This window comes from Motacilla alba, chromosome 2, assembly GCF_015832195.1.
Source record: "Motacilla alba alba isolate MOTALB_02 chromosome 2, Motacilla_alba_V1.0_pri, whole genome shotgun sequence".
In the NCBI taxonomy this organism is placed as follows: Eukaryota; Metazoa; Chordata; class Aves; order Passeriformes; family Motacillidae; genus Motacilla; species Motacilla alba.
The window spans coordinates 100,482,523-100,737,399 of NC_052017.1; the positions used below are offsets into that span (position 1 = coordinate 100,482,523).

General features: G+C 41.1%; 5 protein-coding genes across 20 annotated transcripts; 1 reads left to right on the plus strand and 4 right to left on the minus strand.

Annotated features, from left to right (window-relative positions):
- Positions 1-244: 244 nt before the first annotated feature.
- VAPA (VAMP associated protein A) lies at positions 245-26,283 on the minus strand. The gene is made up of 6 exons (XM_038127797.1): positions 26,064-26,283; positions 9,302-9,454; positions 6,586-6,689; positions 4,482-4,562; positions 1,966-2,142; positions 245-1,033 (listed from the first exon to the last, which is right to left on the minus strand). Exons 1-6 carry the CDS (start codon positions 26,137-26,139, stop codon positions 875-877), a joined length of 750 nt encoding a protein of 249 aa, XP_037983725.1. The 5' UTR covers positions 26,140-26,283; the 3' UTR covers positions 245-874.
- Positions 26,284-44,237: 17,954 nt separating this feature from the next.
- On the minus strand, positions 44,238-103,340 carry RAB31 (RAB31, member RAS oncogene family). Of its 3 annotated transcripts, none has more exons than XM_038127869.1 (8): positions 103,233-103,340; positions 76,131-76,210; positions 73,850-73,931; positions 63,584-63,655; positions 61,603-61,709; positions 57,606-57,715; positions 45,917-45,997; positions 44,238-45,451 (listed from the first exon to the last, which is right to left on the minus strand). In XM_038127869.1, exons 1-8 carry the CDS (start codon positions 103,269-103,271, stop codon positions 45,393-45,395), a joined length of 630 nt encoding a protein of 209 aa, XP_037983797.1. In that variant the 5' UTR covers positions 103,272-103,340; the 3' UTR covers positions 44,238-45,392. The 3 variants fall into 3 exon arrangements, with proteins under 3 accessions (XP_037983797.1, XP_037983800.1, XP_037983799.1); XM_038127872.1 differs by having other exon boundaries at positions 103,229-103,297; XM_038127871.1 differs by having other exon boundaries at positions 44,238-45,997; positions 103,233-103,339.
- Positions 103,341-121,432: 18,092 nt separating this feature from the next.
- PPP4R1 (protein phosphatase 4 regulatory subunit 1) lies at positions 121,433-185,447 on the plus strand. Of its 9 annotated transcripts, none has more exons than XM_038127064.1 (20): positions 121,433-122,703; positions 122,973-123,017; positions 137,631-137,766; positions 142,612-142,718; positions 156,266-156,408; positions 157,786-157,932; positions 159,511-159,618; positions 160,397-160,462; positions 162,566-162,724; positions 163,931-164,061; positions 165,176-165,696; positions 173,025-173,200; positions 177,325-177,420; positions 178,655-178,840; positions 180,317-180,478; positions 180,976-181,076; positions 181,436-181,556; positions 181,658-181,792; positions 182,644-182,785; positions 184,355-185,447. In XM_038127064.1, exons 1-20 carry the CDS (start codon positions 122,697-122,699, stop codon positions 184,516-184,518), a joined length of 2,853 nt encoding a protein of 950 aa, XP_037982992.1. In that variant the 5' UTR covers positions 121,433-122,696; the 3' UTR covers positions 184,519-185,447. The 9 variants fall into 9 exon arrangements, with proteins under 9 accessions (XP_037982992.1, XP_037982995.1, XP_037982996.1 ...); XM_038127068.1 differs by having other exon boundaries at positions 121,438-122,703; positions 137,682-137,766; positions 165,173-165,696; XM_038127063.1 differs by having other exon boundaries at positions 121,439-122,703; positions 165,173-165,696.
- Positions 185,448-191,383: 5,936 nt separating this feature from the next.
- Positions 191,384-224,331, minus strand: RALBP1 (ralA binding protein 1). 5 transcript variants are annotated; one of them, XM_038128206.1, is made up of 11 exons: positions 207,381-207,491; positions 206,689-206,817; positions 200,487-200,581; positions 199,769-200,227; positions 197,648-197,997; positions 196,073-196,234; positions 195,472-195,603; positions 194,858-194,965; positions 193,982-194,103; positions 193,447-193,570; positions 191,384-193,200 (listed from the first exon to the last, which is right to left on the minus strand). In XM_038128206.1, exons 3-11 carry the CDS (start codon positions 200,503-200,505, stop codon positions 192,937-192,939), a joined length of 1,740 nt encoding a protein of 579 aa, XP_037984134.1. In that variant the 5' UTR covers positions 200,506-200,581; positions 206,689-206,817; positions 207,381-207,491; the 3' UTR covers positions 191,384-192,936. The 5 variants fall into 5 exon arrangements, with proteins under 5 accessions (XP_037984134.1, XP_037984131.1, XP_037984132.1 ...); XM_038128203.1 differs by lacking the exons at positions 200,487-200,581; positions 206,689-206,817 and adding an exon at positions 224,139-224,331 and having other exon boundaries at positions 207,381-207,674; XM_038128204.1 differs by lacking the exon at positions 206,689-206,817 and having other exon boundaries at positions 207,381-207,518.
- Positions 224,332-229,851: 5,520 nt separating this feature from the next.
- On the minus strand, positions 229,852-253,265 carry TWSG1 (twisted gastrulation BMP signaling modulator 1). Of its 2 annotated transcripts, none has more exons than XM_038130201.1 (5): positions 253,067-253,265; positions 250,896-251,061; positions 243,780-243,879; positions 239,893-240,159; positions 229,852-232,343 (listed from the first exon to the last, which is right to left on the minus strand). In XM_038130201.1, the coding sequence occupies exons 2-5, from the start codon at positions 251,016-251,018 to the stop codon at positions 232,162-232,164; spliced, it is 672 nt and encodes a 223-aa protein (XP_037986129.1). In that variant the 5' UTR covers positions 251,019-251,061; positions 253,067-253,265; the 3' UTR covers positions 229,852-232,161. The 2 variants fall into 2 exon arrangements, with proteins under 2 accessions (XP_037986129.1, XP_037986130.1); XM_038130202.1 differs by having other exon boundaries at positions 250,896-251,023; positions 253,067-253,232.
- Positions 253,266-254,877: the final 1,612 nt, after the last annotated feature.

Below are 254,877 nucleotides of genomic sequence, written 5' to 3' on the forward strand. Positions count from 1 at the left end.
TCTTTGTAGCTGAAAGCAGCCAGAAAACAGTTCATTTGTTTAAACAAATGGAATGGAAACCTTTTTTTTTTTTCTTTCCCAAGCTTCAATTACAACAGTCAAAGCCAGAGACTTAAGCAAATAAACTTCAAAATAGCCATTTGTTACAAGTAGCAAATTACCATGAACAATGAACTTGTTAAGAATCCCCTCTAAAAGCACGACACACACAAACAGGCTACCCAGCAGAAAAATCTGTTAACAATTTTATTTCTTTTGTCATGTTAAATATTATGGGACAGGACTGTTAAGGATGAAGAACTCTCAACAATGCCTCACAAGGAATAAGAAAGAAATTCTGCCATGATATTAGCAAAGTAAGGTAAGGAGAAAATTTACACAGTAAGAGGCACCATTTCCCCCATAATACCTCTTGTCATATTCCTGAATGAGTGGGATTAGCAATCTAATAAATCATTTGTCAAGAGGTAACAGCAACAGATAAAATTTTAAAGGATTATTAAAATAACATTTACAAGACTCTGAACAATTTTCGAATTCTTATTAAAACCACAGAAAGAAAGAACAATTCTTTATTTATGAATTTTCATAAAGGACTGACTGTGCAACTGATACCTGCTATTGATGACTGAATGTACAATTTTGTCCAGCAGCTGAACAGTTTGTCTTTTCAGATTGTGTTTTCTAACCGTGCGAGATCATTAAAGGCAAAGCCTGTTATGATGCTGTACACAAGAACGGCCGCTCAGGCCATACTACCCATGATGTGGTAGGTAAACAAACCTTTTTCTGGCCAAGAGAAAACAAAAAAACAAAAACAAAAAAAAAAAAAAAAAGAAGCTGCAGTTTTGCATGCTTCTCTCACTCATTCTTTCTACAAGATGAACTTCCCTAGAAAGAATCCAATGAAAATGGCTGCAATTACAACAAGAAGTGAAGGAAGAGAATTAGAGCCATTATCTCTGAGGGCCAAAGCTGTGGGTGATCCAGATTTATCCGAGTGCGCTACCTTTCTGAGCCTCAAGCCTTCATCCTGAGGGGAAGAAAAAACACAAATGGAAAAAACCATAAATATATCACTAGCATAGAAAAAGCTGAACTCAAAAGGCTGTAGTATTTACTGGTGAATATTTAAATGAAGTTAAAAAAAAAACCCTCAACACATACAACATTACATCACATCAAAATCCAAAACATGAACATAGAAAAACGTATTTAAAATTAAGGACCATAATTCATTAGTCTCTCTGCTTAAAATATACACCAAAAATCTTGGTAGGCCCAATGAAACATTCTGCTCTTACTTACTATGTGTCAAAATTAAATTGCAGTAATTCCTTATGGTTAAGGAGAAATATCTGTTTTGTTTAGTGTCAATGTCATCAGAATAACAGGTGTGGAGATATCATATTATTTCATACTTCTTATGAAATTGTCAGAACTGTTCCAAAAGCAAATATATAGAAAAGACACAAAGTCATGTATTGACTAGTTACCAGTCACTGAAATGACACCTTTACATAAAGGTACAAGAATGTAGTGTTTGCTTACCTCCTCTGGCCAAACAATTGCTCTTGTTCACTAGCTGTTTGTAATACAAAATGTTACCACTCTAGATCTCACTCATTATTAATGAAACATAAAATCCTTTTACAAAGCTACTAATTCAGTACCTTCAACTTAGGCTTAAAGTAACTAAGGTCACCTTAAATAGGACCACTTCATTTAAGAAGAAAATTATGCAGCTTCAATGTCTCCTCCATGACAATCACAAAGTCTCAACCACTGACAAGTTCAAAATACACATTATACACAGGACAGTAAAGTCACATTATGAATTGATCTTGATGTTTTAACAGTTTTTTCTGTTTGCTAGAATTTACATCTTTTGGCCTAATTAGAAACCAGACCTTTCAAACAAGAAGAGTGAAGCCACCTCAGTATAAACGTGGATGCAGAACTTACTCTCAGGTGCCGATTTTCATCTGTCAGCTTCATGATCTCTGCCTGAAGTCTTTTGCACTCCTCCACGAGCTTCCTTGTTTCAGTATCATTAAGTGAAACACTATGTGGTTTTGGCATCGGTCCATCCTGCTTAGATGTGTTCAGTACTGGGGCGGATTTGCTTGCATCTATATCATTCTACAAACATCAAGAATGATTTGAGAATTTACTTACCTAGAGAAAAATCATCCACAGCTTAAAAGTGAAACAGTGAAGCTACTAATATAGTTCAATGAGGTTTATATTTACAGTAAGCTGAACAGACACACTGACAGTTCAATTCTTACTAGCTCAAGTATTAAAAAAGCAAGAGAAGATTGCACTGTTTACCTGGTACTACACTCTACTGAGACACAAATTAATACTTAAGATGCTTAACACTGACCCTGGAGGCATCCAAAAGAGAGTATAAAACACACCAAAAAGCATTTGAACTTGGGGGGGGGGGGGGGAATAAAAGAAAGAAAGTAATCCTGCAATAGTAAGAAACAAAACAAAGTAAAATCAGAACAGGTCATGTCACCAACTCCTATGAAATATGTGTGACGCAAATGTTTTGCGCTTATAATACCTTTTAGTGAAGGAAACTAAAGTGCTGCACAAACATGAAAATTAAGTCTGACAGCATCTGAAATAAACATTACTAATTTTGAAGAGTCACAAAAAGCTGTGAAAAGAACAATATTAAAATTAACAATCTAATTCCCACAGCTCTACTCAAAATCACAAAATCACACAATAGTTTGGGTAAGAAGGAACCTCAAAGAAGATCTAGTTCCAACCCCCCGCCCCCACCACTACAGGAAGGGACAATTTTCACCAGATCAGATTGCTCAAAGCCTGATCCAACACAGCCTTAACACCTTCAGGGATGGGACATCCACAATTTCTCTAGGTAACCTGTTCCGGTGCCTCACTACCTCCTGAGCAAAGAATTTCCTCCAAACATCTAACCCAATTCTTTCCTCTTTTAATTGAGAATTATTCCCCCTTGTGCTATCAGTATCTGCCTGTGTTAAAAGTTGCTGCAATGAGGTGTCCATGGAGCCTTCTCCAGGCTGAACAACACCACTTCTCTCTGCCTGTCTTCATAGGAGAGATGCTCCAGCCATCCAAGCATCTTCAGGGCCTTCGTCTGGACTTGCTCCACCAGCTCCACATGCTTCTTATGCTGGGGAACCCAGAGCTGGACTCAGGACTTCAGATGGGGTCTCACAAGGGCAGAGTAGAAGGAATCAGAATCTCTTCCCATGACATGCTGGCCACATTTCTTGTGGTGCAGTCCCAGATGCAATTGGCTTTCTGGGCTGTGAGCACACACTGTAGATTCATTTCCAGCTTTTCAACCATGAGAACCCCCAAGACCTGGCAAGTCTGACTGCCAGTGAAGACTGAGGCAAAGAAGTCAGTGAGTACCTCAGCCTTCTCCATATTTGTTGTCACCAGTTCTCCTTTCTTGTGTATCAGGGGGGTTCACTCTCCTTGTCCTTTCTTTTCTAACATACTCCATACTTACGGAGTCCCTTCTTGTTACTCTTCACATCCCTTGTCACATCCCATTTCATTTGTGCCATAGTTTTCCTGATCCCATCCCTACACACCTTCAAACCATACCCCTGTACTTCCCAAGTCACATGTCCCAGCTTCCACTGACTGTGCACTGCCTTCTTACTGAATGCAAGGAGCAGATCCTTGCTCAGCCATGCCATTTTCCGGCCTGCCTTCCTTATTTCTTACACATGAGGGTGGAGAGCTCTTGCACTCTAAGAAAAATGGCCTTAAGGAGCTGGCCCTGGAAGGGCCTAAAGCCCCTTAAGAGTGTAAAGAGATGACTTTTTAATTAAAGAGTAAAATCCTCTGTCCTTAGGGATAGTTTCTTAGGAGGAAGTTTTGTATAACCCGTTACATTTCTCTCACTACAATACACACTTTAGAAAATTAAAGCCAGAAAGTAAACTTTGTGCCTTGATAATAAATGCTCAACCTTTACACTTTTACTGTTTAACACATATTTAGGAAGCTTACACCTTCATCTCATAAATTATCCTTTCCAAAAAAGAAAGAAAAAACAATAAACCAATCCCCAAAAACCCCGACCACAAAGCAATCCCTACATTCCCTTCCTCCAAATATTAAACTAAGATTGCATCTGAAAACTATAAAGTATAAAAATAACAAAAATATAGTTTTTTGGCACTGCTCTCCATTGCTGGAGTTTTTTAAGATGTGGCTGGACAGAGTGCTCCCTTTAGGACAAGATCTTGGACCAGATGGTATTTCAAGGTCCCCTTAAACCTGGGCTATTCCATGATTCTATGAATTCTTAAAAGATTATATACTGAACACCCCTACTGTCTAACTTACTACAAATTCCATCTATTCATTTAGTCATTAAATCAAGTAAGTTAAAAAATAACCCTGAAATTTCTGTGAGATCCTACCAGTCAGTGTATGACAGTTTCTTATTCCTTACTTACCAGTTTATCATTTTCATTGGGCATCTCAAACACACATCTCAATTTGGAGTCCATCAGCTCATCAGGTTTCGCTTCTTTCCACTAAGAAAACAATTAATACAGTTATTTAACATGCTGGACTCAAGCAAACATCTCAACAGTTCATGAGCTTGCTCTTAGCACTGACCTCCTGTACAGCTGAATACCATGCTTACCCTCCCTGCAATTTTCAGACTTGCTTATGAACAATGCTTTTTGTTCACACTCACTGCTGTAACAAAAGCTAGAGATGGCTACTCAAGTCTGGAAATGAAAAAGGGAAACTGAATGCAAGGATGGATCCATCAGAGGTTTGTATGAAACACGGAGGGGACAATACAGTGGTTTCTTAACACACAATGAGAAACAAGTAGCATCTGAGTCAGTTTGAAAAGAAAGTTCTAGCCCTATTATGCCTCACTAAATGTACTGCTTGTATCACATCTTAAAAGCACTGGTTTTAAATAAAAGATTGAAAGATATCTATTAGTGACTCTACATGTGTTCTAGAGTAAATTTCTTTGGTTCTTCAAATTTTAGACTTTTCCCCACTTTCTCCTTTTTACTGCATATCGTGTGACAATTTGGGCCTAGAGAATTTTTCAAAGTTGTTTATAAAAAAACATTTAAATTTTAATGGTTCTCAGTATATTTAAATAACTAAATTACGCTGGAATCTCTCTACTCAACTGAAAATCAACTTTCAAAGCATGTACTTCATGCAGTTGCCTTGAATTCTTAGGCTCAGAGACTGGTCTGAAGTCTGCAGCAATTTTTCTAATAGGTCCTCCTGTTACCTTATAGGTGTTACAGATTCAAATATTCAGGTTTTTCATAACATGCTTCCTATTTTTTTTTCCAGCAGTATTAGTTATACAGTAACTTTTAACTACAATTAGCAATTTTCTGCAAGATCTGTTTCTCAGTACTATATACATGAACTCACTAAGAAAGGTATTGAAGGTATTTCTTATATTTGAAAGGTATTTCTGAAGTTGGTTTTTGTCCTTACCAAACAGGCAGGCTTCATTTACCAAACATAATCAAGAGCTACTAGAGCACATGAAGAAAAACAAACTAGTTCAAAAAGGCAGACGGTGTTAAAATTCACATCTCCAAAGCTTCACAAAATCTAGAAGGTTTTCCACTGCTTCCAGTGAAGAGTGATGCCACAGTAATCTTTGCCTTCATATAAGGGGACAGAGCCCAAAAGGTCTCTTGGATTGCAGCATTTATAAAATCTCATCTCTATCCTTTGCTTCCCCTCTCCTTCTCTGCCTCGAGTGAACATCAAATGTACCTGTGTGAACCCAGGCACTACTTAAAATAGTTTGTAGTGTTAGAAGCATGTGCAATGTTGACCTCCACCTTAGGACATACTTATGTGACTCCACATATACCCTAAAAGGCACATTCTGACAACTGAGGGCTTCATTCCCATTGCTGCCAGCCAGTAAAATCAGAAACAGGTACCTTACTTCTGAACTAACAAACTCAAACCTACATATCTTCTTTCTGGATCTTGCATCAGACCAACCAGCCTGAGAACTAAAGCTACAACATGTTCTATTTAAACAGAAAATAAATCTAAAATTTGTGCTGTGTCTAGCCAGCACTTGGTATCTTGCAGGGGGACACATCTTACTCTTGAAAATGTTTTAATTCATTATAATCCCATTCAACATTTCACTTAAACACTTTTCGTACCAAATGAACCCATTTACATACAGCTTCAGGCTTGTTGTTTGAATAAACTCTTGATTCCCTCAAATTCAATCTCTTTATCCCTTTTAAATTAGCTGCATATAAAGGTATAATATGCCCATATTTTAACACTGAACTGACATTACCTTAGACTCACTCCTATTTCCATTCACTAACCTCTATTTTAATCACTACAGGCAAGTTCTAAGAGCTGACCTTGTATTTCATATTAAAAACTCTGAATCACTTTTGAAGTCACACTTGTTCAGAGAAAACCCAATTCTCCTTCAAAAAGGAATTGCAAAAACGTGAATCATTTATAGTTAAACCAAATTTTTTAAGGAAAAAAATACATCAGCCATTTTACTCCAATTTTACTTACCACTGCCTCCATATCTGTAATATTTGGTGGTGCATAGGTTGTTTGTACCATAAACTTGTGTTTACTCTTCTCATTTGGGTCATAGTCAAAAGGCTGCAGCATTACTGTTCCAAAGGAAAAAATAAAACTGTGATTCTTCAGCTAATCACTACAGCAAGCATGTACATACAGCAACCACTTCAGATTTAGTCCTCGTTGAACAGACACTGAAAGTTAAAATGCAAAGGCAGTGCATACACTATAGAAAAAAAGGACTGAGAGGTCAGAGTCTGGTGTGGCTGACATGATTATTTCTGTAATTACTACAGGAAAAGACATTTCATACACAAATATGAACTAACATCCTGTAAAAGAGACCGAAAAAGAATTACATCTAAATAAGTGTATGTGGGAGTAGACTTGCAACTTGATCTACCAGAGGACAAGGACTCAGTGAACTAGAGAGCTAAATTATCTCACAGCGTACATACACTGTCTTCCACAGAATGAGAATTTCAGTTCAGTATATCTTTATACAAAATTAAGAGAAGCAGAGGCAGTTTCAGAAAAATATAAGAAAAAATACATGGAGTCCTATAACAATTATCTATTTATGTACCTATTTTATAGCAATGAGAAGGCTATGGCAGAGATACTGATATAGCTAGAAAAATGCAAAAGCAGAGGGAAAACCATTAACAAGTAACAGTAACGAGCTGTGAAGAAACAAGAGTAACATGGTATATTACGAAAAAAACCCAACAAGAAGCAATTGCTGTTAACAAGTTAACAGCAAACAACACATTACAGGATAATAAATAGTAAATTTAGGGTATCAATGTAAAGAAAAACAGCTCTTACAGAATTTGTATTTTTGGAAAAAGAATGAAAAAACATGGCTGAAGAAAGTTACTTAGTGATTCACAGTTGAAAAGTAGTAAATGATTAAAAAATGCCAGTGGACTTCCTTAAAATGACTGTCAAATCACATTTCCAACAAAGAATTTAAAAACCAGCTTGGCTCTGAATCAGCAAGATGCATTAAACAGGCTGCAGACAGCTAACACTACCACAACATTCACTTTTGAACATAAGAGCTTCAGCCCACAGTATCCTATAGTTATTTCTCTCTGCACAACAATATGAGAGAAATCTATTTTTAATTATATGAAAGATGACTCAGCACTGAAAACATTCAGCTGAGAGAATGATGAGATAAAGTGGGTCACTAGAAAAATAATCTGTGCACATATCTTAGCAAATGACCCAAAAGAAATTATATGCCTAAAAACAAAAATATGAAGCTGACACTGCAGGGAAGAGAGCTTGGTTCTGAAAAGCACTGTGGAATCATTATAACTAAACAATGGTACTTGAAAACATCTTGAGGTCACTGTAGCTGAATAACTGCATGAGAACCCAGTAATACAAAAATAGGCACATCAAAGACTTCCTGCCATGCCAACTGAAGACTCAAGCAGTGTGACAATGTTTCCCTTTATTGGAGATCCTGAAGCCACAATATTGTTTACAGCTCCAGTACTGACTCATTAAAAAAAAAAACACAAAATATTTAAAGCTTTGAAAAAAGATAATTTATAACTATGAAAACACACAGGATGTAATCCCTCAATCTATTCGATTCCCTGAAGAGAAATGCCAGCAAGATCTTGACTGTGATATTGAACTACCCAGTGGAAAAATCCCAGACACCAGGTCAAAGGCACAGCTAAGGCAAAACGGCTGTAGGTTGTAGTTGAAGATGGAAATAAAGAAGTTTTTGACTATTTGAATCTTAAATCAATTCTCAGTAAAATAATCTTTCATCCCCAAGTGAGTGAATAAGTACAATGAGTCCAGACACTGGACTGCCCACGGTAAGCAATAATGAAGTTTTAAAGGGCCCCATTCCACAAATCATATTAAATTAGAAAACTCCTACAAGAAAAGTTACTCTAAGGTTTTAATCAATCACAAACTTGTCTTGTGTTCTTCTTTGCATCATTTGAACATATCACCTGAATATCTCCAGCTTCTTTTAAACTTCCCAAAGGGTGCAAGAATGTGCATCTGAAAACCTCTGAGGATTGCTCCCTTATTTCCCTTTTGCTTTGCTACATAGGTCTCCAAGGGTTCTAAAATAATCTGTTTTCTAGCCCTAGGATATCTAGGAGTTCACACCTGTATTGCCTGTGATATGTACAACCTGAATTCCCATTATTCTAGAGATTCTACCACAAAATGGTCAGGAGAATTACCTACAAAAATCATTTACCAAACCTGCAGACTAGTATCTAGTCTTCCCATTTTCTTGAGGAGAAACTACTAATTGTAAACTATTTTTTTTTCTTGAATGCTATGAACTATGAAATGTTACACTTTAAGCACATCAGAGCAGCCAAGAAATGCTATACTTCAGGATACAAACATGAATATAGTAGTCTGAGGCAAAGGTACTGTTAATGTCACTGCCCATTTTCAACTTGCTTTTCCTCCTTTTAGAGAGCCACAAATAAATGCGACAAAGGCAAGTATTTCTACGTGGAGGATTTTTTCATGTATCGTTGCAGCTCTACATCAGGTTGCCAACACATTAATGAGGCAAATCCTTTTTATTTAAAAATAAAAAGGTTTTAAAAAGCTGACATACTTCAAACAGTCTTTAGATCAACCATTAGGGAACTGCATCAAAAGCCTTAAAAACACTTAACCTATAACTAGGTATATTTATTTTTACCTGAAACAATTACAGATGATCCTGGGTCAATAATTCCACTGTTTGGCCTCACGCAGTATCGACGAGGTGCTGTGGTCTTCACTTTGAAGCATACTTTTCTATCTGATGGGTTTCGTAGTTTAAGATTTGTAGTTACTACATCTGTAAAGGGACCTGGAAAAAAGGATGGTCTTTTTAAAATATACACACATGTCTGGAGAAGAAATCTGTTTATACAGTACAAGTAACTCTTAAAATACATCTTGTTGCCAATAAACTACCAAAAGCAGGTTGAATCATACACCTGTTAGGAACATCCCTCTGTTACATGCAAAGAGGGCTCTATCACCTTAGCTATAACAATATACATTACAGCAATCAAGAACACTTAAATATTACAACAGACTCGAGCTGCTGGCACAAGTGGTTCATATATGTATATGCTATTCCTACCAAATCATTCTTGGTATTTGAAATAACTAGAAGGCACTGGTCACATGGAAAAGTAAATTTTGCTGAATTGTTCTTCAGGGGTAGAAGTAACACATTCTTTGGAACTCTTTCAATTGTTTAAAGAAAGAAAACACTGAGACTAAAACATAGTCACTGCTCTTGAGATTTCAACTTCTGTCAGCTTCTGACCTCCTATAGAGTTAAAAGAACAAGGTATCACTCTCCTCTTTTACATTCAAAATAAGCAAGAGAGATGATACTCTATGCATGTACTCTAATTGATCCACAGAAAAGCAATAGTTGCTATTGTAGTTGAAGTTGCTGTATTTATATATTCAATGCAGTGTGCTCTCTAAACTGTATTTATGTTAAACCTCCAGGACAGGAATTCCTTCCAAGTCTGGACAAGAGGCGTAATTCTAATATGAAGCTGCAAAAGCACATGTTCCAGCAGAGATCACCTTCATGCAATGCCACACACTAACAGCACAAAAAATAAGGTTCACAGCATTCTGAGCAGTGTTAATCTCCCTTATGTTTGTGTCATTTGAAAGCAAGACTGCAAGGGCTCTAGAAAAATGGTGTTTCATATGAACATGAAATTTATTCAAGAATATTCCATGTGTACATTAACTTTTAAGAACCTTCTTTATAGTTCTTTAAAACTACAAACTAAATAACCACAAAATAATTTTTATCAGTATTGAAAACACAACTTTTTCATTAAAAAACTACAATGAAAGCAAACTTCAGATTAAATTGGATGGAAAATATAAGTGATATGAACAAGTGGTAAGGTACAACAAAACCACTAATTGCATGAGATATAGGAAGTCAATTCAGAGAAGTCTGAACACCTTATTCCATAGAGGAGTCTGCACTTCTGTGAAGGAAAAAGCTCTGCCCGCTACCAAACACATTACTACACTAGAGGGCTCACTATTTGGCTGATGCCTTTATTTCTATAACTCATTCCAAGTATTTGATTATGAGAGAGCATTTAACAGTCCTAACACAAAACACCAAGATACAAATACATGAAGACTAAAAAGAGAATCACTGAGAACCAGAAATCACTGAGAACCAGAACACTGAGATGCAGATGAAGATACATGTGAGCTAGGTTTACATTTAGTGAGGCTCTTTTGACAAAATAGGAACTGGTATTATTTGTCTGAAACTTCACTTCTGATCTGACTTTATATGGTGGATGAAGTAAGTCATCCTCTCAATCCAGGCAAATTTGACGCAACCCCCAAGATGTACAAAATTACTTAAAAGTTTCCTGCCACTTATCTTTTTGATGGTTCTTGCATGATCCAGTTGTCTTTACCTATAGAGGGAGATCCAAAAAACCCTCCCATCACCCATACCACAAACTGAACTAAAACCAAGCAGTTGAATACTCTTCTCATTTTAAGAGTGGTGATACACTCATAACACACCAAACATGTATTTTTTTCAAGCTACACACACATCTTTGAGGAAGTTATTCTGGGAGTTTTACTAACAACCACCTAAGCTATTAGTCATCTAATAACCACTGCTTTTGCAGTGCCCAGAGGCAAACAGCACTTTGAATCTGACTTTCAAACTTGAGGGTTACTTTTTTTTAATTGCAACTCTAGGCAACGTGAGGGGGTCTGCTTTTCAATCTTCAACTACTTTTACTAAGGACACTCTGCACAAAGGAAAAAAAATTACACAGTTCAGAGGCTCATTTTGAAAACCACAGTCATCAAGAAAAGGAGCTATACTATTCAAAACCATCTTGTTTCAAGACAAAGCAACAGTGAATTTATAAACTGATGATAACTGGTTCTTAAACTAAAAAAACAGATGTTCTGTTTCTTTTGAGACATGAAAGGTCTCCTCATGCCTGCCTTTTTAAAGTGTGCAATAATGAGATAGGATTCAATATAGTCTTCAAATTACTCTGCTATTTATTGTCAGTTTCAACACCTCAGATAATTAAAAGAAATCTGCCTTTCTTTCCCAGGTACATGAATGCAGTGACCTCCTTTGCATTTCCTGGATACTTCAGAAAAAAAAAGCTTTTAGCTCAGGGACATTTTTTAGAATCAGACATTTCTTTCAGAAGTGACTGAAATATTTTTCAAGGTCTAGAGGATGCTTATGACACTTTAGCTTTTACCTGCTTTCAAAAAGCTTTAAAGAAAATAGCTGTATAAAGACTCTCAAGACTTGCAACCATCAGATTTAATAAATAGGTGGTAACAAATTGGTGCACGAAACAAAGAGATGACTGAATTTCACTGCTCCTGCAGAACCCAGCTGTTTGGTAGTTTAGTGGCAAACCAACAGCATGGATGTGAGCAGGGACAGGCAGAAACAGACAGAAGGATAGTAAATCAGAAAAAAATAAATTTAGCACTTTTCAGATGAGCCGCATGATCTAAGTTAGCATGACACACCCTTCAAAAAAGAAACTGCAGCACCTGAAGAAGATTCTAGAGTTCACTATTACACAAACATAAGCACCACTACTTTTGCAGGAGTGGAGAAATGAAGTACAAGCTGGCAGTAACAGCCTAAATACAAAAGCCTAAACTACTGCTCTTGAGAAAAAATGTGGGGCATAGGCAGAAGAACCAGGAAGGAGAAATGTTTGGATTGTACTACACAGACTGCATGTAAACAAGGAAAAGAACTGGCAAAGATGGATACAAACATTCTGCTCATGCATCAAAATGGACAAATGCACACCCAGTTCATCTCAGTAAATATTCTGCTACACCAGGGCAGCATCATGATCTCAAAAATAGCATCTCACCTGCTGCTTGCATGACACTCAGGTCCAAGCAGATTTTTATTTAAGCATTTAAATCTCAGATAGGCTTATGTCTAACTGTACATAGAGAAGCTGTGGTAATTCAACTAATAAAATCCTGAGGCTACATACCAATGTAACATGATGTCTCATGACAAGAGGTCACTGCATTATAAACCTGTAATCTCAATCCAATAACCTCTGGAAGTCAAGAGTTACTTCAGAGGGGACACTGAGTTCAACAACTCTTTTAGTAGGGTAAATTCAAGACACCAATTACAGCATCTTCCTGGAATAAAGGCTGTGAAAGTGCCAGTTTGTTCCAACTGGTTTTGAATGGAGCTGTGACAATTCATGCCACAAGTTTTCCTGTCACTTTGACTTACGAGTGCCTTAGAAAAGAAGGACAGACACCTGCCTAATCACACTCAGAAATACCAGACCTATGCAAAAACTTCATGCGCTGAGTTCCTGATCCAGCTATCTTGCAGTGCAGTCACCACATAACATTAATGCCGGGGTTGCCTCTGGCAACTACACAGCTTGGACTACAGCAACTAGTGGGCAGGAAGAAATGCCACGAATTCTGCAGAGCCAGTTTCTACTGCTGAAACAGTGCCAAGTTTCCCAGCTTGCCACAAGCTTGCCAGTTTTGCTGCAGTAAAACCAAAATATAACTATTACTGGATAGGTAGGATCCAATCCATTTTCATCAATGGTGTCATTTTCATTTCAGATTCAGGTCTCCTTCACTGTGCCAGCTTCAAAACCCATTTTTCTACCATCTGAGATGGTCAAACATCAGGGCAAAAATGATGATGTGAGCACACCTTCCTAGCGTGGGAAGGAAGAGCTTAGATAAACCTCCACAGGCTTGGTACCCCTGGCAAAGGGGAGAGACCCATGTCAGAATCTCTAGCTGTACAGAGCAAACAAAGCACTTCTGAGAGAGGGGCAGGTTTGGTCAGAAAGAAGCTCCATTCAAAATGAGTAAACCTGCCCTAATGTACACAAAAAGCCTATCTTAAAATACCACCTCTACATAAAACTGGATAAGAATAAATTATAATTTTATTAAATTACACAAAATCTTTGATAATTAGAAGGCAGATCACTTGTAGAGTTGTCCAAAAATGAGCATGCATTATTTAACAAAATCAACAGCATTTTATGAAACAGCTTAAGTGTTAAGCATATTGCCCGCTTCAATTTAAGACAATGAACTGCAGCTGCTGCAAAAGCCAATGTCTAAGCCAATTCTGCCAGAAAACATTCTAGTTCATGCACTGAATTAAAGTTTATTTAAGCTGTAAATTGACACAGCAAAGTGATACATTCAGTCACATCTAAAAACAGTGTAAGTACATATAAAAAACATACACAGACTGGCAAAAGGAATCCACACTCCTTAAAATGTGTTACAGTATTAACTTCAAAAACATGGGGATTATATGCTTGAAGTGGAATGCTGTTTTTTAAAAACTGCTGCATCACCTTTGAATTTCCAAGAGCACTTGAAACATACAGAACACTTCAATGCACCTTGACTAAAACAAACTCAGGGTAGTTTTCTTTGGGTGCACAATACAGTTAGGTTGGGCAGACAAAGAAAACTCGTTTACTGCATTTGACAGTTTGAGCCCTAATAAATGAGAAATGAGCTCAAGTCAGCAGAATAAAAACTAATAGAGATATTGTAAACCAAGCAAGATAGATTTTGAGACCAAGTAAACTGACTTTTCAGATAGACCTGAGAGGAACAGAGTAAGATCTCCAGCAACTCATTCTGCCAGAACCAAATATAACAATGGAGTAAAGAAAGAGTAAGTTAAATTAAGAAAGCTCCATGTAATCAATATTTGTGTGATGTTATATAGTATTTTTATAATTAGGCCAAAATATAATTGTTTTTCTTTCCCATCATTTGACGTAGCAATCACAAAATGGTTGTGGCTGGAAGGGACCTCTAGAGGTCATCTGGCCCTAACTCCCTGCTCAAGCAGGGATACCAAGAGCCAGCAACTCAGCACCACAGCCAGAAAACTTCTGAATACATGCAAGGATAGAGACTCTACAGCCTCCCTGAACAACCTGTGCCACTACCTGGCTACCCTCAGGGTAAAAATGCGTTTTCTCATGTTCAGAGGGAAGCTGCTGTGCTCCAAGGTGTGCCCAATGCCTCTGGTCTTCTCACGGGCATGCATCCCCATCATCTTTGCACCTTCCCTTCAGGTATTTTATACACCAGTAAGATTCTCCTAAGCCTTCAGTTCTCCATCCTGGAGTAGCCACAGCTCTCTCAGCCTTTCCTCACAAGAGAGATCCTCCAGTTCATCATCTTCCTGGCTCTTCTCTGGACTTTCTCCATTGTGTTAATGTCTCTCCTGTACTGGGGAGCCCAAAACTGGACCCAGCACTCCAGGTGTGGCCTCATCAGTGCTGAGCAGAGGGGGAGGGTCACCTCCCTCAACCCGCTGGCAGCATTCCTCCTAGTGCAGCCTGGGACACCACCAGCCTTCTTTGTATCAAGGGCACATTGCTGGCTCACAATCAGCTCGGTGGCCACCAGGATGGCCCAGGCCATTTCTGCAAAGCTGCTTTCCCAGCTGGTCAGATCCCAACTGCCCTGCTGCTTGGATGGCTGTTCCTCCCCAGCTGCAGGACTTTGCATTTTTTTGTTGAACTTCACAAGGTTCCTGTCAGCTGTCCACCTGCCAGCTCCTTCAGGACTCACGTGCGCATTGCACTAGAGTCCTTGGAATTACTATGTCTAGCTTACTTGAGTACTCCTTCACCAGATCATCTTCCCCCAGAGGTACTGAAGGAAAGATGTCTAAAAATGAGAAATACTTGTGTTGTGTAGTCAATGTAGTTTTGACTTGCTATCAGATAAGAAAATCAATCTTAAAATATACACAAAGCACTTTATTGCTCAAAATCGAATTTTATAGTCCTTTCTGAAAAAAGCATATGTGACATAGCTACCACAAAAGAAAGTGAGATGAATTTATTTCCATAAATTCATTTTAAGAAATTAATAGTCAGACCTCTATGAAAAAAATCTGAAGAGAATATATAACATACCTTGCCACCAAACATAAATAACTCCTTCCTCTTGAAATACCAGGACAACGAACATTCAAACACCTTTGCCAACTGGAAGAAAAATCCCAACTCTAACAAATCACCTACATTAAAATTATTCATGGTCTGTGAAGCATAATAACTTAGGTTTCATGGATTAATACTTAAACATGAATATGAATGATCAGGAATAATCAGTGGATGAAGGTAAGAGATTAATTATACCTACAAATAACCATGGCTCTCAGGAAGATATTCATATATTAGAACAGCATTACAGAATCTTTCACTTCTTATTCTACCACAGCACTTGAGAAACAGTTATGTTTTATCATCAACCTGCATGTAAAATATAGAATGCAAAACAGGCTTTATAAGAAAGCTGACACACCTCAATGTCCACAATTCCTGAGGGCTGATTCTAGGCTATCACTGTTTACAAGGGGTAACATCAGATTTTATCTGAGCTCCCCACGATGACATGCTGTCAGCATTCATGCTGCTGATGTGTCCATCATAGATTTTTCTTTCTAAAAAATGCTGAGACAATGCCCATTTTTTAATCCTAAAATAGCTCATCTTCCTCTGTTAAAGGGGCAGAGCCCACACATGGCTACACAGCTTATTAGAGGTACTTGTGCAGATGCTGGCACACACGCTTTACTGGGGGCTGGTGTAAGAGAAATGGGAGCTGAAACCTTTTGCCTGCCATTCTGACAGAGAAAAGACAAAAATACAACAGGGTGACATTTCAAAGCAGACAAAACATTTCCTTTCATGTTTTTTCTGGATCAAAACTTCTTATTCACCCCAGCTTGTGACTAAAATGTTGTTAGTAGCCAAAAAAAAAAAAAAAACCAGTATAAATGCAGTAAGCATCTATCTCAAGGGTAAAGTACAACCACAGATCATTACCAGGAATTCTGATCAAGAGAGCGATATTTTCTTTATATATTAGATAAAATATAGACTAAATGTAGACTGTTCTGTATTTAATGTTAAATATGGGCAATGGTTTCTTTAGCCCTAACAACAACAAAACACCACTAGTTGTTAGATGGTATAACACGGAATAACTTCATCCAAAGATACTACTGCTGGTATTTAGCTTTAAAATCTAGCAGCCTAGGCCCAAGTCAATCATATATATCTATTCCTGACATTTTTCCTATTGAAAGAGTGCCATTACTAAAGGATGATCTAGTAACTAACATCAAAGGGATACTTGTACCTTAAACTTCACCACCATAATATCGTGAATTTCTTACTCACAATTCAGCTGTACTTGATTACATTGTTATTCTAGTCAGAGAAATATTAAGAGCATACTAAAATTGGTAGCTCTTAATTCTACTAGGATGAAGTCTTCAGGATCTAATCATAAAGTATTATTCATACCAAAGCACTGCTGAAATAACAAGAACATTAGAAATATTTAAATGATGCTTAACTTGAACCTTTAAACCATCAAATTATCCCCCCAAAGTCCTGAAGCAGCTAATATATACATGCAATCTTTCAGTATAGATTTAGTTCAGTAAGGGCTATGTTATAAACCCTTCCTGCTGGAGCAACTATTTTCTTTGCTTGCATAAGGTAGGACAACTAATGAGCTTGATATTTACAGAGTTTCTAAAGTTTCCAGAATACCAGCATATTTGATCAACACAACTAAATAAACAAGTAACTTTTCCCTTTGCTTTTTCCTCTTAAACTTGCTTTGTATTTAACCTGCTATAGCTTACCAGTGGTTTCAGTGATGCTGAAAAACCCAGATGTCCTGCTTAAAATATTCAAATATCCAGCAGCTTAAAATCCATATGCATCGTCATATAAGAAATCTCCCATTGGATACACCTAACTGATCTGCATTGCAACATACAAGATACTCTTCAAATTCTATAGCAGTAATCAGAACACTTGTAATCATCTCAGACGACAGCTGGAGTGGCACATAGAAAAACAGTCTTCCCACAGAAGACCAGACCAAAAGTTCTTGCCTTGCACTTTTCCCAACGTGCTCCAAGAACTGGGTATCAGAGGTGAGACACAAACCTTGAACAGACCACCAAAGCTCTCGTGGTTTCCACTGCAAGCAGTATCCCAACAGTGTAACAAAGTAACTTTAAAAATCAATCAAATTCACAAGTCGCCCAGCACGACAATAACCCAGAAAATTCTTTTAAAAAACAAACAAACAAACAGTTTTAGCTGTTGGACTGCTACATGGTATCCAACCTCAGTTCATAACACAGAGCCTGGTCAAAACAGACTTGTGTATCACACATTAAAATCTCCTACAGACAGGTCTAGCTGACTGGACTGCCTCCTGAACACATGAAGAGATCACTGCAGTTTCAGGGTGACTTTTCAGTCTCTGGAAGCAAACGCCACAGGTCTCCATTTCCCGAGCCACTGAAAGCCAAGCACAATCATTTCCTACAATCACTTGGGTAAACAAACACCTGCTTCAAACAGAAGTTGCCTTTAGTCGGTCTTGTCAATCAGGCGGGACCACAACCTCCACTTCCTCATCAACTTCACATCCCAGTACTGAGCTGAGCTAATACAGCCGCACTTCTCAGCACCAGCCAGGTCACTGCTACAGAAGCAGCTGGAGTTCCAACCTGAGCTACAACACAGAACGTGCCTGGTAGACGGCTAGTGGACATTCAAATTAAAAAACCAAACAGCTTTTACTTTCAGTGGGTCTACTATGTTTACTGGCCTTATTAGCACCATAGTGTTAAACATGATAACATGTTAAATTAACATCATATCCCTATGGACTAGAAATACTAGGTTTATTTCACATACGGAGCAGTTAGTCCCACTTATATAATTTTTAAATTCATGGATATCCCTTTTAACAGAGGAAAAAAATTAAACATATCTCAGTGAAGCTATTCTAATATCTTGGAATGCAACACAACATACCTGCTCTAGCTTAAGTACATAATTGTGTACTATTAATGTCCTACCAAACTATCAAGAACATTGTAAACTCATGACCTAGGAGAAGCTTTCTGAAGTCCACATGAAACTAATAATTTTGTAAGATGGTATCTGATGAATTTAAAACTAATTTTGCCCACATAATTTTTAGAAGGTTGGTTCAGACTGACATGATTCAGATTCAGCTAAGTTTCTAATGATCTAAATACATTCAAAGCCACTTGAAGCAAATTCATTTTTCCACCAAGTCTATCCTTTAGTCTAGATAGATTTTCTTTTCCCCAGTGCTTACCTTGCTGATGTATTTATAGATAGCAATCAGATTCCCTTTCAGTCTTCATTTTGCTAAGATTAACAAGCTAAAGCTATTCTACTTCACTTGTGTTAATAAAGTTGTCTTTGCATCATTCCCATTTGGGTTCATTTTATCTGACTAGGTGTTGCCAGGGATGCATTCAGATGAAGCTTCATCAAAGCCAAAAACCTTGACATTAATACTTTCCTCACTACAGAATTACAGTCCTGTATTTGTCTCATTTCATGACTTGTCACATTCACAATAAACCCATGATTAAGTACTAGTCGCTAGTTTTACTTCTTTTTCATCACTTCTAAGAAACTGTTTTATTATTAGCACACATCCAATTTTTTTTTGCATGCATCACATCTCCTAACCTTGCATTACCAGTGAGCTGTACCAGCATACTCCCACCCATACCGAGGTCATTAATAAAAATGGAACAGATTTTCCTCAAAAATGTATCAAAATGTATTGAAGACAAGGAGTTAGTGACAGCCAACATGGCTTTATCATGGCCAAATCAGGCTTGACCAATCTTGTGGCCCTCTACAGTGGACATCAAAGGACCATCAAAGGGAAGAGCTGCACATGTCACCTACCTGGACATCTGTACAGCCTTTAACATGCTGTGTCGTCCCCCCCCACCCCGATTCTTACCCTTAGAGAGATATGGGTTTGATGCATGGATTGTTAGATTCACAAGGAATTGTCTGGGTGGTTTGTCCAAAGAGGTCCAGCAACAAGTGGTATCTGTATCCCCCAGGGATGCATACTGGGACCAGTATCACTCAGTGTCTTCATCAATGACACTGACAGTGGAAGTGACATCACTCTTGGCAGGTCTGCACCAAGTGACACCAAGTGAGCAATGCAATGGATTCACTGGAGGGAAGGGATGCTATCCACTGGGATCTGACAGGAGTGGAAGGTGGCTGAATGGGAATCTCATGAGGGTCAGCAAGGCCAAGTGCAAGGTGCTACACATGGGTCAGGGCAATCCCCAGCATCACAGATAGAGAAGATCTCAGATCACACTGCGACATTCCACCTGGGACACTGCATTTTATTCCATGTTCCATCTACCTCAATGTCTTCATTCTTTCCTCTAAGGCTTTGCTTACTATTGAGGCCAGACGAATTCAAGCACTGAAGTGTCAGAAAAATATTTTAATCCAAGTAAGACCACATTTTGAGAAACAAAGGGGAGAAAAGTTCTGATTTGACTATCTTTTTAAATTTCATGCAAACACTTATTTTCTTCCTCTTCCATGTTTAATTAAACACATGAAGTCCTACTGCAGGATAATATTCAGCAAACTATCTTAATTCACAAGACCTTGCTCATATTCTGAACGAAATGAAAATATCTGTTTTCCTTTACATAATCATCTATTTCTCAATACATTCAAATACTAAAATGAAATATGACATTGCTAAATAATTTAAATGCCAGGAAATAACCTTATACAATCCAAAACAACACTAAAAGGCAAGAGAAGCTAGAAGCGAAGATAACCACACCCGAAGTAAAGTCTTACCACCTTAAGTAAAATAAAGTTACAAGAATTCTAACTTGTGTTTATGCATTTTTATTTTCAAAAATACCACATCAGAAATTATCTTAGTAGAGTTGTTTTGCTGATTTTTTTCTTTTTAAAGAAATTAGCTTACACTCACTTATCAGGTTTATCTGACACCACAAGCCTTGTAAACTGACAACTTCCAAACTGGAAAGTGTAATACTTATATAGTTAGTCAGGGTTGGTTTTTCCACTTTTAATACACTAAGTTCTTTACAGAAACCTTTTCTATTTGAATTCATGGCTTATAATGGAAGCATGTAAAAACCCTTTAGTGACTGACAGTCACAAAGATCTGGTTAACAAACATCTGCCAAAGACAAAGAAAGTAAAACGTTCACAAACCATGGTCAGGCCAATTTCTATTTCCACAATGGACAGTCAGTGCACTAAATTTTACTGATGCAATAAAACAGCTCCTCTCAATCCTCTGAAACTTTCTACTTTTCAACCTGGCCTTGAACAACAGTACACTGTTCATGCATAATACAGAATGTCTTTATAATATTAATAAAAATGTCTTGTGGTGATCTAGAACACCTGCTTATGCTATCAACAAGCAGCATGAATAAGCACTTTATAGTAATTACAATGCAAAGGTGAAGCTTTTATACCAATCATTGGTACACACTAGAAGGACAAGACGTGAGGTTTGGATAGTGTTTCATTGTTTAGTGAAGCAACAACAATACTAAGCAAAACAGAGCCCTATAATTTTCAGCTAAAGGACAAAACTTCTAAATCTTGACTGCTGTATACCTCTATCACCACAGGAAAACATTTCATTACTGAATCTTAAAACAAATGACAAACTAGTTCTGCCAAAATATAATCTAGCACTGTAACACACCTGACTTCACAGATCAATATAACTCCCTTTTTACAAGGCAGTTTTAAATGCAGTCTAGCGCAGTGGTAGAGACGATTGTATAACATAATACCACCTAATAAGCAACACCAGGTAAAAAACATTATCTTTCTTTTTCTTCCTCAATACATTCCCATAAATCATCCTGTGCTTCAATTTTCATTAATATGTAAAATGTACAGAAATTAAAATACTAACAAATACTACACTTGAGCCATGAAACAATGGATAGAAGTATACACATAGGAAGAACAAACAATGCCAAGAATTGCTCTTGTCTTTAAAAGAAAAAAAAGTCAGACTACGTGTTGAATACTGAGTCATTTTATTGCCATTATGCAATTCTCAACCAGTAAAAATATTAACTTAAATGGAACCATTTCAAAGTATCAGAAAGTCACAACCATATTAGTAATCACTTACAACCAGTTTTTCCCCCTCTACACTCCCACTCTTTTAGTTTCAAAAATGTTCCTGAATGAAGATACCAGAAAACTGACATCCCAAACACCTTTTTTTCCGAACTGATCTTAGAAAATTGGGACATCACAAATTCACTGATACTCTGAAGAGAGTCAAAACAGGCATACAATTTGACATAACCAAGATACACACAAGTAAGGCAGTAAGATCACATTTGAGGACTTCAAACTCTGCCTACACCAAAAGGCATCCTAGGCCAATTCTGGCAACAGACCTTGAGGGCAGGGGATGCATTTAACATTGAGCTATTTTTGCCTTTAAATTCCACCTTCTCGATTTGCAGCAACACATATCCCGAGGCTTTCAGTGTTACCAATAGCAGTGTAATGATTACAAAATAACCTACAGCAACATTTTTGTATTATTTAAAAGGCTGTCGAAATCTGCATTTCGGAATAAGCCGCAATACTTGAGTGAAGTGCTCTCTACCTCCCATGAAAAGTCATTTGAACATACACCAGCTGATAGCTGATTTTATACACTGACAATTCCAGTCTATGATGCAGATCAACAATCAGAAATGAAATATTCTCTGTCACACTGATCTCTCCTAGTAACTCAACCCACTGAAAAGAAAATTTCCTGCACAGACACATTCCAAATTTTATTTTAGTCTGCTAAAGGAAAAGAGTAGCTCATTATTTTGAGATGTTTACAAAGGTAACATAACTGGACTTCACACACTTGTAAGCAAGAACTTCAGTAAAGCATATCAATTTAGAATATTCAGGCATTTTTAGAATCTTGCATTGCTAGTCAGACACCTCTGAATCACAAGAAATTCAAATTCTGAACACTGTCTACTAATCTTCCAAAGCTCATCAAATCAACTAGTGTTGATTTTCAATTAGGTGTTGCAGAAGCATGTCTTATGACTGATTTAAACATTTGGAGAAGGCTTTTAAATTTTTTTAAAAAAACAATCATAATCCAAGACCAACTTAAATCCGTGTTACTTAAAATTGCAAAACTGGCTTCTTTGGCGTAAAGGAGTTTTCAATAACGTGCTACAAATTTTTGAACTTAAAACTTCAAATGTTGCTATTAAACTCCATGACTGCTTACAAAAAAAAAAAAAAAAATTAAAAAACATATTTATTCACAGGGCACCAATTCCAGATGCCCACAATCTTCACTGAACCAGAGCTACCAACAGTGATTACATGTATGAGTCACATGAAGAAGACACCAGTAAGAAGATGGTCCACCTTCTGAATGGGCTGCTTTTAAGTGTCCTGTGTTTCAGTTCTTCCTCTCCAGTCCTAAATAAACTCCAACAACTTCAGATTTGGGAAGTTAAACAAAACACATTAGAATACAAACGAAAGCCAACCTGCAGGAGCAATATGGCTGACAAACCTGGGTACAAGACCAGAATTTTGCCATGAGGCGAATTCTCAGTGCTCCATACGGAGTGCCTGAAAGTGACATTACGTAGTTTATCAACTGCCTCTTGGTTTCATCACTTTTAAGTACAATTTCTCCCTTTGTCACATTTGCACAACACTAAGAAAAGTACTTAATTGTTTTGTGGGCTTTCTTAAGATATTCCTGATAGTTTCAGAATCCAAAGAAATTCACCTACCAAAGGGAGTCAGAGGGAATCAACCATGACCCAAACACTATTAATGACTGAAACTTCTAGGACTACAAGCACTACAAAAACAGGATTGCAATCTTGGACACCAAGGGAATCATGTAATATGTTAGCTATCACAGGACATGTTCTTAGAACTCCCCTTGAATCGTGCTGAATAAAATTCAAGGATAAATCTATAACAGACCTTATTTTTGCTGATAGAGTAAATTAGGCTTTATTAATAAAAAAAAAAAGCAGTTTCATCAGGCAATGATGAATTTAAAGCCTTGTTAACAACTCCTTATGTTAAGTATTATGCATCTTTTAATGAAATAGTTGTTTGTAAAGGGACACACTAACATTTCACTGTTATCCTAAAAGTCAGCAAATCCATCGTAACTTCCTGAGGCAAGAAAACCAATAAAATTATTTGTTCAATTCAAATGTTTAGACTTAAACTGGATCTCTGTTCATATGCATCAACAATAATAATAAAAATATATTATTGTACCAATAAAATAACTTTGAATAATCTACTGCACTGAAAAAATGTGAAGTTTTATCCTTTTAACAAAGTTTTATGCTTTTCCTACGCTATGCTACATTTATTCTGAGTCATATATTCTCTTTCTTACTAACCAATTACTGTTTAGAAGGTGACACTCAGAATTCACTACTGCCAATATTGTATTCTTCAACACAGTACTTTAGAACTGGGTTAGTTTGTGGCCCACAAACCTTTTTAAACAGCTCTAAATAATAAGCAGTTAGAAAATATTTCTTGAGAGTGCACTCAATGCTCTCTCAATTGACAGCACTTTCTATAGTATATTACTGCAATAGTACAGTAATAGAGAGTGCTGCAGTCTCATTATGCTTCACATTTTGTTTTTGCTTAGTCTGCTTTTCAGAAATTTTCCTAATATATGCAATAGCCTGAAACCGAAGTTTATGCCTAAAGAATACACATTTCATGCTCTAAGTGCATAAACATACAGCACAATAAAGATCACTGACTGACAACAGCTTCACACAGACAGAATTTCTAATCTAGTATTTATTCTATCAACACACTGTTTCATTTCACATCAATAGGGCGAAGTTCCAGCTCAAAGCCATCTCAAACTTGCAGGCTTCGAATTAGACACAGCATTTTTTTAAATTAAAAAAAAAAAAAAAAAACCTGAAATAATGCATTTTCCCCCAACCTGTTCTGAACACAGCAGACTGAAACGTGAGGGCAGCCAGACCAGCAGCATTTTAATAACACAAAACCCAAGTGAAAACGACAAGTTCCTGCAACAGTTTTGAGTCTGTGTATGAAAGTGCAATTTTGAAAAAACAAATTAAAATTGAAGCTATCGAGAAACTAATATGCATAATTAGACAGATGTTGAGGTCTAATTGATTTGACGGATCAATAAAACAAGTATAGTTTGCTAATTTATCTAAATGCTAGGCCAGACCAAAGGTATCTGGGGGGAATACAGTGTTCTATTCTAACACAAACATTAATTTGTTCTAGTTGTCCGTGGAAGATTTTTACAACATCATAAATTCCACTCTGTCCTCTAAAACAATGAAAAATGAGCATACTAAAAGTGGAAAACAGAAGAATGTACAGGCACGTCCATGTGCTGACACCAGTCACAACACTTAAAAATATAAGTTCACATAATATTAACTACTCTTAAAAAAATAAATATAATACTGATGATTCCAAATCTGAAAGGTTCTGAGATTTTTCTCAGTGCCCCTTACAAGTATAAGACATCATCAAAAAACTACATGTTCTGACACGCTTTTTTTTTTTTATGCCCTTGCTTTTCAACGATCACTCATTTCTGACAGAGCCTTTCCTTTCACAACTATGTAATTCATGAGGAGAGAAAACCACAGACGCACACGATACCAGCACTAGCTGGGACCTATTTTGACAGCAGCACGTCAGCAGTCACAGCCATGCGGTCGGCACGCAACACGCAGCACACATAAAACTTCCGAAAGGCACGCATTCCATTTCCCTCATTCCCAGGAAAGAGGCGAGCTCCCTGTTTACGTCCCGGTAGCCTGCCTGAGACATGACAGCTTTGGGGAAAGGGCGCGGAGCCCTTTGCCGGGCTGGCGTGCACCGGGGCGAGGGTGCGGGTGCCGGGCACCGATGGTGCAGAGCCGCACAGCTCCGCGCGGACGCCGGGCCCCAGCACGGCTGAGACGAAAAGCGGGACAAGGCCAGGCGTTAGGGCAGCCTCGCGAAGCCTGGAACGCCGCAAGTCTTCCACCGCCCGCTCCAGGGCCTCTCCTGCCCGCTGCTGCCAGAGGGAGCCCGCACCGCCAGCGACCGGAGAGCGACACCCGCGTCCCCGGGCGCCGCTGCTCCGGGGCCGGGCCTACGAGCGCAGCAGTGTCACGGCGGGGCGGGCGGGGGCAGGGGCACGGAGGGGGCGGCCGATCCCACCCGGCACCGCGGATCCCCGCGGGATCCCAAGATGGCGGCGGCCGATCCCGCTCACCGGCTCGGCGGCGCCCCCCATCCCCCGGCGGGCGGGCAGCGCCCGGCACCGCGGCCCGCCCGCGGCAGGCAGCGGGGAACGCGGCGCCCGGAGGCGGCCCGGCGCCCAGGCGGAACGGGACACCCCGCCGCTGCCGCCCCTCTCCCCTCCGCCGCGCCGGGTTCCCCCCTCCTCACCTTTGAATTTGAGGTCGGTGGGCGGATCGAGCACCAAGATCTGCTCGTGCTTCGCAAGAGCCCCAGCGGCCGCCATCTCGCTCGCTCGCTCCGGCGGGAGGAGGGGCAGGGGGGAGGGCGGAGGAGGCGGAGGAGAAGGCGGAGGAGAAGGAGGAGGGGCGGAGGGGGCCGGCGGTGCCGCCGCTCCCTCGCGGCGGGCGGGCGGTGTCTCGGCGCAGCTCTGCGGGCGCTGCCGGCGGGGCGCGGGCCGAGGGCGGGCACTGCCGCTGCTGCTGCGCGCCCCCGAGCGCGGCCCCGCGCCCTACCCGCCCCGGCAGCACCGCCCCCTGCGCGGGCACGGCGGCGGCGGCGGCGCGCTCCCCCCCGGCCTTCCTTGTGCGCATGCGCCAGGGCGCCGCGGGGTCGTCCCGTACACGCACTGACACCGGGACACGGAGGGACGTGGAAACAGACGGACGTACACCCCACACACACCCTTCCTTCCCGCTCTGACGGCTAGAGCGAGTCAGAATCCCGGAATCAGTTGGGTTGGAAAAGAGCTCCGAGATCATCGGGTCCAACCTGTGAGCGGACAGCACCCTGTACGGTAGAACACGGCGCTCAGTGCCACGTCCCGTCTTTCTTTAAACACCTCCAGGGACCGTGACTCCACCACCTCCCTCGGCATCACATTCCAACACCTAATCACTATTTTCTGTGAAGAAATTAGTCCTAGTGTCCAACCTAAACCTCTCCTGGTGGAAGTTGAGGTTTTGTACTCTCATCCTATTGCTGATTGCCTGGGAGAAGAGACTGACAGCCACTTGGCCAAAACCTGTTAGGCAGTTGAAGAGAGAGACATGGAACCCCCTGAGCCGCTTCTTCTCCAGGCTAAACACCCTCAGCTCCCTCAGCTGCTCCTCACACGACACGTGCTCCAGACCCTTCACCAGCGTCGTTGCCTTTATCTGGACACGCTCCAGCACCTGAATGTCTTTCCTGAATTGAGGGGCCCAGAATTGGACACAGTTCTCAAGTGCAGTCTCACCAATGCTATATATAGGAGGAAAATCACTGCCCTGGTCCTGCAGGCCACATGATGCCTGATAAAGGCCAGGATGCCATTGGCCTTCTTGGCCACCTAGACACATGCTGGCTCACGTTCAGCTGCTGTTGACCAGCATCCCCAGACCCCTTTCTGCTGAGCGCCTTTCCAGCCAGTCTTCCCCCAGCCTGTAGCGCTGCAGGGGTTGGTGTGACACAAGGGCAGGACCCGACACTTTGTCTCGTTGAACCTCACCCAGTCTGTCTTTCCCCGCGCCGCGACTTAGCCCGGTCCGGTCCCCACAAGCAGCGGTGGCTGGGGCGGAGCGGGGAGAAGCAGCATCCCGCTCCTCGCCTTCCCGAGCACACACACACAGTTCGGGCTGGAGCGGGAAGGGTGCCGCTGGCTCGGCGCTTTGGCCGGCCGCCCCGGGGGAACTACAGCACCCGGCATGCCACGCGGCAGTAGCGGGGCCTGCCGGGAGTTGTAGTCTTGGGGGGACACCAGCGGGCGCCCTTCCCTAGGGCCTCAGGGCAGCGTCTTAACCGGCCTTTCTCTCTAAACTGGAGAAGGGAGAGCGAGCATGGGTGTCCCGGCGGCGCTGGTGGCTCTGACACGAGTCAGTGCTGTTCCTGGATGAGGCAGTTCCCAGTTGCTGCCAGATACCCTCGTTGCAATGGCTGTGGTCTGCTCCAAGGGGCCTGGGCACTGACGTGGATGGACCTGACCTTCAGGCCTTGAAAACAGCCAAAACCACTAAAGTAGGAAAACTGTTGTTACATTAAGTCTTAGGAATATTAACAGGGAATAAATAGACCTGTTTAGTCTAGAGAGGAGAAGACTGAGTGGGATCTCATTAATTACATGTAAGTATCTCAAAGGTGGGTGTCAAGATGAATTTTTTCCTATGGTGCTGGAGACAGGACAAGAAGCAGTGGCCACAAACTGAAACACAAGAAGTTCCATCTCAACACGAAGAAGGACTTTACTATGTCAAGGGTCACCAAGGGCACTGGAAGAGGGGGGGTTATGAAGTCTTCCTTTCTGGAGACATTCAAAATGCACCTGGATGCGTTCCGGTGTCACCTGCTTTAGGTGACCCTGCTCTGGGAGAGGGTCTGGACCAGATGATCTCCAGACATCTCTTCCAACTCTTCCAATAATTCTGCAATTCTGTGAAAAGTTGAGAGAAATTGAGCTCCTGCAAAACCTGAATGAAAAATAAGAGCCATTATTTATTAGTAGGCAGAAACATGAGTTGTTTGCCATCCTCCTTGCTGACACTTTTTGTCAGATACAGTGTTGTCACCATGGGCCTTTTCATTAGTAGCATACTTTCAAGCAGATGGTGCATCCTGGTGTATTTGAATGTACCAGTATCAAACAAACAAACAAGAAAAAACAGTTAGACAGTCAAATCCATCCAAACCTTGATGATTTCTGTGTCCTAAATCTGCTTCTGAAGAATTTTCCTGTGGGAGATAAGTTTGTATTCATGCAAAGTTGGAGTACAGGTGATGAAAATTTAGTCAGAAGGACTAACCCATTTTTTCTCTCTTGAAAAATATGGTGTAGGTGTGCTATAGGGACATAATAACCCATTTGAAAAATATGTCCTGATAATAAATACATTGAGAGGACTTGAATGGTTTGCATTCAACATCAGCTCTTCATAGTAATACTTGCAGATCACATAATTTCTTTGGTGAATACCTCTAGTTCAGCTGAGCCATGAAGGAAGGACTGTGGACTGGGAAGGCTGGGGAGACCCTCTGCGTAATTTAGGTTCAGGTTCTGCCCTGGACCCTCCATTTCAGCTGCCTGCCCCTCCTCCAGGCCTGCCACCATCATTCCTGCCTACTTTTTTCAACACCACTCTTGCCAACACAAATACCCACATGACTTCTAATACTATCACTGCCTGAAGAAGAAACAAGTAAAAAGTGCTCTAGAAAAGCACCTCAGAGCAGGTTTGCCTGATTGGAATTGGCTTCAATAGGTGGGTTACACGACCTATGTGTGAAAATGTCACAGAGCTGTGCAATCACTCTGGCTGCAGGTTTTTTCTGGACTTATTTTATGATGCACATAAAACATCATCTTAAATTACATCTTTTATTTACAGTGCAATATTTAAAGTTGTTATCTGGTGGTCTGTTGGGCTTTGTTAACAAAACAAATGTTCCACTCTGTTTATGCATTCTTACCCTTGGGATTTGGAAGATAAACTGGAAAATAGAGGTTTTTCTTCTTCTATCTTAACTCAGAAGAAGAATGTTATCTTCACTCTTTGTCTGTTTCTGTTCGTGAATCAAGCAAAGATTAAGCCATAGTGCATACTTCTCAGAAGCAGTAATTCAGCCTCCAGAATTACCTGCTGCTTACGTACCATAAGAACTGGGTGTCAGCTTGCAAAAAAAATCAAGACATGGGAAATGGCTGCAAAATGCTGAATGCCACAAAAATTTCTGTCTTTTCTCCTTTTAATGAGGTAAAAAAATAATAGAAAAGGGTGTAAATGCAAAAGAAGCGTAGAAGCTTCTGCTATGCAGATTTAGAAGACAGAAGTATCACTGTTGTCTAATTCTTCTACACACCTCTTGTTTAAGAGAAACTGAGGAAAACAAGAAGTTTGGATCTCTCCTTAATATGATAACAGGACTTAGAGGTTTTCCCATGCAAACACCTTGTTAGACATGGCTGTGCAGTAGATGGGACTGACATCAGGGGGTGTGCACAATTTGGGGGAAGACTGGGTTGATACTTACTAACTGCATAGTGAGAGGCAGTGAATGAAGAACAGGGCGCAGCCCCAAGCTCTGGGGGGATGTCACATCATCAGAAAGGCTGCAAAGGACCCCAGTAAGGCCATAGTTTAATTTCCAGCTCAAAGCTGCTTTTTACAGTGGTCTTTGTTGTTGTTTGAACACATTTTGAAGCTTACTAATATGTTGATCTGTTTTATTGCATTTAATAACATTTCTGATCTGCTGCTTCTATTTCATCCAGACTGATGTAATTTTTTATTTTAAAACAACACCTGTACTGTTGATCAGCAATATTGGGCAACCTTCCCCAACATCTGATTAATTTCATTTCATCACCTCACAGCACAGCTGAGGAATGAAACCTTGGATCTATTGCAGTCAATAGAACTCCTGTCACTGATTTCAGTGAGATAATAATGTCATTCCAGAAGTGCTATTAGTATATTCATCACTGCTTGCAAAAGGATAACATTTGCTTAATCTGAGGTCAACATTTGTCCTGTGTATTTGTAGATCTTGATGTTTTTCACTCTGCAACTTCAGTATTGTTATATTATCTCCGTTTCGAGACAGTTTGACATCTTGCAAAACTGTTTGCTATTAAATATTAAATAAGCTCTCTCTGTTCCTGAGAAGTAATATAATAGATTCCGTTTCTTAATAGCTTTTTCCTGTTTATTGTGCAGGTTGTTTGGGCAGTGCCACCAATTCTAAATTTGAAAATGCCTTGCAATAAAACGATATCACAACCTTCTTTGCCAGTTCTTGGTGTTACTGGGACTGTCAGAAAGAGTAACCAAGTGCTGCATTACTTGTTGTGTTAATGGGAAAATTCTGGATCTCACTCAGTGAAGTATCTCATGCATCCTGCACTGCTAAATCAGTGAATATTGCAAAATGCAAAGGTATAAAGCTAGGAATATGTTCCAATTTCTCTTTAGGGAAATACCTGGCCTTTTGGTGCTGCTGTTTTTCTTCTGAAATATAAAACTGTTCTTACAGCAGGCTCTAGTCATCATTTACTGGACTGCTAGAGGTCCATATATAACTTTGGGCCCACTTTTTATATTGTAAATCAGAGATTAAGTCACAGTCCAAACTATTATTGAAGATTTACGGCATTATTCAGATGTTGCCACAGAATGGAAAAGTAGATCTTGGTTGAATATCTTCAACTTGGTTCAACTACAGTGTATTTCCTTACCCCAGTAAATTACTATAAAAACACACAATACATGTTGAATATTCATGAAGAAAGAAGCCAATAACACATAATGGCATTCTCATACATAGCTATAGCATGAAATTTGATATGTTTTTCATATTTTGGACCCAATTCTGTTCTACTGAACACAAAATTGCCCTGGACCATTGACTTCTGTAAGAGCAAGACAGAAGTGTTGTCTTGTCTTTGTGGTTTAAAGTACAATTTAAAGAACCTAAGGATTCCTAAGTCAATTTCAAATGTGCTAAAAGCCATTAGTCCTTTGATAAAGGGAAAAGTTATTAAGGGAGTGGAGTTTTGAATATTGTTTCAAGAATTTATTCTTACATTCATACCCATTCATGAGGGATGTAATGAGACAATTCAATATACAAAATACAGACTCTGTGTGTATATGTGTTGGCTGTTGTTTGCTGATGATGCATATCTGAAAATCAACAAAGACTTCTTTAAAAAGTAGCCAAAAATCAGAACTGTAGCTAAGTATACAAACATAAGTACATAGCTGAAACTTGCTTCCAGAAGAGACGTGTTAAGGCCTCCTTAAAGACTCTTAAGAGACTCCATTGTGTCTTACCTGAGAAGTAATTCTGCAGAATCATCATGATAGTGCCCTATGGTCATCACATACATCTCTTTCTCAAACTGATGTTCTTGCAAGCAATGTCATGGTCTTTCTGAATCTCAGCTTGAAGAACTCATCTGGCAACTGGGATTCAAATTCCCCCTCTCATTTGCTCTATAGCAGCTCTGCATTGCTAGTTCCGCCCTCAGCATCTCCCCAGCTGTCCCAGGAAGCCCTCAAATTATATTTTTGAATTATGCCCAGTTTCAGTTCTAGTGGGTCACAAGGTAAATGTGAGCAAATAGTGTCATACCAACATGTGAAAGACAAGCACTGTGCTGAGGCTGTGCCTGACACTTGAACTGCTTCCGCTCTACAAAGCATTGATAAAACCTGTGCTGAAGGGATTTGTCTGGTTTGGGCACTATCTTTCAGAAAATATGTGGGATAAGTGAAGGGAGTCCAGAAGAAAGGACCTCTACTGACTAAGATCCAGAAAACAGATGGATTGAAACATAAGAACAGATTGAAATACCAAGATTGTTTAGCCTGAGGAAGAAATGAGGGTCTCACTGTTCAGTAATAGTCTTCAAATACATTCAAAGCTACTGCAAAGAGAAAAAAAAAATTCTTCTCTCATTTACTTTGAATAAAACAGGAAGTAGTGGGTGTAGATCAGAGCAAGAATTGATTTAGAACAGGTATGAAGAACTTTTTAAGAGTAAGGATAATCAACAAAAAATATTGCCTGGAAGCACAATCCATGGTGTCCCAGTCACTGACCTTCAGGAACAGGTTAGACATCTGTTGGGAGATGTAAATTTAGCTGATCTTGCCTTGAGATGTGACCCCTGAAGTCCTTTCCAGCCCTATGAATCTATCATTGCATGAATTCCAGCATGCTCAAAGATTAAACTGATCATCTGCAGTGGAAATGTCCGCTTCTCGAGGTCTGGGCTACAGCCCATTAAAATCAGGGGGAATTTTCCAAGTGTCTTTAATAAGCATTGGATCAGGCCCTAATTGAGTGTGTAATTTGGAGCTGCATATGGAATTTGGTCCACAATTTTGTTAATGGTATTTGCAAATGGGAAGAATTCAAATCCTTTTCCCAGGGCACATTAGTTTGCAATGGTTTTACAAGGGAAAGTAAACACATTCTGAAGGTGCAGTGCTAGATTTTTCTTACGAAATTGAGTGGAATTGACTGGAGGCAGACACAAAGAGAAGATCTCTGGGGGGGAATTAGCAACTTTTCTCAAGGAAGAACATTTTTAAACAGCTATTTTTTACATCAATTAGGCAGGGCCAGACAGAGGGAGACGGCTGAAACTATGTTAACATCACTTTAAAAATAAATAGGGATCAAGAACATGAGAATGAAACGTTTGTGTCTGCCAAAAGATCAAATTAGCTGAGAGCTTGAAAATGAGCAGAGCAAAAGAAGGGGAGACATTAAAGCTGTCAGTGGATTCAATCATTTGTGTAGTGACTGATGAGGAAATATCCATTTTCCCATAGTCTGTTACCAAATAACATAAGGATTTTTCTCCACTCTGAATGATCAGTTAAATCACAAGCACTTATGCCAGCTAAAAGTCTGCCTCTGCAATTGCACTTCTATGCAACTGAGAGGAATGCTGGATACATGACGGTCTACATAAAGTTATGAGCTTGAATGTTTGCAAGATCACAGCTCCTGTGGGCATCCATAGCCACTCTGCTTTTGTGGATTGTGGGTATCTCCTGGAAATTCTTCCCCCGTTACCCTTGTCTTGTGGCAGGAAACAGGGACGGCTCCTAATGCTTCTTTACCTGATGCAGGAAGCCCCTACTAATGTGGGGCTAATACACAGACGAAAACTCTTTGCTTTTGACTAATTTATTATGTCTAGGAGTAAAGACACAAGATTCTAAAATCATCTCCCCACTCTGGTTTGTTTGTTGCAGATGTGTTCTGTGTCTGCACGGAAGCTTGAACACTCTACCTGAGAGATCATTTATGAAATATTTACTTTGCATTCTGGAGGAAAAAAAAAAAAAAGTCTGCAATTATTATGGATGGAGTCTTTGACTGCCAAATACTGAATTATTTATCACTTAATTGTACAAATGATATCCATGAAGACCTGTTAGACTTTCATATGCAATTGATACACTGCACAAAAACAGGGCTGTGTCTTTCAGACTTTGTTCTGGTACTTTGGTGGGTCACCTTTAAAGAGGTATGAACACTTAGCAGAGGCCAAGCAGGGATACCTGGCAGCATTTTGTTACTTGCAAGGGCTAAAAAGGCCAGCAGAAAGCCCCATGCAGCAAATGATGCTCTGACCTGGATTCGCTCATGTGGGACCTTTCTACTCCTCACCCATGTGCACTCGCCAGCCAGCAATCTGTCATGTTTTTCTGATCCTCCCTTTCCCTGTGGGCAACCCAGTCCCTTCTGTCCTTTAGCGGAGTTCTGCCTGTGCTATGGACACTGCAACCATGTGCAGGGATTTCCACCTACAACTGTGAATATCTACCACTTTCCTCCTCCAACACCAAGCATGAGCAAGGAAGGTTGGGAGACTGTACACATTCACCTGCAACTTTGGCCCTGTACCTACATACCTCTTGCAGACAAAAACATAAATAGACTTTCTCTGTTAAATTCATAAAGTTAAATGCATGTAAATATTTGGTGAGCATGCCTTCAATACAGACTTTAACTCTGCAGTCTCTGTTTTAATGCCACAGGTTTCCTGTCCTCAATTCTGCTCTTCAGTGAGAAAAAAAATACAGTGAGAGAGAGACTCTTCTGCTCCCAGTCCATCACCCCTTGACTAGTTCTGTCATCTTTTGCTGGGCTTTTTTTTCCTTTCCTTCTCTCCTAATTCACATTGTTCCTGCCTCTGTGTTCCCAGTAGCTTGCAGCCAGGCCAGCAAACTTCCCTTGCTTTCTTCTTTAAAGGAGGCCAGTTGGTTTGTCCCTCCTTTTTCCCTAGTACGAGAAAAAGAAATTTAATAGAAGTTAATAGTAATCTAATAGTAAAACAGAATTAGCCACTGCAAATCTGAAAGATTATTTTTTCCCTATACCAGGCTATTCCTTGTATTTTTTCCTTCTATGAGTAAGACAAATAATAGAAATTAGGAAAATGGGATCCTCCAGTGGATCAGAGAGTAGTCTCTATTAATTAATCACCCTCCTCTCTGGGTCAGCACCAGAAGCTTCAGAGGATCCCACATTTGAAGGCAGAATCTAGTGTTATCTTCCACATTGAGATTAATTCTATTTTAAAATAGTGGCTTAATGCTCAAGATCTGAAGCAGCATTTTCAATACCATTATGTAATTTTGTTCTCTTCATTCTTTCCTTTCCAGCAATTCTGGTGTAATTTGTGAAGTTAGCAGCAGAGTTTATGTTTTCTTCCAGATCACTGATAAAGATATTGAGCTGTATTAGCTCCTCTGAAGATGTTAAATAACCCATTAGAACAGAGTAGAAACACGCTGATGTAGCTGCTAATTGGTTCCCAGAGCATTTGATATAGGTAAATTGATTTTGTATAGTACTGCATTTTTTTACCAGATTGTCATGCAGGTCTTCATCAAATGACTTAAAGTAATCCATATGTATTAACTCAATACATCTATCTTGAGCAATTGTATTTTAGTCTCATCTTATTGCTTGAATGCATCTATTTTTCACACAAAAAAGATATTTATTAACATTGCATAAGATACTATCTATGAATTAATTTCTATTTATTTCTGTCTTTATAATTTGTTTTCATTCGTATTTTGCCCAGGGTCTGTATAATGCTTATAATTATCCAAAACTCCTTGCATTTATTTTTTACAGTGTGCCACATTAACTTTTTACCAGTCATCTGAAATCTCTCCTGTGCACCAACAATATTATTTCAGAATGAAGACAAATGGCGCCAACAGTATTTCCACAATTTTTTGTCACACTCTTTGGGAGCACTGAAGCCTGAAGATTTAAATGTGTTTTGTTTTCACTGATGAACATTCTCTCATATATACAGCTGGAGTGGAAAAAAAATGTATCACTTCATTATGATAACAGAAAGAAATCCAACTTTTCAAAGTAGCTTAGTAAAAACTGTGTTTTGTTATCCAAAAACTAGCCCCTATATGAATTCATATCAAAGGCAAAAAAGAATACATTGCATTTTCCTCTTGTTGGCTATTCGGAGACTATACAATTGTGACTGAGAGAGCTGAGCTGGATTTTAGACTGACCATCAGTAACAAAACTTTTAACCGAGTCAAAATATTGGATGTTCAGTCTTAGGAGTGGCTAAGCCCTAATAAGATTACTCTTTAGGCCATTTCCACATTTTATCTGGTTCACTCTCAAAGACACCAATGTAAGATTGAAAACCTCGTTTCACTTTTTAGTAAATATAAAGACAAAAAATGGTCAAGAAATATCACACAAGATATCAGTGGAACACACTAGCTTTCCCAAATACATGACAGTTTTTAAAGAAGTCTAATCCTCAGAGTTAAAGTGTGACATAAAAATGTAATGAAAGAGTCCCTTGCTTTGTTCTCCATCAGAGCGATCCAGATCAATCCTCCTGAGATTTGCTGAAGATTGCACTCCAGGCTTGGAAACCGAACTCAGAATGTGAAAACGGCCTAAAGAGTAATCTTATTGACTTAGCCCCTCCTAAGATTGAACATCCAATATTTTAATTTGGTTAAACATTTTGTAATTCATACACAGTCTCCAAAGACCTGCTCTGAGTGTACAAAATGCAAGCAAATGAGAACCGTGCCATTATAGTAATGGCTATGTTTAAAATGGTGACAAATACAAATTTGATAGAGTTTTTCCATCTCCTCATCGCACACTTTCTATGACATGGTTGTGTATAAAATCAGATGGCCTAGCTTGAAACACAGCCTCCTTACATTTCCAGAATGATCTGAAGATACCAGTAGAAGATCACAAGTTCATGAACCTGGTTTCCTGCCTGTGGCCATGTGGCTTGAAATATACACTGGACTTACCTAACATCCAGGATTTTGTTATGGCTTGGAGCTCCCACTAAATGGAAGCACAATTTCCAAAGCTGGTTGAAAATGGTGGGGATCATGTCTTTCCTTGAACTTCTTGAGGAATGAGGACTTCTCATGGGAATCCTGGCCCCATTTCACCAGGAAAGCTAGCTGTCTTCGAAAGCAGACCTGTCAGAAAGCTGCCTCAGTAACTTCAGGCTTTCCTGCACTACCAGAGACCTGGGCTGAGTCATTTTGCCAAAGAGCTAAGTAACCACTTTCTTAGAGCTTTGAAACCTGTGGCTCCCAGACATCCTTACCTTGCTGTCATGGATGTGATGAGAAACAGGCTTCTCAGATGGCAACTCTCTTTCTAATCTAGTAGTTGCTTCAGGCTGTGTAATTTTTTCAGCTGTGTCTATCACACAGGGGAGGGTGCAGTTTTTTGCCATGGTGTGCATCTTTCCCTGGTGTGTGAGTCACAGTGAGATAAGGTGAAGTGTCTGAAAGACATGCCCGCTGACAGTGATGACTTGATGACTCAAGCCTCGCGGATTTTCTAAGGCATCAATTTCCTCCCTAGAGATTTAAAATAAAAATCCCTCCATTTTACCTTTCAGTGATGGATGTTGTGTTATTGTAAAGCCTTTATACTGCCAGCAGCAAGTACTTAAGTACATACTATGTGCTGTGGTTTAATCAGTCAATATAAATCTACTTGGATACGTTTATCACCACCTCATCCTTTCTTCTTTAGTCTTCTCTGGAACAATTTGGGCAAAAGCACCTAGCATTCCAAGACATCATTCAGACAGCATCAAGCATCATGAAAAGCTAAACCATACAGGCAGGGTGGCTACATAAATGTGCTGGAATGTATTAGCCAAAGCCCTTTGTCCAGAGTTCCAACTCAGTAACTGGTGTGTCATGGACTGCATGAATGGGTATCATCTTTTATTCCGTGGACTTTGCACTTGGTAGATTCAGGCATACCCACATGTAAAGATATGATATCATTTTTTAATAGGTGGAGCATAGGCACCTGGTGGACTCTAATCTTGTGTTTGTTTATGCTTATTTATTAGCTAGGGTTCTCAAGTAACAATGGTGTTAAGGTGTCATGGCTGTGCCATGAAATGAGTGTATATGCACTCTGACCATTTACAACGTGATATTCTTTTTACCCCAAATCCAGGTTTTGTACTTCAGACATAGCTTTTGTTTCTTATCACCTCAGAGGGGTTGTGACCCACCATGAAGAGGATCTCGCAGGGTAGGGTATCTTCATGTTGTTCATCCCTTCTTTTCAGTTCTAAACATTATTTTCCCTCTTCAAATTTTGTAATCAACAAGAATTTGGGCTTCATTCTCATTCCAAGAAACCTATTTCTCCTCCAGAAATTTCAGACCTAAAACATTGCAAGAAAAAAATACTGTGGTAAAAAACTTATATATATTAAAAAATTGCTTGCTTTTCTAATATCTTTATTGCAAGAAAACAAGTTAAACTGTTGAAACATTTTCCTGCATCAAAATGAGTTCATATTTCCAGCACATCTCAAGACTTTTGTCCCTTCTTACTGAGATTATGGGGAGAACCATTCTGGTGTCAAAGGCTGCAGTGTAGGAGGGAAGCTGGTTGGGTGCCAGCAGGCAGTTCAGGTTGCCACCTTGAAAGCAAATTTTCCTTGAGAATCAGAAATGACTTACAGAGTGTCGCAAAGCTCATAGGACAGACAGTATCTTTAAAGGGAATGCTGCCAGGAAAGCTATTTAATTCTCATTTGTGTTTCTGACTGTCTCAAGAAATAGCACAGAAAAGTTACATCTTTATTTTGAATGTCCTTCTTTCTGACGGCTCTTATTAGATTACTTCTAGACATTTTATTCTTTTTAGGTAAATATCTATGGTGCAAAATTTTCCCATGTTATGAGTGATGAACACACACAAGAATTTGGATATTTGGTAGTGATCCTGTAGGTTTGGTGATGATGTGGTTTTTTGCAGAGCTGGAATGTAGAGATGCATTGTGTCATCCAGGCTGCATCCATTGCTCTTTCTTGCTAAACCCCTGCAACAACTCCCAACACATATTTGTCAGCAAAGCTGCCAATGTGTTTGAAGATGACAAGTAACAGGGATTTCTTTTATAAGATGATTAACCTACATTTCAACCCTATTAAACAAGTGAAGAGAAACTGTTGCTGTCCTCCTAAACATTTTTAATTTATTTTTTGTCAGTAACAGCAATGCTATCGCTTGTTCCCCCTAGTCATGTTATATTGACCAAGAGGAAGGAATGTGATGTTCATTTTCCTCAAGGGCATCTCTCAGACATGTAAGCTGACTTTCTTATTGATTGGTTCTTGTCAATATGTAATCAGAAGCATAGGGATAATTTCTGTTTTAGTCTGTAACAGATCATTTCCCCAGGGTACCCTACTTGATGTAGGGGAATAGGGATTTAGTTGTTAGGTATTTATCTTCTTATTTAAACATGTATTTTACTACTGTGAAGGGAGCAGGAGTGGCACTAAGTAAAACAAATGTGAATTAATTGGACTTTAGGGGAAAGGCATTTTTGTTTTCTAAAATTCCCAATGTAGCAAACAGACTGGTTGAGTGTTTTATCATAAATAAGGTGTGTCTCAAAAAATTTTTGACAGATGATGGGAGAGAGAAAGCTTGGGTTCTTCGGGAGGTTTTGAGAAAACAAGGTCAGTACTTTTCAAAGAAAGCTTTTTTTTTTTTTTTTTTTTTAAGTCTTTCAGGCAGTCTCAAGGATAAAAAATGAGTAATTTAACAGCCAGATAAAAGAAATCCTTCCCAAGCTGTTAAATGTTTAATACCTAACCAGGAGCCTCAAAATTCTCTTCTCCGCACTAAATAACAATATCTTATTAAAAACTTGTTAATTGGTGTGACACTAAATGCAAGTCTGTACAGGTCTCTTACACTTCAAGTTCTGTCAGTGTACTATCTTAAAGTTTTCACAATGTCTGTGTTACAAAACAATTTCAGTAACACTTCTAGAGCTATGTCTTGAAAACAAAAGGATTATGAATGAGTTTCAAGGACCTGTCTTCCTATTTGAACAAAATACACAGCAGTGGTAGGGGATGAGGCAAACTAATCTGCATCAAAACCCACTTGGTAGTAGCAGAAATACAGGCATTTTGCAATAAAGACTCTTCTTAATTGAAACACAAGAAATCCACCTGAAATAGAAATGAAAAAAAGCTATATTATGCCACGTTATGCTATTACTTATTCTTTCTCATCTTTAACCTTACATGTGGCTAGCTATTGATTTTATAGTTTTTAGTGAAGTTTTACTTTTGGATAGTGAGAGAGCATTTATATCAAGCAATGACTTTATCCCTGGTGCAGCTGGCAAAAAACAGTAGACAAAAAGAGGACCTTATTGATGGCCAAGAACCCCATTACACAATGAAGACATCCATCCTATCATTAATGTCAAGTCCTTAGGGAATAAGCAGCACCAATTAGTACAAAGGCATTTGTACAACACCTTTAGCTAGTCTATCCTCCTATGAGTGTTTTAACACTTTTAAAGAAAATTATTCTGTAGCCTTGTATAAAGCAACACCGAGAGGGGATAAAAAAAATAATAATCCTGCAGCTTACTCTTTTCCTTTCAGGGAAGGGAGGGAAACCTGGTAGTGGCCTGAACAGTTTTGCAGATTAGGAGAGGGGGTGGAGGTATGAAGTAGGTACACAGACTATTTCATCAGCCTTGCTGTCCTGATTTCAGTGCAGTGCTCAGGAGATCACAGCAGGGTGTCCTATGATGCTCTTTGCAGAGACTGAAGCTGCAGTGGTGAAGATTTTGAAGGCTGAAATGTCAAATACTTTTCCTTAAGTACTTTGAGACACAACCTTCAATCTTCAAAAGGAAAGCAGAGGAGATTTATTTTCCAGTCAATTGTATAGCTCCCCTCTCATTGCTGAATTCAACTGCAAGCTAACGTAGAGCACCACAAGCACATGCTGCCAAGCCATGTAAAACGTCCCACTGACAACACAAGGACCAATCCATTCAGGGGCACAACTCTCTTCAAACACCTAAGGGCAAAACAGCATTCACTTCAGATTTTCCAACACACAGATAACAGTTAAGAGGCTTAGGCTTTCCATTAATTAAGTACATCACCCTTTAGTTTACAGTTATGTACCTGGGTTCCTTCTTGTTTACGCACAGCTGGAGGTAAGATACATAATTTTTTCAAGATAATTGTTAATTGCTTTAAAGCAGGGAACAGATTCTGTGTGTCTTCCAGCAGTAACTAAACTCACCACGTATGAAACCCCTTCAAAACACTGGTTTCCCATAGTGGTGTTCTGTGCTGTTACTTGAGTTACACTGCTTCTTGCATACTGCTGTGCATTGAATTAATCATGGCAGTCAGAAAAGTCTTACTCCAAAACCCTGTTTTTCCTTAAAAAACCCAGCTCTTCATTCATCGTCCTCATAGTTGTTGTAACAACTGTGAGCATATGAACCAAACAGTGCAAAAATCTGCTGGTGTAGTTAAATACCTCTTGAAACCATAGCACCAAAGGGAATAAAATATTGCATATTTCTTAAGAGAATGTTAATTCTTCACTCCTAGACACAAGTCTGAGGGAGGAACATAGAGTAGGGTAAAAAAATAAATGTACACCAAAATAAAAGTATACAAAATATGAAGAGCCATACTAGTCATTGCTGCTATCCAAAGCAAGTGGTAACTGGAAGCTCACTTTCTACTGACAGCTACTATTCTAAATTTCTAAGCAGATGCTGGCCATTCAGGTTCCTCTCTTCTAATGGATAAATCAAATAACTCAGCAAAGAGATTTTCAGATCTTCTTTTTCTGGTTTTTGGGAGTTCATCTGGACTGCAGGATCCCCCAGGAACGCATTCACTTTCTCTGAAAAGACCATCCACACACTTTTAAAGCAGCATTTAAATCCCAGGCAAGTAAACCACAGACAGCAGACAGCCCTTTTTCAAGAGCAAAGGACATGCAAAATGGAAGCTATTTTGTTCTGCTTTATTGAAACCAGAGATAGCCCCAATTCAGAACCATTTAAAACATTTATTAGCATTAATCATTATAGGTTAAATAAAACACAAGAACTACATTTTAGGGGAAAAATATTATTAGGTATGATACAATTAATATGTAAAACAGAAGGTAAAGTATTAACAGATTGCAGCATCCCATACATGAAGCGAGTGGGTCCAGCCCAATCAAAGCCCTTATATAAACAAAACAGAGGAAGAATACCTAGCAGGTGATTTTAAACTGGAAATTTATCTCTGACTCTGGTTTAAATAATTAAGGGTAGGTTAGTAAAATATATCACTGTAGTGAAACAGTCTATGATGGCCAGAATGCTCACACATGTCACCTATCTAGTCACGCTTATTCCCATGTGCCATGAAGGATTAGAGAAGACACGGGATGACAAGTTTTTTAGGTATTGGTACAGACTCAGATTACATCACTTTAGATAATATGTTGGAATGTGAGCAAAAATAGTAAGCTTTTTGAGTGTCACTTCATTACTTCTACGTTCCAATTCCTGAATAATAATGGCCGTTTTTAGATTTCTGCAAGACAAACATTTTTAGAATCTGCAAGACAAACATTTTCTAGAATATGCCATTTTCATGCACAAGAATGGCAAGTCAAAAATTGTACCTATGCATATCTCTATCTTCTTGCTACCTTTGATCCACAACTTTAAGTTCATAAAGGTGAAATGATCATTAACAGAAAAATGTACTTACAGAATACAATGTATAGTAAATGAGAACCAGACATAGCGAAAAACACTACATGTCAGCAGAACAATATAAAACTGTACTTTATATACACACATATATGCAGAGCATATACAAAAACTAGTTCCTTCATAAATTTTTTTTAAACTTGTTCACGACAAGCCAGAAAAGCAAGTCACCCTCAACTGGACACAGTCCTGAGTCACAGTGCAAACAAGCTCCACCAAAAATCCTTGGCACTACAGCCTGTGCCTCCGTCCTGCTGCCAGCTCTCTTGAGAAAATCAGTCTTGGACAAATCCAGCACCAGCTGGCTAACCAAGAACTGCAGTGTTGATATTATTACTATTATTATTATTATTATTATTAGAGAAGATCAGTTACACAGTCAGGTGCTCCAGTACAGTAATTCAGCTTTTCACCAGCAATTAACTACTAAGAGGAATTCCAGTTGCTGCTAAAACTTTCAACTCTGAGATTGGGGTTTTTCCTGTCATTTTTCTGACTGTTTATGAAGGGTGGTGGTGCTTTCCATGAAACACAGGCAACCAATGGAAGCAAAAATCATTAATTTTACATTTTAAAATCACTATTTTTTAACAATTGCCCCATTTGAAGAGGCTGCACCTCGGCTTTGACAAACAGCAGAGAGGCAACAATATTGTCAAAAGTGAGCCCTGTGTTCAGAGAAAATGCAAGATGCTCTGCACAGCACATTGGCCTCTTATTTTTCTTCTGGCTTCAGACTTCCCTACTGAAGCTTCCAGTAACACAAATCTCAAGAACTTATACAATCAGATTCCTTATGAATTTGAATATTTTTCTTGACTAAAAGCTGAATAAAGCGATTTAGATTTGCCCTACCAAAAGCAAAACCTATTTAGTCACCATTCAAATTTTAAAATCTGTCAGAGATCCATTGTAAAATCTTCCCATTTAAAACTATTTCAACATATAACTCATAAACCTGTTCTGATTCATATACTGCTCAAAGCCAGATGTGAGAGCTGGTTGTTCAGGACAACATCCCATAAAGATCAGCATCAATTGCCAGTTCTAACATAAATTAGAGTATACAAGGTACTCACCAAATTGTCTTACAAAGCTTTCAGACATCTCAGTTAGTATTTAGTAAGTTTTGAAATGCCATGGTAAAAAAAAAAAAGTAACAATGATTTACAAAAGCTTAAAAAACAATTATGGATAACTGCTATACGTTGAACTAAAGTTTATGACACCTCTAAAAACATGGGTTCAGTCTCACTTTGTTTTCTGGGTAACTGGTCTAGCCTCTTACTGGGTTTTACATAGGAGGAATCAGATCTCTTCCAGCATTGGGTCATAGACCCCATAAAATGTATGAACCTGTGATGTTGGTAGGTTTGGTATTTCCTTAGCACTGAAGGCCACATTAAGCTTTTCCCTCTCCAGCCAGGGGAAAGAGCCAGGCATCCCTGGCAGACTTACTTGTACCAGGATGGAATTAAATGTTCCCTAAGGGAGCCTGTCTCCCTCCCCAGCTATCAACAATGATGATTATCGAATTTTCACTTAAAAAACCCCAGATTATCAGTTAAATACTTGCTGCAATGAGACAGAGACATGGATCATATATCAGCACAGCCGAAAACTGAAAGTTTACCCCAAAATATCCAAGGCTGTATTTTCTAGAATGACTGTTTTCAAAGGAGGCCAAAATATAGGAGAAATTACTTATATGTGAGTAAGAAAAAACATAAAAAAACATTTTTCTTACTCACATACTTATATGTGAGTAAGAAAAAACAGCATAGGCTTTTAGATAAAATGCAGAGGGATATTTCCCACCTATGCTACTCCAAATCCTCTGGAGACAAAATGTTCCTGTTGATTTTATCTGGCTCTGTTTCAAGCCCTAACAATTAGTGACATTTTATCTAAGCAATCTCACAACCAGCCAATAAGGTCTGGTTTTCTATGTATCAACACGGAAACGACGCTCTAGGCTGCCTGCTCATGATTTATTGTGGAAAGTTATTTTTCCCTTTTGTTTGCTTTTCATAACCCTCCTGAAAATGTGCAGTGGCGATAATTTTCCTCATAAGAGAACAAATTAATGTTGTGGAATTCAGGCTGGGCTCTGGTTTTGAATAGAGCATTTCTTACTCCAATTCCCACTTCCAATGAAATTGATGAAGAAGATAAATTTGGATTTTATCATCTCAGTCACACACATTCATAAAAGATCAAAGTTGAAAACACATACAGTTTTACATTATTTCTACTTCATAACCCTCTGTAGGAATTCTTCCCTCCACTGCATTTCCAAGTACATCACACTTCAAAGATATTACATAGTATGCCTTCCACACCATATCCCTACACAACTGAGAATTGTGTACTCCACAAATTCAGGGAATTACATCTGTAAGCAAACATTCACATTTGTTTTTAGATTCCAGCCTCTAACCCCAAATAATATTGTGCTCTCTTGTGCAGTTTTTTTGTACAGAAACATCGTTCTTTGAACTCAAATACCTCTTGGAGCAGTGAGACTACAAGGAGTGGGGCACTGTGGCACCCTCTTTTAGAAACCAAGGAATACACAACTTTGAACACAGACAACTTTGGTCTGGGGCACAGATCTGGAGGAACCCTGGTAAGCAGTGGATATTAAGCCTGTATTTATGCTCTTTTTACATTTTCAGCAACTATTGAAACCCACACTCTGCAGAGGGAATCATTCCACTCTACATAGTGGCTGCATTTTCACTTCTTTCTGGAGCACACTGGAACTGTATGGGGTCCAGCACTTTCCTTCATGACAACTCCTTCTTCTACATACACAGCACTTCCTGACACAGATTTTGACTTCCAGTCCATAAAAACTGCATTCACTCATCATTTGGATCCTTTTTTTCTTCAGTTAGCAAATTCAGTCCACTTCTTGCTGATGTTTACAGAAACATCAGGAGAGGAAGCTGCAGATTTAGAAAAATCGTGAAGCAGAGTCCAGCTAAAAAGATGGCAGAGAAACTGTAAGCCAAAATTCAGGGTTTATGGGATTTTTTTCACCCTATTATTACAAAGAAAACTCTAAAAACATGCCACGTCCACTTTGCAAATGTAAGAAGATAAGTTTTTGCAGCAAACCTAAATTTTATTTAAAAACTGATCTTTTTTATTAAAAAAAAAAACAGTCACTGCTTTAAACAGAGAATTGAAGTACTTAGACATTGTAATTTTGACAGGATATTAGAGAGGATTTTCCAACTGAGTTTTGCAAAATCCCTTTGAAGTAAAGCCTTCTGCTTCTGGTCCTTGCGTTATTGCTCATGGGAAGTATTGAAATTACTGCTTTCAAGATAAGGAGCCACGTCACTGAGATCACAAAGTCCTTTCTCAGTGAAAAAAAAAAGCAAATGGTGCTGTTTTTCAAGTAAATCTAAAAAGATCAAGTTGGGTCAGCAGCACCGCCTACCCGTCTGTGAAGTCTGCCTTCCAAGTTTGATTGCTCCATTGTTACTGTTTTCATGAGGATCTAAGGGTGGAATTTGCTGACCTGAAACACATGAGAAGACATGAATTCAATTTTCCTGATGTAAGAACAACAACCCGTGCAGGTTAGAAGAATTTAGCTTGCATAAGAATTACATCTTTGTAACTTTACAAGAAAACCATACCTTGAATATTTTCCCTTGTACCCTGCTCATGAAAAAAAACTTTCACATAAAAAAAAAATATGAAATATGGTTATTGAGAGGACATGAAGTACGCTGAAATTATATTATCCATAATATTTTAAAATAGTTATCTTACTGAGCTCCTTACAACATAGAAAGAGAAAATTCTCATCTTTCTCCTAGCTCCACCAAAATGCGAATGGTGCAAGTTTAAAGAGATTGTGCCCGTCCTAAATCTGCATGACATTTAGTCCTAGCACACTGGAGTTTTACAAAGCACTGTAACTAAACACATGGTGCCTACAATAGACAAAGAAGAACAGATCTGTTCTTTCCACTGAATCCCTCCCTCTTTTTCAGGCGTACCCATGTCTTTCCAGTTGACAGCTTTGATTACCTACCATCACCATCACCCCTTCCCCTGCAAACTCTCCTGATTTTTTAATCATCTTATGGAGTAATTATTTAGAGTGTTTGTAAGAATTTCAGCCATTACAGGAGAGCCAGAGATCTCCCCTGGGGCAGAAGGGCACTGCTCCAACTCCCTCCCCTGTGTGCCCTTTTAGTACTGCTGCATCTTTTGTCTAACTGGCTTCCTATTAGTGGAAAACATACAATGTGCTTAATAATAAGAATAATAAATGGAAATAAAATTTCTCTCAGGTCCAGTCCATCCTGTGTCTCTCTCTGGTGTGCATCTGGCTTTTGCATTAAAACCTTGTGTGAGCTCTCCATCAGTACCTTGAGATTTTATAGTCATGGTAATGTACTTTCCCATCACTTTGTGGATTTCCTAAAATTTTTTTTCTGAAGCTGAATCCATTTTTATGAACTATTCCTGGGTTTACCATTACCCATGTTAAATAACATGAGTCAAAATATTTAACATTTGTTTCTTATATGCCACTTTCAGAGAACACAGAGTTCCTGTGAAAGCTCATCATAATCCAGGTGGATTTTGCAACTTAGATTTCCCTGTCCTTTGCTTCAGTTATTCACAGCTCTCTCTTACCAAATGTTCTATGAATTATGTGCCTTTGTTGAAGCCTGAGTCTTAAAAATTATTTGGGGGAGTGGTTGTGGGTGGGTGAGTTAAAAGCATTCAGGTAAAATCCAATCCAAATGAAATCAAACAGCAAAATTTGATCTATAAAACTTGTCCTTAAATTACCTGTAGCCAAGATTCAGATTTTCTCTTATTCCGTTAGCTCTGCACAGGTATGCTGTACAAGAAAAGTGTGACTTTTTAAAGCAGATAACTTTGTGTATTTGTACAACTGAATGAGAAAGGGAAACATCCTCACATTACTAAGGTAAAGATACTGCATCTGGTCCAACAGAGTGAAAAATGTGCATCTTGAGGGCCAAAGCATGTATAAGCACTGGCATTACAATGCTGAGCTCTATTTGGGTCACTAAAATACCAACTTCACATCCTGCTTAACATTCTGTTCAGACTTCATGTTTGTAAAGTAAAATAAAAAGCAGAATAGGTGGTTATAGACCCAGCTGTTACCTGCATTAGTTCTGCTGGCTTTGTTTGGAGACAAAGAGAATCCATTAATTCTTTAAACTATAGAGAATATGAAGAACATGGAATCTGTGAGAGGCTTTCCAAGAAGACAATGCTGTCATCATAGAGATCTGTAGGAAACTTCTGCATTAGGTACCTAATACTCCCAAAGGGCTTTCAACTCAGCCCCAGCAAAATAAAACTCTGTCAATCTGACCCAGACAAAGCACAATGTAGCTAAAAGCTAAAAAACCTGGAATCTACAGACATGGCTTCCATAAATAATTTGCCATTAAGCAAATACCTCTAAACATTTGGTTCCTCTAACAGTAACTTTGGAAGAGGAAAGCTTTAACGTGCAAACTTTCACTTTAGAAATGAAAGCCTAACTTTCATTTTTAAAAATGCATTAAACAAAGACATTAACTCTCTTTGTTTTTCATTCAGCTTTTCATAGTTCCTATGAGTTTCAAGTCTTTTCTACAGTACTCCTGATGTGTATGCCAAGAAGCAGGCAAACTTATCTTTGGAGCAAAAACCTTGAAAGGCTTCAAGGTCAGCAAGCAGTTTGTCCAGTTCAGACCAGGACGCAATACATGTTGCTAAGAATCACCCAGATTTAAGTAATTTCTCAGAATAATAAAACCCACATAGATAACAACTATAAATAATAAAGACAAAAAAATCTCTAGACCTATTTGCTGCTCAGTTATTCTTGAACTTAAGTACTGTTTGTCAGGAACTAGCCATGTTTTCTGCTGTTTTGATACTACCACCCCCTCCTTGAACTCAATGTAAGGAATAAATGTTTAAAGAGTCTAAACTTTATTCAAATTTGAAAATATTTTTTTTCAGTAGGTGATTCCTGCCTCACTTATTACCAGAATTATTAAACCATGAAGTTAAACCATTTTAGTTTTAGTAACAATATATCCCTGCTCAAGCAGCTTTTATCATGACAGGAATAACTATCTTGGAGCATAAAACTCAGTCTAACACCTGAGAACCAGCTCCACGGCAAATGATCCAGCAATTTTTCACCAGGCATCAGGGAAAGTGAATAAAAAAATCAGAAATCTGTCTGACTTATTGTCTTTCCCTAGGCCTCCCTGACAGTAGGCACTGTAACAGAGAAAGGCCTAAGCAGCAGAAGAACACTAAGGATGAGGAGTGAAATGCTGATCCTGCATCTGCACTTCCTGCTTCTAACCCAGCTCAATCACTATTGCCACCTAAAAGCACTGTGATCATCTCATCTTGTCATTCAGCTCCTGATAAATATGGCATCGATATTGCTGACACCAACTCAAATATAGCTGGCACTGAGTCAAGATCAACAGAGGTCACAAACTGAATTAATTTTGGAAAGCATATATTCATTTACAATTTGCATCCTACTGGCATCCATAGTCTCTGTTCCAGAGTAATACAAAAATCCCAGTATTGAATACCGTAAATTAAAAATGCTGTAGGTTATTTCTTTCATGCAGTTTATGTCAGAAAGAAACAGCGGTGCTCTGACATCCAGCCCTGCAATTCTCATGCTGAAGAAATAAAAACATTAAGGCAATTCCTCTTCTGAAACTGCTTGGTAAAGATAGAGTCAACTTAAAAGCACCCTCAGAGATTGAACTCCTAGAATAACAGAATGGCTTGGGTTGGAAGGGCCCTTAAGATCAGGGGGGTTCTAACCCCCCCTGCCATGGGCAGGGATGTCACTCACTAGATCAGAGTGCTCACGGCACCTGGCCGTGAACACTTCCAGGGATGGGGCATCCACACCCTCTCAGGACAACCTGTTCTCATCTCTTGCTTAACTTAAGATGACAAACTGGACCACAAATAGGCTTCACCCTGTTTTGAAGAGCAGGACACAACTGGCCAGCTTGCCAAAGATCACCAGGAGTATGTTTTAGGATTCCAGAAATAGTTATTCACAGAGAATGCATGCACATTTATCTAAGAATTCTCCAGCTGAACTGGTGAAACAAGGAACTTGGGGATAAAATATTACTGAGATGGTATAAAAGTTCCATATGGTTCCTATTGCTGATATTCATACAGAGTAAGTTGCTGACTGAAATTTAAAATTTCATTTTGCACTATTATTAAATATAAGATTATATATTTCAATTTCATTTCACTAAGGTTCAGACCACGTTTCACAGATTTTGTACAACAAAACTGTTTGTAAACATCCACCTCTGCACATTCCTGAAGAGGTCTTGGTGTCCTCCATTCTCTCATTCCAGTAAACACTGGTGTGTAAAGTAAGAAGTGTCACAAGACATTGCTCAAATGTAGAGTTACAGAAATTGTCACGGTTCTGAAGTGAATCATCCAGATTAACAGATGAAAAGCATAAAAGCAACTGCATCTCCTCCTTTCTGGCATGTTTGAGTCGGGCTGAGGCAGTCCAGGATGAAGGTCAGAGTCTTCTCCAAAACCTGGTAGAGTTCCAACTCCTGCTACTGAATCTGAGGTTTGTTAAGAGATTAATCAGCACTGTGGGCGTTGCTGTTCTAAGAGTGCCAGAGGCAAAGAGATTGGGAAATGGGAGGGTGGAACAAGAGATAAACAAAATGGGAATGAAGAAAAATAAAAATTGGAGCAGAGAAGCAAGAGAGACAGCAGGGACTGGGTAGCAGGTCAGTGAGCAGAACTTGAAGAAAGACAGACAGAGAGTGCTCTAGTGCAGCTGGAAGCAGAAGGCATCATGAAAGTAATAAAAGGTGCTCTCTTTATTCATTTTTGGATGTGATGCTCCAGTTGGAAGCTGTGACATTCACTAGCTCAGAAAAATCAGGCTTAGAGCTGAGCTTTTTGCTCTTGTTTGGGTTTTTAAACATGAAACTAGTTTTATCATTGACCTGTAAAAGACTGCATGAAAGGAAAGGTTGGGATCAGCCCTAAAGCTGAGCATTAGGCTCAGTAAAAAACCCGCAACAGTTACCATGATGACAAAGGGACAAACACAACAGTGCATCAAACAGATGACTCATTTACTGTGGAAACAGATGTGTTGTGATCAACCTGAGCTGGCACATCCAAATGATGAAGTCAAATCCCAAAGACTTGCAGAATTACAGAATATGCTAAGTTGGAAGGGACCCACAAGAATTAGCAAGTCCAACTCCTAGCTCTACACAGGATACCCCAAGAGTCACACCATGTGCCTGACAGCATTGTCCAAATGCTTCTTGAATTCTGTCAGGCTGGTGCTGTGACAGAATTCAAGATGGGTGCTCCCCCCATCTCTCTGGGGAGCCTATTCCAGTGCCCAAGCACTTTCTGTGTGAAGAACCTTTTCCTAATATCCAACCTAAACCTCCTCCGACACAACTTCAGGCCATTCAAGAAGCAGAGTCCCGCTATCTAACACAAAAATAGTTACTCTAAGGAGAAGAAGCAATCAGAGTCCTGTGCAGTGGCTTTCTCTGCCTTTCTTTCCATATTCCTGAAAATCATATACCAGGGAATATTTAGGGGGCTGGAGGAAGGCGAAATCCATTTCACTCTGCCCCAGAGCAACAGCCTGACACCTGTCAGCGCTCAGGTGAGCTTTTCTAATGGCTCACCTGAGAAAGGGTTAACTCCTTCAAGCAGTAGTACAACAGCTACACAATGCCCAGAACCACCTCCTTAAATTGCCAGCTGTATCACAGCAAGATGAGCCCCTGCAAACCTCATTAATAAAGAACAGCCACCTGTGAAGACAAGGCAAAGCAGGCACATCTGATCCAGCAGTCTTAGCAGCTCTCTGCACCTGTAGGACTTAAAACAGTTCCACTTCATATGTCCCCCAATTCTTTCACGCTCTGAAACCTATTTCAGTGGCATTTTAGAAGTTTCTCACAAGAATTATAAAGCTTGGCTCACTAGTCTGTCTCTTGTTCTTTCCCCCTGCCCCCCAGACTTATACTGATATTAAGATTTCCCCAACTGTTTACTCATGTTTAAAGTTTTCATGCAAGAGAACACAATAAAATAAAATCTACTGCATAAGTAAACACACAGAAGTGGCAATTAATTTAATACTCCTAACAGCACAGATAACAGCATCTCCCTGCAAGAAAATAAAGCTTTTGGTTTGGTTTGATCTAAAGCAAAAGCACAGACTGCTGACACAAGTTCTAGCTAGGGGAAGCAGCAATACAACTACATTTTGCTCATTTAATTAAAATCTCCAGAAAAAACCCAAACAAATATTTAAATCTTGCATGCATCAAAGTAAACAACTGTATTCCTAATTACTTAATTACTAAGAGATCCAACCTTGACTCAAGGTCCTGCTGTAATTAACTTTGGGCTATGTCAGTTTATTTACTACTGTTTTAAGTTGAAGTGCTCGCCTTGGAGAGGAATCCAGTACCTCACATGTTTAACTTTAGGAATAGTCCAAAGGTCATTAAGTTTTGCTCCATTCACTGAAGTCTGAAAGCAAGAGGAGAACTAATCCTGAAACACAGGGAACATAAACTGTAAAGAATATAATCTCAAATATAAGTTTGGACAATGTTCTTCCATCTTTTCACACCCTGTATAAAAATTCAATTATGAGTTTGGATTACCTTAAAAATTGGCATATGTCAAATTTCTTTGTAACCTAAAGGCACTTTCTTTTCTTAAAATATCTTTCATAGACCTCTTCAAAGTACTTCACAAATATCTGCAAATCAGCAGATAAAAGGATGAAAACCACCACACTCATCACAAAGCTTGAAGACTGTCTATCTGCAATTCCACTCATCCAAGCCCATCTGAGTCAGTGTAAACACTGACTGTTTGCTGGAAAGGATTCCCCAGGTATTCCAGAGATATTTCATACCTTCCTCTTTAGCTTGTCCAGCACACAACTGGTTAAAGTGTAAACTCTAGAGATTGAGTTTGATTTGGTTTTTTTAATCTCCCAGTACTTCTAGGAAACAAGTATTTGGGTTACATTAAATATTCAATATATGAGCTGCTGGCAAGGCATCAGAAAATCAATAGCTTCATACATTTATAACTGAGCATTTACCACATGAAAGGTTGAATTCCAAGACAGAAACTGCTCTAATTAGGAAGCCTCATCTAGGAAGAATGTTCTTATCTGGATTTTAAACATCATCATTCTCATAGTATGAGCATCAGTAAGAGTGTGATAACCACTCTTTGCACAGTCTCCATAGAGTGTTCTGATAATGCTCTTCCCACTTCCTTCTGACCCTCAGCAGAGGATGCTGAAATGATTCAATCTTGCCCCCTTTGGTAGCACACTGATCTTAAATTTTGGTTGGACGGGGCCTTGAGCAACCTGATCTACTAGGTGGAATCCTTGCTTGTGGTGGGGGAGTTGAACTAGATGATCTTTAAGGTCCTTTCCAACCCAAACCATTCTGTTGTCCTATGGTTTGCCAGACTTCAAAGAAAATAACCCATAACTAACGTTTGTTTTGTTTAAGCCCAAGTTTATTTCATGTTCCACTTAGCTAGATATTCTTCAGCAGCTTGCTTGTCCCACCGCCCGCTCCCCTCCGGAGCTGCTGATGCAGCCAGGTGTTCCCCAGGGAGCCATGGCCTCGGCTCTGCCGCGCACCGAGGGCGGCTTTTACGTAACCTGCTCTTTCATATCTGGGGCACCTTCACGCTGAGGTAGCAGGCAACACACACAGGCTGGAGAGAAACAGCTGGGCGTGTACCAGATTTGAATAAGGTAACTAAGGCTTATTTGAGCTCGTAAATGAACAGGTGTCTGAGAATTGCAAGGGAATGATTGCCCTTTGGGGAGCTTGCCCACATTGCCACACTGGGGAGCTTGTTTAGTCTTTGAAAACCAGCCAGGCACGAGCAAAGGTCAGTGGGCTAAAGTCCCACAAACAAGAAGGGGCAATACAGAACTGGTATGACCCCCTGCACAGGCACAACTTTATTATACTGCTATTGTATAATACATTCCTGGCATTTTTGCTGCTGCCAAAAAAACAGTGACAAAGAGCCACTGTGCCTATGATTCTTTTAAGGCTGGGAATAAAAAGTTAATAACATTTGTTCCTATAGAAACTCAGCTATTAAAAAAGAACTACTGGAACAAATTAAAGAAACACTGAACTGTTAAGCCCTTTTTATGTCAGAAATCTTTAAAGAAAGACATTGGGAAAAATCTACCTAAAGTGAGGAATATACAACTGTATTAAAAATACTCATTTCATGTTTACAGAGACATAAATCAGTCACGTGATATTTCACAATCACAGCAAGCCTTCAGCCAGGCACTGCTAAACAAACCCAGGCTAAGTGCAGTGGCTTACCGTTTGAAATCCCATGGGTACAACAGAGCGCAGGAGCTGCAGCCCATTACTCAGCCCAGTGCAAACTCCCAGCTCAGAGAACACTGACTTTCCTGACTCTTGTGCTCAGTCTGCCTCCTCGCCCTTTTTTGCCCAAGTACAGCGACTGCAGAGTACCTCTCCTGCCAAATTTGACCCATCTTCAAAAAAATCAGAAACCTTTACTGATTCTAGTCTTTTACATCCTGTATTTTCTTGAGACAAATTAAGGACAATAGATTTGTCTTGGGACTGTTCTATGAAGATATTCCTCTAAGCAGCCAAATTTTAAATTGTAAGAGAAACTTATTTTAAAAATCTCTTAAGCACAGTGTAATATAATAACCTTAGAAATGAAACAATCTTTCTATAATCTCTGTTATTTTACCAAGATTTATCTGGCTGTCAACAAAACATACCAGTTCCCCTTTTTTTCTTCATGCCTTCTTCCTATCATTATGAGTATACATTTTTTCCATCATACTACTTCACTCCACTCACAACATTGTCCCTGGAAAGAGACAGTTGTTAGACATCTCAGGAAGGAAAAAAAATATTTTAAAATGGCCCTGGGAAATGAAGAGCATAGGCAAGAAGGAGGTAATTTTTTTTGCTAAAATAAAATGAAGTCTACCCTTTCTGCTTGGGCTATCAATTTCAAAGAGGATTTAATAAATAAATTCTCCAGAAATGTTCAGAAATGTTGGAATATCCTTCCAAATCTAGACTATAAAACAGATAACACATACAGTCTACCTGCAAAGTCCAAGGTAAACAGAAATTGCTGCTTCCTTGTTCAGAGGCCAGGGAGCTGCACCATGCCCTTCATAAGCAACACAGGGAGAAGGGCAGGAGCTCTCAGGCGACATGAAAGCAAAACTAAAGCTGCAGAGTGACTTTTAGGGCATCACACAAACAAAATTAGCCAACAGAGTAGGAGACATTGCCACAGGAGGATTTCATACACTGAAAAGGCAGAAATGTTGCTATGCAACTTGGGCAGAGACAGACTTTTTTGGAAATTGCACTATGACTGAAGTGGTGTAAAACATCAGAAAGTTACTTATCAATACTCTCTGTCCAGTCACAATCACACTCATTAATTCTACTGCTAATCAAGCATTTTTCACTTGGTTTCCACTACATTTCTATAAACATACTCTACCAACTCTCTCCTTTCTCTCTGCTGAGTGCTTGATAAGGTCACAAGTAGATCCACTGAGACCAAATATTTCTATATATAGAAGTAATTGCCTGTGGAATTAAGTGCACTTGCCTGGGTATCTAGTTCATACTAAACTTAATTTAGCTGATTTTCCTCATCTATTATATTAATTATTAGGGACAGTGCACACCGCCAGCTGCAGCAATGCCTATCAAAGTTGGAAACTAATTATCTAATTATGTGGCAAGAATGAGTTCCTCTGCAAGAACATCCGCAACCATCAGATGCAGACAAACAAGTAAACTATCACAGGGAAGAACCAGTTCCGCCAGACACCCATGGGGCACACACCTCTTTTTTAAAAGGAGGCAAAAGAATGGTAGTGCATTCTAGGAATACTGGCTCTCATTAACCATTTCAAATACATCCCATGTAAGCAGAGCAAACAGTTCCACGGGCAAAGTGTGCTAGACAATATCAGCTGATTAAAAATACATGAAATGTTAAAAAAAAAACAAACAAAAAACTTTAGGGAAACAAGTTTGAGTGCCTGGACATGCTGTCTCCTAGGTCTCTGCACCCCAGAAAAGGATTCAGGGAGAGGAGGAAACAGCAGTAGTGGAAGAAGATCCGACCATGGATCTCTTAAGAAATCTTAATCCATACAAGCCTGAGGATGCATAGGGAGCAACACCATTCTTTATCACCCCTGTTGTTTTTGAAAGGTTGTGGAGAAAGGTGAATTATATCTGTCTTCAAACAGGGACATAACAAGCCATGGATCTACAGGCTGGTTAGCCTCACTCTGCTTCCTGGGAAAACCACAAAGCAAATCCTCTGAGAAGCTTCTTCTGAGCACAAGAAGGTGAAGAAGGTGACAAGGACCAGTCAGCATGGGCTTACCGAGGGTTAACCACATCCAGCCATCCTGGTTGCTCTCTATGACACCATGACTGGATGTTGTTTACCTTGACTTTGGCAAGGCTTTTGATACTTCTCCCTACAGCATCCTGGTACATCCAAGCTGGGATGCTGCAGTCTATAGACTGTTAGCTGTGTGAGTAGCTGGCTGGGACATCCGACACAAAGGTCAGTGGTTAATGGTAGGTGTCTACCCATAGGCCAGTTACCTTAATACCTTTTATCAGAGCCTGAAGGATGAAAAAACAGGCACCCAATTCAGCCCTCAGATGACACCCAACTCAGAGGTGCACACAGTATCCTTGAGGGTAAGGCTGCCCTTCATAGGGCCTTGGCTGGAGCCAGATATGGGTCAAAAGAAGCCTTTTCTTCAGAAAGGACAAATGCCAAGCACTACTTGTGGGAAGGAAGAGCCCCTGGCTATGAGAGAGGCTGGGGACTGGCTGCCTGAGAAGCAGCTCTGCCCAAAAAGGACCAGAGGGAAGCAATCTGAGCATGAGCCAGCAGCACGCTCTGGCAGCAGAGACAGCCAGCAGCAAGCCACAGGAGCCAAGACAGAGCATTAGGCAAAGTAGTTATCCCTTCTTAGAGATGTGGTCTAACACCACCTGGGTCACACTCGCTTTGGGCCCCACAACACAAGAAAAATGTTGACAAGCTGGACAAACTCAGAGGAGGGCTGCAAGACAGCGAGGGCTGGAGGACTTGCCCTGTGAGGGGAGGCTGAAGAAACAGGGCCAGCTCAGCATGGAGACACAATGGCTTTGGTGGGCCACCAAAGCTGCCTGTCAGTGCCCACAGGAAGGGCTGCTGAGAAACTGAACCAGGCTCTTCAGTGCGGTGCACCCAGGACAGGGAATGAATTGAATGAGAACAGGCTCTGGCTTGGTGTGGGGATTGCACTATGAGGACTATCTGAACAAGGAGGTTGTGGAATCTCTGCTCGGGGGCCCAGCCAGACAATGGCCTGAGCAATCTGGTCTGAGTTCACTACCAAGTCTGCTTGGGCAGAAAGTTGGACTCAAGCTCTCATGAGGTCCCTTCCAGCCCACCAGATTCTTCCCTCTTGCAAACAGTGACCAGCACTGGAAGCCCTGTAAGGCAAACTGAACAAGACAGTTTTTCTTCTCCTCATGACAAGTGCCAGCCTCATCATGTTTAGAAGGCCTGGAGAGAAATTTATCTGTTTGGGGTTTTTTTAATGTATTCCACTGCAATGACTACCTTCCACTTACCAATGCCCTCGAGGAGCATTTATCAACATTTAAGTTTTTTAGCAACATGATGATAAGATCAACAGTATTGCCTCTATGGCAGGCTTGGTCTGAAACAGCAGATGTGACCCAGGCTAGGATTTATATACAGATTTAGATGGAACAGGCTTTCTCTGTATCTACTATGTTTTGCTCTGGTGTATTCAAAGTTGTTCTTCGTTTACATCTGCATAAATAGCAGCCATACCACAGGCTTTGTAGGATTTATTGATGTTCTTGGGAAAGTAGTTTATAGACCTGAAACAGACAGCTATTTTCAGAAAACTTCTAAACAAAATTAATTAATTAAAGAGAACAAATACTTACTTATTCCTTGAAAAAGCTCTTCAATGTTAACAGCATTCTTTGCACTGGTTTCAACAACAATTGCACCTATAGATTCTGCATATTCTTTGGCATCCTTCATAGGAACCTCCCTGAAAAAAAAAATTATAAATAAAAGAAGCCAAATTAAAAAAAAAAAAAAGTTAATTTTCAAGAAAAACCCCCAAACAATCTCAAACACAGCCTGAGTATTAATATGCACTTCATAAAAACAGTACTGTCTTTCTTCATATGGCATTTAGATCATCTTATTAAAATATATCAAACTTTCAATAAAATTGATCAATCTGCAGATTTCTGCAACTTGCTGCTGAATCCATGCCTTGAGAAAAGGAAGATAATTTAAAGAAAATCACATTTGTTTGAGTTTTATATTTGACTTTGATAAGAAAAGCACTCTCCACATGCCAAATGTTCAAACAAGATAGGGTACAATGAAAACGTTGTGCATGAAAACGATAAAAGCATCATATGTCTTGGTCTGCAAGCAGCAAAGAAATGAGAGATTCTGAAGTAAGTAAGAAAACCACTGACTTCGAGAACATCAGCAACAGCAATCTGTGAGTGACAGCTCACTGAAGAAAGACACCATTCTGTGCCATTGCACCAAACTGACACCATCTTAAAATCACCAGCAGACCAAATACTCTCATTTTGCCACCAATACTTCATATGTCAAAAGCTGGCAAATGCAGTTTACAACATTCAAAAAGGCCTCTGCTTTAAACAAGCTAGCCCCAGGCTGGCCTTGTATCTCCCTGAGCCAGGTGGCAGAGCTGGATCTGCCTGTGTGCACTGCTATCTGTAACCATCTCTATTCCTGATTTTTGAGCTACAGCAGAATCTGCACCAACTGCTGCACCCCACAGCTCCAATATACCGATCCAGAGACTCCTCGTACAATTTCCTCCCAGTATGAGCATGTCAGACACATCACTCAGCTTGGTGTCATCAGCAAACTGCTGAGGGTGCACTTGATCCCTTCTGTGTCATTACTGAAGCTATTAAATAACACTGGTCCCAGTATGGATCCCCGATGGACATCACTGGTGTTCAGCGGGACTCTGAGCCGTTGATCACCACCCTCCAGATGTGACAGTGTAACCAACTCCTCATCCATCAAACAGGCCACCCATCAAATCCATCTCTTTCCAGTTTAGAGAGAAGGATGTTGTAAAGGACCACGTCAAAGGATTTAAAGAATTCCAGATAAATTACAGAATAAGGAAATATTATGGATGCATTGAATGAAAGTCTGAGCATTAAATTCTGCTGAATTCTCTTAACCAAGGATTTCCAGAGAACACAATTTGTTAAGAAGGTGAACCACATTTTTAGGGAAGTGAACACTTCTTAGCTGCTGTTACAACTACTCAATTCTATAATGCTCAAAAAAGTATTATGGACACTTACAACATTTTAGCATTGAAATTTCAGCTCCTGTCTTTAAAAGTACTTTTTAATGACCTGTCAAAAGAAAGCCTTATTCCTATTACTTAGAAGTATGCTGAACATTCAGCAGTTCTAAGAGTTGATAGTACTACAACAAGGATGAGGATTTATAGTTGATAAAATTGCTTGCCTATCTGTAGAAATTCCTTCAAAGTGGAGAAGAAATTTACTTCAACAGAGCACCAAGAATTGCTGATAGCTTATTAACAACATTGAGGAAAAGCAGCGTGATCCCTAAATGTCCCAAGGAGATCTTGGCAGCTCAAAACCAAATTTTAGATGCTAAAAAGGGAGGGTAGTCTGGTCAATGATTATGAGAAATACATTAATTCCTCCTTACATTATTTCTTACACTCAGAGATGGCAGAATCAAATCAACTTGAACTGGGTCAGCTTGACCTCTTTTGCATCTATTCATATTGGTCTTAAAAGCAGCTGTCTCTCTGATATCCAGCAAAACATCTGCCAAAAGCTCTACAAAACCAAACAGAGATGCCAAAAATGCATACAAACAGCAGCCTTCTCCTGTGTGCTCTCATTACTTACTTGTAAATTCTCTGTGCCTAAAGGCATGCATATTTTCTACTCATCGGAAACAATCTGATAAATTGGTGACATGTTGCACCTAAAACCATTTTTACTGAAGTAAATCTGAAGACATAAAGCAGATAGAGAATGCAAACAGCTGCACGCATTGCATAAACAATCAGATTTCTGGAAGAACTGTGAAAACATATCACATATGAGATAGCCTACTCTTTATTTTTCCACCAAAATAACTTTAGCTGGACATCACTGGATAATTTCAACAAGAAAAAGGATTGGGGGATGCAGGAAGGACAACTGCACAAAAAGTATTACCAAAACTATTCACAATTATGAGGAGAAAAAATGTCCTCTCCCATAAAAACCAAAAAGATTAAGAGACATTAGCTCACGAAGTACAACGAGGACCATTCACACGGCAAAACAATTTGTGCAAAGAAGAGCTATACCAGCTGAACAGGAGCAAGAATTGGACAATCAGCAATCAGTAAAACACAGGTAGTGGTTGATAATAATATGGTGAGAAGATCACATATCACAGCTGCTCTGTGAGGAAGCCCAGATGTTCACAACATTTCTAGGATACAGGATTTTTTTAAAGTCTTCAATTGGTGCAAGAGCAAGCAGGAAAACGGCTGGTTATGGACTCATTTTAAATTGTTGCCATTTGTCACCATCTCCAAATTTACTACCCTTGAGTTAATCTGGCAACCGTATTGCCGGGAACACTTATGCAACAAATTTGAAAGTGACTGTCAGGGCAACCAAAAGTCCTGATTTGTGCTAACTGGCTTTTGGTTTAATTTTATAACCATCATTTCCTCTTTTTTTCTCCTTCATATCTTGAAATTTTTGTCTTGTAGGATGTGGTTTCACCAGGCTGACCAGCATATCGCAACATCACGTAGGAGATGCCAACACATCAGATTCTTAGCCCAACAGAAACCAGAAGTTTGCCAGAATTAGGGCTTGCTCAGTACTTACAGAAAGCAGTGAATTGTAAATTTGTGTTGGTTCATGGCTGAGAGTGGCAGGGGGGAGAATGAAATAAAACCCACATAGGTCAAACCCTTGTGTAGGGCCTTGATTCGATAAAAGCACTGCAGCACTTACTTACTACTTGAAGTTACACACATGCTCCAGAGCTCTGGTGAATCAGGGCCAAAGTAACGAAAACTAAAGACACGGGGATGTATTTGAACAGCCATGAGAGCCGATGAGGTCATAAGGGGAAAGCATCAAGTATGATCATTAAGTTTGTACTCATAGATGAAGCAAGAAAGAATAGTCATGGACTGACAAACAGAATCACTACTGTACAGCAGAATGTGCTTCCAATTCCTGAAAGGATAAATACAAATCCAAAATACAGCTAACAAGCAGAAGAGCGATTCTAGCTTCACTCTCATTCCAAACAGCATCATCTCAGCTCTTCTGCAGGGGTATGGATTCAACCCTTACCTCTTTTATCTAGGAGGTTCTTTGCTTCACACAGGGGACAAAAGTTTTACATGAGGATATGCTCCAAAAAATCCCCAAAATACACTTTCTTCATCCAGTATTACGAAGAAGTTTCAGTTCTTGCAAATCACAAGCTCTCAAAGTTCTGTGATTAATATTTTACCTCTTGCCCACCCTCAGAGCTTTATATTGCTGGTTTTGCTCATCACTTACTACATTCTGCACCTTTTAATGGAATGGAAGGGAGAAACAAAAAAGAGAACCCTTTTCCATTTCCAATGATTCAGCAGATAAAGGACTGTAGAGATTGTACAAATAAAGAGGAAGGGCAGTAAAAGAAAGGTTAAAAAAACATAATTCAGATCATGGTGCTGTTGTTGAGATTGTGCATTGCTAGAATCGCTGATTCTAGTACAGGAGGCCAAAATTATAGACTATTTATAACAATGAAGCAAAATTGTTACCTGAAGGGAAAAAACAATATAGTTACTGTAATGAAAACAACAACAAAAAGTATTACCTGATATCAGAAAGATCACATTTGTTTCCAGCGATGGCCATTACAATGTTTTCAGGACCATGTTCTTTTAGCTCTTTCACCCATTTTTTCAAAGTATGAAATGAATCCTGCATCAGAGAAATAACAAAATAAGCTACCAGCACATTCTCTGCCAATGTATCTGCCTATTTTTTAAAGTAGAGGAGCACAGCTTTGACAGCATTAATGCAATAATGATTATACAGATCACAAGACTGGAAGATCACTTATCTATCTATGCAATTTGCTTTTCAAGCTTTAGGCCATAAGGCTTCTTCAAAATAATTCTTGAACTTGGATGCTTCCCTCTTCCAGCAAGATTTCCCTCCTCCCTGCTCCAACACAGCACCGAATATTAAACTTGCAGTGAGGAAGAAACCACTCCATCTCGTCTAATAGCTCATTTCCTTCACCTAAGGTGAATTTCACTTGACTAATTTCACTTCTGTCCAGCGGCTTACCATCTCAATCGCTGTCATATTTTTGGTAATATCCAGTGGAGCTTCCGCAGAGATGCCCACTTCCCTGCATTTCCAAATCTGTGATCTGGTAAACCTCAATTTACTCATTATAAAACTGAAGAGAGAGGTGACAATTCACTTGGCTTTTTTCCCCTCCAAGCAAAAAAATCAAACTCTATCTGAGGCTACCTACCTTTTAATAGTAATTTTTTTTATTTCTTTACCACCAGTGAAGTAGTAGCTTTAGGATAACACTTCTTTCTGAAGATTCTAATTATAATGCACAGTTGAAATTCTTACTGACAAAGTGAGCTCCCAAACAGGTGATAAATAATGTTTTCCCCTTCAGAAATGAACACAAGAGCTGTCTCTAAATCAGCAATAGCTGCATCAGTATCACCGAAGGCAGAGCCCTATCAGTCATTTGGGAAAAAAAATCCATTCTGCTTTAATGATTAACACCGAATATTAAGCATCAGAAAGTGAAAAACACATTGACCTTCCTCTCCTATTTCCCCCTCTTTATTCTGAGAGTTGTTCCACATAAGCTTGGAGAAAGGCTGGCAAAACAAAATTTTATTCTTACAATATATTACAAGATCAGCTGTAAGATATTTAAATCCAAAGTATTAATCCAGCTCGATTTATTCTTCCTCACCTTTTCCTGGCAAATTAGCAGTGGAGAACAGCACTGCTGCACAACAGTGACCACCACTGTCAGCGACAGATCATTACACTAATGCACTGGGGAACCAAACCAGCCCTCCCAAGTTCACAGTAAATAAGTCAGTTGGCAAGAAAGGAATAAAATGCCAGTGAACTCTCCTGGCCATCCATCCATTAGCACTGCCTCTAACTCTGCTATATCAGCAGGGGTTTCTTCCAAAAGGAGTGAAAGAGGCATTCAGCTGGAATCTCCTAGCCTCCTCTGCCTCAGAAATGAGGCAGAGAAGTTAAGGATCTAAAAATACAATTTTATTCCAAATGAATGATGTTGAGACAAAAGGTCAAAGACTTATGATTTCATTACCAGTTTGAAAATTAAGACGTGATGCTTGCAAGGCAAACATGAAATGATTATCTTAGATAAAAATAATTAGTTTTAAAATCAATAATATGCAAACAACTTAATTTCTACTCAGATGATAAAGCTAACAGCTGCTTTTTGTAGTAAAAATTGAACTCCACACAGAGAACGTAGGTGGTGGTGGTGGTAGGGGGTATTGCAGGATATGAATCCTGTCTTTATAGTCAGAGGAAACCCAAAGAAACATTGACAAAATGCAGTCTCAAACCTTTTGTCTACATGAAGTTGAAACAACACAGAAACAAGACTTTTTATTTAATGTTTTAAGGCAGTTGGACACCTCCACCCAGATCTACACAAACTACCAAAGCATATACACACCTGACAAATTAAATTCTGCAGTTGTGGGGTTTAACTCCAACTCAGGCCCAAAGAGAGGAGTTAACACAGGCAAAAAGCATCCCAAAGGTCTTACCTGTTTGGTGATATCATACACTATCACGGCTGCTGCTGAACCTCGGTAGTACATTGGAGCCAAGGAATGAAACTGTTAAAACATAAAACCCCAAGACAAAATATCTTTAATAAATGAGAACTATCACACTCTTTGCCAGGTCTCAAAGACTTGCCATGGCAGGACCACCCACTTCCTTGCATCCCAAAGAGAACAGGCCTTATCAGGGGTCACCCATCTCTCACTTTCCTTAAACACAAAGAAGCCAGTCCTCCTTTATCTCGTGCTGTTCTTCATCCCACTGAATTTACACAACCAGCACTTACTGATTCAATGCATCATTTCCATCACAGGGCATGGACTCTGAGGACAAGTTCTGACAGGAAGATCAACTGCACTTGGAAGCCTAACCTGATGCCATAGGGACCCCTTCCCCTGGCAAACCACAGTCTCGCTTTGTAGTTCCAGGACTGGATTCAGCTCGGGTTTGAATTTTGTAAAACATTGCAAATTACTTGTATAAAACTAACTTGTCAGAAAAATCTGAACACCTGTCTTGTATCCTATACTATGATAGATATTTCAAAAAACATGGATTCTTGCTTTTGCTTTTTTTTTTTTTGCTCTTCTTTGCTTTTACTCTTCAGCTTTTTGTTTCAAGGAAAACATTATTTGAAGGAAAAAACCCAAGAAATAAACATGTTTGTTAGAACAACTGAAGAAGAGCATAATTTTCATAATTTACCAATGACTAAGCAGCTGATTTAGAATTTCAGCTTACAATTACAATTAGAGTAAGGAAGTAAAAAAAGTCTTTCTGCTGATTCAACTAAGCTTAGTCTCAAACAAACCAAAAATAATCTTTCTTGGAAAATGCATTCAGTCACAGTATGCTCACACAGCCATTTTATAATTTTTGGGAGGGGGGGGAATTTATCTGCAAAAGCTGCATATTAAGCTGCAGCTAATAACTGAGGTCACCTCCTAAATCAAATACATCATTAGGGCAGGGTCTGAACCTCGCTGCCCAGCAAACACACACAGATCCACGTGCTACACTGCGAACCCCTGCACATTTACTGGACACATCTTTTTCCCAGATCTGTACCTACTGACTGAGCATTTAGACTTTTAGCAGCCTCCACATTTCTTGCTGTTTCACGTGCAACGTATCAGGCGATTTATTTGCAGTGCTGGTTGACTTGCCAGTTTGTACACTATTTATCACAGAGCACGCACACCAGCTCAAGGTCGGCGCTTTCTTTCATACCAGTATGGACGCACAGCAGCAGTGACAGATGGTCAAGTGCTGAAGTGTTTTGGGGAGCGAGGCAGGTGGGAGAGCTCATTAATAAGAGAAAACAGCAGGAAAGAGGATGAGAAAAGAGAGAGGAATCAGTCAAGAAGCGTGGTCTGAAGAAATGGGATCAGCCAAGATCCTGAGGGAGTTGGGTAGATGTGTGCTTTCTGGGGTTTTAGTATGTAGCTTTATTATTTGCATACTTAATGCAATAAATATTTTCCAGAATTTTTAGGCTTCTAAATCACAACAGAAATTTGAAATATGTTAGAACAGAACAGACCATTTCAGCTGGAATGAACCTACAACAATCATGTAAACCAAGTGCCTGATCAATTCCCGGCTGGCTAAAAGTTAAATGATCTTGTTAAGGGCATTGTCCAAATGCTTCTTAAACACTGACAAGCTTGAGCCATCACTTCAGACAACAAGAAGGGCTTTTTCAAGTATGTTAACAGCAGAGGAGGTCTAAAGAAAACATTGGGCTCATTACTTGTTTCATGATCACTGTGGACAAGGCATCCCACCTACTACCACATCCCCTAAATCCTCCCTAATCACAAAGAAGTCTAGGAGGGCATCTTGCCTGGTTGGGTCACTGAGTGCCTGTAACTAAAAGTTATCTCCTATCTTCAAAGCCAAGACCATCTCTTCAACATAACTGTTGTGCTGAAGTAGCCTGAAAGTCAGAAACCTTAAATGTGGAGGGTAAGTCTGACCTTTCATGGTGTATGCACACTCCTCCCACTCTGTAAACTCCAGGAAAAAAACATTCAAACCCTACCCTACACACATGCTGATTTGGTCTTAATCTAGATTACATTTTAATCTAGATTACACAGCATTCATGAATTTACAAAGAGCTCTCAGATAACAGTAATCACATTTCACTGGAGCAATGCAGTTAAACTCACATACTCCAAATTCCTTCAAGACTGGCCCTGAGAGCACACTGAGAACCTGTACAACATCTTGGGAATTTCTCTCCCTTTTCTTCTGAGCAGCTGACAAGAACGCTTCCCTTAATAGCTGTTTCACTGAAGAATATTTGCAGTGTTAGGGCCAGAAAGAAAAAAAAAAAGTAATTTAAAACAAACAAAAAAACAACAACAACCAAAAAATGCCCTTTGTCATTCTCTTATACAGGCTAATAAACAAACCTAACAATACACTATGTCCCAGTCACAAGAAATCACTGTTTTCTAGAAGAAAACAAGAAAAGCCTCTTTGCAACACTGAATGAATCAAGAGGGGCTGAAAAATTGCAACGGCATGAATTTCATGATCTAATGATAGACTCTCAACAAAAGTGCTTCATGAACATGAATTTTCCAATATTGTGCAAATAATGATGTTTAATTTTTCTTTTAAATCAGTGCCCAAAAGAAAAGTCCTCTTGAACATTTTTCTGGCCTAATTAATTGGGAAAAGAGAGTCACACCAAGTTAATTAAAGGGATACAAAATACTAATCTGCACATTTTTCACCTGCCAAGGACCAAATGTGGGACAGATGCCAAAAACAAGTGACACACAAAAAAACAGCTCACAAAATTATATCTCACGGGACTACCTTCTGTATTATAAACAACAATGTCTATAACCTTGATTTTATAGTTCAGTATTTCTGTAACCAGTAATTCCTGAGAAAATTAGGATAAACAGAAGCAGTTTGAGATCTGGCATAAGAACAATGCTGTTTGAGAAGGGCCACCTAAAAATGCTCAGGCAGCCACTGCTGGCTCTGCCACACGAACAGCCCCAGCTTTCCAGAGAGCCAGCCCCTCCATAACCTGCAGCCAAGGGCACTCTGGCAGATGTCACCCCTTCCTGCAGGCAGCAGCAGCTCACATCCCTTGGCCTAACAGGAAAACACAGACCAGAAAGAGATTTCCATCAGCTCCCACCATCACAAATAATCACACTCCTAACCTATTTCAAAAACTGATCAATGTTCTGCCTCAAATAATTAGTTTTCTTTTTTCATTATACTGCTACAGGAATCATATTACTTTGACAATTAATAACATTTTGAATTCCTAATTTCTAAATTTCTTGTAATTTGCTTGCACTTTGACTTAGTAAAATTAAGGGATCACTGCTTGCCTTTAGCTGAAATATTAATATGGAGTGACAAGCTTGCAATTTAACTTTGCCAGTCTGCTATACCAGGCTCTACCACTCTGAAAATAACGTAAAAGGGAGAAATCAGGATCTAATCACCTTTCCTTGTGCCAGGTCCAGCTTCAGCTCATCTTTCCTGACTGCTGGTGACCAGGTTTCTAGGCAGCATTATAGACATTGAATGAACAGCCTTAACTGCACATCCCCTAACACTTTTCTCATGGCTACATCTTACTCACATGATCATCCTTTAATTGGTGAATACATTCAGAGGCGGCTTTTCTCCTCTGTTTCCCAAAAAAATCCCCAAATTTAAAAACTCATCTACAACTTTAGAGCATGTATTTTTGTTAGGAGCAAAATATACAGAACTATGGTAGTTACACTACCAAACTTCATCTCAACTGCTTTCCACCTTCTAAGCTCTGGGAAAACTTCTCATCTCTGTATAATGAGTAAATTACCATTAGCTGGTCACCTACTGAGGGAATTTAGAAGTTTCATGCCTGTCATTCCATGTCCACCAAAAAGAGTTTGCCTGTTTGCCTATTTGACCAATTGCATCACTCGTTAGTCCCATTTTGCTTTTGGAGAGGTTGATAACAACTGGTGAGGCTGAGGTTGCTATTCCACACAGTGCCACAGTCAAGTTGCAGGGGTACATTTTCCAATCCAACAGCCAGGCTGAAAGGACCACTCAAAATATAAATAAGAAGCTTATTTTTCCAAAGACATGCTAAAACCCAGAATCAATCACTTCATGCAGACTTCCAGGACTCTCTTCCTGGGAGACACACAACGTGCTCCATACCTAGTCACCTGAACCCTGGAGCAATGCTGACTGGGCTCAGAGCACCTTCTTCCTTGTGCTCCTCTACCAACACATCCACTTGCCACTTGTGGTTCATCATCTCTGACACGAAGCGAAGAAGCGAGGCCACATGTGAATTATGAAATTTCCTCTGAAAGTAGAATCCAAGGGCCCAACTAGAAGCTGCCCAACCTTTTACAGCTGCAGAGCCCCATAGTACAGGGAGCAAATTCAGTCTTACATGGTGCAAATGCAAGCTGAGCATAACCAGAGTTTCCCTCATTGATTCCAGGAGCATTTTGGAATTCTGCAACCCCTCATCTGGCCATCTCAATGAAGTCAACAGAAGCTTTCCCCTTGCAAAGGACAGAAAGATGGAACCAAGTAGCCATTTATGAATTTACCACCTATTTAAAAGCACCTATTTGCTTTCTGCTTCCTGTGCATCTCATCACAGAGGGGCGTATTTGGTCGCAGGTAACACCACAGGCTTCCTCTTTACTAAAAGTAAAGAATAGGGAAGAAGGAAAACCGTCACATCCTACTTGCAACAGAAAACCAAAACCAAGGGAAAACAGCATAAATCACACCTGAGCTGTGGTAGTGGAAGTCTCTTAACCCTGTCTGATATAATGTTGATTTAGAAAGCAAAACAGAGGCCAAATGAACACAGAAATAAAAACTACAACTCCTGCTTGTTTATATACAGGCTGACAAATGCTGCTGAAGACAGTTGGGATTCATGCAATCTGCCAGGCACACCAGGGAACATTAATTCATGTCAGCAGCTCTTTGCACCATCCTGTGGTGCTATATCCCCAGACTGGCATACTGCCGCAGCAGGGCTGCCTCTTCCCAGCTCCCAGTCAAGAGGCAAAAAAGCAAAAGCAAAAGCAACAACTACAACCATCACCTAACTCCTGCACGTGGTTGCTTTTACTATTCTAGACTGTAAAGAACATCACCTCTAGACTGTAAAGAACATCACCTCCTCTTACTGCAAAAGGATTGTAATTCTGCCCATGAGCACAGCTGGAAAGGATAAGGGTGCACAGACTGAGCAGAATCACACCAGTGCTCAGCAAATGTTGCACACTTTGAATTCAGCTGCAATTTTCCTACATAGTGCCTGCTCAAGCACCTGCAGGTGCACAGCAGCACAAGATTTGCTTGACAGCTGTGATCATTTGACTAAGTTTCATTCCCTTTCCTATGAAATTGCTCTCTGACAACATATGTTGCACCTGAGTGGCCAAGACCAAACCACTTGGTTCCTCCTAAAGTCAGAGATCCTTACTCCTACTTTTTATCTGGGTGCCACTAATGGCAAGGACAGCCACAGCCTCTGGCTCAGCTGCTTGCTGACACGTGCGGGCAGCGTCACAGCCCTGCAACTTCCTTCCCCTTCCTATTACACCCACTCACACTTCCTGGACTCTTACCTCAAACATATATCAGGTCACTTCACTCAGCAGGCTATTCCCACACCTCTGCAGGTAATTCTGAGTGTCCTGTTTCTCCTGCCCTTGGCCCTTCCTGCCAGTCCACTCCCACGAAACCCCTTCAGTCCTGTCCCAAAAGCCACCTGAAGTGCACTTGCCCAAGCCTGGGCAGTTACATGCCCCATTCCTGCCACCCTCAAGGCAGTGGCTGCCAACCAACAGGAAACTGTGGTGGGGCAGAGAGAAGCAAAGGCAAAACCCAAAAGCATTAAGCAGATTATCCTGACACACAAGCTTCTTGAACAGGGAGGGATACAAAATTCCTGACATTCTCAGCTGGCAAAGAGCAAATGGGAAAAATGTTATGCATGAAAGCCACTTTCAGATACCATTTAGCATTTTAAAACCTTGAGTAGTTTTCCTTACATGACTGAAGGCTGGAATTCCAGTTCTCAGGATTTGCAAGCTGAGTAAATCAGGGAAGATCTGTCTTGATCTACAGGTATTTTTTGCTAATAAAATTGAAGATTAAATACATATCTATAAATTATGTCTATAAATTAAGAGTGGGCATTTTTTCCAATTCTAAGAATTCTTTAAATGAAGAAGGAAAAATCTCAACATTCTAGGTTAATCTTTTAAAGTTCTTTTAAATAGGCAGAAAACAAACTTTTGCAACACCACAGAAGGGACCTGTGCTTAGCTGTTCTAAAGTTTACAGTCATTAAATAAAGGATGCAAAAGACACTACACCAAAACCATGACTCACCATCAAGCTACAAGTGCTGCAAGTTTGCTGAAGACTAACAAAAAACACATTTAAATGGATCCCTTAACTGATTTATTTTGCTTTATGCTCACTCTGAAAGTAGTAAAAATAACATATTCTCTTGCTGGCTCTAATGCCACTTGTGCTCTCGCACACTGCCAAATCACCTGTCAACATTTGCAGCGTGCAAGAGGTCCTCACACTACACACAATGAACCACCCTGACTCTGACTGAGCTGTGGGAGACCATCAAGGCCACATTTATGACACCACAGAGCAAAATCCAGGCTGTGTTTTGCCTGCAGAAATAATTCAAGTCATTGATAGATGGTGTTGTGCCACTGTCTCTGAATCACCAGGACAACTACTGCCACTCAGAAAAGAGACAGCTATAAAGAGCTGTGGACATGTCATCAGTCTTTTCCAGAAAATTGAGAAGGTTAAAAAACAAAAAAAGAAAAAGCTCACAACTCAGGATAATTCCTATCGAGCTTTAAACTGGGCTCAAGTAATTGAGGCCTCTTCTATTAAACAAAATTAAAAGTCCCAGAGTTCAACACAGTAAATTTTAAAAGGACAGAGATAAATTTTCCTGCCCTGGAAACACAGCCCTCAGACTCCCTGTTTGCTACAATATTCCTCAGCCAGCAAAATGAAAAGCTGGCAGCCACCCAAGGTATTCAAACAAAACATTGTAATTAAAAGCTACTTAGGGCACCATGAACCAAAATACATGCTAATAAAAAACATCATTAACTAACCTGCAAGGAGACTCTTCTTAGGGGAGGGAATCTTTGCTAATAACAACATAATTATTGGGCATGTAAGTCCCAAAGTCTGCAACAATTCAAAGCTAATGGGGAAAACGTGAGACAGGACAGGGGAAAAGTGACATTTGGGAAATACTGGTGTGGAGGGAAAGTGACAGTGAAGAAAAAAATAAAGCGAGTTTGTTGGATAGCACACCAACACGAAGCAACCAAGTCCACAGAGAGCAGTACTTAGGCACAGAAGATAGGGGGATTTAGTGAAGTGTGCTGCCAGTTTGTTTCTTCCTAGTCAAGAAAAAGAGAAAGAAAAAAAACAAGATAAAAGGATTAAGGAGCTCTCTCTCCTTTTGTAATCATGTACTATGTGAATTTTTCACCACAAGCCATATACCCCTCTCCAGGGTCTCCTTCTAAGAAGCACACTCAACATTCACCCCCACCAGGGATATGACAGAAAAGCTCTTAATCTCCATTTTCTGCTGTATTATTGTCACTCTGCAGCATTGACTCCAAGCTAGCAGTTTCCCAGAGAAAATCATGGACAGGGAAATGAAAAATCACTAAAAAGGACAGACTCATGAGCGAGGATCATGGAACTGCCACTCCTGCTGTTTCTGCCTGCCTGCTCTACCATGGTTAAGCTTTGAGCTTAACTTTCAGGGCATAAGTGAGGCCTCAGTTAAATCTCAGCCAGGGCTCTTCTGCTGTGAAGGCTCCACATCAGCACACGGACACAGCTGGGGAAGCACAGGGCACCCCAAGTCCAGAATAAGCACAAGCCTATGCCTGGCCTTGCATTTAGGAGAGCAAAGTCAAATGAAGGCAATGTTGAAAGAGCAGGGAGTCCTAAACACTGCTCTCAGCAGTACAGACTGACAAAACTGCCAGGCTTCAGCAGTGGGACACAAAGCCTCCACAAAACTTTCAAAGAATAAGGGAAGGACATTTCTAAAAGCAGAAACAACATTCAGAAGACATTTATTAGTACACTGGGAAAACAGCAGGATGGGATAGGCTGGAAATGTGGGGTCATCATTGTTGGTCAGACGATAACTAGAAAAAAATTAACAGGGGGCAAACATTTGTTCTTGAATCAGAAGGAGCAACACAAAACAAAGCAACCAGAAATCCCTGATTAAAGTGAGTAAGGTATTGACAAGCATCATGTGTTTAGCTGCAGCGTACAACAGGAATGTTCCAGGACAGTACATGACCTGGACCAGTATGGATCTCACCTTGGGAAACCTGTCTGCCTCCATAGCTTGCACTCAACACCAATGAACTTTGTTTACTATATCACTGCACTTTCCTAGTCCTAGTGAAGGACTGGGAATAAAATCTGCAAACACAGAACAAAAAGATGGTCCCTGGACTAATTTGTGATTACTAATTAATGAAAATCTTTAACATGCTGTATCTGTAATAAATTCTAAGCAATCTAACAAAGGTTGTGGCGCTCACTGCTCACCACAGTTTGACACACACACACAAAAAAAAAAAAGGAAAGCAGATGTTTGAAAAATGATGAGCAAAAAAAAATTGAGAGGAAACATAAGGGACTAGTTGGGAAGGATGAATTTTGTGTCCAAGAGTCAGAGCTCAGTCACATATTTCCTGCCTCAAATGAGGCATCATTTGTTTCAGTAAATATGTAAATATGAATATTACTATGCACCTAATTTTAGAGGGCTTTGAGCGTCCTTAGACTATGTAGGAAAATAGGTAAATCTTGATATAAGTAAATAAGTAAATCTTGATATAATCCAACTGAGTTTTGTGTGTAAAGTGCTAAAAAGAAAAGAAAAAGCAAGGAGAGCAGGGCAGTGGAGGGAAAAGAGAGAAAATAAGCAAGGAAACTGAAACCATGGGAAAGAAAACCAAACTTTTGCTAGCTCTTGCAATAATTAGTCAGTTATCAGCTCCAGACCATGCAGAAATGGAACAAACAAGATTCAAGGGAAGGAATTAGGCTTCAAATATATTTTTCAAGGTCTATTTTCCCATGACAAATAACTTACTGAATTGTTATGAGCCAACAGATTTCATCAGCATCACTTTATCTCACACTGTGCATTATAAATAAAAGCACAAGCATTTCCTGCAACTAAGAGCAAAAATCTTCTTTGCCCACAATTCACATACAAGGTATGGAGAATACAATAGGATGTATCAGGACTGACATCCAGTCTGTATAAGCATCTCATTTTATCCCAACCTAATGTGAGCATAGCTACAATTTCCTATGAAGAGACACTGTGCCATTTCAGAAGTATGATGTTATAGAAGTGTGCATAGGTTTTTCATTTCCCAAGACAAACATGGACATATATTAAGAGAAACCTACAGCTCTACAGTCTAGAGTCTAGTGCTGCATACTACTATCACTGAGGCTATTAAAAGAAAAAAAATTATCAACCAGACTTACATGCAGTCCACATGAACTAATGCCCAAAAATCCATTATGGTTTGGTTTTGGTTTTGGGGTTGTTTTTTTTTGAAAAGTCAAAGGAAAAGCTACTCGATCTGAGCAATTAGCTTCATACACTTGAAAAAAATCACTATAAAAACCCAAAATGGTTCCGGTTGCTGGTGGTAATTTCTTATAATATAAATAATAACAGCAGACACAAGCCATGCCCATATTCACTGTCCCAATCCAAGACAATCCCAGAGTCACCACCTAAGTTCAGACACCCCAGCCCATGGGCTGCAAGTCAAAGCCTTTCCAATGCCAATGAGAGCTGCCACACAGAAGCCTGATGAAACCAGAGAGGAAACTGGATGTTGCTGGGGCACTGTTTAAGCTGTCTTGGGGAAGGTGGCTGACAATTCACACCATGGTTTGGGGTTTTTTTTAGGTAAGTGGTATGGTCAGCCTGTCTGCATTTTTATCATCCATGGAAAGGGAATCTACATACTTGGTGCCTGCTGACCACCTGCATTGCAGAGCCTTGCAAAGATTCAGGAGGTTGATACTTACCAAGTCTTCTGAAGATGAAAGGTTTAGAAAAAGTACATCAACACATTAAAAGAGACCAGGATAATGAAAGCATTCTGCAAACTAACACTCACCCGTTCCTGACCAGCTGTGTCCCAGATCAGAAATTTATGAAGCTCATTCCCACATGGCACAGTTTTAGTCATGAAGGATGCTCTGGAAATAAGGAAGACAGAAATTTGTAACAGAACTGACACTCTGAATACGTAACCTGTAGACCTTAGTGAGTTCTTCTGGATTAGACTGCATTTGGAGGAAACTCCAAAACCTTGATAAAATACCTGCAGAAGTCTCCCTTTGCTCAGATAGGATATATGCTACTTATAGATGTATTTTTTTAAAAGAAGGGAAAAGCCTCTGAAGTTCAGAGGGCATTTGCTCATGGATCCAGGAACACAAATGCTCCTGGCATTCACACGTGGCTTCTGCTGCTTGTTAGCTCCATCTTCTTGGTGGTACAGGCCTGAGAGAAAGGCAACAGACAACATCATGTGCCACTTTTCACTTTAACAGATGAGACTGGAGCACCAGGGAACAGAAAAGTCACCTGCTGGAGTGCACATGGTAAACAAATGCAAGAAAGTTTTTCTCCCTTTCAACTGAGATGAAGAAGTCTTCGTAGTTTCTTTTATTTTCCATAGAAAATGAGATAGGACTATATTTTCAAAGTTTTTTCTTTTAGGAAAGAAGGTTACAAATTTATAGGCTTTTTATGTATTACAGCAGTTCATTTGAAAGCTGGTAGGAAAGACTGCCAAACTCTGGCAGATTTCTATTTTCCCCATCGAATCTGGGTACTGCTGAACCATTTTTGTTGTGGTAACATTTTCCCTGGCTCATAAAGATGCATTTGATACAATGCATGGTCGTTACAAAAGCACCAAATTACATCAAATCACATATGACTGAACAAAACATTTTCTGAGAATGATATACCAGAGTTCTCCTCTACAGCCATCTGCAAATTGCTTGAATTTAACAATGCTGCATTGTTTATGAAAATACTAACTAAGGAAAAAAAAATGGCCACATTTCTTTGGTTGTTTTCAGGGTGTGTTCACTCAGTTGTCACTCTCCTTCTCAAACCAATAAGCAACACTCCACAGCTTCAAAAATGGGAACTTTATAGATTCACAGTGGCTATTGTTGATTGCAGGATTATATATTTAAAATAGTCCAATAAAAAATGGGAACTTTATAGATGCACAGTGGCTATTGTTGATTGCAGGATTATATATTTAAAATAGTTTAATAATTTGGAAGAAAAAAACCCTTATCTGTGCAGACAAATAATATCACCTGTGTGAAGCTAGCCTTCACATTTTAATCTCCCACTGGAAAAAAAATCCCTTTAGTTTTCATAATTATGATAACAGAGGAAAATTGTTTTCCAAATTGAGCAGAAGGCATTTACTTAGCAACAACAACTACTTGGGGAAAAAGGATGCTAACAGTTTAGAAGTAAAAAAAAAACCCACTCAAGTTGCCATCAACTCTTTCACTGCAAACAAGTGTCCTTCAGCCAGTAATTTTATTCATGACATGCTTCCTTTTTCTCTGTCCATTTTTCTCTATTCATCTCATTCAGGAATCCAAAACTGTCCTGGAACTTCTACGTGCAGCTTCCAGCTGAGACTCCTCCATGCTTTAAAAGGCAGAGCTTCAGAAGGTACTGTCCAACCCTCTGAACAACACACAGCAATCAATACCAATCCTTCACCAACGACTTAAAACACCTCTGACACACACGTCAGATCAGCCCTTTCCCCCCAAATTACTTCTTTCTGTACATTCCATAATAGCTTCCTTTCCCATAAGAGGTTCATAACTTCAAAAATTTTCCAGGTCACATTGGACTTGGAAAATCTGTCCCTAAGATAGTAAAAAAAAATAAGTCTGAATTAAAATCTACTACAGGACTATTAGGATTCTGATGGTCTGATACATGGAAGCTTAGTAGCTTTTAAAGAAGTTATATAAATTAATTATACTTAGTTTGAATTGCATTGTTCCTATTTTAAGAAAGGAAAATGTGACACATCCTAAACTTCGACAAAAGCACATCCATATGGGGAAACAGACACTGTCCATGTTCCAGCCTGGCCTAACAGGACACTCAACAAAGGTACTTTAAGGGCTTCCACGGTCTTCCTGCCATTACTTAGCTATGGGATGACCTGATCATTGTTCAGGTCACAGTCTCTTGGGTTGCGGGGTGTTGCTTTTTGTCTTGTCAAGAGCTTCCCACTTTAGACTGTTTTGGCTGTAGGACCTTAGGACTTAAATCACTCAAGGGTCAGATTTGAAACTTCACTGACCAGTGGAAACCAAAGTGATATTTTGTGTGATACTTACCCAATAGTAGGACTGATATTATGATCAAAGTGGTCCTGGACAAACCGACAAACGATGCTCGATTTCCCAACCCCAGTATCCTGAAAATCAAAGAAAGCGTGACAGTGAGTCAATGAAGTCATGTCCATGAGACCCCAGATGTCAATACTTCACTTGATTTATTTTCAAGAATTAATATTTGACTATTTGTTCTTGTCTTGTGGCAAGCGGGGCACATTACACATTTCAGAAGAAAAGTGAGGACATGGCTTACCCTTTTCAAACATCAGCATTGTGTGTGAATCTCCCTGGCCCTCTTCCCAGGACTCCCTTCTCTCCAAGCCCTCTATTTTATTGGGCGGATTTTATATTCTTGCAAGGACTGCAGTCCATCCAGCAGAGCCATTTACTTGTACAAGCAAACCCTGTGCTTTCCAACACACGGCGCAGCCAGAGAAACAATCTCATTCAGGCCTGTTGCACAGCCAGCCCAAGCAAGCTTCCAAAACAGACTAATAACACCAACATTTTAGCACACTGACAGCACTGAGTTAGTGAAAGTAACCTTTTCATGGCGAGACAAACTAGCCCACTTAGTGGAAACTTTGCAGAGGCTTTGGGTGGTTTTGAAAAGGTAGGAATGCAAAGATCTGGATCCCCAGAGATGTGCAGCTCTCCCTGTGCATGCCATGCTAGAGGTCTGCAGTGCATTACTTTAAAGGCAACACAGCCTGCTTTCTACACTGCAACATGGCAGGCTGATTCCATTTGCAGAAAGAGTCTTTTTTTTTTTTTCTTTCAACATACCCAATCAGTAGGGAAAAGTAACAGCAGTACAATACTGAAATAAAATTCAAAATAACCCAAAGCGGCAGGAGAAAATTTGAAATTATGCAGAAATAATATTCGGGCATCCAAGATATAAACAACTTCCCTAAAATGCAACATTTTTCAGTCTGTCTGTTTTTGCCCAAAGCCTTGGATGGTAGGTAGAACTTAAATTATACAGGGAATTATCAAGGAAGAGGAGTAACATTATCACTGTGTCTTCCACAGAATTGCAAAGAGCCTCCTTAGAGACAAAAAGGATGCCAGGAAATCAATACTGACCTTTCCAAGACATTAACAATGACAGCACAGGGTCCAATCTAACTCATTAAACAGTCACTGGAAAGTTTTCTATTAATTTCATTGAAGTGATTGCAGAACAACCAGATTGTACCTGGTAGCTCCATTTGTATCCACATTTTAAGACTAATTTACACAACACTTTTGAAAAATGCCAAGATAAGACAATACAGTTTGTTAACAGCATGACACACATAACTATATATTAGAAAAATAGAAAAGCAGCTTTTGCCCACACATAACTACATATTAAAAATAGCACTTCTGCCTCTCCTATAATCGGTTTTGCAATATGTTATCTTCTTTTTGAATAAGAAAGAAAAACAATGCCTGTATTTACATTTCCTTCCACCATGCTTACATGAAACTGTATTGTCACGCCAGTCTTTATAGACAGCACTTATTAGAAAACCATCATTTAAACTCTCATATTTGATTCAAAGCTGTCCTTAGTCAGCTTAAAAGCCATAATAAATGTTCATGTTACACAGACAGTTGTTTATCTACTCTGTTCAATCAATAGGAAAAAAAGATCAAAGAGAGGAGCAGTGTTTAAAAACAGCCCTGTAGCCTTTGATCAACAGCAGTAACACATCCTGTTACTATTCCCAAATTTTGCCTTCATTATCGATTCCAGCTGACATTGCTGTATAATTACTACACCAGCATGGCAGAACACACTAAAAAACAAAAAATTAAAAAAAACCCTCTGCCCTGAAATTGAGGATCTAATTATTTTTCCAGATTTTAAATGGTGTAGAGAAACTGGAATTACCATCCACTGGTTGCAAGGAATTACATTTCTCCCTTGTGGGGACAGCGTTTCTGCCACGGTGTTAGAAACTAGACATTGACTCTGGTGACCTGACGATGCTCCAGTTCCATCTGCTTCCTCCAACTCCCCTGCCGAGTCACTCAGAATGGCAACTGCAATTACAAGAGGAGCCAGGGTCTGTGGCAGGGACGTGACATCCACGAGCATGGATTAAAGCTTAGCTCATTTTCCTGGAACCTCTTCATCTTTCAGTTCGTGGCTCTTACTAATGTTTCATGATAACGTTAAAAGGACCTTTCAAAGTTTCTGTTGCTTTCACATCTCACAAGGAGCTCTCACAGTCAAACTTAAGCAATGCCAGGCTCACCAACAGCCCTCCAGAAGCTTAAAGGCATTCTTACACTTTGTTCCTGGGATTGCTTGCACTACCAAGAGGGCTAGAGATCCCCCTGAAGTAACTGGAGTGAAACCAATGGACTTGGACCACAAGTGAGCCTGTTTCTAGGATGAGCACTGCTGCAGGCAGTGGCTGGTGCTTTCCAGGAGCCAGGCACTTTATTGCACCAGGGGGGTTCAGTTGAAACAAGCACTCCCAGCTTCCCTTTTGTTGCCTGGAGGATGCAAACCACCATTCTACCAGAGTATAATTAGAGCACAGAGGGGAAGGAAGTAAAATAGAAAAAGCTTCCTACTTCAGGCAGTGATAATCCATCACAGGATTTAAAACTACTTCAGCAGTGTTCAGTCCATGTTACTGAAAACTGTACTGACACCCATCAATCAAAGACATGCATCACTCAAAGACATTCACCTGCCTGAAAGCAAAACAAACCATGGCATATGAACATTATAAAACAACTTGAAAACAGCTAAAGAGACCTTAACTTTTACCAACAACAGGGAACTATCTTTCATGTCTCTCACAGAAGACAAGGAAAGCAGAGTTGTTACTTCAAAGAAGTAGAAAAAACATTTTTTTCTCAGCAGTGCATTGATATTGAACCTCCTTTCTAAGGCTGTATAAAACTTTCCTGCAATCATCTGCTTTGTACTTCACTATATGGTCTTTCTCTACACAAACCTATTTTTCTAACATCTGATGGGGATGATCTCCCTTTCTTCAAAGGATTTTAGCAGATTTATCAAGCCACATGCCTGGGTAACATTCAGGCATACAGAAGATCTATTTTTCCAGTTCTCAGAGTCCTGCTATTACACCCTCTAACCTGTTTTTCTGTTTTGTTTTACCTGATGTTGGTGCACATATAACATCAAACATACACGAAGGTATAACATCTTGGCTCATGCAAAAGGTCAAGGTGGCACTGAGCAGAGTGGATTGGATAAGTTTCAGAAACTGAGAACATGCCCACAGGAGTTATGTTGCACTTCAAGGAACAGATCCTGCAGTTCTTTGGAAAAATCCTCATTCACAGGAAACCCAAGGGCTTCAGCACTACAGTCATTGACTCATCACGATCAAGAGCACACCAATCCAGGAAAGAAGTGGCAAGAAATGAATAAATATAAAATAATTATTGCAAATCAAGGTGTTCGTGAATCACTCAAGGAACCAACTACAGGTTTCCCTTTATTTTTTTTCTTCCTCATAAGCCTCCTAGCACACTTACAAAATATCAGTTATAAGCCACATTGTAGCCAGATAAGCAAAGTGGGAGGGGTAGGGAGGAAGGAAAGAAGCGGAAATGTAATTCACAGTAAGTGAGCCACTATTAGTTTTCCAGAATACGTAGCTACAGCTTCAGAATGTCCCCTGGTCAGCAAAATAGATTAAAAAATCTGAAACTGTATCAGATGTTTCTGATAAATACAAGGAACCAACGTAAGCATGACTAATTGCAGACTTTTACCCTTCAACCCCGGAAAACACATTCTCTGTTCTTTCAAAATCCCTTAGCAGCAGATTTAGGTGTGAGGATTTTAAGAGCACCAGAATGGAGAGCAGAATGCTGCAGAAAACAGTGCCTCCACCCACACTCCCGGGGAACCACCCCACTTGGCTCTCCTCGGCTCTCATTACTGTAAAGGAGATGAGATGGATTTCAAGCTAGCAGCATTACAGGATGCTGGCAACTCATTTGCAGGCAAGCAACAACTGAGCTGCTTCTGGCTGATTTGTAGCAGCTTACAGGGAGATGAAAAAAAAAAAAAAAAGCAAGCAGAAAAAATATGAGCAATATATTAAAAAAGAAAAACATTTTCCCATTACAAATAGGCATTTGGTATATTCCTCTGCTGATTGTTCCAAACACATTTATCCCAGCAGAAAAAGCTAACGCAGAAAAATTTAGTTCTTTAATTTAAATCTGGATGTCTCATTTATATCTTTGCACATAGGGCCTGGTCCTCCAAGCACTTTTCCAAACTGGAGGAAGCTACAGTACCCTGTAAACACATCCCTGATTAGGCTGTTAGTCTGTAGCCTTGATATTATAATAGCTTTTAACAGAGTGAGGGTCAAGCCCTATTGTAAACTGAGTAAACTAATCTCTTCATGTAATTTTTTTTTTTTTTTACATCTGAAATTGAATAAATGTTGGATTCACAAAAAAAAAAATCCGCACATATCATGACTGATGATTAAACAGCAGCCCTAGAATCATGCACACTGATTTTTTAGTCTCGACTATGCAGAATTTTTCTCTGCTATGTTAATACACAGGGCTTCCTAAGTATGTGTAAAATTAGATAACCCATACAAAAATCCTTTATGACTCTAGGATTTTGAAAATACAAACAAAACAAGAACACTAGACAGCACTTCACACGAGGAAATGGCACCCTAAGAATGAGCACACTGAAGAAACTGCCTTCTGTCCTACTTGCAAAGTAAGGACAAAAAAAGAAAAAAAGAACATCTGGCTTGTAACCACCACAGATCTCATGACTAACTTCCCATTTCAGCTTTAAAGGAAGGTTGAGACACCCTGGAGACAGGCACCACAAAAATCTGCATTAAGAAGCACTGGAGAACTGACCTCTATATAAATAGGGATCCCACACACAGCTCCTTCGGAAGGAAGTTTTCTCATCAACTTGGACAAAGCCAGGATTCAATCAAATTTAAAATGTGAATTTGTAAAAATGTTTAAAAATTAAAAATGCCTGTCCCTTCAAAACATTCCTCACAATAACTAAGAGTCACTGAGACATCAGCTACAGACAGGTCTCATTAAATCTGACAGGGTTAGTCATGAGCTAACATGAGTTAGTCTTACAGATCAAAAGAAGAATGAGCCTTAGCAACCTGGAGAGTATAAATACTAAGTGCTCAAAAATCCCCAGGCAAAGAAGATGTTATTGCAGTAATAATATGAGAAACATTTGGACCTGACAAGTCTTTATCCTTTCCCACATGCCAGAAACTGATCCCAGAGCTCATGTGGCTTCCATCAAATTCAGCAGGACTTCCCTGCACCTCACAGCAGGAATACATCTGCTCCTCAGAGCCCATTTGTGCCAGGCTTTCCAAAAGCCGAGCAGCCAACCACCCTAACTTGAGCAAAGGCACCACAAGCATTTGGTGGCTGAACCCTTCCTCTGAGGATCCCTGATCAAGAGAAAAAGAGCACGACCAATGCAGTCAGGGTTAATTTAGTGTAAGCCCCAGGAAGCCTCTCAAGGCAAAGCTTTTTCATCAGGTATAGGGCTGGAATTACAAAGCTGCTCACACTGATAAAACTCAGGGTTTCAGCCAGAGAGCAGTACCAGAGCATCAGGTATAGGGCTGGAATTACAAAGCTGCTCACACTGATAGAACTCAGCCAGAGAGCAGTACTAGAGCCTACCAGCAAGCTGTTCTGAAGCCTTCTCCAGTCTGGTTAGCATCAAGAAGTGCAATTAAGTACAAGCACCAGAAACATCTGTGGTCAAATTTGTCTTTAACAATTCTCTCAGTGTACCATCCAGTGAGATAATAGCACCTTCTGTGTTCCTTTAGACAAAAACCAAAACAAAACAAAACCAACCAAACAAAAACAAAATAAAACAAAACTGGCTTGATGAAACAAACTGGGGTGCAGACAAAAAGCTCTCACTCTCCTGGAAGAGGATGTGCTCAGAGAGGAAGCTGGCTGCTCCTCATTGTTAAGAGAAGCAACTATTCCTGGCTCCCTGTTACATATTCACACCACCGGACACTCTTGGCTGATTCATCCCTAACTGAAAAATAACAGAGGAGCCAGTTTATGCTCAAGATTTCCCAAGTTAAATTCCACTTTTTGTAACACTGATTTGATTCCTGCCAGTGCTAGTGAAGAGAGGAAGGAGAGGTCCTTGTCTTGTTCCGAGCAGAGCTTTCACTGTTGAGGCATTAAAGATGTATAGATGAAAACACTTGAATTGGTATGAAGTTACCAAAAAGGAGAAAACTGTCCTTTATTATCAATGCATTTGGTATTTTATATACCAAAACCAGGCACTGAAAACCACTGCAACTGGCCAGGCAAACCTGAGGTTGAAAGACAGAACTTAAACTTCAGGGAAAGAAAAATAATCAATGAGTCACAAAAAAAAAATACAAATGCAGAGAGACCATTCATTCCAGTAGCTCTGTAAAGCACAGCTGGTTTTGACTTGGCAAATCAGCCCCTGCACATTTGAACAGCTCTTCTTTCCACTGCCAGAATTGGCCACACTTTCGTTTTTGATTTACAGTTGAATCACCCTGGCCCATTCCCATTACCCTCAGCAGGACTTTGATGGAATCTGAAAATTCACAGCAGTGTAATCGCATCTCAGAGCTGCTAAATGGTTCGCATTTCATTAGCTATCATCAAACACATTGCAAGGCCTGCGCTGTAAAGTATCACTGGGCTTTAGCAGAAATGTAAGCTCAGCTCTGGTCAAGCCTGGTGTCCAGGAGGAATGCCACTCCTTGAGCACGGTCTGGCATGCAGCACTGAGACACCCAACCTGCATTTTGAATGCTTTCAGGGTTGCCAGTCCTTAACCCAAAGGCATGTGACATGGTAAGGCTGAGCACAGGATTATGGCTGTCTTTTAAATTCCAGTGGAGGTAAGAAAGCAACAAGCTGAAAAAGAAATTAAAGCTTTGCAATTTGCAGCCTGCTTTAGTCCTCTGTGCCCGCCTTCAACATTTTAATCATTGCTCTGCTGATCAAATGCAGGTAGCATTGCAATACTTTCCATGTCTTACTAATCCACTTACAGCTGCTCTGGAAGGCTGTGACAGGCAGCTTGAAGAGCATCTGAAACTGCCTTTGGATTTTTATCAACCGTATGAACATACAGGGAAGAGCTATGCACAACAGATTCCTGATCACAGTTTCCAAGGGCAGTATTTTAATCCAAGAATTACTCTGCCCAATAAACTTTTTGCTATCCTTAAACACGTCCTTCACCCTTCCCTGTGTTTGGGTATCACTTTCAGTTGTCTGAAAACACTGCTGAAAGGAGAAATACCTTGCAGGAGACCGAGGTTCAGAGACACTCCTGGGACTGAATTGAATCTGCCAAGTGTCAGGCTTGTCCCAGGGAAAATGAAGCCATGCACTGTGGAGTGCTGTCTAGGAAGAAGTGCAAAAAGCTTCCCGCCTTTATTCAGTTTTTCCATCTGCAAGATGTATCAAGTGGGCAAAGCTATCACTGCCTAACTGCACAGATGAAAATACAAGAGCAGATCTTAGACTCACACACTGGATCTCAGCTGCTTCACCAAGACAAATCTGCCTGAGGCTTCAGCCTGAACCAAAGGGATGCAGGTACAGGTGCTCTGAAGCCTCACTTCTGCAGTCAAAATATAGGCATCTCATCCAGGACACCAATTATTTCTGTAAATTCCAAATTAAAATTTTGTGGCCATATACCACCAGTGATCTTCAAGAAATGTCTGCAAAGATGTGGGAGAAACTCATCTGCAAAGCAAATTTATGAAAGGGAAGAACTTGGACCAGAGTTGGCTCCCAGAAGTGTAACATTGCTGTAATGCACTTTCCTGAGCGAAGGGCACTTGCCAAGTGAACAACATTCACACTCAGTGTTGGAACCCAGCTGCCCACAATCCCAGCACAAACACGTGGATCTCACTGCAACTCTGTTCTGAGAGGGAGGATGGCCACCACTGGCCTCCTCTGGTGGGTTCACCCTGGCTGAATTCTGCAGTGTCTCACTTCAGTAGGAACCACCACAGTTCTTCTGACCATCTGTCCCTGTGTGAACTTTACAAGAAAATCCCTATTTGCGTTTCCCTTTGCTGCATTCCCTTCTTTAAACTCATAATGTATGGTAGTAAAGGTGCCTTTTAAATCAGTTGGTACATTACTGCCACTCAGTTAGGATGACCTATGCCAACTCCCACACACATTGTAGGAGTAAAAAATCCTACACATAATTTCTAATTGCTTTCAGGCCAACATTGCTGTTGCAGAGCACCAATTAGCTACAGAATCAGACTTTTTCCTCTGGAGCACATTAGAATCATATTAATTCCCTCTACACACAAAAGTGCAGCACTTGTTCTACCCACAATCAGGTCAGTCCTGTTACATCAGAACGCAATCCCTCCTCCTGGTGCTGCAAGGACTGCATTTGGCACAGTAATTCTTGGCTCTATTGTTCTCAGCTCACTAGCTGCTATATGAAAATACTTCTTTGATTTTACCTTGCAACAGCATCATGGAGATGTAAAAGAGTGATAGTTCTAAAGCATTCAGACAGTACAGTAACAAAGAGCTATTCAAGTTCTTTCAGAGACAGTCAAGCACTGAGTTTATTTGTTTGGTATTTATATGCATCTTCAATACCACCTGTACATTTCTACTGGCTGTTTTAAAACAGAAAAACATTTGCCAGTCAGGGCTTAATGTATCTGGCCTCCTGTGATGGGCTGATGCTGCCTGGAAAGCAGGTGCCCACCAAAGTCATCCTATCACTCCCTCAGCCGGGCAAGGGAGAAAAAATATAACAAAAAACCTCTGGTTTGAAATAAGGACAGGGAGAGATCACTCACCAATTACTGCCATGGGCAAAACAGACTCAAAATGGGGAAATTATATTAATTTGTTGCCAATCAAATCAAAGTAGGATGACGAAAAATAAAAATTAAATCTTAAAACACCTCCTCCACACCCTTCCCTTTTCCCCAAGCTTAACTTTACTCCAATTTCTCTACCTGCTCCTCACCAGAGCATTGTCTCTGCCTCTCACTCCTCCTGAGGAGAAAGACTCCCCACATTCTTCTTCTGCTCACATATGAGTCCTTCCCATGGGGTGCAGTTCTTCCCAAACTGCTCCAGCACAGCCTCTTCCATGGGGTGCAATCCTTCAGGCACAGACAGCTCCAGTGTGGGTCCTCCATGGGGTCACAAGTTGGGCCAGCAAAGTTATTCCAGTGTGGGCTCCTCTTTTCACGGGTCCACAGGTCCTGGCAGGAGCCTCCTCCTGCATGCATTTTCCATGTGGTCACAGTTTCCCTGAGGCATCCACCTTTTCCAAAATGGTCCCCTCCATGGAGGATCTCTGCTCCACCATGGACCTCCATGGGTTGAAGGGGCACAGCTGCCCCACCATGGTCGGCACACAGGCTCCAGGGGAATCTCTACTCAGGAGCCTGGACTGCCTTGTCCCTCTCCTCCACTGACCCTGGTGTCTGCAGGGTTGTTGCTCTCACATATTCTTCTGCAATCTGCTCTTGTACAGTAGTTTTTTCCATTTCTTAGCCATGTTACCCCAGAGTCACTATCACCATCACTGATGGGCTCAGCCTTGGCCAGTGGTGGGTCCACCCTGGAGCCAGCTGGCATTGGCTCTGTAGAACACCAGGGAAGCTTCTGGCACCTTCTCACAGAAGCCACCCCTGCAGCCCCCTGCCACTACCAAAGCCTTGCCATGGAAACCCAATACATCTCTGAACGGAAAACATCATCTGATCCCTTTTCTAGGTTTGTTTTCCTTCAGTCCATATCCATTTGCAAAACACATACAGTGACTGACCATCTGCTTCACCTCAGAGCTGAAGGGAGGCTACAGCCCTGTCCACCTCTGCTCCCAACCAGTCCTCAAATCCAAATGCCTGCTGCATTACCAGTTTTGGCACCCTTACCAGTGTGATTATTCAGCATGTGGTTTCCTTCCTGACACATCCTGCACACATTTTCCTGTGGAATTAAACTCAGGCCTGCATAGCTGCTCCAGTATCTGCAATACCTGGAGCCAGAGAATGCAGTCCTACTGGTCCTGGTATCTGTAGGCTTCTTTGGAGTTAGCAAGTCTCTTTGTAGTCACAGGCCCTTGCTCTCCACCAGATCCCAGCCCAGTCATCTTTCAGAGACAACAAAAACCTCTAATGCCCAAGTTTCAACTACACTCTCTATAATATTTTGCTACATCCCTTTTCTCTCTTATAGATAAAAAAGACTATTTCCATCCCTCCCTCCCTCCCTCACAGACTGCAATATTAATTACAATCTCTTCAACTCTCTACTTTTGTCAAAGACATACTCAAAGATCACAAGCAACACCAAACCTTAAAGTACAAAATCAAGCATTGATGGCCAAAAGCACTCTGTCATCCTACTAAAGCGATGTGCCTGGCCAGAGATAAGAGAGACTGAAGAGCAGCTAATTCTATATTGTAGCTAATGCTAGCAAAGATTCACTTTGCCAGAGACATTGATCTAGTCATGCATGTAATATTATATAAAACCAAAGTCTTTCCTAGAGTGTTTTCAAGATAATTGGCATTATTCTGCTATCATCACTAGGGCTCCAATCCCTAGCTCTTCATGCTGGGTTGATGACATGGAGAATCATAGCTGCAGCCCTAAAAATCACAGAATCATAGAAAGGGACCTTAAAGATCATCTACCTCCTCCAACCCTTCTACCATGGGCAGGGATGTCTTTCAGTACACCAGGCTGCTCAGTGCTCCATCCAGCCTGGCCTTGAACACTTTCAAGGATGGGACATTCACAGCTCTGGGCAACCTGTTCCAGTGCCTCACCGCCTACATGGCAGAAAACTTCCTCCAAATATTTAATGCAAACGTACTACCTTTTTCTTTGAATCCATTCATTCTTGCCCTGCCACTTACACATGGTAAAACGTCCCTCTCCATCTTTCTTGTAGGTTCCCTTCAGGTTCTGGAAGGCTGCAATTAGGTCATCCTGAAGCCTTCTCTTTTCTTGGCTGAACAATTCCAGTTCTCTCAGCCCTTTGTTGTACTGGAGATGCTCCATCCCTCTGGTCATCTTGGTGGCCTCCTCTGGACTCTCTCCAACATGTCCATGTCCTTCCTGGGCTGAGGACGCCAGGGCTGAATGGAGCACTGCAGCTGGGGTCTCACAAGAGCAGAGCAGAGGGGCAGAATCCCCTCCCTTGCCCTGCTGGCCGTGCTGCTTTTGATGCAGCCCAGAATGTGTTTGACCTTCTGGGCTGCAAGCTCACATTGACAGCTCACGCCCAGCCTCTCATCCAGCAGAATCCTCAGGGCCCTCTCAGCAGGGCTGCTCTCGACCTGTTCATGCCCCAGCCTGGAGTGATACTCACTGCCCCAACAAAGTATTCCACGTGTCTGCTGCACATTTTCTCTTCCAGGACTTACAAATCCTGCTGCTCTTCCACGACCTGCTAACTCTTTTGTCTATGAAGCTGACACAGGATTATAAAGTGATCTTGATTTATGAGAAAGGGGGTTGTGGAGGGAAAGGGATAACAGAGCTATCCTTCAGGAATAAAATTAATACTGCAGCCAACCTACCTCTGCTTCATACTTTCTAGAGCTCACCTACTCTGGTCAAAAAAACAACCAACCAACCAAGAACCAACCCAAAACCCAAATCCACAATCCAATTCCACTATTTATGCTTAATCACTGCATCTTACTATACAAAGAGCAAGCTAACCACAGTGCTATGCCGCCATAAGCGTGGACAGCAAAGATAACAGCCTTTGATTGTTGCTAATATTATTTAGAAACTGCTTCCCCACATCAAATTTCCAGCTAATTCTCTGTGTCTTTTCTTACACCTTTCCTTCCCCTCTGCACACAAGTTATCAAATTCAGAACAGCAGCTGAGCTGCCAAGAGAAATGGGGGATTTTAAATTGAAATCAAAGAGCAGAATCTCAATCAATTCCTTATGCCCTTGTCAGCATGTGGTATGGGCGGCTGTGGAGAGAGAATTGCTTAGCTTGGTAAAAAGGATGAAGGAACTTGGTGTTTATTTGCATTCCTTCAGCTCAAACTGTGGCTTTTGGGGGCACTGGCTATTCATTTAAGATGCTCATCTCCATGTTTTGAACTGCCTCTACAGTTTCAAGTAAGAGCATGATGTCTATAAAAACCAGCTGCAAATAAGGTGGTATCAATCTGGCTGGCTAAAAAGATGAGAGGATGAAAGGAGAAAGAAGAGGAGCACCTTTGAAGGGTCACACACACACAAATCTCCTTCAGACAAGCAGCACACGCCAATGAATGAGGAAAAATCCCTCCCACTGGATTGCACGGCGGACCCAACAGCACAAAGCCTGAGGACATCCTTAATGAGACTTGCTTGTACTTCACACTACAGTGAAGCAGCTTTTGAGTACAACAGGGTGGTCACAAACTGTGCAGAAGCAGTCCAGCCTTTGGGGGACCTCATTGTCAAACAAGGCACTGGCCGATTAAGCCACAGGAAACAACTTTGCGTCAATAAAACCGACTCAAGACTGAACCCGTGGCAAGAAACAGAACCCCGGCACTACGTGACACGGCTGCCCACCAAAGCAAGCTCCATCACAAACCCAAGCACCATGGAACCCTTGTGCAAGGGCTGGGCTGTGCGGCCAGGCGCGGGAGGGCATTTCCCTGGGCAACAGCACCACCTGGTGACTCCCGGGGCTGCGGGACACGGAGCCGGGTCCCCTTGGCCACGCTGAGATGGGAGCAGGAAGGGACACTGACTCGACTGCTCCAGCGAGCTGGGAGCCAAAAGCCTGGGGAGGGAGGGAAAGAGGACAGCAGGATGAACTTGCAAGAACTAGAAAGGTGAGACAGACTGAGAGGGGAAGAAGAGTGCCTGAGCACCTTCCCTTGGAACCACAGGCATCTCCCGCTGCTGGTACCACCTTGAGGAGCCCTGTGAGGCAATGGGGAGTGTGAATGTGGCAAAGGCAGCTTCAAAGGAATGCCCCATCCCACAATTAATTTACTGTACTAATGAACAAAGAAACGAAAAACCCCCACAAAACCCCACCCAAACCTGCACGGTATCAACAATATTGTATGCCACAGGGGAAATTTTTGGGTTAATTTTTAGGAGACTATAGCTGTGGGATTTCATGGAGCCACAATCTTCCACACAAGAATCATACCTCTAATTGCTTTTTACTGACCACTGGATCAGAGGATCCTCCTGACCATGGTATAACACAGACCAGAAGATAAACCCACTAAACCCACCCTGACAGGTGCCTTGTAAGTGGCAAGAAAGTGTGTTACAGAATCACAGAATTACAGAATGGTTTGGGACGAAAGGCACCTTAAAGGTCACCTATTTTCCATCCCCCTTGCCATGGACAGGAACACCTTCCACTAGATCAAATTGCTCAAAGTCCCATCCAGCCTGGTCCTGAACACTTATAGGGATGGGGCAGCCACAGCTTCCCTCAGGGACCTCAAACCATGTTTGAGGTGCTCTCCTACCACCCTAGTTCACCCTAATGACATCCCCCTGCTGCCAGCTTGCTGATTTCCCATCTGAGCTCCACCACAGACACTTAAGTACAACCTCTCCAATGTTCACCATTTCATTTTTCAAGTGAGGGTGAGAAATGGACCCTGGTTTACCATGGGTCACATTCCCAATACCAACAAAACAGGAATTAAAAGCAAACTTCACAGATCACTCCAGCAAGTCAAACCTCAAACAGGGAGGAGCTAAATATATCTAAAATAAATTAAAACTGCAGGTACTGCTTCAATGCCTATGCAATTTTATTGATAGTAATACCTGGATTTTGGCAATTCCAAAGGTCAGAGTTAATTTTCTAGACAAATTTGGGAGACTTTTTAACATCTGCATGTTGCCATCCCTTTCCTACCTGCTCTATCTCAAAACACACGAGAAGTCACAAAAATCCACTTGATGTACTACTCCTCCTGCAGAGGAATTCCTATTTAAAGATACAGTAAAAAATGTGTGAATAGCATCTACTTAGAAATCCTCATAATTGTCCCTGAAGTTGAAAAATTAGGTAAGGGAAGTAACATACAAGTCACTGTACCTCGCATTGTCATTGATAATGAGTATTGATTGCAGGGGGTTTATCTCTATTGGCCATATGCACACACACCAGCATAGCAAGTTGGTTAAATATCTTTCATCACCATTGTGCAATGCAGTGATCAGAGAAACTAAATTTAGTTTTCAGACAACAGGCATAAATAACCTGAGGTTTTCACAGTTAAGTAAACACATTAAGCAACAGCATCCTGACAAATGTTGTTTTCAAGTACAATTTGCCAGCAAAAAAATGGGATAAAAAATTCTGTGCAGTTCTTTCCAAACCAAATTCTTTTCCTAAGTGAACCTTCCCCACATATATTATAACAGCTGCAACTTTCAAAATACTGGTATGATGAGGAGATAATCTTTGACTTGAATTGCTGTTTGACACAAGTTGCTGTTCATATTCCAACATCCTACATCTTTTCATTGACAAATTCTATCATGAGGGGTCATGATTTAGAAATACAGGCTTGTTAGTGCCACCTAGTACGTATGAAAACAAAATAATTTCTATTCCTGTCCCAACATAGAAGATGTTAAAAATCTTCCAACTGGTCAGAAATTGATAATCCAATCCAAAGACTATAATTTCACATTGCAGACTGCCAACAAGCATCAAGTCATTTTCCTTTATTAAATGAAGACAGTGGCTCTTACACAAGCAACAATATGCCCATCAACCACAGCATTCGACAAAATGGCTCTTGTGTTCAGTTTGCTATTTTACTAGTATAAAAATTGTCCAGCAATTGCCTGGGAAAACTGTAAAAGAGCTCAATTACCCTCAAATTTGTCCAACCAAGCTCAATAAGTGCTATTCAATTCAATGCTCACATATACTCATCCCAATTTGTAACTGTCCCACCTGCAACTTGTTACTGCATTTCATAGCAGAGAGGAATAAAAAAGCCACATGAGTTCCAACTGAAACTGAAAACTTCAGTCCTGGAGACAAGAAAGCCCAATCCCTTCTCCCTTACAGCAACAGGCAACAGAGAGGAAGAAGGCAGTTTCAGGGGGCAGCTATAAAAATGAACATTTCCTCTAACAAACAGGAACCAGCCTCATGGCCACGGATCTTTGCTCCAAATTAGCAGAGCCCTGGTACTGGGTATGTCACCTACCAACAACCAGAAGCAAATAATTCTTCCACTGGTCTCTACTGGCCAAAGGCAGCCAGACATCATCAGCCTTGAGCGGGTCAGGAAACAGCACAAAGGAGAGACAGGAACTAAGGATTTCATACCTGGATTTATTGCCAGAAACTCTGCCTCTGCTAATCAGTTCCTTTTAGCTGATACAACAACCTGCAAAATCAGCAGCCTTTAAAGACCACCTAAAGTGTGAGCTGGTCTCCTTTATCAGCAGCCTAAAAGCTGCCCAGCTGCTATTGGCACTCTCTTTATGCAAGCTGCTTTTACAATTTGCCAGTCTTTGGAAAGTCACCTCCATCAACCTTCCAGATGCAATAAAACAAGTTTCTTCTGCAGGGGGTATCAGGGGAAGGGGACAAGTTGAGAGTTTCTGAAATTTGCCATTATTTGTTATTTACAATTAACTGCAAATTACATGTAGATACTATGCATCTTTGTGGACATTACGCAGCAACATGAAGGAGAGGCCTAAAATCCTTGAAACTGGAGGTTTATTTCCTGAATTTATGTGCAGGATGGGAAATGGACAATCAAAAGTTTACCTAAATCTGTGTTGAGAAATGTTTCACCCAACTGTTAGGTTTAACTAACCTCAATTAGTAGCAATTTCATATTCATTCCACCTGTTGTCTGGATGTAAACTTTTCCCTAAGACAGCAAACATCATTTATTTTAAACAGCATCATATAAAGACCTACGTGGTGCTTTCCCCTCTATCTCTCATGCAAGCAAACAGAAGAGATAACAGCAAGCACGGTATAATAAAACCCAGGGCTGAGTTTTTTATCTGTGGATTTACTGTGTGCTGCTGTGAAGTTACTCAGCCTAAAGCTATCTGCACCGCACAGGCTCATAAAGGGGAGAAATTATCAGTGCAAGGCTGTAGCCCTTAAGCAGTTGACTCCTTGAATGTGTTCACCTCCCATCGATTTCATCAGGAATCAAACACAGCAACTTCTAAAAGCTGGTAACACTAGTACCATGAAATTCAACTTTTTAGGGAAAGGCCCTTAAGGAAAACCAGGTTTTGTTGCTCTTACTGTTAAGGCACCTTCTTCTCTCCATCACAAAAATAACTAGGAAATCAGTATCTAACTTAGAACTGACTTGCAGAAGGAAGTTTTTATTCACCTGGCCACTTTTTCTAATCTTCACTCAAAATCTGGGAACCAGAAATCATCAAAAGTGTATAGACTTTGCAAATCTCAACTGAAAACATGCTGGGAACATTTCGAGTGGAATGCTAAACCACGGAGTTTACTATGTTTAAGGACATTTCCTCAAAGGACAAAGGGGTAGAAGGAGTGCATTTCATCTTTCCCTCCAAAGTAGGAAAAGCCACACAGAAGGTGCTGAGGAGTCACCCTCAAGAGAGACTGTCTGGATACACTCCAGTGTCACAGCCTGAGTGTTTGGGACTACATGGAACCAACTCCAAAGTTCCCACAGATCCCAGACATGGCAGAACAACAGGCACAGGGATGGAGGTAGATGTGTCAACTGGCCAATGAGATCCCACCACAGCTTCCCTGTGTCACATCTGTGACACTGTTTTTGACTGGCTGAGAGATACAGCTGAATTTAAAGCGATGCAAACAACAATTCTGCAGGCTCCACTGGCCAAAAGTGTTTTGAAACACAAATGAAAAAGCAGTAACACAAAGTCAGGGTTTTAAAATACTTTAAAAGGAAACCAAAGGCTAAAACCAAGGGGTTTTTCACTCCATGTTATTATTTCTACTACCTTTTGTTGGTTTGCTCTGTCTCAGCTTCTCTTTCCCTTGCTCTCTACTTTACTCCTCTGTGTTCCTCATTCCCTCTCACCAGTCCCTCTACAATGTTCCCACATGTTCTGCCTTGGTCTCACAGTTTCAGTACTCCATCTCCTCCTCCTCCATTATTCTCTGTTCCTCCAAATCTCCTCCATGCCAACTTCTGCACCCCTTTCTCTACTGATCTGGACATCCTTGCAAGTGTTCAAGGCCCTGAGCAATGTTGTCTACAGGAATATGTCACTGCCCACGGCAGGGGGCTGGAATGAGATGATCTTTAAGATCTCCTCCAACCCAAACCATTCTTTGGTCATAAACTATTCCAGAAGAACTTTTTTAGCCTGTGGGGATACCACTCTCCTTCAGACAATCTCATTAAATTTGGATTTATGGTGTCAAAGGTTGGCTTTCCCTCTGCCATTTTCCACATCAGTCTAAGGGAGAAGACAAACCTGGCCACAAGACAGGTAGATCTCAGCTATTCTATCTGGCTTTCATGTCAAATTACAGGAATCACTCATGAGCTGTATAATCTCAAATCCTTAATTTACCTAAACATTTTATCTTATTCTCCACACAGCAGCGCATTCAGCTGTGCATTAAAGCATATGCTGAGCTTTAAGCATGGGATTCAATGCAGCAGCCCACGCAGCAAAGGCTGAAGGATGTACCCTGGTACTCTGCTGAAGAGGGATTACCCTAATGCTCAGAATCAAACATATACTTAAGGATGCTACTCAGATTAGGGTTTCAGTAACATAATCTCAAATCAAATTTATGTTATTTGGTTTTATCCAACTGCCACTTTTGTCACATAAAACATGCTCCAGCTGTCTGTCTAATGCCCTGGCATGCATTTATTCTTTTCAAGCGCACTCTACAGGAAAAAAATAAACAAAAATATCCAAGGCAGAAAAAAAACCCACGTCAATTTAAGACAGAACAATCAATTCTGAAGATTATTCCCATAAACAACACTCTGCTGCTGGAATCATAACACTTGAAGACAAGGTTTAATTCCCTCACTGACATTTAACAAAACCAAGACAAAAACTAAGTTCAGCTTTCCTTGGATTTTCCACAAGAGCAATAATATTCAAAAAAGAAAACTGCTGGTGTAAGGGATAATTAAGTAGCAAAAAACCTCAATGTTTGTAGCACATTCACAAAATTAATATCCTAGAAGGAAGCTTGTCTACACAGTATTGGAAAGGTTGAAGTCAGCATGGACTATGCACCATGAATAACTTCTGGCCTAAAAGTGGTTGGAGGCTTCCTGTTCATATCAGCTTTAAGAAGGTATATTTCAAGCGTTGCTATTATGATTCTTAAAACAGGCACTTTAATACTTATATTTAGTATGCAAAGGAAAAGGAAAAAAAATATAGATAATGGGCTTCCTGTTCAAGAAAGAACATACTCCCTTTCTCATTTCCTAAACCCCTCCAGGAATTAATCAGCTGCAAGATTCATCCACCAAAGTGGAAGTGCACCCTTAGAGGCTTATAGTGGTGTGTATCAGTCAGTGACAGGTTCATTATTTTTTTTTTGTGGTTTGAGGTTTTTTTTATTAACAGAGACTACCTAAAGCAAACAAAATTAGTATTTGCTTCCATGGATAGTAGAAGATGCTCCAAATGAAAATTGTGACTGTACATTTACCAACACCTCCAATATCTCAGTAGTAATATCCTTCAAAATCCTAAACTATTGACCATAGTGGTAACATATTTTTACCCCCTTAAATCAAGTACCTAAAAATTGAAGTCTCAAGAGTCAAGCTGAACCTTAGTATGACACCAGACCATATTCAAGGAAATGCTCTTTTTAATCAGTCTTTGGCAAGTCTGGTGATTCCCAGTACGGCTTCTCTCTGCTAGCACACACCAGATGTTGATCTAAGGATTCTTTCTTGCCACTGAATTCCCTCACAGGAAGAAATGGGTAGATCTGGAGAACTGACACAACAACAGTACTGGAGATGAGTTATCAGTTACCAATTACAAGCATAAGATAGAGAAGGTTAAAGCTATTCCAGTTGTATCCCACAGGTCATGAGGGAGCATGGAAAGAGATGCAGGCGACTTCAGACACATTCTGTTGCCCAGAAGTACAGCTTTGCTGATGAATCATGAGATCCTATCAACACTTAAGTTTTGTTTGCTTCAGAATTAAATGGGCCCCAAATTTAATTTTTTTTTCAGAATTAAACCCACTTTAGGAATCTCTTGTTACTCATTTTGGCTCTGTATAAAGGCTTTAAAGGGAAGGAGAATCTGCTTCAGAGAGCCCCTAACTGTAGGTGAATTCCTGTAAGAGCCTGATATTTATAATTTACAGCTTTTTATAGTCCCCTGCAGGGACTACAGTCCCCTGACAGGTCCAGCCAGGACACCCAATGACGTCTGCAGCATCCTGTCACTCTGCTGACAAAGGAGGAAACAATAACTCAGGGACACTAAGTATTTAGTGGCTGGATTTCATGCACATGCACTTCCACATGTTGCCCAAATAAGAACATACTCTGGCCAAAACAAAAAGTGAAAAACCATAACTTCTCTACCCTCGCCTGCAAAAAATATAAAACCCATGCACTAACCAGCATTTCTGTTTAAAAATATCCCAGCGAAAATAAAAAGCATTTGTTCCACTGCCTGTTGTTCAGCTTTCAGCACAGCCCTGCAAGGCCAGAGACTGTAAATCAACCACTGGCATGTGCTTACACAAGGCTGTGCTCCCAGCTGGCCTCCCATCCACCTCCGCTGGCGGCTTTCTAAAGCTTGGATTTGTCTTTTGGCAGTGGTGCTCAAAACGGCGAGCATTCACGGAAAGGGTGTACAAGATGTTTCAGAAGAAAACTGAAATGTGTCTCTTTCCTGGCATCCTACAAACTGAGATGGAATTTTTAAAATTTCCTTTCACCTTGACCTTGACCACTACCCAGCCTCTACAAGGTATGTAGTGAGAAGCAAAACAACTCCGTAAGAATAAAAACATCTTTTATTTTTGTTTACTTTGGAATCACGTGTCCCATGGCAGCTCCAGACACCTTCTGCAAAGTTGCATTCACATCAGCTGCCCTTGGCCTACAGTCAGGAGGTAGCGGGGAACATGACAAGGAGCAAAGCACTGGATGCTTGCTCTGCCCTCTCTAAAAAGCACGGGATGATCCAACTCATTGGCATGATGACCTAACCCACAGGTGTGATGAGCACCAAATGGAGGTAAGACTTGTAGGTAGCTTGTGAGTAGAACCAACTCTACCCAGCTTCCAACCTCCTTTTCCAACCCTCTTGGAAAGTAACTCTAACCATGTGCTGAGCACTTGGCTGGCCCCAGAAACAACTTGAGAAAAATATGAGCAGAGGAAGCTCCAGACCTCTTGATGGAGACCACAGCTCCAAAAACTGCCCCCACATCACTGGAGGCTGGTGAACCACCAAAGCTGACAAGAAATTCCTTGGGCTGCATTCAGTTTTCGGAGGCAGGCCCTGAACTGTGGTGAAGATGGGGTCAACAGCAGCCTGCTCTGGGAAGGTGACCCTGCCCATGGCTGCAGGGTTGGAACCAGATGATCTTAAAGGTCCCTTCCAACTCAAACCATTCCATCATTCTTTAACAGTGCAAACCTGCCAAAGCCAGCTGTGTTCATTCCAATGTGCCTCTCTCCCTTCCCCTCAAAACCACAGCAAAGGAAATGAAAAAAAAAAATAGTGCCTGTCCTGATCTTATCTGAAGAGAGATGTGGCCAGGAAATCCATCACTAACTGCAGTCCTGGGAGGGTCTATCAGCCCTGACAACTGGATAAGTGGCATTTGCAAGAAGGAGCAGCAGGGAGGCAAAAGAGCAAGAGCAGCAGAGTTATGGCTCCAGTCTCCCTGTAAATATTTCTCTCAACAAGCAATTAGCTTGAGAAATTTTAGACAGAATAGGTCAAGAATAGGTCTCTCCAACCTGTATGTGCACTTGCAGTCTGCAGCACCCCCACTGCACCCAGCTCAGACACAACCCGACAGAAGCAAAATGCCCCAGCACTGTAATTTGTAAACACCACCACAGCCAAAAGCCCTGCAGACTCAAAGGCCTTCACCCATGGGCAGCTCAACTGCAGTGTAACTACCAATAAATCAAATTATCACCTTAGAAACAAGTCCTACCATCAACCAGAGTTTCAGAAAACACACCTTAAATGCAAATTATAAATGTCCTTTTAATATGGTTTGACTTAAGCTAGTTAAAAGGAACCATCTGATGGAAATGAGAGGGTTTTTCTTTTCCCCGTGTACTGTTCGCATGCAAAGTTTCTGTCTCCTTCACACAGTCAGCATTACTTCACTGAGTAGGGCTAAAACTGCACTCAACTATATGAAAAAAAAATGGAGTTTATCACTATTCAACTTCCTTATTTTGGCAGAAAGAAAGAATGTGGGGGTTTTTTTCTCCAGAACTACTGTAAACCAAGAAGTTTCCCAATTTTTTGGACAGAAATCAAAAAGAGCTTGGGGCTGGAGAAATCTAAATAAAAAGAGAACTTGAAAAACAGTAAAACTACAGCCTGCATATGATATCTGGGTGATGGTCACTGCATGGACTCATTCAACAGGCAAGTTACAGGAATGGGATGGGAGCTCAGAGATGGTTATCAGTGAATGGGAGCCCATGAAGTGCAGCAACAAGCACCAGTCACAGGGTACTCTTCTGCTACCCAGTAGATGATTAGTAACAAGCTTCCCCTTTGAAGCTTTGCTGCTACTGAAACTAAAATCTGCTTCAAATTCCTCTTTCTGCTTCTTCAGAAATCCAGTTTGGTTGGGCCACTGGAAACGAAAGCAGTGTGACCTTCACAATCACCTTTTCCTAGAAGGATGTTCCAGTCTACTCTTCTAAGCAATCCCACACAATATCCTTGGAAGAAATCAGTAAAGAAAAAATTTTGTAGATACGTTAGGAAAGCAATGGGGCCAAGATCAACATGAAATCCTGAATTGCAAATTATGAGAAATTGTTTACCTATATATTTAATGTCTGTATTGCAAAAAATCTAATTGTAACCATTTAAATGTCTTATAAAATAATATGAAAAGGCTGCTTGAGGCTTCTGAAGACACTTTTTTTATTGATACAAGAGAACAGGCCTTTCTTGCTTGGTGCATAACTGGATTTTTATGCAATATTGAAAAACACAATAAAAACAAAATCTCCAGTCCCAGTCTCCTTTAGTATCAAGGTATGCTTCTTTTGACTGGCAAAGCAGGGCAATGGAATATGGAAGTGCTGTGTGCTCACATTAAGTGTGTATTTCACAGTATTCTTCACCAAAGAATACCATGAAAAAACATTTCCCAAGAAAATCAGGTGTATGCAGTTCAGCAAACCATGTGTGTGTCTTTCAGTCCTCCATGGACTTAAAATCACTGTTCAGTTTTACCTGTAATTTGATGTTTCACTACAATGCTACAACATAACTGGCTAGGAAAGAGATACAGATCAAAGGGCTCCTTTGATGGAAAGGCTGAAATGATGGACACTTCAAACCAGTGACTTCACAAGACAGACAGCCATGTGGTCACGACTCAAAAGTTTCTCTCATGATAGAGCTACTAGTTTACATAATAAAATAGAATGAATGAGTAGGTAATGATGAATCATTAACATGGGGGAAAATTTGCTTGGCGGTCTCTGTTCTTCTCTGAGACAAGATACTTTTGTGGACAAAATTATAGAAGGCACACATTTACTTCATCAGTACATTCTTCCTCTTTTCATGACCCCCTTTGCTCTACTCTCTGTTTTAGGCTACAACACTGCAGCTCTTGATGCACCCGTGGCTTCTGCACTGTGCAGTGATACTGTCTTCAGCAGGATGCTCACCTTACCATGGAGGCCACCTTGCACATACCTGGTGACAAGAAAGCTCCTTAACTGGTTCAACCCTGCCAGGGGCACCGTTCTGTTTTTAACAGCAGCTTTCCTATTTGTGCTGGGACATGTAGGCCATAAAAGCATTGACTATGACAAACATTTTAGACACAAACTGAAAGATTCCCAGTGATCTGTGTATATATCTGTAAAACAGTGTAATTTCCACAGAGGAAATGTCACTCCTTTTACAAATGCAGGCTCACCAGCTTCAGACAGCATTTTCATGCTAGCAGTACACAGGCCAGCGACTTCTTATGAGCAAGAAAATGGAGGCACAAAGGGTGAAGGGTGAAGAAGCAAAGCATCAGTTAGGGAAGATGTGGGCACTATGTCCAGGAAACACTTTCTACAGTAAAAGCAGTTAAGCCCTGGGACATAACCCCAGGGAGAAAATGGTGAGTTTTTAAAGACAGAGGAAACAAACATATGTCAGGAATAAGAAGGGCCTTAGGGACAAGGGATGACCTCTGAGCCTCTTCCAGTCCTACCTCCTTAGGTCCTGTGATGCACAGTCACAACACAAAAATGTAATAAACAAAAACAGAAGGAAAGGAGTAATGGAGGTCACTTTAGATGGTAGTCAGCAAACCACCTCCCAAAGTCTGAAGAGTTGTCAAAGTTTCCTCAGGAAGTGACAAAGACAAGAAACTTTGCCTTAGTCGTAAACCTGGCAATCTCTTCTGCGGTTGCCACACGCAATTATGTCAGGATTTGGCAGGGAGCTGTAAATCGCTCCTCCAGCCCACATAAAGGAAATGTTGGGAGCTAAGGCACAGGGCACTCAGCAGCCACAGACAGATTAGGAAAACTGGCAGCTGCACAGCCATTTCAGCACTGAAGCACAGCTCAGGAACACAGCAGCTCCCCTCCTCCCTCCTCCAGCCCTTCAACAAGGTGCCCACATGGAAACACCATGTAAATCAAACAAGAGCTACACTACACTTCATTTCACCACACAGACCGAGCTGCAGCTAAAGCCTGCTCAGACCCAGGCGCATGAGGCATCTAACACGGGGACAACTGCTGGGAACAAACAACAAACTGGACTGAGAGACCGGGAAGAGTCAGGGGTAACAAGACAGGGCTTGGAGCAGAGCTCAAGCATTTGCACTCAGGAAGATGAACACCTTCCACACGCAGATACCTCACTGCCCAGCAGCAATAATTTACTGGAGGAAGTAGCTTAGGAGCAGGCTTGAGGACACTTGCATGGCAACATATTAAAGAGAGCTGTTCAACCTCGGTAGCTCCTACACCTGATGCTGCGAGGCACTGGACAATTAGACAGGCATCCTAATTGGCAAGCTGGAACCATCCCTTCCCAGAGAGCTCTGCAATCAACAAAGCCTTCCTTCCAAACTGACTCACTCTTACCCTCCTGCTGCCCCAGATTTCCCCTTTGCCCTTCTCTCCCTCGTGTCTCCTCCAACAGCTACAAATCCCATAACCATCATCTAATAACACTACTCCTAGCTGCTCCAAATCACTCCTATGACACCCACAGGGAGTTTTAAAAACCCCAAGATACTCTGGAGGAAGAAGAAATTAAATGCAGACACCCAAATCCTGTTTTGTTAGGTTAATGCTAAAAACTAGAGGCCAGGCTCCCTCCTGGCGATGTGGGGTTACATCCAGGAGCCAATAACCTACTCCCCATCTTTAGTGCAATGGCTGCAGGCCACTCACTGGCCCTGGAGTACTGCACTGGCCTGTAGGGCTGGCAGTGTGGACCACAGCTCTGATTTCTCTATTCCTCTTCATCATCTTGCCATCTAGACCCTCTATAGCCAAATGGGGCTCCAGAGCTTGTGGAGAAGCTGGCTTTGCAAACGTTGCACCAGCTGCAATTTTCTCCCACTGGGAAATTCTGAATAGGCAGAAACAGCCCAAGCCCAGGCCCTCTGCACAGCTTGAAGCCAAATTGTCAGTGATCCTCCTGTCTGATCCAGAGGCGCAGCCTAGGGCTGTGTTCAGAAGTGGAGAGGGATATGGTTTTACAAACCAATTTAATCCATATTTCTAAAAAGGATTAGAACTTGTCTTGGGACTAGGACATGCCAGACTTTACTGATTATCAAGGGATCTATGATGTACAATGCAGATTAACCAGGTCCAGGACCTACTGAAAAAAAACAACTGTCGAGATTTCTTTTGGTAGATCTGAGAATGTATTTTTGAGTTGCCATCTAGCTTTCAAGCACATCAGATAATTAATGCCTCCATTTGTTCACACAGACAGGTTTGGAGTTTCCCTGCTCTAGAAATGTCACCTTCTTGAGGGGATTCATCATCTAAAGGATTCCTCTCTTTTGGGAAAATAGTGTCAATCCCCATGGTAAATGAGAGGTCTGTGATCAGAAGTAGAAGGTTTTCTAGGACTATGCTCTCTTAAAACAGAAGTAACATATCACTAATTACTAAGTGACTATAACTACAGACACATCTCCCTAAGTGCTACCACTGCCACCCCATCATTTTAATGAATCTACAGAGTCATTGCATACTCCTAGTAACACAGAGCTGCATTATAGGTTTCTTTTCCCGTCTTTAAAAAAAAAAAAAAAAAGCAAACAATTGCCTTGCAAAATCTCCAGCAAGTTTTAATGTTACAAAACATCAATAAATTATGGACATGTGGAATCTCATACCACAAGACACTTCATCCCTATAAAATTACATGTTCTGCTGGAGAAGAAAACAAGCAAAGACACATCCACATATTCACATATTCTACCACAGACTCCTCATGTTTGTACAAACCACATTTATTTTTGTCACTATGCCATTTTAAAAGTTGAAGGCAGGAATTCTGACCAAGAAAGGAGGAATGGTCACTGCCAAATACTTTGGGTTGAACTCTCCAGTGCCCTGGCACCACATCCTGGCAAGAACTACTCCAGGGCAAGGTACCCACTCCTGCTGGGCTAAGCGTCAACACAAATCAGAGAGAACTGGAGCATCTATTTGTGTTTGGTTTTCAAATGTTCAACTCACTCGGATGGCATGAAAGCAAATTCACTCAAAAAAGCCTTCATTCATGCAGCTTCTCTGAGTGCTTATGGAGATGTGGGCCTAAAAGCAGCCGCACTTGCACCGGGTAATTTGAGATGTTTGACTTTTAAAAAGAAACTTGTGTACTGGAGTAGTGATGCTCTGCTGGTTACTGTCAGGAGAGGTGGTTCTGCTCTGCGGCGGTGTTTGTGCCAACTCGGTGGGCACATTTTGCCGGGAAGCTCCCTCGGTGCCGGGCAGAGGCGGGCAGGCGCGGCCAAAGTGCAGAGCTAAGCACATTGTTGCTCCAGATGTGAAACGCACGCGCGAGTTCGCCAAAAAAGCGAAAGAAGTAAAAAAAAAAAAAAAAAAAAAAAAAAAAAAAAAAGAAAAAAAAAATTAAAAAAAAAAAAAAAAAGGAATGGCAAAAACGACGTTCCTGTAAGGAGTCGAGTCAAAGAAGCGCTGCTGAATAAAGCCAGGCAAGGAACTAAACAAAGCACAGAGCAGCACAGCGGTGAGACGGGACCGAGCCCCGGGAGAAGGAGTCACCCGGCACAGCGTCCCGGGGCGGGCAGCGCTGCCGCTTTTCTCCGGGCGGCTCCTCGCCGCTGGAACGGGGCTCGGCGAGGCCACCGCCGCCTGTGACGAGCCCCCAGGGTGGGAAACAAGCCCACCCCCCTCCACCAGGTGCCTTCGGCGTTCTGAAGGGAGACCTCCGCGGGACCACCGCCGCCGGGGGGATGGCTCTGCGCCGGCAACCCCGCCGCCTGGGGAGCGCTGGGGGAGACCCCCAAAAGAGAGCCACTCACCACCTCCCCCAGCCCGCTACGCCCTTCTCACTTTTAAAAAGTTGAGAAACAAGAAAAAAAAAGAAGCCCCAAAGCCTCCCCCCGCGCCGCGGAGGCCGGGGCTCGGCTGCCAAGTTTCGTCGTGGAGGAATTTTCTGCGGCCGAGCCCCCCGCCCCGCCCGGGACCGCCAGACGCGGCGCCCCCCGGGAAGCGGGACAGCGAGGCTGGAAGCGTTTCCCGGCTTAGCCAGCACCCCAGCTCCCACAGCCCCCACCTGCGAGGCGAGAGAGGAGGGAAAGAAAGGGGGAAGCGACCCCCCGGCCGCCCTTACTCACTCCAAGCAGACACACTTTCAGCTCGCGTATCGCCATCATCTGCCCGGGGCCCGGCCGCTCCGCATCCCCGGCGCTCCGCACTGCCCCGCCGAGGCGGCCCAGCCCCGCCGGGGCCGCCCCCGCCGCCGGTCACATGCGCCCGGCCCCGCCTCGCTGCTGCCCCCCGCTCCCAGCGCCGCCGGACCCCGCCGGAGCGGGCACCGGGAGCTCCGGGGCTGCGACCGCGCCCTGGGCTGAGCCCCGGGGCGGGCTGGTGAGCGGGGACAGCAGGGAATCGTTAGAGATGGAAGGGAACTCTGGAAATCATCTGGTCCAACCCCCCTGCCAAGGCAGGATCACACAGGAACACATCCAGGTGGGGTTTGAATGTCTGCAGAGGGGGAGACCCCATGACCTCCCTGGACAGCTTGTTCTAGCGCTCTGCCACCCTCTTACTCGTGTTGAGGTGAAACCTCTTGTGTTTCAGTTTATGGCCATTGCTCCTCATCCTGTCACTGGGAACGACTTAAAAGAGTCCAACACCATCCTCTTGGCACCCACCTTTGAGATACTTATATCTGAGATCCCCTTCAGTCTTTCCTGAGGCCCAGAGTATCTCCTCATAAGAGAGATGCTCCAGACCCTTAATAATCTTTGTGTTCCTTCGCCGGACCCCCTCCAGGAGCTCCTTGTCTTTCTTGTACTGCAGGGTAAATATTTGCTGTTGTGAGAAAAACAGTCTGTGAGAGACGGCATCCTGCAGGGGGCTGTGCATATGCTTAGTCCTACACACCATGTGCTGGGCTAGGTACGGGATGAGGACTGCTCTGGTTGTGAACCATCTGAATCCATCTCCTTTTTCTTTTGTTTCTTTTTTTTTTTTTTTTTTTTTAAGCTTAAGCTTTTCCTGCTATGTGCAGAAATAATTGAAAATAGTAACTCAATTTTTTTACCCAATCCCGGTAATACACACCCAATTTGGATTAAAATAGTCAACCTCAGGTTAGCAGTAGGGTTTCAGCTCACACATCACATACTGAATTTAAGTTAAGCTCATCAGCTTAAGGCTGGTCCTCTGAAATCAATGAAGAAGAAGTCATAACCACTCTGCTCTTGGTATGCAGGGTTCTAGAATTTATGGAGAAGGATTGCACACAATAACCCCAGGAAGGCAGAAGAGCATCATCCATCAGATATTTTAAATCAGAGCCTCTCTGTTCTGCTTACAGTTTTATTTTGGCTTCTTCTTTTTTTTCCCCTGCACTAATTTATCAGGTAAAATTGCTAAAGGGAATTGAAGAAAATCTTGATTAGTCACTGTGAGATTACTGCCAGGCCATTAGATGCTTCCTGGCAATAAACTGTTGTGGCATTCATTATAACACTAATTAGTTCCACACAGAGCCCTGCACTCACACCAATAGGCTGGATGGAGATGTTTGCCCACTCCCAGAATCCCAAATCCTAGGCCAAGGAAATGCCTGGAGCAGAGCAGTTGTTATTTCCATGGAGGAAAGCACGAAGTATTGCTAGCAGAGTATTCACAGCCTGTCAGGAAAGAGATTATCAAAAGAGAGACATCAAAGGAGGGGCTCATCAGAGAGATGTTTTTGATTTAATTAAATTGGGTTTTTGGTTTGTTGGTTTGTTTTTTTTTTTTCAGGAGAATTTAGCAGAGAAACAAAACACAGCAGGTTTTTTTTAGACGACCAGTAAAGAATATTGCAAGGATTATGTCTGCTCATTGCCTTTCCACAAGAATGCGTTATACACTAAAGTACAAGTATAAGCACATGGGATACACTCCCTGATGTGGAAAAACTACAGTTCGCACTCAGGACATTCAGTTTAAAGTAGCTTCTAATTAGCTTTACAAAATTCAGACAGTAATTAGTTCAACAAATTGACAGGAGATACAAATTTTTAAGGTTTTACACCATCCCCCTCCATTCTTTTACAAAGAGTGTTGTGGTTCAGGATCACCTTTCCATAGATTCTTTGGGGGGTTTTGTGACGTTTTTAAAAATTTCTGTATCTTTCATGTATGCTATTAGTCATCTATCCCTTTCCTTTGGTCCAGATTTTGTAATCCTTGAAGTCTTGGATTTTTTCATTACTGTATATGCAAAACATTATGCCACCTGAATTAACTTCAGTGAGATGCACTGGAATTATATTTTCATAGAATCATAGAATCATAGAATCACAGAATCATAGAATCATAGAATCATAGAATGGCTTGGGTTGGAATGGTCCTGAAAGATCACCTAGTCCCAAGCCCCACTGCCATGGGCAGGGACATCTGTCCATTTTTCAGACAGTAATACATCTCACTGACTTCAAAGCCATATTCCTACATGTCCACTTGCTGTTGTGACTCAGTGCCACCAAAATATGAAAAAAGTGCCTGAGATATTTACCCAGGAAAGCAAGTCAGATTCCCATCTTTCATCCTACCCAGGGAAATTTCTCAAATACACACTGGTGTAGTGTGAGCTCTCACTAAAAGAAGTTGCAGCCCAGACCTCAGAAGTTTCTTGCTGAATAGAACTAATGACTAATTAGCTACCTACAAACGAGCAAACTGTTTAAAACAGTAGCACAAAGATAATCCAGTAGAAGTTGTTCAGGCTGAGACAGCAAAAGAGAGGTTGTTAAGAACAACTTTATTGTACAGTAAAAAAATCTAAAGAGCCAAACAAGAATTAACAACCAGAGAAAAAAGTAACATATAGTACTTGTTTAAACAAAGAGCCTATGCACAACAAAAACAACAAAAAAGGCATCCCCAAAAATTTTGAGTATCCCCAAAATTAAGGAGATAAGAAAAGAGAAAAACAACAAACAGACATGTTCCAGTATTAAAAAAAGCTACTGATGCTCATTCTTCCAGGAACTGGCGAATCCTTGTGTTTGTCTGCATGCAAGACGCTGTGGTCAGGAAAACATTTTTGCAGAATTGGTCATGTTGCAGTGTTTTCAAATGGCTGATTAAAAATAAAGGAAAACAAATCCTTGCATCCCAGAAGTTTTCTTTCTTTCTTTCTTTCTTTCTTTCTTTCTTTCTTTCTTTCTTTCTTTCTTTCTTTCTTTCTTTCTTTCTTTCTTTCTTTCTTTTCTTTCTTTTTCTTTCTTTCTTTCTTTCTTTCTTTCTTTCTTTCTTTCTTTCTTTCTTTCTTTCTTTCTTTCTTTCTTTCTTTCTTTCTTTCTTTCTTTCTTTCTTTCTTTCTTTCTTTCTTTCTTTCTTTCTTTCTTTCTTTCTTTCTTTCTTTCTTTCTTTCTTTCCCTTCCTTTTGCAGCATTTTATTCAATGAATAATTGTAAGTTTTGAAGCAATGGTGTACTTCACTTCTTTCTAACCAACTGTACTTCGGTTTTGGGAAGTACAAGGCCAAGTGGCTTTGGTTTTCAGCAGCCTTCCTCTAGAGCTTTCAAGTCATGGCATGGTGTCCTCCAGTGGTCTGGAGCAATGGCAGCTGGGGCTGCTGATGTCCTTCTCTTTGCCCCTACTCACTTGTGTCTGCCCCAGTATGGCTCATGCTGGTAGAAGACTAGTCCCATGTTTAAAAGCTTTCTGTGACCTCAGTCTCCTCCTCTCTGGAAGTGGTGTAATGGTATTTAGAAAGCCTGTATTGGTAGGAAATGGGATGCTTTTGAGGTTCTGGCAGTGTTTGTAAGCTTATGAAGGCATCTACACTTCCTCTTCCTGCTTTCTTTCTCTGTGAGTGACGTAGGTAGAGAAAGATCCATCCAGGACCCTGATGTGTACCCAGATCCTGAAACTGCTGTTGTCTGTCCCAAACACTGATGAGTTACTTCCTTTCTCCCATGTTACTTCCCCTCTCGATTTCTTGGCAAGCATCTTTCTCGCACAAAAATGTTATCCCCCCTCCTTCGCTGGAGAATTCAATCCAGACCCTCCTACTATGGGCTGCCATCCCAGCTCTTATTCCCAAGGCAGGGAACGGGAGGCAAGTTAACTCCCTGCTGCCCAGGAAGAAATGCCTCTGCATCCCTTCGATCACACAAACTTGCAGTACAGTAATGACTGCCACCACAGAAATCTTTCTGGTGCTTGCCCAAGAAACTGCCAAAATCTCCCAAAAAGAAAGTAGCTGCTGCTGAGCAAGCTGTTCCTGGAGTGGGAGGAGCAGCTTCCCACTCCTAGATCCCATGCAAAATCCAGTGGTTATGAAATACTGGGAGATGCTATTTTTGTTTGTTTGTTTACTTGATTGAAGTAAATGTTTACTTAATCAAAGTTTGCTTACAAAGACTAGAAAAGGACTGCCCTGGAAAAGCATCATGAAAGTCCTGAGACATGAAAACCACAGAAGTACAGGAATGACCTGGTGGAAATTAGAGCATGATTCTGATGTCAGCTACACAGGTCTTAAGCCACTGCAATTTTTTTTTTTTTTTTTTTTTTTTTTTTTTTAGTTTGAAAAGAGTTATTCCACTTTATTGCACATGCAAAAAGTGAATTAGGTTCTTTATAACCCGCTGGTTCCAGCATGAATGCCTGGAGACTATGTAGCTGGCTGCTACTTCATTTTGTTGTAGTGTTGCTTCATGTTTAACGTCTTCTGTTTATGGCACTTGGATGGTCCAGTCACTCCCTTCTGAAGAGAAAAATCTGCTGGAAAGGGTTAGAGGGGAGTAAACCTCTGCAAGATGCTACTTGCAGCTTGACTGCCAAGAACTTTGAAAAGCACCATTATTGCCGTTGAGCGAAACATGGGAATTGTTTGTGTAAAGCTTACCAGCATGCTTCTTGTTGGACCTTGTAAGAGATGCACTGTTCCTAAAGTGTTTGGGAAACATTTTGACATCTCTGGCATTAGAGATGTATGTTTGTCAAGAGGGTCAAGATTACTCTCCTTATTCACTTGTAATCCCCAAGGCGATCTCCTATCAAAGGAGTGAAAAATGATGCAAGACTTCTCATTCTTTGCAAATGATGTCCCATAGCCTCAAGCTGGTGATAGTGCTACTTTTCTCCACTGTTAGATGGGGAAAGAATTTTAAAAAGCTTTGTGCTTACCTCAGAAAAACAGAAGCTATGGTACAACTTGAGAACACTGCAAATATCATAGCAGATTAAGCACCAAGAAGGGACAAAAACTAGCTAAAGCAAAATACTGGCTCAATTAAAGAAGAGACCTAAATTAGCTTCAGATGGATTTGGTCTGGAAGCTAGGACTAGAGCTTTCTAAGTCTTTGAAAAGCTTAGTCAGAACAATAAATGAAAAGTAAACTAATTTAAAGGTACAGTCTTATACAGGTAAAAAGAAGTTTCTGAGATGTCTTGGAAAGAAGTCAAGACTCAGTGATCCAACAAATTATTTGTCCATATTGCTGAGTAAATTGGCCAGTGGGCTGGGTTTGACTGGGGTAGAGTTAATTTTCTTCCCAATGGCTGGGATGGGGCTGTGTTTTGGATTTGTGCTGAACACAAATTATTAGGGTTGGTAATATAGACACGTTTTTGTGATTGCTGAGCAGGGCTTACACAGATCCGAGGCCTTTTCAACTCTTCATACTGCCGTGCTGGGGAGGACACTGGGAGCCTGGGGGAAGTCGGGAGGAGACACGTCTGGGGCAGCTGACACCAACTGACCAAAGGAATGTTTATTTGACATCATGCTCCATTTATAAAGTGTGGGAATAAGGAAGAAGGGGGGGACATTTGGAGTGATGGAAGTTCTCTTCCCGAGTCACTGCCATGCGTAATGGGGCCCTGCTCTCCTGGAGGTGGCTGAACATCTGCCTGCCCATGGGAACCAGTGAATTTATTCCCCTTTTTGCTCTGCTTGCGTGCACAGCTTTTGCTTTGCCTGTTAAATGGTTTGTCTTTATGGGAACTATTTCTCTTTATGGGAACTCACGAGTTTCGCGGCTTTTACCCTTCTGATTCTCTCCTCAGTCCCACTGGTGGGGCAGAGAGTGAGTGGCTGCCTGGGGCTTATTTGTTGGCTGGGGTTAAACCATGACAGCCAGTCAACACCAGCTGTTGAGGTTGGACATCAGGTCACAAAGGAATCAAGCTCTTTCTGCTGAGATTGAAATCATCTATGTGATTTTATGGAATCAGTCCAGAAAAATCAATCCAGTTGCTGCCTCCTGTAAATTCCTTATACTGTATGAATTCAGTTCAGTTCTTGATGAAAGCTCTGTATCTTATTATTAAACTCATTTTCCGCATGAACCTTATGAAAACACTAATTTGAGTCCACAAGGCTGCATGAATCCTTTGTCATGCATCATTCCATACAAAACCATGCCTGAGCACACAGGTGTTTGCAGTGTAAACAGCAATCCAAACAAAAGGCTGCTGTGATTTCCTGTACCAAGGCAGAGTTCAAAACAAGGGGTCACTGACTGGGGGATATTCAAGGTTGCAATTTTGATGTTTCTGTAGCTCTTGTAACATGCTCTGTTTTGCAGGTCCTCATTTTGGCCAGTTTTGAGAACAGTTTGTAAAGACAGCATGACAATTGTCCTGAATGAGTCCCTGGAGATGACAAGAACTGTCTCGGTTTACTTTTGGTGGTGCTGACACTGGTTTGCTTGGTTCCTTTCATGCTTCAGGTGACACCTGTTACTTGCTGCTTGAAAAGAGAATGTGAAGATCAGCTTTACCCAACTATTGGTTGTCTGGTTGGAGTGATAACTGGAGATTTCTACTTCAAAATTCAGGCAGTCTTTGCAGCAGGTTGGTGATACCTTCTTGCCTTCCAGCTCACTGCAGGAGTAGCCCAGCGAGGTTCTCATAAATTAAAACCAGATTTACTGAGTAGACATGCTGTTTCGTTCTAGCAGTATATTCCACAGTACACTGTTCTTGTCTAGAGTGGTGCAGTATCTGGTTTATCACCATTAGCTTTGGATGAGGTGAAGGAGCCTGTGTTTACTACCAAATGAAAGGAGAGCATACACAATTCTCCTTTTAATTGAGCTTAGCCTTATAAACTATGAAAAGGGTTTTATATTAAGACCAAAGTATTACTGTCAAGCAAGCAGGCTTCTATTGTGCATACTGCCAAGGAGAGATAACAGTGCTCTTATACTTCAGAAATTTGTCCTGCCAAGTGAGCATCAGGTTTGTCTAAAACATACCCAGCGTGTGCTGCCAGCCAGAGAAGGTTTGAACTTTGCATTGATTCTTCTCATTAAATCTGCTGGTAGTGAATGTACATTGATGGGTGCTTCCTCTGCTTACAGAAGACCCAAACAGGGACCTTCCAAACAAGGCTCAAATGAAAATTTTCAAATGAGAATGCATCCATCCATCCTGACCTTACGGTAGTTTAGGGCAGTGAGAAGAGTGTCTGTAGCCAGCTTGTGGTGTCGCTCTTACCTTTTTGTCTGCATCAGTGGAACTGGGTGTTCATTAGGAACAATCATGAGGCAACTGCAAAGGAGAAATTAAAATCCAATTGTAAGCCAGGTGGTGACAGAGGAGACTTATCTTATATCTTAGTCCTTAGTCTTACATACTAAAGTTGATTCCTTTGTTTAGATTTAACAGTAAGAAGCATCTTTGCACTCCCAAAAGAAAACAGGAAAACAATATGAAAAAGGAATTTCAGAGGGATAAAAATCTGATCATTTTGATGATGAGAAAGAAATTGTTATCAATCCATAAAATCTACAGCATAAAAGATAGAGTTCCATTTTTTCCCTTTTGTTTTGTTTCTGCTATGAATAAATTTTTTGTGTGTTGAAATGAGCTTAAGTCTGAGTTTGGGAGTGTGACCTCCCTTCTTGCCACCAAAGTCTAAACAGCCCTGAAATGCAAAGGATTTTTGATGTAAATTCCAAATTCTCTTTTTGGGTCTATGTCCTTTATGAGGAAAAATTAACCCTTAAAGAAACCTGCAGTTTTGCAAAGTTTTGACAACACAATTTTTAATTATTGCTGGTAATGATGTCTGCATTTTTCATTTCAGGACAACTCTTTGCTTAATGTTTATTCCAATTTCCTTGTAGAGCAGCAGTAGTACTGCCTGTTTATGGATCTCAGAATCTGGCTTCAACACAGATAATCTCACTTTGTTCAAACCTAAAAATAAATAAGTTTGTGTGCTTTGTTTTGTAGGCTTTTTAATATATATTAATAAAATATTTTACAAGGGGGAAAAGAATGCATTACTTGATCAATAGCTTTAATTTTCTAATGAGGAGTAATAATAGAGTAATCTCTTCAATAAGCAATAACTTGTCAGGACCTTAACTGCACCAAGAGGTGCTGATTACCCTGTCATAACTAACAGCTAAGAAACTATCTTGAGGAGCAGAAACTGGAACTATGCACAATGCAGCCTGTTTTATCAGTCCAGCTATTTTACCCTCCTTCTCAATCAGTTCTTGTGGCTTCTTTAAAGATGATGGGTGCATTAGGTCCAAAAATGCTGCAGTACACTAGGAGGCTTTAAATGTTATTTTTAGGGCAATTAAATGCAAAAGAAAAGTTCTGTACTAGGTCTGCACTCTAAGGGTCAGCAGACTTAACCTTCATCACACATAGATCAGGGAATCGTATCTTTCACTTTCACAGTTACAAAAGTTTTAAGAATAGATGAGAATAAAAAAAGTAATAGAGTAGTAAGTTGTGAAAGTATAGCTTAAAGAGAACTAGCACTAGTTATCGTCAGCAAAGGAATCAGCAAAGTGAAGGCCTATCTGCAGAACAACCTTAAAGAGAAGCTACCATGGTCATAGTCTTTCTTCTGATATCAGGAGTGTGGTCAAATGGATTAGAAAATAAATCTGATGCTCTGGCAGAGACAAAATATCATTTCACCAAAACCCAAAAAGAGTCAGAAGTCTCATTTTGGTGTTAGAACATATTAAAAATTCTAATTCAGTCTTCGAGCCTTGGTTGAAGTGAGTTTGAGTAGTAGTGCCAAGTAATTCCTTTCAGTAAGACAGGTGGCTGGAATGGTGATATGGTCCTTGACTCCCTGATCCAGGTGTTCATGCAGTCATTAGCAAGGGAAGAGCCTAGCTTGTGAGCAATTTGGACATAATGTGAGCCACTACTGTTGACTTAACTTCTGGGCATGTGACTTAACTGTAATTCCTCTTCTAAAAAAGCCCAGATGAACTGCATCTTAGTGGGAATATCCCTTTGGCTCCTACACGGAGAATGGGAGCACTTGGGCATCTGGGGGACCTAAGTCATAGCAATTTCCAATAGCCTGAAAAGTAAGGAAATCAGACCACTGGAAATAAGAAAGGATCTGGGAAGCTGGGTCCCAAATGATTTGCACAGAGGACGGGGAAAAAAATGGAACTACTGTCTGGCTTTATCCTGCAGGAAGGGAAGGTTAACAATACTGTCGAGTTCAAAGAATTCCATCCAGATGCAGAGCTGCCTGGGCGTGTTAACCCACAACACCAGAAAGTTCAAAATATCTTATTTATTCCATCGCAGGAGCGATGGCACACCTATGGCACGCCTATTCTTGGATTTGTCACCCAAAAAATAAGCTCACATGAAGGCTGCTTGATTGGTTTACTTAGTCCAAGGGAAGAAGTATGATAGGCAAGTAATCAGGCTCAATGTATGTATGCTGTGTTAGTGGCATATCAGGAATGAAATGTGGAAGAAAAAAGAATGCAGACATTTTTGAAGATAAGATTACCTAAATCCTGCCTTAAAGCAAGACACGCAGCTCCCTGCTCTTATCTTCATGAAGGATCTATCTGCAGATCAAAGAAACAAAACCACGCTACAGCTTCTTCTTTTCAAGATAAGCCAATTTTTCACTGCTTCTCCTCTAACTTGCACTGGCATGCTGTACAGTGCTTGCTTTTGTGTTTGCTTATCAAAAGGTATCATGAGATAATTAATGCGTATAAGCTAGAGCTTTCCGGGAGAAATAATTTTTCCTTTAGTCTCAAGATCTTAAAATCCTGAAGGTTTGTTCCATGACCATTCTGAGAACTTTACAGATTAACTTTTCATGGGTAGCTGAAGGACACCACAGCAAGCGCAGCCTTCTTTTTAATTTTATTTCTCACTGAGACAAATTATAAACTAACATTTTCCCTGTGTATTTAATCTAATATAAATCTTAAAAATACAATTGAGGGAAAAGATGTAACACATTATTTGAAGCTAATCCATTAACCCACAGGTTAATAGCATTCATACCCTTAAAAAATCACAGTTGATAGGAAATTCTGAGCACTAAATAACATCTTTGGAATATGAGTTCTCTATACACAGGTCTTGCAAAACAGCAGACTACTTTTCAAAGGAAAAGGTGGAACGCCCTCTGAAAACATTGTATCTGAGCCGATTCCTGTACCGAATCCTTTCCAGCGCTAGGGGCAGACCTAGAGCCCTTTTAGCTCCTGTCAGCAGGAGAGCTCCCCTTGTCCCATTCTGTCCGTTTTGTACGAATGTGAGTCTTGCAAGCTCCTTCTCCTCCATAAAACTCTTCCTCTTGAAACAGGGCATCCACAGCCTTCATTTCACTAGTTTCCCTTTTATTTCAGTAAGCTGTCCCACCTCACAAATGCATGAATTTTGCCAAGGGAGCAGTTAGGACTAGGCAGGGCCAGACTAACAAGGTGGTTATGCCCTCCGAGTGCATCTGAGTGGACAAAGCAGGGATAAAGGCAGAATACTCTGTTCCTACTGTTTAGCAAGCAGTATATGATTAAAAAAAAGATGTAATTCTTGATCAGGAGTCAAAGAAGAATCAAACGTAATGTATTTAAACAGATGTTTCATAAATGTAACCGCTTGATTTTTAATAATGGAACTCAGGACAGGATTATCCCTCCTGCCAGTATGAAGCCCTCTAAGCAGGGCTCAGTTTCTCAGTGTTAGAGCTCCTTGTTCTCAGTACGAGTGGCTTCTTAGTCTCAGAAACAAAATCAGCACTGTGGTTTTCAAAATACTGCCTGGAAGGAGATGCAAACAGGAAGAGTGCAGAGAGGGTGAGGTACGTGCATGCAAATGTACAATCACAGCATACCCAGCTCAGTATGCTTATGGATGCCAAATTAACAGCAAAATTGCATTTAATAAAAATGTTGCAGCCACTCTGTTAGGGAACAAATAGAATTTTCTTCTGCATTGCAACTGCACCCTTTAAATCAATGTTATTTTTATTAATATGAATACTTTTCCTGTCTTTTACTTCCAACAAGTTTGACTGTAGTCTCATTGCCAATGGAATATCTGAGGGTGAGTGCTGCAGCTTTTTTAGTTTTTACTTTAATATTTTCAAAGGGGGTTCACTGGAATGAATGACAGTTGAAAATATACTGAGGTTCTCATGGGCTAAATCCATCTTCATTCAGAAAGAAGATTTCCTGTATGCTGTGCTTGACAAACATATTACACTAAATCAGTACTTTGATCCCACCCAAATTCCAATACCACTGTGCATACTTTGTCTGTCTTACTTTATGAATCACTCAATAAAACACACCCAGTTTAAGATATTATTGGCAATGCTACAGTGTATGTACATTAAATCTCATTTTAAACAGAAACCTTGGAACCTGGAATGTTTCCAGTGCTTGAATCCAAGAAGAATTTGAAATGCATAATGTGAAGCTTCTTAATATACCTGGCACCCTTCAACTGTTCCCACAGTTAAAAAATATTAAAGCTTACATTTGTACCTCAACCAGGCACCCAGGAGGTCAAGCCCTACATGATGGTAAAAGAAAAGGAAACAATCATTTTTATATCAAGTGAGCAAAGCTGATTTGGAAATTATTTTAAGAATCAGCCTAGTCAGGAGCTGCTTTAGGGCTGTAATTGCTCTTTCACATCTTAGCTAATTTAATTAAACAAGCAGAGAAACTATTTTTGGACTAGACATCAATTTAAACTTTTGGTACCTTCTATTACAAACCATCTGTCCCTGTACGTAGTCAGATTTCTCAACTCATACTTTATCACTCTCTTCTTCAGAAATGATACCTGGGTGTTTGTGTGTATCTGTATCCCCTATAGTTCTGTGTACATTTATTTCAGATAAAACACTTAATTCTTTGGATTCCCTCCCAGTTCAAAAGCTGAAAATTTCAGTGTAGGAACCAGCACATGTCAAGAACCATCATTCAGTTCTTCTCTTTATTTTGGGTAGCTTTTTGGTGGTTGTTTCCTGTGTTACATAATTCTTTCCTCATAGTCTGTAATCCTTTTCTAACACTGTAAATAAGATAAGCATTGAGTCTTTTTAGATATTGTCAGCCTTCACTTTGAGAGGAACAACAGTTTCAGTTTTAACTAATTCTTCAGTAAAAGGACCTCTGCTATATTTTGCATATATTTGACTAGTCTCCAAGTGTCATGCCACAGTCTGTCCGTACCTCTGTCTGGGCTCAATGCTACCTGAAGTGTAATTACACAGTTGCTGATTGAGGTGGACCAGAAGCAGAATGAGCTCACATCTGCCCTCAGAAGACTGAACAAACACATCTGAAGGCTGCCTCCTCCCGAGGTCTAAAATGCACATGTGTAACTGACCCTGAAGTTCAGTGTTCTTCCTGCAAGAGCCAGGGTTATCTAAACAATGGGTTCTTAGGAAGTAACCTCTTGACTTCTCCACCCCTCACATTTTTAAGGATTGACAGGTCCTAGCACTTGCACAGACCAGGATAACAAGCCGTGTCCCATAACAATCATTCTCCTGACATGCTCCCCACTGGCACCTACCATCCTTCAGATCAGCAAAAAAAGAGCTTGGCTGCCTGCATAGGCATGTACCCAGTCCTCCCTGACTAAATGGATTACACACTTGTTGGCTGAATAGGGTGCCAAGAAGACTTCCAGCCAGCTCGTATTCATGTAAGTTATGAAAGAGTGCTACTTACTCCTGAGTCCAACCTAAGTCCAGTTAAAATATGACAAAGGTCTGCAGACAAGGTGCCAGACTCCACTTCTGCCAGGATTTAGGTTTTGTTTCTGTTTTATTTTGTAAAGTGCAATGTGAGTATAAGAAAATAAACAAGAAGGTTCAAAAACTGTCAACAAGAGCAGAATTAAATGTGCTGTACACAGCAGCTTGCTGAGAGGAGTTTGGAATGGAGGAAAGTGGAGAGAGCTGGTGCTGAAGCAAGAAGAGAAAGAATCTTAGGAAGAGACCAATTGGAGGGATGTGAAACTCACGGAAAAGGAGGTTTGGAAGTAGTGATAATTCAATCCCATTTGTCCCTTTGAGATATGTTCTGGGATTTTGGCAATTCCTCTCTGGTTCAGAAGAATGTGAACCATCAGCTTGTATGTGTACATGTGCCAATATCTAAGCAGATCTAAAGACATGCAAATTTCAACTCAGTAGACCAGGAAGCAAAGGAATGAATAAATGCAAATATATTAATCTGAATATCAGGTTAGGTATTTCCAGGCAGGGACTAGTTGGGTGGGGAGGGGAGACTGTGTAGGCTGAGCAAAGGCTGGAGAGCCTGGCTGGCCCAAGGGCTAATCTAACAGGGAGGGTCTGGCCTGGCATACAACTGAGAGCTGGCACAGTAGGAACCATGCATTAGATTGCTACTGTCATATATGTATAATGGCATCAGATAGCAAAAAATAGCACAGGAGGTTTTTTTGGTGTGTATTTTATCTTATGCACTAATTGTCATCTCAGGCCTCAAACAGTATCAAGCACATCTCTTTGCTTCTTTTGATCTCTGTTTCTTTACCTGTAAGATGACAATAATTTATTTCCTTTCAAAATGATTTGGAGATCTAGGATGAAAGGTTGGGGAATAAGTGTATCTACTACAATGGTGTCCCAGCTGCACATATAGGTGGTTGCTGGAATTTCTTGAAATAGCCAAAATTCACCCTTTTTTTCCCCTATCAAAGCAAACAAAACCAAAATAACAAAACAAACACAAACAAACACTTCCTTCCCCCCACAAAAAAAATCAACAAATTTACCCCCCCCCCCCCCCCGCCCCAGGCAATTCAGTGAGGAGAAGATTCAGTAGCCTTGTTCCCTTCTGATATGACAGTGAGATAGACACCTCTGAGAACCAGGAAATCCAGAGCTAAGGTAGAGCAGTACAACCTGAACTCTGCATTGTTTGATCAGTGATTCAGTCTTCCTATAACACACATATGCATGACACCACAACTCCTGAAGCAGAACATCTCAGAACTGCAGCACTTTAAGTGCTCTTAAAGGAAAACTTTCTTATAAGTGCTCTTAAAGGAAAACCTGTGTCCAGGTGAGTTCTACTAAATGAGGAATCCTGCACATATGCTGCAGTCAAACTCTGAGACCCATCTCCTGGAAACAGCTGCTGATGCAGTAATTCTTTGTGCTCTTTCACCATCAACTTCAGCACCTATATAGATCAGATACAGACAGAGGCTTTCACTTCACTGCTATTGAGATGACAGACCATTCTTTCTTTAATCTTTGGCCAAAGGAGTTGTGGATATCACCACTGGTCTTGGTCTTAGTTGAAAAATGAGGCATCAGGACTTGACTCCTGACTTGCATGCTTCTCTTCCTTTTGCCCACCCAGCTGCCATCTCCATGCCACCAGTGCAAGAGACTTGCTTGCAAATTAATGCCAAGAGCCACTGCAAGCTCTAGGTGCAGCCTTAATTCTGCACTGGGATGGACCTCAGGTGGGTATTTCCTAGTTTTAAGAGGTTTGAGTGTCACCTGAACTTGTCACACAATTTGCTGCTGACCTGAAATGACATGAGGAACCCACAAGGCAAACTTTATATTAACCAGGCTCTTTCTCAGCAAATGTAGGTGTTAATTTATTCATGGTTGGCATATTGTTTAAAATCCTTCTGCAAGGCCTTCTCTGAGAGCAGTGTTAGCTGAACTTTAATGCTAAGGTTTGCCAGTAGTCACCAGCTCAAACTCTTGCTCAGGAAACAGCAAAAATTAAAACCGGAGTGATGCACAGTTGAAAACTTTTGCAACCACAAGGAATACAGATTTATATAAAAAAACCTAGCCCAAAACAAACACCACCCCTCTCCTCTTTTATTGGAGAAGGAGAAAAGGAGTAGGGAAGCGAAGAAGAGAAGGAAAAGGGAAAGGAAAAGGAGAAGAAAGGAAACATTTTACAGTAAACACCTCTTTTCAGCAGAAATGCTTTACTATATTATCAAATGCAAATTGACTGTCAATCCCAGACTTCAGCCACAGGGTTTCCACATGTATCCATACATATTAAAGGTATGTGTGTGCTTCTGTATGAATATGTATCTTATCTGTATATTTACTTATGGGCCAAATTTGGTTAAACACTCTGTAAAGAACAAAATGATGGTCCAGAAAGTAAAGAGTGAGTGGTTGAACCATCAAGGACAACACATGCAAGCTGATGGAATCCTGGGAGTGGCCAAGAAGGCAATGAGTCAGGATTACTCAAGAGGATAAGAAGTTGCCTTAGTGCACCAGCAGTCTAACCTTGATCCATTTCTTGATAGGCTTCACAGGAAAAGAGAGTTTCACAGAGGAATCCAAAGGAGGATTGAGAGATGGCTGCAGATATTTTGGGGAAGCTCTTCCCACACATAAAGGTAGCCCAGGAGAAATGCAAAGCAAGCTAAATATATGGACATTGAAAGCTGACACTATCTGATCAGACCAGCTTCTTCAAGCAAATGAGCAAAAATAGATAATAATACCTTAGATAATAAATAAAATAATATGGGTGAGTTCCATGTGCAGCAGTGTTTTTGAGCTTGAGGTCCTTAGACCTGGAACAGTTTTAAATTAAAAGATGTCACCAATTAAACTATAGAATAACTTGTTGCAAGTATGTCTAGGTGGATGTCAGGTATCTTATGTTTAATGTGCAAGTTTGAAAGGATTTATGTAGTGCTTTATGTAACTACTTTATGGAAATGTCTTTCTGATTGCTATGGACTTTTTTGAGATATATCGTGGAGATAACAATGCAGGTGTCTTTTATCACGTGCAAAGGATCTTGTCAAGGAGTCTTCCATTTGTATCCTTCCATCCCTAGCTCGAAGCAGTGGTGTAGTGTTTGTAGCGCGTCTTTTCCTTGAGATAAGAGTGTGAGAATGTGAGTTTATCATTCTTCAGTTCTTTAGTTCCCAGTACCTGTAAGGGTACTTAGGCTGACTATGAGAACTCCAGCACAAAACTGGCTAGAATGTTTTGGTAGGTGTTATATTACTTGCTCCTTAACAGGTCTCATCTAATAAAACAAGGCTGTCAGGAAAATTTTCTTCCATAATGAGGTGTGCTGGTTTGGAACAGCCACTCATCTGCCAGAGTCAGCATCTGTCCTACACTTACAAGGTTCTCTGTCTGCCTCATCTGTGACCAGTGGCAGGGAATCTTACCATCAACTTGAACTTTGGATCAGGCCCTGAAGGAGTACCTCTGGATTTACTGAGGCCAACAAGTTTAGAAGTACCTGGTAACTTATTTATTAAATGGGATTTTTCATTGCATGTTGGCATTAAGCTTTTTTTGTTTGTTTGTTTTAATTAAATTATTTTCCCCCTACCATGAGTGTTGTCACTGTATGAGCCAAAGGTTTTGCCAGAGTTCCTGCTCACGGAGGAAGAGACCTTCCTGACAGCTCCTAGTGATGGTGCTGGACCCAACTGTGCCTGAGGAGCTAAGTCTGATGTTCTAGAGGTAACACCAAGCACAAAATCCCCCCAAATTCCTGAACAATTATAATTTGTAACACACTGATCCTTGTTATCTGTGCTATTTAAATATCACATGGTCCTGCCTACAGAGGAAAACCAACAACCACTGAAGATCACAAGCACATAGGAAGATCGAAAATTAATTTATATGATCTTATATTTGGTATGACTGCTTGCAAATGTCATTGCTTTATTCAATAAATTATACATCCTCTCTTTAGGCAAATACACACATAGACATTTTAAAAAAATCCTAAATACTCTAGAGGCAATTATATATATGGAGCAATGATTAATTGATGATAATTAACACTTTTATATATATATATATAGGTATACATATATAACACTATAAATACACTTTTAAGAGCAGTAATTCTGCTCATTGTAAACCCAGTTCTCATAGATGTATCTCATTGAGTTCTCCTTATGATGATAACCCTAATAAGGTAGCTTTGATGCTCTCAGAACACAGTAATCTATGGCTTGTGAGCATTAGTGCCTTTTCCTAAATGGTTGGAAAAAGGAGTCAGACCCCTTTATTCATTCACTAAAATGAAGTCCATCAAATTTTAGTTGTGAGAGAGACTCTAAGATTCACTTCTACTGAATTCAGTGGGAGCAAAACTGATTGTGGTGAACAATGCAGAGGAGATGTGAGAAAACTTCCCAGAAATAACTTGCAGTAATAAAGATAATAAAATGAGGTCTTGAATTACACCTAACTTTTTCTGTTCTAAGTCTACTGCTATCACATCCAGCATTGCCAGAGATTTGTGATGTCAAATATTTTCCCTGAATCTCTTCTTAAATTACACTGGCAGAGAATGGCATGGTTCATGTAACTTAGTCATGGTGAATTTACTTGATTTACTCAGATTTTGAGGTTATATATCTGAACAAAAGAAAATGTTAGATAGTCAGTATCCAGTAGGCCCTAGTGGCTCATCCAAAGAATGAACAGGTGTCAAATAGAACAGAGCTTGTTCTACAGGATTGTAAGGAAAGGGATATATGGATTTTAAAATAATATTACACATTTTCATTCACCATAGCAAATAGAATGAATGACTATGGAGATTTAATCCTTGTACAGTTCACCAAATAAAACCAAAAATTGTTAAAAAGCAGCTTACAAGACATACTATCAAACACACAGTTAAAAACAGTGCTAATGAAATTGCATCTTTTTTTGCAAGAAAAAACAGTTTATTTTGCTTTTCTGTAAATTAACAACTTCATCAATTATTATGGAGTTTTAAAACAAGACTGTGGAAGGCTCAGGTAACACACCCAGGTAGCACTACTACCAGTAATGGTCCTTTCCTCTAACAAGTGCCCTGGTTATCAACTGAATAGAGCATTTGTTTCATCCAACACTTTTAATATTCCAATTTAGAGTGGAAAAAAATCTATTAAAACAGTTGAAATGAGAACCATCAGCAGTGACCAAAGGGTACAGCCAAAAAAAGCAGAAAACCATGTGCACCTTTGTGTCTGTGTACAACTAAACTGTCTGTTTTTAAAGCAGAAGTCAGAAGGCACAGGGGTGCAGTGGGGCAATACCCTGTGTGTTTGAGCCATGGGATCCCAGCTGCAGAAACTTGGCAATTCACATGAGGAGGATGCTCATGGGCTACGCAGTGGAGGTGGCACAGCTGCCTGCCACAGAACCATTAGGGTTGGAAGGGACCTCTAGAGATGATCTGGTCCAAACCCCCTGCCAAGGAAAGGTCTCCTAGAGCAGGCGAGGCAGGAGCACATCCAGGTGGGGTTTGAATGTCTCCAGAGAGGGACACCCCATGACCTCCCTGCACAGCTTGTTCCACTGTTCTGCCACGCTCAGCATGAAGTTCTTCCTCATGTAGAGGTGAAACTTCTTGTGTTTCAGTTTATGGCCACTGCTCCTCATCCCGTCACTGGGATCCACCAAAAAGAGTCTGGAACTATCTTCTTACCACCCACCTTTGAGATATTTATATGCATTAATGAGAACCCCTCTCAGTCTTCTCTTCTTTAGACTAAACATTGGCCAGCTCCCACAGCCTCTCCTATGAGGGAAGCTCCAGACTCCTAATAACCTTTGTGGCTCTCCACTGAACCCTGTCCAGTAGCTCCTTATCTTTCTTGTATTGAGGAGCCCAGAACTGGACACAGCGCTGCAGATGTGGCCTCAGCAATGCCAAGCCGAGGAGCAGGATCACCTCTGTGTACCTGCTGGCCACACTCTTCTCTCTGGCAGACCCTTTCTCCCCAGGTAACCCCAGGACGCCGGCAGCAAGATCTTCCACGGCCCCGCTACCACGTCTGGAAGCGACCCCACGGCGAGGAGCACCTTCGGGGCCCTTCCTCCGAGTGACCCCACAAACTTCACGGCGGGGGAAGCTCCGTGGCCTCGCCTCAGCCCGTCGGCGGGCGGCAGGAGGAGCCCGAGCCCAAGCCTCAAGTAGACGGAGGAGCGTGGAGGGCAGGTGAGCGCGGGCCGGGACGTGTGGCCGAGCCCGGGCGCTCTCCAGCCCCAGGGCCAGTCCGGGCGGCTCCGGCCGTGAGTCAGAGCGCGGCGAGGGGAGGCGCGGCCGCCTGAGCGAGCGAGCAGCGAGCGAGAGCGGCTCCGCCGGGCGGAGGCGGGGGCAGCGTGTCCGGCCCAGACCCCTCCTCCCGCCTTCCTCCGCCCGCTCCCTCCTCCCTCCCTCCCTGCGCGGCTCTCCCGGGGACGCGGAGAGGCGCCGCCGGGCCCGGGGCCTGGACCGCACGGGTGCCCGCCCTCTCCCACCGCCGCTCCCACCGCCCGGCCGCGGGCTGGATGTAGCCGGGCGCCCCGCGGGGGCTGCAGCAGCAAGATGGCGGGTAGGCATCGCCCCCCTCCCCCTTCCCGCACACGCCGCCTCCCCGGCGAGGCGCCAGCCCTCCCTCCTCTATCCCCCCTCCTTCTCCTCTCCCCCGCCCCGGCTTCGGGAGCGCTGCCCGCCGCTGTCCGGGCTCGGAACGCAGGGGCTGCGGGGCGGGTCGCGTCGGGGGGGCGCAGCCCGCGGGCGGGGCAGGGTCACGCGTGGCACCGAGGGTCGGCGGGCGCATTGGCACATGGTGCGTGTGTGTGTGTGTCTCCCCCACCGCAGATCTGTCGCTGCTCCAGGAGGACCTGCAGGAGGAGATCGACGGATGTGAGTAGGGACGGGGGGGAGCGGCGGGGCGGCTTTCGGGCGAGGAAGTGGCTTCCGCGGGGGAGCGCCCAGGGTGCATTGTGGGAGGCGGCGGGGAGGAGGAGGAGGAGGAGGAAGCCATGGCCATGCTCCGCGCTTCCCGGTGTCCATGACCCGGTCCCGGTCGCGCGTGGGGCTGCGCCGGGCGGTCCCGCGGGGTGCGTTGGGCGGCGGGCGGGGCGGGGGCGCCGTTAGCGGCCGCCCCGGAGGGAGCGAGGGAGGGGGGAAAGGAGGGATGGAAGCAGGGGAGGCTCTGCCTGCGGGGCGGCGTCCCCTCATGGCCCGGGCACGGCGGGGCGCCGGCGGGGTGGAGCAGGCGGAGGCTAAGGCTGCTGTATTTGCAGTAGCATGTGGGTTGCTCGTTCCTTTTTATCTCTATATTTTGTATATATTTTTTTTTGTGTCCCCCATCCTTCCTCCCGTCTACCCCTCCCCCTTAGGCTCTCTCTTTCTTGTGAGGGGTCTGGAGCACATGTCCTGTGAGGAGCAGCTGTGGGAGCTGGGGATGCTTAGCCTGGAGAAAAGAGGCTCTAGGAGGGACCTTACTGCTCTTTACAGCTACTTGAGCGGAGGTTGTGGCCGGGTAGGGGTCAGTCTCTTCTCCCAGGCAACCAGCGATAGGAGAGAGGCCATGGCCTCAGGCTGCGCCAGGGGAGGTTCAGGCTGGACACCAGGAGGGATTTGTTCTCAGAAAGGATGCTTAGGTAATGGAATTGACTGGCCAGGAGGTGGTGGAGTCACTGTCCCCGGAGGTGTTTGAGGAAAGTGGACATGGCACTCAGTGGCATGGTCCAGTTGACAGGGTGGCATTTGGTCACAGGTTGGAGAGACGATCTCAGAAGTCTTTTCACACCTAACTGATTCTGTGAGTCCTGACTCTGCTGGAGAGATCTGTGGAGAAGAGTTGATGTCAGGGTGCAAAGTCACAGAATTGTGGCTGGGGTGGCGCAAAAATTACTAACTCAGGGCTGAGAAGCCTTAGCATGGCAGACTAAGATGTTACTCAGATGAGAAGGTGTCTGTTGATCATGTCGATACTGAGGGAGCTTCTTGGAAGCAGAGGAGGATGAATTTTGGGTGGAAAGTGAAGATAGAGGCAGCGCCTGCAGTGGGTGTGCAGACCCCCTGGTTGCTGCCTGAAGGTGTTGTGTGTGCTGTGCAGTCTGCAGGGCATCCTCTCACTGGGGCTGGAAAAAACCTTGTGTTTTGTGGCTTACATTTTTAGAGGAGAGCTATTTAAACTTTTTAGGATTTAACTGATAACATCTTCTTTTTCACGTTTGTCAGCTGACATTTAGAAGGCTCCTATTGTGCTTTGCCTCACACAAAGAGGGAGCCTTTCCCTCAGACTTTTTTTTTTTTAAATTCAGCATGATAAGTCGCTGTTTGAAAACTCTGTCATTACAGAGGACTTTTTCAGAAGGAACACACTTAACAAAAAAATAAAGTGCATTCTTGAGTTTCCACTTAGATTATGGTTTTAGTTGACTGTAAGACAGGAATAGAAAGTATTTGTAGTCATTGGAGGGGTGACAGAAGCTGTGGGTTCCTGGTGCTGGTTTTACTGTTATGGTCTTCAAAAATGAAAAAAAAAACAAATGCTTGGAGATATGCCTCAATCCAGATGAGAGCATCCTGAAGGCAGAAACAGAGACCTTAGAAATATAAAGATTTGAAACCTCATTAAAAATTACTGAGGTTTTGATGGAAGCAGATAAAAGCAAATGTCTCAATACTTATGCATGGTATTTTTGGAGGAAAAATCCAGGATTCTCTATGAATCAATATGTGCTGTTTGGATGTAGTTCAGTCTCACAGTGGCTTTTATGGTTCTAAATTGTACATGATTTTGTTCTTGGGTGGTGTCTGTGTGCCAAAGAAAAATAACACAGATCAAGGAGACTGTACATATCTAGACAAAAGTACTGTTTCTTGTGCGGTATTATTTGAAATAGCTGCGTTTTGTAGCCATATACGACATGTTTTACACAATTATGGAAGTGTTTCTAATCCATTGAAAGAGACTATTAAAAAACTAAGACACCAAGTTGCAGCTCCTGCCTGAACCCCACCCTACACTATCCCTCTGTTGTAAATATTTCAAATGTTTGCAGCTCTTTCAAGTAGCAGAGTTAGACACTGGTTTAGAGGTGTATTGCTGAGGTAGTAGAATGCAATAGTGATAAAACTGGAAGTGCTGGCAGCTTTTATGTCTGTGTGATTCTGCCAGCTGCATTCTTGCTGAAAGTGTGCTAAGCTATACTGCAAGACAAATAAGAGAGAAATACTTGCAGGCATACCTGTAGTCCTGGTTGTATAGTTCAGGAGGAAGAATCAGATAAATGTAAAACAGTATGATTGATTGACTGGCTGTTTTGAAAAGTGAACTATGTTTTCAGTAAATTTTTGGGCTTTTAACTCATCTGATATCAAGCAATAGCAAGACATCTGTGAGGGTGTGCTGGAGAAATCAGAAGTGCTTAAGACTGGATGCATGTGTCAAGGTCTGATTTGGACATCTGAAGCGGAGTCTGATAGTGCATATGGCTCAGGACATTTCACTAGATTAGATATTCATCTGTAGCTCATCGGTGAGCCTAGGTTTGAGTCTGAATCATGAAAATTTTTTGTTGTTGTTGTATTGTTTTGGTTTTTTTTACCTTTGGTAATGAGAATTTCCAGTGTGATTCAGTGTTTCCTCCTAAAGAAGGAATTGTTAAGGTGACTTAAGAGCTCCCTTTTGTTGGTCATGTTGTAAAGCAATAGGAGCAAGTCCTGGAGCTGAGCAAACAGCCCTGCACAGTTCCTGCTGAAAGTAATGAACCAAGCATCTGTGCATCTTTTAGATAGGCAGGGTGAAGAACAGCTGTTTTATGATCTTTGTCTTTTAAGGTTTCTGCAGTCAAGTGTTTTACTGGAAAGTTGGAGTTTAATCAACAACTTGTACAACTGTACAATTTGTTCTTCTCCTTATTCATTATGCCAACTTGTTGGTAGCTAATTAACCTGAAATATAGAAGACTAAAATATTATCTCTTTGGAGTACTGTTTTAATAGCTGCTTGTGAAACAAAGTTTACCTTTTCTCTGAAGAAAACTTGATAAATATTTAGGTTAATGAAACATTCCTAGATTTCAACAGGGAGCAGTAAATCTGCTGTTGGAGTAGTGGAGACCTTCAGAATATATGCTGTAGAAGGAATCTCTTAAAAAAAAAACAACCTTCCTTTTGTTGATTTGTTTAAGAGGTCAGAGATTAAACAAGAGCTTTTCTAAGAAAGGCTTTCAGAGAGTGGTTGATAAACCAGCTGGATTGACTTTTAAATAATTAATTGCAGCTTTGGTTTGCATTTCTATTTTGAAAGCTTCATATTATTTTTCTGCTCTTGGTTGCTTGGTAACCACTGGAAAGCTCTGATTTTTTTTTTCTTGAGGTGAATGCATACTTTACACCTGGTACATTAAACAGATGATTGCTTTTAGTAGTTACATAGCTTGCAAATGAAATGGCATTCCAGTATTTTGATTTTAGCGGATATTTCACTTCTGTAGATATAGTTCCTGATATCAAAAGCTGTGATAATAATTGAAGAAATTCTGGTTCTTCTGGAATTCTTGAGGCAGTGGCGCTTTTTTTGTTTGTTTGTTTGAAGTAAAAGGAAAAATAACCCAAAACCAATACAGTTAGTGTACCCTGGCTGAACATGCAGAAGGCTAGAAAAGAAAAATTAATTCCTAGATGTGAGTTCTTGTTGTGAAAGACAACTTAATTGACTCTAACCCCTCCAAATAAGGAACATACTATTGCATTTCATTTATGTGAAGATAAAGCTAAGGAGAATCCTTGTGTGATACAACCCATTAAAGAAAAGAAAGAATAAAAGGCACCTCACTGTAAAGACAATAGAGTAAAAATTAAAAAATTTAAAGTGGAAGCCTGAAGAAGAATCTCCATCCCACTACTTGGATTGTCGATTTCCTTGCTCTCCTGTCTGAAATCTTGCACAGTATACAAAAAGTCAGGGAAAATTTGGCTTTTATTCAAATCTTTTGTTTTGTGCCTACAAAATCAAAACAGAGTAGTATAACTGTCTAAGATAAGTACAGAAAAGAAAATAGGCAGCAAAAATGGTTGAAAAGCAGACGTGGGCTTGTGGAAAATGAAGTGTTTTTTATGACTCTTGCCAGACAGTTTGTGTTCCCCCCTCCCCTGGCTGTTTCTGAAGGCTGAGCTGATCAGTCCAGATAGATGAAATGAAACGTACCATGATGCTGACGTCTTTCAGTCTGACCACTGATGTGTGCAGGATGTGTGCTCTGAAAAATAGAGCCATCTGCAATTAGAATTCAAATTTGGGAAGGGGATAGCTTTATTCAACTAGTTATTTTAATTGTGATTTAAATCAGGAGAGAAAAGAAATTTTGATCTGATAACTGGTTTTAATATTGTTTTATATTTGTTTTTGGAATAAGTCTTTGTTAGTGGTAGCTGACAGCTGCATTTGCATGCAATGTCAGGACTTCTGGTAGTTGCAAGTATACATGCATGCTTTGGTGGCTATGTAGCTTATTCACATTCTGAAACTTTACCTTTTGCCATGCTGACAATGGTGACTTTCCCTTTTCTGTACACTTAGTTTCCCGATGTTTTAACTAAAAATGCAGAAAATAGAGTTTTAATATCCACACATTGTTTAGACAGTTCTAGTTTAGAACTGTTAAATGGGTTTTTACATATATATATATATATATATAAATATATATATATACACACACACATACACACACACAATCCTCTGTGTAAACTTGTTTTCTATGGCGCTTATTGCTTTATTTCTTTAGCAATAAGGCAGTTTTTGCAATTGGCAAATCTAATGTTACTGTTTGGATTTTACTAGTGGATGAAACAGTTCTAAAAACTAAAAACAGAGTAGTGATGATCTAACACAGTTCTATTTTTATTATGGAGTTCTTTTCCATTGATTAAAAAGGGAGGACAGGTCTTCTTAGCCTCTCCTCCCAGCAGGCTTCTCAGTGAGTGAAACACTTTTTAGCTGAGCTGAAGAAAATTCTCTTTGTGCATCTGCAGATGTCAAAAGCTGTTTTATCATTGATGCTATGTTCTTTTTCCAGGTGATGAGCAAATCATCTGGCATTAGCAGTGAGCTTGTGTTGGTTGAATGCTTTTAATTAAATTATTCTCTTAGACTTTGGGTAGGGCATAAGTCTCTTTCCAAATGGAAGCTAATTTAAATTTTTTAAAACCTTTTTAATTTAATTTTTAAAAATGTTGTTTTTTTCTTTGTTGTTGTTTTGTTTTTATAAAATCAGTGTGTATTTCCCTGCAGTGTCAAATCACAGTCACAGCTTGATGCTGTGTTGTAGTTTTTATTCTCTGGCAGTGAATTATGCTGGCATAACATGCATTCGGTATATTAAAATTCACCTTCCCTTTCCCACAGCTGTACATAGTAATATCAGAAGCTTTTGCACTGTGGTTTCTTTGTTCCTTCACCGCAGAATAAGAATTAGCAGATTTTGTTATGCTGGTAGTTGTTTTGAATAGGCTGCATATTGTGTCACTCTTACACTTAATTCCAGCTTAGAGTACAGCTAAATTTCCAACATGAGGTTCAGATGCCCTGTTGCAGTACTGACCTTTTTGTCCCGTCAGAGTCTGAGCTCTGGTGAGAGTGCTGAGACAGTTTGAGTTACTGGGTTGGCATTTAAGCATTGCAAAAAAGTAATAACAGAAATTAATGGCAGACTTTCTGTAGTGATTGGAATCACTTCTGTGGTGTGACTGAGATTCTGCTCCCTTGGGAATCCAATAACCGTTCTTTAAAGCTAATGAACCACACTTGTTAAGTCCATTGTTTTCCCTGGAGATCAGGGTTTAATTCTCCCAACACTTCAGTTCATTTCTTTGTCTTTTAATGTGGTGATTGACCCTCACAGAAACTGGGAGACCCAGGTGGATGGCTGTGTCCCCATGGAATTCTGGTGTTAGTGGTCTCAGGTGGGTAATGGTTAGTCTCTCTTTCTCCAGCAACCTCTTAGGATCCAAGAGAAAAGAAGATGATGTGAGGAAAGGATTGTGCTTGATTTGATGTAGGCTAATGAACCTTTCTCGTGCAGCTGCACATTTTTTCTCCATTACACCTAGTAGAGGATTGAAGAAGAAGTAATTTTCTAGGCTTTCAGCTTTCTGAGACCACTAGCATCACTTCTGATGTAGGAATGTGCTTTTCACTAGCCAACTTTTATTATCCCATCTCTGGCAGGGATCCTCAGTTAAGGTTGCCAGCTTTTTTTTCTTTTTTTTTTTTTTTGTCTTATGATTTATCTTCCAGGGCTTTGGATATTCTCCTCCTTCTCCCTTTCTCTCCCACTTGCAGCTAAAAAAACAGAGGGAGTGAAAGAGTCATGAAGGAGCTGGAAATGTTCAAAATCCTAGACTTAAGATAGTGAAACCTTGGTGCTTGCAGTTATTTCTGACTGCTGACCTATTGTGGAGCTGGCAGACTGCAGTGTGTTGAAGCAGAAATGGTTTTCTTTCCTGTGTGTGTCTTTTGCTGCTAAGGCTTTCCCTCTGTGTGGGCAGGTTTTCATTGCAAGAGTTATAACATGAGCAGAACTGGATGAAAGGATGGCTTCTGCTTTGAGAGCTGGAGGAACAGTTCCATCTTTGGAAGAGCGAGGCAGGGACAGCTGCCCCTAAATGTTCCCAGAATATCAGTGCTCCTCTGTGCTTTAGAAGGTACAGTGTAAGAGAAACTAATGTGGCTGTTCCTTGGTTTGAGAGGGATGCTGCAGTTCTTTCTGGCCCTGGATAGGTTAAAAAAGTGTCAGAGTATGTTTATGAAGAGTGTTTGCACAGTGGAACAACAGCACTGATAGTTGAGACCACTGGTTTAGTGGTTTTTTCTTACTGTTTTTAAGGTAAAGAAGGCAAATAGTAGCATACATATGGGTTATTCTCTGTACAGTTTCTGGAGAAGCTAAATATATTAATGTATAAAATGGATGTGGTATATGAGTGATATTGCAGGCTGTTGAAACATTTTTCTCTTGATAAACAAATCCGCTTAGGGAATTTTTTTTGTGTTGTTGCCATAGTGCTTGAACAGTTCCCAAATATTTGAATGGAGGAGAGACTACCTTTTCCTTCCTCTCTAGCCTACAGGAGGAACAGCTTGATTAGTCTGTAGGGATGCATGCTTGTGCAAGTAATGTAAACATTAAATTGCATTGAAATGAACACCCATGAACACCCCAGCCATGTTCATACTTTTTCTAAGAGTGAATCCACTGTATTCTGTCCTGCTCAACCTTCTCCCATAGACCAGTTTTAGACTTTATACGAGCACAGACAGGAAGAGTGTGGAGAGTTGCAACAGGAATTTCTCTGTATGCCCAGAAAACACAGATGTTTATCCCACCTAGGGCTTTGAAAGCTGTCAAGCAGTATCTCAAGAACATTGTCTGGGATTTAAGCAGGGAGAGAAAAAGTGCTGTTAGAAAGTTGAAAGGGATTTATGTTGCAAAGCCCTGTTTTATAGCTTATGGATGTCCCAGTTGTAGAGCTTGCCTTCTCTGCAGCGTTTAGCCCAAGTAAGTGTATTTTAGTTACTTGTGATGACGCTGTCAAAGACCTGCACAGTGGAGCAACACTTGGTAGCTGATGTATCATGCATAACTCATGGTGTCACATCAAGCATTGCAAAGCTTGCACAAGTCTTTGGAGTGTTTGAGCTTCAGCTGCTTCCTTCATGTCTCTCTTAATTCTCGTTAGTCCAATGTTAAGGCACATATAGTTTGAACTTGGTGGTTTTGTGTGTACCAGATACCCAGTTGTGTGGCAGAATTTGAGCATGGCCCCAAGCAGAGTGAATGTGTGTGTCCTATTGTGGTAGGACCAGAGAGAACATGTTGGTTGAAGATGGAAGTAGGATTTTCCTCCCAGTGCTACAAAATTCTCGGTCAGTCATGAGGTCAGTTAAAAATCCTGTGTACAGCAGTGCTCTACGAAGAGAAAAGGGATACCTTTCTTTGACAGTAATGACCTTGTGGAGGAGAAAAAGAGTACCTTAGAGGAGCTTTCTACTTGCAGTAGCTGGCTTTTGCTTCACTCCAACCTCATTCCACAGTTCTTAAGTGCTTGCAGTTGTTTGGAAGGGGTAGAAGACAGGGACTTAAATAGCAGGGAACTTGAGTGCCTTGGTGATGGGCGTGACATGCTCCCTACAGGAAATAGGCAGGCAGAATATAAACTGTTGATTGTTTTAACTGGTAGCTTGGATGTCCTTCTCTTTGTTTCAGTTTCCTCTGGAGCAGCGTTTGTGCAGGTCAAACTGCTAGTCGACAGAATGTACATTCAGCTATTGTGCAAATAAATGACTAGTGAGCAATATGAGATAGAACTATTCCTTTTTTTTTTTTTTTCTGAGCAAATCAGGATTTTCAATGCTGCTTGCATATGCCTGAAAGAAGCAAACTTGTGTGTAGCTCCACCTCTTCTCCTTGCTTGAAGAATTTTGTACTGCCCCTTGTTTCCTCTGATGCCTGATGAGAAATGCAGCTCCTGTGGCACCTTGATAGTTATCTTTTTGTGAAGACCTTTGCTAAATAAAAATTTTGTCTTGGCCTGTTACATTTAGACGACTGGGTCTTTGAAATTTGCTGTGCCATGCTTGCATCAGTTTTGTGTGGAAGCAGCTGCTGATTTTTTTGATTCCTGTGTCATCTGCTAAGTGTTTCCTGTCCCTAGCTCCCCAAACCTGTACTGAAGTTTTATTTTAAAGAGTTTGATGTGGCTGTGCTTCTAGCTGTTAGCTAGCTCTGCTATCAAAGTGCTGCATAGGGGCTAAAGTGGTAATTGCGTCAGAGCTGCTTTGCATTTCCACCTTTCTTATCTTCTTCCTTGCTCCTTCCTCTCTACTCCGTCTGCCCAACCCCCAAACCCAGTCCCGCCAAACTTGGAGCTCAGACAACAAAGTCTGTGCATACAGATGTGGTAACTTGACATTCATAAGAGACTCAAGTCTGATAGTGCTCCATGGTTTGATGGGCTAATTTAAGGGAGAAACACAGAAGGAGAAGGGTGGTTCTTGTTTCTGCTAATATGGTAGGTGGGCTGGAATCTATCATTATCACTTGCAGTGATGACTTTGGCCGAGTAGAATCACACATCTTGTGGCTTCTCAGTTGCGTTTTCAGTCTCAGACTACAGCAGGAGGAAAACAGAGAAAGCAGGTTTTAAGTGTCTCATGGAAAAAACAGCTCCTGCTTTCTGATGGTGGGTTCTGTGATGACTAGTGAGTGATGCCTGGATGGGGCAGGCAGTATGGTAGAATTCAGCATGACAAGCACGTTTTGTAAAATTTTGTGTGATTGCCATTGCAATAGCTGTTGGTTAATGTTACTGAAGCAGTGCAGTAAATATGTGGTAGCAAATTAATCTGAAATAATGTCACTGATGCTTTTTTGGTCTGTGTTGTCACCACAGAACCAGAGCTGGGACATCGTGCAGTAGGAAAGGGTTAAGAGTAGTGAGTTCAGCTGTGAGCAAGTGCAAATGCTTAAGCATTCGTGCTCATGCTGAGGTGAATTTCTCTTTGCAGCACATCAGATGCAAAGTGATGTTTCTTACAGAAAGTTACATAGAAATGAATGTGTTTACAATATTGGAAGGCTGAGAATACTACTTGTGTTCTGCAGAAGTCTGAACCCAAGGTGGATTTATTCTCTTGTAGCATGGAGGGCAGTAATTTAGAACAAAACCTGCTGCTGTTATTTTGTGGTCATGATATCAAATGTCTGGGCTCATAAGATTACAATTCTTGCTTTACAGTTAAGCAGAAAAATTACTTGCCTGAACAGCAGAACAGAACTCAGTTCTTTCTGCATATAAGTGCTCTATTATCCTGAATATTCATATGATTACAATTGAAGTACAGTGTAATAAGTAGCTTATACTAACATTGAATAAAAATTTCTCCATTTTAGTAGATATATCTGCCACATAGTTTTTGCAGTAGATCTTGAAAACTCTTTGGGGATGCAGAAGATAAAATGAGAGAACTGTTAATATTAGCTTGAAATCTTGAATCCTTAAAGCTGATTGTTGTTCAGCTTTCAGAATTGAAAGTTGCTTATTTTTTTAGAGCAGACTTCTTATCACTGAGTTTCTATGCCAAAACAAGAATATGTTTCTGCCATGGGGCTCATAGGAAATACAGAAGAACAAGAATGCCTATAGGCCTCATTACTGAACAGTCTATGGCAGAAAATTGTTCCTGCATTGTTAAATCAGAAAAAAACAGTAGTTATGTTTTTCAAATGTGATTTTGTGCACCTCTCTGTAAAAGATTCAGTATGAGAGACCTTTGTGAAAGATACTGTGAGGGTGAGATATGTAGTAGAAAAACCAGCTCCCTTGAAAACTGGCCTAGAGGCTGTGGTTTTATAGGGGACTGAGTTTTAAATGGCCCTCTGTTTTGTTGTTGCATGCTCAGCCAAGCTTGGCAGTGGTTGACTAAGCACCCCTAAATGTAGTCTGCCTCAGCAAGACTGCTGTATAGTTCACATTAGTTAATAACTGTGTCACATTATTGTTGTGTTCTTGCCATAAAACAGAGGAGAGCTTAAGGGAAACAGGAGAGCTGAAAGCAGGAAATGTTACAATATATTTTCATACAATATGGTATAGACCAGGTGCAACATAGATAGACAAGCTTGAGTAACTTCTACAAAAAAACACTCACATGCTTTGATAGGAAAATGAAGGTACACAGAGGAGAACTTACTTGGCTTCTGTGATACAACAGAAGTTAATGGCAGTCAGACATGGAAGCAAAAATCAGTGCCTGTCTTGTTATGTGATGCTTCCTTGTGTTTGGCAGTCATTGTGTAGGGTTTTGAAGAGGAACTTGCAAACTTTGGATAAATGATGAATGTATTCATTTTGCTCTGCTTTGGTACTTGAGCGTATGGAAATAGAAACACTGTGGTTGCATTTGACATCACTGTGCAATTGCTGCTTCTCCTCTTGACACTACTAGTGACTTTGAACTCCTGGGATAGCGTGTTCTTATGGAAACTCCTGTTTTCTCCAGCTCTACTTTTGCATGCTTACGTGTGAACACATAAGGCCAGATTAGAAGGTAGTTAAGGCTCTGCACTGGCATTAGTTTCCAGTGGTGTCTTGTAGCTTTTATGTTTTCTGTGGATTTGGTCCATACTTGTACCAGTTGGAAAAAGTGGAGAAAAATAAGAAAATTGACCCACAGTTTTTCTGCACTAGATAAGTAGTACATGGCCCTGTTACCTGGACTGCATTCTGAAGCAGGAAGAAATTTGTGTGTTCTGCACTTGAATTAGCCAAAATTTGTACTGATTTTGACCAGCATAAAGTGTAAATTTTCTGTAATACCTTATCTGGGACAATGTTTTGGACTTGTGCTGAAACTAGTGTTGATAAATCACTGATGTGTTAGTGTTGAAGACAGGGCTTAATTGCTGTCAGGGCCTTTTCTATTCCTCATGATGTCCTCCCAGTGAATAGGTTGGAAATGTGCAAAGAGCTATGAAGAACTTAACGCTGTCCGAGCCAAAACCAGTACATTTGTGTTGTTTAAGGGTGTGGTTTGCATTTGTAAAATTCACAGAAGGTCCTGTGGTACTGGGTGGAAAGCAGAGTAGGGCTGAAGAGGCAGTATTCAGTTAACAGCCTTTTTGGTCACTGTTTTGGTGTAACGGGAATAGCACAGTGGCTTGGTTAATTGAATAATGCAATGTATGTCCTTTATGCATTTTAGATCAGGAGTGGTCAGATGTTGGTGATTCATGTTTGTGGTGAGTTGAAGACAAGCATCTATGTGAGGGCCTTTGTTGGAATGGGAGTTCTTGGTTAGAATGGACTGTCTCTTTTGACTTGGACAGATGTTGTGAAAGTGAAAATAAATATGTAATGTAACTGTAACAGCACTTTACTAGAACTGTAATACTTCACATGCTGATTGTTTTATTTTGACTAGCCTTTTCTTCCCTGTATTATAGTTGTGTTAATCAAGATGCTGTCATTTGAATGATCTCTTCTGTGACTATGAGCTGAGATGCTGGAATTATTTAAATAACAAATGTTGTTTGGTAGCAGAGGCACATCAATCTCAATGTAGTGCTAAGCCTAATTTTACAATTCATAAACTCAGCAGAGCAAAATCCACACAACTCACAGTTTGAACGTGTAGGAGACATCAAACAGATAAATTGTAAGCAGATGCTCATATTTTTTATCATAGGTATTTACATATGTGATATAAAGTGGATTTAGCAGTTGGGTTGACTTAACTGGTTTCATGAGGCAAAAATTGTAGAAAAATAAATGTAGAGGGTACAAGGAGGAACATAGAACAAGGCCGAGGTTGAGAACAGGGAGATTGAATGAGTAAAATTGGTGGTGCATATAATGGTCAGCATTTTATTTTTTTGTATTCATGAGTTTGATAGCAAAATAATTATTGTCAGCAGTATAGTTATTTTTATGTTGGTATTTTGACATAGTTTCTTTTAATTTATGTTTTTGAATTTACAGTATGATCAACAGACACTGAAATAGAAAAATAGGACCCTGTCATAGAAGTAATTTCTGTCTGGTTTGGAGAGAAAGAGGCTGAGGGGTGACTTCATCACTTTCCTTAGATTCCTGAGAATGGGAAGTGGAGAGGGAAGTGATTGAAGTTTTGGTAGCCCTGAGGTGGTTGGGCAGTTGGACTGGATGATAGTTGAAGATCTCTTCCACTGAAATAGTCTAGTTGTGAGATGGCAGAACTAAAAACACAGAAAAATCCCTGCTTTCAGTTGGATTTGTGGGTTGAATTAAAGGCCTCTGAGCCTGTGGAAGGATGTAGCCTGTTCCTTGTTAACTTAACCTGGCATAAAGTCCTAGCTTGCACTATGAGTTCATTTTTACTCGCCTCCCACTTCCTGTGAAAATAAAACAGATTCTTGCAAAAAGCCCAAACTAAACAACAAAAATTAAACCCAAACAAACCCACAAACCCAAACCAAACACAAGTTCAAACAGTTATGTAAACCTGGAGTTGCTAAACACTTTCCCTTTGTGTTGCAATAGCTTTTTGCAGCTGATCTTTCTTTTCAGCCTTCCCTTCCTCCCCCTGCAGTTTGTTATTCTATCCTCTACCTTAGAAATATCTAACACCACTAATTCCCTTTCTCAGATTGCTCTTCCATTTCCTTTGGCTCCTAGTACACTTTCTTCCTTTCTCCCATCTCTTAGATTGTTCTTACACTCTTGCTCTTTCCCCATCACTTTTTTATTTGATTTCTGGCAAGAATTTCATGTCCTATCAGCAATGCAAAAATCTGGTCTTTTGTGCAAGGACCAGTTGATGTCCATGGATTCCCTATGTAGAAAATGGGAGAATTACTTTGTTTGTAAAAGGGTGCCATTACCTTTAGTTTATGTCTAAAAATATAACTCTCCCAGAGCTCAGTGTTTGTCTTTTGACATTTGAAGTACAGTAAGGAAGATGTTCAGGCAGTGGTAGCTGTTTATGTGTTCTGAATATTGAAAATACTGACACACTATTTTGGTAAGCAATTTGTATAGCACAGCGTAATTGTGTGGAAGGTAGAGGACAATAGTATTTTTTTCTTCCTTTTGTGGAGTTCATTTTTAAAAAGTCAGTATTGGACTTGTAGGTCTGCCTTCTGATCTTCTCTATTTGCAAGTTATGAAAAGGCATTTCAGAGAGATTTGGATAGACTGGAGAATGGGGGTAGTGTCCTGTTGTGTTGTGTTTTCAGGACTAATGGAGGTGACCTTTCCAACAGGTGATTTCATTTGCAGCCAGAATTGTGTGTGTGCTATGGAATTGAGTTTTAGAGCAGTTTTGAGGGCATAAGGAAAACTAAAAAGGGGGTAATTCAAATCTTAATTCTTAAGCAGCTCTGTAGAACAGGATTGGACTTCTTTCCACTTCTTTGGTTCTATGTTGATAAATGTTGTATATGAAGTTCCCTGATGATTTGCTGGTTAGTAATTATGCAGTAATTGAAGTGACTTGTGCCCATTTTATTTGGTAGCCAGATCTAGCAACACACTCTTTTTTTTTTTTTTTTTTGACATGCTTAGTTTAGATTTTTCTGTTTTAGAACAAAGTCTTTTTGGTCTGTTAGATCGTGTTGTATAAACTTTGGGCTACTTGCAGCTGTGATTTGAGTTCGTGTCTTCAAAAAGCTGACTTTACGGTTAGATAAAAGTAATTTGCTTGAGAAAAATATAAGGTATAAAAATACTCAGGAAGTTTAGTGATGACTCTTACTTGGGAACTCAGAGAAAATTACTCAAAATCCATTTATACATCATCAGTCACACTTGTATAGAAAAGACTGTGGGGGCTGGGGAAGCGGGTGGGAACAATGTGATGCAGTTACTAAATATGTTGTCAATGGGACCTTGCCTAGGCTTCTGTATTTCAGACCAACAACAGACATCATTTTAGTGTCAAACTACTGTGATTATAAGGAGTATTTCTGATGTCTCTGATAGTTGGTGTGGATGACTACAGCTCAGAGTCTGATGTGATTATTATACCTTCAGCCCTGGACTTTGTCTCACAAGATGAGATGTTGACGCCTTTGGGAAGATTGGACAAGTACGCTGCAAGTGAGAACATATTTAACAGGTAAGCTTTTTAAATGCCTGTCTGGCTAATGGTATGCAAACTATTAATCTGATTCAAATCTGACTGAAGTTAATTTGCATGGAATACAAATAATTTCAAAAAACCCAACACCTTTATGGAACTTCAGTTTCCACCCCTCCTTCTCTTTGCTCATGCGCCTCCTACTTAGAGCAAAATATTAATGATAACAGAAAAACATTAGTTCACCTTTTAAGCAACTGTAGTAAAGGACTTCTTGAACTTCTTCCTTAATTGAAGATCATTTAGGTTTTTTTGCAGATGCTAACATTCCTGTTGGCACAGGACTGTAAGGTGATGGTAAACTCCATCCATAATTCTGTGTGAAAGTATTTTAAGAAAATACTTCATGAACAGTCAGAGAGCATAATGAACGGCCAAGAGATTGCCAGGAGAAAGCCAAGAACTTTATTTCAGAATCAATCTCCTCTGTAGTTTACAGCTTGAGTATTGCTGCTTCTGGTTATTGAAAGAGAACTTGCCCAGTTAATACTGTGTTTTGCATTTTCCCCTTTTTATTTCTGTAATGCTGCTGAGATGTTGTTTCATTTCAAAGCACAGGTATTGTAGCATACTTCAGACAGACACACATCCCACCCCGTCCCCTTGCACTCAGACGCTCTGCACTCGAATGGAGAAACTCAAACCCATAGTTTATTTTAACTGGAACTGTAAACAGTAACATGATCACAGAAACGTATAAAATATGTTAACATTGAGATTTTTCTGGTATTTTATTGGAACATGGTTTAGTTTGGGCTTCAAGTAAGCTTTTAATGAAGTGTGTTTGCTTTTATGTTGAATTCTTAATACAGTAATATGCAGAAGCAAAATGTGTGATCAACCCCCCAATAGGTTAGCCTCTGTTTTGTTGTTCATGGCTGGGTTTGGAAAGGATCTAGCCCTGTTCTTAACTTTAGCCACGTGAACTGTATTTAAAATTCCGCACTACGTGTGTGAACATACCATCAAATTGATGCTGAAAATTGCAGAATGGTTTCTCCTGTTATGACCTGCATAAACCTGTATGCACATGTAAATTCTGAAACACGCATAATTTTCAAATTTTGTTTTTTCCTGAAATCCAAATTTGCTGTATTTTACAATTTAAGATGAAATTGGCACTTATACTACCAGGAGAGAGTTTTTGCATGTTTTGACTTTTCATGGAGAGGGAGGGAAGAGGAGCTTTCAGGGTTCTAGGTGACAATTATATAATAAAAGCCAGTAGAGAGGAGAACAAACTCAGAAACTCAAGTTGTGTCTCTTGAATTTTAACCAACGGTGCTGTTCCTAATATCTTACTTGCCCGCCTAAGAAAAAACTGTGTCTGATTTCTCAGTAGGGATTGCATTGAATATGGGCATGCATAAACTGGGAATCCTTTTAATTACTCTGTCCAGCTTTATCCATCCTGTGCTTTCCTGCAGGGAAACGTGGTTGGAGTAACTAGTTTTTCCTGATTTTTTTTTTCCCCCTGTGTTTGCTTGTTTGGATTATTTTTGCTGGTACAAACATTTTTTAATCCTACTCTCTTTGTAGGCCTGTTGTGTTATGTAGCATAAGATAATACAGGAAATAGCAAATGATAATTATTAGTGGTATAACTGAGTAGCACTTAGACCACAATAAATGATAGTGACTACTGCAGTCAGTTTATGATGATTCAGCATTAGTCAGTCTCAGAATAATAGGAGGGATTTCTGCTAAGCAGAGGAACTGGAGCATTTAATACGAAAAAGATTAATTAAATTGCATTTGTTTATTCCTCTGTCTTAGTATGGTATCAGCACATCCAATTACTAATAAGTAGTTTAAAAGTATTAAAATACTGTGATTGAGTTAATAACGTTTCGGGTGTTTCTGTGACCTGGAACCTGCACTTCTGTGGAAGCTTCATATTACACATTCCAAATTCTTGAAACATAATCATTGAATCTGGGTAAATTAGGGTAAGATGGTTTTTTCCCCTTTAATTGGATGAATATGCTTTAAGTATGGCAGGTTTTTTATCTTTAAATTTCATTTTCGGTATTATTTCTCTTTGCATTTGGTTTTATTATCCTTTTCTATCTGGTTAATCATCTACTTGTGCAGCATATTTGCAGTCTGTGATTGTATTGAATGATTAAAGTGAAGGGATTTTTAACAACTGCTGCAAAAGTCTAGTCTCCTTAAGTGGATTCCTTGAGCACTCATGATTTCTCAGCCACTTGTTCTGAGATGGAAATGAATCAGTGTCTGTGTCCTAAAAAAATTTCAGGAGATGAGCCTTGGAAATAGGAATGTCTTCTTTGTTTAAATACGTAAGATTTCTGATAGGATTAACTGAAAAAGAGAGAGGGAAGTAGGGAATCCTTTAACAGCTTCCCAGGTGGTGGAAGGTGTTGCTTTGTGACAGCTTTTGGTATGTTTTACATTTTTACTGGTTTAGGTGTTGCTCATGAGCACCACAGATGTTGCCTATGAGAATGAAGGGGAACCTGACGAATATTACAATAAATTACCCCTGTTTGTGTGCAAAATAAGGCAAGTGGGAGTCTGGCTGTGGTGTGATTATTGAAGAGGCAGCCTTCAATTCAGATTTGAGAAGCATCTCTAGGATATGCCTTAATAATCCAACATTGCAGCAAGAGTAGATGTTGAGAAGAAAGCCAAAGCCATGACACTGAAACACAAAGTCTTCTTGTGTCTGGTAGCACTGGTGTGTGTACGTACATACAAGGATGATGATTCCCTTTTGCTACTTTCTTTAAAAACCAGTTGCTAGTTGCTGGTGAAGTTTGGAGCATAGCTTTTGTCTCTTTTTGGGTATTTTGTGTTAAAATCCCTTGTGGGTTTTTCTAATCTTTATTGCCGTGAACTTGCTTCCATTCCTCATTAAGAAGGCTCAGAAGTGTAGAACACTCACCAAATAAATTTATTTGAATAGTAAATAAATAAATCTATTTGAATAGTGAGGCAGCTCCTGAACACAGATCCTTCATTTCATAAGCCTATGAGGAATTATTGGTGCTTTTTCTCTTCAGATCAAAGCACATCTTGGCAGTAGTGCTGTTTACTGTGGTTCCTTACTTGCTGAGACTCAGTCTCTCACTTTCCAAGACTACAGTTAATATGTAGGAGACACGTGTCCGCACAGGCTGGTTTATGAAATTGCTTCATCTGTTCCTCTTCTCTTTTCAGAGGTGTCCAGCCCTTTAAAAAGACCAAGTCAACTCTGCTTCTAGGTTAGTGTGTCATGTAGTCTGTTTCCCTCCATTAGGGATTTATGGCTGAATTTTAACTGCGTATCAGGATCTCTGCTGAGAGATGTATTTCTGTCGAGTTGAAAAGAGTGAGGGAGAAGAAATTTGTTAAAGGCAAATGGTTTCTTCAGTTTGATTTTTTAAGAAGATTTCATACATCTGTATGTCAAAACAGTTTAATTTAAAATAGTTTTGCAAGTGGCCAATGTGAAATATTTAAATTACTGATTTTCAGTAGGAGAAAATGTGTGCTTAGCTTTGGGAATTCATGGAAACCTCCTGCCTTTCTCTGATTGCATGGAATGGTGAAGTTCTTGAGCTTCCCTTGTGCACTAGGAATGTAACCATCTGTTCTCTTATCAGTTGTTGACCACTGCTCACGTTCACTGCCAGTAGTGAACATAATAAAGTTTAGGTATGCCTCTGCTCTTGTCTACAGCCCTGCTGTTTGTCAACAGTGCTTCTACCTAGACTACATCCTAGGAGTGTTTCTGTCCTTCAGTTCTGGAAATGCCTGGCGTTTGACACTTGCTACTTCAGTGTTTTGTTGAGTCGCTCCAGGGCTTTACCAGATCTACTTGTGTCTTGGACACTGTTCCTTGGCCCATTCCCATTCCATTATCCAGGGATAATTCTGCTAGCTCTCTGAACTGACATGTAACTCATATTATCCATTAGGGTAAGAAAAGAATTATGCCATTGCAGGGTGTTTTTGAGGAGGAAGGGTGATTGCCACACATTCCCAGCTGCATTCAGGGCTGTCTAGGTACCTGATGGGTATGACTTTGTAGCATAGGCTATGACAGAACCTTGGAGGACAAAATCCCAAATCTGACTATATCTCATCACTCATAAATTAATCCATAGAAAATTTTCTTGTGCATTTGAAGTAGTAACTGAGTTGATTATGACTTATTTCATATTTTCTTAACATTTCTACTTTGCTTAATATATGTCTTAGGTACACATGGGTTGGGTAGTACGTGTTATTTTCACAGTATGTACCCACCACTCACAGTATATACCCATAGCATTTGAACGAAGTTTGACTTTTAAATGTCAACCACCATTGGTTTAAATATCAACTATAACACCATTAGTATGAAAATCTTTGGCTTGAGTGTTCATGCTTTTGTGAAATAAATTCAGAGTTCTGTTTAAAAACATTTTAACGATATTAGTGTTAACTTTGCCTTGTATGGAACAAGTTAGGGACTTCGTAGCTGAGGATGGATGGAAGGCTGATTCTGACTTCCTAACATTCAGCTTCTGTTTGCCCACTTAGCAGATGATTACTATTTCTGGTCTTGGTGGCTGGTTTCTCTTATCCTTGTAAATGAAAGGGATACTTGTAATGTTATATTTAAAGCTTACAATTCTTTAAGACTATGCCAGGTATCAGAAGTAAGAATTCCCAAAGCAGGGCTAACTGAACTTACTATAATTTATAAATTTAATTTTAAGTGAATATATATAAAATTCTGTTTGGTGTAAGAAACGTATATGATTCATAACTTTTGGATTTAGCTGTATTTCTGGACACAAATAATGCTGATTTTTAATCTTTCTTGTAAACTAGGCAAATGGTGGCTCGAAGTTTGCTGGACACTTTGAAGGAAGTCAGTGATGATGAGAGAGATTGTATTGCTGTGTTGGAGAGAATCAGCAGATTAGCTGATGATTCAGGTAGGTAGCACTAAACATTTTACTGGATTGATGTGGGAAAATCAGAGGTGCTAAACCTGTATTTAGCACAGGGGCAGTATGTTTTTCTCCAATATTCAAACTAGGCTTCTGAAAATGCAATAAGATAGTGTGAAATTTAATTTTTCTTAATCATCCCCCAAAGGTGACTTTTTTCCTTAGTATTTTCATCAACAGATTTACACCCCTTCAAAATGTAGGACTGCAGCTTTCCAACAGTACATTTTTTAGTAACTTTTGTTATTTACTTTTGCTACTCAAAAGATCTACATGATTATTTTAAATTTGTAGATCAATATTAGTTTCTTGCCTTGAAAATAAACTTGGAAACCATCCGTGCAACACTCTCAAGTTTTGATAGAATTTAAATGCTGAAGTTGTTCCTTTACACCTTTTTGGGCAACCAGATGTGCAGGTAAGAGAAGCAGCAAGAATTGGTAAAGGTGCAAATACAGAATCAGAGGATGGTGGAGGTTGGAAGGGACCTACCATGGACAGGGACTCCTTCCACAAAACCAGGCTGTTTAAAGCCCCATCCAGCCTAATCTTGAACACTTCCCGGGCTGAGATGTCCACAGCTTCTGGGTAACCTGTTCTGTGCCTCACCATTTTAATAATGAAGACTTGCTGCTACCTGCCTTCTTTCAGTTTGAAGCCATTACTGCTTATCAAGCCACTCCATGGATTTGTAAAAAGTCCCTCTCCAGCTCTCTTTCAGGCCTCCTTAGGGACTGGAAGGCTGCAGTAAGGTCTCCCAAGAGCCTTCTCTTCTCCAGGCTGAACAGCCCCAGCTCTGTCAGCCTTCTCTCATAGGACAGATTCTCTATCTCTCTGATCACTTTCATTACCCTCCTCTGGACTCGCTGCTACAGGTCTACATCCTTCTTATCTTGGGGTCCCCAGAGCTGGATGTAGCACTCCATATGGGGTCTCACCAGAGCAGAGGAGCAGAATCCCCTCCCTCGCCCTGCTGGCCGGTGCTGCTTTTGATGCAGTTCAGGATGTGTTTGGCATTCTGGGCTGCAGATTGCTGGGTCATGTTGAGCTTCTCATCAACGCCTCTGGATCTTTCTCCTCAGAGCCGCTCTCAATCCATTCTCTACTAGCCCTGCATTGGTACCAAGGTTTGTCCCAACCCAGGTGCAGGACCTTGTTCTTGGCCTTTTTGAAATTCATGAGGTTCACATGAATTCACATGAGTTCACACTTCTCAGGTACATAAAGGTCCCTGTGGATGCCATCCCTTCCCTCCAGCATGTCAATCTCACCACAGAGCTTGGTCTAGTGGGCAGACTTGCTGAGGGTGCTCTCCATCCCACTGTACATGTCACCCACCAGGATGTTGAACAGTGCTGGTCCCAGTATTAACCCCTAAGGAGCTTTAGATGTCACTGATCTCCCCGTAGATATCAAGCTGTTGACCACAACTGTTTGAGTACAACCATCTAGCCTGCTGATTATCTACTGAGTGGCCATCTCTCAAATCTGTGTCTCTCCAATTTAAAAACAAGGACTTAACGAGACAGTGTCCAATGTTTTGCATGAGTCCGGGTACATGATGTCAGGTGCTCTTCCCTTATCCACCAACACTTTAACACCATTGTACAAAGCCATCAAATTTGCCAGGAATGGTTTGGCATTAGTGAAGTTATGTTAGCTCTTACACATTACCTCCTTATTTTCCATGTGCCTTCTCACAGTTTCCAAGAGCAGCTGCACCATGATCTTGCTAAGGCACCAAGGTGAGATGGCCTTATGTCTTATTTTTTTCTCTTTTTGAAAATGAGGGGTTTGTTTTCCCTTTTCAGGTTGGTGGGAACTTTAGTGGACCACCACAATTCCCAAGTACAATGGATAGTGGCTTAGCTACTTCTTCTGCCAGTTCCCTCAGGACTTGCGGATGCACTGCATCAGGTGCTGTGGACTTGTGCACCTTCAGGTTCCTTAGGTGATCTTGAACCTGATCTTCTTCTGTGGGCAGTTCTTCATTCTCCCAATCCCCACCTTCTCTTTCTGGGACTCACACGGAGAACTTGTCACTGAAGACTGAGGGGAAAACATCACTGAGTACCTCAGCCTTCTTGTTGTTTGGGGTAACCAGGTCTCCCTCTTTCTTCTAGAGAGAGCTCATATTTTTCCTGGTCTTCTTTTATCACTGGTGTACGTATAGAACCTTTTCTTGTTTTCTTGTTGCTCTTGACATCCCTGACTAGTTTTAATTCTTTGAGGCTTTTGCTTTCCTAACCAAGTCCTTGGCAGCTCGGACAATTTTTCTGTATTCCTTCTAGGCTACCAGTCCTTGCTTGCACCCCCTTCCTTGCTTCCACCCTAGGCTTCCTCTTTTTTGCTTGAGTTTGTCCAGGAGCTCCTTGTACATCCATGCAAGCCTTTTTTGCCTGACTAGTTGGGATGTATTGCTCATGAACTTGGAGGAGGTGATCCTTGAATATTGACTAACTTTTTTGGGCACCTGTTCCCTCAGGCTTTATCTCATGGTACCTCCGCCAAGCAGATCCCTGAAGATGCCAAAAGTCTGCTCTTGAAATCTTGAAATTCAGAGCTTGCTTGTGCACCCTCTTTGCCTATGAGTAGGAGGGCTCTGTAGATCCAGTGTGTCTGTTGCTAATCAATATATTGGGACTGCTGAGTGTTTGGAATAAAAGGCAAAAGCAAGAGAAAAATGAAAAACAAATGTGAAAGAAAAGGAGTGCTTAGAAGTCATGGGGAAGTGGATGAAAGGGAAAATTATGTGGACAGAGCTGTGACAGAATTCTGGCTTAGAAATTATGTAGCAAGAATTAAGGGCTTGATTTCAACATAGCTAGATAAAGTTGACTTACCAGAAGGAAGAACGTCTAGCAGCAAAACATCAGAAAAGATCTAGTCATTCTTTTCTTGTTGTTGGTGTGCTGTGAAGATAAATTTGTATTAAATCTTGAATAAGAAGAAAATGTTTCTTCTATTTAATGTCTGTTAATTTTTCTCACTTCTTCTGGAACTGCAGAAGATAGTGCTTTCCAAGGGTTAAAATGTATTCTGCTGATTTCTGTTACTCTGTCACTACTGTCTTAATTTAAATGCATGGTTTTATTTTTCTGAGGGAATCTCCTTGTTTAGCCCAGAAAAGTAGCCTGTTGTAAGCATTACATAATTGTATTGAGTACCCCTCCAAGGATTCTTTAAAAAGGAAAAAAGTCACTATTCACTTACAGTAAAATGTGTCTTTAATTGAGAACAGTGGCATGCTACTGTTTATAGAGTGCTTTCCTAGCAAAGCTCTGCTTCTGAAATCTGCATATACAGTTGCCTGTTTGTGTGGCCCTGTGAATAGTTTTGAGCATCAGACACTTTCTGAAGCTCCACTTCAGTTCAGAAAATAGGACAGATGTGTCCAAGGGAAAATGGCCTCTTGCAGCAACTTGTAGCCTTAGGCTTTTGATTGGTGACCAACTAAGTGTGTCAAATTGAAGTTTATTTAGGCAGAAGTGTAGTGGAAGCCAAGAGTTGAGCTCAAATCAATTTGTTGCCTTTAACGAGGGTGGGGTACATTTTTAGTCAGGGCTGATATTTTCTCAGCGTCAGTAAAAGCAGCAGTTCAGGCTTTTCCTGCATTGTAGAAGTTGTCTCAGATCTGCCAAACTAGTAGCGCTGGATTCTGCAGCTGTCCCACAAATTAAATTTCTGCAAAGTTAACTGTGAGTCTTGTGCCTCGAGCAGTTGCAGTATTGGACTTGGCTGGTTTCGGTAAGACAGGTTATTAGAATAGCCTTGTGTTTTAAACCATGTGAAAATTCATTAGGGAACTTGATCTGCTTTGTATCTTCTTATATATGGGCTTGACTGTAACTCATACTGCAGCACACTGGGTTTTGGGGTTTTGTTTTTGTTTCAGCTTTTTGGTTTTGTTTGTGGGGGTTTTGGTTTTTTTGTGTGTGTATTTTTAAGGTTGTTACTGCTAGACTTGGTAATTTTTGTCTTGCTTCTTTCCATTTACAGTATTTTTTCCCAACTTGTCCATAAAACATAAAAGCCCCTGAATTTTGAATAAGAAAACATTGTAAAAGTGCCTGTGTGCTTTAACTTGCTTGGTTTGAGCGAGATATTTGTATGGGCAGAGCCATTCTGGAGTCAAACCTTCATGTTTAAGTGTTTAAATAAATAAAAATAAAACCAAACTTGGAAGTCAGACTGAACTATGACTAAGTAAAAGTCTTTGTGTTTCTAATTGTTGATGCTTGTTAGTCTTATGCCAGTTCTTTTAACATTTGGAGCTCTTTGTCTTCTCTTATCAAATCAAATCATAGAAAGTGAGGTATTTTCCTCCTTTTTTCCCAGTAGTTGGTATAATGAGGTTGGAGTTGAAGAATATACCCAGGATACACAATATCTGTTCCCTTTCTGGACTACTGATGCTGATTTCTAAAATAGAGGTACAGCAGTGTACTAGAAATATCAGCTATCCTAAAGTTGCCCAGGGAGTCCTCTGTCCTGTTAATACCTTGCAATTTCAGAATCTTGTAGTGGGATTGATGTTTTTCAGACATGGTCTTTGCTTGAAAAAAAATCAGTCTCAGGGTTTTTTAAAAATTCTTTGAGTTTGTGGTTTGTTGGTTTGGGTGGGTTTTTTTTAGCTTTTTCAGGTTTGTTTTGGTTGTTTTAAATACCTTTTAATAAGCTGGGGATATGCTGAGATGGCCATTTCTGTGTTTAAAAGCAGGAGAATTTCCAATAATTTTTGTTCTTCATCTACTGTGATAAGACTTGGAGAACCTAAATGTCATCTTGATTACGCTAAATACTGTTTTAATGTGGAATAAAAATAATCCTTACTAGAAAAAATATCTGGGTCCAAATATGATAGTAGGATGGAATAAAATTATGAGAGTATGGTTTGCTATGATTGATACATATATTGAGATACCAACTGGCTAGCCAAGATACATTTTTTGAGGCATCATGGCAAAGCAAATATCAGCTCTAAAACTGGTTTTATAAAAGCTTTTTGTCAAAAAAAAATCCTGAAAGCTTTTGATGGAAACTCTTGGACTCTTTGAGTAGAGTTGTAGTGAATTGTATTTTGTGAAAGAGGGTTTTGATTACCATTGTGTCTGCACATACAAATGATATAAAGTGTGCCTTCTCCTGACAGGGTAGTTTGGACTCTTTGTAATGAATTAGTTCCAGTTTAAACTTTAGCCTTAAAATCAATCACAACATCAAAATGTTGTGTTTCTACTGGAAAAAAATACCCACTTCAGGTAGTACTGGACATGAGCTGCTCTCAGTGCTGGCAGAACACAGGATTTGCTCTGCCCTGGTGTCATGTGCTGCTGTTGTATATATATGGCAGCACAGAGCAGCTGTTCCATGGAGGAAACCCATCAGTGGCATTTGGGGAATAATCCCCTGCCCCCAGGGCCCTTACTTGCTAAAGAAAGTTATTCTCTGAATCTGAGTTATTTGTAAGACTTCAGTGTTTGTCTTCATTGCTGTAGTTGGGTGTTGCTGGTAAATCTGTGATTCTGCTGTGGAATTTGGGTATTTTTCATTCCTAAACTGGACTTCCCTGCTGTCTTTGGTACCAAGTTTCCTAGAGTAGTAACAGCTAAGAAAGATATCTTGTACTGCTTTTGATTCTGCGGTTCAATCACTTCGTAATTTCTCTGTTTCTTTAGGGATGTTAGGTATGACTTCCCACTTAGATTTTTTATGGTGTCTTTGAATCTATACAAGCTAAGAAGTAGTTTGGCATATAATCTGATTGCTTGGCAGATGTTATCTCCCATAAACCCTTGTTAGATTAAAAATGTATTTATAATATACAAATACAAATGTCTTTGTATTAAGATAGCTGGGTCTTTTTCATTTTCAAATGTACACTAGGCTTGTGACAGCTTGAACAAGGGCCTTATGTCTAAGTTATTGACTCAAGTAAATAAGTATAATTCAAACTTTTTTTTTTTGGTACCAGCTCGTGAGTGGCTTAGATGATACAAGATTTCATCATTGTGTGCTGAAGTGCCATTAACTGGCTTAGAAAGTTAGCCCCAGCCAGAATTACTGCATTATTGGCATTTTGCTTAGTGTCCAAGAGGCTCCAGAAGCTTTAAATTTTATTTTCTGAAGTTTCTTTAAAAGTGAAAGTCTGTGTCTTCATTTCTAAAATACATATGTAATGGAGCTTACTATGAAATAGATACACATAAATATCTTTTTAAAAAAATTATGGGGGGAAAATAAAATTACATCCTGAAGGGCTGGTGCTTATTTGTCTGAATATAGCCAGCTAGGATGTTTTTCTTCTGAAAAGCAATCTCTTTACTGCAAAGAATCAGTTGTAAATGCAGTTTCAAAAACAACCTGATTTTGAAAACAATTATTAGGCTAATTGGTCATTAAATTTTGAAGCTCTATAATCAGGCTTAATGTGGATGGCCTCACAACCCTAATTACTTAATAGTGTGCTTAAATGGCTTTATTAATGTAGGTTCAATTACTGCTGTTGGTATTCTGAGACATGCCAACATTACTTGTCAAACAGCACATACTGCAGCATTTCATTTAACAAAAATCTTGATATGTAAGCAGTATTAGTGGGAATGCTAATATTTGCCTTTCCCAGCTGCCAATATCTCCACCTGCATTTTCTTCCATTCCCTGTCTTCATGTTCCAGGATTTTCCATACCTTATCTCCCACCTTGTGCTCTGCTAAGAATTTTCTCCTGTGCTTGATGTAAACTTCTTTTACCTCTCCATGCATCTGATGAGTGACTAACAGTGACTTTATCCTCCGTCATTAGTCTGTGTTTCACTCCTTGCTCTGCCAGTCAGTAATGAAATCCATTTCTGGTTAGTAGGAGAAAAGAGCCTGACTGCTGAAGCAGAACATGCATCACATGCATCAGCCTTTCTGCTGGATTGCTAAGCTAAAAGGGATGGCCTCTGGTTGCAGTGTATTTCCACTTGTCTAGCTTTTATTTTATCTTTGAGAGAGGTAGGAAAGTCAGAGGGAAGGATGAAATGGGAAATGGTAGAAATCAAAAGGGAAAATACGTATGTTTGTGGAAGGAAATAAAGAGGGAAATGGAAAGTTATCTTTGGGGAAAGAAGAGGATAGATAAAGTTATGTCAGGGGATGTGTAGGTTGGATATTAAGAAAAGGTTCTTCACCCAGAGAGTGGTTGGGCGTTGGAACAGGCTCCCCAGGGAAGTGGTCACAGCACAAGCCTGACAGAGTTCAAGCAGCATTTGGACAGTGCTCTCAGGCACATGGTGTGACTCTTGGGGCAGTCCTCTGCAGGGCCAGGAGTTGGACTTTGATGATCCTTCTGGGTCCCTTCCAACTCAGGATATTCTGTTATTCTGTGAATTGTTTTTTTATAGAATGGAAGTGTTAAGGCAAGGGCATGCACTTACACCTTTCCCTGTTGCTCACAGCCCTTAATAAGAACAAAGGGCAGTATTATTAATATTCAGGTGTACTTAAAACATCCATAAAAACTGTCAGTTAAAGCAGCTTTAATATCATCAGTGGTTATTCTTCGTATACAATTTTACAACACAAAAAGCTTACAACTCCTCGCAAATGTAGTGGAAATTCACTGCTGGTTGTATTTGAGAATGGTTGTAGTGGGATAATTAAAACACTGCAGACTTTTTTTAAAATACTGTATGTTGCTGCAGAATAAAGCATTGTGAAATAAATCTGGTTGTGGGGTGGCGCTGAGTAATAACTTGATTTATAAATAGCTGGTCTGAAGCAATTAGTTGGGATTACACTGTGCAGTTCTAAAATAATCCCTTTTTAATTTCCAGTGGGCAACTGGTGGTGGTGCTTTACTTCCTCTAGCTGAAGTGGAATAGAGAGTGAACTGAAGCCTCAGCAGGATTGAAATAAACATTAGACACTTACAGATCCAAGCTGAGTGTATGTGCTAGGAGTAGCCAAGTGAGCATGCTGCCGCTTTACATGAGAGATGGTGTCAGATTTTAGGGGAAATGTTCTTTTTCATGGATTAAGAAGAAATAGTTAATTGCTTGTATGATTTTGGAGTTAGTTTAGGATGTTGATTTGAGTGGTCATTTGTGAAAAAGTAAAAACTGAGGGTTTGTTTATGCAGAAAAAAAGTCTGCCCAGATTCTGTAGGTGCTGATGTGAAGATATTGATGGTTTTGTGTGGTCTGGAAATGAAGAGAGGTAGAACCGTGCCATTTTATTCTGGAAAATTCTTTTCAAAATTATTTCATGAACAGAAAAAATGGAAGCTATTTTCACTGTCTTCTGTCATTCTCTTAATTTTGCTTGATTCCTAAAACTCAATTCAGTGTAATTGTGTATCTAGATAATACACAAGATATGATAGAATGAAATAAAATGCTAATGAGTAAGGAAATCTAGTCTTTTTTATTAATATTTCTTTTCAAAGGTTTTGTTTTAACAAATTGCAGGGTTTCTTTTTAGTTGATTGCTACTTTAAGGAATGGATAGACTTTGTACTTTCAAGAGGTAGTTTGAAAAGATCAGCATTTAAAAATACTTCCTCTGCTGAAAAGAAAAATACTGTTCCAGGCAAATGTTATGTGGAACCTAGCTGTACACAGAGATTTTTCCAGACTGCCTAAAATAGAAACTTGACATGAAGCAAAATTCTCCTCTTGGTTTGTTTATACTTTGTCAAAGCCTGGTCCTTGACTATATTGTACAGTGCAAAAAACACAGAATGCAGACGTATTCCCCAGCTGTATGAGCTTATGCTTTACGAAGCAACTTGTAACTGCTGTGCACTGTTCACTGTGTTGATAGCTGCTGATTTTGGCAGAGGTAGAGTTAAATTTTCTTAACTAATATTGGGCCATGTTTTGGATTTGTGCTGCAAACAGTGTTTTAAGCTGCCTTCTTCTTCACTATGAATGTGAGAGGAATTCATACACCACTTCCCATGGGCAGGCAGTTGTTCAGCCATCCCCAGGAGAGCAGGGCTCTGTCACATCTGACAGTGACTTGGGACCATGAACACCACCATTCTGAACTTCCCCCCCATTCCTCCTTCTTCCCTCAGCTCTATATGATCAGCAGGACACCGTGGTCTGGGGTGTCCCTGTGGTCAGCTGGGATCAGCTGTCCTGGCTGCATTCCCTCTTTGTGCGTCTCCTGCCAGGCAGAAGAGGCCCTGGTTCTCTGTGTAAGTGTTGCTCAGCAATCACTAAAACATCCCTTCTCAACACTGTTTCCTGCAAAAATCAACAACATGGTCCCGTACCAGCTACCATGAAGAAAACTAATGCTGTCCTGGCCAAAACTAACAATGACCAAGCTGTAAATTTGGTTTTAAACAACAGGGAAGTTTAAACTGAAATGGCAGACATTGTTATGTATTGAAGCCTCCTGGAATCCCTGCTTGGAGGTGCCACCTGTTCAAGCTAAAGACAGAGCTGAGGAGTAGATGAAGGGAATGAGAAAGCTCTCTGACTTCGGTGGATTTTTTTGGCATTGCTGCTTGGGTCTTAAGGAAACATAATGCAAAAAAAAGCTCTACTGTAACTGCATCAGACTGCAAGATTAGGCTCTGTTCAGTACACACTGGAACATATGCTTCAGCCTTTGGAAGAATTGAGCTCTTATCTAAATTGGTAAGCTTAAGGTTCAGTTTCTTGCATAGCAGCAGTAATTCCCCAGAACAGCACAAATGCCTTTTGATGGCGAATTACGGTGTTGTGTTACACAGCCAGTTCCCTACACAGCGCTCCTTGTTTGTTGCTTTGAATTGACCTTACAAAGATCCCAGAGCCGTGTACTTAAAAGTTAGGGAACATAAGAACTAAGGTGACTTTACAGTTCTAATTCACTCCTGGGCATGAGTGTTTCAAATCTTTAATTGCATCGTCTCATCTGCCTGTGTTCTTCACAAAGCCAGAGCTGACTTGGTAGCTCAGGAAGAAAGGGGCTCACTTTACATCTGCAGGTCGTTAGTATTGTTAGGCAGCTGACATAAGTGCTGCATAATTGATGAACCCTGTTCTGAAGGAAAAGGATCTCGTGGTTTTGGTACATCCTGCACTTTTACTGGAGTGCTTCATAAAGAAATGTATAAATCCAGTTTCGCAGCAAACCTCGTCAATTTAGAGAAAGGGAGTGTTGCCATTGCTTTATCAATGGGTGGGCAAACTTTAGAGGTGTCAAAGAGGTACAGAACTGGTCTCCCCATTTTGAGTGTCTGATGTCCAAAGTATGTACACAGCTCTTGATATGCTTAATGCAGAGTTCTTGTTGGCTTTGATTGCAGAGCTATTTCTTCAGCATCAAGACAGAGTTCAGACTGCAATCAAATGATTGTGTGCAGTTACTCTGTGAAGAGCCCGGCTTGAACATTTTGCAGAGCTTCACACTAGGAAGAGGAATAAATTGGCTTTCCTAGTATTTTGCTTCTTCCCCTCAGTTCTAGCACCTTCTTTTACCATTGCTTGCTTCCATCATCAGACAGTTGTGCTATTTGGGGGAATTGTGTGATTGCGCAGGGAGATCAATATTAAGTGCCAGTTCTTGCTGTTTAATTATGCTGCTGTGGTGAGGCAAAAGCTGCATCAGCTAGATCAGTTCTTTGATACGGTTTATTGTCTGGCTGCATGAACAGTAGCACTGGCATAAATGGAAGCTGCAGGTTTTGTGTCTGGGAGGGTGGGAACTGCCCGAAGCAAGTTTAGAAGCCATTTAAGAAGCACTGCTGCCACGCATGCAGCCTCAGTCAGATTGATTTTGCTTGCTCTCCATCCCCTTTAACCTCTGCCCTCTCTTCCTCCCTTCCCCCAGTCATCTTCTGTCTGCCACAAGAAACAAGGCATGAGTCCTAAGATGGGAGAGGAAGACCCTAAGGATAAGTGTTGTTACATAAGTCTTTTGTGCTGCTTGATCATGTCCTGGGCATGTCTTGAAATAACAGCCTTCTGGGAAAGGTGGGCACGAGTTCCTCCAGCCCTGGCTTTGGGCACTGGTTCCCATTTCTTGTCTGTCAAGTTCCTGTCCTCCTTGCCCAGCCTGATGGTTCCTCATCGTGCTCTGCTTGCCATCTACACCCTTTTCAAACAAATTGCTCTTGGAAGAGGGGCTGTGTACAGCCTGTTTGCAGAGATAATGTCTTTCTTTATCTCAGAATGCGCTCAGCAAGGAAGGATTCTTCCATTTGTAGTTGCTCTGCTTTCAGTGGATACTGAGCAGTTGAAAATGGAGGGTACAAGGCATCTTTAACTCAGCCACCTTTGAGCAGATTGTCGCACAGGTGAAAAAAACCACATTGATGTGCCAAAGTTGGAGTGTGAAAAGGCTCCTTTCTCAGGCACACTTCAAGCCCCTCTTCCAGAACTGAAGAAGCCAGGCTTTGTAAGAGAAAAGGATCAGAACTGAATTAAATGTAGGAAGAAAATAGATTTTTGCAGCCTTGACTCTTGAAAGCACCCGATCTACTTTGGTTGAGCCCCCCACACCACCTCATCCTAAGGAACAATTGGACCTTCTCTTCCTTGTGTTCTAAGGACTGCTCTGGCAAATTTTTATCAGGAAGCAAAAGATGAGTTACTACAATAGGAATACTTTCTTCTTTGCATTAGCATGATATGGAGACTCCAACTTTCAGAATTAATAATCTCATTAACTATTAGTTTGTCCTAGTTACAGGCACATATTTTGGGCAGCTGTTACATTTAGTGCTACAAATGGAGTGTTCGATCACGAGACTAGAGTTTAGCATTTTGTTAAGGTGTAAATTTTTGTTAGATCTGCTAAAACTTGCACATAGTTTGTATAGTGTTCTTTGGGATCTGACTTCTTCAGTATGCCATTTTTGTTTATGGAGTTCACCCTGCAAGTTTCAGAACATCTGAAGTTTAAGTAAAAATGCTTTTCTCCTCTGTGCTCCTGATAATGTTTGGGAAGAGATACAGAGCAGATTGGAAGACGGTTTTTACTTTATTGTCATGAACAGCAAACCTGTACAATATTGATTTGTCTGAGACTTCATTTTGTATTTTGCAACTTGTTCAGCAACTCATAAACTTTCCAGAGCATCCCTGGAAATGTTCAAGGCCGGGTTGGATGGGGCTTTGAGCAACCTGTCTAGTGGAACCCCAACCTCCAGGGGTTGGAACTAGGTGATCTATAAGGTCCCCTGCAACTCTGATTTTGGTATGTTTTTCTATAGGAACAGTAATTTAAGTCTATAGTGAAAGAACTGGAGCCCATAGGCATTTAATTACTTTGTGTGCAGTGATCTTTTCTGTTCTCATTGTCCTCAGTGAAGAAAAGACTGCACACAGCAGGGGACTCGCTTTGTCTTTGTTATGTTTTATTCAGACCTCAGTTTACACTTGTAGCCAGTGTTCAAGAAAGCCAAGTGCTGCACACATTTGCCATGTTAAATACAAATGCATGTTGCATGCTTCTGCTTAACAAAAGGCTGTATTTTTAATTAATCATGTTAATTACAAGTATTCCAAGGAAGATGGTTCAGGTATACCATTAAGTTTTACCTGAAAAACCTTTAGGTAAAACTTCAGTAAAGCATATGTATCTATCCTGTGACATATACATCTTATTATTTAAAATATTGTAAATCAAATTAGTATAATTTGAGAGTAGTTGATGGGTTTTGTTATGTCTTTTTGTAGGTAATCAGTAGACCATTGGTAACTGCATATGTCAACAAATCCTGAAAGGGCAGAATTACTTAGTTCTGATTTTTTCTTTCATCCCCATGGAGAAGTTAGGCGTGTAATAAGGTCCTGCTTCTTAAATTGAATCTGTTTACCTAATAGCTGGAATTTAATCCATGCCTGTATTGTTCCTCTTGCTTCTTCTCTCATCCCCCAGGTATATGTGCATATTCTGTGGGGATTAGAATTCATCCAGGCAGTGTGCCATTTCTTGAATTTAAAAATAGAATTAAATATTTTTTAAATCATGACCAACTTTGGTGAGAAACACATCTCAAAGGTTTAACAGAAGCATCTGGAAAGATGCAGGACCTTTTCCATCTGACAGTTACATCAGTAGCCTTAAAAAGCAAAGAATGAAGAACAGCATCTGTGGTTATGGCTGGTTGTCCTGCACAGTGGGATCTTTCCCATCTGAGAGGCCGTGGCCCAGACTCCCCCTCAGTTCTGTTCTTCTCACAGTGGTGCCAGTTTTGGACTGACTTTCAGTGTAGGCTGACTTTCTGTGAAGTAGGTGATGCTCGTAGGGAGTTTGGACAATTCTGATACTCATAATGTTTGGGGGCTGACTGGCTGTCTTAACACCTCTTCTTTTTTTATTACTAAGAGTGTGAGACTTGACTTTTTAGTAGTTCAGCAGCACAGAGTGTAGTTTTATCTGCTTTTGTAAAAAGATGGCAAAATGGAACTTGACAAACACACTGACATCAACACTTGAGAACATACTTTGTATGTAGAATACTGTAAGAAGCTTACTCTTGCAGGATCTGGGAGCATGCTTGTAAACATATTGTGCCCTTTTTTCGTTTTGTTTTGACCCTTACAGAGCCAACAGTGCGGGCAGAACTGATGGAACAGGTGCCTCATATTGCTATGTTCTGTCAAGAAAACAGACCTTCAATCCCTTATGCTTTTTCCAAATACTTGCTACCAATTGTGGTGCGATACCTTGCCGACCAGAATAACCAGGTCAGTTTCTTGTAGGAGTAGTTTTCTAGCTGGTGAAATACGGTTGTGATGCCAAATTATTTAAATTTAGCATGGTACAAGTGTGTTATATTTTGGGATATAAAGATTTGGAATGGACATGAAATACATGGTACTATAAATTTATTTAAAGAAAATATTAAAGGAAATATTTAAAGAAAATGTAATGACACTTTTTTACATCTAATGTGATCTGTCCTGATTTGGGGCCTTTTATCTGATATTGTATTCAAATGGACAAAATTAGTCATTAAGACAAGCTTACATAATTTAAGTTCTGGCAAAAAAGGAATGGTAGTAATGAAAAACTTAGTCCTTTGTATAATTCAGTTTTTTAACACCTTCATTGCCAGTTATTTGTATATCAATCCAATAAACGTTTAGGATTGAACTCATGTGGTTTGTTTCTCTGCATGTATAAGTTAGCTTGTCCAAAGCTTTCTTGAAACTTCTCCAGTCATTTCAGACTAGGCCAATGCTAGTTGAGGCATTATTTTCAATATTTTAGACCTCTTGAGTTTATCATTTTTTTCCTTGCCCTTTTCAAAATTTACATAGTTAAAAATAACTACCCAAACCTCTTTTTATTAGTAGTTGTTTTGCTAATTCATGTATAATTCAAGAACTCTACTTTTGTTTGATGTTCTCCTGCTAGAGGATTCAGTGATTTCATTGTGTTAACATCTGTTGAATAGTTCATTGGGCTGTGGATCTCTGAAACAAAGAGCTCAAAGGTGTTTCCAAAATTGCTGCATTGCAGTATATATAGTGTCTTGCTGTACGTAATGTTTTCTTTTCTGGTGAAATTACTCCTTTTGGAGGTAGGGGTTAGCAAGCTATGACGTCAATAATGGGTAGCTTATTTTTACTTTTTTTTTTTTTTTAATGGGACTAAGCAGAATTGTCTCTCAGAATTTAAAGGCATTGGAAATAAGTGCAGTTTCTCCTTGCCAGCCTATTTCTTGTTAATCTCAGAAAAAGAGGATTTGTTCAGTAAAATTAATCTTCCTTAGAAATTTCTTACTCTCCTTTAATTGTGCTGTTTTTTCTTCACACATTTGCTTGGGATTTGCCATGACTGCTCTTTTTGACACTAAAACAAATTGTGTGTGAACCCAAGAAACATCTGCACATTGTCAACTAAAGCAGGTATCCACCTCTTTACTTCCCAGAACACAGGACAGCAAGCATGAAGTGCTTGCAAAAGCACTTGTGGAGCACTTGTCCTCTCACTGTGTGCAGTTAGTACTGCTATGTGTTGGTATATAGGTACAGCTTCCAAAATACAGGACACATGTATTTCAAAAAATTAAAACTGTCTTGGAATTGCTTGGTTCAGTTTTTGTCTTTTTATGGCAGGTCAGAAAAACAAGCCAGGCAGCTTTGTTAGTGCTGTTGGAGCAAGAACTCATCGAGAGATATGATGTGGAGACCAAAGTGTGCCCTGTGCTGATAGACCTGACAGCTCCAGACAGCAACGACGATGTGAAAACAGAAGCTGTGGCTGTAAGTAACAGCAGTACCAAATCACACAGCCAAAGGTTTGCCTGAATGCTTGATAGTGCAGTGGTGGTGTTGTGTTTCCAAGTTGCACAGCCATTACTAAAAAGAAAACGTCATATTCCCTCTCCGTAACAAATCTGTAACTTCTGCTGTGCTGTGTCAATGCTGTGTACTCTGGCCAAGTTAAGATTTAAATTTAATAATTTACATGTGCTATTAAAAAAAAACCCAGCTGGACAAGACAGTGCAGGGGATTAATTTTATTGACTCCTAAAGCATCTGCTGTGTTGGCTTTTTAGTTTTTTGAATGTTTGTCTGTTTATTTTATGGGAGTTTAAATTGCCTGTGTGGAAAATTTCCATCAGTTCAAAAGCTTTAATGCCTCAGTTCTGTTGCTCTTTGCTGTACGTCTGTTCTCTTTATTGATTTGTTGTGTTTTATTGGACAAAGTAATAAGCATCTGAGTTGATTAACTCATGGTTGGTTGGTTGGTGGCCATTTTTTTGCATTAGACACAACCTTTGTAATTAAAATGTATGTGTTGAATTAAAATAGTAAGCAGATTAGTTAATTTATAATGGAGAAATGGCAGATGTAGGCCCTTTTGTTTCCTTTTTTTATTGCAATTTATATTGCTGCTTTCTGCTGGGTGAATTTTTTTCTGTTCTTTTTGCTTGAGAGAGACCTCATTTAATATTTTACTTTCCTACAGTGGCTGGACTGATAAACAATAAAAAGTCTCCAGCACTGTTGCATTTGGCACCAAATTTCTAGTGCTTCTTGATGAAGCTTACAACTACATAAGGGAATAAAGTATAAGCAGATTAGTTTTATCTGTCTTCATGGTTTTGAAGGTATTGAAACTTGACAGAAATTTCGGTACCTCATCAACCCCCTAGAGGTTAGAAAAGCCATCATTTGTTATTATAGGGGAATGAATGTAAATAGTTCTATTGACATGATGGGGAATGGTAAACGAAAAATTATTTTTGCTTTTTAAAGCTTTTTTTTTTTTTTTTTAAGTTTCAGTACAAGCTAGAATGAAAGAGCAGTTAGAGGGAAGAGGTTTTTTTGGTGCAATACATTTCTTTGGGAATTTTATGTTTGGGAGTTGCATATATGCAGTGTAGTGTTGTAATTAATTTTAAACCATACAGGACTCAGAAGTGTCTTAAACATATTAATTGTCGATAATTTTCTGTTAAATGTACATGTATACATTTCGTATTGAAATAGTAAAAGAATCATGTACTTTTTTTATAAGGTCTGTTGGGTGACACAGGAGAATAATTTTTAAGAGTCCAATTATCTTCGTTAGCTGGGAATTTGATTCAGTTTATTGGAAGATCAGTGTCATCTTCTACACCTGTGTCATGTCATGACAAGGAAATGGGAAACACAGTTCTTTGCAAAAGTGGCCAAACTTTTCAATTCAAATGGCATTTTGTTTTCAATATTTTTCACAATTTTCAGTAAAATTACGCTCATCAGAATGGAGAGTAGATGTAAAAAACCTCTGCTTAGCTGACACAGAATGGTGTGTTGTGCAAGCATCTCTGATAGTGTCTGTCTTGTCATTAGATTATGTGCAAAATGGCCTCCATGGTTGGAAAGGACATCACGGAAAGACTTGTGCTTCCCAGGTTCTGCGAGATGTGCTGTGACTGCAGGATGTTTCATGTTCGTAAGGTATGAATTATGAGCATTTGGTCTAGATTATCTGAGAAAAAAATGTGTCATGTGCATGGAACTTGCCTGTGACTAAGAAACTTTCCTGGTAGATCTCATTTGTGACATGTATAAGTGAAAGTGGGGCGGGAGGGGGGGGTTTGTATCTCGCATTTCCACAAATTTTAATATTTGACACTGAGATTTTTTTCCCAGAATCACTACCCTTATTACTAGAAAAAAAGTATCTACAGCATCTGCTTGTCCTGATGCTGTAGATAGCTGCAGTGTGATTGAGCATTTGTCCTTATGGTTGTGTTGGTAGCTAGGAAAACATGAACCAGCTGTGGCTGATGCAGCATCAACCACCTGAGCTCATATCTCTGGGCAGATGGAATTAAAGATGCTCATCTTCATCAAAGATGAAGTAAACCAGTATTCCATCATGATGTTTAGATCTGGAGGCTGCACTTTGGTCTCATCCTGCCATTGAATAGCTTATTTCTCTTGATACCTGCATGTATTATTTAATTTGACAGCACCTCAAATACATTTTATCCCTTTTTCTTTTCATTTAAGTTCTGGGGTTCTTCTGTGATTAGAAAAGACTGACTAATTTTTAAGAAAATAAAATTATTTTTTAAAAAACGTGGAAAGTGATGGAATGGGAAAGTAGCTCATAATGAGTTTGCAACAAAACACATTTTTCTGATTTTAGAAGTTATTGATTTTTTCCCCTTGGATTTTGCTGTATTAAAACTGTGGTCTTAGTCTTTATTTCTTGCATTCTGTCTGTAAGGTATGTGCCGCCAATTTTGGAGATATCTGCAGTGTGGTTGGACAGCAAGCCACTGAAGAAATGCTGGTAAGCCATTTCTTAAAGGGTTTTTCTTCTTAATACAGTTCAGGAGTGGAGCCAGACAAGCTACAGAAGAAGGGCAGTTCATGAGAGATTGCAGATACAGGGGAGCATTGCAGGGAGGATCAAGTGCTGGGAGTGCTGAGGCTTATGTATTGATTTAATCTCTTCAAGTCAGTTTTCCTGCCTCAAACAGCCTCCTGGAAAGGAGAGAAAGTAAAGTAAAGGAAATAAGTGAATTTCAGAAATAACAAATGAAATAAAGGGAAGAGGGACAAATTCAAAATGGAGAAGCAGGGAACTGGATGGAGTGGTGAGACTAGGATCCTTAACTGTGCACACATTCCCATGGTGGGTCTGGGGAGCTAGTGGATGTTGATAGATTTGGAGATGTGACAAGGCTAGGGAGCAGAAATCAGCTTGGCAGGCTCTGGGATCCCTCTTCAAGCTTTCTCCTCTTGGTAATGTGGACAGTGAGCTCGTTGAGGGCCAGCAGAGGCTGATGAATCAATGCCCTGAATTAGTAAGGAACTTACATGGACAGAGTTTAAATGCAGGCATGACTTCAGCCAGAGGCTCTGCAACTTTTTGCAATTGTGGTGTTTGGACAGGTAGGCCTATTGTGGCTCTCAGGCCATTTCTTATACTCTTAAAGCATTTGCTGCATTTTTCTCTGGCTATTGAGTGATTCAAGTCATTTGGTAGTGAAGTTTAGTTGTGTGGATTTGCATCCCATATGCTTCCTGATTTGGGATGTAAATTGATTTCTCTCACACAACTGCCTTTTTAGTGATTAGCGTAATGAATTTGGATTAGAACTTTGTAGAGGGTGCACTTAGACTACTATGCAATAAAAAAGTGATGATTATTTCATTTGAAAGCAGTAATGTGTGGCAGGACAGCTGGGGTTCTCTTTCTATAACAGAAAATGCTATTTTCTGCTCTTCTTGGATTGTTAGGAAAAAGGAGGTGTCTAAAAAGCTGAATGATAAAGCTTCATTTTCTAATCTAAAAGATTTTTTAAATTAGAGGCAAAGTCCGGAATACTTGGCTGCAGAGAGCAGGAACAGCTGAACATCAGTAACTGTGAACAAGGCTGTAGAAACAGCCATTGAATTACTCATATTTTGTCACTGTGCCTGTTGCAAAGCCAAGGCAGCTGTGCCTCACCTGCACTCTGTCCACCCTTACCATTACTGTGTCCAAAAAGCCCAAGCACCTGAGCACCTTCAAAATGCTTCAGTTATATTAGTAAAACCACTGCTCTGTTCAAACATATTTTCTCTTGAGCAAATGCAGTCTTTCTCTCATTCCCCTGTTCTTCTTCGCAGCTCATGTCCTGCATTGTAGGATAGAGGATGGCAGAGGTTGATAAATCTAACAATGAGTAGTGTAGGTAGAAAAGGAAGGTTTTTTCTTTCTTAAGATGCCGTTCCTTTGCATTTCAGTAAGAATCTTTAAAAAAATCTGAAGTGGTCTCTGATAGGTAAAATGTTCGTCATAGAATCAAAAAATGTTAAGGTTTGGAAGAGACCTTAAAGATTATCTAGTTTCACCCTCCCCTGTCATTGTCAGAGATGGCTTCCACATGATCAGGTTATTCAAGACCTCATCCACCTGGCCTTAAACACTTCCAGGCTTGGGGCATCCACAGTCTACCTGGGCAGTGTGTTCCAGTGCCTTACCACCCTCGCAGTAAAGAACTGCTTCCTAATAATGCGCCAGTATATTTTTCTTGTCCCTGCTTTAAAAGAATGGTGTAGACATGAAGTCTTGTCTTATGATAGGTTTGTTGGTCTTGGACGTATATTTGAAGTTGCACTTTTTGGGGACTTTCTGGGGGTACAAATCAGGTTTAAGAGTTAGTACTTCCTTGCTATTCTTCAGCCAGGTGTATTTTCCTTATCTGTATCCCTAAGTAATATGAAAGCAGCAGATTAGAAGCGTGGTGCTACTGAATATGTGTTCTTTGTCTTGCAAATGTTAAACTGCGCATCCGAGCATGAAGGTGGACAACCAGGTGAAGAAAATGAATGTGAAAAGAGAACTTGTTTTGAAACAAGTGCTGCTTATTAAGACTTGCAAACTCACCCACTGTATTCCTAACAGCTGCCAAGGTTTTTCCAGCTCTGCTCTGATAATGTGTGGGGAGTTAGGAAAGCCTGTGCTGAGTGCTTCATGGCAGTTTCTTGTGCAACATCACAGGAAGTCCGGAGGACAAAATTGTCAACCCTTTTTATTAATTTGATTAGTGATCCTTCACGATGGGTAAGAATTGCTTTTTATTTTTTGAATAGCTGTCATATTTGAAGGATTTTACTGCAATACTCTATGTAGAACTTCTCATGGGTGTGGGTAATCTAAGCTATTCTATGCACCTCAAGCAAAATTGTTCTTAAAATGGTTAGTTAAATGATGGGTGTAGAGAGTCCCTCATATTTTTACAGCGGCATGTAAGAAAAACTCCGTCAGTGGAGTAGTTTTTTTTTAGCTATGGGATTGCCTGTGATTAACATTGCTGAGAATCATTAACAAAACTGGAAAATTACTTATTATATACTTGTTCTTCTTCAGGTTCCCTACCACCATGTTGTTTTTTGAGGGAGGGCGTGGTGGAGTTTGCGATTGGTTTGGAGGTTGATTGATTTAGGGTTTTGTGAGTGTTTTGGATGTTGATGGTGGGGAGTGTCTTATTCACTAAATTTTTATTGTTTCTCAGGTGATGGGTTTTTGTGGTTTTTTTTTTTAATGTGAGTTGGGTGGGATTTTTATGTTCTTGTTGGGGGGTAGGTTGGGGGTTTTTTTGTTTGTTTGGGATTTTTTTATTATTTGCCATCTTGAAGATTTACTCTTGAACCTTAAGTTTGTTACTAAGCAGACAACTTCCAAGAGCAAAGGATCATCTGCACAGAAGCATGAGCTCATGGATCTTGGAAAGTCATGCAAGTTGTAGCCCAGCAGAATTAATCAAATAACAAAAATTGAGATAGAGAATTGTTGAGAAGACAATAAATAGTAGGAGAAAGGAGGAGTAACTGCACGGCATAGCCAGATAGGAAGGGGAAATAAATACAATGCTTATCAGTCAAATTTCTGAAAGTGACATGTCTGTTTACTGTACATGATGTTTTTTTTCCTTTCAAGTTGTTAAAATTCTGAGCTGAGCTCTCAAATTTACCTGCTTATATTATCTAAGCAGATTCTTCCTCCTTTGGTTGTGGGCAATAAGCCTGTCAGTTTGGTAACCTGTGATTTAACTGGTTTCACCATGCTTTTTCATTTTTCTTAAATTTTTTTTTAAGCTTGGCTCTCTGTATACATCTGGCTGATTCATTCCAGACAAGAGCCTCTGCTCTTGATTTCCTTAGTAAGCGTATGACCCTTTCAATTCCTAGCAGCAGGCATTTTATATTTTATAGGACAGCAAGATTATATATAAAATTTTGTTTTTTCGCCTTGGACCCTTTCCCCTAGGTTCGCCAAGCAGCTTTTCAGTCCCTGGGGCCTTTCATATCAACTTTTGCTAATCCATCCAGCAGTGGCCAGTACTTTAAAGAAGAAGATGGTAAAAACCCAGAAGATTGTGATTCTGCACAGGAAAACAGGTAAATTTGCTAAATCTACAAATTACTTTTGCCTCCTTCTTCTTCTTCTCCATGAACTGTTAGAAAAACTAACTTCTCTGGATAAATTGAATATTTGGTAAATGGAAAGATCTGGATCTTCTCATCTTCATAGAGCAGAATTAGGATATATGTTCTGTGGTGAGATGACTGACTTGATAGACAAGGGAGAGCAGTGTGTACCGTGTACCTGGATTTTTTTTTTACATGGTCTCCTGTAAGATCCTTGTGGAGAAGCTGCTGAAGTTGGGTCAGATGAGGAGATAGGGAGGTGGGCTGAGTACTGCCTGGCTGGGCCCACGGGCACTGGTCAGCAGCACGTATGAAGGTCACTGACCATGTATCATGAGGGGTCAGCGTTGGGTCCAGTCTTGTTTAGCATCCTCTTTAGTGATCTGAATGGTGGAGCAGGGTGTAACATCAGCAGGTCTGCTGATGACACAAAACTGGGAGGAGTGGCTGCATCACCTGCAGGGTCCTGCTGCCATCCAGAGGGAGACCTGGAGAGGCACACTGGAGAGGGTGCAGTGAAGGGCCTCGAAATGACAGACTGTGGCATCTCTCCTGTCAGGAGAGTCTGAGAGAGCTGTGACTTCAGCCTGGAGAAAAGAGGGCTCACTGGGGGGGTCTTACCAATGTTCATAAACACCTGAGGGGAGAGTGAAAAGAGAATTGAGCTGGACTCTTTTCAGTGATGCTCAGTGACATGACCAGAGTCAATGGCCACAACCCCAAACACAGGAGGTCCCCTCTGAACATCAAAACCTACTTTTTCTTTTACTGTGAGGATAACTAAGCACTGACAAAGGTTGTCCATGAAGGCTTCGGAGTATCCATCCTCTGAAGTACTCAAAACCTGTCTGGACACAAGTCCTAGGCAAATGTTCTGGTCGTCCTTGCTTGAACAAGGAGGTTGGCCCAGGTGGCTTCTAGAGGTCCCTTCCAACCTTGACCCTTCTGTGATTCTATGACTTCTGTTTTGTTACGGTGTAAATAAATTTACTTTGACAAATAACAAGTGGATAGCATGTGTGTGAAAAGAGCATAACAAGTCTGTTTTGGTTTTTTAATGTCCACTTTCTTTGGCATTCAGCAGTGAGCAAGTCAGGACCACAGAAGATGGCACAACAGATGAAGAGCACAACAGGACAGAGGATCTGTCTTCACATTGTGATGATAGTGATGATTTTGCAACAAAACTTGAAAATGTCATAGAAGATCAAAATACAGTGTCAAATAACTCCAAGAGGGAAAGTGATTTCCAGACTGAATCATCCTTCTATTGCACTTTGCCTTCAGAATCTTGTGGGGAAATGGTGGATGAGAACGAGCAAAGTTCTCATTGCTGTACAACAGATGTGCAAGAGTCTGGGCTGAATTCACAGGAAACCTCTCTTTCAGAGCAGGAATTATACAACTCTTTCCATTTCTGGAGGACTCCACTTCCTGAAATAGATATTGACTTTGAGCTTCAGCAGACTTCTGATATAAAACTCGATAGAGAAATTCAGGAACTCACTATGCCAGTGTCTCCAAGCATTCCTATGGCAACAAGGAAAGAACTAGAAGAAATGATAGAAAATTTGGAACCCCATATAGATGATCCAGATGTTAAAGGTATGGTAAAGATACTGAAGCATTTTTAGTGTTTGGAGATACGTATATGTTGCTTCAGCAGTTTGTGCTTTAACCTCTTAGTTGTTTTAAAAGTCAGAAGTACTGTTTTCTCCTGGTCCTCAAAGAGATTGGGGAAAATTGATAGTCAACTAAAACAGAATTTGCATTTGTGTAAAGATGTTTAAAAGGAGTATAATTCCTTTTATAAACTGAATGCATGTGCAGTTGGCAGTATAAAATTCTGACTGCCTGTTCTGACATTATGATCAAATAGGTGGTTCAAAGGCATAAGCTGTTAATTAGCAAGTTTATTTCTAATTAGCATACATGCAAAATAAGGCAGATTAAGAGGGTTTTATTTTTTTTAATTATCAGTGTGAATTATGGTTTTCTTTTTACTCATTATCCATTTGATTTTGGATAAAATAGTCTCCATTTTTTTCTGCAAGGGGTTTTATATTGCAGTCACATGTTTACAGCTTTAATGCGACAAGTTTGTCAGATCAGGCTGATAATTGATCCAAGCTGAGTTCTTGAAGTGAACACACATTCTCCATTTTAAAAGCTCTTGAAGAATGGAGAAGTGTTTCATAAGTGTTATAAGGTGGTGGAGCAGCACTTCAGAGACACCTCCTCAGCTAAAAGGACTTGGCTCTTCTACACATACTTACTGGAAATAGGTTTTTCTTGGTATTCATATGCTGAATAAATTCTAAGACACATTGGGCTTGAGTGTCACAGTCAGGAAGTCTGGAGGTACCACTAAGGAGGAAACCATTTTATTTTGGAGCTGAAGAATCTCTAGGGGGGAAGCATGCCTCTGTATCAGAAAAAGTAGGAGGAAAACAAGAGACAAGTTGGGGAAAAATATTTTAGAATGAACTGATGCTGCTTTCAACTTCATTTTATTGTTAGTGGGTTGATATGCTAATAACTTTTCTTAAATCCATTTTGTAATTTTATTTAATCACTTGTGAAGTCAGCAGATAAAACGTTGCTTTAGGAGTGCTTTGGGCACTAAGGAAAGAGGTAAGAAAAAAATTTCACCCTTGGTAATGACTTCAGTCTTCATATAACCCATCTCTGAAGCCAGCTGCAGAAGCTTGCACTGCTGTTCAGGTTTACTTTGTAAAGCTGCTCTGTCTATAGTTAGAGAACATACCTTAATGCATAAATTACAGTGGTTTATGTAAGCATGTAGTTGTACGTCCAGAATCGCCCTGTGTTACGAGTGTTTATCATGTGTGTTCATGTCTTGTTTCAGAGCAGGTTTTTGGAATTCTTTTTGTTTGTTTGTTTGTTTGTAGGTCTCTTGACGGGGTGTCAGGAGATTTTCTATGGAGTTGTTGACCAACATTTGCGCATTTAAGTAGAAGAAAACTGTTAACTAGGTTGTCAACACCATGGGTTCCCCCTCTCTGATTTGGTCAAGGCTGTGTAGTGAAGCCCCATAAAACATTCCTCCTAAATCTTCTACTCTTTTTCCTCTTGCCTATGCTCTCGTTATTCGGTTTAAATACTCGAGAAGCTGGAATTTAACAACGTGCCTGTTTTGATTTAGTAACATTGCAATTTTAATTTCGCACAAAGTGCAAGTAGTATGAATTTTGCATGCTTGTCTCAAACACTGTGGCACACATAGAAGTGGTAGAGATCCAGACTTCAGTCTGAGTAGCTGACATAATACCTGTGTTTTGAATCTTATGCTTCCTAAATTGTGACAAAAGGTAGGCTTGCTCTGGGGGTAATCCAGAAGATCAGAACCCTGTCTCTTTGCTCATGGCAATATAATCTAAAACTGTTTTTGCAAACTGATGGTATAAACATTCAATCAAAAGCTTATCTTAATTTGTTTTCATGGAAATTTTATGAAACTACCTAATTTCATGGATAATTTTGTCTCTAGTATACATGGCTTACAAATGTATGCCAAAGAAGCTCTGGTCCCAAATAGTCCATAGGGTCTTACCCTGCCTGCACTTCCCCTCTCTGCAAAGCTGGCCATTATGTTTTTGAGTCTTGTACTGTGAGTAGGCTTTGCTTTGACAGCAATGACTGAACAAGCTAGGAGGGTTTTTTTTCCTCTCTTTATTTCTTTTTAAATCCCTGTGATCTTTTTCTTGCACTTACTTTCTTCATTGGCTTGCTGTCACCTAAGTCCTGGACTCCTGCTTCCATGCTGTGCTCCTGTCTTTATTGCTGCATTCCCAGCCAAGGGATGGGAGTGGAAGATGCTGTGTTCTCAGTGGTGGGTAAGTGGAGGCCTGCCATACTGGAGAGCTTCCATGGGTACACATCTTCTGGCTTCTATAGCAAATTGGCCAAGGATCCTGAAGGCATGACAAGATGAAGTGATGAAGTGTGGTTTGGGAATGAGACTGCAGTGTATGATGTTTTGCATGTGTCAGTAAGATAAAGTTGTTCAGATGACCTTGTCTCTGGCTGTACCTTGCCTCTCTGTGCTTGACTGCAAATTCAGCAGCCTTCTTTTGACGTGGGTTTTTGGTTGGTTTTTTTCGTTTTTTTTTTTCTTTTCTTTTTTTTTTTTTTTTTTTTTAACATTTCAGAAATTATGAGAAGAAGAAAATTAATGTTGTGTGGAATCATAGTGGCACAGGGTTTTTGGAATTTCTTAAGATCACACTGAATTTTTGTTATTTGACTCTGCAGGATATCTAGTGTTGGTAATAAGGTGCTGTTCTTCACTGGTCAATCAGAGGAGGTTGTTGATTTCTATTTTGCTAGTTGGTTTCAGAGCCCGTCCCTGACAGCTAAGGCAGATGTGGAGATTTGGTGCTGAAGTTCAGCCAGCAGTTGTTCTTTCTGAGTCAGAAAAATATGGTTTTGTTGGGTTTTTCTTAGTGGTTTTTTTTGTTGTTGTTCCTTCCTCCCGTCACCCTCTGCTTTGCACTGGATGTTCATCCGTAGCAGCTACTATACCTTGGTACCCCTATCCCCTTCCCTCCACATGTATTCCCCTCCTATTTTCTTTCTGATTTTCATTTCTCTTCCTTTCTGGGTTTGGCATTCCTCTGCTTCACATGTCCCACTTCACCCTTCTGTGTTGTGTGAGTTGCTTCTCCCCTCACCTGCTTGCATCATTACAGCAGAAGTATTGAGAAAGAATAACTCAGTTTTTATCTGAGGAGTACCTCAGTGTACCATGCCAATGGGAAGGGTCAAAGGAAAAGCATCACCAGCTCATGCAGCCCAGAGTATGGCATGTTCAGTGCATATCCCCATCTTCCAGATGTCTTGGATGCCAAACACTAAGGGCTTACTGTTTACATACACACTGGCCATGGTTGTGTGGTTTTGGTTTGATGTTTTGTGATGGGGTTTTTTTTCTGTGGTGGAGTGGGTGGTATTGGTTTGTTTGGGGTTTTCTGCAGTGTACCTCAATAGAGCAGTTTCTGTTTCAAGCCTTAGATCTTTGCTTCAAGTCGTGGAGACTGGTGAGATCTCCAGCAAAACCAGTTTTTTAACAGTTATCAGTGACCATCATAGAATTTTTCCCCCTAATCTCGTTCTCGAAAAAGGATGAACTGCTTCACCTGAATCTCACTCTTTACCTTGGGGCCTTCCTTCCAGAACTAGCTTATTGCCAAAGTGATAAATCTGGACAATAGGTGGTTGAGCACTCAGCAATCAAGATAAAGAGAGCCTGGCTTCTCAGAGGCAAACTGCTGGCTAGCAGAGCTACACAGGCTGTGCAAAGTTAAGCACTGCTATTGTAACCCTCTTGAAGGGACCTTTCCAATCCACTGGCCAGACATCTGGAAGGTCTCAGACTGAGAGATGGGAACCTGCACGTTCCCCTGAAGTATGCCAGCTTTTTAAAAATCATCACAGGTCTTTTTTCATGTCACGTTTTTCCAATTCCCTGAGGCTGCTGCTGTCTTCACTTCCTTCAGAGATTGCTTTTCTTTCCTCAGATGTTTTTATTTCTTTATTTTTCTTTCCACTGACACTTTCTTCAACTGGCTTTTTCTTATGATCTATATAGAAAGGACTAAATCATGTAATGTCAGTTTTCCTTAATATTATTTGGGGGAATAGAGGAAGCCTGACTTGCAGGTTACTGAGGCTAACTGTGGCCTAAGCCAGTTAGTTACAAGCTGCTTTGCAAAAGAAGATCTAATATGGACAGACCAGCCCAAATGTGGGGTCAATTGATCCCATTCCCTTATAAGAACTATGTTTATAAGTTAGGTTACTGGCACTGCCTGCTATAAAAGTCTAAAACATATTGTTAATGGAACAGGTGAGGAGTAAGTGGAGAAGAAACTGTTCTTGTGTTTCAGGTACTTCATCTCTGTACCCATTGCAGCCCATAGCTTTTGCCTCTGAGTGAGAAGTGAGGGTAAGGAAGGCAGATCCCTTAAAAAAAAAGATAGAAAGGAAAAAGAACAACAAAACAAAACAAAAAAAAGAAACATCAGTGTCTTCTAGTGAAACATCAAGAGAAACAGAAAACAACAATAAGGTTTATTGAAAGGACAGAAACTCCTGAAAACCTGGACATTCAGTAAGACCAGATAAAATGTGATTTAGAATTTATAGGTTGTACCTGTTGTTTTAGGATTCATGTACAGTAGCCAAGACTAAATATTTTTTTTGTTTAAAAGTACATCTCACCTGAAGTAAAAGGTGAAGAAAGAGTTAATTAATGTTCTAAGATCCAGTGAACATTGACTTTATCTGAGCAATGACTTTATCTGAGCAATGCATTTACTTGAGTTCTGTGCTATTCTGGACCTTTAGTTCTGGACCTTTACAATCCAGTTTTTACTGATGGTAATTGTGAAAGCTGGTGAGCCAGCAGATTCCCTTCTTGAAGCATTTCTCTGTCATTCACAAAAGGGGAGCTTTATCCTTTACTTGAATTTGAAATGATTTTCTGAAAGCCTTTTCCAGTCTCATGTCAGTAGGGAATCTCTTCATGAGAGATGAGGAGCAGCAGTGATGCTTGGCTCTTCTTTTAGCTAGGACCTTAAGATGTTTATGGACTTCAGGACATTCACCTTTCAGTGAATGGCAGCACTGAAGTCACAGATAAGCACTGAAAGAAGAAAGAAGGCACTTGCCAGTCAATGAAATCCCTGGGAGTTTGCCTTCTCCTGTCCTTCATCCCCATATCTTGAGATTGTACAATTGACAAGAAGCTGAGGAAATGCACATTTTTTGGTCATATTTCTTCTAGGGCAGGCAGAGGAAATCAGGTTAGGTGTTGTCTCCATCCTGTTAAAGCCCCTAAGCAAGGGTGGTGTGCAGGCTGACAGGCATGAATGGGGAATATGTCTTGGAAAATTCCCAATTACTGCTGCAGATACTTTTGTTACTATAAGTAATGTTTGGAGCTCTGTGGGTATTTTTCAGAAAATACATAAACATTGTTGAAGCAATAGGCGTTTACCTAGTCAGGGTAAGCTTTCTTCACTTTCAAGTGAAGGTGAGAGGAATGCACATTTTTCATTAAGTTGTCCTTCATGAAAAGGGTCTTCAAGTAAAATGTCTCAATGTGCAACAGAATATAATTATTTTTAATTTTCTTGTTTGATTTCTCTAAATTAAAAAAGTTTGGAAATAAGCCAGGCATTTCTTGCCCTGGCATAGCCACCTATTTTCCTGGTTTTGGGGGTGATTTATTTAAGTTTTGGGAAAATTTATTAACCTTGATCTTTTTTATTCTCGTGGGTCTTGGAGTATACAAGTTTATTTCAGTGAAGTAATACTTGAAGAGTAAGGTTGTAGCAGTCTCTTATTAATATTAAAAATTGTAAAATTCCTTATTTTTATACATTTATATGTAAATTAGAATATATATATATATATTTAAACTATATTTTCCACATGTTTTATAGTGGAAGTATTAGTATTAATGTTGGTTACACTTTAAGGTTTTAACAGTTTGTTTTTCCTGTTTCTTGTTGAGGAATACTGTAAGAATTCAGCAAGAATATCTTTGGGTTATTTTATCAGAAATTGGACAGAGTTAGCATTGTGTGTTGTAAAGAATTGTCTTTATTCCTCCTCATCAGACTCTACCAACAAACCAGTGAACTCACAGTGTGTTTTCCAGTTTTTGCTAGATTTTGCTAAGGCTTCTAATCTAAGATTTTGCTGAGTTAACAATTTTTGTTTCCTGTAACAGTTGTATATCAAATCTGTTTCTTCTGTCTACAAATGAGTCCAACTTTCTTTGTTTAGTACTTGTTAACAACCATATTCAAAATGCTGGAGGGAGAAATTCAGAATTCTGTAGTTTAGTATGGCAGTATGGGATTAAAAAGAAGCATATGGGTTGTCATGTAATTTCACAGTGAACATTTAAGAAACCTTGGAAAAGACAAAATCTATGAGGAACAGATCTTCCGGATGGTTGGATAAATTTAATAAGTGAGGAGTTTATTCCTCCCTGCCTCCTTTGAAAGAAATGGAGGAGGAGAGTGGCAGGGTGGATTAATCTGCACTGAATTCTGTGTCCCTGGCAGCTGAGATTGCCTCTGATACCTGATCTCAGGTCAGGGTATATCCAAGGAGCATTGCTCAACAAAGCTTTTTTCTAATTGGCAGTAAACAGAGGGATGGAAAGCAGAGCAGCCTCAGAACTGCTGGATCTTTTCCAAAAGAGTGGATAGCAGAGTATGAAGTGCTAATGCCTTCTTGAGATGAGTAAGAGAACATCCCACAGTACAACCTTCTTATTTGTTTGGAGGATCCAAGAAGGCTGAAGTGTTGGGTCTGGCATCTTTCTATATAGATCTTGCTTTAGAGTTGCTATTAAAATGTAAGAATTTAATGAAAATATATAGAGGGAGAAACTACCTCTCAGAACTGAAATCCTTTGTGTATTAGGAAACCTGTTCTCAATCTTTATTTGAATTACTTTGTCCCTCTTTCTCTTAGTCCCACCTCCCACAAATGGCCCAGTCTGTAAGTTAATATTCATGGGCTGTTATGCCCCAAAAAACTATTTGCACCATTAATATTTACTAAAATTGTTAAAGACCCAATCCTGCCATAACAGCTGTCTCCTTATTCATCTTGAGTTATGGGGTTTGTTTGTTTATTTTCAGCTTTAAGGACAAATTTCACTGGCCTGTGGTTTGGCTGGGTACCCTAGAAAAAGAGTGGAGTCTTAATCTAGCATTTAATTGGTCCATAGTTTGGGATTTACCAATATGGTCTTAAGTTGGTGTACCTCTCCTGTAGTTCCTCCACCATCTTTCAGTTAATTAGTCTCTGTCTAAAAGTTGAATCTGTGGACTTGCTAAAAATTTTATTGCAGTTTAGTCTCTCATGTATTTCTCTTTCATGTACTGCAGCACAAGTGGAGGTGTTGTCTGCTGCACTCAGAGCATCCAGTTTGCATCCTCAAGAAGAGACAATGGCCAGTGTTGGCAAGGGAACAGATTCACAGACTGAACTAACCATCAATGACCAACAAAGTTTTAAACCTATACTGGGTGATATTGTGCCTTTAATTGGTGACTCTGTTGAGGTAAGAACAGAGTTTCGTACTTTATTTTTTCCCATTAGGATTTCCAGGGCTCCAGTAATAGAGCTGTAATTTGCATTTATGTGATGATTGCAGCCAAATGCTTTCTACTTTTGGCTGGTGTGGCATTCCCTTTTGTTGGATGGTATTGAAGTGCTAGCTACTAAAATAAAATTACTTGTGTTGGGTGCCTTTGTTTTTGCCAGTTCTGTGCTTGTCCATGTAAATTCTTTAAACTGTTTCTGTTAAAATCTCTGTTGTGACTGTTGCATTTGAAGATGTTTTAATGCTACCACATTTTATTGATGTGAAAGTACTTTGCTTACTGATAAGGAGTGAATCTTCTTCTCCAGTGCCCTTCCCTGAACCTGGAGAATGAGATACCGTGTTCTCATTCTCTTTGCTCCCTGTGAACTGACTTATTCTGGTTTACTGGTCTGCATCAGAGAAGTTCAGGACCTGCAACCGTGATGTTGTGCGGACTGCTGAAAGAGAAAGTTATTCTAGCAGTCAGTAACATGTTGAAGTTTTTTTTGCATTTACTTCTTCAGCCCTTCTCCCTGTTCCCTGCCCGACTAGTTCTGGCATTTGATACTCTTTTCTGTTCTTTGCTCTGTCAGGCCAAACCCACTACATGCACTGCATATAATGCTACAAGCTCAGCTGGTATTAAATGCTGTTGCAGAAAGCAGTGGTTCCAAAATAGGCTCCATAAAGCCAGAGCAAGTGATTTGTTGAATCATACTACTGAAATTTTGCTTTCCGGGTGAAATTTTGACATGTATCTTTGAAATGTCTAGGAGTTAATACCAGTTCAGTGCAAACATTTTCATCCTTCTTTAATTAGAGCGGTGTTTCTTGATGGCATTTAATTAACTCTTTCTCTAAGCTGTTGGACTGCCATCTAGACCTTAAACTACCATCTAGACCTAACACGAGGAGTTCAGGAATGTGTCATTTACTTGGATACTGCTGATGATATACAATCTTAATTTAACTCTTCAAATGTGGTTTGTTTCAATAACACCAGCCTGCCTCCCATTCCTTTATGTCAGGCCCAAAATGCTTTTTTTTTAATAGGATCTCTTCTTTCTAATGCTTACCTAAAATTACAGTGTACATTTACCCTCTTTTCTTAAGAATTTGGGGGGCTGGTGAGGGTGGTCTTTGTGCAGAGGGACCTGTCCTGTGTTTTATGTTTTTGTATACAGAGTATAGTGCTGACAGAAAATTTAAGAGCCAGTCACATTGCTGGTATATGTTGATTTTGCATGTTTCAGTTTTATGCTTTAAAAGGTTGCTCTTAATCTGTCAGTTTCTTGTTTGTTTCTGGCACTGAATCAAGCCCTCATTTTACAAGTGAGCAGATATAGAGGTGACCTAGAATTCTGGGAATCAAGCTGTGATCTGTTTAGCAAGTAGACTGTTGCCCCTAGCAGTGAAGAGACCTCTGATTTTCACAGGTGGTTGTTGAGGTTTTTTAGTTTAGTCTCATTTTTGTTGTGGTGGAGATTTTTTCTTCTTGTCTTTTCTTGTTTTTTTAAGTCTCAGCATAGCGGTGTGTCAGTAGGGTACTGGACACTTGAGAGAAATGAAGCTGTCCAGCATTTTATGTTTGAATGCAGCCTGCACAGTTCTGCACATATGCCAGTAAGCAAAACCACAGTCTGTTTGTCCTTTGGCAGCTATATTATTGGTTCATGAAGGAGTTAATGCTGCGTGTTAAAGAGAGATTCTCTGTTCAAATGAAAATAAATGATGTAATAGAGTGGACCAGTAAGATTTTTGGGGCATGATGAAGCTTGTTTGTTGAGGGCAGCTGTTCATTTTTCCCTCAAGAGGCACTGTTTTTATTTTCTTAAGGTTATATGTTCTTTATAAGGTTTGATAAGGAGATGGGTGTTGGAGTCTGTTTTTATTTGGAGGTAGAGGGAGAAAGGAAACTGGGCTAAAACTTTCCCACTCCTGTCTGGCACAAGTACCTTTTTCTAATACGAATAGGATGGATGCCAGGAGGAGATGAACCCCTGACACTGGCCCCTTCTTTGTTTGGGCCAGCTGCCCTGTCAGGAAGCACCAGCACCGCCTGTCCTGGTGTGCAGCCCTTGACACAGAGCAGAGGTCTTTGGAGCACAGCCCCAGAGCTCTTGTTACACAGCCAAGGGAAGCTTAGCCTTAGAGATCTGTAAGGCCATGGCAAAGATTTTGCATTTGGTACACAAGAAGCTTTCAGGCTAAACCCTACTGAATTTTTATGCAATGCTCCGTTTGGTGTGTGCATGGAAAAAGATGGAACTTCATTTTCAGGGATGGAGATACTGCATAGCCTAAATACTGACTGATGGCTGTCGCTCTTCTCTTCTGAAGCTCTTCCTCTCTGGAACGCATATTTGACTTTAAAAGAGGCTGAATAAAAGCATTCCCATCTGTTTACACCCTCCATTATATTCAGTGTTTGACTCAGTTCAATCCATAAAGTATGATTTTTTTTTTTTAAGCTTAAGCTTTTGGAACTGAGGTAGCAGGGAATGTGAGGAGTCCTTTCACTTTTATTGTAACAGAATGGTTGACTAACCTCTGGTCCCGTGCAAACTGGCAACTCATGGAAAGCACTGTGGCTAGGGTGTACTGGCTGCCTCATAATTCCTTGATTTGCAAGACATCAAAGCTGGTGACTGGCAATGCTGAAAATAATCTCTTTTTTTTTTTGGGGGGGGGGGGGGGGGGGATGGGGGGCAAACAAAAGGCTAAAAAAGAGTGAAGGAGGAATTGACTGTCAAACTAAAAATCCTGCAGAGATAGTTGCGAGAGCCTCCGGAGGTTTTATAGTTGGAGCTGTGTGCTGCTGGACACATTTAGTTATGGAGTTGCTTGCAAATCTGTTCTTTCCTTGGGTCTTTAACACCTTCTTGCTGCTGCTTCCTAAGCCTGACAGGTGACATGGACTGCTGTGCCAGAGATATGCAATTGCCTCACAGCTCTGCCTGTTCTTTTATCACCTGTAATTATACCTCAGCAGCTAAAATTACAGCCCAGTGCTTAGATGAAAGCAGCTCATGGAGAAGGAAAAAGCAACTGTCTGAAGTCAAACCAAGGAAGACAGATTGTATCCCGGAGGCTTTTTTTTGGAAGAAGTTTGTAGTTTGCTGGAAAATTCTCGTTGTCAAAATTATCTGAGCAGCTGGTGGAAGTACGCATGTTCTTGTTGCTTGTGTTGACCCTAGGAGCTCACCCTCTGCAGCATTTGTGAATAGATAGATACCTTGGCTCAAATCTAGCAAAAATGCCTTTGTCCTCTTACAGCACACAGCAGCCTGATCTGATTTTCAGATATTCATTGCATTCTGCTTGAAATTCATGGTTTGTTCCACAAAGCCCATTGTATTTGGGGAACTGCACTTGTACCAAAAGCGTCGGTGCTGCATCCCCCCAGCAGCGCAGTTCATGGCAGCCCATCACACCTCTGCCACTCCTCAAGGTCCAGATGTGTAGCCAGGGTGCTAAAATGATTGCTGAAAAGTATTTTAATAGGACTGCTGAGAGAGGTTATGACTAGAAGACTAGACTGCTGAGAGAAGTTATGACTGCTGAGAGAAGTTAAGTCAGCAGCTGTTGCCAAGTAGGACTCAGTTTTATAAGGTGAAGTTTATCCAGAGAAGGTTATAGAATAATCACCTCCAGGAAGGGTGCAACAGCATGAGTCTCATCAGGTTCTACTCCTCCATGTGAGGGTGGCTTTGTTTTGAGCATTTTCTAGCACAAATCCCTCAAAATCAGGTACAGGTGTTTTCTTACTTTCCATTCAGGGGAGAAGCAATGGGACCCATATGTTAGTTGTATTTTCCTTAATGCAGTCTCAAAAGTTTTTCTCTCCTGTGATTTTCATTCCATAAGAACCGAAATGGAACAGAGTAAGAGGGTCTTCTGTTTGAAATTGAAAGCAGATTTATCTTGCAGACCTTTTGATTTTGGGCTGCAGCAAAATTGTATTTGATATTAAAACATATATTCCTTTAATCTAAGAAATAGACTCTGAGGCGAGGACAGCACTTCTTGATGTTGGTTTTTCTTTTGTGTTTAATCTTAGAGTGTGTTTTATGTGACCTTTTATTTTCTTTTTTTCACAGAGTATGGATTCTACACTTCACTATATTCATAACGATTCAGATTTGAGTACCAACAGTAGTTTCAGCCCTGAAGAAGAAAGAAAATCCAAAGTACAGGTAAATGATAGTGGCTTCTGGTTTTCTTACATGTAGCAGATAAGTGATTTTTTAAAAATATATATGGGTATTTGTATCTTCTTTTTCATTCAGTCATTTCTGACATGATCTAGTTTCTATTAAATACCTCTTAATTAAGTAATTTTAAAATAGTCCTTGTTTCCAGAGTCAATGGCTTCATTTAGCAGTTGGTTTTGTTACATTTATGTGTGAGAGATGACAGTATTATTTTGACATGAGATAACAGTTGTCATAGATCTTCAGGCTCTGTTTCATTTGGTTTAGTTTTTGATGGGAACTGTGCTGTAATGGGAATTAGGTTATTGAGGAAACAGGATGGTTTTTTTATTACATGTTTTGAGGGGAACCACCCCCACTCCTTGATAGCTTTTTGCAGAACAGTTTTGAAAGTGTTTCATTAAGCTGAAACTGCCTCTGGTATTTTTTTCAAAAGGAATTAAATGTTTGTTGTTCCATTGTCTAGTATTACGTTGCCACTGTGCATCAGTGTGATTTCTGGAGTGGGAACCTCAGAGGTCCCTTGCTTGTTCTTGTCAGTGGAGCTACTCAGCAACTGTGTTAGGCAAATGCTCTTGTGCACCCCTTAATAGTCAGTCCCTGAAGCAGCTGAAGCAAAGGCAGTAGTAAAGAGGTTTTCACAGAATTTTGGTTCAGATGCTTTGATTCCTCAGTGGACAGAAGGATAGTTCCTCACCAGAGAGTTCTTTGTCTCTGGAGAAGCCTCTTTCTCCCTGTTGGCTGTTCAGGGAATTTGGAAGCAGTATTGAACACACTGTAGTCTGCTCCCTCCTTTTCCCTGCCTTCCCAAGGCATTGTAATTTAGTTTTCTTCCCTCCACCTTTTCAAGATTTTGAGAAAACCAGGAAAGGTTTTTTTGAGCAAGTCACATCATTTACTGTTTTACCTGTCTTTATGGATGACATAAAATGGCCAATTTGCACATGTGGGCTTGAATGTTTGCACAAGGGTAGAATGCAGTCTTTCCATTTCCTTGACTCCCTAAGGAGATTTGTCCACTTGCTCCTCTCTTGAGTTGGTCTGTATATTTTCAAATACCCCCCAGTCATGTTGGATGTTACTGTGCTCTCATTAAGACACTGTAATTAAGTAATATTCTGTAGTTGTGGGGAAAAAAGAGTGCCCTGGAATTATAGTGAGCCTTATGAGGAGTAAGTGAAAATAGTGTGGATGCTGTGCCTTTCTCTTGCTGCAGGATGTTGTACCTCAAGCCTTGCTGGATCAGTATTTATCCATGACTGATCCGTCCCGCGCACAAACAGTGGACACCGAGATTGCCAAGCACTGCGCCTACAGCCTGCCCGGCGTGGCACTGACCCTGGGCAGGCAGAACTGGCACTGTTTGAAAGACACCTACGAGACTCTGGCATCTGACATGCAGGTGAGCTCAAGCAGTGAACAGTCTGAAATTCTGAGGTGTGGCAAAGACTAATTGGAACTTCTGTCGTGGTTTGTCTTGTTCACTGAATATTGGGCTGCTGTGCTTTTTTACACAGAGCTTTCCATCCCTGATGTTATTTTATAAGGAATGACAGTACAGTGGTTGCTTCAGAGAAAATGGGGTGTGTGGTGCTCAGGTAGTAAAGAAATGGGCTGGTTAGAGTGGGAGATGATCTCCAGTTGGAAAATCAGGACAGGTTTCCGATTTCCTGTGCATGCTTGAGATCTTATGGCAGTGTCTGGGAGCCTCCTAGGTTTGAGAATTCGGGCTGTGCTGCTGCGTGAGCAGACATGCCCCTGCAGGCATGTCTGGAGCTCAGTGAGTCAGCCTCACACCAGGCCTTGGTGCCACATCCAGTTAGTCATACAGGAATAACATCGCTATCACCATACAGCAGCACTGCTGCTTTAAAAACAAATCCTGGAAATAGCAGCATTCTCCTTCTTGTCAGGTGGTAAGGAGGTGGCTTTCTGCATTTTGTGGTTTACAGTTGTTTCCCAGACCTCCTTTGTTTCCTTTTTTGGAGATGCTCTTTATATTTTTTTAAATATTCTCAGACTGTTTCACCTCTCTTGAACTTTCTCCTTGCTCTGTCAGAGCAGCAGTTCTCAGTGATAAATAGTGAGTAATTTTATACATGGCTATTGCTCATGTTTTCCAGGCTCCTTTACAGCCATTAAAAACAACCAGCTAATAAATTTAAAACACAAGTAAAAACAAATTGCCCTGTGTTCAGAAGTGTCCAGAATTTATCACCAGTCTAATCTGAATTAAGATTGGATCACCAAACCAGGGCAAAAGAACAGTGCCCATGCTAACTGGAAAGTGCTGGCTAAAGAATAGATGCTATTTTATTGTTAAAAGACTTTCTTGAAATAATTACTCAAAAAATGTGCTCTCAGTTTAGGATATCTGAAAGCTCCACTAGTCCTTGGGCTGCTGGGCACCAAGTGTGGCAGAAACTTTACCTATTATGGAAGCTAAAATATCCCAGCTGAAATATTGTGGGATATATATCTTACTCACTTAATTTTAAAAACAGAATGAGAGAATAGTAGCATGAAACGAATTTATGCTAAAGAATTCAAAGCAAAAAGTAATGTGTGCAAGAGCACTGATATCAGGCATACTATTTTCATTCCTGGCACTTGGAAAATTAAAATATTTTGGTGACTTATATTTGAATAGTTCCTTGATATTCAGGTGGAAGAAGTGATACCTTGTCATTTGTCTTCTCTTCTATTTTCCTTTTTTTTTTTTGTTTTAAATTTCCAGTGTAGTTTTCAGTTGTTACGTGAGACACACTGTAAAGATATTTGTAAGTAGTGGAATTTGCTGGGAGTCCAGCTTGGATACCGACCCTCAGGTTTGACTGGAGCACTTTGGATCAATAAGATTGTTTTATTTATGTTGCAGTGGAAGGTTCGGCGGACACTGGCATTCTCTATACATGAACTTGCTGTCATCCTTGGAGACCAGCTTACAGCTGGAGATTTAGTTCCTGTCTTCAATGGCTTTTTGAAGGACCTAGATGAAGTGAGGATAGGTGTGCTTAAGCACTTGCATGACTTCCTGAAGGTATGTCTGTGTTCCTACCCATGTAACTCTGGGAATCTCTGCAGATATCTGTTGAATACTGGAATATATGTTGCACGAGATCTGTGTTGCTGCTGCTTTATTTTCTCTGAAGAGCTTTGTTCATGTTTATTCAGTATATGATTTTTTGGGGGGGCTCTAATCTGCCTACACAACTTACTTGTCAAATTTCTGTAGAGGTTTCTCTGTAACTGCCTCATTTCTGGAGCTGAGAGACACAAATCCTAAAGCTATCTTTACTATTTACGCCTCCTTTCTTAGTAAAAGAAAAGACTTGTCACATTTTCCTTTCAGCAGTGCACCATGTGATTTTACAGTCTTAAGCATTACAGGGTTTAGCCCAGGAAAGCAACACTGTTGCTAAAGATTTAAGGTTTTTTAAATAAAAAGAGTGTTTCATTAGTTGTATTTAAAGCTCTTGTTCTGTCTGCTGATAGCAGCCTGTAGCTCTGTATGTAAGTTTGTGTTTACTGTTCCAGCTTCTTCATGTTGACAAAAGACGAGAGTATCTTTATCAGCTTCAGGAATTCCTGGTGACTGATAACAGCAGGAACTGGCGTTTCCGTGCTGAGCTGGCTGAGTATGTGGTTTTCAGAATGATTATTTTTATTGTTGTGGATATTTAAAAATGTGAAAATCATATAATAGATGTTTTGCAGTGATATTCCTAATCTCATTTTTGATTAGTAGATGGTCCTTCTCCTCCTCCACATGTCCCCCTTGCTTAAAAATTCCCAGTAGTTGTATTGTCAGTTTGATATTTGCAACTGACCCACCATCCAGATGATGGCAACTGAAAAATAGATTTTGCTTCCCAGTACCTTCATTATGGCCACATTGCATATTTGATAAGTGTTGTCATATAAATGATGATACTCACTTAAGCTGCCTTTTTCCTTACTGTGATACACTCTTTTTGGTTCTTCTTCCATCTTGTAGGCAGCTGATTTTGCTCCTAGACCTGTACAGTGCCAGGGACATCTATGACTACCTGCGGCCCATTGCTTTCAGCCTCTGTGCAGACAAAGTGTCCTCTGTCCGCTGGATTTCCTACAAGCTGGTAAAGCAATCTAAATAAATTTTAGGGTGTCAGACTTCTGAGTGTTGGTGGTCAGAAGGTCATTTTTTTATTTACTTTTTTTTTCTTCTCACTTCTTCAAGGTTAGTGAAATGGTAAAAAAGCTGTACATGGCTTCAACACCAACCTTCGTGGTAGACCTCATGAATGAACTTGTTGAAAAGTTCTGTAGATGCCACAAATGGTCTGGTCGGCAGACTTTTGTCTTTATTTGCCAGGTGAAATGTCTGTTCATTTATATTCTGGGGGTTTTGGGGAAGTTGGTTTGTTTGTTTGGTGTTTGTTTTTGTTCTTGTTTGAGTGGTGGTGGTGATCTCAATTAAGGGGACTGGAACTCTCCAGCTGTCCCTTGACACTATATCGGTGAATATTTGTGAATGTTTGTTTCCAAGGGAATAGTTTCATGGCTGTTTTTTTCTGTGTTTCTCCATAGATGAGCTTGACTGCATCTTTAGCTCAGCATATTAGCACCAGGTCATCAAATCTGATATTGAATATAGAGCACAAGTGTAGCAAAACAATCTCAGAGTTGGGAAGCTGCTTTGTTGCTCAGCATGAAGTGAGATTGGTATAATAAATCTTTAGAAATCAATCAGTATGTGCTGCCTGTACCTCTTCAACCAGCTTGTGCAGCTACTCAAAACCAGTGCATTCTCAGCAAAACAAACAGGAGTTGAAACTAGCTGGGATCCCGAGGAAATGGTCAAATTTGGAGGCTGTAGCAGAGGTGCAGACTGGGAGCCACTGTGGTTGCTGCCCAGGTGGACAGTTCTTCAAAGTGTTTGGAGAAATCTGAGCTTCGAGCTTATTTAGAGAAATGTTTTGCTATAAGAGGTGTTTATTGATATTAACCATTTTTGTCTCGATATAGTATCTAGTTTAAACAAAGACTAAATTAACTGTGAGAAGGATTGTAAAGGTCTTCTGCTTCTCTCTCCTATTTTCAAGTGGTACAGTGATTAAAAAAAAGTAAAAGGGAAAAAAGGGAGTTCCAGGTTTCTGATTATGTGTTGAGATTTCATCCTCCCTGTGCTGAAATTTAATGAAATTGCCTCTGTGTTCCTGCCAGACTATCAGTGAAGATGACTGCCTGCCCATGGAGCAGTTCGCTGTGCATCTGTTGCCACACTTACTACACTTGGCATCTGACAAGGTTCCAAATGTTCGAGTCCTGCTCGCAAAAACATTGAAGCAAACCCTTTTAGAGAAAGGTTAGTGGCAGAAGGAGTTACAATGGCTTGACTGCGTAGGGGTTTTTTGTCCCTCAGTTTTCCTAAATTCAGCTGGGAGAGAAGAAGCAACATCAGCTGTGGGCTGCTGTTTATTGTCTCTTTGATGTGAGATCTTACCTTGGCTGACATGAAGCTCTGACCCCGTTGTGGTGTCCAACCTGCTGTTGTGTAATGCTGAGGAAATGAGTTCTTGCTCATATGCCAGCCTGTTCCTTTGGTGTCATTTTCCATGAATGAGCTGCTTGGTAGAGGGGTCATCAGAAAGCACAAGTGAGCAACTAGCATCTGTGACGTTGTTGGAACAGTGTCCTTTATTTAGTTAAAAAAAGTTGATGTTCTCTATAATAAGAAAGGAAAATATACTCCAATATAAAACACCATTTGTTTTCTCACTGGGGGAGAAGAGATGGCTGTTGTCTGGGCTTTATATTTTCTGGTAGCAGTGGGAAGAAAGCTTCTCTGGATTCTCTTCAGAGAAATAAGACATGCAGCTCTCAAATTGCAGAGTGTGCTTAGGAAGGCACCCCCGGTGCATTGCAGGTGCTGGAAGAGTCAGCAGTGCTCAGAGTCCAAAGCACTGTAAAGGAAAGCAGCATTAGAAGTATTAGGCTATTCTGTAAGACAGCAGTGTCCACAATGGAATACTTCATCCATTTCTGGTCACTTCCACTCTCAACACCTACACTGGCTTGAGGACTGCTGAGCACTGGGCTCTTGGGAGCTGCCTTGTGCATGCTGACTGAGGAAGCATATGGAGACAGCTGAGATGGATCAGCTGATGGGCAGGTTTATCTTCTGTTCACTGTGCCAAGAATGTCACAGTTCTTCCTGCTCTCATGTGGCATTGGTGTTTTTTGTGTGTCCCACATGGATAGTGCACCTCCATTCTGCATTGCCACTACTTAAACTTATGGCAGGTAGTCTCTGTCTCAGAAGTGTTCTGTGTATGATTAGGGAGGGTGGACAGATTAGGAAAGACAGACTAAAAAAGTCCGTTCGGGAGTTTTTAAACCTCAGATCTCAACTAATCTTCCTTTGAGCCATCTGTAGTTACACTGCTTTTTTGCACCTTGTGTCAAAGGTTGGAACTTCTTCCATTCTTATTTCATGTTCTCTTAGGTCTGTCATTTGATAATTACTTGGCAGGGCTGGCAGGGATGTGGAGTGGTATGGCCATGGATTGATGGTATCTTTCCTCTGTCACAAATACAAGCACTCTCAGCTGGAGCTGCTTCCAGGCTTGTCCTTCTTCTTTGGCCATGGAGTTTGTCACCTTTTTATACTGAAGGGCTGTAGAAATCCTGTACTTGTGCAACATCATTAGAACAACTGTACTCTGAAATATTAAATGATTTTTTAAGGTGAATTCATAGATAAATTTGGAAGTGTCTTGTGTGCCTGCTCAGATATTCAAGTTGGACTGTAAGAGTGCACTGAGTCCTCTGAAATTTTGTATTTCAGAATTTCACCCTCAGGGGTACGCTGAGGTTGGCATTGAAGTATCTGCTGCCCTTTCCTCCCATAAGTTTTGTGCATTTTCTCTTACAGAGTATTTCCTGAATTCTGCCAACTCTCACCAAGAAGCTGTGGAACAAACAATTATGGCTCTTCAGATGGATGGTGACAGTGATGTCAAGTATTTTGCGAGCATCCATCCTGCCAGTACCAAAATTGCAGATGATGCCATGAGCACTGCTTCATCAACCTACTGAGTTCCAAACGTTGCTATAATTAAAAAAAGAAAAATTAAACCAACTATCCTCAAATGCTTCTAAAATGGTTGATTTAGAGCAACCTCTTTGGAAGGAGAGATTTCTTGCCAGATTTAACAGGTGGATGTTACCTAAACCTGATAACCAGGGATTTTAAGTCAAGGCAAAGTAAACATACCTGTGTCAGCTTGACTTTAGAAAAACACTGCTCAGAGGATTATTTTTGCCACCGAAGCCTTAAATCTTCTGTCTTCCTGAACAAATGAAACTTGAATTGGCAGATCATTTTCATTGTAGAAAGGATGTGATGATTTCCAGAGACCTGCATTGTTTCTCCTGAGGAGTTAACTTAGCAAGTATTTTCTGTAGCAGCTGATGGGCGGGATGGCCAGAGAGGCAAGTTTGTACAGGGACTGAGACCTCCAGTATTAGAGCTAAAGTTTTTATCAGTCAAGGACTTGATTTGCGTGCAGCTGGGCACACCCTTAAGTGGGAATAGCTTTGATGTTTGTAAATGGGAAAAGTAGAAATTTGGATTTCTCTTAAGGGCTCAGTGCTAACACTAAACTAGAATCTGATTTTAATCCTTAAATGCAGCATATTGCTGTATCCATTAGCAGAAAACTTTGCTGAGTACCTGTGTCCTAATTATTTTCATGCTGGTCATGACCTAAAGGAAATTTATTAGCACATGTACTTTAAGTCAGGTATTTTTAACTTGATCATGATCAGCTCTGAAGGTGCAACTTTTTTCTTCATATACTGTACATATCTGTGAGCCTCCTTGGAGTGCTGCAGTCTAATCATGTTGTTTAAAAGCTGTTGTGATACAAGTTGTTCTCTACTTGTCCAAATAAAATTTATTAATAAGATGGAAAGAAATCTTGTGACCTTTTTAAGACATTAAAAAAAACAAGTTTGAAATTTAAGTGGACTTTTTCTTTCAGTTTTCTACACTTTGGTGACTATTTCGGGGGCAAGGGGTTTGCTTAATGATAATGAAGAATTCTGCATTATGAGATGGAATATGCTACAGCACAGATGTACTTTGACCATATTGTTGAGGTTTTGCTGGATTTTTCCAAGTGTCCCTTTTGCTTGGGAATCTGTTGCCTCCAGCGTGAAATGGCATCTTGGCTGGAAGTAAGTCTGAACATGCATCTCAGTCAAACTGCCCTTAACTGCCTGCAGTCCATTCACTGCTTTCCTCTCATTCAAAATTACTGATCCAGCATCTCCTTCTGTGTCTTCCAGGGAGAACTTCCTTAAATTACCTTTCTTCCAGCCTGCAGAACCCAAAGTGTGTGAAGCTTTTTTTTTTTTCCTCGAGGAAGTAGAAATGGCTGTGGCAGCTTATCTTTGATGTATTTTAGCAGAACATTTTCACTTATCAGTCAGGTACTTGATGCCCTGACAGTTGAGCCTTAGGGGGATATCTTTTTTTCACCTCCTGTTTTTTTGGAAAATAGATCATTCTGCAGTTTCTTCTCTTGTAAGCAGAAAGTTGTTATTTACTCCCCAGAGGCTGCTTTTGTACTCCTTAGCACAGCCATGGAGGTGGTTAAGATGCAGAGTCATCTCTGTCTGCCTTGAAGTAATGGTGGGTTTGGGGTTTGTATTCTGGGGTAGGTTTGATTTTCTAAATTGTTTTTTCCTTTTAGGCTTGAGGATTTTTGTGGAATTTCTTTATTTATTACTTTTTGTAGGTGTGTGTTTTTCATCTGCTTTTTTGGTGTGGATTTTTTATTTATAAATATATTAAAAGATATATATTTTATATTCATGTCCCTTTTTCTTTTGAAAATTGACAAAATCCCTGGAGGACGAGCAGGGTGACAGCGCTGTGGATGGCAGCAGGCTGTGTGGAAGCAGGGAGCAGTGCAGCTCTCCCTGCTGCCCCAAGGAGAGCACCTGAAAGTGACTCATCTTCTCCCAGACCGCACGGTTTCCATTTCAGCAGTATGCATTGAAGTCCAGTCGATTTCTACATTTTGTTCAGAGAACATAAATCCCATCATCTGAGGGGTTTTTGCCTGTGTGTAATGACAATTAAGTTGTAGCTGAATTGTGTGTGCAGTTCCTGAGGAGACCGGACCTGTTGAGACCAGAGGATGGTCCAGGTCATCCTCTGGACTGTGAATGGAGCTCGGTATTCGCTGGAGGAATTGGGGTTTAAATCCCAGTGTTTGGAGTCTGAAATTAACATGGCCCAAGCTAATTTCATCACTGTACTCATGTACTCTTCCACTTGTCCAGTGAAATGAAGGATTATATCTGATCCCTTTAGGTATTTTCTAGTTACTTCAAGGTAAAGCACTTCTGTCTTGAAAAATGAGATGGAACTTAGGGATGCTTTATGCAGTAGTGGCGCAGGCCTAGGAATTTGAGGGAGAGTTTGAAGATTTTGCTAAGGAAGACTTGAGTGTTTTCAGTTTCAGAGTGCCTGAATCCCCCTTTCACGTAACAGCTGAAGATCATCTCCAGTGAAGAGGAGAAATGGCTTTATCCTTTCTCCTCCACCCAGCATGTCATGGATCATCCCTTTCTTTTCTTCTCTGATGATTGCAAAGAAGCAGAGGGGAAGGAAAGACTTGCTTTATTGTCAGCACTTCCCTAGAGCATTTGATCTGCAGCCTGAGGGATGTGGACTCTATTGCTGAACTCTGATAAGGGATTTTCTCATGCCAGCAGTGTTAGCCGTGCCAATAATTCAATCTTCATTGTTTCCCTAAGGATATGGGGTTTGGGGAAAATGTGCATCCTTGTTCTGAGCGCTGCTAAAGGGCACTGGTTCTTCTGTGGAGCAGTGTCTGGGGATGCTGCCAGAGATCTGCTGAATTACCTCCTGGGTGCCTTTCCTGAAGAAAGATTTGAGCTCTGTACCTCAGTTTATTTCTCTTTTGGTCAGGATTTCCTGAGCTTTCAGAAAGGGAGGTGGCTCCCGAGTTGTCATCTGTGGGTTCGTGGTTTTCAAAAGCTGTATCATCACTCAACTTTCACCTGCTTGGTAAAATACCAGATTGGTTCTTCACCAATTTCTCAGGCAATTTTCATTGTTTTTGCCATTTAATCTTTTGGCTCACTCATCTTGCATTGTCTTAATGAGAATTCTTCACAGGAAACTCCTTTTATTCCAATGTCCTGGTTGCAGCGCTGCCTTATTCCCGCTTGCTTTTTCCCACAGCAGTTTCTCTCCCTTCAGTTGTTTCTCCCTCCAGGGACCCATCAGGATTTGGTATGGCCATTTCCTCGCCACACTCGCCTGCAGATTTCATGCCAATAAAACTGCCAAATGTCTGGAACTCTGTAGAGTGGGGGTTTGTTTATAACCAAGACATGAGCAAGGCTTGGAAACTGTTTTTTTACTGCTCTGAATGTCCCAGATGGCTGCTGCACAAGTTCCTGGCCCCGTGGGTTCATTAGGACAACAGAACAGTAGGGTGCTTGTTACAGCCTTGTTAGTGCTCGGCCCCTTGTCCCTGTACTGCCAGAGGTCAGGCTGCAGAGGTGGCTGATTGGAATTGGTAGTGGAGGGGCGGGAGGGCAAAGTCTGTCCCACGGCTCAGGGCACTCTCGGATTGAGTTCCCTCCTGCTGGCAAAGGCAGTCCCTTGTCTTTTGTTGGGGAAGCTGGTGTGCAGCTCACGTTTTCTGACCTGGTTTCAGCCCTCTGTTGCGAAGGATGAAGAGTCTGAGGCAGGCAGGTGGGCAAAAGCTGGTTCCACTTACTCTGTCCTCCCTGATACTGATGGGAAGGGTTTGTCCCCCTGTCTGTGCCAGCATGGAAAGGCTATTTCAAGTGATGAATCATTTCTTTATGTGCAGAGTTAGGACTTACTGAGAGACTGCCTTAAAATATGAAAGTGTGACAGAAAATCTCATTTTGCATGATCTTCTCCCCCCGCCCGAGTGCCTTCAGACTCTGCCTGTGAGTTTTAATTAACATTCTATTTAGATCAGAAAAATAAATAAAGAGCCCGAGTTAATGGGATTATTTTAGGGTTCAGTTGCTGTTGAGGTTGGGCTACATCTAGCTGATTAGAATACCCTGTCACTTAGCAGAGATAAACAACCAAATGTTTAAACATCTTGCAGCTCTCTGATCATTGTCTGCTTGAAATTCCGTGACCCATTTCTGCAGACGTGTAGTAATGTCTCTGTGTGGGAAATGCTTTAAAGGGATTACCTGCAGGTGCTTTGGGATTGTGACTGTGGCAAGCGAAGGTACTGAACACACCTCTCTGCGTGTTTTTTAGCAAGGCTGAGAGGAGGAGAGCTGCATTGTTTGAACATCAAAAGGAATTTCGTTTGATTTTCAGTCAGTCTGGGTTTGCAGTGTAAGAAAAACCCAAGTAAACTCAATTTGAGTAAGGAACCGACAAAGGCACAGATGGGGGCCCAGCCATTTCTCTTCTACTGGTCATTGGACTCACAGTTTCTTCTTCTGGTCTCTTGGCTGAGGGTTTTGGGGTTTGTTTTTTTTTAGTTTTTTCCAGTCACTTCCTGGATCTTTGTGCCTGACACTGTTTCCTATAGGCAGTGCTGTCAGCAGAAATGTCCTGCCCCCATCTTCCTCAAGGCCCTGCACTGGGATAACACCAGGCAGTGACTCCCAGTAGTGGGAGTGTGCAGCAGTAGGAGCTCATCAGGACGCCCAGGCACATCTCCTGTGTGCGAGCAAGTGGTGCTCATTGGTGCAGAAATGTGGGATGCAGTATTCCCATCTCGCAAATCAAAATGCTGGGATTGCAGACCGCCGTGGTGATCTGCTGAGTTGCAGATGAACAAGGCTGTGCTCAAGGCTCCCTTCCCCCTCCAAAGATCAGCTGTGGTTCCTCTCCTGGACTAGGGAGTTCAGAGAGAAGAGGGATTTGGGAAGGGGAAGGTCCATGTGGAGCAGCCCAGTTTGCAGGGTTAGTCTGAGAACTCTTGCGGTTCGGATGGGGAATTTTTCCAGGGTGTGGGAGTGGGGTTGTCTGGTTTAAAATCATTATGTCTGTGCAGTGTAATCCTTTGGCAGAGCTTCTGGCTCATGCTGCTAAGGCAGCAACACAAGAAACTCCAGAGGAAACGTGGCAGCAAGTCCAGTGTCAGCAGTGACAGTGCCAATGCAGAGTGCCCCGGGAGGGGCCTGTCCTGACAGGTTTTGTGGGTCTCCGCCTCTGAGAGAGGGTGGGGCAGCAGGTGAGGGCTTGGTCTGAGGGACAGGAAGGACAGACAGCCATGTTTTGGCACAGGGCACGGTGCTGTGGCTTCTGCTGTTGGAGTGTGTTTTAAAGAACAGAGTGGAGAACTTGTGCTGTTGGATATAAGCCATGTTTGGTCGGGATGAGGCATTTTTCCCTGTGCAGATGAAGCACTGGGAGTAAGAGCTGCTTGCTGAGAAATTAAAACCTTGACAGATGAAGCTTGGTCAGACCTTTTTGGCACAGGTTCAGGTTGAGTCTTCAGTTGTTATCTATTTTTTTTTTTATTGAAAGAAATTAGCTTTACATGGTATCAAATTCAGGTATCAAATTCTAGGCTTCAGTACATAGATTATAAAAAATTACTACTTAACTCTGAGGGGACAGAGAAATAAAAATCCCCCCCAGTGCTAGTGTAGGAGTGGTGAATAGAGGTGGAAACCTTCTGTACAGGAGTCCTTTATGCCCATGGTAAAAAGGAGAGTGAATTTCTGGAGGCCCATCTAACATTTTATTTTTTTGTTATCTTTGAGTAAATAAAATAAAACAACCCCAGTTCTTTTTAGCTGTTCAGACAATACCAGTTCACTTCAGGATGCTGTTTTTCAGGTAAAAAGAGGGAGGGAAAATCCTGCTTGGCGTGCCAGATGTCTGAGGCTGTTGCAAGTACAGCTGCAGTATTTCAATGGGTAGAAAGCTGTCATGATTTCAGTAACCTGTGGGCAAACCCCCTCTTTGTGTCCTGGCTCACACTGGCACCAGAATCCCAATGATTTGTTGATACAGGCTTCCTGATCCCTTGGGCTTCTGACTGTCGGATGTGACCAATCTGTTCTGGGCCTGTGTTGGAAAGAGCTGTCAAAACAAGCCAGGTGTGTCATTGTCACCCATCCCATCACCGGGGCCACCTCTAGTGGAAGCGCTCACATTTTCAAGAAGGAAACCAATGGGCCAATCACTCTCACAAATGTTAAGTCCAGAACAGGGGAATTAACGTTGTGAGCCTGTTCCTCCCTCTTTTCAGCAAATGTAAATCAGTCTGGTATTTTGTCCAAAGGGTTTGACAGAGATTCTGCTGCTGCACTTGGCACACACAGGCTCTAAGGTGTTGCAAAGAGGCTTATGTCAGCTCAAATGATACTTTGATTTAGATAACGTGCTCCTATAGGACAGGTATGTGCTTTATGGAGGTGGCCAGGTTGCTCAAGTATTTTTCTATGGCTTTGGGATTGAGAAATATATAATGTGATCTGAACAGCACACTCAGATTATTGTGCTGTAGTTTCTCTCCACTTTATTTGAAATTAGCTTTTGGCTAATGATTCACAACTGCCACATGCAGGCTCTCAAATGGCTGCTGCTCTGCGGCTTTTTCACTGCAGGCATTGGGGTGAGGAAGCCATTTCCACGCTTGGGGTAGCCAGGCCTTCCTGTGGAGCAGGAGCAGGTGCCCAGCCCCAGCCTCACCTGTGCTGAGGCACAGAACAATTCCAAGAAACATCTCTCAGGAGGTCTGACACCAAGTTTCTGCTTACAGGAGCTGCGTTGCTGCAGGGGCAGCAGCTCCACCTCTGTTTCAGACCTTACTTTGAGTAATTGTTCATAGAAACTTCTCAGCTGCAGGCACCCACCCGAGAAGAGTAACTGTGATCTGCATTATGAAGTAGATGAAGGAGAAACTACTTTCAAATGGCTGTTGAATTTATTTGCTTGATAAATACAATCCTAACAAAATAAAAGTTAACCAATATTAAGAGATTTGTCTGAAGAACATTAGAAAAATCCATGACAATTCAATAGGAATTAGTGTGAATTAAACAAACAAACAAAAAGTTTAAATATTGCCAGCAAATATAAAATGTATGTAACGAAGGCAAGGGAGAATGCTTTAGTTTACATTTGTAATCTGATCACATTTTCTGTGTTTATAAACTTTTTTCCAAATTTTAAAAAAATACTATGCTGTTTTTTTCTATAACATATCAAAGCATTATTTGTACAAAAATCAAATCATGGCCAATGATTCACAACAGTGCAATAGATAAAGAATACAACCACATCCAACAGGTGCTGAAAATAAATATCCAGATTAAAAAATAAGATAGCCTATATGCACTCTGTGGAGTTTCTGTCTATATATTGATTGAGGGCTGAGTCCAATGAGCATATCCGAAATATTAAAGGGCCCTTAAATGCCAGTGAAGGTGGAGGATTTTGAAGGGTAGAAGCATTAAAAACAGCCAAACCAAGACCAAGTCCCAGGCAGTGGTGGTTGGTTTGTTAAACACCAACAAAAGGAGGCTATTGCTGAACCCCGGTGCCTCCCGTTGGCGTCGCTCTTCGGGCTCGTTTGGAAGCCCGAGTGACTGGCATTTGTGCAGGGGCAATGCTGTATTGCTTGGTCGGGCAGATACGTCCTAAAGACATAACCACTCCCATCCCTGCCTACAAGCAGTGGCTTTTTCCAAGAGATGGAAACATTTAAAATGGATGAAGACAAAGCGCTTGGCTACGCGGCAGCAGTGTGAACGGGGCCTGTCTCAAACAGGTGCGATGAGGGTGGTTAATGATGAGTCAGTGAGTTACCTACACCGCTAAAGGACATGGACATTTCCATCACACGGGGACATAAATAACATCTCTCAAGTTTTTACACTTATTCAGTACATCTCAGAACAGAAATGAAGCTTAAGGGCGTGTTACGTAAACATGATACCCCACATGATATCCCACCGTTTCAGCCAACCCAGAATAAATTTAAAGCTCCCTTGTATATAATCTGCATCAGAAAGGTATCAAAGGCACAAGCAAGAAGTGACTAGGTTAATAAGCAGAGATAATGGTGAATGAGGATGAACAGATCCACAAGGCAAATCATTAGTAAGTGTGGGTTGGTTCTGTTTGTTACTGAAAAGGAGATCTTCCAATTCTGCTCCAGTGAATGTAAATAATGATTTTGGTTTGAAACAAAACTGTTACTGAATTATTTTGAATCACCTGAAGGAAACCAGTCTTGAAATAATCTGATACTAACTGGAAAACTCTTCTGGCCTCTCCAAACTCACCTGAGTCTGATGAGTAGAAGCCACAAGTATTAGAGACAAAAGTCTCCAGGGCTTAAAAGAGAAGTTTCTTTACAGAATGTACACAGCCACCAATAATTTGTGCAGTTTGACTCAAATTACAGTAATTTGCACAGTTCGGTTGATTTTGTGCATAGCCAAGGAGCCGGATCAAATCGGAGTTTCTTTCCTGTCTTTACTTGGGGATGGCTTGACTTGCTGCTCCTTGCTTGCTTTTGGCTGCTCTTTGGCTGCTTTTGTCTCCAGGACAGTGTCTCTCTGCTGCTGAGAAACGCCCCCGCGCTTTTCCGGCTCCTCCTCCTCCTGCCCCTGCTGCTCAGACTTTGCGCGCTGCAGCAGGCGGAGCTGCACCCGCAGCTCGATGATGGCCTCACGCTCCTCGTGAATCGCTTGGTTCAGGTGATTGTTCTTGATCTTTTAAGGAAGGGAAACAAATGTCAGGGCGTGACAATATGTTCCTCTGACAAAGCAGTGCTGTAGCTCAAGGGTGTGTAGCGCTGCCGGCCCAGGCAGCAGCAGGGACTCGCACACAGCAGTGATTTAAAAGCTGTGTGTGGGTCACAAGCCTGGGCAAAACTGATGCACGCAACCAGCTCACAGCTGTGCAATCACATCACCACCAGAGGAGAGAACCAGTGAATGCTAAGAATCAAATCCTACCTCCAGTTCCTCATTCTGTCTCTGCAGATCCTCCAGGATGACCTGCAGCTCCTCCTCATCTTCACTCTCACTTTCACTCTCGGAAGAGTATTCCTCGGTTTCACTGCGGCCATGCTGCTGGCGACTGAAAGAGCAAGGGCAAATTCCACTTTAAACTCTTCCTTGAGCCTGCCAGAACTGTGGCAACATGAGACTTAACTTTCATCCCCTCAATCATCTGCCAATGGTTTAAAGAGCAAAATCAGACTTCCCTTTCAAAGCTTAATTTAATATAGCAGTGATTTCATAGGGGGATTTTTTTAGTGCAGAGGGTCAAGTTTCCTTTAGATCATAATTCCATTGTTAAAACAATAGAAAATATCTTGCAAGATTCGAATTTGTCAAGACTTCAATAAAAACAAGTGGCTTTCAACTGTGATGTTCACTGGGTGAGCTTTTAAGCGTGGTTCAGAGTATTCTTTCAGCAAAGCATTTATATACTTTTAATCACAGCATGCTGTCCTGGCTGGGCTCTGCTGTGAGCTGTCCCCTTTACCTTTGTATTTCAGCTATTTCTGCTCGGAGCCGATCTATTTCTTCCTTCTCGGAGGCGATCTGTCTCCGCAGGAACTGCTCCATGGCCAGCAGCTCTTCTTGTTCTGTTAAAATCTCGTTCTCCTGCAATGATCAGTTAGTTCACTTAAAGCCTTGACTTTATTTCCTACAGGAACATACAATAAGTATGAGATGATGCTGTTCTCTGAAATACTTTCAGTGGCAGTGGTTAGCATGTCTGCTTTGAACTCTGATCCATCAAGACCTCAAAGCAAATAAAAAGTTCAAACCCAACAATGTCTGTTCTAAATCCTCAAGATAATCGCCATATTGAATAGTTGTGGAGATGACACACCAAATCCTGGCATGTTTGGCTGCCTTTCCTTAAATCACAGGGGAAAGCTCTGGCCAAAATAACTAGAAAAACTGAATTACATGTCTTTGGTCTTCTCCCCTCTGTACTTTCCTCCTTATATTCATTTTCAAAGCTACTGGGGGAAGCAACAGAAGGCAAAAAAGCCAAAATAGTGGCCTTATTTCCTTTGATCAGCAGGAAAGCAGTTAACAGTACTGAACCTGGCTACACTGGGAAGTGGTGCTTTCCATGTACATGAACAACAAAGGCCACTTTTTTTCTTTCACAGTGTCTCCCTTCTGCTGTTAACAAGAGTCTCCTCAGCTCTGGGCTTACTCCTGCAGTCAGCATTCCTTCCCTGCTTCACTGGCCATTAAAGCAAAGCCTTGTGGTTTTAATGGACACTGAGACCCCTCTGAGCCGGCAATGTCCCCTCTGCATCAGAAGGGACAAAGGAGTGTTTAATAAATCTGAAATATAAAATACCATTACCAGGCAAACACGTAAGTGCCTGCCAGCTACCTGTGCAAGCAGAATATTTATAACTTCTTCATTCTCATTCATTTCTTCTTTGGAGACATCCTCCTTTGAAAGGCTAGCAATTTCTTGTGCAATCTTTGTTTCACACTCCTGCCAGAGAAAGGAAACAACATTTAAAAGGACAGCTTCCCTGGTCACTGTATTTACTCTAAAAAAGATTTCTTTGAATGCATTATTTTCCAAATTTAGAACCACCATCACAGTTGCCTTCCAAATTTTGAGCATGATCTGTCCCATCTGTGGGACATAAAATAGTTTAAAAAATGCTTCTCAGATTTTTTAACCTCAGGTCTTCCAGTAATTCCTCTTGGTACTCTAGGACTCGATTTTTAAGCATGTAATGAGCATGTGCCCCAGCAAACACTGTTTTCATCACACACACTTTTTTTTGTGAACAGCTGTGAAGATCTCCCTGTCCTTAGGGAAAGCCAGCTAAGCAGAAAACACAATTGCTCATCAGGCATGTAAAGTTAAAATGAGAAAATCTGCAGCAAAGAAGACTGAAAGGTGTTTTGATCTAACTGGGTGCCTCTGCACTGTTGTGGATTAGGATCCATGATTTAGCTGTCTGGCCAATAAACAGGAAAGTTACCCACCTGTCTCTTAGCTTCTCTTAGTTTCCTCTTAAGAGCTGTTAAGATTCTCTGCACCTCCCAGAGTCTCTCTTCTTTGGATAAGTCTTTTATCCCTGCCTGCAAGTCTCTGTGTAAACAGTTCAGAAGGAACTCCTAGAAAGATTGCCAAAGAAATTGTCTTTAAATATATTGTAGCAGGGCAGACTGAAAAGGAAGATCTTTCTTGCTTTGTAGCAATGGGCTGGGAGTTCTGGTTTTCAAACCTTGACATGTCCATGAACAAGTGTTAACACACACCCAGCATGGATCCAGAGCCAGCTGAAGAGCAGTACTAAAGAAACTACCCTCCCTAATGGGCTCTCCTGACCCTCCTCCCACAACCAAAGTATTGACCTACATAGCAAAGCACTCCACGGATGACACAGCTATGAGCATCACAAGACCATAACAACTTCCCACGCATGAAAAAGGAAAGGAAATCATCAGGCTCTTCCCAGTGGTCTCACCGATAGGATAATTGTGATGGACTTAAAGCACATGTTACAAACTTAGGAGAATTTTCTACTGAATGTATAAAAGCCCGGGCAAAGACAAACAGAAAAACACGCAAGTAATTGTCAACCTGTCGCCTGATTTCTTCTTTGATGCTCTCTTGTGTTTCTGGAAGTGCTGGCATTGTTGCCATATTTGACCAGCGAAGAGGTTTTGTCACCTGCTTGAGGGTCACATCTCCAAAGAACTCTTGAACATGCGTAAAAAACACATACAGGACACGGTTGCTGATCTGAAAAGGACAGGAAGATATTGGTTAAGATTATTTATTCTCATCATCTTTATCTGCAAAGCACAGTGTCCTCCAGAAACAGCAGCCTTTAGTAAACCTTCCTGTAAGCCACAGTCATGTCAGTCTGTCTTGAGATTAAAATCTGAAAAGCCTCTTTACTTTCAACAATACGGTGCTGGCCTCAAGGGATCACTTCACTGTTTCTCTTACCTGTGCATCTGAGGTATTTTCATACTAAACTCAGCATCTTCACATCTCTTAACCTAACAGAATTATTTTCATCACTGATAGACACAGAAATGCATTAAATCTCTTTGTACTCACATAAAGATAGATAGTAATAGGGAACATCAACCCTACTGTGTTATACCTGATGCCTGGCTACACCTTCTCTCTCTTCCCCCAGCCTTTAAGTATTCTCTACATCTTCTCTCTCAGAAGACTTACTATAGTAGAAAAAGGCAGTAAGAAAGTATCTTTCACTATATTCCTTGTTTTAACCTGAGGCAGAAGCAAGTATATTTATTTTGATACTTTATCTTTCACTGACATTTAAAAAATTATCCTGAAACAAATATTAGAGTTGTGTCATTACCTGCACTTCAATTGCTAAGATCTAGTTACCAACAAAACATGATTGGGCCTGTATTGTTTTACCCTAATTGTTACTTCTTTTCCTAGCTAGAGAAGTGTCTGGCATAGCAAAAAAGGCAGCAATAACAGCTGGCCCTACTGCTACTGGGCCTTCACCTGGACTCTTAATTATAAAGCCAGGCTTTCCAATTTGTGGGGTTTGCTTTAGAAGATCCACACCCCAGTAATGCCATGTTTTCTTCATGCACAGGACTAATTCTGAGCTGTATTTAATTAAATATTTCCAAGATGTCTATTAAGGAATCAAGCAATCCAGAAACCACAAAATCTTACTGGAAAACCAAGTCAGTTGTTATTCCCCAGCCATTTGGATGCAGACAACAAAGCCATTTTACCTAAGTCACTACTGCACCAGGAAGATCTACGTGCAGGCAGGGTTCATTAGCTTGATATTAAAATTAAGCAACAATATTTTAACTAAACTATCACTGAATCAAAACCACACAGAAATTGTGTATCTGTATGAATTATTGAACAAAATTAACATTAAATGACTTCTCCTCATGACAGAATTGAAAGACAGTCTTTGTAATACTCTGATAATAACCCAAATATCAGACCACAGTATGCAAGCCCACATGCAGAAAGTCTTTTGTTCCCCCTTTCCCAGCATTTCAGGTTCCTGAGGCATAAAGAGGAGCTCTAATTTAGCTAAATTGTATCAGACAATACCCAATTCCCACCTGCAAAAGAATTCCTACAAAGAAATCTTTCTTGGGCTGCTGTTCTGCTCTAAGCCTTGCTGTGTGGTGCACGTACCTGGACAGTAGGGCTGAGCACTATAGAAATATTCTGGATGTTCATTTTTGTTTCCAGTTCCTTTGCAATAACATGGTCCATATGCACAATCAGCCAAGAAATCAGGAGATGGTTACACTCTGGCAGCTCTTTGAGCAGCTTCTGGCACTCCTGAACTTTCTCAGCTTCTGTGCTCTTTCCACAAGCGTCTTCAAAGCGGGGCATGAGCTCTTTGGTAAGCAGATTTTCGGGCAGTTCCCGTAGGTACTGTTTGAGCAAGCTGGCGACTGTATTGGGCTCATATTCTTCCAGGTTTGGAGATTCTTCGCGATCATAGGCTGCCTTCAGCTCGTCAACTTTTGATTTTATTCCTTAAAATAGTTAGATCAAGAATTAAGAGAAAATTTGTCTGTAAATGTCTAACAGTTATATTTAAACTTTTATTTTTGGAGATGCCTTTGTTTCACCTTTCCTTACAATTTCAGGTAATTGAGAAACACCTTTTAAAAGTTATCCACATGTAACAAAGTGAAAATCGTGACTCAAAATTACATGGTCACTGGTTCTAAAAGCACTGACTACTCCTATGAAGCAAAACCAAAGCACAGACAGAGCTCTGAATCAGAACTGGTGACAGCATTCCCTTTCATCAGGGAACATAAAATGGGGTGAGGAAAGGCTGAGGAACTCGACATCAATTGTGTATTTGCATTAAGCTTCTTTCTGGCTGTTCAATTACCATCCCTAACCTAGGCAGCAAATATGTTTTTAGTTCAGATGCTGTGCAACAAGCTCTACCTATAACAGCTTTCCTTTGTCAAAACAAACCCCACGATTTTTAGTTTCCGGATTTCCAGCTGGCCCTCCTCAGCAGAGGAATCTCACACAGGATCCTTGATTTAAGGCACCACATGATTAAAAGTGTGATCACAATTATTCAACCCAGCCAAGATTTTCTACAAGGTGTTTGTACAAACTCAGTGACATTCCAATCTTCCTAAGCTTGGGGAAATTTCATTCTTGCAGCTCCAGCACCCACTCGGGTTACACCAACTTGGTGCACAGCTCTGGCTTGGCTCATATTCAATGAGCACAACTGGGCACACTCAGCCCCTGGAAAATGCCAGGAAAACATGCTCAGTTTCATGGCCAAAACGAGCCACCACGACAGCTGCAGGCCACTAAGGCACGGCAATGCCCTCTCTGAGCTCTCAATTTAAACAATCCTACATGCACAAGAGGGAGCTGTTGCACTGGAGAACATGTACAAAGGACACAGCCGAAATTAAGGAAAACACACCTGGGAAAACTCCCAACACATCAACAAGCAACCAAAATGTGTCACTAGGCAGGACTAAACAACTGCTTAAGGTGCTGCTGTATTTCTGCATGCCTACCAAACACCATGCAGATGGACAGCATGAAGACAGCTAATGAAGCCTTTAAAATCAATTCATTACTGGTTTACAGTGATGGGTAACTTGATTCAAAATGCTTTTCCTGAAATTCCTTTCCTTGCTTGTTCTTGCCCCCTCCAATGTACCCACAGAAGTCCTTACAGGAGCTGCATTTCTGGCGCAGCTCACAAATAAAGGGACTGTTTTGTCTAATGTGAGTAAAACTGAGGTTTCACTTATGTAAGCTGGTGTTACACAACTACCACAGTTAATTAGCTGCTGTTGCTAACCTTAGTGAAACTTGCATTTCCTGCTTATTAGCAAATTTGCTGAAAGAAAAGAAGCTTTCAAAAAAAAATATACGATGGAACTAACTGGAAAAAGCAGACTTAGTGGAAAGCATAAGCAATGAAATGGTTATAGTTCATCTTTGCTTTTGCTACCACTGTATTTGTAAAGCAGAAGAAAGAATACAAGTTGGCCATACTAACAGATTTTATTCATTGCTACCATCCCATGACGAAATGCCAAAATAGGTCTGTTTTTCCTGCCATTAAGTAGTACTACCACATTACCAATTTTTTCTGGTACTTCAGACCTACAAGTCTGCCTAACTTTGGCCACCTGATTACCTTCTGGATAATTAATGGAGCTATGAACAGTGTACCTAGATGTTGGAAGTGATAAAATAAGAAATTTGCAAGTAAAGACATTAGGAACCTGCATGTCAGTGTGCCCAGAGTACCTGAAACTCTGTAGATGCCTTCACATTTCATGCCATACTTCTCTACGTAATCTATACATTCACGGAAAACTGCTGGTAGGCGGATGCCATCATACATCATGGTCCTGTCTACTGCATCAGACAAAGGAATGCCAAACACGGGTCTGTGACTTGGAACATCCACTTGAGGTATCTCTGTCTCTTGAATTGGCTTTTTCTTTTTCTTCTTCTCTTTCCACTGTTTTACAACATCTGCTGCAGTTAAGTCTTTTGACTTTTTCTCTTTGTGTTTGTCTTCCTTATGTTTTTCTTCCTTGTGTTTTTCATCTTTGGGTTTCTCTTTTATTTTAAAATCCTTCTCCTTCTTTTTGGAAAAGCTGGGTTTCTTGAAGACATGTATTCCCTTGGACCGCTTCAACTTGGAAGGACTTTCAGCTTCATCACCGGAACTGTCCTCTTGAAATGCAGCGTAACCTTCCGCTGTTGGGCAAAGCAGGAGAAGGGAAGGGGACAGCTATGAGTCTGTTTACTTTCCAGACAGCAACAACAAGAAGTTGCATGTAAGGAGGAGAGGGAAGAAACAACATGAATTAAAAAACAGTGCCCGTCTGACTCCTCAGAAGGTTTTCTTTAGTTACACACTTGAGTGGATAAGGATTAAATCAAGTTGTATAATTACATCAAAGATAAGCCACAGAGCTCCTGAATGATCTAAACAATGAATACTTTATATACTTACTCATAATGGCTATGTCCATCTTATGGGCTAGATTCCCATCTAATAGTCAAGGAAATGCAAAATAAAAACAACTGTCTGGCAACTTCTCTATGTTCCTGTAATCAACAGTATAAGAATTGCTGTTAAGGATCATCTACTGCATACACAGAAGTCTAACAAATTTCAATTAACAACAAACTAAACTCCAGCCACTTAAAGCCCCAATCCTTTTCTACAATATTATGAATTTAAAGAAAAGTATGAAGTTAATAAAGTTTCAGCCTCAAATAAAATACAAAAACCCCACCCCAAACATAAACCAAAAAAGCACTAGCACTTACTTTTCACTAGATGAATAACACAATTCCAGTAACACTAGAACAATACCTGCCCATGAAAGTGCAGATTTGCCTTAAAAAGCTCATGGGAGAGATTCAAACAAGTCCCTGGGCTGAGCACACCACTCCAGCAGCAAACATCCAAGTGCAGTCTAAAACATGCACCGGGTGCTTTTAAGTCGCTACGCCTCTGCAGCTGGCCCTGCCTCACCTTCAGGCAAGAACACAAAAGTCTTTAAAGGTGGATTACAAAAAAACCCCAACAAACACACCACCAAAAAAAAAACCCAAACCAACCCACAAACAAACCCAGCAACATGCAATCCAACACAACTTTCAAGTCCATTAATTCTAATTTTAGGTACATGGTACCCCATATAAGAAAAGTAAGCCTGAAATCTGTCAACAAATGTGACATTCGACACGCCATCTGCACCAGCCAGGTCTCCCAAGGCAGTGGGCAGCAAGCCCCCATTAGGAGCCCTTTGAGGCTCTTCCACTACCTACAGGCAGAGCCTCTGCTCCAGTGAGGCAGCACTGACAGCCAAGTGCTCTTGCTGCCCGAATACTTTTGGGCAGAGGAAAATTATCCTCTTGATAATATGTGAGCATATCATGCACAAGACTATAGGCTATAATTTTTTCCAAGTGGAATATCTGCAGAAGAACCAGCGGGCATTTAGTCTTTCCTCCCTCCAGTTCTGAGCTATACCAGACTGCAGAGTTTCTCAGCATTTTTTCAGCATATAAAAGAACTGTCTCTATTTTGAAGCCTCCTTGACTGCTCTGTAGAAGAGAGCTTGTAATAGTCAAACAAATGTAAGAAATGTATTAAAGCACGGAGCTTCCATAAGATAATTACAATTGTTGAATCAACTCAGTCTTTGCAGGTGATAACTCTTCCCTAGGACTACCAAACACACACTTTCCTAGAAGACTGAAAAAGACTGTAGAACTGTTCCTGTCCAAGTGGATTTTAACATAAAAATGCAAATGTTAACTGAAGGCCAACCAGCAGTCAGGTCATCTCCTCCCTGCTTACTGGCTATGTCACTTACTGGTTTTTGTAAACTAAACCCAGAAATGGGCAAGGATTCAAATCTCACTCTGGGACAGAAGCAACTGCAGATCCACCAGCTACAGGACAAAGCAGGAGCACACATCTTCACTGTGTTTTGTGAGAATGAGACAGGGCTGGCACCAAGGTTCAAGATGAACTTTAGAGATGTGATTTCCAAAGAGAGCCTGATGTCCCCGAGAGAGAGCCTGGAACAATCTGCCCTCAGTCTTTCCTCCTGGGTAGCTGTGACAGTTCCCAGTCACACAGCGTGGGGTTCCCACATGCACACCAGGAAGTGTCAGCACTGGAACACAGGCTGGGAGGTCAGTGCCACCAACAGAGCACATGTCCCAACATTCCACTCTGCAACACAAGCCCCAGTGCCTTCCTAGATCTGTGGTAATGTAACACCAGCAAGAGAACATTACTGAAACTGGTATTTCTTGAATTCACAAGAAGACATGAAGGAGCAAGTTAAATACAAACCCAGCCTTTTAAAATTTGTCTCAGTAACATAAGTCAACAAAGTTTAGAAACATCTACTAATGCAGATTCACACAGAATATCCCACCCATACCATGAGAGGATTTGCATGTCTCTCAAGAATAGCCTGGTTTTCTTTACTATACTTTTGGTTATAAAATTGCTGTATCCCTTTCACCAGTGATACAATATATAGAAATATAAACAACTTAAGTTTATACAGAAGAAAAATTACCAAAAGTGATTGAAAAATCAGGTAATTTTGAATATGGAAAGAGTATTATCTAGGGTATAGTAAACTGGTATTTCTGTCCACTGTTTCCTCAAGACTTTCAGTAGCAATAGTCCCCATTTTCCCATCACTCTACTCTATGCCACTGGCATTTTCCCCCATCTATATGAGAACACTACTAATGTAATAAATACTCCAGTTTCACCAGCATAATGACACAGCATAATCTGCCTGTTCCTTTTGTTAGACTTTCCTTCCATAAGCATACCTTCATTGCAGTTATTTTAAATGTAATGCTTCAAGTTACATTTCATGTAATATAATGCTTGAAGTTCCCTTATCTTGCCGAGAATTATAAAAAACCCTTTAAAAAATAATAATAATAAAAATTCCAGTGTTACTCTGGAAAAATGTAGTTTACAGGCTTATAATCTTGCAGTGAGTCCACTGTCTCTTATCAGTCTGCATACTTGGGAATACTTCTGTGTTCTCACAACAAAGCACTAAAGTCATGCTGTAGTATTTATTCTTAACTCCAAGGGTGGCATTATTCAGAACTACCACTTATCAAACCTATTGCAAGAGACATTTTGTCCATCAGGTCTCTGATGTGTTTTTAAGTAATTTGTAACTCTACAGCTGATTTAGCTTCCCAGGGAAATCTGCAGCATCTGTAATTAATTAATTTAAAGAAAATATGGATGGCTTTTACATATGAAAGAATTAGTAGGTCAAATATGACTGAAGTCAGTTTGTCAGAGGGATTGTGATCAGATTGTACAGCATTTCTAAGTAAAACTAAGACACACAAATGCACAACGAGCTTGAATAGATGGCTTCTACTTCCTCTCCTTGCCCACAAGATGCATTTTTATTATCAAAAGAAACTTCCACCTTACAGACACTACCAACACTCACTATCCAACTTTCAATTAGATCAGTTTGTCTTTAACATTCACTTCACTCACTGATGTCAGCACAGCACTCCCAAACAAATGCTGCATTCAGATTACTCCACAGCACCGTGCCAGCAGAGCAAATGAAGCTGAAATAAGAAATTTGTCTTACTTTATTTTGATTTAAAATAATCACTGGCATTGAAAGGCAGACTTTTAAACTATCTGCAAATGGTGCTTTGCTAGATAAACACACAGTGGTATATAGAAATACACAGTGATTTGTCAGCAGAACAGGATGTAGCAACATACCCTATTTATCCCAAAGATAAACCCTGATATGAAGAGCCTGTAATTTTTATCAGGTGTAAAAAATTCTAATAACCTTTTAGACTGCAGATCTGAAGACTGTATTCAGAGCTTCTCCACACACCGGACAGTAAAAATAATGCTTTGTTTGCAATAGCAGTGGTTTGGTTTCAGTCCTCATCTACATTCCAAAGGAACACAGAGGACCCTCTGTCCAGCACATCAAGGATCTGCCTTTCAAAAATATTTCCTGAAATTTTCAGAAAAGTTCATATCGATGATCCTACTAACCTTTCAGGTGATAGTTTAGTACAATTCAAACAATTCTCCATTTTCTTGAGAATTGTACCAAAAAAAAATCAGGATTCTTGTAAACAAAAAAAATCCTAGCTGCATATTGAACCCATTCTGCCCATCAGCATCAATCTCAGAAGTAAAATGAATAAGCAGAGTAAGATCTACTACATACAGACTCTTCATTTACTAAAATTCTAATGGGAAGAAGAGCTTCTTCAGAAGTATTTTACCATAACATTTCTCTTCTGCAAGGAACTGCATCTTTTATGGCTTTATCAATATGTGATTAGTGACAGGTGGTTAAACATTTTCAAAAATCAATTACAGTGGTTGCTGTTTCAGATAATCCATTACTACTTAACATAGATCCATTTTTGCTCTCCTGCTGTCATAGGACAAGTTCTGTTTGAGTCAGGGAACAGATCTGATTTAAAACTATGCCAGTAAAAAGAAAATTCCTTTTAATCCCTAGTAAGTCTCCTAATCTAACTCACTCTACTGCCAATCAACACCCAGTCTATCATAAAAGAGGGGAGAATAAAAATTAGTGGCTGAAACATTTTCCAGTAGCTGATATTCCACATAAAAACCAATATTCCATTGAATTTTATATTACCTTCAAAACATTTTTAGCACCTTTCCCCCAGAATAGCTGCTGTGTATTGTTAGGTTACTGACACTAACATGAAAAAATCAAATCATGAAATAACTAGATTTATAGACAAAGATATGGAAAAGGATATTTTGCTAGGGCACAAAAATGCTTTTTTGATATAGGTGATAATAATGAAGCTAAGAGTACATTACTCTTGCAGAAATTATTTACCTGAAAAACCAAACTGAGTAACTTTGGGGTATTTAACCTTCCCTTCCCTGCTGCCGTTCAAGCACTTCGGAAGTTTACATTTAGAGTATTATCAAAATAGCTCAAGATTTTGTGGGATTAAACTTAGATCCAGTTTCAGGTGTTAGAATGACCTTGTCATTAATTCACTAATATTGAAAGTTCAATAAACCCTCACTCTGTCATAACGTAATGTTAACTTGTCTTTTTTTCACTGACATATTCAGTTATTTTTGTTTATACCCCAAACTGCATGATCATGGCAGGTTGTGCACTGCTCAAAACCAAAGCAGGTAGCCAGAAAAAATGAAAAGAAACAATGTGAAGACATACAACGGAATTGAAAAGATGAAATAAAATGAAGAATCAAAAGGATGGGAGGAATAACAAAGGCCAAATCTGGAAGGAAAACACTTAAAATCTACCATGATAAGCAACTGTACAGAACACTTGTAATTCAGATAGGTAAAGTGTCTGTTGAGAGTATATTTACAATATTGATTATTTTTGGAGTGTATGAGATGTACTGAAAGCTTGGTATGTAACTTACTCTTCTATCTGACTGGCAATTATATGACAGACATGTATTTGGGCCAAGAAATGCTGAATGCCCTTTACATTAGTGCTGCAAGAGATGATTTTGTTCTTCCCATATTTTGCATTTTTGTGTTCTTTGAGGAATTTTTCATACCTTTAAAGTTTCTTTTAAGTAACAGAAATTGCTTTACATCAGCTATAAAATGTGTTGCAACCTCTTGTGGAAAAAACTGCTGCAGTGCCAATGTGCACAGACCTGTGTGGATTTGCTGAAGTAGCATCCTTCCTCCTAAACAACAGCCTTCAGCTACACTATCACCATGAGACATCCTGAATTCCATACAAATAAACGATGAAAAATGTTGGCATCTACCAGCTCCAGATTTAGGGGTGTGCAATACAGAGCTCTAACAGAAAGCTGGACAGTAAAAGAGCAACTACTGATAGCCTGAATTTAGACCTATCCAATCAATATCAAATTTTCACTGCCAATCCAGTAATCTGTATTAGGTCAATATGGTTTACATTACAGAAAATCACTAAGGAATCACTTTTCTAAAAACCTAAAAATTTCTAAAAATTTGTAGGAATTTCAATTGTTGGTTTTAACTTGAATATGAGTCTTTGAGTTACAGTATTTTTTAGGCACACAGTTTTTAGGTAAAATAGCCATAGTTCTTTTTAACTGTGGTAGAAACAATTCCTGCATTCCAGGAAACGGATCTGATTAAAAGCAGTGCATTGACAGCAGATTCTTAAGGAGTGATTATTTAAATATGTGCCTGCATATTACTAATAGTCACCATATTAATTCTAACAGAATACTGTCTCACTGTTTCTGACCTTCCAAATTCCACATTGTAAGAAGTACATGGGATACACTGGCATCAGAGATACAGATGTTTTGAAATTTTGCTAAAACAAATATCACTTACAAAGTACTAGCACTTGGGCTGTGATATTTAGGTTTCAGAGACTTGGACAGGAAGGGTCGTTCTGGTATTGAGAGTGCTCAGTATCAGCTTAGTATTTCCAAGTGCTTTGTTCTTTCAGAATATGTAGGAAAACCTTCATGAATAAAAACTATTTCACGTTTCAAAAATTTTCTGCACAAATCTAACGGTGGGAAGTAATAGTTCTGTTGTTTTGGAGGAGGGGTAAGCATTTAAGAAATTTCCACTCTGGATACTGATACACTGACAAAGGATTCTATAGTCAAAGCTTTACCTTCTTCTAACCTTTGCTCAGTGAGTTCTGGAAAATTCAGATCTCAGTGTTGGTTTCCACATTTCTGACCTCTGCAATAATACTTTGGCACTGCTGGAGGAAACTGCATGATCAGACTAAACTGAGAAGCTAGAGAAAAAAACAACAGAAATTTTATGACTGCTCGAATAATGATGCAGTGTGCACATGAAAACTTGGGATGGTACACTGAATAAGGCAAACACTGAGGAAGGGAGGCACATGGGAAAAGGGCTACAGTTGTTGAAACTGCTGCTTCCAAATGCACAAGTGTACAATTCAGATCAGATATACAGTTTTATTCTAGCTGGCACCTCAGCTATGATTAAAAATGGATGTATTTGGAAACACATTTGAAAATCTCCACTTAGAACATGAAGAACCACCCCAGGATTTATCAATGCATCAGGAGAGGTTTTGGATAAATACATTCATTAGTAATTCTGGGCACATGCTTGGCACCTGTATCGCGCAACAAAAGAAAATTAAGGTGGGGAGTTTTTTGCAAGAGAAACAGGTGCTGCACTAAGTCTGCTTGTAGCAAACTAAATTAACTTCCGCCACATTGAAACAAATTTAAAAGAACCCACTGGGAATACTATGCAATTTTGAGAGAGAAAAAAAGGAAAAAGAACTTGAAAGCATTGAATTAAAAAGAGATGTTGTCTACTCACTTCTTTTTTCTTTTTTCTTGAATTTTCCTTTCTTCTTCCCATGCTCCTTTTCATCATCAGATACTATATCTGGAGGCTCATGTAAGCTGTCGTGAGGTGGTGAAGGCTCACCAGTGCGGTACAATCCAGGGAATTTTGTAGGACTGATTTCTTCAGAGCTGGGAGTACGAGCAAGTCCCCCACTGTGTTCTACCCGACGGTGTTCACTGGGGCTGCTCGTGGGAGGCAGGAAGCACTCGGTCATTCTGATACCCAGATATCAAAGTGAAATCTTCTGCTACCTGTCCATCACACCTGCATCAGGAGAAAACAAAAAGAAAACCCACATAATTTTAAGCAATGGGTTTCAGAACACCTTGTTTAGAGCTCTACCCTGAAATCATAAACAGCAATTCCCTCTACAACGAGAGCTCCAACTTCCGTCAAGATACAACATCAGGTCTTCAGCTCAGTTTTTGCAGAATTTGTTCATTAACTCCTGAGCCATATTAACATGAGATCTGCCATTTTAGCCATTTCGACTCTATGATATATAAAACATATGTATTAAGTATCTGAATATTTTAACTGTTTAAATAATTCTTACAAAATTCATAGGCAGCTTGCATACTGATTGGTAGTATTTACTACAAATTAGCTTGCTAACTTTTTTTTTTTTTTTTTTTACATCAGATAGATTTGCCTGGAAGCTCAGAGTGTTTGTGAGCTCTGCCCTTAAGGCAAAGATCATTTTCTTCTTTCCCAAGCATATTTTATAGATGCAAATAAGAACTCGCCTAACCTGTTGCAATAAGGGGGGAAAAATAAAATAAATACAGCTAAAGCAAATCCATCTTTTAATTATGCTGCTGCAAATTAAAGAAGGTAAAAAAATAATGATTATGCTTTTCTGGTATACAACAATTTCTCCTCTGAAGAGGCTGTATCAGGTCATCTGCACCCAGATGCTGGTACATTATTTGCTTGGGAGTTATGGACAAATAAAAGCTTATACAAAAATTGCTAAAGGAAGCCAATGCATAAATTCTCAGCAGTGGACTCATAAGCAAATCTCTTCCTAGCACAGATAAATTTTAGAAATTCCACAGAACAGATATGCTGTATGGGACACTGCACTTCTGGAGTCCTTTTGGCTGGATTTGGCCCCTTGTGTCTAAATGGTCACAAAGGACACATTCCACAACACCCTTCAGCAGTATTGCTCAACTCCAGGGCTTTTATTTACAGATTGGTAGCATACAGAAAAAATACAACATGGTGTTGTATTCTGCCCAGTTAATAATTATAGATGAGTCCAACTGAGTGGGTTTTGGGAAGGGTGATTTGTTCACTTTTTCGGGGTTGGAATTTGAATTTTTTTTTTAAATTCTCATCTTTCAGCTCTCTGTATGCAGATCAGAGTGAAAGTTTAGAGTATGTATGCAACAGTATCTCCCTACAGGAGATCACTCACAGTGCTTATGGAAATTACCAGTTACTCAATCAGAATTTGAATAGGGCACAGTAAGACACAGAATTATGATGAGAAAATATTAATGAAATCTTTATTTAATACTGTTTATTCCTTATTCTAGCTAAAGCAGAGGCACTGACTAAAAATTAAGACAATGGGGTGTATTTGCAAATGCAACAAATTAAGACTGTACTTATGCTTCTTATTTTTTTATTTTACAGCTTCAAGAAAGCATTTACTTTTCTATATGTAACATTGCCTAGGCCTTTAAATAAGGGAGAAATTTTATGATGCTCAAATTATATGAAGACCTATCAGTAGAAGAGAGCTTTTAACCCTACTGAAGAAACCTCTTCCACTTTACTAATGGATGCTAATGTTCTACTGCCATATAAATCTTTACATTTCCTTTGGCTTTTACCATTTTCTTCTGACAGCAATAAAAGATTGAAAAAATCATGGACCTTCTAGGCATTTTGAGAAGGAACATTTCTAACAGGCTTGCTCTTCTGCCAATTTCTCCCTCTCAGACTTTTTCTTCCCAATCTGTTACTGCTCCAGTCCTGCCTCCCCTCTGCAGCAGGTCCCTTCCCTCAAACTGCTTTTCTTCACCTGTGGAGTTCTCATGCGTCAGAAGATTCAATAACTCAGTGCTGCCACATGAGGAAGGTCACACTGCTCCCCCCATTCACTCTCCTCTGCCTCCAATTGCAGCAGTTTGCTCTTTTTGAGATGATTCAAGTTCCTAGCTGCTCCAACAGGCTCTGCAGCTGAGCTGGCTTGTGGAAGAGCTCAACAAGCATTAACAACGAAAAACAGAGAAGTGACAGGAGTGCAACCTCTGTCTTTGGGCACCTCTGCCTTTTCATACCGCACACACAACTTCATCTTCTCAGATTTCAGTTATTCCTTAGTATTTATAACTTAAAACTTTGATTTGTTTACCACCAAGTGTCAGTACTCCTATAGCTCTTGACTTACCACTCTGTTTCACCTTCGGTGTATCACAGACAATCTGATCTTCATCTGCTTTGGTCTCTGTGACTCAAGCTCAGTTTCCAACTTTCCCCTCACCTTGTTTTTTATTTAAACAGTTCCTACTTTCCTGCTGCACACCACTTCCTTGCAGATAAGTTCTCTCCCTTCTTTCTCTGTTTCTTCTATCTGATTAGTTACCAGTCCCCACTTCTTCCTGAATGTTCTCTGCTGTTTTTTGTTACCTCATGATTATCTACCTCACCTTTTCACCTGGTCCCCATTTCTCCCACTGGCTCTCAGTCTCTTCCCAGTACCACAAGAAGTCCCTTCTTACCTCCCTGCCAACAGCGGGCTCCTTGACTCCCACCACTTCTCATTCACTTGACATTTGACTCTTCTTCCACGGGAGCCACAAATGCTGTTACATGACAGGATCAGAGAGCTTCTCACAGTTCTGGCACCTTCTTAGACCTACCTACTTCTTTCAGTACTCCCAAAATGCAGCTTCTTGAACCACCTTCCTGCTCAACACTGAGTCAAGCCTTCAGAATAACTGAATGTCAAATAGAAGCCTTCACTGAACATGGACAGAATTGTGACCTTTCCTCCATCCCCCAAGGAAAGACTAAATTATAGGAGATTTTAAATATGGAAAGAAGGTACATCATTAACATAAAATCTCCTAGCCATCGTTCATCACCACCTTTCTAGACCATAGACTAAGCACAGGAAAGTGGGTTGCGGAAAGGAAGGAAGATGCCTGCACAGGCAAAATAATGTGGTTTTTCAAGCCTCATTCTTGAAAATACTCTTCCCAAACTCTTTCCTAAAAAAATTCAGTCTGAGCTGCATATTTTGTAAGTAAAGATGGTGTTTGGAAAAACCATAGAAAAGGGAAGACAGAGAGACACGACAGCCAGCTTTAAGAGATCTCACTTTCAACAGTGTATCATCTAAGTTGGTATGAACACATTAAAGAGAGGCAACAGTCTGAAAGACCAAATTCACAGCTCTTTCATTCAGTACAGAAGACTTCATTATTTCTGTTTTGCACTGAGTCTGTACTGTGACTTTGTGCTTTGTAATCAATTGCAACAGCAGAAGCAAATTAGAGCAGGTGATTGCATGCACAGATGTTATTTTGTAAAGCTTCTGGGTGGAATGAAGGATGTGGATTTTTTCTGCAACAAGTATTATGCAAGACCACATCTGAAGCACAGTGGGTGTCCTCTGGTCATTCCATTTTGCCACAAACAGACACCCTCTGAATACCTGGGTGTTACATTGAAAATAGTCCCAAGAAGTCACTAATCAAAGGATGGAGGCAGAGCGAGGACACTCAGCTACCAGTACCTGCTCTATCACAATTATCCAAAAGCAAGACAGAGAGCACAGCAGTACCTCACTCATCATCACAGACCTTCAGTCCAAAATATCTGCATATGCGTGAAGGACCTGATTCTTGCAGAAATGAGGCACACCATTTTTGGACAAAAATATCTTGGTAACAAACACAGCTCCATTTTAGAAAGCAAGGAACCATAAGAAGAATAAAAACTATCACTTGTGGGCTAAGTATGTCAAAACACTTCAGAAACCATGAGTGGTACTCAAATAACTGTTGAGACTTTGGAATAAGATCCAATTAGAATTTATTTACCAAGACTACAAGGTCTGTATCACATCTAAGTTCTGTATCTATTTCATTTTTTACAACATACTGAAAAGCTTAATACAAATCACTGTTTTCATTTGAACATTTCTTAGATGGCCTCTGATGTAATCTTGACATTTGACTGCATGGTAGCATTTCAGTCTTTCATTTAATAAGCAGTGGCCAGGTATAAAATCAGTGCCTCTTCCTTTCTTTAATAAGGCAACACAGCCATGAAAGGAGAAGGAATAGGGAAGTACTTCATGTAGACAGGCAAAGCAAGTTTAAAATTTCACAAGTCACAAGTGAAACACAGCATTAAGTAACTCCCCTGTGAGTCATACACTCTTCATAATTGGCAAAAATTAAAGCCTCAAGAAGGGACTTCACAGAATTTTTTTGATAAAATGAATAAAATACAAATTGTTTAGCAGAATTCAGCTCCTCAACCTCAGATTAGTTTACAGGATATGTGATGCCATGAGATGTTGGAAAATTTACTTCAAAGGAGGGTGTATAATCATACAGTTGAAGTCACACAGGAGCAAGCCATACATTTTTCAAATAATGCCAGCATCAGATCACCTCTAAGAGTAACAAAACTAGCTTTTGTGTGGTCTCTCATTTACCTGTAGATGGATAAAGTCTGCCAGTTACAGCACCATCCAAGGCATTTCAAGTTTGGCTCTGAGAGCCCATTCCAGCTCAGGAGTGATATACAAACAGACAAAACTACTTAGCTCTCGACAGTCAGTGAGCTACAGACCACATCCATATCTGAGTGGGCTCTTGGAGGAGCCAGCTCACATTTAGAATATGTAGCTGCATCCAGAATACTCCCTATTACTGAGGGTATTCCAGCTCTTCAATAATCTAATCAGTAGGGAGCCAGCCTTAAAATAAATAATTAAATAATACCACAGACGTTTTAGCAATATCAAAAATAAGGTTTCCAATCCCATTATGATAAAGCCTTGCAATCGCATGAAGATAAAATCTCCAGATATGTGGAAGCACGTGCTTTCCAGTTTGGTTCACTTCAGGGAAAACAATACTACAGCCTCTAGCCTTTAAAAATCTGTAGAACTCCATTAGGATGCAATTCACAGGCTGTTTCCAAGACACGCATTTTGGAAAAAACAAAAATGGGATCCCTGGAAGGGGATGGATGGTTGAATGCTTTGCTCCAGGAGAGAGCACATTGGAAAGAGATTCTGGACCAGAACTGTCTAGGAAAAGCCCCTGTCCCATGGTGCTGCCTCCTGCACTGGCTATACTGTCACACTCCTATTTTACTGTAACATCCCACTTCCCTGGAGAGGCAGGCTGCAACAATTTATATCCCACTACCTCTCCAAAGCAAGTAGTCGACAAGGAAAGTCTGGGCACAGATCTTTGTTACAAGGTAACAACCAAAGCCCTATAAGAGAGTACACAAACTATGCCCCACATGTGGCTCCCTCCCACCCCCACCACATGGCTCATTCCATCCTTCAGGGATATCTGAGCAAGTCCTCCCACACCTTTCCTCAGCTGAACCAACGGCCATGGAAGCAGTTTCAAAGCAGTGCACTACATTATGATCACAAACAAATATATAAGAGGTATTCTTGCAAATAACTGTCCGGCTAACAAGCTGTTTAATTGCTTTGCATGGCAGCTTTCTCAAGTAACAAGCAGAAGGCCTGAACTCCGCACCACGAGGCAGACGGGCACTGCACTCAGACCAGACTTCTGCAAGAGTATCTTGACTAATCAGCCACCTGCACTGCAACCTGCCCACCCTGAGAATAATTTCTACCGCCCACTACTACTACTGCCCACCCTGAGAATAATTTCTCATTCTTGGCAATGTGCTACTCCACTGTTCAGGATTCTCTGTTTTTAACCCCAGCAAATCTTGCTCTTGGTTCCCATGGTCTTGTCAGCACAAAGTAATCCAACACCTCCAGTAACAGTACTCAAGCCCGGTACATTAGTTTCCCACTCCATGGTTTAGTCACACTCTTCCCAGACTCTCTCCATTTGCTTCCTTGTCTCCTTTCCTGCAGTGAAGCTCCTCCACAATCAGGACTGCACCTTGTCTATCTCACAATCTTTTCCTCACCAAGCAGGTGTTCACAACCTAGACCTGTGCAACCCCAGTTTCACCATTCCTGTTCTCCACACCCAGTGTCTCATCTAACCTCACCTCTTGGCTGCTCACTGTTTCCCAGGTTTCCTTCACCACCTTCTATTTCTCTCACACTCAGTTCTCATTAAAACTTCTGCAAAATATGGGCCACACATAAGCAAGGCAATCTGGGAGGTCTTCTCTGGCCAAATATAGGTTCCTCCTCTAAATTACAAATAGCACTAAAAAGGTTTGCCTGATTACCAAAATATTAATATTACAGAAAAGAGATATTTTCTTGCTAGCTGAATTCTCAGAAACAGTTTGAGGAATGTGGTTAGTGCTCTAAAAAAAAAAAAAAAAAAATAAAAAAAAATTTGAAGTACCAGCCTCTAGTACAAAACTTTTCAGCCCAAATTAAAATATGGTAGCTTTTGATAAGAGCTTAATTACTGAGAGTTGAATTGAGTACTACAACTGTCCTGCTAACATATTGAACCCTCCCATACTTCTGAAAACCGCCACACTGTGCAACATATGAAATACCCACTATTGCTTAGACTGGCTTTAGAATTATTCCTGGTGTGACAACCCTGCCCCTTCTCTCTTGTCCACCTCTCCAAACTCCCACTTGTACCACCAACAGAACAGTTTTACTTTTACTACTTAATAAAGGAAAGCAGGAAAAAACAACAAAAGGTGTGCAGTTTACTTTCCTAACAATTGCTATAAACCCATCACCATGGGTTTTGTCTGCCCTCAGAACTGTATCCAAGTCTTTTTACAATTCACATTTTCTGACAAGCCCTTCAAAGAGTAGTCTAGTCCCCAAAGGTCTGCAGCAAGTTGTACAGAGATTATGATTTTGCAAATTAATACAAATCGTTATACTTTAATCAGTTCCTGGGCTGGATCTATTTAATGACAAATTCCCCTGATCAGAGGTTTAAATTACAGCATTGCTCAGTTACACTCCAGTACCTGAGTGCAGCCAGCCTAAAAACAGCTGTCAATTTAGTAGAGTCAGGGGAAAAAACCAAACCTCCTAAACCCATGACTGGTTGAGCTGAATGTACTACAAATGACATTAAAAAAGCAAGTGCTATTCAGAGTAAAAAATGCAAAATGAAGCAGAAGAAAAACCAATGGATTTGGCATAAAAAATTTTGCAGGAGTTTTAAGCACTTCTGCTGTTCTTTCAACAGCATCTGCAGACTACACGTGACAGATCAAACAACAGAGAACAGAATCTAGTTTTCCAGAGAGGCCAGAGCTCTACACACTCAGTTCCAACACCCAGCAAAAAACAACTAAGCCTATAAAAACTCTATTTTTGTGTTTTGTGGGGTTTTTTTTAAGAGTGTCTTAGCTAACACATACTAAAATACTAGAAGCGGCAAGGGTGAACAGCAATTACCAAAGACTCTTTGCTTTGTATTTAACAGTGGCAACAAATCTGGGAATGCCCACACACCAGAAATGCACACTATAATGCACTGGCCTTTCTGTAACAGCAGTACTTCACCTGGCAAATTCAACAGCAGCACTGGAGAGGCAGTAAGGCATTGTGAGGCTCCTGCCAGCAGTAGAGTTCAAGCTCTGTGGAACTCTTGGGAACACACTCAGCTGGCATGTGCAGGCAGGTGCCACTGCTGCTGCAGCACCATCATCTTTTGTACCCGTGCCAATTTCAACGAAACCAGGACTGGTGTGCGCCCCTCTACCAACACCACTTCACCGGTGTGTCTGCTGGCTCGCCCTTTGTGAGCCCCCTGCTGCCACCTGCAAACACAGAGTGCCATGGAGAGCCTTGCCACACTCTGGCAACTGCATAAACCAGCTTGACGTGTAGAGGGAATGGCAGAGCACGGGTGCTGCATGGAGAACTGCACGCTGAGTCTAGACAGCACGGCCTTTTAATCCAGTATTCAAAGATCATCTTTCAGACTGGATATAGAAAAAAAATCAATTAGAAGCACCATGCTTCTTCACTGAATTGGGTGAATTGTGATCCTTATTTTATTCATAGAATTTTCAAACAGCATTAACTTTGCAGAAGTCACTTCATAATCCTTTAACTGGGAGGTTAGTACCAACAATCCTTACCAAAGGCAAAGAATATTCAATTCTATGGCCTTACCATACCCAGAAAAAAGCAATTTCTGAAAGTATATTAATGACACACAAACCTTTAGGGCTTGAACTGTGAAAATTAACTTTCTTATGCTTTACATTACATTTTTGCCACCATCTATTGAGCACAGATGAAAAGATCTATCAATTATACGATGTCACTTGAACTGACAACTCTGTAGCAGAAGAGGAAGCAAAGAATTGCTTTGCTTAGATCTCTTCACAGTGTGATACACTACACAGATGATCAATTTCCATGTATGATCCTTTTAATGTTTAAAACCCTGCATCTTCCAGTGCAACAATGGCAAAACATGTTCAGCTTCTAGTGAATATTAAATGGAACTATGGTGGTTGAGATAAAACCCATTCTACCATAACAGCAGAAAGGAGAAGTAAAAGAAGACTTTGATCCAGAAACACTGTTTATTTTTAGTGATTATTTAATAACTGTGTCTATCAGCTGATTATTCTCAGTGATTATTTGATATCTATGTCTATCACCTTTGCTTTTGGCTTAAGAGTCCTATTTACTATCAAGCTAACATCAATGGCTATTGACCCGGAAATCAGCCTTCACTGGTTGCTTTATTAAGTCCAATTTGAGTAAAATCAAGCACAGACTGGGCTGCACACAAATGTTTTCCCAACTTAACATCAATGGATTGACATGTAACATTTCTGTGCTCCCAGCACAGCAGTTTTTAGCACAGCTTTATTGTAGATGCAGTTCTACCCACCAAAAGGTTTTTTCTAGTGTAGCTTGTTTTATTTTGAGATCTGTTTTGAGACATGCCAACAAAATAATTGTTTTGCTGATCCATGTTGTGTCTGCAGCAGGAACCTGCAGGGAATAGATGTCAATGTCTTTCAAACTCATGTTATATATTAAAAAAAAAAATTAGCACAGTATGTTATGTTTCTGTACAAGAGTAGGGCTATACCATCTCTTCTTCCCAGACATATTCCCATTAATGCCAGTGACAACTCCTCATCAACACCACATCAAGGATTGAGCCTTTCAGCAAATTTCTGATTTTTTAATTATTTTTTTCAGCACCATACGTAGAGATGGGATTAACAAGTTCTGCTTTCCATGTCTGCCCCAGATTCACTCAATACCCATGGGGAAAGTCAATTTAAATATTTACAAGTTCAGCAGATTATTAATTATGATTAGCATCACCACCTCCAGGGCTGAGATGTTGCAAAATGTCACGCATGTGAACACAGAAAACATTCAGAAACACATGCAAGGCAAGGTGTGGCACCACCCACCATGGGACAGCTGTTGGTCTCTGCAGAGAAAGCAGGAATCTGTCATTCATTAAAATGTCAATTACTGGGACAGCAGCAGGACCCACAAGTTCACAGTATTTGCCTTGTCTTCTATGCCAATTTACCTAGTCAGCCTTAGAAAAAAGCCTTCATGAAACTCTTGCCTTCTAGAAAAATGTACAAACATCCTAAGAATTCTAAATTAAATTCACATCACTTTCTAAAACAGGCTTCATTTAGCTCAGTCTGTAGCATCTACTGCAGCAATTTTCAGCAATTCTATGTCTTGAGAATATCACAAAAAAAAACCACCCATACCTTAAGAAATTCACTGACTGATGTTTTCTACCTACTTGCCAAATATAATAAAAATTAACTGAATAATAATACAAATACAACATTAAAAATACTGTATGCTTCAGAGATGGAGGAAAGGTTTAGTATTCGATAGCACAAGACCAAACAAGCTCTGATTGCCATTCCCAAATCTGTTGTGTTGCCTTGTCTAGACACAAGTCATGCTGCTTTAACTAAAATTAGAGCAGATAGTTTAATGGAAGCCCGAATAGACTTAAGACCAAAGATGGCCTTTGTCCTATCCCTCCCTCAAAAGAAGATAAACTGCCTCCATCAGTGTAAGGCAATTTTAAGAATGGTGAAATCCTTGCACAAAAGTACTAAAAGCCACCAAATGTAATAAACCCACCTGTCAAAATATCCACCAACAACTGACTGTTCTAATGATACACAAACTGCAAACTTCTTTGACATGTTCATGTATCTTATAGATGTCTTTGAAGTTTAACTGAAATAACATTAAAACCTTACTTCCTAAAGGATTTATCAAAACCAAGTAACCAAAAGAAGCCCATAGAAAACTGCAAAGAAATTTGATCATAGACCAAATAAAATATAAAATTGCAGCACACAAAATGAATGATGTAGGTAAAACTGATGTGCCTTCTCCACTGCTTTTTGGGGGCATATACAGGTTCTGACATATTCAAAAGTACATTTTGAAAGCCATTGCCAGAAAATTAGTTCTTATTTACCTTTGTGAAGGAACATGCATTTAAATATACATCCTAGTATATCAGTCACGCTAATATACTGAACCAGCAAAGAACTCCACAGGTTCCTCACTTCCTCTTTCAGCTGGAAAGTTGAAATTTGTTTCCTCCAACAATGTTTCAAAACCTGACTGCTTAAAACGCATCTGCTCCCCAGTGGTACAAACTGCATGAATTTTAGAGAACTGCAACCCCAAATTTCAGAATGGAAACTTTAGAAGCATGACCTGTGAAAGATCACTGCATCTAGAATGCAAGTGGCCAGCATGTAGAAAACTTGGAGAATTTTTCAAGATTAAAACACCTAAAGAACAAGATAAGCTAAAACTATTGGACTGAAATAATCCAAGGAGTTTCTGGGTAAATCTGTTCAATCACTAGGTATTTTCCCCCCAGGGTATTAGTCCATTCAATCAATTAAAAATATCCCATAAATTATAAAAAGCTCTTTAGGCTATCTTAGAGAATGGCATCTCCTTTGAAGCCACCACAGTTGAAACTCAGAAAAGGAAATGACTCTTTTCTTTGAATCCAGTTAAAAAACAAAAGGTATTTTGGGTTTTGTACAGATAAGCATCACACTTTTATATACAGCATTTGTTTTACAATATTAAAATCTACTGGAGTAGTACAAATACAGTAAAATATCTGTCAACTTAATTACCTTTTATCAGTAATTATACACTACATTAATACACTCAGTATTAAGTATGTGAAAGCAGTATATTAGATATAGGAAAACAATAACTGAGAATTATGAACTTCCACAGTATTCATGGTAGAAAACCACTACTACTACCATGAAATGAAAGAGTTTAATTGTTGGCATGTTTAGCACTAGAATTTACATTCAGCACTCAATTTAATTCACGCTAACAAAACTCACTGAAAATTTATTTTCATGTCAACATCCAGAAAAATCCTGCCCCTGACTGCTGATCCTTGTTTTTACAAAACACAACAGGGCAGGCTAGAAATGTTAAAGTAGCAACAAGCTTCACCACCAGGGTAAGCTAAATGTTAAACTTCACAAAAGTCATTAGAGGATAAACATTAAATTATAGCTTCAAGCTCATAGGTGTAAGTCCTATTTTACAAGTTAGATATTATTCTAAAGAGAAGTAATGCCCTTGAAATTTTCTTACTTATTTTTTTATGAGAAAGAGAAGCTACAATTTTTGCCACTGTGATATCCTTTTTACACTAGGGTCAAGTAAAGAATTATCCATATATTGTGTTTTCAAAAGTCATTCTTCGAGCTCTGGTAGTAGAGTTCTATGATCAGTTCCAAGAGCTCCTTTCTGCCAGATGTCTTGTCTTTTAGTGACAGGAAAAGTCCAGAGATCCTACTGAACTGTGAAACAGGAAGAAAACTTCATGTGCTGCCTCCACCTAGATAACAGAAACCTGTGAATTTTCATACTAGAGAGGACAGAAATGTACAAGAATACATTTTATCTATACATAACTATTGGAATTGACTCAAGAATTAGTCACTGCTAAGAAATGTACAAAACAACGAACGTGAAACTAAATTTATTTTCCTTAAAATAAATTTCAGTTTGGTCCAAACCTGCATTCTGATTTGGAATGTCAAACCTTACCACCCAGCACTCGCTCCTCTTTCTTCCTCTCCAGCAACCATCTGGCCGTTCCCACCTCATGCAAACAGCCATCACTCATCCCTTGCTTTCCTTGTGTGCCTCCAGAGACCAGAATAGCCAGTCTAAAAAAGCTCTGTTCCTTGTGGGTGAGAAAGAGAATAAAGACAGCCGAGTGGATGTGGGGAATATGCTCCAACTGTTTGGGAAGCTGACCCTTCCACTGCACTGAAGGGTGAGCCTATCCCTATGAAAAAGTGTAGCCCCCAGCAGCCAAAACAGGGCATCTGTGCACCTGTACACAGGGTCTGCCCCAGCGCTGCGCTCCTGTCGGGCTGCGGCTGGCACAAATCATTAACCATTCCCTGCTTCCTCCAGGGAAGACAGAGCCTGGATGGAAGCAAGGCAGGGATCCCCTACAAGGTCATATCATAAATTAATGTGTACCACCAATGATCATAATCCTTCTTTTAAAGAAGTTCTCTCTTTGCAATGATTGCATCAGGTCTGTATTTCTGCCTATCTTCCTAGCACTTACAACAAATGGTTAGATAGCAAGCTATTAACAACTAAGGGCACACCAGGATAGATGAAGTGACTTACGTCACATTCTTCAATTATTAGTATTATATCAGAATAACTGCATTATTTTATCCTGCATTATTTCCTATTCCTGTAGAAAACAATACTAAATTTGCTTATTTAAAATACAACATTTGCTCTATAAATATTTTTTTAAACTGGGCTAAATATCACATTACTAGTAATACACATTGACAATTCGCTGTACATAGTGATTTATATTATTACTGTTTTAGCATCTGGCAAGCACTTTTTCTTTATTATTATAAAATTATGTAGTTAGTAAAAAATTAGTTGCTATTTTTTTAGTCAGGATCCTACACCAAGCTGCTTCTGGAAGAAACTAGGACATCTTCATTATCTGTACTTTTGTTTACTGAGCATCACAGGAACTAGACAAGGAAAAAATACCGAATCATGTTCTCTATTTAAACACACCTTAATTAATTATCAAAGGAAATACTGCATGGAGGTAGTGAACTGATTGCTCTAAATGCTGTGATCTCATGGCTTTGAATTTGCAGATCTCAGTCTCTGATGTACACATGGAATTCATCATTAGATAAGAAAAAGAGATGCTTTCTGTGCTTTTTTAATGCACAGCTAATAATAAAAAACACTAAGGACCCAGTTACACATTCCAAATATTTTTGGTCAGACGTACTTAGTTCAGGTATTAAGTGTTGCTTTTACCTTCTTATTATCCACTCAAGTCACTGTACATCTATATTTATCTTTTTCACAAATTCTTCCCTACTAGTTCAAAATTGTCACAGCACTTTACTGATGAAACCTAAATAAATGTTTTCCTAGTACATTATCCGCTAGTAAGAGGACAGAATAAACTAGAAACTCCTTAAACATATTTGAGCCAACTTACTGCATGAGCCAACTTACTGGATCACCACTCCTTACTTGGGTAATACCATATAAATCCTCCACTTCCCAGCAGCTGCCCCAAGTTAGCTGTCATTCCTCAGCTTTTACTGCAGCCTAAAGAAAAACTGGAAGCAGGGAGCACTGGATCCCTGCTGCTATTCAGCTTTGCAGACTTGCTGTTGCTGTCACCATCAAAGTCTGTTTCACTCTCCTATACCTCCACACCTTCAACCAAGTTTGTATTCTCTAATGTCAAGCCCAAAAGGTGAGGGATGGCTGGGATGAGAAGGGTAAGTATGGACAGGAATGGAGTCATACCCTTCCTTTTTCTAAACTCAGCCTGCATCCTTACCCTTTTGGTTTTGGCCATGGCAAGCGGAAGATGTAAACCTTATCCGGACAGCAGTCACCCTTCAACACCACCACCTCTAGGGATGCAGCCTAAGTAAAACCTGCCACTCCATAAGGTACTTCCAGCCCAACTGTGGGCCCATTTGATATACTTTTTTTTTTTTTTTTTTTTTTTTAGCAACAATTTGAAAACTACCATCCATGAGGCTCTGGGGAACAGCAGAAGGAGTTGATGAAGGATAGCAAACCATGCACATAGCAAACCATGACTGGTTGTACGGCTAGCAAATCATTCCCTGATTCAACACAATCAGAAACATTAGTTCAGAGACAAGCTTGGTAGATTATGCTACACTATACTACTATAAACTGAAGCTAAATATCGTACTGTGTTTTGGCATTTTGAGGCTAGCTACATGACACCAAGCTTTACCGATGAAAAGTAAATTAGCACTTGGTGATATTTATTGCTGAACAGCAGCATCTTCCATGTCAGCCTAAGAACTGCCCCTAAGAAACAGCAGTGTTCACTCAGGAAATCTGCAAACCTTTTCTGTAAGAAAATACAGCTAAAACTTACTGGGAAGTGTCTGAAGGGTGCAGTGGAGATGAGAACCCTAAAGAGTTAGCTGCAGGGCTTGTGCACGTCAGCTTTGCTTTAAGGACATCTGCAGAACCGAGCCGTGCAGCTCGGAAGCAGGAACGCAGTTATTGCAATTCCAGGACAATATATTCCAGTGTAGACATGCACATACAGAAACGGAAATAATCTGCCCTACAGAAAAAAGAACTTTCTTCCCCACATAACTACAATCACACCAGTGACTGCACTGTGAAATCCTTACTTTGGAGAAAAGCCAGTTCACCAGTTCACCAGTCTGAACTATGCCCTTCTACCCCTGAATACACTTTAACTACGACAGAACAATGCCAAAGTTGTAAGTGGAGTATTAAGATTTGAAGGCAGCTATTCCTATGCTCCATTTCAGATGTGGGAAGACTAAAGAAAACTCATTTTCTCCAACCTAGAAATGAGATCTGTAGGACAGGGAATGTAAAGTTCCCTACTTCAACATAACAGACACTCTATTCTTGATGTAGTTAGCTAGAACACTACAGCAAAAAGGGTTAATAAATTTCACACTTAGAAGTACCAAATGCTCAAAACTGCAACAGTTTGGAAGGGCTTTTTAAAATTCGTGTTTATTTCTCTGCAGAAAAGATCCCCCCAGGAGCTTGTCACACTGACTGTATGGATTATACACAGGCTGAGATGAAACAAACTGAAGCACAGCACCATTCACCATGAGCTGTATGCAACACCTCAAGTAACAACAAAACCCAAATCTAAGGGATCTAAAGGATTCCTCTGCCATTCCCCTGTAAGCCCATTAATAAATTTACATCCATTACCATCCTGCATCATATCCAACAAAACCTTAACGCCACCCTGAAGGGGTGGGTTGTGGCAGCGCAGAGCACTCATGGTAAGCACTTCAAGCCGTTTCCAGATCAGACACCCATTTAAGGGCACAGTTAGGGCTGTTCTCCTGTGCTGAAACAAGGGACTTGCACAAATCATCCTGGTTTATGCAACTGGCGAAAAGGCCTTAGCCTAGTTTTTCTAAATGATTATTTTCTAACAATGATTGTCATTAACCTTAGGGACATCGGGGTGGAGGAAATCCAAACCATACCGTTCTCAAGAACAGATACTTTCGGTGTGGATTGCTGGCATTTTCTTTGTCAATTGTTTGAACATCTGTTAGCACTTTAAAATAAGATGTATTTGCTCATACATCACCCCCTAACATATCCTTGGAAGTGTTCAAGGCCATCTGGGATGGGGCTCTGAGCAACCTGGTCTAGTGAAAGGTGTCCCTGCTCGTGGCAGAAGGGATGGAAGTAGATGGTCTCTGAGGCCCCTTCCAAACCATTCTGTGATTCTACGATGAACAGTAACACACACTTTCTAAACAACATTATCAGGTAGGAAATACGACATCTTTAGAATCTGCTAATCACACTAGATGCAGAAAAATTATAATAACAGTAAATTTTCTGGGTTTTAAGATGACACCTCTAGGTGAAGGTAAAAGAATAAAAATCCCTGACATCTCCCTCCCCACAAAAAAAAACACCAACCGAAAACGACCTTGCAAAGAGCCAACCCAGAGCCCAGACTGAGCTGCAGCGATCCAAAGGGAGCAAGAGCCTACGGAAACAGGGCGCACAAGGTGCCCGTAAGGGCCGGAGGGACAACACGGCCCGTAAGTACCGCACACGGGCCGGACACCCGCCCGAGCGGGGAACGGAGGGGAGAGAGGAAAGGAAGGGAAGGAAAGAAGCGAGGAAAGAAAGGCGAGAGGGAAGGGAGGAGGCCGGGAAGGTAGCGGACAGGGAGCGAGGGAGGGCGAGCAGCGACCCGAGGGGAAATGGGCGGAGCCTCCCGAGGCTCCGCCCCTCCCGCTCGAGCAGCCCGCGCCGGCCCCTCCCCCACCCGGCAGCCGCGCGCGCCGCGGGGCGGTGGCGGCTCGCGCCGCCAGTTGCGCGCTCCCCCCCCTTCCTCCGCCCCCGCCCGCCCGCCCGGACCCGGAACGGCCCCGCGGCCCTCACCGGGGTGTGGGGCCGGACCGGCCGCCCGCCCCCCGCGCCCCCGCACTGACCGTTGGGGGGGGTCCCGCTCGCCCGCGCAGCGGCTCCGCCTCGGCCTCACGCGCGGCGGGCACGCCCCGCCTCGCGCCCCATCCCGCCGCCGCCGCCGCCGCCGCCCGGCGCTCGCAGGGACGGGCGGGGAGCGGCGCGAGCTCACGCCACCGCGCACGCGCCGCTGCCTCGCTCCGCGCGGCCGTGAGGGCGGGGAGGTGGGGCGGGCGGGCCCGGTCTCTCCCCCGCCCCGCGCAGAGCACGACGGGAGTTGTAGTTCTCCCGGGGAGGGGAGAGGGGGCTGCCGTTAAGGGCGCTACAGGTCGCTGCCGGCCGCCGCACTACAGCTCCCAGCGGCCCGCGCGCCGCGGGGTGCGGTTCCAGCTGCTCTGCCCCCCATCGCTGTGGAAGCCCCCAGGCCGGTGGGAGCGGGGTCCGGCTGCCTGAGGGGACCCCGGCGAGATACATGTGAAGCTCCCTCTGCAGCCGCCGAGTGCCGGCAGGCGGCCGGTTCAGCTCTCCTCTGAGAACACAAGGAACGTAAGCGTCCCTGAGCCATGAGCTGGCAGTGGCCCTTGTGGCCAAGAACGCCGGTGATGTCCCGGGCTGCAGTAGGAAGAGCGTTGCCAGCAGGTCGGGGGAGGTGATCCTGCCCCTCTATTCAGCACTGGTGAGGCCGCATCTGGCGTGGTGTGTCCAGTTTTGGGCTCCTCAGTACAAGAGAGACATGGAGCTCCTGGAGCAGATCCAGTGGAGGGCAATAAAGATAATTATGAGGCCGGAGCATCTCTGTTAGGAGGGAAGACTGAGGGAGCTGGAGCTGTTCAGCCTTGGGGAGACAACTGAGAGGGGACCTCATCAATGTCTATAAGTATCTGAAGGAGGGAGGATGCCAAGAGGATGGAGCCAGGCTCTTCTCAGTGGTGTCAAGCAATAGGGTAAGAGGCAACAGGCAGAAACTGATATGCAGGAAGTTCCACTTGGATATGTGGAAGAACTTTACCATGCAGGTGACCACATTGTGGAGTCTCCATTCTGTGATTTTGAGATTCTTTTGGCAGTGATTAAAGATGGGTATGGCCAAATGAGTTTAGAGATTACTCTGGTCAGAGTGGGAGGTCAGCAAACACCACAAGCCATCAGTCTCAGTGCGGGAGCTGACACAGCCCCACAGGTGGGGGCACCTGGGCCACCTTCCATGTGATGTTACCACTGACAGAATTCCTCAGTTCACATGAGAACAGCCACTGGCTTTGGCTTCATCCCGCATAGCAAATCTGACCTACTGGGAGGAGTCACCCACTTCTCTCTACCGCTTTCTGGAATGCAAGGGAAGTGGAGAAAGGCTCTGGATGCTGCTTGAGGTGACCTGTGCCAAGGAACACATCCCCATCTCGAGATGCATCCTGTTTACAGAGATGTTATAAGGAATTTTGTGGGGGTTTTTTTGCCTCTTACAATGCAAGTTTCTGTTATGTTGAGCACCTGCGTAATTTGAACCCCTTTCAGGATTGCTCATCAACAGGGGAATTTGTTTCAGTCAGAAGCAGGGCCGATTCATTCCCAGAGCCTCAAGCATAATCCCCGGCCTATTGGACACATTAATACTGTGGCAGCGTGCCACCTGCTCCATTTATTCACTTGAGACTCAATGCTGCTTAGTCCCTGTCGAATGAGCCCTTTGTGCCACCTCCTGCGGTAATGTAAAAGGTCCCCCACAGGAATTTGTGCTATTCAGTGGAAGCTACAAAAGGGAGGGTTGTAAACACTCCGATTAGTGTTGGAGCACAGCAATATTGTCTTCACCACCTATTACATAACCTCCCAACTTCCAGTCTCTCTCCTCCTCTCCAGAAGAAACAGTGTAACAGCAAGGGCTCGCCAGGCCATTTAACTTAACATCACAGCTAATGTGTTTCTTTTTTTGTTACATATAAAGGCCACCTTACTCCTGGCCGAAGAAGAGAGAAGGGTTAGCTCTGTAACATCCCGCAGTAATTGGAGATGGTCGCCCTTGAGGATCTCCGCTTGAAGTGACAGTGGCCAGAGACTCTCAGCTCTGAAGAATGTGTATTATTAGAGGCCACTGCCAACAAAAGTTCATGCACAATGGGCTCATCAGCTAATGAACCCAGAATTAATTTTCTCCCAGATTTTGAGGACAAACAAGCAATTGTGTGCAGTGCTGACTGTACCAATTTACTGCCATGTGAAACAGATTTGGATGATTTCTGACTTGCAAAATTCATTGTGGTCTGGGGCCAACTTACACGGACTGAGGCACTTTCTTACACCCTCAGCTTGCCCCACATTCACTCAGTAAATTCTTACTGCTTTAAAGAAAAGTGAAGCAAGGATTCTGAGGTGGGTGGCAAGATCTCTGCTTGGAAAATCAGTCTCACTGGTGTACCTGAGCTTCATAAAAGTAACAAAATAATAATGGAGGTGAGCTTCAGAAAGCGTTTGGTCAGGGAAAGAAAAGGGAAAAGGCATAGCGGTGTTAATGAAAAATTCCTTCCTCCTACTACTACTTCAAGAATGCCAGTTCTGGAGTTGAGTTTGTCTTGACAGATGGGAGTCTACATGAGCTGTTCCATTCTGGGATAACTTTAGACATGCTGTGTAATTCTCTTTAGCAATAAAGGAATGGACAGCAAACATAAAAAGATTTAGCTTAGGAAAGAAACTAGTTGGCCACATACTGAAACAAACAAGTGAAGCAATGAGAGCCTGAAGATACAGTAGGAAAACCTGGAAGTAGTAAATTAATTAATGCCTTTGGGGGAGAAAGTATGTTGTTCATAGGAATTACCTCAGAGTAGGAGAACAGAGCCAGCAAAGGTGTATGATGCTGTACTCTGCCTAAGCAACTCCTGTGAGCAGTATTATGGAGCCATAGAATCACAGAAGGCTTTGGGATGGAAGGCCCTTAAAGACCACCTATTTCCAACCCCTCTGCCCTGGGCAGCAACATCTTCCCCTAGAACAGGTTGGTCAAAGCCAAATAACTCCAAGTTCTCTGCAGTAGGAAGAAAATTCATAAACACTTAAGCAATGAAAAGAGTACAAGAAAACTTGAGCCTTGGCCATCTTTACATCCTAGATGTACTTGTCTGAATCAGGTTTGCTCTGTTTCTGGGAAGGTTTTGTATCTAAGTGTGTGTCGTGGTTTGAGAGGAAATGAGTTTTTGGGAGGTGGTAGTGGTCAAACCAATAGGTGCCCAGATGTGGATATTGGCACCTGGTTTGACCATTGAGGATATGGATCCGCCTCTGAGAACACAGGGGTTAAAGCGAGGAGCTCCCAGGGGATCGTCCTTTTCTTGGTTCCGGTGGATGGAGGAGTCAGACCTCCCCTGCCCAGCTTCGGGCTGGGTGGGGGAGGGGAAAGCCACGCGGCCAAGGGAGGTGGGCCGGAGCCATGGGCAGAGAGACGGGAGGCGATGGCTTGGATAAGAGTGAGTTCCCCACAGAGACGGAAGGGTGGAAGAACTCGGAGAGGCAGTGGGCAGCCCCCCTTTCTCAAAAGGGAGAGAGAGAGAGAGAGAGAGGTGCCAGTGCTACCTTGAAATTCGATAGCACTGGCCTGGCCGAGGAAGAGAAGGAGGGGGGCAATGGGTAGAGTGCCCAGCGGAGCCGGCGGAGCTAGCGTGGGAGTTCGGAATGAGCAGAGACTGTGATTTTAACCCTTCTGTGAGACGATGGAAAACCTTGCAAATGCTGATCCTCCGGGAGCTGAGGGAGGAGAGAAACGGATAAGAAGGAATGCGCAAGTGTGATGCAGAGTTGTGCAAGTGAAGAAGGACTGGGAGAAGTTGAGAAAATCCTAGGTGGAGGAGATGATGGAGTGGCTTTTGGCTGGACTTTTTCTTGTATAGCCATGGATAGAACCTTTCCTGTAATGCAGAGACTGCATTTTAGGGGGAGGCGGCGCCAAAGGAGTGATGTGAGCGGAGACGACAGGTGATGAAGTGTTGGTGAGACCCCTCGGCCCCAGGGGGTGAAATATTGGGGGGGACTGGTGTCCCGAAAAGGTGAGAGACTGTCGTTCTCTTCTGGAACTGGGCAAGGCATCCTTGAAAGGGGAAACCCTAAAAGCAGCTCTGGTCCATGTGCAGTGGTGAGAGCACTGAACATGGAAGGAAGAAGTCACGACGTGTAGTTGCTGTGTGACGGGGATTTACCTGTGGTGGCACAAGGAGGGCTCCTTCTCTCCTTGATGAAATGAGAAGTGATTGTCGGAAGGGTGGAGATGGACTGAGTTGATTATCTGAAGGGTGATGGACTGGATAAAGAACTAAGGTTTTGTGTTATTCTGTGAGAATTGAGTGGGGGGAGGAGAAATGTTTGAAAGGTTTCCATTCTGCTCTGTGTGTTAATTTTATTGTAATTGTGTGATAATAAAGTTTTTTTCCTTTTGTTTGCAAGTGGAGGCCTGCTTTGCTCTGTCTCTGATCACATCTCACAGCAGACACCAGGGAAGATGGGTATTCATGGGGGCACTGGCATTGGGCCAGCGTCAAACCATGACAGTGTGTTTTCCCATGCGAGTAGCACAAATTTTAATGATGTACCGGTGATTTGGTGAAAGATCTCGTGCCAAGGGAACACATGAAATCTTGGTAAGGTGTTCCTTTTGCCCAGCCCAACAGACATTACCACCCAACAGGAATATGTTAGGTTGTTGTTTGGCTGTGCTCTGCAGGTATCCCATCATCACAGTCTGTCCTCTCTTCTCATTAAACTCCTCCCAGTCTGCGAGTTTCCAGGCTTTGCCCATGAAGGTGTAAGTGCCAGCCATGGGACAGGGCACCGTAGGTCATGGGGCTGGAGAGGCCCGATTGTATCCATGTTGGGTGGGTCTGTGTGTCACTGTGCAATCACCAGCAAAGTCCAAGGCACTCCAGCCAGCAGGATGAGGGGCTTGGGAGCCAGGTATCAGAATAGCCATAATTTTGGGAGGGACACCGGAGTGACCATAGATATATATTAATAAAGATACAAGCAGGTGTTCTTATATTAATTTTTTTGGAATTAGATGTGAAATCCATTAAGCATACATTAAGCCAGGTACTTTAAGAAGTGACAGGAAAGCAATGTCACATTATGACCTTGGTACTCAAGTGTCTGTAAGGAAAAACAAACTAAAAAAAACTGAACAAAACAAACCCAAACCCCAAAGCAACTAAACAAAAACTTTTTACTTTTAAAGAAAGAATAACAAAAGGCCCTCCATCCCTTTTCAGTCAGATCCCCAACATACCAGGGATTTGTGTAATTTCTTTCCGTATGAATTCCCTCTTTGCTTCCCTTTATGTTCAGTGATTTACAATTCTGTCCCAAAGGACAGTGACAAAAGTAGCCAGTGCTTTACCTGGAGAACATTCCTAACTAAAAGAAGTTTTAAAAACATGTTCTTATGTAGGTGATGGTTTGCTGGTTATCCAGACATAGGGTGAAATAAGAGACCCCAAAATAAATTATGATTTTTCCTGCAAAATTAATAAGACTAAATAAACAACTTTCTAAAATGGCTAGGTTTTTCAGAAAGAACATTCTGAGTATTGTATCATTTATGTACAGAAAAAGTACTTCAAAGTAACACTTTTAGGTATGGAAAAAAACTGCTGGAGAGTTAATTTTCAGTATTATTCTATCCATCTAGATCAGTAACTTTTGTAATATGCTTCCTGGTAATATTTCCCTGAGAAACTCTTGAGAGAGAACACACGATAACCAGTAAACTCTTTTTATTAAAATACCTCTTAAAACACTCATCATCATAAAATACACTGGGTGCTGCTGCATGACATTTGTGTACACACAACACTTTCAGCAAATTCTAGACAGCATCAGGAATTACAAAAAAGGTAAGGCAAGCCCCAGAAGGTGTGCACTACCTTCTCTCAGGCCACTGCAGACAACTGTGTTTACATTTTCGTGCCATTCCCCACAGCATTTCCTGGACATCTGTTAGGCCACTCCCCCATCCCTCCCGCTCCCACTTGATTTGACCTCACAGTGAAATTCTGAGGGTGTAAATGGAGACAGTGTCACAGATCCATGGGGCAGCAGGTGCCTGACCAGAAACATCAGCCCTCTTCCTCCCCCAAGAAGATTCTGAGCTACCCTCATATTTCCAATAATTTAAGACTGCAAAAATCCGAAGCATGCTAATGACCTCCTGCTTGCTTGATTGCTACGTGTCTCCTGTCTCAGTCAGGAACACGGATGCATCACCCTCCAGCTACAAACAGTCACAGCTACTCTTAACATATTCTTCCTCTCCATTCATTTTAAGAAATTCTAGCAGAAGAAAATATAACATGAATTGTAAAATATAGGAAGAACAACTCCTCCATGATAAGCTAAGTTTTTCTATTTTTCTCTATGATCTTTTATCACTTAACTGCAAGTTTAAAGTATGAAGACATTCCATTATCCACCATTTCAAAACAATAGCATTCATCTTTCAAGTTCGTCTTTATAGCTGAAAAAGACACTGAAGGAAGTAACATTATTTAACAAGAGTAGATTTTTCTTTTATTATTATCATTATTATTATTATTACATCTTATTGAAAGAACTGTATCATGAGAAAAAAAAGGAAAAAACATTCAGGCAAAATTTTCAACAAAATAAATGTAATATGACTGCTTTCATGTGTACATGGTACAGATAGACAGGTGTAACTAGAAAACAGTTTAATCCCTCTAGCTGAGGTTAATGAGAGAAAAATGAATAGTCAAGTTCCTTTTTATGTTTGCATATGCATATATGCATAAAAAATTGAAGGAGTTAAAACCTACATTATTATAAATACAAAAAGCTGATCATTAACTACTCACACGCTTTATTCTTGTACTTAGTACCATTATCAGCAGACTCCTTAAATCGGTCATAGTAACTGCTATGTAACTGTCAACATACAAAAACTCTTACTTAGAAAAATGGACAATGTTCTCAACTCAGAGCACTTTGCCTTTGCAGACACATATTCCCTTCTCCATTGACAAAAATTTATGGGGAAAAAAAGAAGAAATTTAATTATAATAAAAATGTTTTGGAATAAATATTCACGGGAAATTACTAAATGGGAACATGCTTGCTGCCAGCTGCTCAGCTGGTAGACCTGTACCACTTGCTTGTTCCCATCATTTAATTCTTCATTCCTTTAGTCATTAAATCCATCATATCCTTTCATGTTTCCTTTACTGGACTAAATGTTCAGGGTGTAATAACCCTAGAGAACAGTGCAAAAGGTGGGAAATGCAACAGCACTTAACAGCTTTATTTTGGGATCTAAGAGAAGACTGGAAAGATTAATTTGTGTAACGCATAAATTATGCATCATAGGCCCCAGTGAAAAGAGAGCAGGGCAAATGAAACTTGGAGGAAAAGTATCCCATGCATGGTGTTTTGCTGGGCAGCCCTTCTAAGAAGTTAGGATTTTATCCATGACAGCCCATTCTTTGAACTTGAAGAGAAAGCATGAATTTTAATTTTTCTCCAAATATTGCTTCCATAATAAAAGATAACCTTAAAAACTAGAAGGTAATAAAGTTAAAAAATAACCAGAAACCAAATCCCAAAAACCCAGCCCCTAAACAACATCCACCCTCCCTCCAACCTAGCAGCCATTTATTTGTTGAATTTAGATAATGGAAATCTCATTACCATATTCTAAGGGTTTCCCTACTCTAAACTACAAGATAGAGTACTATGTTCTGAAAACCAGTATAGCCAATACTTTCAAATCAAAGGAAAACAATCAGAACAGTAATGATGAGCATGACTGTACCATTTGAGCAGAAATAGAGTAAACAAGTTTAAAACATAGTGTTTAAACATCTACTAGTTAGCCTTGCTTATATGAATTAAAAAAAAAAAAAGTTCTCTGATTTTATACATCCTCTTTTCAACCAGGTACGTTTAATTGCAACCAGCAGGCACTCCACCAAAACACAGTATTTGCAATCCCCGTCTCTTTAACCGAGAGAGATTACTTTGGCCTCAGTATTGCTATATTACAATTTTCCTGCTTCAGAACATGCAGTTCATACATTTGACAGTTTTACTGCCGTAGTCGATGCATTCTGGCCCAATGCACTCACAGCAGGCGTTGTGAAACCATCGGTATTTGGAAGCTCCCATGGACTCGCAAGAGATCTTGCACTGATGTATTGACATGCAGTCATCAAAATACACCACAGTACACATGTGTTCTAAACCAAGAGGGAAAAAAAATGGTTTAAAAGGTCTTAAAGTGTTTTTAAAGGTTAGTTAGAAATTAGTTAAATGAGCAGCTTTAGAAGTATGATTGCAAACCAACAGGTCTACGAGGCATAAGGAAGAAAAGGTGACAGTAAAAGCCAAGAGGCAAGGCAGAGAGACAAGGTAAAATCTATTGACTTCAAATTTTCAGCACCTACAACTCAACCTATTGTCTGATCTCCTTCTGGATTAATTTACTTCTATATTCACAGGCAAGGATGTTTTTGAGTTTTGTCCCCCAGTTATGAGAGCGTAAGGATGAGCTATGCCAAAATTGCAAGCAGGAATGTGTCCTCTGAAGGTAATATGCTACCACAAAACACTTGAGGTTTAGAGAAGTTATTTTAAAAAACCATCAAAACCCGCTTATTTGGATGTTAATGTTTTTTTCATCCCCCCACCCCAAACTTCACAATAATCTTTGGCCAGATTAAATCACAGACCTAAAGAATCCTTTTTTCATCAGCATGAAACGGCATGCTTTTTTCTTCCTTTTTTTTTTAGCAACACCACCAGTTTTACTACTACTAATCTTAAGAAACCCCTTCTGCCTAAATGTTGACTTCGTTCTTCTAACACCCATGCAATTACTTGAAGTTTGGTGCTGCAACATCAAAATGGAGCTAAGGCATTAACCACAACTATAAATAAGACCATTCCCCCCTCAGTCCACTTCCAATTCTCCAAACCAGCAGATTCCACCATCTTTTTTCTGTACTGACCAGGTGATTATACCATACAACTTTGTTCATCCTCCAAAGGACCACGATTACATAACATTTACCCAGAGCATAACTTGGCAGAATTTGGGGAAAGCACAACTGGCAGCTGTCTGTAAAAAGGAATGTCTCCCTCATGCAGATCAGACCAACTTGTGAGCAGATGTCAAAGGGCTTTCTAGTCTATTACTACGCATGGTACACCTAGGAGAAATCCACTGATACACATTCCAATGTGGATCAGAAAAAAGTAATCCAAACTTAAATAGTAAATCAAGACAGTGGGTTTGGTTCGGTTTTTTTTGCTTTTTTTTTTTTTTAATGACTGATTTTGATCACTGTCAAATTATTATGCTACTACCAAAACAGCTGCAATAAGGTCAGAGGATGTACTGCCAGCCCACTGAAAGCAAAAGAGTATTCACTGCCTTGGTCAGGCTCCAAACTGATGTACATGTCTTGCCGATACCAGATACAATGCAACAGGCAATAGGGATCTTGGGTAGGAGAAGCAGACCCAGGGATGAAGCAGTTTCTGCTCCCAGAAAGGCTGTGCTGCAGTTGTCAAAAAAATCTTGCAGTACCTGAAGTACTGCTGGAAACATCACTAAAGTCCACTGTGGCTGTGAAAGTCCTGTCCCATTCTTGGCACTTCTATTTCTATAAGCCCTTATAATATATCCTGAGGCAAAGCAACCAGAGGAATAGAGTTCTCAGAGAACAAAATCTCTACCTGAAAACAGCCAACATATCTACAGCTTCAATAAGGATGTTTGATTCACAGACAGGAAGAGGAAGGAGCTCAACAAGTATCATGTGCAGAGTGATAGGTGTACACCTAAAGTGCTCAGCCAAAGCTGAAAAGTAGTAGGGAGATGCAGCCTCAAAGGCAAGAAGGCAGAGCCAGACAGAGCTCCAACTTCTATGGGGAATGAACAAGGACTTGGCAGCATTTCATCACCAGTGTCAAAAAATTTAGATTGCCATAGTCCCAAGAAGAAGCACACACCATCCATTCCCATAAGGCCCAGATAGCCCCAGGTATCTGTTCCCTTCACTCCTCACAGGAAGTTTTTAGTGGAAGGGTAGGGATGAAAAAGTAGGAGCAAGTCTGCAGACAGGATTCTCCTGTCCCATCAGTCATCCAAGTCAGTGCTGGGATTCAAGCACAAGAACCTTACAGAAGCCTCTGTTGCACATTACTCATAGTCTTCATGTTCTTTTGCTTAATCTCTATTCAGTCCTTTGATGCCTTTTTAGTAGTTTTCTACTAAAGTGTTACTACATTAAGTTTGATCTTAAATTCCATAGTCTTAGAAGGTCTCAGCTGGAGGCACAGAGCCTCTCCCTTGAACCAGGCAATCCTGCCTAATCTAGAAAGATTTCTTACTGCAAAATCACCTTTTGGGATGCCATCTCCAGCCAACTGACTTAGTCTCTGGATAAGCCTGAGAAGGCAAAATGATTCATGGCTATCTCCAGATTGGAGTGAAACAGCTCTTCAAAGGAAGCAACTATCCAAGGGGTTGCCAGAAGTGCTCACTATCTGTTGATCATGGCCCTCCAACTTGGAACAACAAAGAGAAGCCTAAGGTAGGTCAGGGAAGTTGTCAGGAAAGCAGTGCACACTCTGAGGTGTGCTAACTTCTCCCAGCACTTACAGACCATCTTCACACCAGAGAATGTCCAGTCACTTCTGCATGAGGAGACATCTGTGCTCACCTTCATGTTAACCTCATCTCTGACAGCCTCACTGTCAGTACTAACGCTGTGTTAGTACTGTTAGTACCGCTTCACAAGCCCTGCTGAAGTCTATCAGCTAATGCCCGCAGAAATGAAATAAACTTCCTGGGGAAGGAGAGCCTGTGATTTCTAGGATGTTAAGATCAATGACACTGGACAGGGAGACATCTCTCTGGATAAAGGAGGCCAGAGGAGCAGCAGCACCCGGCCTATAACTCTGGCAAAACTTGGTGGCATCAGTCAGCTCCTGTGAGACTGCAGACTGGTCTCCTGAATCACTCTCCCAGGACCAAAGCCAAAATTCAACCTTATTATGGTGGCAGCAGCAACCAAGGACATTAATCTTGACTGATTGGAGAGTAGAAAAGAAAGTTTATTTCTACCTGCACACAAGTCAAGAGGATTAGGTTCTCGAGGACAAGTACAAAAATACTGCGAAGTGCAGAGAGCAGACTGCATGTGGCAGGCCAAAGCCAGCAGTAGATCCATTTGGTCCCAAGCAGCTCTTGTAAGCAGCTGGAGGACGTGCCCTATGTATATGTTACCAAATTGTTTCTCTCGTCTTGCTCACTGAAGGACTTGCCACTGAAGAAGTCAGATTGCCCAGAGTGCACTTTGTTTGTCACAGGGCACTCCTGGTCCCCTCCTCAGCAATGCCTCTGTGCTCATGTGGAGGCTGAATTACTGAAAGCAGGAGAGCTCCTCCCCTCAAGCACTAAATCCTGCTCTATAAACTGCAGAAAGAGAGTTACACAGGGGAAAAAAATACATACCTACAGGCTCAGCTGGGACCTGGGAGAGTACTTAAACTGTTTCACAAAGCTAATTACCGAGTCATCACTTGGCTCCCTCAATGAAGATAAAAACAATATTACTTAGTGCAGTAACCGCTTTGTCATTTGCATTTTGCCAATTTTCACACCCTAAGGATGACAGACTGCAGATGCAGGGAGGGAGAAGGATGCACCAGGAAACTTTTTTCCCAGAACATTAATTTCTCACCTTTTTCCCCTTCACACTTCATACTCGGTGAAGGTTGTATAGGAGAAACAATAATCAAGTCTAAATTAAAAGTGAACAGAAGAAACTACCAGGCTTTGCCATAAAACTATCTGTATTGGTGTAATATAGAAAAAATTAGCAACTCAGAGAACCTTCCCAGTTAATAATAATTTGCTGTACAGGATCTTTGAAGTTATATGTGCTGTGTAACTTCAGCTGCCTGCTAGCCACTTTATTGGTAGCTGTAAAAGTTCTTTAAAAAGGTAACTGTCCATCCAGCGGTCATACCATTTTATCAAAGAACAGCCTGGGTTGGAAGGGACCCTAAAGATCATCTAGTTTCAACCCCAATTCTGTTGGCAGGGATACACCTTCCACTAGAAAAAACACTAGTCTAGTGCAGAACTGAGAGGAGGGGAAAACAAGAACAAGGAGATCAACCTGCAACTGATTATGAACAATCCATTTACATAATCTACTACTTTTGGACAAGTCAATCTTATATCAATCAATTTATAAAAAGAAACGTTGGGTTTTTTTAAATCTTCCTACACTACCTATAGAGGTAGATGTCTCTTCACTGGAATTCTAGCTCTCCTCTCCCTGTTGCACTGGAGAGGAGCAGAATTGGAAAGCAGATACCATCCCCTGTGTCACCAAGCAGTGTAAGTCCCCTTAGCTACAGCACAGATTTTGTTTTATCAATTGCCAAAAAATTATCTAGTTCCCCTCTCCCTCTCACCAACACCCTGTCATCATCTGAAACAGCTAAGCTTATTTAAATCTCTGAACTCGCAGTTCAGAGCTCTGAGGGTATCAGCTAGAAGTACAGCGAGGAGAATGAAGTACATTTGTAGCTCTAGTTTAATAACCATCGCAATCTTCTCTGAAGTAGAGGTTCAAGTGCCAGAAACAACTGATACAAAGAGCTCTAGCAGCTCCAGCAGCGCATGCATAACTTTGGCAGCTAAAACATTACAAGTCAGTTCACAGGAGGAAAGGGAAGACACTCATTAGGAAAATAACGGGGAAGTTCAAGGTCTGGTGGCCGGGTTCAGAGTAGGCTGGGGCAAGAAAGGAATGCTTTATATCCCAGCGCACCCCACCTCCTCCCAGATCCACAGCCACCCTCCCTGGTGGTGGCTCCACGCCACTCAGGCACAAAGCTCATGGTTCCTGTGGCTGGTGCTGCTTTTCCTGGCACTCACCCAGAACTGCATCAAGCAAGTCTGGCACCCCAGGCCAGCTTAATGGCAATCCCTGCAAGAACGCGCAGTAAAGCTGAAATCAGAGCTGTGCTAAGTGACAAGGGCTATTTGCAAGCAGAGCCTTTCCAAATTTTGGAATGCATTCCAGAAGACAGCACAGAGACCACTGTCCCCCTACAAAATCTACCTCTCATTAGCCCCTCTCCCTTAACAGGCCATGCCATCAGCTGCCACGAGCACACCATGTTGGAGGGAAGCATGCAAAGAGCCACAGAAGAACCACAAAATGGAGGAGGCACAGCACTGTAAAGGAAACATAAAGCATCTGTGTTCCTGCTCACAGGAATATTCTTTCAAATCCCTGATTGTCTCAGCCTCAAAGACAGCTGCTTAGCAAGTCACCTTAAGGGTATCTCCATTTGCAAGATCTGCCCTCAAGTCTAGCAGCATATCTGGGAGAAAGGGTAAAGATGTGGTCTGTTTCTCCCACTGCAGGCTAAGCTTGTGTTTACTGCCACTGAGCACACACACATACCTTCACAAGCCCTCCCTTTTTTTCAGTGGCTCTAACACTTGCCAGCTTGTTAAAGCAGTGACCTGATTGTGTGACTGAACTTTGCATGGGCAGAAGCCATCAGGCTCCAGGAACTTCCTCAGCTGCCTCACTGTGCCCATGCTCACAAGGCTTTTCAGTCCCAACCTACTACCCCTCCACCTTTTGATTATGGCTTCCCCAATGAACTCAGCAAAACAGTATTAGAAACAATGCTACCCCACGGCTCACACAACATCCAACACTGTTGGATGTCCAGCTGTCCTGCTTCCACCATAATAAACATCAACTGACCAAGGCCAGACGCTAATTTTTCTTTCCACCTCCTCTGCTCTCAATGCTCAAATCATCAATGTTATTATAAGCAAATTTAATATGACTTTTGAGAAAGTAGAGCACTAACAAGTTAACTGCACTGTGATCAAGAAAAGAGACTCGTCAGCAGGCTTACATATTTAAACACTTAAAAGTATAGGAATAGGATGTGGAAAGTAATTTTCTATCTTTTCCAGCTCTTCACTGGTCACTAAGATGGAGAAGGCATAGCAAATGATTACACGAACAGGCTCTGACATTTATTTCTGTTTTAAGTGTCTGCTGAGGCCTGAAAGCCAGTGGCATTTGGTAACTATTTCCAAATATAACTGTTGTTTTTGGACTGTCATCATTCCAGTAAGAGCTCTCTCAGCCTAATCTCTAATATGTTCCTAGTAAAAGAAATGAAGGGGACTTTTGACTAAGAAAAAATGGCAGTGTTATGTATTTGTCTGTGTTGTTGAACTCAAAACTGCTCCACACCCTTGAGATGCAATTGAAATTCTAAGTTTAATCCAAAACTATCATTAGCCCATCCTGTTGGTACGGTAGTAAAGGACTGTCAGGGAACAGCCATCTGGATTGCAGTACCTAAGTACAGTGGGATATATTCAAGGCTGTACTAAACATAATTTTTTCCCCTGAGTTTAATTTATAATTGTAAGTACTGTAGTCTTTGTACACAGGGCTTTTTGTGGCTTTCCATTTTACATGACTTTGTGCATTATTCTCATAACGGCAAGCAAGCATTTTAATAACATCAAAGACATATGAATGAGATGCTTTCTGCCCATCTGGTTTCCTAGTTCTGGAATTAATTTATTTTTCTAATGTGCCTTAGCCAAAGGAAATTAGAAAAGTTGCCATTATGGTTCCATTTAATCAGCAGCAGTCCTACTCAGAAACACAACTAGGTCAATGGTTCACACTGGTATGGAAAAGCAGCATGTCTATCAATTAGGGTATCTTCTATTGATAAGATAAAAGGGCCATCACAACAGCAACATATGGGGTTACGAATATCTAAAGTGTACGTTGGGAAGGAAGCAAAGCATTAATTGCACTAATAAATCAGATGCTCTTTTTCCCCTGTTAAGCAGCAATTCCACTATAAACTGTTTATGAGATTCTTTAAAGTCTGATGTAATGATTTGCAGGGAAAAGTGTTTCAGGTTTAGTATGGAAACCACGAAACAGACAGAATTTTTTTTATACCACTGTCAACATTAACTCAAACTTCTCATCTTTCCCCCACCCAGCCACAGCAAACAGTATCCTGAAGTCTGTCCTCTAAACTGAAGGAAAGAATATTAAAAACTTAATATGAAATAGAAGGAATCTGTAAGTTGAATCCCTACCACCAAGTTACTTATTTTGAAGACAGTCTTTCACATATCCTTCCTCCATCAATGCTTCTAATCTTGCTTAGGTTTACTATTAATCCTGGATTTCATACAAAACATCCCTCTAAAGATTTCAAGTTACGCCATCTCAGATGAAATAAATAAAAAAACTGTTCCAGATACAAGAGCTTATGGCACATGGTTTCCTCAGACCTCTTAAGCCATGTTTCATTTGCCTACTTCTGCCCCTATATGTAATTTGGATTCAAGTTCTGGTCTGTCCTGTTTCCTAAGCTACAGGTAACTTTCTAGGTCAGAAAACACACCATGCCAGTGGACATGAAACAACATGAACAAACTGCCTCCTGCCACAGGAGTAATTATAGAGATAAACTCACATGGTTCAGTGTCTCCCAAGAACATCATTCATTTTAACACCACCTTCCACATTCCTCAACAGCTTTGCCTCACTCCTTCTGTTATGTCATGCTCAAAATTAGGCTGAACCTTTCACACATTCTTATGAAAAAAGAAGAAGCAAGCATAGAAAAGCATAGGATATGCACTGAGAAGACTCCCGGAAGAGACGCTAGGGATTTAGACACTACACTCATTACCTTTGTCACTAGAGTAAGGTGTGTGGACATTGTTGTTTGGAACAGAGACGTTCTGATGCTGTGGCTGGTTCACTGTTTCTAAAAAGGAGACAAGGTTCTCATGGTGTGACAGTTCTTCTGCCACGGGGAAGGAAACAATATTCCAGTTCAGCTGAGTATCCCCTTCTGTCAGTGCCCGGAAAAGGGAAGGAATTGGTTCATGCAACTCCTCGACAGTGCTCTTGGATGTTGGAGGTGTGTCACTGTAATTGCGAGGATTGCACATACCTGCGTAGGAAACAAACAGTAAATTACACAGAACGCCCTAAGGTCTTCTTGAAACAGGTAGGATATTTGGAGAATTAAAATTGCTTCTTTTTTTGCTGAACAGAACAGAACAGAACTCTTTCATATCTATCCCACTCTCAGCCCAAAGCAGAAGTGCTATCAAATACAGCAGGACAAGTTTTCCATAACAGCAGGTTTTGGATCGTTCAGACTTCTACAAAACACACCTGTGACTGTGGAAAGAAAAACTTCATCTAAACAGCACTTTGCTTTCCTGTCAGTGTTACAGTTTAGAAAATGGAGGGTTCGGTGGAAGGTTTGTTTTCCCTGGGAGATTATACAAAGCAGAGTATAATCAATAGGAGCATAAACCTGGAATGCAAGGTTAGGACTCAACAAAGGGAGTATCTTGATAAGTCTGAGGTATGTGAAACTTTTGATCACAATTCAAGTATTCCATCTCATCGGCTTCAGCAGTGCACTAGATCTTTTTAGTCATCTGCCAGAGATACAAAGATCACTATCAGGACAGAGCATGAGTCTGAATTACTTTACTTGTGTAGAGACAGCCAAGATGAACCTCATTTTGCTACTTAGCTGGAGGAGCCACAACAGGCAAATTTCTAGGTTACCTCTTCCTTATTTTTCAACATCTTCTGCAGTATCTTTTTTGAAACCTTGTAATCTTTCTTCATTTTGCCAATTCCTACAAAATGTTTTTGTGACATGCATTGCCAGTTCCAGCTTTTTGTTAACCATTAAAACACTAATATTTATTACTAGCAATTAAACCAAAGGGTATTTCAATTTAAGTCCAATCTGTGAAAACTACCAAGATTAAAAAGAAAATTTGTATCTGCATAGGTATTTTAAACTCAGGAGTGATAAAACACTGTTAGAAGTCACCTGTCGAGAGACAGGCAAATCAGTTTTCCTCATGTGCATCTGGATATAATTTTGGGTAGTTTGACAGACACAGGTTTAGGCAGCTACAGCTGCAAAGCTCAGCAATTCCTGAAGTATTAAAGTGATATGAGACATGACTGTTCAAAGTCTACCTGCCTCATACAACTAGAGAAGTATCTCTGTCCCATAGATCCACCAGGACTCTGGCTTCACAAATAATTGTGTTTAACTGGAGCCTTACACAAACCCATAATCTTCTCAACCTAAGTAGATGGATTACCACAGTGAACAAAGCAGAGGGAAATTTGTCCCTGGTGATTAGCATGAGATCTAGCAAATCTTAAGCCAGTGGTTAGCATTACCAGCATTTGGTAATAGGAACACTCCACGACATTCTGCTCCTATAAAAAGGTGAGCCAAGTACAGAGTAGGAAAAAAAATAAGCCTCTTTTCCAAACAACATCAGGTCATACTAAAATATAATTCCACTTACACAAACACACTACTGTAAATGATTATTATCCTGCTCCTCTCAATTAGGTTTGTTCTTTGCAGACCTTTCTAGACTCACTGCTTTAATAAAAAATTTCTATCCCTTCCTTAACACCCTTTAATAAGCACTAATATTAACAATGCTTTAACAAGCACTGTATTAACCATACAATTGCAATAGAGGATAATCACATGAAAATCAGTTAGGAAGATATCAAACCAGGTAAGAGTTTTGTACAGATACATCAAGGGATGTATGCTTTAGTTGCTGTAATTGCATTAATGTTGTGAAACAGAAACCAGTGGGCCTTTCTAGACCTGTCAGACCAGACCTCTGCCAGGTAGGATTCTGAAAATAAATTTCACTGATAAAAAGGACACACAAGGAAAAAAAAATAACATCAAGGTTGTTTACCAAAATCCTGCAGAATGTATAGAAGTTTGTGTGCATATCAATGCAGTATGAAAATATTACCTTAAGATGGTACCAAAAAATCATTGCTTATAGTTTCATGGGTAAATGCTCATCCACAAAGACCCGTCATTCTTACTGGTTTTTAAAGCATTTGAATTATAATAATATTTTTTATATAGTAAATACTATAAAAAGATAGTAATTTCTTTGGTTAAAAAGAAAATTAAAAAGTTTAACTTACAAGCAACCTGTAAGGATCAAACATGTCTACACTACTGCTTTGGAATGGGTGAGAAGATGCAGAAATGGACAATAAAATGATGGAAGAAGATAAGCCTTTACACAAGGGACTAGAAGAGCTTAACTCAAAGGGAATGGAGGACTTGTTGCTGTTCTCCCTCCTCCAGCATGTTTTTCCCTGTCAGAGAAGGGAGATAACATACACAAACCATGGGGGCATCAACTGAGCACTAATACAGTTAGTGGTGGAGGATAGGAGGTAATTCCTGCCCTTGAGGCAGGCATGATCTTTAAGACGCAACAATCGATCTGCTTTTACATTAGACATGATGAGCTTATAAAGAAACTTAAAATATCAGCTCAGGTATCAGCTAAGACCTGTGTCTAGGGAGTGATGTATGGCATGTATTCCTGTTTCCTCATTTGAATAATGCTAGAGCAAGGATGACTGAAGAGAAGAAGAATAGGACCATGCCATAGAATCCAAAAAGGCCTGAGGCACCCAAAGAACCATCAGGAGAAGTTTTAGTTTACTCAGTACTGGGAAACTGAACCTGAAGCCTTGTTAACTCCTCTTCGGAAAAACACTATGGGAAACAGCAGCAGAACAGTGAGTCACCTGCAGATTTATGAAAAGAATCTCATGTGAGGACTTGACAATCCCAAAGGGTAGGTTCTCCTTCTCCCTAGAGATCAGTACACTATGCCTTGCTTTCTACAACAGATAATGGTTCTAAACTAGGGAAACAATCTGCACTGAAAATGGGCATTTTGACACTAATCACCTTCATGAAGTAAGAGAAAACTGACCTAGAAAAGCTGAGAGCAGGTACAACACCCAAGATGCACCCCTTTCATGGAAGCCAGGATTTTGGATGGCAACAACACAGGAACATGAACCACAGGAACATGAAGCTTTTGTTACATATAAAACAAGAAACAGAACTAGAATGCAACCTTCTTAAGCTGGGACAGCACTCACTTGCAAAGATCTGGGCACTCTGAACACCACCTGTCAGCAGCAATGTGTTCTTTTTAAGACTCATCTAGTCCTACAGTAAGACCTTGTCTGTTTCTTTCTCACCCTTCACAAAGAGCTCTTTTTGCAAATAAAAGAACAGTGGAAACACTGGGCCATGCATATTTACTAGTAGTCCCAGCTCAGTCCTAAAGGTGTCCCAGTGCTGTACCTGTCAATGCACCCTTTACAGGTAGAAACCTTCACACAGCATCCAACCCCACAAAGCAGGCACTGGGGAGTTACCTCAAGATGACAATTCAAACAGGAGTTTTATGTTTGAGAGACAAAATTAATGATCAGCTATGATGACATTTAACAAGCAATACCCGGACTACTGCCACCCCCAGCTCCATAGAGCAGACACAGCCTTCAGGTGTTTGGGTCTCCACAGTAATTTATTCCATACCCACACAATGAGCTGTAAGATGCTTAAAGCACAGATTCTGTCCCAGTGTTTTACTTCTATTTAAAGACTGTGAGCTCAGCATGTGGCAGGAGAAAGCAATCTAAAAAAAGCAGGAAGTTCCCCCAAAAGTGTAAACTTACCAACACAGTCACAGCACTCATCCCAAAGTGTGCCCAGGCAGAGCATACACTCCTTACAGCAGGAACAGTTCCCTTCCCCAGGGCGGCACTGACACAGCTCCTGGAATCAACAGACACTCATTACACTGCAGCAATCCCAGATGTAAAATAACTACACAGCAGAGTGATTTTTCCTCAAGCCACAGCTCAAATTAGGGCATTAAAAAAGCTTAGTACACTAATACAGTGAGTAAACGGTGAAACAACTCCAGCCAAAAACAGATCCAAGTTTACAAAAGGATCTTTTGCTAGTTTGCTTTTTTTTTTTTTCCTTAAAGGTAACATTCTGAAGAGAAATCTGAAGCAAGCATTTAAAAGACAAAAAATCTTATTCATGGGAAAGGTGCATGCACTTCTGTGCATGTGCATGCCTAAATCTTCAAGTTCTTTGAATGTTCTCCCATCACAACAGGAAACTTGGAGACAGATGCTTCTTTATATATAAATAGTGACTGTACATTATAATTTAGCTAAAAAAGAAAGCTACTATAAGCCACGTGTGCCCACTCTAGACATGCATGATGTCTACCATCACACCTATCCCTAGATTTTAAGAGGAACTTACCCTTTTAAGTCATCTGACCACATGATTTTCTGCATCTCCAAACACTTGTTACACATTGCTCTCTGTTTGCAACATTAGTGACCAGATTTTCCCCCCTTCCCACCAACCCCGGGTCTAGATGATTCATTTTTGCTATTATGAAAAAAATGTTATTCTTCCTCCCTCCAAACTGACACCTTGGGATACCTACAAGGCTTCTAGAACCTCTAGAAAGTGAAATTGTGAAAGTGAAAATGACCTACACAAGTATTTTTCTTTAACCATTAATAACCTAAAAAGCTGGAAAAGGCATGGAAACATAAAGACAAATATTTCTTTTCAAGACAAATATTTCTCTTCGTACTACCTAAACTCAAAATCTCCGGTTTAGCAGTCCTGCTGGAGACATACACTTGTGGACTCAAAGCATGGAAAAAGCTGACAGGGATGAAGAAAATCTAAAAACCAGGCGGTCTCCTTCCCTCTAACTCAAATCCACACTACTAACTCCAGTTTGGCCAAAAGACTGTGGCTGCATGACAATAATTCACAGCCTTGAATTACATCATAGTGCAAAACACAGACAAGCCAAGAAGTCCCTTTGGTTGTCCTGTCTAAGAATTTGGTTTTGATGACGTCTGTCTAACTATCACATTACACACAACTGGGGAGCAAACAAAATCCCATTACTGGAAACACTGACCACGAGATCTTTCCACCCCCGGCTTTACTGGAAGGGCCATCAGCGCATCTGTTACACACCAGGCCAGGGGGAAGGTCATGCCCATCCCCACTCTTTGATCCCATCATCCAGAGGCAGAGGAGGGACACACTGCAGGAGACGCTCATTGACAGGAGAGAAGGGCTGGAAGGTGGTTTGGTTTGAAATTCTCCTATCCTGGAGTCTCTACTCATGGTTCCACCCCAGCTGGGTCAGGGGCATCTCTCCTTACATTGGTGGCAGGCACCAATATCACCTGCAAAGTGAGGTTTCTTTCTGAAGCACCTTGTGAAAAGCTCATGGGGCAAAATTCCACTTTTTAAGTAATTCTTTCTTTGCTATTGTTAAGAAGCACAAGGTAGGGGAGAAAGAGGCATTTTTATAGCAAACGCCAGGAACACGTTTGCAAGGCACAGCGAGGTGCAGTCTTGCACCTGACCATGTATGTATGACTCCTGTTCTCTCTTTACTCTGCAAGACTGGGAACGGCAAATATCCACAGCCTGCTGAGCTCACACCAATTCACGTGGGCACACGGGAGACCAAGGAGTGCACTTCAGAGAGGGAGGCCAGAGCAAAGTCTGTGTAGGGACTCCAGAGCACAGCAAATGGAGCTGCAAGGCTCCCAGGCCTGCGCTAAAACTGAACAAGCCTTAGAATGTGCTGCAGACAAGCTACAGTGTACTAATGCAGTATAAATCCACTGATTCCTTATTTTTCCATTCATTTCATCCCAGATCACAAGTCATCTTGTATCCACCAAAGAAACAAAATTCACCAACTATTGCTTGCGATACATAATGCTGAGAAACACTGTCGCCTGTAGAGTTTTTTGTGACCTGCTTGCCCCACTGACTGATGGAGAGTGAACCCTTGCTCCACACACATTTCTGGAATAGGCAGCCCTGGCAGGCATTGAATTTTTATTTACAGAGTGGAAAACTACTAAGATTTATTACTTTTTTATGCTCAAAATTGATGAATGGCACCTATCACTGTTTCCACACAAACTGTGCCATTTCCAAGTAAAAGATGAAAACGGGCTGATTAACAAAATATTAACATTTTTCCAACACAGGAGACACCACAAACTTAGAAAGATTACTTACATGAATGAATGATGCATTTCTAAAACATTTATCTTACCATTTGATAAACAGATTTTGTCAGCCTTTAGAATAAAAAGCTTGAATAGAACAACTTTAAAATAACCACAAGTTTAGCATTAAAAATATCCAATTTATTCTTCAACAGTAAAACCGGGCAAACAACTTTTACATTTTAAAGACACCGACAGGCCAGCATGTGGGAGGAGGCGATTCTCACCAAACTATTAAATGTAGTGCATGAATAGAAGCCAGAAAGTTCACTAAACTAAAGTTGTTTTGGTTTTATGGAAGAGTATTCTCAGAGAATGAAATGTAACCTTAAATTCTGCACTTGCAACCTGTTAACAAAAAATTCTGCTCAGCATCTATGTGTGTAAGCACTGACTTGGGCCAGCACCATTACACCCAGCAGTATTGTAACAAGTTTGTTTTTACAGGAAGGGCTCATGAGCAGCGCAATATTTAAGGGTTTTTTGTTGCTGTTTGGGGTTTTTTGTTTGTTAGGTTGGTTTTTTATTATTATTTCTTTATTTTAAAGTTGGAGGGAGAGGAAGGAAGTAAGAACAACCTAATTAATTAGTCTTCTGCCACTTTGGGGTAATAACTGTATGTTTTTCCATATATCTGTTTGCACATCCATGGTTTCCTTAACCAGTTTTGAGTCCTCCTGCCTGACTGATCCACACTGGATACCGGTACAGGATACATCTTTTTAAAAGAATGCTTACATGAGACGTGGGTGAATGCAAGGCAGAATAAGAAACGTTCCTTGTTGATAGCTGGGGGTGGTGAGGCGTCAGTGGAAGAAAATATTACTCATAAGTCAACTTGGCAACTTCCCAAGCTGAAGTAGTGAAGGTGCATCAGAGAATGTATTTTGTTAGGCAAGAAATAAGCCTCACAGTTAAAAAAATACAGTATTAATTAGGAAGTAGGCATGTTTGTGCAATAAATTTACTCCTGCTCCAGAGAGCAAACAAAAATTTTTTGAAGATGTTAAACATCTGAGTTTTTTCCAAAGCTTTCTTGAAATCCCAGAGAATATTTTCTTGGTGCAGGGAGAAGCAAGGCCTGAAGGCATTGGAAACCTCTCCGCAAACTGGAAGGGGGAGTGAAAGAGAGCTTTTTTTTTCCTAGAACAGTTTAATAACAGAAAATCTCCTGGAAGTGAACCAACCAGTACTGTTTTGTTAACCCAACCGGGTTACGTACTGCAGCTACAACACACACTGGAATTTTTAGATGCTGAAGCCCTGAAGTTAAGGAGTGGCATTTATTTCATACCACAGGGCTAAAATGTTTTGGAAATCCTTTCAGGCTGACAAGTTTGTACACAAGATTAACAGGAGGCAAAAAAGACAGATGAAAAGAGATTTTAATTGGAATGATACCACACCAGCTGAGATGGCTGCCAGTCTGTAGAGTTCAGGAGAGAAAATCCTGTTTTCTCCACAAAACAACCTCTCTTTAGAAGGATCGTAAAACCATGCCTGAATTATAACACCATTTGTTTCCTATGCACAGCAACAGTTTAAAGCACTGTTGCGGATGAGGTAGCAAAGCTCAGCTTCCAGCCCAACACTGACATTCCACCCTGACTCCTGCCAGGAGCTCTGCTCCTCAAGAGCCAACCTGGGATTTGCCTCAAACCCTTTTGCTATGAACAATTGTGGGAACGTCTCATCCTCGAGGTTTCTGCCTTCAAGGATTTCCTCCATGTTGCAAGGACACAATATGTGCCTCCCCCCCCCAGCGAGCGTAACTGGCCTTTTCATCTCCTCCACACATGGAAACATCAAAACAACCCACGCGGCCAAGGCAACAGCAGATGTGCTCAATAAACACTGCAGCACACGCTCCGTGTGACCCAGGGCTCCACCTGGAATGCACGGCAACAGTGGCTCATGGACTCCAACCCCCAATTCCAGGGACATGGGAAGGAGCTATGGCCAGAGCCTTGAAGGGTCAAACTAATTTTGTGGACTCACTCTCTACACTCCCAAGTCTTACCCACAACTCTCTCAACAACTACAGGAAGCCACAAAGTTTCTTAGTGAGGGCTGAGCTTATGCAGAGAGATGCCTCAAGCTATTTTCTTCTAGGCCTTTGCTTATGGAAAAAGAGGAGCACCAATAAAGCTAGAGCCCAGGACGCAAAGGGAAAGCTGAATCCATGGGAGTTGTTGATCTCATGCACTGTTCTGGATCTAACAAAATAAATATTTATGTAGGGACCACCCTTAAGCAGAGGAGCTCCTAAGGAGTGGCAGTAATGACTGTACTGACTTCTAGCCATGCTGGCAAAAATATTTATGTTAACCGTATGCTTTTTAGAGAGCAGGTCTCTTGTCTCTCTGTCTCCAGGACAGGCAGCCTTGCTTTCTGCATATAGATGCAGATGACAAACACTCACAATCTGTTTGTTCCCCCAGTTGTCTCTGAGTGACAATATCTGGGTTTCAAGATAAGGATTTTGCTGAACTTGAACAGTGATACAAGTCAGTGAGGGAAAAATGTCATACAATTTGTCAAGCAACCTCCCTCAACATGGTATTTTATTTTTAAGTTCAGATTTCTCCAGAAGAGTTTAGCGGGGAAAAAAGTACTTAGATAACTCTACTTGCATATCTATCCAGGCAAGAACATGCATTTCATATACCAGTGCAGTAATTCTGCCACAACAGCACTGAAGTTTTAAAACAAACAAAAAAGCCAAGAAGAAAGATGACAATTGCTTTAAGTCAAAGCTTTAGGATATCTTCTTGTCCACAATCAGACTAGTCTGACCTGATCTGTTCTTCTATAAAGAATACTGACTGGTAAGTCAGGCCTGAGTGCAGGAAGACAGCAGCCAGATGGTGAAAACAGTGTAATTCCCTTGCAACTGCACACAACTCACATGGCCTAGGCTACTTTAGGGTCTCAGAGAATCACATATGATTTTCATTTTAGGGAAATGCTTTAAAAAGGGACCCCACATCACCTATACAAAGTAAGAGAGAACACACCTACCACAAGTAAAGCAGTTCAGTGGTTTCTTTGTATGCACAGGGCTGTGTTCCTACAGAGATGCCAACATATTCCAAGGAAAGCACAGTTGTAGGAGCCATTTCCATGCACTGCTGAACCTCAGCCATTTATTGGCAGCTGAGTAAGGACTCAGGTAGCATTAACTCCACCCCTCCTGGGCTGTGCTCTATTCAGACTAGCTCATAAAAATAAAGTTTAAATGCCTGCTGTCTCAAGCTTGACTTGATAAGAGATGATTTCTCAAGGAGGAGATTATCTGTTCTTTCACAGATGGTGGACTCCATCAGTGACACCAGAAAAGGAGATACACCTTCCCTGTTGTCCCCTTTGCTTACAGAAAAACAAGCAGCAGATCAACAGCTTCCAGGGCTGAAATCCAGCACCTGGACCAATAACTTTCCCCTGAATCAACAAATCTGTACCACTGGATTTACTACTTAAGTGCCATGTACATCCAATGGCACAATTAGCATGTTACTTCTTACAGGTTTCAATCTTGGAGCTCATTTTAAAAAATGCAAGAGAAGAGGCTTATAAGTGCATCAGTTTGTCACAGTGCACAATGTCCAACATGCCAGTGAAACCACTGGAGTTCTGTTTGAAAAGGTAAAAATGAGAAGCCTCGTTCTTGCTCCCCTATTTAACATCTCCACAGATTGTGGTGGGGCTAGAAGAAGCAGCAATTTCTATTTTACTTTTAAAGCAAAGGCAGTGCAGAACCCAAAAAGAAGATGGTTCAGCCTACAGTCAGTCTTCATTCCACAGGAAGGATTTGTGAATCTGGCAAATATTTTTATTTGTAACCCAGACAAATTTTAAACAGAGGTCAGCAAAATGAAGTAAACATGGAAATGCTTGAGGCCACTTCTGCATCTCTTTTCAGGCTGTGACCATGCATTTACAGTAAGCACACTCACATCTTACTGCCATATGACGTTGGTGCTCTCTGTTACTGCATTTCCAATCTACAAAGAGGCAGTAGGAAACAGTTGCTTTAAAAAAGCTGCAGCTGACCACATGAAGCTTCCTTTCTCAGTCTGGAGTCTAGAAGATGCTCTGTTTACCATGACTAAAAAAATACTTGGTAGCTACCAGAACTGCTTGTCGTTTTGCTAGAAAAGGCCCTTTTGTTCTGCTGCACACCACATCTCTTAACTTCTGCTCTAAGAAGAGCAACCTGCCCTCAGTCTCTTTCTTTCACTGTACAGACATGCACTGAGTCAAAAGCAGCATCTGAATTTAATATCCATTTCCTACCATTTCAGCTCATAAGTATTTGGTTTGGTTTTTAGGCATCTTTAGGCACTGTTCAAACCTGATGCTATGGAGAGCATCAGGTGTCAACTCCTGACCCTCTGCTTGAGACTTAAGGAACTGGACAAATTGAAAGTTAAGGGCAACATCTCAGACAGACATAATCCTTGGCTTGAAAAAGTTTCAATTAAAAAAAAAACAAACAAAAAAAAACACATGCCCATATAAACATGCACTTGGTATTCTCTGTCTATAAAATGGTTGTAAATCTACACTTATATGGGTAGGAGATCAGACCAACCTCTTTACAGAGACACTACTTAACATAAAATACCAGTTATTTGTATCTTTTCAGGACGCCGTTTCAGGACTGTTTTCTGCACACTCGAAAGCAGATGGAGGAGGACACAGGACTCGTACCTGTATCAGGCATTTGCTGACGTCGCTGGCACAGAGAGCCTTGTTGCAGCCTGTTGATGATGGGATCCATAGCAGGAACAGAAGGGCAGTGACTGTGGGCGCTGTGATGTACTGTGACCTCATGTTTCCTGCAGGTGAGCAATTTTCACAAGTACTTCAACCAGCACTGAAACAAGAACCAGCGACTGAAAAGACTGTTGGAACATAAGTTAAATTCTATTCCATTCCCCCTTCCAATTCCTTCAATAAATATGAATATTTTTAAAAATGCAAATTGGGGTACTTAACAGCAAACCCAACCCCTCCTCCTCCAGCTAACTTGTTTGTACAAAGCTTTCTGCTATTGCAGTTTGGATTAAAACTGCAATAAACTTGAGGTAAGCAATCTCAAGTTTGCAGTATATGACATCCTATAAGCAGTGATGATAAAAAAACACCTTGGATGAGAAAACCCACCAAAGAAGACCAAATTCTGTAAATTCCCAAAGCAGAAAGATGGGTTTTGTGTAGTATCTCCTCAGGCTAAGGTACACACAGGTCTGTAGGGCCAAGGCCGTACAGCAACCTTTTACAACAAGGTATGTTGTCATCTTTAATGCAGACAGGCAGCTATTTTCACATGGACCCTTAGATGTCACACAGGCTATCAACCCAATCACAAAGCTGTTAACTTATTTTTTAAAAATATACAGACACCAACATTAACGAAAAATTTTAAAGCCAGACGCTTTGAACAGCATGACTTTCGAGCGCCAAGCAAGTGTCTGAGGTCAACCAGAGACGACAAGCATCTGCTACATCAAACAGACAGGAACCGGGTTTGTTCAAAGCATTCCACCTTTCTCCCTTTGTGCAAACCCAGCCTGTCGGCAGGTGGTATTTGCCACAAATATATCACGATTAGCAGCGTGCCACTCGGCTTTTACTTGCGCTTTGCATGTGAGCCCGGCCAAAAGAGGACCTATTGCACCAGGCACTGTACCAATATATAATAAAAGGCAGCCCATGTTTGGGCAAGCTTACAGTGAGCCTGTATTGTTCTCCTAAGAGAGAAAGAATGCTAATGGAGCACTGGATTGCTTCCTTTTGGTATCTAGAAATGTTTTTCTGTTTTATGAACTACAAAACCCAACACCCTCAATGAGCAAGAAAGTGGAAAATGAAGGCACGATCTGGACATTCGAAGTCTGTGTCCGATTAGTCCTTCTTACAATGGTTGTTAAATGCCTCCGAATCTCGCTGGGCTGGGCACGCCGCCATCCGTACCAAGTTTTGCTGGGGAGACCCCCCTGCAAGACCCGGGGGCACGCACGGAGAACACGGGATCTTTTCCCTCACCGCTTTCCTTCCCTGCCATCCGGAGCCAAGAACGCTTCCTTCCAGCAGCTACAGCTGCCGGCCCGGACCCGACGGGTGCCGCATCCCGGGCGCGGGAGCCGAGGCGAGCACGCTGCCTGCCGAGGGGAGCGATCCAGGCGTGCTCCCGCAGGGCTCGGGCGCGGGGCTGCGTTACATAAAGGGTCCCGAGCAGCGGCGCCGAGCGATGCCGTGTCCACGGGCACCCCTGGGGTGCGCGCCGGGCTCCGGGCGCCCCATCCCCGGCCTCCCCCCCGCCGCTCCAGTTCCGATTCACCGACCGCTGCTTTGCCAGACTTTTATCCGGCGCGGCGTCCCCCCGGAGCAGGACCCCCGCCCGCCGCCCCTCCTCTCCGGCAGCCCACCCCGGCGGCACCGGCTCAGCATCGCTCCCCCGCTCCGCCGGGATCGCACCCGGGGCAGAAAACTCCCCAAAAACCCCTTCGGCCGATCGACCCGCGCTCGGCTCCCCGTCCCCGCCGCAGCTCCCGAGAGGCCCGGGCCCCAAAGATGGCACTGCCAGGGGCCGGGAGGCCGGTGACAGGGAGGGAGATGTGGGAGAACACCCCCCCCCGCCGAAGTGGCCCGGGGCAGGCGGGGCCCCGCACGGGGAGCGGGTCTCCTCCTCCTCCTCCTCCTCCTCCTCCTCCTCCTCGGGCAGGCACGCAGGCAGCGGGGCGGCCGCGCCGAGCCGCACCGAAACTTTCCTGCCACAAAGAAGCAGCCACGGCTCCGCCGCCTTCTCCACCTCCTCCTCCCCAGCCACCGGCTCCATCCCTGCCGCCCCCCCCGCCCACTCCCCCGGCGGCGCTCACCGGGCGGCCCCGGGCCGGGCACCCCGCGCTCCGCAGGCGGCTCTCGCTGCTCCGGAGGCGGCGGCGACGGCGGCGGCGGCTGCAACCCCGCGCCTCGTCCCACTGCTCCCCCCTCGGCCGCAGGCAGCGCGGAGGCGGCGGCCTCGCATCATCGCCCCGCCTCGGGGCACCGTCAGGCGCCGGGACCCTCCCCCCGGGACCCTCCGCCCCGGCGGGCGGCGGCTGCGCGGAGCGGGGCGGGAGGAGGAGGAGGAGGAGGAGGCAGGGACGGGAGCCGGCGACGGACGGCGCCTAGCGGGACGGGACGGCCAGGCCACTGCCTCCGGAGGGGCTTCTTCAGGGGAGGACGAGGGAATATCCCCCCGCAACCCGAGTGCGAAACTCGGAGTTCTGTGGGCAGGCAAGCAGCCCGGGAAGCCAGGGCAGGAGCAGCGGGGCGCGGGGGTCTCGCCGAGCGGCCGCTGCCGGGAGCAGAGGGCGCCCGGGGCAGCGCTCCCCTGCCGGAGGGAGGCGGGAGAGAAGGAACCGGGGGGCAGCGCCCCCGGGGGAAGCCCTAGCGGGGAGTGCGATGAACTTCCCCGATGGCCGAGAAAGCGCAGGTGCCCGGGGAAGGGCAGGGGCCGCCTGCATTGGGAAAGGACCCTGGGCTTCCGGACAACCTCTCCCAGGACCTCTAAAACGCGGCTGGACGGCGGCTTTATCCTCCCACGTGCCAAGCTCCAAGGGACCAAGGTAACAAGTTTGGTCCCTAGAAGAAAAACACAAGAGGATCCTGGCTGGGTAGCCAGAAACTGGGAGTAGCTCTCGGGCTTCCCAGGAGGCAGCTAGACCCTGGCGAGGGAAACAGGGCCATTGCACCAACGCGTTACTGCCGTATTTCGTCTCATCCCTTCTTCCCAGCTCCCGGCACTCTGTTGAGGTAAATCCACAGGCCGGTGTCCTTAAACTACACAGGAGGTATCATCCCACAGAGTAAACTCGGGGAAAGAAAAGAAAAGGGAAAAAAAAAAACGGAACAAACCTTGGATTCAAATCAGCGAAGCCAAGAGATCATTCATTATCTATGGGACTGAAATATTTGAAGCGATAAAACTTACTAAGAAGTTGCAATTGTAAAAACTCTGTTGCACAGACTGGGAAATCGTTTCCCCTTGTAAAGAAGACCCAGGCTAACGCTAAGAAACATCTGTCTTCAGATCTCCTCACAAAATACTGCCAAAATATTTTTCTCGTCTCCTGCACACCAAGTATTTTTGTCACACACTTCTTTTCTAAGATAGCCAAGACTTCCACAAACCAGTTTCTTTTCTGCTCTTTTTGCTAGCCTCTTAATTACTGCTATCTCGTATTTCTGCCACTTCCAGTCACGTCTGTTACTTTTAACCACTCTAGCAAGTATCTGATAGAAGTAACTTGTACCCACTTACTAGTTAACACCTTGCAGCATTATCCGTTTTTCCTCACCTTTTCAAGCAGATAGAACAGATTTCTGCAGCATTTTAAGATTTTACAGCTGTGTTCAGAAGAGTATTTAACTTTGAGAAGAAATTTGCTTTTTCCTCAATAGTTTCAATTTTGAATGAGGTCAGGAAGATATTTCTGTCATAAAAGCAGTAACAACTTCTCCTTCCACAGGTACTTAACAAATTAAAAGCAAAAAAAAAAAAGTTACAGGGCAGGAACTACATATTAATTGTCTTTACTGTGCTTGAGTTACTATTTATTCTAAACTGGCCCTATCAGTGATGTGCAGAGGGAAGGAGTCTGCTGTCCACAGTCTCTTGTTCACTGCCTGTTTGCCCTCTGCCCCA

What these genes read in the sequence shown, in the direction of transcription:
- VAPA (XM_038127797.1), bottom strand. Translation starts at nt 26,139, where the DNA reads ATGGCGGCCGCTGGGGCTCTTGCGAAGCACGAGCAGATCTTGGTGCTC. An exon ending in ATCATCTGTAATTGTTTCAG is followed by an intron (nt 6,690 to 9,301) that starts GTAAAAATAAAT and finishes CCTTTGGAACAG; the next exon opens with TAATGCTGCAGCCTTTTGAC. An exon ending in ATGAAAATCGGCACCTGAGA is followed by an intron (nt 1,034 to 1,965) that starts GTAAGTTCTGCA and finishes TCTTCCCCTCAG; the next exon opens with GATGAAGGCTTGAGGCTCAG.
- RAB31 (XM_038127869.1), bottom strand. Translation starts at nt 103,271, where the DNA reads ATGATGGCGATACGCGAGCTGAAAGTGTGTCTGCTTGGA. An exon ending in AATATCAGTCCTACTATTGG is followed by an intron (nt 73,932 to 76,130) that starts GTAAGTATCACA and finishes CCTTATTTCCAG; the next exon opens with AGCATCCTTCATGACTAAAA. An exon ending in TGTATGATATCACCAAACAG is followed by an intron (nt 61,710 to 63,583) that starts GTAAGACCTTTG and finishes TCTCTGATGCAG; the next exon opens with GATTCATTTCATACTTTGAA.
- PPP4R1 (XM_038127063.1), top strand. An exon ending in GGATGTTTCATGTTCGTAAG is followed by an intron (nt 159,619 to 160,396) that starts GTATGAATTATG and finishes TCTGTCTGTAAG; the next exon opens with GTATGTGCCGCCAATTTTGG. An exon ending in TTAGTGATCCTTCACGATGG is followed by an intron (nt 162,725 to 163,930) that starts GTAAGAATTGCT and finishes CCTTTCCCCTAG; the next exon opens with GTTCGCCAAGCAGCTTTTCA.
- RALBP1 (XM_038128203.1), bottom strand. Translation starts at nt 207,624, where the DNA reads ATGACCGAGTGCTTCCTGCCTCCCACGAGCAGCCCCAGTGAACACCGT. An exon ending in CAAGAAAAAAGAAAAAAGAA is followed by an intron (nt 200,228 to 207,380) that starts GTGAGTAGACAA and finishes TTTGCCCAACAG; the next exon opens with CGGAAGGTTACGCTGCATTT. An exon ending in TAAATATTCTGCTTGCACAG is followed by an intron (nt 194,104 to 194,857) that starts GTAGCTGGCAGG and finishes TGATCATTGCAG; the next exon opens with GAGAACGAGATTTTAACAGA.
- TWSG1 (XM_038130201.1), bottom strand. Translation starts at nt 251,018, where the DNA reads ATGAGGTCACAGTACATCACAGCGCCCACAGTCACTGCCCTTCTGTTC. An exon ending in TGAGTGCTGTGACTGTGTTG is followed by an intron (nt 240,160 to 243,779) that starts GTAAGTTTACAC and finishes TTTCCTACGCAG; the next exon opens with GTATGTGCAATCCTCGCAAT. An exon ending in ACCTTACTCTAGTGACAAAG is followed by an intron (nt 232,344 to 239,892) that starts GTAATGAGTGTA and finishes CTCTTGGTTTAG; the next exon opens with AACACATGTGTACTGTGGTG.